The following is a 288,358-nucleotide window of genomic DNA, read 5'->3' on the forward strand; positions in this document are numbered from 1 at the left end:
TGCTTATGGTGGTAACCCTGGTGAAAATAGAACCCTGGTGATTTTTCTGAACAAAAATCATTCCATTAGCAAATTGTTTGCAAAGACTATGAATCAGATATTAAAAAGTTGAAAGAAACTTAGAAAGGGTGGTATCTACTAAGCTGTAGTCATCAAGACAGTCAACAAAAATAGACACATAGACCAATGGAACAGAATAGAAATCCCAGAAATAGACCTACAACTCTATGGTCAACTAATCTTTGACAAAGCAAGAAAGAATGTCCAATGGAAAAAAGAAAGTCTCTTCAACAAATGGTGTTGGGAAAAAAACTGGACAGCCACATGCAGAAGAATGAAACTGGACCACCTTCTTACCCCATACACAAAAACAGACTCAAAATAGATGAAAGACATAAATTTGAGACAGGGAACCATCAAAATTTTGGCAGAAAACATAGGCAGCAACCTCCCTGACTTTGGCTGCAGGAACTTCTTATTAGACACATCTTTGGAGGCAAGGGAAACAAAAGTAAAAATGAACTATTGGGATTTCATCAAGATAAAAATCTTCTGTATAGCAACTGAAATAATCAACAAAACTAAAATGTAGTCTATGGAATAGGAGAAGATATTTACAAATGACATATCTGATAAAGGGCTAGTCTCCAAAATCTATAAAGATCTTATCAAACTTAACACTCCCAAACCAAATAATCCAGTTAAGAAGTGGGCAAAAGACATGAATAGACACCTTTTCAGAAAACACATCCAGGTGGCCAATAGACACATAAAAAAAATGCTCAACATCACTTGGCATCAGGGAAATGCAAATCAAAACCACAATTAGATATCACCTCACACCTGTCTAAATGGCTAACGTTAACAACGTAAGAAACAATAGATGTTGGTGAGGATGAGGAGAAAAGGAAACCCTCTTACACTGTTGGTGGGAATGCAAACTGGTGTAGCCACTGGAAAATAGTATGGAGGTTCCTCAAAAAGTTAAAGATGGAGCTACCCTATCATCCAGCAATTGCGCTACTAGGTGTTTAACCAAAGAATACGAAAATACAGATTTTAAAGGGTACATGCATCTTGATGTTTACAGTAGCATTATCAACAATAGCCAAACTATGGAAAAAGTCCAGATGTCCATTCACTGATGAATGTATAAAGAAGTTGTGGCAGAGCACCTGGGTGGCTCAGTTGGTTAAGCATTGACTTTTGATTTGGGCTCAGGTCATGATCTCACAGTGGTGGGATTGAGCCCCTCATTGGGCTCCCACTCAGCATGGAGCCTGCTGAAGATTCTCTCCTCCTTCTGTCCCTTCCCCCACTTGCACATGCTCTCTTTCCCTCTATCACTCTCACAAATAAATAAATCAATAAATAAAATCTTTTTTAAAAGATATAGTACACACACACACACACACACACACACACAATGGAATATTACTCAGGCACCACGAAGAATGAAATTTTGCCATTTGCAACAACATGAATGGAGCTAGAGTGTATTATGCTGAATGAAATAAGTCAGAGAAAGACAAATACCATACGATTTCACTCATATGTGGAATTTAAGGAAGAAAACAGATGAACATATGGGAAGGGAAAAACAAAAGAAAGAGGGAAGCAAACCATAAGCAACTCTTAATGAAAGAGAACAAACAGGGTTGCTGGAGGGGAGGTGGCGGGTGATGGCTAGATGGGTGATGGGCATTAAGAAGGGCACTTTTTGGAATGAGCACTGGGTGTTATATGTAAGTGATGAATGACTAAATTCTACTCCTGAAACTAATACTACACTATATATTAACTGACCAGAATTTAAATAAAAATATGAAAAAAAGGAAGTAAAATGTCAAGATACTTTAAAATGACCAAAAAATGGATGACGACTTAAATACATACAGTGGCAAAAATATACACTTGCTCTTCAGAGCATCAAAGAGGTGTCAGTTTATGGAAGAAGGAAATGATGGGTCTCTAAACACCTCTTTTGATGATGATGATAGTGACTGTGTCCTGTGTGTGGCATTTCGGAGTGTTTCTGTGTACATGTGGTGAAGTACCAGGAGTTGTATGTAACTAAATCCTAGGGCTTGGAATTGACTTTATCTCCCAGTGGCTGCTTTTCCCCATGCTGGATTTCTGCACACAACTGTTTTTCCCATTCCCTGATGCTTTGGTTTGCATTTTTATCATTTTTCCTTAAATCTTCTACAACTTATCACCTACCCTCCAGAAATGCTATATCCTCCTTCTTCAATAAGAAAATGGAAGCTCTTTGGTCTATACCTCTTCAGCTTCTGGCCCCTCTGTTGTCGAAATTGATGATGTCTTTACCCAACCTTCCCTCCTTCCTGTCTCAGAGGAAGCACCCTCCTTAATTCTTTCCAGGACTGTTCCATCTCCCTGTAGTCTAGAGTCTTGATTTATCAGTCATCTCCAATTCCTCCCCCTCTCTCTCTTCACTGGCATGTTCACTTTCCACCATCCCTGAATTAAACACACCACACTTCAATGGCCATTCGAAGTTGCTCCCCACCTGTCACTGCTGTTGACCAGACCTGGGGCCCCATGTCCCTGGGAAACAGTTGCTGCCCTAGCTCCTTGGTTCTTCAGGTCCTCCTTCCTTAAGCCACAATCTCCCTCAGAACATCAACTCTTCCCGTCCTGGGGCTGGGTTGGGGTGGGGGGGGGCCCATGGTCTCACTTGTTTCAGGCCTGACTTTCTCCCCTAGACCTGGAGGCTAGTCCTCATTTTTTGAACTTGTACTTTGCAAAGCTGTTCTGAAGATCCAATGAGATTACAGATATGAAAGCACATTAACAACAACAACAACTTAAGAAATGGTAGCTTTTATCAGGGCTAACTTTCCGCTGACTGTAGAAAACTGCTCTAATACCTTCCCTCCGGGTGACCCCAGCCTGTCCTCCATCCCTGCTGTCCACCAGGTGACTCCCCGAGCTGAGGCAGTGCATGGAACTCTCTCCCCACAGACGACGTGCTGGTCTGTGCAACTGTGCTTACGGGGACAGCTGCCCTCCACCCAGCACCTTCCATTCCCACGAAACTTGGATTCCTCGACAGGGTCTATCTCCATAGTTTCTGCTTTGTCGGAGTGAGTGCAGCACCCCACCCTCTGCTTCATGACATAACGTCTCAAACCTTGGTTATACAGGTTGTGATTTATCAGCTCATTCCTTAGGACCGAAACTCTTCAAAGGTCGAAGTCCATTCTCCTAGGTGTTGAGCTGGTTTCCTGTTCTCTCTGAAGCATGTCCTTCTGCAGACTGTCTCTTGTAACTGATTTCCCTTCAACCCCCATTTCTCTCTGCCTCTTCCTACACCCCTGCTCTGAGGGCCCCCTTTGATGTTGTGAACCTGTCTTGCCTGAGCAGGCTCATTACCCATTCGCTAGTAATACCCATATCACCAGGACAGAGTCTGGCCTTCCCTAACTCCAGACCCACTGAGCCTTCAAACTACACACGTCCAGCATTTTCCAGTCCCCTTCCTTCTTCCTGTGTTCCTTAACTCTGTGAACGGGAAACCCACCCACCTCCGCTCAAGGCAGAAAATTCAATTACTACCAACCCACCGTCACCAACTCCTCCAACTACAAATTTCATCCATCTCCACGCTTTATCCATTTCACTTCTTCCCCATCTTTTCACTGTGTTTAGTTCAAACTCTCATGATGTTTTTTCTGATTTCAGTAACCTCCAGACTAGCCTCCCTCCTCACCACCTGCACTCTGGGGCCAGCTATCTTTAGAGAATTCACACTGCCACCCTGCTTAACCGCCTTTGCCAAAATCCTTAGGAAAGCATTCCATATCCTTCGCCGTCAGGCTCCGGTTTGTTCTCTTACGCCGGCCCCTTGCCAAAAGCCCCCTGGACCCAGGCTGAGTGGGACATGGCCTCTGTTTTGTTTGTTATTTCATTTTGTCAACTGATCCACTAATTTTCACTCACAGGTTTTCTCCTCTGCCAAACAGCTCAGCTCTGCCTGAATTGTTTAGCATTTGTAGAAGATTCAATCCCAGAAGTCATCTTTGCGTGGATATTTTTAGTCATCAAATGACATAAACACTCTACACATTAATCATAGAGTTTATAAAATTTCAGAGGAAACTTATAACTATATGATGGCGTCTCAGAAGTGGTTGAAAGAATCATGGCCTCATGATATTAGCAGAATGATTCTCCCAACTTTGTCCTGTTAATATTGAATGCTGAGTTACCCAAGCAATGGGAAGGAAATAGCACAAATAAATCACAGCATTAAGTATAGAAATAGATGTATTCTCTTGTCTAATATGTTATTTTTTTCCATCTTGCTGAGTGATTTTTCTAAGGAGGCTTTTGTTGGATTGAGAAAAATTAATTTCTAATCCCAGACAGCAAGCAACAAATGGTAAACAGGGGAGTGACCCAAAAGCATGGGAATTTCAGCCATCAGGCTGACTGGGAGACTATATCTGTTTACAATATGATTTTAATATGAATTTACAACCCTAATTTGGACTTAAAATGTGTTTTTCTGGCCTTGCTTGGCTATTGATTGGCTTTCATTTTATGCAGGCATGTCCTCTAGCTGAAGATCGTCATTAACACTACACCAGGAACCTGCTTCCTGCTATATGCTCCAGACGGTGAGGGATGTAGAAAGTTGTGATTTGGGGTTTCTTTGTCATTGTGTATGGGTCAGACGTAAAGCACATTTATAGAGCAGAGTCTACAAAATATAGTCATTGTTGAAATGAGAGGTCATTCTATTTTTACTCACTTTCACTTTAATTGCAAATTGTTAGTGCAGGAATTTCCACAAAAGGGTTATGCAAGCATGCCTAAATTGCTTGAAATATTTTCCACTTCTCTGACTTCCCATGGGAAAAGCCACTAGGTTGCATTTGTGGCATCTCAGTTGGTTCAAGCTGCCTAATTGGGATTTAGAAGCTTTAAACTGTGCGGGTTTACAGAGGGACATCCAGGATTGGAACTCCTGTCTCCGTTTCCTGCCTCGAATCTGGAAAAGTGTAAATTACCCATGAAACATACAAACCTGAATGATGGCAGCTGACATCCAGCTTCTGTGTGTTCACTGCCCCACTTTTACATTTATTCTTTAAGATGATTTAAAAAAAAAAAATTTGAACTCTTTGCCAGGAATTTCATCAGGAAGCAAAATACACTATTGTGTTCTTTAAAAAGGGGTGGGGGGGTTCACATCTCATAGGAGAGAAATATACCCTTGGGCACGGGTAACTTTCCTGTCTCTTGGGCAGGAGCACCTAATCACTGCCCCATCTGTCAGAGCCACCTAATTGCAAACACGGGCCCTTTTGCAATGTAGTGTACTAATGCAAAACAATTAATTAAAGCTCAGAGGGAAAGAGTTGCTTAAAGGTACATACCCCCTTTAGGAAGTGTACCTTGTACTGGGATCTTGCATTGATTCTCTCTTGTACTTTCTTACATACCCTCACCCATGTACCCATGCAGATTTCATTTGTCCTACTTTTCAATTTCTGCTGTCCAACATTCAATGTAATTGAAACGAGTCAGGGAAAAAGCCAAAGTCAGCAGTGCTTTGTTTGCCTCTTGAGCTTTACTGTGCATGTAAATCCCTGGGGTCTTGTTAGAGTGCCGATTCTGATCCAGTGGGTCTGGTGGGGGGAGGCCCAGAAGCAGCATTTCAAGTGGGTTCCCAGATGTTCTGCTGTGGCTGCTCCCAGACCAAAATTTCGGTAGGAATGGCCTAGATTATTAGATTCTCTTGCCAGTGGGAATTGAGACTTCATCTTTTCAGGATTCCTGTGCAAGCCCGTCTCCGTCTTACTTATTCAATAGAATGGGCACATCCCAGGCTATCTCACCTGCTTCACATCTTCTCAAACCCACTTTCATTTTCCTCCTTGGCCTCATTGTTATTTCCTCTGGAATCCATAAGGAAGCATATCAGTGTCTAGGACTTTTATAGATCACACAGGGAATATGTTCAAGACATGTTCCCTCCTGACGGTTTTAGAAACAAAATGACACACATCTTCTTCTTTCTATTATAACTGAAACATGGCGAGGCAGTGCACTGTTTGGAAAAATGCACTGGGTGTGAGAAATGCTTCGCATCTCCCTAGGGGTCTTAAACTCATGTGCCTCAGTTTCCTTCTTAGTAAAAAACGACAACACTGAATGATCTCTAAAGCCCCCTCCTGCTCTAATACTTGATGATTCTGACAGTTGGTTGCTTACTCATTTGGAGGAATTCTAACTGGCTTAACCCAGTGTATGGTCTTCTAAGAAGGACATCCTGTTAATACTGAACTCTGTTGAACTCATGAGAGTCTGCTCCCATCTCCGTGCTCCCAGGAGGGTATTACTTGACCCACAAGGATAGCATGACAACACTGCATCCTTTTCTGTTTATTTTTTTTTAATTCTAAAAAATTTTTTTTAAAAGATTTATTTTAGAGAGATAGAGGGTGCGGAAAGGTAGAGGGAGAGGGAGAGAGAAACCCAAGCAGACTCTGCACTGAGCACAGATCCCCACAAGGCGCTCGATCTCATGACCCTGAGATCAGGGCCTAAGCTGAAACAAAGAGTCTGATACTTAACTGACTGTGCCACCCAGGTGCCCCCCCCTTTTTTTAAAGTAGGCTCTACACCTAGTGTGGAGCTCCAGGTGGGGCTTGTACTCACAACCCTGAGATTTAGACCTGAGCTGAAATCTAGAGGCAGACAGGTAACTGACTGAGCCACCCAGGAGCCCACATCCTTGTTAGCTTATACCCACCCGTCTTTATGGCTCTGAGTGTCTGGCCTAAGCTCCTTGCAGGGAAGGGAAGCAGTCAGGAGGACTGTGCCTGGTTGCCAAGACCACAGGAATTGGTGAGACCAGGTAAGTATTTACCCCAAGCACATGAAATCAACCTAACCCAAACCAGGAAGTAGGAAATGAATCTAAGAAGTGAACACAGAGACAAGACCTGGAGTGAGGTGGAATCGTAGTCAAGAAAACAAGATGTGATCAGAAACTGGGAGGCTTGGGAACAGTCCAGGAAGCAGAATTTGACAGGCTGCAGAGTGAGTGGTTTTGGGGAGAGACTGTGAGAATGTTTGCAAGGGGTACAACTAACGTTTGAGTTATTCAATTAAAGGAGCTACTCAGGGATGATTGGAAAACTTTGTGAGGGCAGAAAGTCTCCTCATCTTTTGCCAAGGATGTCTAACATTCACCTGATGCAGTAAAAGAGATGAGCCAAAGTGAGAAGAAGCAAATGAATGAATGAATGAATGAATGAATGAAACAAGTCAATTTCCAGGTGACATAATTTATCCACGATCCTCATATCCATTTTCTCCTTCTTCTTGGTGGCCATACAAGTTCATATCTTCATTATTTCTCAAGGAAACCAAAGGGACTCCTCAGTTCTCCAATCCCTCCCAACTTCATTTCATACTACATACGGCAACAGGATTAGTTCTTGTTTGTGCCTTAGTTATTTGCATATTCTATTCCATTAGTGAAAGTAAGTCACAAATGCCTCTAGGCACATATACACTGTATTACATAGGATTTCAAGGGGTTCAGGAATCCCCTAAAGCCCTTGCACGCCCCTGAAGTTGATGGAAGTCAAGCCTAGAACTTCTGCTGGAGAAGAATAAGGGTTTTCTGTGGCCAAAAGACTCTCCCTTGTTCCCTCCTTCACTCTCTCCCAGAGCCTTGCCACCTGGCATTCAGGAATGCAGGGAGTCAGTCCATCAATACCCATTTTGAAACTGAAAACAGGCAGGAGGCAAGGCATCGTATATTCTGTACTCTTGTCAACAATGGTCTTTATCACAGGGTTATAGAAATCAAGGAAGGATTGGGGGATGTGACCACTCTTGAAGCCTGGAGATGTAGGCAGGTACTTTTGAAATTGCCAGCTGATGAAAGAGATCATACCTCTCCGCCCAGTCCCGGCGCTCTTGGGAGCTGCTAACTGTCCTTGAGGAAATGTTGAGAGCAACTGGCAGACTCTGAGCCTGAGGAGCACCTCCCCCTTCTTTTCTTTGAAGATTCCTTGCCTCATCCCTTCAGTTTCAAAACAGTGTGTGGATCTGCCATATAGGAAAGGTTGCTAGGAGAAGGGGGATTAGGGCCTCAGAAATAAAAAATGAAGCTAACCTGTCAAATGTTGATTCTAGTTTTATTTCTTTGATGGCTTTATCCCGGAAATAAGGGCTTCCAAGAAGATATTTCCATATCCTTTGCAATTTTGAAATAGGAAATTTCTCTGATGCGAGTTGTCATAGCACTATGGAAGAGAACAGAAAAATCTGTTGTGATCCCGGGCTTTGCTCACCTCCCATATTCCTTTTCTTTTCCTTCTTTTTTTTTTTTTCTTTTCCTTCTTTTTTTGCTGGCCTTCGATTTCATGGTAGTCGTCTTACCAGGATCCAATCAGCCTTCGAAATGGGATCCTCAACCCCTTGAGAAGCCCTTGAACTCCCCCACCAGTTCATCTCAGGATGGGTGTCCCAACATGTGGAGAGACAGATAGTGTGATGAGCAGCATATTGTTATATAAAAAATACAGTCATTGATTATCAATTATGTGAGAAAATTGTGGTTTAATAGACATCCTCAATTTTGACTTCTGTCACCAGAAGAATTAAAATGATGGGGCAGGGATGGTTAGTGCTTCTTCTAATTAACCTGGGAAGAAACCAGTCATTCTGTGGCAGGCTTCATGTTCAGTCATCTCAAAATAAAAGGGAACCACGTTGCAACCAGAATGAAGGTATTTTTTTTTAAGATTTTATTTATTTATTTGACAGACAGAGATCACAAGTAGGCAGAGAGGCAGGCAGAGAGAGAGGAAGGGAAGCAGGCTCCCCACTGAGCAGAGAGCCCGATGCGGGGCTCGATCCCAGGACCCTGGGATCATGACCCGAGCCAAAGGCAGAGGCCCAACCCACTGAGTCACCCAGGTGCCCCCAGAATGAAGGTATTAAGCGAGGTCCGTAGGATGATGATCCTGCATTTGTAGGAATATGGGTTTAAAATTAATCCAAGCATCACTTGATAACAGTGTACAGAGTATCTTGGATAGAAAAACCATGAAGGTTTCCACTCCTCAAATTCAAGGCCCCCACTGCATGCAGCATAGCAAAAATCAGACACAACTGCCATCAAATGAATGTCACCAAACTAACTGTTCTCATCAATGAAAGGTAGGACATAGTGTACACAGGAGATGAAGCAAATGTATTTGGAGTTTTCTAACATGCTTCTTGCCACTCACCTATGTGGGTTTAGACAGCGCTGTGGATGTCTAGATCCCAGCTCCCCATTTGTAAGATTCGAGGTTTAGCATTGTAGGACCTAACACGTGTTAACACTTTCACTGTGTCAGGCACTGAGCTTGGTGTGTTAATGTATTAACTTTAACCTCTCAAGCAACTTTCCAAAGTAGATATTATTATTTCCACATTACAGAGGAGAAAGTTGAGGCACAGAAAAAAAGAATTAATTACCAGAAATGACATAAGAAATAAGTGATTGGGGGGGGGCGCCTGGGTGACTCAGTCCGTCAGCATGTGCCTTCGACTCAGGTCATGATCCCAGGGTCTTGGGATTGAGCCCCACAGTGGGCTCCCCACTCAATGGAGAGTCTGTTTCTCCCTCTCCTCCCCACTCATGCTCTCTGTCGCAATTTCTGTCTCTCTGTCAAATAAATATATAAAATCTTAAAAAAAGAACAAAACAAAAACAAGTGATGGATCCGTGATTCGAACCCTCCTCTGTGGGGCTCCCAGATAGTCCCTAAGGTGCTTGGGTTTGTGTGCTCGGGGTGCTGTTGCTAAGTGTCACAGACAGTGAGCTGCTTGAGCGATAGCCGTTGATTGTCTCACAGTTCTGGAAGCCAGAAGTTCAAGATCAGGCTGTCAGCAGGGTTGGCCCCTTCTGAATATGTGGAGAAGAATGTTCCATGCCTCTCTCCTAGCTTCTGGCAGGTTGCCGCCAATCTTTGGCAGTCCTTGACTTGTGGCAAAATAACTCCAATCTCCATGCAGTGTTCATATCTGTCTAGATCCCCTCCTTTGTACAAAGATACTAGTTATATTGGATTATAAACCCATCCTACTCCAGGATGACCCCATTTTAACAAATTTCATCTGCAACCAATCTAGTTCCAAATGAAGTCACGCTCAGAGGTACTGGGATTAGGACTTCAACATATGAATGGGGGGGGATGGACACAACTGAACTCATAACAGTGCTTATAATCTTGTTACAGTTCAAAGATAGAAGTACACAAAGAGTTGATTACTAATAGGACAGAAGCCATAGTTCCAGATGACACTTTATGTCAGAGCACATTAGTGTTTTCTATGGTGGATAATGAGTGCTAATCCTTCAGAAACTGAAGAAAATCACACTTGGCTGGGTGAGCAGGGAATGCCTTCCACTGTGACAGGATTCAGAATGAGTGGAAATAAATGGCATATTCCGTGCGGTCAGTAGGGAGAAGACAGAGGCGTGTCGCTGTGTGTAAGACAGGATGAATTTGTTAGAAATTGTGAGATAGGTAAAGAAGAGATACTGTTCCTGTCATCAAGGAGCTCACAACTGAGATTCAGAGGCATGGACCAAATCTGAAAAAATTAGATATCAAGGCAAAAGCAGGCTCCATACCCAATGCGGGGCTTGAACTCATGACCCTGGGATCAGGAGTCCTAGGCTCTACTGACTAAGCCAGCCAGGCACCCCTATCAAGGCAAAAGTTTAAAATATGATCTTCACCATATGGGGGTTGCTGTGCCGGCAGGGAAATGTGGTGCCCACGTGAGCGACAGAACTCACAGCAAGGCCAGCCCTCTGAGTGTCTATGGGTCAGTGGTGACGTGAGCTGGAGTTTTTTGTTTTTGTTTTTGTTTTTCAATGGGTAGGTTTTGTGTAGGAGAACAGCAGGGAGAGGTGTTCCCACAGAGAGGAGGTACTGTACACAAGGGAGTCAAGTCTGAGGCCTAAAGGAAAGCCATCAGACTTGCCAGTCGGGCTGAAACACCAGGTTCGTGTAAGGTAACATTCTCAGGCTGCCTTCAACTTTCCAGAATCCTGCATCAAAGTTACCATCTAAGAAGGCATTTACCAAACTATGTGGCCCAAACTTGTGTTCTATGGGAGCCGGGGTGGCTCAGTCAGTTAAGTGTCTGCCTTTACCTAAGGTCATGATTTCACGGTCCTTGCTCAGCGGGGAATATGCTTCTCCCCCTGACTGCTACTCCCCCTGCTTGTGCTCTCTCTCTCTTTCTGTCAAATAAATAAATAAAATCTTATTAAAAACTGTACATAATGTGCTACCTTTTGTCTATAAAAGAAAGAAAAATATAAAATATTCTATTTGCTGATTTTTGCATGATGACACACAGAAAGGATGTGAACCAGAAATCAGTGAAAATGGCAACTTATAGGATGCACCTGAGCCTGAGGCCGAGAAGACCTCCTTTGTAATAGACCTTGACATATGAATGGGTTAAAGATCTCAGTCATCTTGCTACTTACGGAATCTGTGCTTGGGGTAGGGGAACACTGAGGACATTCTGGTTCCAATACTAGCTATGATTCAGTTGGAATATTTTGTTACTGGTGAGATTGTTCTTTTAAAGAGTATGTAGTTGTTTTCAAATGGACTCTTTCATAGTTCCATTTTTCTCACTAAGCACTGAGAAATAGCAGTTTCTGTTCTATCCATGTACAAGCCATTACTTCTAATTTCGATGTTTTATCGCATTGAATATTTACCGAGTTCCGTGGTCAGTCATGAAGCATGTAAATACGGGAGAACTCTTTCATAAACTGCCATGATCACAGAAAGCCCATCTCCTCAGTCGCTTGGGAATATTACGTATAAGATTTACAGTCATTGCAGGTGGCGCTTTAGAGGTTTTCTTATGTGACTGAAGGGTCCTTCCGTTACTGCTGCCGCCCAGTAAGAGCACAGGCGGTTCTGTGTGCTGAGTAGAAAGGTGGGTGGGGCCAAAAGCAGCTTCCTGGTGTCTGTAGGGGCCAGCATGTGGGCTTGCCATGAAGTAAAAGAAGTGGCCACAGGGCACCTGCGTGTCTCAGTCAGTGAAGCATCTGATTCTTGGTCTGAGTTCAGGTCATGATGTCAGGGTCATGAGATCGAGCCACGCGCAGGGCTCCAAGCTCAGTGAGGAGCCTGCTTGAGATTCTCTCTCTCCCTCTGCTCCTGCTCTATGTCTCCCTCTCTCTCAAATCAGTAAATAAATCTTTTTTTAAAAAAGAGAGAGAGAAGCAGCAGCTAAATTCAAGAGCGGCCTCCCTTAGTCAGCATGCACCCCCACGCTAGAGAGGGGTTTCGTGAGGCAGCGTTTCGGGGCGTTGGATTGGCCAGCGCCCCTAGGGGAACACCACGTGCCATGTGACTGCGGCCACCGCAACCGCTCACACCCTTTGGGTGAAGAGCTTCCAAGCTCCGTTGCAGCAGAGATGAGTCATCCACCAGGGCACTTCTAGATCTTTCCTACAGGGACGTGGGCTTTCAGCTCTGCGCATCTGTTTCTTACCAGGGAAACACAGGTTTGGACAGCAGGAGAGCGCCTAGAGCCTCGTGGATAAAGTTGCAGCCTCTGCTTCAGCTCTTTCAGAGCCCATGACCCTCTGCGACAAGGTGCACGTTCATTTCTTTCAGACCGCTACTGGGTATAGGACGTGAACCTAACCTTCAAAGTTCACTGGAAGTCTTTCGGGAGTACTTACTGTTTAAAGAAAGCAAGTAGAAAATCCTGGAAAAATGTGAATAATTACAACAAAATTGACATATCGTGTAAACTTGGATCTTATATCACTTTAAAGATGGGCGTCTGGGGTGCACAGCTGTCTTTTTCCTTTATTTTCCAAAAGCAGAGGCTAGTTTATTCCTTTTTCAAGGTGGCGAGTTGTTGATCAGGTCACTGTCGCTGCGGTGAGCAGCTCTTCCTCCTTGCTGCCCTCCATGGCCAGGGCATCTTCTCTTTTGAGTTTGGGGCAACCATCCCTGCTTCCTTACCTTTCTCCCCTTACCACATGACACAGTGACTGAGCAACCTCCCAGGGCTAGTTTGGGAGGAGTTGAGAGAGTTCGAATGGGGCTTTGTATTTATGACTCATTTCCACTAGCCTTACAGAGATGATGGACGGCACCGAAAAACACATCCAATTTCTGAGGCTAGATATTGGCTAACTATGTAGCCAGGCCCCTTTGGCTCTCATTGAAGGGGAAACTTAAGCTATTAGCTGAGATTAAGTGACTCATTTTGAGGTCAAACCATAAATCAGGGATAGAATGAGAATTAGAATCATAGCTCCAAAGAACCGCAAAAAAAAAAAAAGACTTAAAGAGGAAAAAAAAGGGATACCATTGCAGAAGATTACTCTTTCTCCTTTGGCTACAGTGACAGACAACCTTGGCTGTGGATTATTCTCAGGGATTAATAATTCATTTCGAACCCCAGTAATGAATGAGAGTGTTCATGGACACAGGACCTTTGTGTGACAGTTCTGTGCTCTGCTCTAGAAGACAGAGGAAACAGATTTAAATGGTTCATCCATCTCTACCTGCTCCGTTGTCTGCAGGGTTGATGTACTTCAATGTAACCCAGTAAGAATTTATTTAGCACATGTTGTGTGCCAAGCGTTGTGTTAATCCTCTACTAATCTATCAGCAAATTAAGTAAGACCCCATCTCTGTCCATAAGGAACTTAGAATTTAGTGATCTATTCCTTACCTCCAAAGATTGTTTGAACTATCCTCTTGTTGACTTATATAGTTATAAGAACACAAATTAGACTTTGACTCTGAAGTATCAAGGATACACAGGGTTCTTGAAGACACAGTTGCTTGGTTTCTGTTCATCCAGATGAACTGGGGGATGCCAATGGGCACATATTGACATTGGTGGCTGCCCTTCAGCTGTAGACTTGGAAAGCATATTCCAAGTCTCTGGGGAAATGTGTTGGCAGGCATTTCCATCCAGATATTATTAACAAAACTAAAACAATCCACACATCGATTCTGACTCTCTGGGAGGTCCTTGATGGAAATGTTAGCCACTGGAGTTTCAAGTGCTTTTGTCCAAGCAAATCTCATTTCCCAATCGGTCATAATCTTTTAAGTAGATTTTCTGTATGGGGGTAAATAAAGTAGCATAGGCATTTCCTTGTCCAGCCACTTTTTACATTTTTCATTACTGTGACATTTTTGAAGGTTATGACTGATCCATGACTTGACGATGTAAATACCCTCAATAGCAAAAAGACCGTTGGCAAAAATATCACACAAGTCCTCCACCAGCTAGAAATCTGAAAGAACATGTTCTGTGCAGTCCATTAAGTCAACATGCACGTACTAAGCACTCTGCTAGATCTTGTGTGTCTTAGACCCCTGTCTCGATCTCTTTGGGCCTCAGCTTTCCTCATCGGTGAAATGGGAATAATGATGCCTGCCTCACAGGACGATGGTGGAGATTAAGGACAGCAGCTATGTGAAAATTCCCAGCCCGCACAGGGACGTATTTGGTAAATGAAGTTTCCTGTTACTGCTAGGGGAGAGGGGACAAAAAACAACAACAAAATATATATATATTTTTTTGAAGATTTATTTATTTATTTATTTGACACAGAGAGAGAGAGAGTGAGAGAGAGAGCACGTGTGCATGCAAGAGCATGAATGGGAGGGACAAAGAGAGAGGGAGAGAGAATCTCAAGCAGACTCCAAGCTGAGAGTGGAACCCGATGAAAGGCTTGATCCCAGGATGCTGAGTCATGACCTGAGCTGAAACTAAGAGCCGGATGCTTACCTCACTGTGCCACCCAGGCACACCAGGACAAACATGTTAATGAAATTTTCCCACCTTCTTCAAGTTGCCTCCCCTACTACTCCACTCCTACCTTCTTCACCTTCTAACAGATGTAACTTGGGGGACTTCTTCCAAAGGAAACAGAGGTCATTGCTTGGGAACACCTTCACATTCCTGTCTTCTGACCTCTCAGTCTGTTCTCATCTTTGCTTAGATGGTCTCAGAGCATCACCATCTTTCCTGCTGATTAGATTAACTCATCATTCTGTGTTCTGGAGTCCATTCCTTCCCAGTGAAGGATTTCTTGCCTCCCAAAACTTCTTTCTCCTCCTGTCCTCAGGTACTTTACTTTCGGTGTATAAAGAAGCCTGACCGTCCTCCGCCTGGGCTCATGAGCCCCACTCTGAACACGGCCCCCTCTTCTTTTCTTCAAAGTTTCTGGAAGGACTAAAGATTGCTCACTCTCTCACCCACCATTCAGTTCTCAAGCCACTATCCTCTGGCTTGTTGATGACAAGCCACTGAGATACCTCTTCCCAAAGTTATCATTCACTTCCAAGCTGATTGAATTTTATTTCACTTTATTCTTCATAGGTCTTCATGACTTTTGAAACTGCTTTCCTTCTAGAAACTGCTACTCCTGTGAATTTACTATGCTGGTCCTCTTCTTTCTGCCCTGGTCACTCCCAGTGACTCCAGGGGCTCCTTCCTTGTTCATTATGCCTGATGATGGACACCTCAGTGTGGGTAGTTTTCAGTGCATTTCACATAAATTATTGCATTTTGGTCTTCACAACAAACTTTAATGAGTGTTAGTATCTCCCCCTTTTATTCACAAAAAATGTGAGGCTTAGAAGCGCTAAGCCAGGGGCACCTGGGTGATTCAGTCATTAAGCATCGGCCTTTGGCTCTGGTCATGATCATATGGTCCTGGGATCAAGCCCCGCCTGGGGATCCCTGCTCAGGGGTTGGTGGGGGCGGAGATTGCTTTCCCTCTCCCACTCTCCCTGCTTGTGTTTCTGCTCTCGCTGTCTCTCTCTGCCAAATAAATAAATAAAATCTTGGAAAGAAAGAAGGAAGAGAGAAGAAAGAAAGAAAGAAGAGAAGCACGAAACCATCTGCCCAGAATGATATGCTAGTAACGGCCGGAGCCTGAGTCCTTCCCAGAGAACCAAGTCCCAGAAGCCCCTCCTTTCAGCACCTAAATGTTAGCTTTCCCCTCAACCCTTTTGGTTAATTTTAACACTTCATTTATCTTGATCTCACCTGTATGTTTTCCCAGATAAATCTAATTTACTTCCAGGTTTTAATGAAAGCCTACCTATATGTGGATGACACCTGGGTCGGTTCAGACCAAGAAGCAGATACCAAACCGGAACAGGATGTGGAGAGACTTACTTGGGAGAAATGCGTGGAGCAGACACAGGAGAGAGGGAGCACCTTGGGACCCTCAGGCCAATCACGCATTTGTGGAAGGAGAGTGAGGACAGAGGAGGATCAGGTAGGGAGAGCCTCGGATTGCAGCTTGCAGTGCAATGCTGAGAAAAGTCTGTGCGGGTGGAGTCCCCCAGGGTGTCCTGTGCTGTCACCAGGGGCAGGAGCGGCCCGGGGAAGTGGGGCTTAGGGAGGGCTGCAGTGGGCAGCGGTGAAGGAGCAGAAGGCTCTCTGCCAACTATGCCCATCCCAGCAGGTTCTCTGGAGACCTGAACAGTATATACGGTAGTGGTACACCTCCGTCGTTAGCACAAAGCTCCGGTCTACATTTTCAATCTTAACTTGTCTTTGAATTTCAGTCCCATACTCAACTACTGCTTCCCATGTCTACCCCAGTCTCATAAAACATTGAGCTCAGCATGTCTGACACTTAATCCTGCATGCTTAGAGGTGAACCCCAAGTGCTAGGGAATTCGTTCCCTGAGGGAAGTGCAAGGAAGGTTTCCTTGAGGAAAGCACCTGGAAAATCACAGAATAGATGACCAGCCCCTGTTTCAATAGAGGATTATCCTCTCAGCCATGGTTGTTCCTGGCCAAGAAAGGTTTAGTCACAGGAGAGTTTCATGCTACTATTAAAATAGCCAGTTGCTAAAGGCAAATGAGGCAAGTGCTTCAGTTTCCCTGAAATTTGAGGACCTGTAGGCTTGGGATGTCAGCCTTTTAAGTGCAGTCAACAATGACACATATCTGTTGGATGGGTTTCAAGTTCAGTCACCGACTTTGCCATAGTGCTCCCTGACCTCACCTCACACTTCCCATCTCCTTTGAACTTGAGAGGCAAACTCATTCTTAACCTCTCTTCAGGGAGGGATTGTTTATTGTTTCTTCGAAGAGAAACTTGAGAAGGCCAACAGTGTGGGCCTCTTTGCAGGTATAATGAATTCTTGATGGCTCTGAGAAACAACTACCCAACAGAGTCTATTTCGGTTTTCAAGGATATCAAAGAAGTTTAGAAAGTCACCCAAGTTTGAGTATTTTGAGTTTAATTTCAGGGTAGGTCAATAGAGATATTACCCTAATGTGCTCTGGAGGATACTAGATATTTTGCTCAGTGAACTGACTTGTGAAAATTTAATCAGCTAACTTACCTTTCCTGTCTCAGCGCATCCAGGATACAGAAATGAACACTTCACTTCTTCCAGAAGAAATTTATTCAGCATTCTCTATGAGACAATGTAATAGAAACTATAATAGATCAGATCGACAGACACATGTGAAGATGCTGTAAACCATAAATAATGCCAAATATCAGCCTTATAATTTTGATATCTAAACATAATTTCCCTAGGGGATTCCATTTTAATAACAAATCATTTATGAACTGGATTCATATTCATGGTTATTTTCTAAAGGAAATGATCTCATTATCTTCCTTTTGACTATAGGAGGAGCAGAGAAACAGCAGGAGAAAGACAGCTGAAGGAAAGGTCATGGCTATTGATTTGATTGTTCAGGCAGATGATTAACTGCCTGTGCAGAGGCAGCCCCAAGGGCCACAGAAGCTGTCGTTCAATTTAAGACTTTGCCAAGTTTCCCTCCTAATTACTGAAATCTGATCATTGTTTCACAGGTATACATTGGTAGTTTGATAACTTCATTTTGGGTCTGTAACTTTTCCTCCATATTCAAAACTAGCAAAGCAGGTAAGGGCTCGATGCACAGTAGTGTTTCTCCATGCTGGTGTTCATCTTTGTGTGCCAAGGTGGGAAGGAGCAAGAGCTAGAAGCCGGGAGAGATCAGACCCGAGAAACACAGAGAAGGTGAGGCAAGGAGGCATGGTGGCCACACTACATGGCCCCTCGTTCTTTTTTTGGAGTACTGACCAGTCCCAGCACAAACAGGCACTTTCCTGGTGGAGCAAACTATTGGTTCTCTATAATCCTGTTAGCTGAGACAACCTGGGGTAAGGGGATCAGTTGCAGGTTCTGTGTCACAACACAACACTACCAATAAACTTCAAGTTGTATTAGCAGCAACCATTATTATTAGGAAATACATGGGAGCCCGTGAAGGGTTATTCTTGAAATCACACCTTTCTCACTCCTGTCCATTCCAATGAGTTTCTCTGGGGGAGAGACTGAGGACGGAGAGGGTTACTAATGGGCCAGGAAGAATAGGAAATCACTTCACAGCTCCTCTTCTCGGGGTTTGGTGCCCAAGCACCTCACCTGTGTTGGGAGTCATGGTGAGAATAAGGTTGCCAACCGTGGGTTCAAGAACAATTTCTCAGGAGGATCTCTGGGCCTCAAAGCTGGGGCATGACCATACTTAATGTGTGGCCTCTTTCTTCTCCCTTCCTCTCACTTTGCAGTCTGACCCACAGGTGCTTATACATCAGATGAGCTCTTTCCAAAAGCTCTCACTGAGTTGTCTTGGACCCAACTGCCTCCAACTGGGTTCTGCAGCTGCACCCTCATGGCTGCAAACAGGGAAGGAAAGAGGGAACTCAAACCACTTACCTGGCTATTCCAAGACGCCATCACTGGGTACTTAGCAGACTGGAAAAATGGGCAGCATTTTCCCTTTTTCAAATCAAGCATTTAAACCCCATCTCTGCCATTTAACTGCTGTGTGACCCTAGGAAAAATTTCTGAACCTTTCTGAGGCTCAGTTTTCTCACCCAGCAAATGGAGATACAATAGAGTTTTTTAAGGGTTAAGTGAGGTCATGTTGCCCGGAGGAAAAACTTTTCTTCTTTTAACCTGAGCACAGATTATCAAGAGAAAAGAGAAGTTTATTTACATTCACAGGAGCCAGTGGATCAAATGGCTTCCAGAACAGCAAGAGATAGGGGATTATATACCAAATGGGAAGAAGGGAACGGGGAGAAGGGGCTTCTTGGGAAAACAGATGGAAAGTATGACAGTTTCAGATAAAGTTTGTTAAGCAATTACTCATCTAGGCGATAATGTTAGACTGCTTTCTGGCTGTGAATCTCCTGGAGAGGGGATTTACAGGCTGTGGTTTTTGGGAGGTCCTGCTTTAGTTAAGGATTCTCTCTCTCTTTTCTTTTTTTCTTTTTTCTTTTTTTTTTAAGAGAGAGAGCTCAAGAGAGCATGAACAGGAAAAGAGGAGGGGGAGGGAGAGAGAGAGAATCTCCAGGAGACTCCGAGCTAAGCGAGGAGCCCAGTGCAGGGCTGGATCTCACAATGTTGAGATCATGACCCGAGCTGAAATCAAGAGTTGGGCGCTTAACCAACTGAGCCACCTAGGTGCCCCAGTAAGGTTTTTGTTTTTTTTTTTCCTGTGGCAGCTGTTTGCTCAGATGTTTTTTTTGTTTTGTTTTGTTTTTTTAATTTTTTTTAAAAGATTTTATTTATTTATTTGAGAGAGAGACAGTGAGAGAGCATGAGCAAGGAGAAGGTCAGAGGGAGAAGCAGACTCCCCATGGAGCTGGGAGTCCGATGTGGGACTCAATCCCGGGACTCCAGGATCATGACCTGAGCCGAAAGCAGTCGTCCAACCAACTGAGCCACCCAGGCGCCCTGCTCAGATGTTTTTAGCTTGAAATAATCTCTATGCCACTGTGGTACATGTTGGGTCCCTTCAGTGTCACACACACTGTGTTACCCACGTGTTGGGGTGTTACAGGAGAGGTAAAGCTATCAGAGTTCAGAGACGTTACCAAACAAACGGCACCACCACCCTTAAGGCCGATGGCTCCCTCTGGGCACTGAGGAGTGGGATGAACCACAGAATGACAGCGGTGACGGTAGCCATGAAGGGCGTGCTCTTCCTGTCTCAAGAGGGACTCTCCATTTTCCACTCGCCACTCTTCTACCATGAATATAAATGAAGGCTTTCAGTTTCTACCTGCTAACAGCCTCTTGTTTGACCCACAGCATAAGAAAAAGAAAATCAAGCTGAAGAAAAATAATTTTATTTATGAGGTGTTTCCTCCATATTGCACAGACTTTCTGTTTTCATTCCAATTTTTTTTAAAAGATTTTATTTATTTATTTGTCAGAGAGAGTGAGCACAGGCAGACAGAGTGGCAGGCAGAGGCAGAGGGAGAAACAGGCTCCCCGCTGAGTAGGGAGCCCGATACAAGACTCGATCCCAGGACGCTGAGATCATGACCTGAGCCGAAGGCAGCTGCTTAACCAACTGAGCCACCCAGGCGTCCCTTCATTCCAGTTTTTAAGGAAGTCCTATTCCACATTTTGTTTGTGGTACAGTGTGTATAGCTGGGAGTGAAGACACATTGGAAAAAAAAATCCTGTAATACATTGTTATATCAAATACAGTTATTGTAACAATACCAATTAACTCCCAAGGAGAAACTTGTTTTAATTTTATTATTTACAATTTTTAAGGATTTATTAATTGCATACAGTGCAAAGAGCATTGCATCAAACCCATGAATGTTATTCTATACTTATTTAGAATACTTTACTTTATACTCTATACTTTATTTAGAATGTTATTCTATACTTATTACTATTCTATACTAATTTTTAAATGGATAAATATGACATTTTAATAGGGCCAACACGACAAATCTTTTCTTCAGTAAGAAGAATCTTTTCTTTTCGGTAAGAAAAATCTTTTCTTCCCTCTCCCCCAGCTAACTTATACTTAAATAAGAAATAAGAAGAGTAAGGTACAGTGGTGGTAGGGAAATGAATTTTGTTGATTTTAATATAAACACACACCCAGCAATTTGTGGAGTGACTTCATCCCTGATGCCAAAGATTATCAATCGGTCTAAGAGCATGCAGTACATATTCACAAATAAACATTTCTGGAATTATTTGAGAAGTGACATTTTTAGATTCCAAAAGGTACTGTACATTTGTCCATTCTTTCTCCATCACAGACATCTGTCTATGACCAACTCATAATGCAACTGCTCAATGGTTCTATTCACTTAAAAAAAAAAAATCTTACTCTCTGCATGTTGCCAGAATTTTTATCTGTATTATTCTTTCGGGTTGTAAATCCCAAAGCAGTAGCTTTCAGCTCTGGTATCATGAGCCATTTATGTGTCCTCCTCTGTGTGAGAGAAAGGAAAGGATCACAACTCATGGAGTTGTGGGTGGGATATGGGAGGGACTCAGCAGAACTCATAGCTTGCCCTATAGGTATGCCTAGACCCCTAAAGCCTCTTGGGAGTGGGTCCTTCATGCAGAAGTCCTCTGTTAAATGCGCACCTTTAGAACAAAGGTTTAGGCCATGTTGATCCAGGTGATTCTACCCAATAGGGCGTAGTGTCATCACAAGTGGAATCTCACAAGGCCCCCTGATGATGCTAGCAACAATGATGATAATGACAACGGTGACCGTGATGATAATAAGGTGTCTTCGTTCTCAAGTAATCCCCAACTTCCCCTCTTCCATCTTTTATTTGCCAAGACTCAGAAAAGCTGGAAAGTGGACTTAAAGCTAAAAACTCCTTCCTCCTGGGAAGAACAATGGAAGCTAAGAAGTAAGATGTACAAACTCTTCTCCTCTGCCCTTTACACCCATAGGCCTGGATAAAGGTAAGAGCTGCTTTCCCATGTCTGATGGAGCCCCATCAGTATAAGGTCAAGGTTCAGCATGGCTAGCAAAGAATAATGGGTGTCACTCTGTGGTAGACGTTGTGCATTGTCTACCCAAGAGCCAGTCTCACCCCATACCCCTTTTGGTGTTTGCTCTGCAGCTCTAGGGCCTGAAACATCAATCAGAGACGATCACAATAGTCTTCTCTCTGCCAGTAACAGGCTTAGGCATTGGTGCCTTGATTTAGTCCTTACCTGAGGGTAAGTCTGCTGCAGACACTCTGGAAAAGCTTTTCCTCTTTAGTTAAAAATAAAAAAGTTGCACAAGAGGACATAATTCTTTCCTTTGCTGGACATCTTGATACCTGCACATGAGGCCTAGAGCTGCTGTGATCCCTGGGGGTCAGGGGAGGAGACACTGGCCATCCCAGTACCACTGTGGTAAGCTAAGCTGGGCCTGCCCCCTCTATAGAGTCCTAGTGATGGACGTCGTAAGCATGTTCCTGCTTAAACCTTAAGGAAGGCAGGTCTTCTGCTGCTTGTGGGTAATCTACCAGACACACCCTTTAGAAGCTCATCCAGGCTTGTCATCATCTTGTCAGGGATAGACGCCATGAAATTGGTAAAGAAACCACAGGACCTGTGCATATGAGTGGCCCTGGCCACCTCAGATACTTGCTTTGTTAAAAAATCATTGAAAACTATAATTTATCTGTCTTCTTTATCCATTCATCACTCAGTCAATGAATATTCAGTTAGCTTTTCCTGTGGTTTGGCTGTAAAAGACACAAAGAAATAGAGTATGGAGGGGTGGCATGGTGCTTTGGCATTCACCAGGAACTTCACATGAACTATTTCATGCCCACAAAAACTCCATGAAATCAGTATTTATTATTCCTATTTCACAGATGAAAAAAATCTGAGGCTCAAAAAAGATTATCCAAATTTCTATGACCTGACTCTAAGTCCATGTTTTTTTTTTTTCCATCAAAATCTGAAATGTACCTTGCCTGCAGGAAGCGTATGGTTGAAAATTGGGGAGATGAAGTATCCCTACATTTAGAAGGAAAAAAACAATATTTAGATGGCTGGTCAATAAATTTTACCAAGTAAAGTACTTAGTACCAAATGTAGATGGTGAGAGCAAGCATAATTCAGGAGGAACTTAGCAATGTTGATGGAGAATCGGTGTGTATGTTTAGTGCAAATGGAAGATAATCTTTCCCACACAGGGACTAACAGCTGTATTGGAATCCAGATATAATCATATAAAAACAATTACAATTTCATATAAGTGAAAAATGCATAAGCCAGATTCATGTTTCTTATCAGATCTTAGTTACCTACTTTTGTGATCTGTAAGTAATTAATTCTCAGCTTGAAAGGTTGGATAAAATAATTTCATTTGAAAAGCAATCATGCATGTATGTTGAGAATATTAGAGGAAAGAATTAAGGTGATCTCAGTTTGTCCCACTAACAATGCAAGTGAAGGAAATGGATTCACATCAGATTCTTTTTACTAATATTACTTATTTTACTTACAGAACTAATAACACTCAAGCCCTTTAAATTGCACTGTCTGATTCAGTAGAAAGTAGCCACTGGGCACATGTGGCTACTTAAATTTAAATTTTATTTTTTTTTTAATTTTGTTATAAGTTTTATTTAAAAAAAATTTTTTAAAGATTTATTTATTTATTTATTTGACAGACAGAGATCACAAGTAGGCGGAGAGGCAGGCAAAGAGAGGAAGGGGAAGCAGGCCCCCCACTAAGCAAAGAGCCCAATGTGGGGCTCGATCCCAGGACCCTGGGATCATGACCCGAGCTGAAGGCAGAGGCTTTAACCTACTGAGCCACCCAGGCATCCCTAAATTTAAATTTTATTAATTAAAAATTAAATAAGAGTTTAAAATACAGTTTCTCCATTGCACTTGTCCCATTTCATGTGCTCAAAAGCTGCATGTAGTTAGTGGCTACCATATTGGACAGCACAAAATATAGGACACATTTTTGTCTTTGCAGAAAGTTCTGCTGGATGTGGCTGCTCTAGATTCTGGCACGTGATAGAGAATGCAGAGTTATTTCTTAAACGTAAAAGGGGAAAATACTCTGTTCATACTATAATGGTTTTTCATTGCTTTATATAATTTTAACAGAGTTGCTTTGATCACACATTACGAAACAAATATTTGCACTTTGCTAGGCACTGTATACAGGCACTATTTCAGTTCAGATGTTTCTCCCAGAATCTAGTGTCTAGCACCATGCAGGAAAATGGTCTGACTCAATAATTATTTATTAGTGGGATGACTCTGAGGAGCAATGCAGCAGACCTTAGAACTTCTTCCTCTGCGACTGGACAGGTTAGGTATGTGACTGATGCCTCCACTGCAGAGGATAAAGCAAATTCTTACTTGCTTACCCACCCTCTTCTTTGCTGATAGAATTCCAGTTTTATTCAGGACAGTAATGTCCCCAGGCAGAGCAATGGATCAAGATTTTCCACACACACACATAACAATGTTATTTCAGCTTTCCTATCCTTTCTTTTAGCAAGTTTGGCCATGTACTCCAGATTTGGCCAATGAGATCTAAGTAGAACTCTGAGGTAGGTAGAAATTCTGTAAAGTCTTTTTCCTTCCTATAAAAGGAAATTGACTTGACTATACCACTTGTCCCTTTCTCTTCCTACTTGTTTTGAATGTGGATGTGATATCTGGAGGTGCCACAGGCATCCTGCAACTGTGATGAGATAAGTGAAGAACCAAGAAAACCACAGACAGAGGCTTTGTTGTTGCTGGGGTGCTGAGCTAAGCCCTGAACCACCACCAGACTTCCTACATAGAAAACAAGAAACACCTGTTCTTTTGAGCCACTTCTAACTAGGTGTTCTCTTACTTGCAGCTAAAAGCAATCCTAATTTTCACAGAGCATCACGGTCCAACTTTGGGTTCCTGGACTCAATTCCAGCACGGGAGTGGAGGTAGGGGAAAGGGTCTTTCCAACACAGGCCCAGGCAATTTTCAGACACCAGCAGGGTGTTTGAGAATTCAACTCAGTTCTTAATACCATCTACTTGGAGACAGCAGCAGAGTCCACAGGTTAAGGGCTCAGTCCTACAACACTGCCTCCATCCACTGCAGATGCTAGTCAAAGCCCAGATTGTCACCAGTGATTCTGACTGACTGGCCATAGATCAGAGGCTCCCATGGCCCTTTCCTCAGGTCTGATTAATTTGCTAGCGCAGTTCACAAAACACAAAGAAACATTTTACATTTGCTGGGGTGCTGAGCTAAGATGACCAGTTTATTATAAAAGGATAGAACTCAGAAACAGCCAGATGGAAGAGATGCAGAGGGCAAGGTATGTGGGAAGGGATGTGGAGCTTCCATGCCCTCTCCATTCTCTCCAAATCTCCATGTGTTTACCAACCTGGAAGCTCTCTGAATTTCATCCTTTAGGTTTTGTTTTTTGTTTTTTTTTTAAAGATTTTATTTATTTATTTGACAGAGAGAAATCACAAGTAGATGGAGAGGCAGGCTTAGAGAGAGAGGGAAGCAGGCTCCCTGCTGAGCAGAGAGCCCGATGTGGGACTTGATCCCAGGACCCTGAGATCATGACCTGAGTGAAGGCAGCGGCTTAACCCACTGAGCCACCCAGGCACCCTCATCCTTCAGGTTTTAATGGAGGCCTCATTACATAGGTATGATTGGTTAAATAGTTGGCCATTGATGGATTCAATCTCCAGCAACTCTAAACACCCACCCCAGACGTAGGACTGTGGGTGAGATCAACCCACTAATCACTGATTGGTGAGATCACTGATTGGTGAGATCAACCCACTAATCACTGGTTGGTTCTACGGGCAACCCACCCTGTCCTTAGCTTATCTAAAGGCTTTACAACTGTCACTTTATTAACATAACAAAAGACACTTGGCTCCCTCTTATCACAGGAAATTCGAAGGGCTTTTGGAGCTGTGACTCAGGAACCATAAACAAAGACCAAAGATATATGAGAAATTTTTTTGGTCATCTGAATGGCCACGTATATTTCTTACAAAATACAGTATCTGGGGCACCTGGGTGGCTCGGTGGGTTAAGCCTCTGCCTTCAGTTCAGGTCATGATCCCAGGGTCCTGGGATAGAGTCCTGCATTGGGCTCCCTGCTCAGTGGGGAGTCTGCTTCTCCCTCTCCCTCTGCCTCTACTCCTGCTCCTGTGCTCTCTCTCCCTCTCTCTCTCCAAAATTAATAAATCAAATTTTAAAAAACATAATAATAATAACTACAAAAAAAAGTGGCACCATGTGACATTCAAGACTTTCATAAGAAGTCTTAGAGTTTCTGTTTATACTGGTGGGCATGCTCCCTCTTGGGACACCCTCTCTGGACGAAACCAGCAGTCATGTAAGAAATGCAACTACAGGGGCGGCTGGGTGGCTCAGTGGGTTAAGCTGCTGCCTTCGGCTCAGGTCATGATCTCAGAGTCCTGGGATCGAGTCCCGCATCGGGCTCTCTGCTCAGCAGGGAGCCTGCTTCCCTCTCTCTCTCTCTGCCTGCCTCTCTGCCTACTTGTGATTTCTCTCTGTCAAATAAATAAACAAAATCTTTAAAAAAAAAAAAAGAAAAAAAGAAATGCAACTACATGAACCACTTGTGTAGAGAGTATGATACTGGCCGCTGCCAACTCTTCCAGCCCTCTCATCTGAGGCATAGGACCTGGGTGAATGAGCCATAATGATGGAAACAGCCAGGTGCCCCAAGACTAAGCCATTTTATTTTAAAATTTTGTTTATTTTTTTAAAGATTTTACTTATTTATTTGACAGAGAGCGCAGGCAGGGAGAGGGAGAAGCCTGAGCTCAAGGCACTTAACTGAGCCACCGAGGAGTCCCTAGAATAAGCCATTCTATTTATTTATTTTTTTTTTAAAAGATTTTATTTATTTATTTGACAGAGAGAAATCACAAGTAGATGGAGAGGCAGGCTTAGAGAGAGAGGGAAGCAGGCTCCCTGCTGAGCAGAGAGCCCGATGCGGGACTCGATCCCAGGACCCTGAGATCATGACCTGAGCCGAAGGCAGCGGCTCAACCCACTGAGCCACCCAGGCGCCCAGAATAAGCCATTTTAAACACTGTCTTCTCAGAACTTCATTTTAATTCTTTGAACATCCTCATCATATTGAGCTAATTCTCAATATCTCTATCGTCATTTTGCCAGATTTCCTGTTTTCCTCACTGGAATCAGGACCATCTGGTACAGTTGTGGAGGTCATGCACTGCACAAACGTGTCAGACCAAGGGGTTGAGTAGTGGTTGAAGTAATTCTTTTTTTTTTTTTTAGTTAACATAACATGCAATGTAGCCTACTGGCTGCCCTGACTGGGACAGACAGTCTGCCAAAGTTTTCAGTCCACCAATTCTCTTTGCTGATATTTGATGGTCTATACAGTGTAATCCAATCTTACCTTTATCCCCATTTTCCTTTTTTTTTTTTTTTTTTGCATCACTGATGCCTTGAAGTACTACTCATTGTGCCTCCTATAAGTCCTATATTCCTTTTTTGCCTCTTTCCCTATTAAGAAACTCTTTTTTTTGGTCTCTCAATTGAAGCAGCTTGTTTTCTTAATTACACACAGTATTTGCCTATTTTTTTAAAAAAGATTTTATTTATTTATTTGCCAGAGAGAGAGAGAGCACGCACACAAGCAGGGGGAGCTGCAGGCAGAGGGAGAAACAGGCTCCTCACTGAGCAGGGACTCAATCCCAGGACTCTGGGGTCATGACCTGAGTTAAAGGCAGGTACTTAACTGACTGAGCCACCCAGGTGTCCCTAATATTTGCCTATTTAAAATATTTTAAAAATACATAAAAGTATAAAGAAGAAAGTGAAAAACAACAAGAACAAAATCACCTGAAATCCCATCCTTGAGATAACCATCATTAACATTTAGGTGATTTTTTTCATGTAACTTTTTTTCATATATATGGGATTTTGTGGATCATCCTGCCTGCTTTCTCCAATCCTATCCCCAGATGATAAATGCAGAACCGATTAATTAGAGCCCGCTATAAATTTAGTTGTCAGACTGCCTGAATGCTTACACTGCTTAGTAATATTTAAAATCTGTCTCACTTCCTGCCTGCCTCTTTTGGTTAATTGACAGCTTTTCAATGCTCCTCAAACACTACTCACTTGGCTGAAAACAGGGAGTCCCTCCTTGACTCCCCTCACCTAAGTGGACTTCTAGTGTGGCCCATTGTTAAGAAGGTAGAAGAAGGATGGTAAAGTATCTTTCAGACCAAGAAGATGGAGACAGAAAAAGAAACAAGCTACTCCATAGCATTTATAGCGTCTTATTCAGGTTAACTTACAGCAAGGATCAGGTGGACAACAATCCAAGTGTTATACAGCTATCTTCTTCAAAGTCTGGGCCTTAATCCACAGATTTTATAGACTGAGGGAGAGGTCAGAGGTCAGTGTGGTGAGGTCAAAGGTAGATGTCTAAAGTGGGACCATCTGTGCACCAGAGGGAAGATGAGAGAAAACCTTCCTTTAGGTCAGGGCATACATTAATCTCCAAGGGGCCTAGAATGCATAGCCCCCAAGGGTGGTCATTTGGTGGACATGAACAAGATGGAAGGCCAAAGATGGAGTTAGTATTGTCAACACTCCCATACCCACGTGTCCAAAAATGGTGAAGAGGTGCAAAGAGGAGGGAGGCAAGTTGGAGCTACCTCAGAACGGGCAGTTGGCAAGCTTTTGTTTTGTTTTGTTTTACTTTTTTTTACTTTTCAGTTGGCAAGCTTTAAAGACAGAAGCTGGGAAGGTGAAGTGTGTCAGACCAGGATGGCCTATTTACTGGAACAAGGCCAGATAGAGATGCAAGAGCCAAAAAAGTAAGATTACAATGGAAGCCAAGGAGGCATCTTGCAGAAATCCTGCTAGACACCCTAGAGTAGCTCCATAGGGCTTTAATATAACCAATTCCAGGTGCTAAAGTCCTTACAGGTATAAGAGGAACCCTCGACAGGCTGGAGTCCCAGCTCTTGAGAACCAACTCAGTGTTGTTCCTCAGTAGGTTATTCCCCTCCCCCCACATGCCTGACTGTGAGCCTTCGAATCAGCTCTTGCCAACAGGAAGACTAAGGGACTACCTTTCTTTGTTCTGTGGCTATAGAACTTTCTCTTCTTCTTCTTCTTCTTCTTTGCCTCAGGGACTGGTTTTCTCAAAGCAGAATATCTTCCTGATATCCCAAAAACCCTTACCAAACTCTGACAAGAGTAACGCTTATTACCGTCACCAGCCATGTTTTAAAGTGGGAAGCATTGTACCTTTTGCTGCTGCCATGTAGAGAAGAGAGGGAAAAATCACCAATAGAGGAGGTGATCCGAGGCCCTTGGGGCTTCTTATGTAGGCTTTCAAGCAACCCACTCATTTTCAGCTGCATGTTTACCATCAATGTCCAGAGTTCCTACAATTCCAATCCCTAAGCATTTCCAAGATGCCCTGGTATAAATCAGGTCACTTCCAGACTTCTCTCCCAGCTGGTTTGGGATTCGCTTTTCACATATCTACAGTTATCACTCATCCATCTGCTTTACAGTTTTCAAAATGTTGACGATGTTTGTCCTCACGGATGTGTGCCTCTTTTACATTTATTTATTTTTAAACTTTTTTGTTGTTTGGTTTTTTGGCTATCGTTTTCAAGGGGCTTAGGAAAGAAATTGAAGTAAATGTGTGCTCTGCTCATTATTTTAAAATAGAAATTAATACAGAAGTATTTGCAAAGGAGAGCAGCAATGTAAAAACATTATTTTGAGAAGCTAAGATCATCTTTAAAGTGCAGGAAGAACCAGAGGGTCAGAAATGTAAGTCATGGAGTCAGGAGAGCACAGGAGACTCCAAGAGGGAGAAAAATCAAAGATCTAAAATATGATTGTGGCAAAGAGAATGAAAAGAAAGAGCCAAACCTTTAAAAAAGGGAAAGGAAGGAATTTGTTGACCAACTGATAAAAGGGAAGAAAGAAGAATCCATGCATTGTTGACCTTGGGACAGAATGACTGAGAGACCTCTACGAATTTAGGAGAAGTAATGAAGAGTTTGGGGGGACAACTGATGGGTTCTATTTTTGTGACAGTGAGGGTTGAGAATGAGGGAAATGGGTGCTATTTTCTTACAGCAGCCAAAATAGAACAGAAATTCTGCCAAAACTCATCAAACCTTTTTATTAATTGATAGGGTAATAACTTCTAAAATATAGAATCTATGTTCAAGAACTTCTAAGTTAACATGGGAAATGGACGGACTCAGAGATTCAGGTGATAATGTCTTCTCTTCCTCCATATGAATGTCATAATTTTTCAGGAAATGGGTTTTTATTCTTGGGAGAAGACAAAACAGAGTTTTGTTATGGTTTAAGTTTGGGGTACTACAATGAAATCAGAGGACTGAGAAAAATCCTATAGCTACTCATCCTACTGGTAGTCAGGCTGCCATTTTAGTCAAGAGACCATAACGGTCTTTTTAAAGAAATCTGATTAGCCCAAAAGGCAAAGCCTAAATATACAGACAACAGAGGCTCCCTGTGCCAGTCAGGGATCTCCATAGAAACAGAATCAATAGGATATATGTATATTTATATTAAGAGATTTTTTTTAAGGAATTGGCTCATGCAATTGTAGGGGGCCAGGAAATGCTAAATCCACAGGACAGTCCAGTAGGCTGGCCACTCAGGGAAGAGTCGATGTCATGATCTTGATTCTAAAATCTGTAGGACAAGCCAATAGGTTGGAAACTGAGGCAGGATTTCTTTGTTAGAGTTTGGAGGCAGAATTATTTTTCTCTGGGAAGCTTTTTGCTCTTTAGGCCTCTTAACCTATTGGATAAGGTCCACCCACATTATTCAGGATAATGTCCTATAAAGTCAGCTGATGGTAGATGACAATCGCAGCTATGAAATGACTTCACAGCAATGTCTAGAGTAGTATTTGACCAAACAACTGGGCCGAGCTAAGCCTAGCCAAGGTGACACATAAAATTTAGCTCTTGCACTCCCCAGTGAAACTGCTCAACCGTATTGCCCGAATACCACCCATGTTGGCTGGGAGATTACTTAAGAAAAATAGTAATAAAATAAAAATAAAAAGATTGTCTAAACACTCCATGCTAAAGAAAGAACAGTTAATCAAGAATCAGTAGACATCTGAGCAAAGCCCTTTAGAAGAAACAGAAACAGTTTAGGGAGAAGGAAACAACAAAAAAACTATCATTAAGATTCTCGGGGAGATAAAAGACAGTAATGTGACCATGTAACAAGAAAAACTATTGGGAGGGGGAAAGGTTTCAGAGGACAAAAAGGAGCTCCTTGAAATTATCAAAATTATAACATAAATTGAAAACTCAATAAGAAGTTTACAAGATAAAGTTGAAGCAATCTCTAAGAAAGTAAAACTAAATGGCAAGAGATGGAAAATTGACAAGGGGGAAAAAGAGGTCATTTTAGGAGGATCAAGTCTAAATAAGATTTCCAGAAGGAAAACAGAAAATGGAGGAGGGGAAGTTACCAAAGAAATAATTCAAAACATTTCTGAGCATTAAAGGTTATGAGTTTTCAGATTGAAAACCTTTACCAAGTTCCCAGCCCAGCAGATGAATATCCATACCAAGTAATTTCATCATGAAATTTAAGGACTCAAAGATAAGACAGTAAAACCGTGGGTGAGTGGGATGGATAGATTTATATACAAATGATCAAGAATCAGACTGACTTCAGGCTTCTCGAGGGCAATAAAATGATGCCTTCAAAACTCTGAGGACACATGGTATTTTTTACCCAGAATTCTATTTCCAACCAAAGCTAGCAAATGTAATGGTAGAAAATGAAGTTTTTGTAAATAAAAGTTTTCTAAAGCTCACTTTCTAACCACTTTTTCTCAGCAAGTTGTAAAGGATCTACTTCTCCAGGAAAAGGAGTAAACAAAAAAGAGGAGAAGAGATTTGGGAATCCGGGACTTTAACTAAAGAGATAGGCAGGGACACCTGGGTGGCTCAGTCAGTTAAGTATCTGCCTTCGGCTCAGGTCATGATCCCAGGGTTCTGGGACCGAGTGGGGCTCCCTGCTCAGCGGGAAGTCGGCTTCTCCCTCTGCCTGCCATTCCCCCTGCTCATGTGAGCTCTCTCTGACAAATAAATAAGTAAAATCTTTTAAAAAGAAAAAAAAAAAAAAAAAGAAAAAAACCACAAAGTTCCCTAAGATTTGGGATCAAAAAAAAAAAAAATTCAATCAATCGTAGGTCAGGCTTCCTACCTAGATGACCTTGGTCAGGTGCCTTACCTCTCTATGCCTCAGTTTCTATCTCTGTAAAAAGGAATTAATAATCACACTTAAAGTTCACAATGCTGTTTGTTGGGGGTTAAAATATTTTATTCTACTTAACTGTAATTCAATTTAACTTGTGATTAATTTAAATTTAACTATGTTATCTTAGAGTAAGTATTTAACAAATGTCCACTATATTTGTTGAATAAATGAAGGAACATGTCAGAATAAAAATCTGGAAAAGCTTAAAAAAAAAAATCTTTAAAAAAGAGAGAGAAAGAGACAGGCGAAGAGAATACTTGGCAGGATGGAGGGAGATCCCAGGACACATTAGGGAGGGAGAGAGGAGTCAGTCCAAATGAAATAAGATCAGAGGATCCTGAGACAAGTTGTCTCCAAGAGTATGAAATCAATGATCACACCTAGCGTATTTGGAGGTATTAAGAGAGTTACACCTCTTGGGGACTGTTTGGGGGCACAAAACTAAACAATTAAAAATAAATATATTAGATCCAGGAAAAGCAAAAGGTCATTGAAGACAGGAAAAGTAATAATATTAATTAGTACCACTTGGTTTGATTATAAATAGTATTTACCTAGTGAAAACAAGATAAATCTGCAGCTTAATGAAATCACATGTTCGCATGGAGGATGTATGTGTGTGATGTAGGCAGGGAAGTGGAGGAAGACAGCTAAGTCCTTACCTTGCATAATACAAATAGATAATAACTGATACTAAAAACAATCAAGAAAAAGTAGATACTTCAGTTGCAGTCCAGTAATGTTATTTAAAGATTTAGAGGTGAATTTGTTTTTTTTGAAAATTTTATTTATTTTCTTTCTTTCTTTCTTTCTTCCTTTTTTTTTTTTTTTTTCTTACATTTATTTGACAGAGCAATAACACAAGCTGGGGGAGCTGCAGAGAAGCAGACTTCCTGCTGAGCAGGGAGCCCCAGATGGGGCTTGATCCCAGGACTCAGAGATCATGGCCTGACCAGAAGGCAGCCACTTAACAGACTGGGCCACCTAGATGCCCCAGAGGTGAATTTAAAAAGAGAAAGAATTAGAATAAAATTGTCTCTGGGAGGAAAAAAAAATAATGCTGGGGACAAGGAGAGAAGATAGTTGTTTTTCGTAATAAGTTTTGCTGAATTGTTTGATCCTTCTGGCATACATAATTTTGACATTTTTTTAGACTCCCAAAGCTGTCGGATAAAACCCAAACTCTTGGCGGTCCAAGAGCTCACCTTAGGGAGTTAGAGTGACCTGGATTCTAAAACCAGCTTGGCCACATCCCAGCTGTGTAACCTTGGGCACATTATCTAAGTTCTCCAAACTCTGTGGAAGGGGATAATAGTTCTCATGGTAACGGTGCAAAGCGACTGATCCACAGCCCTCATTGTAAAGAATGAAGAAAAGAACCCATGTCAAGTCTCAGCATTATGACTGATGCCCCCCCCAACCAGTATTGTAGAAACTCTCACTAATGTTTTTTGTCTTGATCAGGCTGACATTCAAGGCTCTCCGTTATCTCTCCCATCTGCTTTTCCGACCTCCTGTCATATTCCTCTTCTAGACAAACTGGAAGCTTGGGCCAGGCCATCTCGTCCTTCCTGAAATGATCAGCGCTCTTGCCTGCCTCCCTGCAACTGTTTGTTTTCCTTGTCACCGACCTATTTTGGTTGAGATAACAATGGAAATGCAATGTGTTACACCCTGTAAATAACTAGACAATATTTGCATTCATAGGATCGAAATCCAAGATGTAAATATTTCCTCTAGGGGCTAAAAGCCGAAAGGAGGAGTTCCATTTTTGCTCAAGATGTGTTAATCTTGTCATCACTCGAGGTTGCCATGGTTCCTGTTTGGCACTTCCAGGCCTTAAGCTTATGCCACTATATCTGAACAAGTGGAAAGAACCGCATTTGATTGAGCCAGGGAGACCGGCAGGGTATCTTGTGAGATAAGTCAGTGTTGCAAGTGGAAAAACAAGCCAGAATTTTTGTGTCTCACTTACACACAGATTCTCGCTGTTCCTGACACTGCGTGTTTCCAGCTTCGTTTTTTCCTGGGGAACGGGAACAATGTATTTTGTAAACCAGGGGGATACTCTTTTCTCTTTCATATGGCACAGTTTAAGTGGGGAAAACCCAGGAGCCATGTGCTTGTTGTTTTTTAGAATAAAGTCTTTGATTTTGTAAGTAATTTGTTAGAGGCAGTGATTTCATTAGAGAGACTTCATTAGGATATAAAGATAAACATATTCTAGCCTAAAAAATAAGGGTTAAACCAGAGAAAATTCAGCTAATTAACTTGGACAATTAATACTGTCGACTCTACAATTATTTTCGAATTCACAGTCATAGTTAGAAGGGTTCCTTGGACAGAAATCAAAGTTGCGTTTTTATGAGACTTACTAACATATCTCTGGTGACATCTGTGCCTATGGTACTTTCTTGGTTCTTATCTAGCCTTTTAGAGACTTTTGGTCTCTGGTGTTTATGGGAAGTAAATAGTAATATGGGAATAATATTAATGGCTCTTGCTTCCCTAAAATGCTCACAAGATTTCAAAACTTTATAAATCACCTTATAAGATTTCTTCTGCAGATTTAAAGAGGAAGGATAATATCATCTTTCTTCTAACCATCATTCTAAGGTGAGATCAGATAGACCCTCCAGAATCTTATACAAGTTTAACAGCATTTTGTCATTTATTATCCTTACCATGGATGTTTTGTTGACATTTGCCGACACTTTATGAATGTCCCTAAGGCATATGGTACTAAATCAGTTGCTATAAGGTGTACATCTGTGTAGACTAGGAATATTCTGTTTCCTCACAGGGTAAATAATTCACAAAGGGCTGTTTCATGTGAGCTATATCTGCTTTTTAGGTATCAATAGTAAAGGAAGAGATGAGAGCATTTTAATGTAAAACAGAATAGTAAAAACCCTCAGGTTGAGTTTTGAAATCCCCAATTCCCTTGGCTTTAAAATAAGATAAAGTAGAAGATATTTAGTAGAGCGAAGGACTTCTAAACTTTCACTTTAGTTTCAATTTCAACTTCAGGACATTTCAGGAACAATTAGAACACAGGGCAATCTCTGTTTTGGATAATTTCTTCTAAACTGTGGATTAGCCCATGATTGCCCTTTACTTCTAATTACTTTCTTGCTTATTAATATCTTTGTCAATTTAAACTGAGTCCTGGATAGCAGACAAGGATATATTGCCAATGAGAAATTGCCAGTCACAGGTTGTGACTGTTCTTAAGGTCAAATCCAGGGGTGCCTGGGTGGCTCAGTCAGTTGAACATTTGACTCTTGACTTTGGCTCAGGTCATGATCTCAGGGGTTATGGGATCAAGCCCTGTGTCGGGCTCATGCTCAGTGAGGGGTCTCTTTGTCCCACTCCCTCTGTTCCTCCCCCTCCGCCTGTTCCTCCCCCTCCCTGCTCTCTCTCTCTCGCTCTCTCTCTCTGTGTCTCTAAAATAAATAATTTTTTTAAAAGGTCAAATCCTAAATAGGACCCATAAACCAAATTTCCAGGACCCTCAGTATGCACTGGCAACCAACAACCAACATGAAAGTAATACTGAATATCAGCCTCTGTGGTTGGAAAATTTCATCTGATAATGGCATCTTCCTTGGGTTCAGTACTACAGTGACTTCAAATACAATGGTTGCCAACTCTTCAATTAACAGATTGATGAATACACTGAGAAATTGGGCAGTTCTCAAGTGGTAATCCCACTAATGGATATCATGCTTGATAAATTAATTCTGAGGCTTAACTTCTGTGCAGAATTAGAAAATCAAAGAAAAAACAAAAATAGACAATGGCACAAGAAACAAATTTCCAAGAAATGGCATGTAGCATCTCAGATAGAGGAGAACAAGAAGACATAGACCTTTCTAGAGACATGGCCCACGATGGGAGATGAGTACCTCCTTAGCCTTCCTCAAGTGGCTGAGTGGCGTGGAATGCTGCCTTGTACATTCACGTGACATGAGTGCAAATCTTTTTGTTCAGGATGATTTTATTGCTGGTCTATGCAGGACTCACTCAATTACATGTGATGACCCTGTACATCTATAATGATGTTTAATTTGAGTTTTCCAGAACAACAGCTAATGAATGGCCAACAGAGCCTCACATCCCTTCCCACCAAGTGGTGCCCAGGGAACCCCACCCCTGATGGCACTTGGTAACTGATCATTAGGTTTAATATTTCCCTGATTTCTTTCTTTTTCTTATTCTACTTTTATCTTCTCTCTTTCAACTACTGGTAATACGCAGATTGGGGTCAAACACTTCATAAATTATTTCTGGTTTAATAGTCCTCGTTTTCAAATGTATTTTTCAGACTTTAATTAAACCTAGTCTCCCTGAGGGCCTATGGGGAAGCAGTGTTTTTTCTGCTTTCCAGAAGGGGATAATGGAACAGGAATAATGACTACAGGCAGTAGAAGTGGAAAGGGACAATAAAAAGGAAACTCTCCTGACCTATTCTGAATCTAGAAGCTTTTCTGCCTGTCTTCAGACCTCAGTTTACACTATGAAGCATTTTGGGGGAAATCTGTTTCCTTGAGGAGGTTGAGAGGCATTATATTCTACATTAATAACATGAGAAAAATTCTCATTAATTTCTTATAGGTGCAGCATCATATATAAAGTAAAATACAAAATACGAGAACACTGTCAAGTTTCAGCTTATTTGCTGAGATAAAAATTATTTTTATTATTTATTAAAGTAAAAAAATGATTATTTTATAAAGTATTTTATTTATTTGTTGGAGAGAAAGAGAGCATGCAAGCAGAAGGAGCGGCAGGCAGAGGGAGAAGCAGACTCCCAGCTGAGCAGAAGGCAGACACTTAACCAACTGAGCCACCCAGGCATCCCCAAAATGATTATGTTTCTATTTCTAAGAAAACTTTATTCATAATTAAATGAAAAATAAGTATAATTTGGCCTACCTGCCTTCAAGTCATATAGTTTGATAATCTTATATGATTATAATGTATTAAGACAATAAATTATAATTATATAAGATTATATAAGAATATATAAGAAATATAACTACTTTGTCTTTAAAATCCACACATAAGTGGACATAAAGCAGTTAAACAACACAACCTCTATGAGGCAGCCACTGGTTAGTTGTAGCTGTATTTACTGAGGCCAAAGAGTACCTTTGCAAGTGGTTTACCAAAATAATAATAATAATAATAATAATAATAATAAACACAGGGAACATATTTTCAGGGATAATGCAATATCCTTGAGAAGGCACCTATCCTTTCTTCCACAGTAAAGCAAAGAAAATTTTATTTTTTAAGGTAAATGGCATAGGCCTGTTTTTAAGGAGAAGGTGAAAGAGTTCCCCTTCCTTGAGGTATAATTCTGCGCAAATCTTAACAGATTATAGGAACAGAAGCAACAAGGTACAGACATGAGACTGATGAATATCCTTTCATATAAAACCTGTATTTTTTAATTGAAGTAATAACATACAGTGTTATATTAATTTCAAATGTACAATGTAATGATTTAACAATTCTATACATTGCCCAGTGCTCATCACAATAAATGTACTCTTAATCCTCTTGCTCTGTTCACCTACCTCCCCTTTGGCAACCACCAGTTAGTCGTAAAATCTGTACTTTTAATAACTGCAGACGAGGAAATTAAATGAACAAGAATGTTCTATAGGCATCACATTGGAACAAAACGCTTCAGCCTGGCCCAGTTTGGAGTGGACAGAGGAGCAGGAGTGACAGAGTTGAGGGGCAGAAGAAGCATAGGACATGGACAAGATGAGGTGAGAAATAGCCTCCTCCGTCAATAGGGCCCTGGCCCAGTGCATTACAGTGGACTTCTCACTATCTTTCCCGCACACCAGATGATCAATCCAGGCTAACGGCAGTGATTCCATTCACCTTGCCAATAATTGGCTTAGGAAAGGGGCTTGTGACCCAATAAGAAAACGTCTGCTGAAAATGACAGAGTGGGTGAATGGAAAGAACTTCAGAATTTGATGACATTGTTGAATTATTGATAAACCCATCTTGACTCCTTCCCTACTTTGGACTTCCATTTATGTGAAATAATGTTTATGTTTAAGCCAGTTTATTTACTTATTTATTGAAAATCTGATTGGCTTTATTAATTGGCTCAGGAAATCGGGCAGCACTCCATCAAGTAGAGGGAAGCTCCCAAGCCAGTTAAATCAGGGTTTTCTCTTATTTATTAACCAAGAATTCTCTAATTGAAATAATTAATGAGATATATTGGGTATTTCACCAAAACTCTTGCAGGGTATATTTTTATTATGGTTTCCTTAATGTATATTTATACTTAAGTTAGTCGAGCCTTGTTCATTCTATAATTTGGGTTCTCTTCTCAACTCATAGCTCTTTCTCAAGCCCTAACTCAAGAATTCCTTTATATGTTGTTTAGTTGAGAGGCATCTGAATTAACCTACCCTAAATAACTTTGTAACCAAGATACTGGTGTTCATAATGGAAGGATAAGCAAGCAACATCACTACAGAATAATGCATAAAACATCTATGCACATGTCACATATGATTCCCTCTAGGTTATGTAAAAAATGAGCTAATAAAGATGTCATCAACTAGTCAATTTGACATTCCTAATAATGTGCCCAGAAAATGAACAGAATATATAAAGAACTTCTTTATTCCTCTTGCTCTTCTGCTAACTGATGACTATCTTATTAATGACTATATACTCTCCATTCTGTGCTGGCAATTGGGAGCTAAACATTCACCATGGATATTAATATTCATGTTTCTGGAATTAGGAACAATGGGTATTAAAGAATAATCCAGTTATTTCAAGGATCTTGATCTTGATCTTCAGCCACTATTGCTGAAGCTGAAAAATACAGGTCTTTCAGAAAGAATATCCTTGGGTTAAAATTTGACTTTTTAGAGTAGCATGGCAAGAACAGCACTACAATGAATGCGGTCCATGGCAAATTCGAATAGTAAAGTGAAGTGGGGTGGCCTCTCACCTAGGGTTTCTTACATCCTCTGGGGCTCCTTGTATGTCTTGGGAGAGCTCTGTCTTTTTGTCAGGACTCTTTTGTCCTTAGTGTGACCTTAATAATAACATATAGGTAACAAAGGGAGAAATATAGTAGAGGAGATTTTAATTCTTGGACCCAGCATTTTTAGGAATACATTCTTTTCTTCTACATTTGTTGTCTTTCTGTAGTTCTTAGTACCCCTAAGTGTACCTCATCGCACATCTGAGCTATTACAATACCTTGACCTCTGTTACTTCCCACTTGAAATAAATCTCATGCTCTTGTCAAGTTGCCTTTCATGTCCACAGTTCTTATTTATTACCCTCATGACAGCTAGAATTATTCCTTGAAAATATTTGCATAGCATACTGTGTTTCCTCCTCTTACTCTCAACTCTTCCATATCCTTATATCTTGATGTGCTTCTTGTAAGTAGCATGCAATTGAATTCTGTTTTCTTACCCAGTTTGACAATTTTTGTATTTTAATTAGAACATTTACTTTACTTACATTTAATATAATTATTGATATGTTTTGGTTAATATCTACCATCATAATGTTTGCTTTCTATTTGTTTCTCCTGCTCTATGTTCTCTTTTCTCTCATTTCCTGTCATCTTTTGGGTTGATTTTATTATCATCAATATTCCAATTTCCTCCTTCTATTAGTTATATGTTCTTTTATTATTCTTTTGCTGCAGAGATAGTATTAACTTGCCAAAGTCTAATATACTATTAGTTGATATTGTACCCTCTTACCAGATATGTAAGAGCTGTAGAATCTTGAAACTCTACTTGCTCTCTCCTTACTTATAGGGCATTTTTGTATTTTAATTTCATATTTATTGAAAAGTCCACAATAAATTATTGCTATTTTATAGTCAATATTTATTTATGCTTACTCACATATTTACTCTTCTCATTCCTCTTCATTCTGTCTTGCATTTCTGGGCTTCTATCTGTGATCATTTTCTTTCTGCCTAAAAAAATATCCTTTGTATTTTCTTTACTGTGAATCTGTTAATATGAATTTTATTGATATTTGCTTGTCTGGATATTTATTTCAGTTTCATTTTTGAAGGATATTTTCACTGGATGTATAATCCTAGGTTGACAGTTATTTTCTTTCAGCATTTTAGATTAATTATCCATTTTCTTCTGGCTTCCATAAGTCTATGAAGAAGTTAGCTATCAGTTTGTTGTTGCTTTGAAATTTGTTGCTCCTTTTTTCCCAGATGATTTTAAGATTTTTTTCTCCTTGTCTTTGGCTTTACTATGATGAATCTAGGAATGGAATTCTTTTATTTATCCTGCCTGTGTTCATAGAAATCCTTGAATATGGGGCTTAATGTCTTTCATAAATTTTGAAAAATTCTTAGCCATTATCTCTTCAAATATGGCTTCTACCCCATTCTCTTTCTTGTTTTCCTGTAGGGGCTCCAATTGTATGTATTTTGGACCTTCTCACTGTAAGCTCTATGTCTCTTATCCTCTGTTCTGTATTTTCCACATGTTTCTCTCTCTACATTCTGGATATCTTCTTCTGCTCCATCTTCCAGTTCACTAAATCTCCTTTTAGCTTTGTCTAATCTGTTATTAATCTTTTCCATTGAATTCTTAATTTTAGTTAGTTATTGTATTTTTCAGATATAAATTTGGGGGGCTCGTTTTTAGGTTTTCGGTTCTCTTCTAAAATCTTGGTCTTTTTATTATTCTGACATAGTAAATACAGCTATTTTTAGGCCTGTGCTGGATGGAGCCTCAGAGGGTTTGTTTCTATTTTCTCTTGTTTTCTAGGATTCCCTCATGTCTCCCTTTGTGTACTTGGCTATTTTGGGTGTGGTATATTTTTACAGAAATTTGTTTCTATAGGCATCAAGGGGCTCTAGCAATCCACTCTCATGACTAAGCTGATTTGAAGCAGGTATTCAGTCCCTGTGGAAGTCAGTTGACTCCTAGGTCACCCTTACTTCTATAATTTAGCCTACCGAACTATCCACCTAAAGCCTACCGAACTATCCACCTAAAAGCCTAAATTGTTTACTAGGTTTATTCCCCACCCTTTTGTGATTTAAATTTTTTTGCCTTGTTTTTACAACCCTGTCAAAAACACTCATTTCTCAATTTCTCAGCCACTTTTTCCAGAATTGGTAAAGGCTCTATAAGAAAATTGGTAAAGGCTCTATAAGAAAAGTTTCGTAACTGCCAAGCTTATGTCTGTGATTTGTTTTCTCCTGGACCTTGGCCCTGTAATTCTTAATTAACTTGTTGATTCTCTAATGCCTTCAAGGTTGTTTCCCATCCCCCCCAAACATTTTGTCCAAGGTTTGTTTTTATTATTGTTCTCAGTGGAGAGTTTGGTCAAATTACCTAGTCTACCAGGCCAGAAGTGAAAAATCTGATCCTTTAAAAACATAAGTCAAATGATGACACTGAAACTCTCCATAAATAAAATAAAAGTCCAGTGAATTTACAGTGGTCCAGAAAGTCCTATGCCATCTGGATCCAGGCTACCTCTCCATGTTTATTGCCTCCAACTCTCAAATAACTCTCCAAAAATATAATGATCAACTCAATGTACATTTCTAAAGTAGAAAGGCCATGTGATATGTCTGTTTTATAATCCCCATAGCATGTAGCATATTATCCAACCAATATATCAGTTATGATTAAATTTGAATATATGCAAAAAATAAAGCCCCAAATAGTGGCTTGAACTAGACAGTTTATTTTCCACTTCCATGGAAGAAGTCTGGAGATAGGCAGTGCAAAGGTATTATGAAGGCAGCAAGTATCAGGAACCTAGGCTTTTTTTAATCTTGTTGCATTACTCCACATGGTTTCCATTCCCAAGTTTCATCTATGGCCTAAGATGGTGCTAAAGTTCCTGATAGTAGCTGTAAAAAGGAAGAGGGAAGTAAAAGAGTACCCCTCCATTTTAGCGGACTTTTCAGAAGACATAATATCTCTTCTTTCTTCTGATCACCTAGTCAGTCATGTGGCTTTACCTACCTACAAGGGCAACTCAGAAATCTAGATTTTTAGCTGTAAAGCAGTGGGCTAAGCTAAAAATTTGAGATACTTTTAGAAATGAAGGGGAAATAAGATACTGGTATGCAATTAGCAATTTCTGCTACAAACTTTAAGTACATTTTCCCCTAAAGTTTCTTCAATTGTCTCTTTTTCTTGATCTTGATCACCTCAACTACTGCTCAGATACTAATTCATTCAATGCTTACATCATTAAAACACACGATTTCAATCTTCCAAAGATTTTCCCTGCAAAATCCAACAACTGACACTTCTCCACCAAGTAAAACAACTTATCCTTTTCTTATGCAAACCTAGAAATACTACTTCTTTAATAAAATCATTTTTTGGCAAAATGAGAGATGGGAAAACTTCCCCTGAACACCCACAGTTGTCAATCATATATTTTCAGTGAGTTTACTCCAGTCTACTGAATGTGAATGGTTCTCTTCATTAGTTCATATCTGTGGTTAATTTATGTGGTGTGAGTGTCACTGTCTTAGTCCACATGACCTCTATAACAAAATAACAGACTTGGTGGCTTATAAACAACAAAGTTATAGCTAGTTTGGAGGCTAGGAAGGCCAAGATCCAGATACAGAAGATTCAGTGTCTGATGAGGATCTGTTTTCTGCTTCATAGATGGCCATCTCTTTGCTATGTCCTTCTGTAGGAGAAAGGGCAACAGATATCTCTGGGGGTTCTTTTATAAGGGCACTAATTTCATTCATGAAGGGTACACCTTCATGACCTAATCACCTCCTAAATGTCCCACCTCCACATACCATCCAAATACCATTGGGGATTAGATTTCAATATATAAATTTGGTGAGGACACAAACATTGAGTATAGCAGCCATTATCTGTGAACCTCTAATGTGTTTCTTGGTACCAATACTTTCTATATTGGATTTTGCTTAATGTGCTTCCTTACCACTAGAAAGTAACCTCCACATGGTAGAAAGCATGTCTATTTTGCTCCTGTGCCTAGCATCTAGCATGGTGTGTGGGGCAGAGTAGGTGTTCATTACATATTTCTTGGAAGAAGGCGAAATTTAACCATTACCACACACCTATTATCTGCCAGGTTGTACAATAAGTATTTTGCAAATATAATTTTATGGATTCTTCAGAATAGCCAAATGTGGTAAGAATTATATCTCCTTTCACAAATGAGGTAAATGAAGCTTGAAGAAGATAAATAATTAAGTTATAAAGCCAGAAAGAGGTGGATCTAAGGTCTGACCTATAACGTTTGTCTCCTTTGTAAAGTCTCATTTTACCCTGGCATGTTTCTGTCAGCCAGGTGGGCTGTTCCCCGGCTTCCTCTGATAACAGGTTGACTGATTTCATGATAAGATGAAAACAGTAAATAGTAGATTATTATCCTTTTAGTGACAAATTCCTGAAAGTCTCCTTGCTTTAACTAAAGGAATTCAGTTATAACAATTAGATTATAGGCATAATGGTTGGCAGTTGGGGGAATTGCTGGCTTAAAAAGGATAGATTCAGGAACATGTCTTCAAAAATCAAACAATGTGGATATTTCCCTATCCTGCTAACACCAATCGCCCACAAGGATCCATTGTCTAGGTGATATGATTTTGATATTAGGAGCTCTAGGAAAAGCAGAAACAATGACAAAAATTTCAGCCACGGTATCAGATAAACTTTAAAGCGTAAGGAAAAGGCAAGAAAGGCAGAAAAGACAGAGGAAAAAAGAAGAGAGGGAAACATACACAAAAGAACAGAAAACATACAAAACAGTGAAGTGGAGAAGGGAAAAGAATGGCATCCATTTGTTTTCTTGTTGTTTTGGGTTTACTTCCTTTAGCTGCTCAGCTTTCAGTCCTCATTCTTTCAGTAATAGCATCCCCATTTACCTATTGGTAATTCCATCCTCACTTTTGGATACCATCTGGTGGGACTGTTGTTCTTTTGGAGACCCTGCCTTCCCCCAGGCCCTGAGTGAGGAAGAGTTAAACCTGGCTAAACCAGTTAAATGCTCTCTTCCTGGAATCAAAATCCTTTGTTTTAGATGCAGCTGTTGATAAATTCATGCTGTGGAGACTCCTGAGCTGTTTGGGTCTATCCTTTCCACCACTGGGTCTTCAGCTCCTCTTCTCAATTCTCGGAGCTTTCCCAATTTACCCAATAAATTCCTTTCTTGCTTAGGTTTACCAGAGGCAGCTACTGATGTTTGCAATCAAAGAAGAGGAGCTGATACAGTCAAGGAAGAAGGGAGGTGGAAATAAATGCTGAAATTAAGATCTGGGATGAGATCCATTGAGAATCTATTTTCAGTTCCCCAAACACTAGGTACTGGGTACAAACCTAGTTCAAATCTGAAACAAAGTATAAATTAGTGTTCCACCATCTTAGATCTCTAGGAGCAAATATACTCACTCTATAAAGTAGCAGAGGGTTTCCAAAAAGTGAGTAATGTTCTTTTCCAAGGATTGCCTATCGAAGGATTGACATTTCAATCTGGGTTACTAAAAAAGGATGTGTTTCCTGAAAGACAGAGATTTACCTTAGTTTTTACTTTACAAGATCTTTGTGTCTTTGATAATTTCACATCTTTGGCATGACTAAAGGATTTTTCCATTCAAATCAACCTCCTTCAACTTGGCTAGTCCCTCCTCCCTCCCCTCTGACTTGCCCCGTGGGATTCTTTCTTTTCACTGCCAGGGATTAAATTCTCTGTGAAAGCCTTGAAGGCAATAGACATCTGTACTGGAAAGGAGATACAAAACTGTCCAAAAAGAGAGAAGCACTCCCAAAGCTTAAGTGAGAAAATAATTGAACTCTTATTCATACTGGAAAAAAGTCTGGTTTCAAACTGAGTTTCTTATTGACTTTTTTTGTCATAAAGGATCATCGTTTGTGTTGAATAAGAAACGGTTATTGTTCTATTTTTACCAAAGATGCTAAGTTTGCATGTTTCAAACATCAAACAAACATCTCCATAGAGAATGGCTTGCTGCCAATTTCTGGTGAGCAGGCCAGACTTTCAGAGAGGCCCACTTACACCATTTCTGTGTTGGTAGCACAGAACAATTCAAGATAGAAGGCTGAATTAGAATTCAGTCCTAATCCTAGGGATGATGGTTTTATTAGGTCTTAGCCTGATGGTCAGAGCACAGTCCCACATCGCTTTAGTAGCTCAGATCCATTGCTCTCTCCTCAGGCCATGCACGTGACAGGCATGGTGTTGTTAGCCATGTGCAAAGAGCAGATGCCATGAGTAGAGATGAGAAGGACCCAGAGTATATAGTGTAGACCTTAACTATCAGTACTAATCTCTCCACCTTGTAAGTATCTTACATTAATATTATATTCTGGCAACTGTTGTGTGGAGTCCTATGTTGTACCAAACAAAACGTTCAGTTTAGACATGATAAAGGGGATCATGTAAAAATGATATATTATCAGAACTCTATCATCTCAATATAAGGCGTTGTTCAGTCTATTTATCTAACAACTCTGGGGAAGCCTGAGGCGGGAAATGAAGGAATATGGTCCATAGAGGAGAACTGAGCTCTGGATATTAACTCTTAGAAAATAAACCCCTGAAAATGTCTTCTCTTTATGTTTATTTGCCATGGGAAATGGTGTATTTTTTTGCTCTGTGTGAAAATTCAGCTTGGGGAAGGAAAAAATCACATAGGTTATTATGTCGGGTCTCCCAAATGGTTATAGGACTGACCCCTTCAGTAAAACACCTCAGGGTTCTTTGCTTTTCTTATAATTGCTCGGGCTTCAGTTCTATTGAAAAGTGACTGGAAAAGCCCTTCTATGAAATGACTCTTTAATATTTGATAAATGAGGCCGTCTTGTGGGCCTAGATCATTGCAGCTGTCATGCTTCTCCGCTGAGACTGTGTATGCTCACATGGGATGGTCATTAAGCAAACCTTTTAAGATGACAGGACTTCAGTTCTTCTGTCTCATTTCCCAGAAAGAAGAATAATGGAATGAAGTCTGGAGAGTTAAAAGGGAAAGAAAAGGATGGGCACCCTTCCCCCACCACAGCTTGCTAACCTAGAAAGGCAACATAATTTGTGGTAAAGAGCTGCATTCTAAGTGGCAAAGTAAATAGGAGGTATTTATTTCTGCATCTTCATGACAGTTTAATGAGATAGGAGGAGAATATTATTATTAGGCCCTTTCTGATTTGAGAAAATGGAGACAAAGGGATGCTGGAAAATATATTAAATATTACACTATTAATCTGAATTAAAAGACCAGAACTTGCTCAAATATCTTAGTTCAGGGAAATGAACCTCCAGCTGGAGAGTGAATTGGACAATATAGATACTAGATACTCACTTTTGTCTGGATCCAGATGTTATTTTCATTCTAGTCCAAGTGAGGTTTGCTTTTAACCACAGACTAAGAGAGCTCTGGTCTCTCCCCAGAGAAATCAGACTGTCAGACCTCTCCCCTGGATTTCTCCTTCCTGCCACACACTCCCACACCCCATGCATACTACACATACCTACCAGCTGCCCACCAGAACCAGCTGCCTCAGGACAGGGCTGTCACAGGAAGTCTTCCTATGGATGCACAGCCCTTGGCAACAGCGTGGATTGTCGGCAAGAGCGTCCCTTTGGCTTCGGTTCTGGCTTTGGGCTCTGACCCAGGTCTGGCAAAAAAATACATACCGATTGTAGAAAACGTGAAAAGTACACAGGATTTTAAAAAATTGCTTATAATCTCACCCCCCAGAGTGACTACTGTCCATATATTGGTATAATTTAAAAATTTTAAAATTTAGATAAAATTTAAAAATTTTATCTAAATAAAACATAGAAGTGTTCATTTAGTTGGGGGTCACACTATATATGCCATTTAGAATCCTACTTTACTTTTTTTTTAACTGTGTATGTGAGCACTTCTCCATGTTATAAAAAAACATTTTTTGTAATTACCACACACCATCTATGATATAAAAATTAAAGATTATAGAGATCAAGGAGAAACCACAACATTGAAGGAGGAAAAAGGAAACAACCTAAAAGATGAAGATGGAGGAATGATTGTTCTAATTAGCAATTTGCAGATCCTAAACATTATGGAGGAGGGTGTTCAAGGAAGAGATTAGGAACTGGTACATAAGGAATGAAGCTGCTTTGATAAATGTATAAAATAGTGAAAAGATAGTTGTTAGTAAAGGTGTAATATATAATATTTAAATACCAAGAAAACAATTGCTATTGTGCAGCATCGAAATATATTGATAACATTAATTAATTAAAAATTTATTAAATAATAAAAGGGAAATGCCTGCATTTTAAAGATTTTTAAAAAAATTATTTGTCAGAGAGAGCACAAGCAGGCAGAGCACAGGCAGAGGCAGAGGGAGAAGCAGGCTCCCTGCTGAGCAAGGAGCCTGATGCACGACTCAATTCCACAACCCTGGGATCATAACCCCATATGAAGGCAGCTGCTTAACCAACTGAGCCACCCAGATGTCCTGGAAACACCTACATTTTAAAAAGAAGCCTAGAGGAACATGCGAAAAGGAGCTCCTTAATTGTAAGAATAATATTCTTAATGTGGCATTGCAGGTTCTGACATTAGATTCCCTTTGTGAGCTTTAGTGAGGAGTTAGAAAAAGAGGTAGACAAGATGTTAAAGGCAGAACTGTCAGATTCCTCCCCACCCATGCCAAAGATTATTCTTAAGGACAAGAAAAAAATGTGGCAGTATTCGACCTCTAGCAAAGTAGTTTGTGTTCACTGGAGATTGTTCCTGATACCACCAGCCCCTCCCTCCTTTGTTTCTGAGCCATCTCCCTCTTCCCAGTTATAGCCCCGGGGCGGGGGGTGGGGGTGGGGGTGGGAAGAGCTGGGAGGACAGGGCCCTGGAGAAGATTATGGCTTATTGCAAAGATAATGGGCTGGGGCTCAGACAGAAGCTGCCTTCCAATCCAGGCATTGTTACTTCTAGCTGTGTCACCGGGGCAAGTGATTCAGACTGTCTGGGATTCCCTTTCCCCCTTTATACAGTGGAGATAATAAAATCTTACTTCTTATAGGATATTAAATGAAAGTTGGTTGTTGTTCTTTATACTTTGTTTTTATTTGTCCATATATTTCAGTCCCTCCCACCCCCACTTTTTTTGACCATGGAGTTGTAGCTCATTTCAACAGTGATTCTGGTTTCTTGTTCATTTCATCTTTATCATTAATTACCTGAATTTGCGCTACGATAAGCTTGAGAGTTTCCTTCATCTTAGTGCTTGTCATTTGATGTTTAATAAGGCTCATAGGTGACACTAATAATATTCTTTAAACATTCATTAAACAAAAATCCCCTCAATAGATTTTTTTATTGAGAGCCTAATATGTGCTAAGCACTCTGCCAAATGATATGGCTAGAAATTAATAAATCCTAGCTAGATAAGAAAATCAAAGAGATGATGTCCAATATATTCAGAGAAAGGTGTAGACAACTACTTTTAAAATGTATAAGGCCGGTAAAAATTGGATTCTCAGTATAATATAAGTTAATGACAATATTAGTTTAATTTTAGGAAACTTTCTGATAGGGTAAGAATATGAATTTAGAAATTAGAAAGGTAAAATGGAGTGGTAATAAGGAGACTTAATTTCAGCCCATGCATTAGCTATACAATTTTGAGCAAGACATTTAATTTTTCTTGACTTTAGTTTCTTTATCTGTACAATGGAATTTGGGGTCACAAACTAAAATAAATCAAATATTCTCCTCAATAACTCATGAGTTCAAGAGGAATTCACAGTGGAAATTATAATTAGAATTGTAATTAGGAAGGTAATGGTAATTAGTATTAGTTAGAATGAAATACATGTATTTAAATGAATTTAAAATATAAGATTGAAAATAATTGAGTTACATGTGCATCTCAAAAAGCTAGGAAAAAACAAAGTTGGAAAAGAAAATAATGAAATTGACAATGAAAAGTAAGAAAATAAAAAAATAATAAAAATATAGATTATTAACAAAACCAAAACCTCATTTTTGGAAATAACACAGACAAGGCAATTTGTAGAAATTGGCAATTTATGGCAATTGATGGGCTAAGCTCACTTATAAATTTAGGTGCAAAATTTCTAAATTAAGTACTAACAAATCATATTCAATACTGTATTACAAATAAGTATGATTAATGGTACAGACATTATGGAAAACATTTCTTAAAAAGAAAAAAAAAGAGGCAACCCACGGAATGGGAGAAGATATTTGCAAATGACAGTACAGACAAAAGGTTGATATCCAGGATCTATAATGAACTCCTCAAACTCAACCCACACGAAACAGACAAACACATCAAAAAATGGGCAGAAGATATGAACAGACACTTCTCCAATCAAGACATACAAATGGCTATCAGACACATGAAAAAATGCTCATCATCATTAGCCCTCAGGGAGATTCAAATTAAAACCACATTGAGATATCACCTTACACCAGTTAGAATGGCCAAAATTAACAAAACAGGAAACAACATGTGTTGGAGAGGATGTGGAGAAAGGGGAACCCTCTTACACTGTTGGTGGGAATGCAAGTTGGTGCAGCCTCTTTGGAGAACAGTGTGGAGATTCCTCAAGAAATTAAAAATAGAGCTTCCCTATGACCCTGCAATTGCACTCCTGGGTATTTACCCCAAAGATACAGATGTCGTGAAAAGAAGGGCCATCTGTACCCCAATGTTTATAGCAGCAATGGCCACAGTCGCCAAACTATGGAAAGAACCAAGATGCCCTTCAACGGATGAATGGATAAGGAAGATGTGGTCCATATACACTATGGAGTATTATGCCTCCATCAGAAAGGATGAATACCCAACTTTTGTAGCAACATGGACGGGACTGGAAGAGATTATGCTGAGTGAAATAAGTCAAGCAGAGAGAGTCAATTATCATATGGTTTCACTTATTTGTGGAGCATAACAAATAGCATGGAGGACAAGGGGCGTTAGAGAGGAGTAGGGAATTTGGGTAAACTAGAGGGGGAGGTGAACCATGAGAGACTATGGACTCTGAAAAACAATCTGAGGGGTTTGAAGTGGCGGGGGGGGTGGGAGGTTGGGGTACCAGGTAATGGGTATTATAGAGGGCACGGCTTGCATGGAGCACTGGGTGTGGTGAAAAAATAATGAATAATGTTTTTCTGAAAATAAATAAATTGAAAAAAAAATTTAAAAATACGATTACTGTATGATTGAGTTGTCTCACTTCTAGGTATATGTCCAAAAGAATTCAAAGAAGATCTTATTAAAGAGACATTTGCACACCCATGTTCACTGTAGCACTATTCACAATAGTCAAGAGGAGGAATCAACTCCAATACCGATCAACAGATGAGTGAATAAAGAAAATGTAGAATAGACTGGTAAGGGAATATTATACAGCCTTAAAAAGAAAAAAGGAGGGAAATCTTGTCACGCACACTACAACATTGATGAATCTTGAGGATGTTATGCTAAGCGAAATAAGCCAGTCACAAAAGAATACTGTATGATTCAACATATTTGAAATGTCTAAAGTAGTCAAAATCAAACAGAGAATAGAAAGGTGGTTGCTAAGAGCTGGGAAGAAGAGAATTAGGGTTTACTGGGTACAGAGTTTCAGTTTAGCAAGATGAACATGTTCTAAAGATCTGCTGCACAACAATGTGAATATGCTTAACACTACTGAACCATAAAATGAACCCTTAAATATGAACCCTTAAAAATGGCCAAGAAGGCAAATTTAATGTTATGTGTTTTTACCATCTCACTGGCATGAGATTATGTGATTATGGCATAGTGGATTAAGAAAAAAAGTGATTATGGCACAGCAGATAACACATAGACACTGGAGTGAAATGGCCTGGGTTCCAATCCTACTTCTACCACTTATCTAAGTAACTTTGGTAAATTTCTGTTCTTTAGTTTCTTTTTCCTTTTCTTTCTTTCTTTTTTTTTTTTTAATATTTTGTTTATTTATTTGACAGACAGAGATCACAAGTAGGCAGAGAGGAGGAAGCAGGCTTCCCGCTGAGCAGAGAGCCAAATGGGGGGCTAGATCCCAGGACCCTGGGATCATGACCTGAGCCGAAGGCAGAGGCTTTAACCCACTGAGCCACCCAGGCGCCCTGCTCTTTAGTTTCTCATTAAAGTAAACATAAAAATAGATCTTAACCCCCCAACCCAAATAACAACAACAAAAACACATCATGAGCAAGTAGGTTTATCCCAATATCTATCATTCTATCCACTGTATTAAGCAGTAAAAGGATCAATAGATGGAGAAAAATGTTGTTAAAATTCAACACTTGAAATGTGTTTCTCTGTAACTTATGTGGCTTTTCTTTCTCTTCCTTTAGGCCTCTGCTGAAATGTCATCTTATCAGTGAGGCCTTTTCAGACCACCCAGTTTGCACTGACACCCTGCTGTGCCATGTCCCCCCCTAACCCTGCTTCAGTTTTCTTCGCAGAAGCACTTCCTAGGCATAAAGATAATAGAAGAAATGATAAAGATAAAAACAGACAAATTTGACTACTTAGTAAGGTAACACTTCTGTATGCCAAAAAACCCCCGCAAAAACAATAAATAAAACTAAAAAGCAAATTTCTTTTTTTTTTTAAGGTTTTATTTATTTATTTGTTAGAGAGATTGAGAGAGAGAGAGAGCATGCACAAGCAGGCAGAGCAGCAGGCAGAGGCGGAGAGAGAAGCAGGCTCCCCGCCAAGCAAGGATCCCGATTCAGGACTCGATCCCAGGACCCTGGGATCATGGCCCGAGCCAAAGGCAGTGGCTTAACTGACTGAGCCACCAAGCACCCCTAAAAGGTAAATTTCAAAACGGGGGACAGTATTTACCAGCAATATAACTGGAAAAGGGAAACGAGTTCATCATCATCTTCATCATAATTTATAGAAAGAGTGGGCAAAACCTGTATAGAAAGAGTAAACAGATTAGTTCATTCACAGAACATGAATTAGTGACTTAAATATTTAAGAAAAAACCTTCAACCTCACAGAGAGGTTAAGAAATTTAAATAAAGGGTTGTCTTTACATCCTAATACATAGTTTTCTATTTGCAGTATTTTAATATGCTGAGCTTATTATTTTTATAAGTGACAAATAAGAAAAGTTGTATAAAAAAGATTTTTATTAGGAATGTCCATTTAGGCTTAATGTATGTGATTCTTTAATTCTTTAAATGGCTTTATTTAATATTGTACGTCACATAAATTTTACCCTGACACCGAAATAAGATGATTGGTAGACAACATACAAAACAACCATATATTGTTGGTTGTAAAAGATACAGGTTAACAGCATGGATGACCCTTAAAGGCATTATGCTTAAGATACAAAATGTCCAAAAGAGGGCAAATATATAGAGACAGAAAGTAGATTAGTGGTGCCTAGGGTTGGGAGTGGAAATAATGAATGGGTGTAAATGGGAATGAAATTTCTTCTTTGGGTGATGGAAATGTACTAGCAGTAATTAATGGTTGTACAGCCTTGTAAATATACCAAAATTCATTGAATTCTACACTTAAAACAGGTGAATTTTATGGTATATGAATATTTCAGATGTTTAGAAAGCTTAGTTTAAAAGACTTTAGCTGGATAGAACGCACAATCTCAACTTGAAGTGACATCAAAGGTATGGGAAGCTCACTAGAATTACTTGTGACTAGCCAGTAGAATCTTGTGTTTCTATCCTTTGATTTTCCTTATTTTTATCAGGAGACACGTCATTAACTCAAACTTCCTAGAGGCATTTAGATGTAGAGAAACATCTGATTTATCAACTAATTCTTTAAAACATACTTTTATAAATTTAAAATACACATAATTACTAGAATCAGACTAGGAGTGGCTCAGAGAAGACCCATTGCTTAAGTAATGGATTAAACTGCTTTGCAACTATAATTTATTTTTTTTATTTTTATTTTTTTTCCCAATTTATTTATTTTCAGAAAAACAGTATTCATTATTTTTTCACCACACCCAGTGCTCCATGCAAGCTGTGCCCTCTATAATTACAATTTAAATTTTTCGTTCTTTCGGCAATTGAAAACTGGGTGTTTACTGACTAGTTTTAGAGCTAACTGCCAATAGATAATTATATGTATAGAAGTGATGGTGAAGATAAATATTTTTAAATATTTAAATAATTTAAATAAAGCCTGCTCTTTGGAGTCAGGCTTATGTGCTTAATTTCCAAGCATATCCTTAGAAAAAAAATAGGTAATACCAATGTAAATTTACTCTCAGTCCAGGAATCATGATGGTTAATGCATCAAATTAGTGAGATTCCATTGTGTTTGTAGAAGTGTTAGTGAGGTTATTTTGGTAAGTCTAAATGATTCTACAATATATTCATTAAAAGATATTTGCACAATGAAATATCACCTGCCACTAGTCAGGATGGCTAGTATAAAAAAGACGAGAAATAACAAGTGTTGGTGAGGATATGGACAAAAGGGAACCCTCGTGCATTGTCGGTGGAATTGTGAATTGGTGCAGTCATTATGGAGAGCAGTACGAAGGTTCCTCCACAAAATAAAAATAAAAATACTATATGATCCAGTAATTTCACTTTTGAGTATTTATCTGAAGAAAACAAAAACACTAATTCAAAAGTGTATATGCACTCCTATGTTTATTGGAGTACTATTTACAATAACCAAGGTATGGAGGTAACCTAAGTGTCCATCCACAGGTGAACCGATAAAAAGATATGGTATATAGTCATGCAACGGAACATTACTCAGCCATAAAAAGAATGCAATCTTGCCATTCACTACAACACAGATGGACCATGGCTATTCTGCTAAGTGAAATAAGTCAGAGAAAGACAAATGCCATATGATTCCACTTATACATGGAATCTAAAGAACAAAACAAACAAAAAGAAACAGACTCTGCATTTTTTAGTTATATGCCCTATTAACAGGTACAAAATTCCAGTTATAAAATAAATAACTGCATAGGGATGTAATAACTTTATATGATGACAGAGGTTAACTACACTTATCATGAGGAGCATTTTATAATGTATATAATTTTTCAATCACTATATGGCACACCAGAGCTAATATAATATTATATTATATGTCAACTATATGTCAATTAAAAAAAGATATTTGATCAGAATTAGAAAATTGTATGCTAATTCCAATCACGGCAATCAGTTCTGAAACACTGTAATAATTGGAGGCCTCTGCTAAGTCCTCTGGGACCCACCTCTTACTCAACAACTTAATTCCATATCTTCCTTGAATGGCTTTGCTTGAGTGTGATAGGATAGTGCCCTCCCTGACCCACTGGGATGGAGTACCATTAGAACTGGCTCTGTACTCATGAGCATGTATAAACATTGGGTGATGGCAGTGGATTTGATGTTCATAGAACATAGAACCACCCTTGACCAATGGAGAATGGAAATCGGTAGATCAATGTTAACCCTTTTTGTCTCCTTGAAAGCATGCTTAAGGCTCCTTGGTGATAGCCAACTCAGTAACACATCCTTGTATTGGCTTTTCCTTGTTCCCAGTTTGACCCCCTCTCTTCTCAGTTGATATTCCTGCATCCTGGCCCTATTTTTTTCAAATAAACTAACTGCATGCAAGTCTTGTCTCTCATTTTGGAGGACCTCAGTCTAAGACATATGGGATATTTGATATATGCAATCTATAATATTTCTTAGTAAATTCTTGCTGAGTAATTGACAATGTAGCAATAGGTTTCTATTTTTCACTTGAATTACATCGTTTGAGTAGTAGAAACCCCTAATGTTACAGGAAATAAGGCCCTAATGTACATTTGATGGCAGATTCTTTGTAGTATGATTCTGACTATATATGTCACTTGAGCTGTATGTCAGGGTCATTATCATTAGGAAACTAGCTTAGGCCTCAGGAGAAGACAGTAATGATACAAAATGATGTTCAGGAGTCCAGGTTCTGTATGTTCCTTTTTGCCTGAAGGTGTGCCTGCCTCCCTCACCCTCCCCTCAAAATAAATAAAAATAAAGGAGCCAAGTCAGAGATAGAGATGGATCCTTTATTCTACTTATTTAAGTAATCTCTCTGCCTAACGTGGGACCCGATCTCATGGCCCTAAGATTAAGAGTCTCATGTTCTACTGAGTGAGTCAGTCAGATGCCCCAAGAAATGGATCTTTTAAATGCGAAGGGATTTGGTAAGAGAGTGGACCTGCTTAATCTTCCAGAAACTTCTCCTAGCTGCTCTCCAGCCTACCACAGGCACTTGAGAGTTCTGTAATAATTCAAAGTTTTAAGGGCACTTGACTGGCTTAGTTGGTTGAACACAGGACTCTTCATCTCAGGGTCATGAGTTCGTGCCCCATGCTGGGCATGGAGCCTACCTAAAAAAATAAATAAAAATAAAATAAAATAAAATAAATTCTATCCCTATGCAGCTTTTCTGGATATTACCACAGTAGCCCTAACTAAGTACTTGCTCTATTAGTGAATCTATTATTCTTTCATGACCTAATTATTGCACATTTCTGCTGGTGGTATAAGTGTAATATGACCTACTGAAATATGATTATAATCATTCCAGAATGTTCTGTTACAAGGTCTGTAGGCACAAGCAGACTTTTCAGTTCCACATTAAAAATGAGCTACAATTTAGACAAGTCTGCCACGTTTGTGGGCAGAGAGACCTCATTGAAACAAAAGCAACCAATTCTTTTTATCTTTGCTATTAGAAGAAAGCAATGGTGGAATTCTTCCAAAATAGTGGATAAAGGATAATACTTTAATTGATTTTTTCTCCCTTGGATTTGCTGCCTAAACTATTTTTTTTTCTTTTGGTCTAGACCAAATTTCTAATGATTTCACATCCTTTTGCACACAATATAGCTTGGGGATGGGGGGCCCCACTGGTGTTGATTGAGAGGTTCAAGATGGCCTAGGAATGCAAAGTGCCCTTGGGAAATTCACATGCAAATAATGAGGTGGAGGTTGTACCTAAAATACTGATCAAAATGCAATTCAATCTGTGCAAGAGACTTCAGGCCCTTCTGGCCCAATACAACCACGGCCAAGTCAATGGAATGAGGGCCTTTCCTGAACATAACAAGCAAGTTTAAACTTTTAAAATGTTCCCTAGTTTCCCTGTTGAAAATAGAGTTCAAGCTTAGGTTTAAAAAAAAAAAACAAAACACCTTTGATTTAATCCTTTAAAGGTAGAGCTGATGACTTATTACTGTTATTTATTTTAAACATAAAACCTACTTTTTAGTCTTTCTCCTTAGGAATATTCCATCTGTCTCTGAAGGGATAATAGGCTGCCATGGAATAGAATTGGTAAATGTTAAATACATAGGGGCTCAATTTTATTCTATGCAGGGCTGTTTGCTATCATGGTGTTTATCAGGCAACAAGCAGTCTCAAAGAATTTTTTAGTGTGTTGTTACTAGCCCTGCTTTCTGTTACATTTGGTGTATTTTCCTGGTCATCTTAATAATATTATTAGAACATAAAGGCTTCTCTAACCCCAATTGTCTACCATTAAAAAAAAACCAAAAGCAAAAACACAGCAACAAAAAATTAAGACAACTAACAATACTTACATACTTACTCAGAATGAATTATCAAAATAAGGAGCTATAATTGAAGTTTTTTCCATCTGTACTGGACACTACCAGATGCTCATTTCCTGGCAGATGTATGTATCAAAGAGACATCATAGTTTCTAAACTACAATGCTGCTATTATTTTACTTTGGAATTATTCTTTAAAAAAAAAAAAAAAGATTTATTTGTGGAAGTAGTCTCTACACCCAACATGGGGCTCAAATTCACAACCCTGAGATCAAGAGTCCCTTGCTCTACCAACTGAGCCAGTCAGGGGCCCCACAATGAAATTATTCTTATCTAATTTCCAAAGATCCATATTGTGCCTATGTAGTTGGGGGATGAGGAAGTATTTGCAATGATTTGGAAGTCTCTGGTTACTTTTAACCTGGAGGAAGAATGTCTTTGGTGAAACATGAACCAAATTGTTCTCCTGCTCCTTTCCATTTGCTCTTTGTTTACGATAAGGTTATGCAAATATACCTTTAAGCTGGGGGTAAGGGTAAGGGGTGGTGTCTCCTTTTGTGCTTTCATGGATATATAAAAGACCACTGCATAGGCAATTTCATCTGCTAAAGAGCACACAGTAGATATTCAATTAATTACACTGAAGTTGAATCAGTCTTCTCTTTCCTGTCCTTAGTTCTTCTAAGGAGAACAAAACCCCATTTCCTATCTTCTAGTTCTTACCAATATTGCAGCCACAAATTATATGCTTTTAGTTGATTCTACTTTAAGTACAGAGGAGAAAAACCATATTGTAACCTAATGAAGTGAAAAAAAATCTGCAATCAGATGAGATCAGCCTGATTGTTAATATGCATTTGTGAGATGTTGAATGTTCTTTTAATTAGTCAATATGCTTTTATTTGTTTTTATTGTTCATTTTTGCAGGAGTATTATTCACGAAATACAACTCATCATGTCCTTAGGATGGACAGAAAAGCAAGTGGTGTTATATTAGGTGGCTAGGTGCTGCACAATTATCACAAAGAAGAAAACGAAGTATTATACTATTTTGGGGTGCCATTAGTGTGAAGCTCAATTTCTGAGGTTTGGTGAGGGGAATGAGACTGCGGCAGGAGGAAGGTGGAGAGGTGAATGGGAAGGCAAGAGGGAGGAATGGCAAATGAGTTCACTGTAAAATCTATTCAACATTCAAAAAAAATGTTGACTTATAGATCAAAGGCATTAGAAAATATGTGAAGGCCCGAGTCTTAAATGAGTGACTCATCTGGTACAACTAGTAATAAGATGAATGCTAAGTTAACGTCTTATTAGAACAGAGTCATTGGAAACAGTGCCAAAGACGATTTTCTTTGGACATTTTAATGATGCAGAGCTGGGTGGAAATGGCGATTTGCCTCCTCTGAGGATCCTACAGACCTGAAACGCTCTGGGGTCAGAATCTTCCTGTTCTTCTACAAAAAGGTACAGCAAAAAGAAGTCCTATTTTCAGGTAGCTACCGTGTATTTGCTAGGAATGTGTTTCAGGTACAGAATCATTACCATTAAAAAAGAATTTACTAACCACTTGTATAGTTTGCTAAGTAAATATTATGTACTTAAAAATATATCCATAATGATCAGTAAAGTGGCTTCTTCATGCTAACCTTAATTTTATAATAGAAGGCAGGTGTTTATTATTCTGACAATTGTAGGGGAAGAAAAATTCTCTCCCTACCCTCAGAATTCTTTGTTGAGATCATTGTAATAAAAGGCAGATTAACAAGAGGAAAACAAACAGAAGTTTTTTACCATGTATACTTCATGTATACACAGGATACACTCAGGAAAAATGAGTATCTCTCCAAGGTGTCTTTAGAATTCAGGATTACATGCTATCTTAATAGGAAAAGGGTAGGGGAGGTATAGACCTTTTAGGTAGCATGGGTGAGTTTTAGAAAAGATGAATGGGCCAATAGAAGAATAGATGGGAGGTATGATAGTCTGTGACAAAGTCTGTCTGAGCATGGTGTCAACCTGAAGTTTCTTCTTCATGACAAGAGTTAGCGTTCTTTGGTTGAGGAAACTCTAGGGGAGGGCATGTATGACATCTGGGTTCCCTTTAGAGAATATGTCTTCAGGCAGATAAAGGAAGTTCAGAGAAAGTCCTGCATTTGCTTTTTAAGTGCCTACAGCTCAGCTCAAAATATCAATATATCAAAGCAGCATGTGGTGGCATGTTCTATTACCCTCCACAATCATAAATAAAAGAAAGATATTTCATGAAAGAAGAAATGAAAAAATAATAGCAAACCCTCATTTGATATTAACACTTCAAAACAGAAGTTTTGACTAATAGTAAATTTTTTAGACTTATTAACTAAGTCAAGCTTTAAACAATGGATCATTTTATCTGAAATCACTCTATTCATTGTAGGAGGTCTGTGATAGCCGCACCAAGTAACTTCTTAGAAAATAGCTCTGGAGCTCATCTGCCTGGAAGAAGCCCATGAATCCTTCATATCCTTAAACTAGGATGGAAAGAGTACATTACCAGAATCCACAAAGGCTGAAGTTTCCAGGTCTCATTGGTATTTAACATGATGCCCTGTCCTTAAACAAATGCGAAGCTATCAGAAAAGGAGATAGAGATTCAACTCATATCTTCTTACTGTTTTCACTGAACTTTGCTGTTTACCAGAAAAAAAAAAAAAAAAAAGCAGCTTTGGGCATGATGTTCCATGAAAAAGAGTAGTCAGCAATTTGTTACCGGCTTAGGTTGGACAAGGAGAATTTTATAGAGATCAAATAAAGAACAGAGAAGGAAATTTAATACCATTGAATGCCCTTGACCAAAATTTTGATAATGAGCTTGTTTCCTAATGTCATAATTTCTGAACTTAATGTTCTTCAGCAATATCTTGTGAACAATCTAGTAATAAAGTTTATGTGATAAATTATGTTGACAACATTATTACATAATGCAGGATTTAAGAAATTCTTTATGAGTCTTTGTTGAGTGCCTATCATATGCCTGGTAGAATAAAGAAAATTTAGCTCCTTTCTCAAGATGCTTTTTACTGGAATTACTCCTTTCAAAACTCTTGTTTTTATCACATAATTTTGGATCAATGTTGGATTAATATAGACTATTACCCCATTTTATTCAAATATGTATTGATATGGGTGTAATTTAACAAACATTTTTGTGCTCCTGGTTATGACTTGAATGAAGAGTATGTTCAGGAACTCTTTTAAGCATCAAAGGTACAACACTGAGTTGGCATTATCATGTGATCCCATTCCTATCTATAAATAACTAGAGCAAAATAGCACCTGGACCTTCTCTTCCATTTTTTTTTTTTAAAGATTTTATTTATTTATTTTGACAGACAGAGATCACAAGTAGGCAGAGAGGCAGGCAGAGAGAGAGGAAGGGAAGCAGGCTCCCTGCTGAGCAGAGAGCCAGATGCAGACCTGGATCCCAGGACCCTGGGATCATGACCTGAGCTGAAGGCAGAGGCTTTAACCCACTGAGCCACCCAGGCGCCCCACTCTTCCATTTTTTTGATGGAAAGTTTGGTTGTTATCTTTGCAATGAATTTTATATTGCCCTCAGTTAGGCTGTGTCACGTATATACTTAATTTTCTTGAGTTTGACAAGTGTGTAGAACATGTGATAAAACAAACCAACCATGTTGGACTTTTTCCTCCTAAGTTTCATCTCACACTTTTCTTTGAAATTCTAACCTCTCCTCTTTAAATCATTCTAATTTTATCATTCCTATAGAAAGAGTTTGTAAATACCTTCTATGCAGAAGTAGTACTATTGCCTGTAACATTATGTGGTCATAACATTAACGGATTTTATCTTATGCTTCTGATTCCAATTATCTTGTGTGCCTTTAAGACTTTTCTTCGTTTCTTAAAGGTATTAAAACATGAAATGACTTTGGCCTTTAAGACTAATGATTTCCTGTTTTTCTATAATAAAATTACCTGGAGATGTCAATTTAAGTTTGTTAATAAAAACTACTTTCTCAATTTTCTTCTAAAAGATAAAGTCAGAGCAGAGGGAGAAAATGAATGACCAAAGGGAAATTTCATACTTTGGAATGACTTCAACAGCCATTCCTTTTCCCCTGAGCTTGAGACTTGAGATACACCTAACTGTTCATGAACCTAATCTTTAAATACAAAGAAACACTGGCTGCTATGATTTGTTGTACTTCTTCACCTGGTTTTGGTTCATGCATAGTAGAAGGACAGAGGTCTTATTAGATATTTAATATAAACAAAAATCATAAATTTATTTCTATAATTTTAAGTATTCAATAAGATGTGCAAATACAAATTGTTCCTTAAAACATATTGCAAAGGCTAGGTTACTATTATTTCTATTCTGTAGGGGCTCATGTTCAATAAACACTAATTGCTAAAATGGGAAAACATTTATCTTGTCCTATATAGACAGCATTCTTCAATTATGGGTAATTAATGCCTTTTTTCAAGCATTTGACATCTACTTTTGATCATCCAACTTATCAAATCATTGTTCTGTTCATTTAATTTCTACATGGCCACAGTAGAGTCTGTAAAATGTATGCTCTTTCTTTAAATGTCTCTACATCGGGAGAAAATGGTGCTCCCAGATATCTTTGGAGATATCTCATAAGAAAAATCAAAACATAAGAATTCTGTAGAAATTTAACTTGGGAGCTAGAATTAGCAGGAGCCTGATTTAACAATATGTCTGGAGGCAGCTGTGAGGGGTGGTTACAGTACAGCTTGATTTGCATCTCAGCCCTCCACTTGCCAAGTTGTGAGAACGCAACCTCTGGGCACCTCACTTTACTCATTTGTAAAATGGGGTAATTATAGCCCCTACTTTATACAGTTGTGAGAATTGAGATAAAACACTTAAAGCATGTAGAATGTGTGGTACAGAGGAGGCATTAAATATTAGCTCTCATCTGGGGAAATCTGGAGTACTATTTGAGTTTAGACTAAAAAAACCCCTAAATTAACAAATTATTTCTTTTTGCAATGTCACTTCCTGGTTCTGTAGCGAAGTTAGAAATGATTTTTTTAAGTTGTGAGAAAATTCTCCAAATTAAACACTCATAAGTCAGAAAAGACTGGCTATAGACGTATCTGTAACATTTATATATGGTCAAACAGGGAAAGTCTTTTATCCTCTTCATGTAGAAGAAAAGCTGTATGTAATTAGTGTGTGTGCAGCATATCTTTCTTGGCATTCAAAAGCATTAAGAGAACACTCATTAATTTCCAAGAGAGTTTTGAAAAATGCTAGTTCCTAGAATTCAGGCTGCATTTTTAGGAAAAAAATGTCTCGACGCAGAGGCAAAGAATCAGAAATTAAGAGGACCTGAATACCCAGATTTAGGTATAAATTTTGGACAACATATTTAATCTCTCTGTGATCACTTTTAAAATGAGAATGATAAGGTTTTCTCCTTCAAATGAGCTATTGTGTGTCAGTGTGTTCTCTGAACCATAAATTAAAATTTCTGGATCCAAACTTTTATTTTATAAGCATATCTCCCTTGAGGATATAAAATTGTTTCACTGACCAGAAACATACTTGTATTGAAAACTTAACAAATGCTGCAAAAATGAATTATAAGCTAAACTGTACACATTGAATTTTGAATGAGAAATTTCAAAATAAGCATTTTGTGCTATTTACAGAAGTCAAATAGCACGTACTACTTTTGGTCTCATTTAAAACATTTTCTAGAGAGTGAATTGATTTATAAACATGCTGTAATATCCCTATGCATAAGTTTCTGTATATGTAAAAATGTGTGATTTCATGTTTATAACTCATTTATTTTATTTTATTTTTTTTTAAAGATTTTATTTATTTATTTGAGAGAGACAGTGAGAGAGAGAATGAGCGAGGAGAAGGTCAGAGAGCGAAGCAGACTCCCCATGGAGCTGGGAGCCTGATGCGGGACTCGATCCCGGGACTCCAGGATCACGCCCTGAGCCGAAGGCAGTCGTCCAACCAACTGAGCCACCCAGGCGTCCCTTTATAACTCATTTAAAATGTTGATTTTTTTTTCCCCCCCAGATGACATTTAAGAGTTACAGATAAGTAATACTGCATGACTGAAGCAGTGGTTAGCTAGAATTAATAGTGGAACAGTGGCATCTTTTCTGCACACATTTCTCTTTTAATATCTGTCTTTGCCACTCACAGCCATTCGGAGTTAAGCATTCCCTTCTTGCATTACTTTTGGAGAATCACTTGGTTTTAAATACTGACCTATTTCACAGTTCTAATAGGTAAGTTGTGTTACAATGTTCAGCAAATTTTGTATTTTATGGTAGGAACAGAAACACTAAACATAGCCAAATATACACGTTGGTTTGCAATGTTGCAGTGACTAGATTTAAGTGAACACTGCAATACAGACTAATCTTTCAATCAATAGAGAGTAATTCAGAGCTGCACCTTCAGAATGTAAACAGGAGAAATTCAGTCTTTGAAAAGGCAAAGGATAACTCTAAGTACTGAGTTCAAAGCATTTAATGACTTCATTATGCATCTCAGTAGGCATTTAGTATTAATGTAAAAAAAAATCCAGACTTTTTTTTTTAATTAAAAGATGGTAACATAACATTTGGCTGTTCAAGCACTTCTTGTTTTAATGTGCTTGTATTCAGGTATTCCTGGTCCCAGAAATGCTGGCAACTGAGAGATATAGAGGGGTTTTTAAAACTCAGGTTTCCTTAATTGCAGAGTTTGTTCCTTATAGCTTAGTGGGGCTTGATTCAGCCTAAACGGGAATTTGAAAGTGATTTAGCAGACAAAAATGAAACACATTTGAAAAGGCCATGGCCTGCGTCTCCCCTCCCCCAAATCAAAACAGCCCCAAACAATATCCTTTACTACTGGTCAGAACAAGTATCTGCTTTTGGGGCGCCTGGGTGGCTCAGTGGGTTAAATCTCTCTGCCTTTGGCTTAAGTCCTGATCTTAGAATCCTGATCTCAGGGTCCTCGAATGGAGCCCCGCATTGGGCTCTCTCCCTACCTGGGAGCCTGCTTCCCCCCACTCTCTCTGCCTACTGGTGATCTCTGTCTGTCAAATAAATAAAATCTGGAAAAAAAAAAAGTAACGAGTATCTGCTTTTATAGGGCTATCTCAACTCATTCTGTCGAATTCAGGTAAGACTTTATTACGTTTCTTCTGCTTCTAACCATATCAGCACAATCACAGAGGGTATTTAGGGTCCAAGGGGGTGTTGAGCTGTTGTTGTTTGGGGTAATTTTAAACTTGGACCTAATGCAACATTGAGAGATTTTCTTTCACACTAGTCCAAAGAAACACATTTTGTCTATCTACATTCCATTGCACATTCAATTGGCTAGGATAGTTTTTAATTTCCATTCACAAACTATTGAAATAGCAGGTCGGATTTGCATTTCAACATCGATGGCCACCATTAATTCCCCTTCTCACCTGCAACAAGAACTGTTGGGTATTAAAAAAAATTATTGTAAAATATACCAATGGCCATGGGTATGTAAAAATACAGTCATTTACACGTTCATGAATATCATAACACAAGTAGGATCTTTTCAAATGCAGTTCATTTTTATTATCACACCATTTTCAATATTGTGTGCACCTACTTTGTACCTAGCACACAGCTCCCCATTAGCAATTTAAAGTAAAAAAGGTAGTCCCTCGTTTCAGTGGGGGAGACCACAGAAAAAGCAACAATGTATTATAATTTTGAGAGAGGATACACATGGGATAGGAAGGGTACATTCCTATTCAGCAATAGAACTGTGACACGCTGAGGGAGGGAATGAAGACAATCGTTTAAAGAAACTTATAGGTAATGCACCGAATTGACAACTAGATGTCTATCAAACTGTGCGAGACTACAGCTCTTTATGCTTAAACAAGCTCCTGAAATAGGATTACAGATTGTAAATTTGTGAGATTTCCTAAATTAGATGTCTAACCATAAAAGTTTAGTTCCCCAACAATCTAAGTTAAAAAAATAAAAAATTCTCTCTAGGATTCTCCATTATCAGTTTGTTGTTGTTTAATTCCTGGGCGAGAAGCACATTCTCGCTTCGTAGTACATTCTAGCTTAGAGCTAGAATGCTTTGCCGGGTAATGCTAGGGAAGCAACTTCCAGTAAATTGCCTCCAATCAAACCTAACACGGCTTCTATAGAACTATGCTCAGACCATGCAGGTCTTTTTCCTTTTTTTAAACTGGAATTGCAGATGGCTCTTTTTCTTTTCTAACCCCAAGACGTGGTCTTCATTTGTCACTGCACTCATTTTGCCACCAAGATGTGTCTTTTCAGTCACATCTGTGGAGTCTATAGCCTGGACAATTAAACGAAAAGACATCTCCGCCGGCGATAAGCTCCACCTGTTGAGGTCAATTAAGTTTACAGGGCTAGGCTCCTTCTTCCGTCCAGGTAGGGATGGGCTGCAAGCACGCCCTCTCTAAAGAGCCTACCCCGGAGGAACTTAAGCAATTAATAGCAAACAGCTGCCAACAGCTGCCTGGCTAGCTTACCCCTGCCCGTCGAAGGGCGAGGGGACCGCATGGCAGCCACAACTGAAAGGCACAAAAGGCAGCACCTATCTTGAAGACACTCTGGCCTCGCGAAGACCGCGCAGCTTCCGGCGCAGGACCCTCCGCCTAGGGGGCGCGGGCGACGCGGGCCGGGGGCGAGCCCAGGTGCGGCGAGGGGGAGGAGAGCTCCGCCACGCGCCAAGGAAGAAAGCCTGACTCATGTCGTGTCCTGGCGGTGGCGGCAGCTGCGGCGGGCTCCTGGGAACTGAAACTCGTGATGCTGTTGCTGCGGAGAAAAGCCTCATTACCCATTCCGCAGGCGGGGGGGACACCATCCAGGGCGGGGACACCACCCAGGGCGCGTACACCCGAGACCCGGGGCTCCGGCAGCCTCTGCGGGCCCCTCCCCGAAGCTCCCCCTCCCCTGCCGCGTGCCCGCGCGCGCGCGCCGGCCGCGTGTGAGAACAGAGCGGACACACCTAACCTGCGCGCGCCCCGCACCCTGCCCCACCCCCACTCGGGCCAAAAACTCAGACCCGGATTCGCTCCCCCGGCCGAAATTCCCCACCCCCACCATCCCCCGGCGTCGGCGCCTCCGCGAGCCTTCGGCCATTTCCGTCGGGACACCCAGCGCTCGGCAAGGCCCGAAGCCCGGCCGCCTCCTTCTCCGCCGGACCCGGCTTTATGTCTGCGGCGCCGGGGCGCATGCGCAGACGCCATCTTCCCTCCTTCTCCTTTGCTTGCCCCCTCCCCCCCCCGCCACCGCCACCGCCTCCTCTCGCCGGCAGTCGCCCCTCCTCCTCCTGCGCTCGGGCGCTGGTCCCTCCTCTCCCGATGCCGCGAGAGACCGGGGGATACGGTGGAGCTGGAGAAGAGCACTAGTAACAACCATCACAGCCCCCTCCCCGCCCGCCGCCCTCCCTCGGCACCCACCCACTCACCCGCCCCGTTTGCCGACACCGACCAACCCCACCTCTCGTTCCTTTGAACGGCGTCGGCTGCAGTCGCTTGCACCAGCCCGTCTGGCCACCAACGCCGCCGAGAAGGAGCTGCCGCTGCCTGCGGCCCCCGCCCGCCCCGGCCGCGGGAGCACAGGGTGAGGACGAGCCGGCTGCGGAGGAAGAGGACAGGAGCGGCTCGCACCCCTCTGCGCTAGCGCACATCCCGCCGCCCTCCGGGGAGGCTCGGGCGCCGGCCCCTTCCTCCCCGAGGACGTGTGCCGAGCCGAGGCGCCTGCCCTGAGGGAGGAAAATGCTCGGGCTCCATGGCTGCCAGTGATGGAGCGGTCCCTGGGCTCCCGCTGCCACTGCCGCCGCCGCGCCCCGGCTGTGCTCCGCGAGGACCCGGCGTCTCTGCGCGCCCGCCCGCGCCTCGTTGCTGGGCTCACCGTACCGGGCGCCCCGCCGCCGCCGCCCCGCTCCGAGCCTCGCCGCCCCGGCCCCAGCCGCGGCCAGCGTTTGCTCACGGAACAGCCGCCGCGAGCCCAGGGGGTTTGAAAGGGTCCGAGGGGCGTGGGGGGAGGGCTAAGCGGGGACAGCGGGGCCGGGAGGGGAGGTTTGAGCGACACTGAGCTCGGGGCTTGCCGGCGGCGGCGGCGCTGGGGGTGGCGAGGGGAAGGCGACACTCGCTCCGCGCTGCCTTCGTGCAGAGCGACCGGGAGGGCTTTGCAGCGGCCGCCGCCGCCGCGGCGGGAGGAGGGGTTGAGGTGGCTTCTGAGTTGTCCGGAGAAGGTGGGCATTTCTCGGTTTTCCCACCCCCTCCCCTTGTCTCTCCCTAGCCTTGTCTCCCCCTCCCTCCTGCCCCGCACCCCACGTGAAGCGGAATATAAAGGGGGGTGTGAGACTAGAGGGGAAAGTGAATGGCGAAGGACTGAAGGGGTCCCCCCTTCGGGTCCCTGGCTGCCCTGTTCACCCTCGTTCATCCTCCCTTCCCGAAGCTCGCCCTCGAAGGCAGGAGCGGCCGGCGCCTTCGGCTGAGGAGGAGGAGAAGGAGGAACCGCGCCGGGCGGAGCGTCAGGTCCCGTTTTCCTCCCCGGCGTCTTGAATACAAAGATTACGGTGCAGAAGGAAATTGCGCTCGCCTCCTCCGCCCCCCGGTACCCGACACAATGCACCAGCCGCCTGAGTCCACCGCCGCCGCGGCCGCTGCAGACATTAGTGCTAGGAAGATGGCGCACCCGGCAATGTTCCCTAGAAGGGGCAGCGGTAGTGGCAGCGCCTCTGCTCTCAATGCAGCAGGTACCGGCGTTGGTAGTAGTGCCACATCTTCCGAGGATTTTCCGCCTCCGTCGCTGCTCCAGCCGCCACCTCCTGCAGCATCTTCTACGTCGGGACCACAGCCTCCGCCTCCACAAAGCCTGAACCTCCTTTCGCAGGCTCAGCTGCAGGCACAGCCTCTTGCTCCAGGCGGAACTCAGATGAAAAAGAAAAGTGGCTTCCAGATAACGAGCGTTACCCCGGCTCAGATCTCCGCCAGCATCAGCTCTAACAACAGTATAGCAGAGGACACTGAGAGCTATGATGATCTGGACGAATCTCACACGGAAGATCTGTCTTCTTCCGAGATCCTTGATGTGTCACTTTCCAGGGCTACTGACTTGGGGGAGCCTGAACGCAGCTCCTCAGAAGAGACTCTGAATAACTTCCAGGAAGCTGAGACACCTGGGGCAGTTTCTCCCAACCAGCCCCACCTTCCGCAGCCTCATTTGCCTCACCTTCCCCAACAGAATGTTGTGATCAATGGGAATGCTCATCCACACCACCTCCATCACCACCATCACATTCATCACGGGCACCACCTACACCATGGGCACCACCATCCATCCCATGCTGGTGTGGCCAGTACATCCATTCCCGGAGGGCCACCCTCGAGTCCAGTATCCAGAAAACTCTCGGCCACGGGAAGCTCTGACAGTGTTATGCCAGCTGTACCAACTTCTGCTGTCTCATCGGGTGGCTCACCTGCATCTGTAATGACTAATATCCGTGCTCCAAGTATTACCGGCAGTATAGGTACAAGTTCTGTTTCTGGCACGAATACAATGAATACTGTTAACATTACTGCTGTGGGTAGTTTTAATCCTAGTGTGACGAGCAGCATGCTTAGTAATGCTAGTGTAAATGCAAGCAATATTCCTAGTGCTGCTAGTGTGAGCGTGGGGCCTGGAGTTAGCAGCGGTGTTAATGTGAATATCTTGAGTGGCATGGGCAATGGTACTATTTCTTCCTCCGCTGTTGTCAGCAGTGCCCCTAACGCAGCTGCAGGGATGACTGTGGGATCTGTTTCAAGTCAGCAGCAACAGCCAACAGTTAACACGTCCAGGTTTAGAGTTGTGAAGTTAGATTCTAGTTCCGAACCCTTTAAAAAAGGTAGATGGACTTGCACCGAGTTCTATGAGAAAGACAATGCTGCACCTGCTGCAGAAGGTGTGGCGATGAATAAAGTGGTGGAAACAGTAAAGCAAAACCCAGCAGAAGTGACTTCTGAGAGGGAGAGCACTAGTGGGAGCTCAGTGAGCAGTAGTGTCAGCACACTGAGTCACTACACAGAGAGTGTGGGAAGTGGAGAGATGGGAGCCCCGACTGTGGTGGTGCAGCCGCAGCCGCAGCCGCCAACTCTTCAAGGTATGGCTCTTCAGCAGGTGGATTTCAGCAGCTCTGGTCCTCCGAGTATCTCTCAGTCGCAGATCACTCAAGTACAATTACAGCCTCAAGAACTGAGCTATCCTCAAAAGCAAGGTCTTCAGCCAGTACCTCTGCAAGCCACGCTCAGTGCTGCCACTGGTATCCAGCCACCACCTGTTAGCGTGGTTGGTGTAACTTCAGCTTTAGGTCAGCAGCCTTCCATTTCCAGTTTGGCTCAACCCCAACTGCCATATCCTCAGACGGCTCCTCCAGTGCAGGCTCCCCTTCCAGGGGCCCCACCCCAACAGTTACAGTATGGACAGCAGCAACCGGCTGTTTCTACGCAGATGGTCCCAAGCCATGGCAAAGCAGTGACTCAGAATCCTGCTTCAGAATATGTACAGCAGCCACCGATTCTCCAAACAGCGGTGTCCTCGGGACAGCCCAGCGCTGCAGGAGTGGGAGCAGGAACAGCAGCCATGCCTACGGCCCAGCCACAGAGTATCCAGCTGCCAGTGCAGCCCGCAGCAATCCAAGCACAACCTGCAGGGGCATCTGTCCAGCCTGTTGGCCAGGCTCAGGCGGCTGTATCTGTTGTACCTCCTGGCAGTCAGATTGCAAATATTGGTCAACAAGCGAGCATACCTACTGCAGTGCAGGGACCCTCTACCCAAGTCACACCTTCAGTTATTCCGCAAGGTGCTCCTCCATCTTCACAGATAGTCCCACCTGCTCCAACTGCGATTATTCATCAGGGAGTTCAAACTAGTGCTTCAAGCCTTCCTCAACAGTTGGTCCTTGCACCCCAAAGTACCTTGTTAACTGTGCCTCCCCAGCCTCAAGGAGTAGAATCAGTAGCTCAAGTTTCGCAGCCGTTGCCTGCAGTTAGCCCTTTGCCCTCTGCTAGTAGTATTTCTGTTACAAATCAGGTTAGTTCAACCGGTCCTTCTGGAATGCCTTCTGCCCCAACAAACTTGGTTCCACCACAGAATATAGCACAAACCCCTGCCACTCAAAATGGCAATTTGGTTCAAAGTGTTAGCCAACCTCCCTTGATAGCAACTAGTATAAATCTGCCTTTGGCACAACAGATCCCACTAAGTTCTACTCAGTTCTCCGCACAATCATTAGCTCAGGCAATTGGAAGCCAAATTGAAGATGCCAGGCGCCCAGCGGAACCCTCCTTAGTTGGCTTACCTCAGACTATCAGTGGTGACAGTGGGGGAATGTCAGCAGTCTCAGATGGGAGTAGCAGCAGCCTAGCAGCCTCTGCTTCTCTTTTCCCGTTGAAGGTGCTACCGCTGACGACACCCCTGGTGGATGGCGAGGATGAGAGGTAAGATCATGCCGTGTTTCTGCAGACATTCAACAGATTCCAAGTTAATCTGTTTAGTAGCTATGTATCTGCACAACATTTGTCAAAAGCATTACCTATTTTTTCATTTTTGTATGTGAAAATGCGTTTTCGTGGTAAGTTTTCTAGAGTAAGAGTGGTGGATTGGTTTCAGAGTGGATAGTAAGCGGTGGGTGCAAGTAATATGTAACAGACTAGTTACTGAGCAGAAAGTATAGGTCTGGGGGCACCAAGTGTTTTTGTGACTTATGAAATGCTTTTTAAAGGGATTTATTATGAACGGAAAATTTTTGCTAACCCATATAATAGTAAATCTAGTCATTTGAATTTCTAAAATCCTTATGATGATCTCTTGAAGCGGGGGTTGTGGTTCCCACGGTGGTCTCTCCTTTACTAGATTGGACAATCCTTTTCACTTCTACTGTGTTTGATCTTAGTCTGTGAAAGATAATGTTACCTGTTTTTCCTAGTCAGACATTATAGGAAAAAGATGACCTAGTCTGGGTTATATAGGTTGCCCTTATACTGTAATTGGCCAACTTTTGTGCACTTATTTAATGGTCATTTTAACTGACCAGAACAGGAATGGGAATCTTAAAAAGTATTTTGTGGGGGAGGAGGGTATACACTGTCAAAATTACCAGGTTTATCTTTGAAAGAAGTATCCTGTACGTTTTTCCTTTTGTTTGGTAGATCAAGGTGGTAGCCATTTTAAAAAGTAAGGAAAGTCTTAGAGGGTTGAATTTACAGAGGCTTGAAAATAAGACTTTGTTCTCCAGATAATGTATTCCACCTGTTCCCCTCTTTTGCCAAAAAAATGCCTAAAGCCAAAAATACAGTATTAATCCAGTGTTTTTGTAATTGAACTGGAAATAATGCTCCAAACATGCCATTGAATCAAATTGTGTCTTTTAAGCTGACTGCCTAGAAAAGTTGTGAAATCTCTAATGAGTCTACATTGCTTTAAAGTTGATTTTTAAAGGAATGTTCTTTTCACAGATTTGCTGGTCTGTGACTAACCTTGATCAAAAGAGTATCATAGGAGTTAATGACAAAGGCTGTTCATTTTAACCATCGAACTTTGAATAAACTCTAAAGACACTTAATTATTTCAGTGTTAGTTGTAGATTTTTGTGATTGAACTTTCATCAGACCCAATTGGAAATTTTTTCACTTAGGAGAAACCGAGGGTATTTCAAAAGAATTGCAGTCTTAGAAAGATATTGCAGTGAGGTTTTCATGAGATATATATATATATATATATTTTAGTTCCTTAAAAGATGTAAGGTAAAGGCATCGTTAATTGAAATAATTTAAAATCTTGTCTCTCAAGGTTTTTGTTTTTTTAAAATTTTTCCAGGAGTCATGTAATTAAAACCTTGTTATCTAACCAAATGTGTTCTGTATCATGTATACGAAACTGAACTTAAGAGTTAGACCTCTTCTAAGAGGTAGTTTCCTTAGTAGTCCTACTATAATTAATGATAAACTTTGTTTCATATGCTAATTGCTAATAGTCACTATAATTTTAAAGAATTATTTGTCCCAAATATTAATGTTTTCTAAATCTAAGGGGCATGATTGAGTGAAACTCCTGAAAATCAGGTCTATTATGTAGGTGCTAAATTCAGAGAAATAAAAGATAGATGAAATACACAAATGAAAACCACACATTTTGAATTGAAACCTGCCATGATTTTTGTTAATTACCATTTGTGCTCTCCTGGCATGACTTTCTCCTTTTTTATTCCCCTGGTGGTAGGGCGTGATAGAGCTTTCCACAACTTGCTCTTCCAGACAATTAAAGTCAGATGTTGCTACTTAGAACTAGGTTTTTAATTGTAGGGATAGAGGCCAGTTTAAGACATTTAGTACAAAATTAATTTTTCCATATAATAAGTGAGATGAAGATTAATTAGGGGCAAACTGTGTAGAAAGGTTTGGAAATAAAGGGACAAAAAGCGATACTGAAGTATGATTAAGTATTGGTGTAAAGTAACCTGAGTTGACTCTGCCTGTTTTGAATTTACTACATATTTGAAACTTTTTGTTAGTTAACATCAAAGTTAAGTCATCAAAGCCAGAAAATTTTTGTTTTGTAGGTGTTCTTTAAATGTTGAAAAATCAAAATTTGTCACCCCTAAAGTACCTATAAAGGCCAATAAGGATAAACATGTATATATTATTTTCTTTATGGTGTTTTACTGCAAATTATCCTTTTATCCCTAAAGAAAAAAAAATGTTTTTAAATTTGCCTTTGGAAGGGAATTTGAGACTATCTACTAGAGAAAAAAGTGATAATGATTAAAAAAAATTCTTCTTACCTTTTCTTCCTATGACAGCTTCCATGTCACATGCATCTTCTGGGGTTTGGTCACCAATTTCTCTCTCATGGGAGGAAGGGGGTTACATTATAATTTCAATATTATGACTTAGAAACCATGTTAACAATGAAGCATTTTGGTGGTAAGGTAAATGAAAGATTATTCTGTAGTCTGTTTCTAAAATAATACTCTTAACACTTTAAAATTTAAAATGTTCATTAGGCATGTGAAAAATGCTTTTAGTTGATCATTGGGCAAGACTATAAAAATTAGAAACATGGGTCAGGCGTTAAGGTTATCTTGTTTTTTAAAATTCATTCTCATTAAAAAGGTCTTACTATCTCATTTTCGCTTTTAACATGAACTTACTTTATAACACAGGGAAGATACCGGTATTTCACACTGATCTATAATGTTTTGTGCTTTCCAGTTCTTAGTACAGCCTCCCTTGTAAAATTGGTCATACTTCTATTCATTCTTCAAGACTTATCTCAGATGTTCCTTCTGGAACATTTTTTGGTGTTCCTCTATTTAATGCGCTGCACACATTCAGTTATTATGTTTACCTGTCTTCCTCATAAGACTCTGAGCTCCTCAAGGGCAAGAACTAAATATTTTTTTTTTTTTTAAGATTTTATTTATTTAGTTGACAGAGACACAGTGAGAGAGGGAGCACGAGCAAGGAGAGTGGGAGAGGGAGATGCAGGCTTCCCCGTTGAGCCAGGAGCCCCTTGTGGGGCTTGATCCCAGGATTCAGGGATCGTGACCTGAGCAGAAGGCAGACGCTTAAAGACTGAGCCACCCAGGCACCGCAAGAACTAAATAATATTTGAGTGAATTAATGAGCAGACCTTTCTCTGCTTTTTCCGTCACTATTTAAAATTTATATATTTTTATATATGTATATATATATATATATATTATCTCATCATAAGCACAACTGTTAGAGATGCAGGATCATATAATTTGTGTAATAAACTGAAAAGAAAAGAAGAAAAAGACTTGCTTTTTTGCACCTCTTTAACCTCATCGTTGAGGTGAATTGATAGCTTTTTTCTAAATACAATACCTGTTACGTAGTAGGCTCTCAAATTTTTATTAAAGAGGAATGAAAGTCTTATCTATAAAATAGGAGTAATACTCATTTTGCCTTCTTCTGAGGATAGTACCATTAGATAAAATATTTTAACTATAAAATTCTAAATTATAGGCTTTAATTTTTACTTAGGTTATACCTGCAGAGTTTAAAGGGTAAAGTAATTTACATGGTTATTGAAGCAAACAAAAGCTTCCTACCTCCCCCTTTCCATTTTTCCTTACCCAAAAGCAGTCACTTTAACCTCTTTTAGATGATTGTCCTCTTTACCTCCTAGTTTGTAAACAACATGCTTATATTGCTGCTGGATATGCAACATGGCTAGATGGTTAGGAGCATGGGCTCTGGGTTTATACTGTTTAGGTTTGAATCTTCCTCTGTCAGCTGTTAGTTTTATGTAATATTGGGCTACTTAACCTCTCTATGCCTCCTCATTTGGCTCATTTAAGAATGGGGATAGTAGTACCTACCTCATGGGGATGTTATAGAATATGAATTTGGAAAGCCTCTAGAACTGTGTCTAACTCACATGCTCTGTATAGTCTGTGTTAAATAAAATACTCTGTGTTTGTTTCGGTTTTATTAACTTCCTGGATGGAAAATGAAGATTTTTCGTTATCACCTACGCAGCTGATCCCTTTACTTCCTAGTACCCTTCTTAATAGCTATGATTCCATCACTTTTGATAATTCAATATTCTTGTAAAATACCACTTTTCCTGTCCTGTACAGTGTGCTGTACTTGCCTGCCTCCCTCTACTCCACCCCAGCTATCTAATGCATATAGTGTACTAGAATATATAGAATATATATTTCTATATACTACTTAGCCTATAGAAATGTTAGCCGCCCCCCCCCCCCAAAGTTTTCATCTGTTTCCTCCAAATTGCCTCTCTGCCAAATTTGTATGCCTTTCTTCCTATTTTTGCTTTGCCTTTTGTGATAGAGACTTTCCTCAGATGTCTGGTAATTCTTGGACATCTGCACATCTGCACGTTAGGAGAGGAAAGAGCTTATCTAGTCTCAGTGTGACTTGTTGATTGTTAGCTTTACCATAGGGTGATCTGGCTGGAGTTCAATGTCTCTGCTCCACCCCTGGGTTGGTTTTGCTGTAATTATCACTAATTCAGCTTTTCGTCAAATGTCTCTTGAAATGTTCAGGTATTATCACCAATTTTATCTTCCTGAGGCAGTCTCTCCTGTCCCTCTGGCCTCCATTCTGGACTGTCTTCTAGACTTAGTACACAACCAGTATTGTGGGATTCCTTTCACTTTCTCCCGTGGTTGGATTTCCATTTTGCAGTGATCCATGTCATGTTCATTCTTGGCTTACTTGATGTTTTAAAATTGTTTTAGGGGGCACCTGCCTGGCTCAGTCTGTAGAGCATACGACTCTTGATCCTCAGGGTTGTGAGTTTGAGCTGCATGTTGGGTGTAGAGATTACTTAAAAATAAAATCTTAAAAAAATGGTTTCCGTTTACCCTGAAATTCATTTGATTATTTGGTTAGGTTAAGAATACTACCTGTAAAATTGTATTATTTTGTAATTTTGCTCCATTGCTTTCTAGCTTCCATATTGCTTTTGAGAAGTCTGAAGTCACTCTAATTTCCAAATATTGTATGTGACCTGTGTGTTTGTTTCCTTTTTTCCTGCCTTATTTACCCTTTTCTCTGTTCCTCTCTCTCTCTTTAATTCTCTGAAAGCTTTTGAGATTGTATCTGTTTCCAGTGTTTGGAAATTTTATAGTCATGGATCCTTGTATAGGTGTCTTTTCATCCATTTGCTGAGTACTAGGTGTGCTCTTTTAGTCTGGAAACATCTTTTAATTCTGGAACTTTTTCTTGAACGAGGTCTTGATTATTTCTTTCTATTTTCTGTTTCGTTCTCAAACTCTTCTTATTGGGATAATGGACCTTCTTGATTTCTTTTCTAATTTTCTTGTATTTTCCATCTCATTTTCTTTTTGCTCTACTTCTATTAAGTTTTCATATGTTATATATTTAATTTTCCACAGCTTTTGTTTTTTGACTTTGCTCCTTTGAAATAGTATCTTGCTCTAATAACAATATTTTCTTTTAGCTGTCTGAATATATAAAGGTTATTATTATTATTATTTTTTAAAGATTTCTTCTCCTTGTGTGATCAGTGTCTCCCAGGTTTGTTTTCTTAGTTTGTATTTGCTTTGTTCTTTATCTTTCATGTTCTGTAGCCTTACCTTAGATGGTTGGTGGTTGTGTTGTGAATAGGGAAGTAAAATCATAATTAGAAATCCTCAGTGATACTTGTTAGCCTTTACTGTATAGTAATCAGGCTCAGATGTTTGGTTGGAGGACTTTTTTGATGTCAGTGTCTTCATGTATTTCCTTTGAGCATTTAGATTCCCTGTAGAAGGCTCTTTCTTGCTTGGAGGTGAAGGTTGTGGGGGATAGGAGGGAAGTTGGGTAAAAGGTCTTGGGAGAGTCTTAGCATCCCCATATATATTTCTTCGCTCAATCACCCTGTTTTAGTATGTTTTACTGCCTGCGGCTGTACCTGATTTTCTCAATCTTGAGATACGGTGTTTTGTATTCTCCAGACAATATATTTTCAGGTTTCTGTTGGGATTGGGGAAGGACAGTAAGGATCAGTGGAGCTGGTTACTTCTTAAAAAGACTTAAACAATTTTCCTTATTTTAGCTCCCTCTCTCCCCCATATCCCACTTCAGATGTATGTGGTACTGCCAATTGCTGAGTCTTTTGGGGATTTTACAGTTTAAATTGGGTTTGTTCTTGGCTTTCTCCACTGTTTGCTAAAGATTTGATTTTCTAGTGTTTGCTAAGTCATTTGTCACTCAACCATCTGCTTTCCAGCTTCCAAACTTTTGTTGCTATTGTCTTTTTACCCATTCTCTCAATTTTTGTGGGTTTATGTCTTTATAGCTTAAAAAATTCATTTTTGGGGTTATTTTAGTGGGTTTTTAGAAAAGGGGTATAAATTATGTGTTTACTATTATTATATACCCATCTTAACTGTACAACACTGCACTATTAAATGTAAAGAATGATGCTAATTTTAATAAAGTCATTGCTGCAAGGTTTGATCTGTAATAAGTACATAAAATTTAAGAGTGGAATTGCTTGGCTTATATTCAGTAGAAATAATAATAGTATATAACTCGGTATTTCAGTTCATAGAAGTGATTAGAAATGTTAGGATTAGATTCAGTTAATATTTATTATCACATTGAGCCAACTCAACAACCCTGTGAGTTAAGTTCATTCTGTCTTACTGGTGAATAAGCTGAAGCGTAGTTTGTAGAGAGGTGGAGTTGTCTCTGGTTACACACATAGCAGCACAACAGCTAATACTAAAAATTATTTTTCCAACTAAAAGTCTTTTGGTATTTCTACTAATGAAGCCAACAAGAAGGAAGCGTAATGCCCATAAACAAGAGTAGCTGAAAACCTGAAAAAAGGCAGGCTTCTTTGATTTGTGTATTTGTGCAAAAGTAGAATTACCATAGAACATACTGCTGTTTGCCTGTAAGCCCTCGGTGAGGAAAAAAGTGGTTAAAGGCATCACAACTGATGGACCTGGAGTGCAGTAGACATGCAAATGATAAGTGAATTTTTTTTTTTTTAAAGATTTTATTTATTTATTTGACAGAGAGAAATCACAAGTAGGCAGAGAGGCAGGCAGAGAGAGGAGGAAGCAGGCTCCCTGCTGAGCAGAGAGCCCGATGCGGGGCTTGATCCCAGGACCCTGGGATCATGACCTGAGCGGAAGGCAGAGGCTTTAACCCACTGAGCCACACAGGTGCCCCTGATAAGTGAATTAAGTTTAATATTGTTTTTTCTTTTCGAAGTTGTATGAAAATTATTTTTTCAGGAAAACTTTTAATTTTCTAATTTAAATACAGTCTTCGTAGCATTGGCTTCAGAATTGTGAGGCAACAGTTAGATTTTGGTTCTTGTTTAGGAAGTTGAATTTAAAATTATGAACTATGCAAAGCATGACCTCTTCTGCTGCAATATTAGAAGCATGCTGCAATGTTGGAACTCTGGTGGTTGGTTTTTGCTGTGTCACCGTGTTGAGCATGTCATGGTAGGAATATGCTTTAATGGCTCATTAAAAGAAATTACATGAATTGCATGTTTACATTATTTTAAAGAACTGTTTAATTTTAGATTCTAGGTTGACTTTGTTTTCTAGCTTCATGTATATTCTCATGTCCTTCCCCCCATTATTTCTTCCTCACCAGTTTGATGTGGAAATCTTACGTTTCAGCATTATTGAGCCTAGTTGACTTTTATTTTTCCTTCTTCTTGAAACACTTTTGCTCACAGAGCTCTCCTTTTTAGTTTCTTCCCACCTTTCTGGCTCCTTTTTTCAGTGTCTCTCAGATTCATCTATTCTGTCCGACTCCATGTTGGAGTTTCTCTGGATTTCTGAGGCCTTTTCCCACTTAACTGCCTTTTCCCCAAGTGATCATCTGCTCTGTAGCTTTAAATACAGTCTGTATGCTATCAGTTTTCTGAATGCGCATCACTAGCCCACACTTCTTTTAGCTTTAGGTGATACTGTTCTCTGCCTTCATAAAGCATCTCCACTTGCATTCTCATAGTTTCAACAGAGCACAAAGTTTCTCTTCATTACCTGACCTCTCAAATTTCTTTCTATTTTGTTATCTTCTTTTTAATAATTATTATTTCTTACTAGTTCTTCACTTCAGAAACTTAAGGGTAATTCCTGATAACCTCCCTTTTTTCTCACCGTGTACTTCCTGACCTTATCCTACAAAATATATTCTGAATTCATCGGCTGCCCCCACCATTGCCCCAAGTCTAGTCTAATGTATTTAACTCTTATTAAAGTACTACAGTAGCTTCCTCACTAGCCTCTTGCATACATTCTCTTGTTTCTCCAATATTATATCTTGCAGTCAGAATGATATTCTTAAAATAAAAATCTGTTCAGAACTCTTACTTGCCCAGCACTCTTTAAAGCCTTCCTATCTCTTTGAAAGTAATTACTTTTTGCCTTTGTTTACCTCTGGCGTCATGTAGTGCCACTTTCCCCTCTGCTTTCTGTGTTCCAACTGCCTTCTTTCAGTTCCTCAAGTTACCGTTCATTCTTAGTTCTTCCTCTAGGGTCAAGCACACGTTCTTCAGCCTAAGCATCCCCTGTGTCACCTGTCCTCTATTTCTCCTCAAAGTTTAACTGACACGTTTTTATAATTTTTTTTTTTTATTTCAATGTATTAGTTTCAGGTGTACAATATAGTGATTCAGCAATTCTATACACTACTTGGGGCTCATCACATGAGTACTAACGGTCACTTTTTGATAGGCCTTCTGTGACATAGCAGTCTAAACTCTGGTTCTTTGTTAATAATGTTCTTTTATAATGTTTATTACAGATTGTAGAGTGTGTGTGTGAGAGAGAGAGAGAGAGAGAGAGAGAGATTATCTGATGATTTTAAGCTTTATAGACAGGGATGCTTGATTTGCTACTACATATCCAAAGTGTATTTCAGTGCTTAACAAACAGATACGTAGTAAAAATCTGCTTAGTGAATAAATGAAGCCAAGTGGCTCAAGATAAGGACAACTTATCTTTTTAAAATCATTGTTATGGTATATTTGGAAGGTAAATAAGTTCTGTATAGATGACCATGTGATATCACTGTTTCCTCCTTTAATAGAGGTGAATCAGAATTAATTGATTATTTTTTGCTGTATTTCTGAGCCAAAAGAGCAATCTTAGTTGTTGCTTATAACAAGCATTTTGTTTTGTGTTTTTTCTGCTTGTTTTGTATTTACTTTTGTTTATGCCAATAAAAGTTCTCCAACTTGGTTAAGACCAAAAAACCCCCTATTTATTTGAAAATTAGAATATCAGTATTCTTTATCATCTTTTGACTTGTTCATCTCAATATATAATGAAGCTTAAATAGTATCCAACTATTGTCTTGGAAGTCCTTTGGTACAGTTTCAGCTGTTGAAAATATAAACATGTAACTTGTAAAAATGTTGTTTGTATTGAGAGTTTTCCTTATTAAACAGTTTAGTAAATAGTGAGTTTATTACTTGTTTAAAATTCCTAACTGATCTATTTTACTTATGGTTACTTGTTATTGAACAGGTAAGTTATGGATTAATTAAAGGCAGGTGAAAAGGTTTGGCAGTGATCAAAATTAGCTAAACTAATTGATTACCTGTGAGTTGGTGTTAAATGGGCATAAAAAAGTGTTAAGAGATGAGGTCTTTACTCTTAAGGTTAGGTAATTAGAAACAGAAGGGAAAATGTACAATCTGATGTTGTAGTGCAATGGTCATCCATTAGGAGAGGGACCTCTCCATATTAAAACCTGGTTGCTTGGCTGAAAACCATATTTGTGTTGATTGGGGAGAAGATTTACTGTGATTGATTTTTATTGAGGATTAACTTGAAATCCTGGTGTATATGGATCTACCATGGTGTGAATGGTATTGCCCTTCCCCATCCAGGACGCCGTAGAGTAAAGGGTTACTCTGAGCTGCATGAGGTTAAGACAGATGTGATAGCAGCTTATTTTCCCAGGACTCTAGATTATTTTTATTCTGTCAGCTCACCACCCAGGTTAGGGAACTTTTGATACCTTGGGTACATGCCTGAGTATTCCTTTTTTGAGTAAGTTTTGATTGGATTGATTATAAAATTGCTCACTGTGATGAGACTTCATTCTCCCCAGCTTGGCTAGTTATCTGATTTCTTCAGTATTAGACTTTCTTAGTATACATTCATTCACATGGTAATAAACAGCATATTGACTAGTTAGGAATGCTTTGAAGGTATAAACATGCAATTTAATATCTAGCAGATTTTTGCTGTGGTATGGCTATGATATATTTCTACTGGTAATAGTAATGAAGTCTTACTCTTGTGTGACTTTGGGGGGTTTGTTTTTAACAAATTACTTTGAAATAGATTATATCCCCTTGAGTCCTAGCAGTCTTAAAGTTGATAGGATACTTTTGTTCCATATTCACAGAGGAAGAAAACAGTCTGGTTCATTTATTTAGTCATTGATTAAATATTGAGTTACTGCTGGGTGTTATGTACTGTCTTATATTGTTCATAGACTTTATAACAATTTAACAGTAAGAGTAGTAGTTGTAAGAGAGTTCAAAATTATAGTACTTAGCTGTAGGATCGTTCTAAGCACTTTATGTCTATCAATTCATTTAATTCTCAGAAAATCTTATATGAGATTTAAGTACCATCATTACTCCCATTTTGCAGAAGATGAAACTGAGGCATAGAATGATTAACTTGGGAAAAAAAAACAAGTAACTTATTCAAAGTCACTTATCTAGTAAGTTGGAGCTAGGATTTAGATCTAGGCAGTTTGGGTTCCAGAGTTTGTACTCTTAAGGACCCTTGAGCTCTGTTGGCCTCTGTTAGCATATGGTCTGAACCGAGTTTTCTGACAGTGGTATTGAGAGTTGTTTTCTCAGTCAGCTTTCCTGTATTGGAAGGCATGGGGAACTGCAGATATCTCTTATCTTGTTCTGTCCTCAGATAATCTTATCTTGATCTTGGAAGTTTGAGTGGGAATGGTACTCTTATTCTTATACTCAAGAACATAAGCTCCATGAGAACAAGGACCTTATCCATCTAGTTTACCTCTGTATTCTCACTGCATGCAATAGTGCCTAGCTCATAGTATGTTTTGAAATATTATCGAGTGAGTGCATTCAGACATCTGGCAGAAGAAAAACCCCATAAATATCCGGGATAGGGATATCATTACAGCCAGAAGCTCTGCATTCTGTTAACATTATATGCATAGCTGTTCTGATATACAGGAGTAAGTTTCAGTTCTTCCCAGATATACTACTGTACCTGTTATCTTGAATTCTTTCTGTCTTCCTTTCAGCAGCCTATCAAATGGGTATATTTATTGAGTACCTACTAGGTGTAAATTATTACATAGTAATGGTATAGGCAAAGGTATAATCAAACTTGATTTTTGTCCTTAAGGAGTATATACAACATACATATGGTGAAATTACATGACAATAATTAGAGCTAAATAACAGTTTTAAATGACATGAAATACAAAATGAACAAATCAGAAATTTAGAGCTGGAAATCTTGAGATCTCACTCAACTCTTGTTTTATAGATGAAGCAACAAGTTCAGAAAGGCTAAGTGAATTCTCAAATAGTGCTACAAAATGTTTCTCAGACTAATGGAACTCTGGACTTGAAAATGATAGAGGAAATTACATTCAAAGTTCACAGATGGGATGGAATTGACCTTTGGTAGGTCAGGGATGCAGTGTTTTGAATGGACTTTTTGAAAGTTTTGGGTTGAAGAATGTTTCAGGTAAGAGAGTACTAATAAAAGGGAAAAAATAAGAAATGCATTCAGCGTATCAGTAGGGGAACAGTCAGACTAAATAGAGTTAAGTTTGTCTTAGGTTGTGATAGGAAGTGACTGTAGGTTGAATTCAGGAGTGATCTGGTGCTCAACACTTTTTGATTAAGTCACATTCAAGGAAGATTAGTATCAAATGAATCCATAGTTTGGATTGGAATGGGGGTACACCTGGAAGCAGAAAGAACCAGTCAGGAAATTATGTTTTCTCTGTTACTTTTTAATGAATGAAGGAGATAAATTAGAGGGATAGTGATTTTTTTTTTTTTTTTGTAAAGTGATTCAGTATAGAAGTCCTTTGGTTAGGAAATTTCTCAGTTTAGAAAACTACTGTATTCACTTTCCCAGCCTGTCTTCCCTTAAAGCAATATATTTCTCTTCTCATTTTGAACAATCAACAGACAAAAATAGCCTAAGTTTTTGGAAAGGCTATTATCTATAGCTGTAGTTTTAAAAGTGTGAGGGGGAAGTGGTAATAACCTTCAGGTAGGATTTTTGCAGTTTGTTTTCATAGGATTCATCTGTGTCTAATCCAAAGCAGATGTGTCCCAAATAATATTTAGTAGTGAAAAGAAATCCAAGTGTGAACTAATATTTTAGGATTGGTTCTTTATACTAGTGATCATAGAGACTTTTCCCTCCTTTCTTTTCATTCATTCACTTGCCAGTCTTTTCCAGGCAGTGGAAAGAGGAAGAATAATTTCTTCCTAACCGCCCCACCCCCAGCACTCTGAGGCTTTTACCACAAGGGAAACGATATATATAGTTATTTAAAATGTTAAAAGCATTAGTGCTGTCATCGACACTAAATGTGAGTAATTTGATTATTTTATTGACATTTAAAGTGCCACAAAAGTAAATTATATGTTGGGGCCTTTTTTTCACTTCACTTGCCGTTTTAAATTTTGAGAATATATTCGTATATGTGTGGATATACATATAAAGAAATATAAGTTTTAAAAGGATATTTTGAAATTTTTAGATTTCCTATGTATTTTAAAGGATATAATTTAGTAAGAATTTATACAGCACGATCTCTGTCCTTAAGGAGAGCCTACTTAAAATCAAGAATAAGTGTGTATCTATACATACAGATATACATATATGTGTGTGTGTGTGTGCGCATACACACACACACACACACACATACACACAAAGATAATAGGTATAACAGATTCCAAATACTACTCTCCTGTTTTTGGTCCTTTGTTTCAGTTTTTTTCACCTATTTATAATTTATTTTGTAGTATTTATACCTACCTTTGTTGACTGCTTGAAACATTTTAGGGAATGACTTGGGATGGAAGTGCAATAAATGGGAAAAGGATGACAAAGATAGGCTATGTGTCATGAGAGATATTAATAAAGCAGTATTGAGAGTCAGAAGGTAAAGATCAGATCACATGTCTTTGAAGAGGTGGCATTTGAGAGAAGTTATTTTAGTAGAGAAAACTTTCACCAAGAAGGTTCAAGGTACAGGGAGTATTTATGGAAAAGAGCATAGGACATAGTCTAAGTTGGTAGGTGATGGTGTCTGTATACAGGAATATGGAAGATAAGGCTAACTTTGAAAAGCATCGGAGACAGGGTTGTCTTGACTTAATTGGACATGGAATGGAGGGCCCTTTTTAGTTTTTGTGCTTTGTAATGGCCTGGTATCAGTGTTGGGTTTTAGGGAACTCCTGACTTTATTTCGGATGGGTTTTAGGGAACTCCTGACTTTATTTCGGATGTCTAGTTGCTTCCTTCCCTAATAGGGTATGAGGAACTCAGTAATTCCTTTTGCTGTCAGTGGTGAAAATGGAGGCATATTGTCTTTGTGGTTATAGTCTGAGATAATGGTTTGAATCAGTGACCTTGGCCTCATTAGGAAAGCTAAGGAGGCAAGGACCCAGTCCACATATGGTAACACTCTACTAATCCAGAGGTTGAACACTGGTAACTTAATCCTTTGGAATACAACCTCTGGAATGTAAAGGCCTCCAAACTGCTGGAAATTGCTATCACAAAATAAAGCCATGTAGCCACCACCCTCTTCCTTCAGGGCTATTTTCGTATAGTATTTTTGGTTATTTTTTTAGACTTTTTAAGTATTATGTTTGCTATCTTTATCACCTTAAAGCAGATGAGGGAGGGGAAAGAAAAGAAATGGGATTCTAAGGCAGGGGTGAATTAGGCAAGTAGTAGCATATAGCCTGACAGCAAAGTAGGAATTAGAAATTTTAAGATTACCCCAAAGAGACATGATACAGTGAATGATTCACTAGTTGAAAATGAGATTATGAAATAGGTAAACCTGGGGCGCCTGGGTGGCCCAGTGGGTTAGGCCTCTGCCTTCTGCTCAGGTCATGATCTCAGGGTCCTGGGATTGAGCCCCATATTGGGCTCTCTTCTCTGAGGGGAGCCTGCTTCTTCCTCTCTCTGCCTGCCGTCTGCCTACTTGTGATATTTCTCTCTCTGTGTCAAATAGATAAATAAAATCTTTAAAAAAAATGAAATAAATAAACCTAACCCACTTACATGCTAAGGAAGTTTTTGTTTATACTTAATATTAAATTAATTTTATTTTCTTGGTTGTGTTTTATTGTATTTTCAACAATGATGAGGATTCTCTTTCTGCTTGGGGGAAAAAACTCATGTTTTAGAAACTACTTTTTAAAGATGATAGTAAATAAAACTTATAGTAGCAAATTCATTTTAGAAAAATGCTGCTTGTAAGTTATTTTTTGCTTGATTTTTGTTTCTCCAAGTGTATTGCTTTGGGTGCAAAGTGGTGTGAGGTGCATTGAAAAAATACGGGTTTTGGCTGTAGTGCTGTCCATGAGTCAGGTGCTGATAACCCATCAAATATCTAACTTTCTCCTTTTCTTCCTCTTTTTAGGCTTTATTACTGTAGTTTACTTCCCTTTCAGACTTAGGCTTGGAGCCATGTCTTTTCTTCAGTTCATGCTCCCTGTGTTACTGTAGAATCTTGGAATAAAGTTTCGTCTGACAGTGAAGCTTCAGTTTCATTGTGTTATTTTCTTCTTTGGGGATCTACCAAACATTATTTACTAGTTGTTCTCTGAAATGACAGCAGGATTTATGTGTTTGTACAACTTTTATATTTTGTTATTAGGAATTTTAGTTGTTTTCAGGTTCCAGGGAGGAGGGATGGATCCAAAATGGGGAGATAGGTTAAGACCAAATTAGATATCTTAAAATGTTTCCTGCTTTCATTCTTGAATCCCATAATAATTAACCATAATTCTGAACCCCAATCCTTTTAGGAATAAGTATATTTAATGCTTATTGAAGGAACATAATGTTTGAATTATCGACCTCTTTAGCTTTTTTTTTTTTTTTTTGGTAAATTTATATAAGATGAATGATGAATTTATAGGGGACCCGAGGATTATATGATGACAGAGAGATGATTCTAAAATTTCTTTTTCTTTTACTGTATTATTGGCAGATATATTATTTAGGTAAAATATTATCAAGTTAAGTAACTTGGTCATATAATACTCAGTGATGGAGTGAGTATTCCGCTAGGTGATTTGACCCAAAGCTTGTACTCTTAACCATTCTGGAGATTGTCTTGGCCCACTGATGAGCCATACGAGGTGGCAGCTGACCGCTGTCAAAAGCAGTCGTTAGCCTATGAGGATGGTCCTGTAGATTTCACTGGATTCTCATTATAGAGTTGTACAGTGAGTGATGTTCTTAAGGGTGATCCTTTTGATTGTTTTCTCCTAATTAACTTTTTTTTTTAAGACTTTATTTATTTATTTTACACACAGAGAGAGAAATCACAAGTAGGCAGAGAGGCAGGCAGAGAGAGAGGGGGGGAAGCAGGCTCCCTGCTGAGCAGAGAGCCTGATATGGAACTCTATCCCAGGACCCTGAGATCATGACCTGAGCCATAGGGAGAGGCTTAACCTGAGCCACCCAGGTGCCCCTCCTAATTAACTCTTTTAATTTTAAAAACATTTCTATCCCAAATGATTAAATTTTCCAAATTTTTGCTAAAGAATAAACTTTAAATTTGGAGAATTTGCTTAAGTGGAATCCAATTTTTAAGACTAAATGAATGTAGAAATAATTTTATGACATGAACCTTTCAGTAAGTCAAGTTAGTAGCCTTCTGCTGGTCTCATTTTGTGAGCTTTTACGATAAGCTATTGATACTTAGGATATATATTTTTTAATGCTTAACATGATCAAGTTACATTAAGATACTTATTAAAGTAGAAAACTCACTTTAATCGGTTGAATCATAATAGCACATTTTATGACCCAGTCTTTTAATTTTGAATGGTTATAGCATTTGGTTTGCATTTCATGCTTATTATTGGAAGAAGAAAATGCTAATTTATGTGAATACTTTTATAGTAAGTTGAAGAACAGGATTTACCTTATCTTTTTGCTTGTTAGAAGGAGGAGTTTATTTTTTGAAACAATTGCCTTAGGTCTTCTATTCTAGTCTATTTTATCTCTCTCTCTCTCTCTCTCTCTCTATCTATCTGAGAGAGAGAGCGAGAGAGCACAATCAGGGGGAACAGTAGAGGGAGAGGGAGAAGCAGGCTCCCTACTGAGCAGAGAGCCCAATGTAGGGCTCCATCCTAGGACTCTAGGGTCATGACCTGAGCTGAAGGCAGATGCTTAACCATCTGAGCCACCCAGGTGCCCTTGGCCTTAGGTATTCTATTAATTCAAAGTTTTTACAGTAGAGCTGCTTTGTTTAATTTTTCATTGTGTGTTTCCTGATTTATAAACATTGAATTATATAAAGAAACAATCGGAACTTCTTAAAATCTTGTAGTTAATAGTAAATATCTTAATGGATATAGTAACTTAATTCATCACTGAATAGTAATATAGTATGAACCTTACTCAGTTTTTCCATAATTTCACTTTCCACTACTATGAAATAGCCAAAAGCTACTGAAAGCCAGTAATTTTCACATCTTGTACAATTTGATTGCATTTCTAGACATTTTACTTATTCGTATGCTTTTAACAGCCTAAATTTGCCATTCTCCCCATCCATGTAGGCAATCACAATGGAGAATTTTTTTTTTTTTTTTTTAAAGATTTTACTTATTTATTTGAGAGAGAGAGTGCGAGCAAGAGAGCGCTAGTGGGGGAGCAGCAGTTGGAGAGGGAGAAGCAGGCTTCCCACTGAGCAGGGATCCTGACTGGGGTGGTCGGGGGAGAGTTTGGTCCCAGGATCCTGAGATCAAGGATTCCAAAATCTGGACCTGAGCTGAAGGCAGATGCTTAACTGACTGAGCCACCCAGGTGCCCCTAAAGGGAGATTGTTTAAAAGTGAGGTTGTCTTTTGTGAAATAGAAAGCAGAAAGGGACCCACTTTGGGTTTTTTCCTTTTATTTAAAGGTTTAGTTTCTAGTTGTACTTGTATTTTTAGCTCATGAGGATCTACCAGTATCTTACTAAATTTTCTTATTAAGAAATGGATCCAATATGCAAAAACAAAAACTTTTAACAAGTAGACACTCTGGCCTAACAAAACTCAAGTTGTGCTGTATTTGAGCTTATAAATACGTGACCTAAATGCCATGTAGTGGTCTGAGTCAGAGACTCAACAAATGAGTAAGGTAGCAGAAAGGTCTAGAAGATGATTACTGTGAATAGAAGGGAAAGAGGAGGAATTGGTGATAATTGATAACTTATTAAGCAGTTTTGTCGCCTACGTCTCTAAATCTAGCAGTATAAAATATTTTAGAAAAACTACCTAAGCTAGTTTAAGCAGTTGTCTATTAGCCTTTGAAGCTTTTTATAGTATTTCTAATCTTTCCTGGTATTGTGATGATTTATTTACTTAAGAAATATTTGAATGCTTGTTGTGTATGCTAGCACTGAACAAAGGTACTAAGGATACAAAGAAGAGTTGTGCTTTTGGTCTTCCAAGAGTTTTGTCTACTACACTGAAAAAGCATCATAAGATCTTAATATATTTTCTAAATTATCCAAATTAACTAATATCATGCTTAGTTGCTCTGTATATGATGTGCATGACAGTCTTTTGATTCAAATAAGTTGATTAATCTAGCTATGGATTAAGGAGCATAGTGGACAGTGAGGTAGAGTTTAATGAGCATTAGCTTTGGCATCAGATCTGGTAGCTAATCTTCTTTATGCTGTCTTGTATTGTGTGACCTTTGTAAATGTAAGCCCAGTTTTCTTACCTGTGAAGTGGGAGTAAGCTACCCTTGCACTGTTGTTGGGAGGGTTTAAGGGGATAAAGGATGTCATGCACCTAGCTCAGTTCTTAGTAGTTGTTGTACATAGTATCTGCTTTTATTATTGTGTAAGTAAGAATGATTCCTTTCAGAAGCACTGTAAATTAAAATTAAAAGCTTGCCTACATAGTCGGAGACTTTCTCCATACGATAGCCTTCTAAACCAGTGATTCTGCACCCTTGTGACATTTTTGGTATAGCCTTTCTTGCCTGGGGAGCCATAAGAGAATTAATCCCTGTAGGAAAAGAGTGACTCTCTCTCAATCCTCCTAAGAATGTCATGTATCTGGTATCACCATTCTAGATGCATATGAGCAAAGGGAATTTATTACTTATAATGGAAGCATCAGGGATTAATTCTTCTGAGTCCTAGGCTGCTGGGACAGTGTTACAACTATTCGAGAACTGCTTCAAAATTCTTAAATTTACAGAAACAAAAGTTGTTAAGAAAGCACACCTTCCTCTCTTTCTTAATGGGGATAGGGGCTACTTACAAGGAATATAGTATCTTCTGGGTGTTTGTTAATATTCCAAAATAGAACGATTACCCTAATCAAGTGATTCTTTTTCATTATAAAGATTGTTTTAGATGGACATAGTGCCCTGAAGACCATCTGTTCCATACTCCCTCCTATATGGGACTGAGTGAACACTATCTCTTTAGAATGAATGGAATTAATCAGCTTGTTTTTAGTAAGATAATGAGTCAGTACCTGATTTTTAAGTATCAAGATCATTGAACTGGATTTTGAAATCTAGTATAAAAGTTTCAAAACTAGTGTTTTTGATATACCACTTCTTCAAGCCAAAAAAGAAAAAAAATTTCTAGAGCCCAGGAGTCTTGGGGAATTTTTTTTTTTTTTTAAGGATTTTATTTATTTATTTATTTGACGCAGAGAGAGAGACAGACAGACCGTGAGAGAGGGAACTCAAGCAGGAGGAGTGGGAGAGGGAGAAGCAGGCTTCCGGCTGAGCAGGGAGCCTGGTGCGGGGCTTGATCCCAGAGTCCTGGGATCATGACCTCAGCCGAAGGCAGTGCTTGAACTACTGAGCCACCCAGGCGCCCTGTGAATGCTTTTTGTTATAGACATCCTGGAGGTTAACTTTGCATTTTAATGTATTAAAGACTGAGAAATTCTGTAGAAGGAGAGACAATTTTATTTAGTCACCACTAACCTTCCCATCTTTTTTGATCATCTAACGTTTATTAATGTCCTGTAGAATGAGTGTTCTTCATAATACGCTTTGGAAAATGTTAATCTCCTTCATTTTATACATGAGCAGTGCCTTGGGTCCTGTAGTTAAGCGATGGTGGCAGACTTCAACTGGATCCCATCTCTACAATTATTATTCTACCCCTAATAATTCCTTTTCTGCTATACCACCCTGGTTTTTATAAGTATTCGATTTATATTAGAAATAAAAGTAAAATTGTTGTCATATGAATATATATACCAAGTGAGCCATCTGGCAGAAGATTAAGAACATATTTTGAGAACTACAGCCCTGACATATTTGCAGCCTCATTTAATTGGCTTTGTCATTGTAAATGGTTTACGGACCTTAGGGATAGACTTCATATGAGTTAGTGTATTCCTGGGGGAACTCTGTAAATAGGATAGAAAGAACTAGTTAACACTGTAAACATTCAGAGATAGGGAAGCTGATCAGTTTGTTCTTTGCTTTGATTACCCTTAACGTAGAACTTTTTACTAACTTTGTGTTTCTTATGTTTTAGAGTTAAAGCTTGATATTGCTAACAAAGTAAAGGAGCCAACTGAAGGTTATCCTCTCCCATTTATCCATTCCCTTTGTTACACGGATTTGAGAAATGGATTAAGAAAGTACAAATGGGGATGTCAACTTCTGAGGTGAAAATTGAAGTCTTTTGGGGACTGAAAGATTTATCAAAGGGGTGAAAAGAATGGTTATTGGAGCTGTTTCTGAAGGTAAATTGGTAGATTAGGGAAGGAATTTTTGGCTCTTTTGGGAATGTCTTTGTAAAACTGCAAAGTCAGAATTTTAAAAACTAGCTGCATTTGATGGTTTCAGAAATTTGACTCCAGTTTTGAAGGAAGAATGGAAAGAAAAGTACTGTACTCTGGTATTACACCTGAATAAAATTTAAACGAGTGACTTATTAAAACGTGTGAAGGAATATATAGGAATATCTTTTCCTAATGGGGATACATCCATATGTGAAGTTGTCTTACTTGATGAATTGAGAATTTAGTAGTATTGGCACTTTCAAGGGCTTAATCCAAGGTCTGTTGTGGCTTTTACAAAATTGTGCTGCTAGCCTATACAGTGATTAATAAACTTCATGTATCTCTCATATCAAATCATATTTCTTAGATTACAACAAACATATTCTTAAATTATTAACTTAACAGGTGGTGATATTCTTTTCCCTTCATCCCTTTTTACTATTTTTGGCAATATTTTCCTTTTCAAGACATGGATTGTGACTATAAAATCTTATTCCAAAAATGTCTGGGGAAGTAGAATAAAGTCTAATTTGTTATTGCTAGACTATTATTTTAATCATGCTCATAACAGAAATGATGACTTCTGTTGTAGATTTGATGTTAAATTACATTAAGATAATTAAACTCATTAAACTCTTTGTGAAATTTTTATGCATTTAAAAGACTATCCTATAGATTTGTTAGGCAAGTCAGTGGATAGGTAAACTAGAAATTCAAATTTTAAAAAAAGCTTTATGCATCTTGCCTTTTTGTAGGCACTTTTAAAAGGTAAGAGAGATTTCTGATTACCATTTCAATTTACTTTTAGATGCAGTCTTCTCAGGTTCAATAGAAACATCTGTTTCTAAATTATTTTGCTGATACAGTTTTGCTATACTTTATTTCGAAGTTTTATTGCCTTGTCAAACTTCCGTTAGTTGATAGAAATGACAAAGCAAGTAACTTTCAACAGATCCATGTTTAAATGAAATTGAAGAGAAGAATTTCAGAATTCTACTTAAAACATTGTTTATTTTAGCAGTTGGTCATATACTAATATTTGAAAGAAAAGTTAATGAAAATAATATGACTTAAAAAGTATAAAATTCGTTAAAACTCTGGGTCCTAGAGACTGGTTTTGAATTTTCTATTCTGCAGCTGCTAGGTGTATGATCTTAGGGGAGTTATTCCATTACTTTTTCCCTTAGTTTCTTTATCAGTAAAACTTTATTTTAATATTGTATATGTCAGAGTTATTGTGAGGATTGAATGAGGTAGTATATATAAAATGCAGAATAATATATTACTTGCTATATACTAAGTTCAATAAATGGTAAAAAAAAAAAAAAAAGGTCCTAAATATTTTTAACTGATTTTACAAGTGAAAGTAAATTATTTGGCTGGCCCAGGGGAAGAGCTTGTGATTCCTGATTTTGAGGTTATGAGTTTGAGCCCCACATTGGGTATAGAGATTACTTAATTAAATTAAAAAAATATTAGGGAGCTTCATCGTTTGTTTTTTAGTGGGAAAAAAATGCTAGTGGAACATTTATGGCACTAAACTTTGTTTCCTATAGACATTTTTAAAGAAAAAAATGAGCATAATATTTTATTCCTTCCATTTTTATAATATGGCAATAAAAGCTTATATATGATAATTTAAATTTTCAATTTAAATTGGAAGACCGTTTGGTTTTTTAATCCACCTGTTCTATCATATGTTTGCTGTAGTGCAAAGTTAATTTCTACAACTAGTTATTTAACATAAACATAACTTAGTTTTTCTGTTTGTGGATGAAAGATTTTGATCTCTCACATACTTTCTTCAGAAGAATTCTATTCTAAAATAGAATCCTATTCTAATTTAGGATTAGAATAATTTACCAAAGAAATGAAAAAACTTAAGACTGTCACCATCTGATTAATTTTTTTTTAAAGATTATTTATTTTTTTATTTGACAGACAGAGATCACAAGTAGGCAGAGAGGCAGGCAGAGAGAGGAGGAAGCAGGCTCCCTGCCGTGCAGAGAGCCTGATGCAGGGCTCTCTATCCCAGGACCCTGGGATCATGAACCTGAGTCGAAGGCAGAGGCTTTAACTCACTGAGCCACCCAGGCACCCCTGATTAATTTTCTGATACTAATACAGAACATGACATAATGCTGGCATTTCCAGTAGGATTAGATTGGTATAAACTTTTCATAATAAAAAATGTAGATTTATATTTCTTAGTGGACATTCCATTCGTGTGTCAAATATGGTACCTTATTCAGAACCTGTTTAGTTTTTAATTTATTTTAAAATAATTTTAGACTTCACCAAAGTTGCAAATTAGTTCATAGAATTCTCATATAATTCACCCAGTTTTCCTTAATGGTCATATTTTACATAACTATAGAACAAATGTAGAAATCAGGAGTTAATACTAACCAATCTGTAAACTTTATTTGATTTTGACCATTTTTTATTCGCTAAATGACCTTTTTTCCAGTCCAGGATCTAATCTAGAATCTCATACTCTTGTCCTTAATTGTCTTGTCTCCTTAGTCTCCTTCAATCTGGGATGCTTCTCTCTTTGCCTTTCACGACTTTGACACTTTTGAAGGGTACTAGCTAGTTAGAATGTCCCTTAATTTTGTGTCTGATGTTTCTCATGATCAGATTGGGATAATGCATTTTTGGCAAGGATTCCACAGAAATAATGTTATGTCCTTATCAGTGCATTATATCAGGAGGTAGGTGTATTGATTTGTTCCATTACTGGTGACATTATCTTGATCATTTGGTTAAGGAAGTGTCTGCCAAGTTTTTATACTCTTAAAATTATTCTTTTTCTCCTTAGAAATAGCAAATGTTTTGTGGGGAGATATTTTGAGACACTGTAAATATCTTGTTTCTCATATTTTCAATTTCTCATATTCTCATCATAGTTTCCATTAATGTTAGCATCCATTAATGAATCTTGCTTGATCAGAAACTTTTGAATTTAATTCTGTAACATCTTTTTGATGTTGATGTACTTCTTGTTATAGATGGAGAAGTGTCTCGAAGAAATTGATATAAAGGCAGCATAATTCATAAAACGTCACTGTTCTTCTTTCTATAGTCTTTTCATCTGTTTCTAAATGCACTCATTAGGGATGTAGCACAACCCAAGATCCTGGAATAAAAAATGAGATAGAAAGATGATCCTTTCTTTTTTTTTCCCCTGTACCTTGTATATACTTTAGTATATGCTGGCCATTATAAGAACAAAGCCAAATATTTCACAGTAGCAAAATAAAGAGGTGAAAAAGAGGTGAAAGTTATGGGCTGGGTTAATTATGAAAGGAATTTATGAGAGCAACTTAGAGAGTTTTCTTAAAATAGACTTCTACTAAGGTTTTCTTTTCTTGTCAAATCGAAGAGCCTTTTTCATTCAGAGGAGGCGATGGCAAATTTAAATATTTTTGTGTTTAATCTTCTTGAGCTTGAAGTTGCCTTTTTTATATGACATATATTTCTATGATTGCCTTTTATCTTTTATTCTGTAGTGGACTGACTACTTTAAAAAAATGTGTTGTGCTTTGTTTCAAAAAGTGTGTTGTGCATTGTTTCTTTATCTGTTGTACTTTATCGTATACCTTAATCAGTGAATCATGAAGACACATTGTCTGTCTCTTGTGTATCTGTTAACAAATACTTGATTTTTAAACCTAGTGGAGTAACTTGAATCCCAATAACATTTTTGGATAGTATCTTTTCCAAAAGGGTGAAGAGAAAATACAGTGGTAAATCTTGAAATTTGGTAGTTCTTGAAGCATTCTAATAATTAGGATTTTCATTCTCATCACAATTTTTTTCCTCTTTTAGGAAATTGCTTTCCATGAAAAGTGTCTACTCTCATAATGCTATGCATTCCTTAAAGTTTCAGTCTGCCTTATTTTCATGTTTTTGAAGTGTATCCTACTGGACAGTATGTACAGAATTGTGGATTAGAAGTAATCTTTTCCTTCAGAGTCAATATAGTACCATGGCTAATTAATTCTAAGGTAGCTGGTTTTGTTTGTTCATTCCTTTGCTTTTGGCAAGATCTCACTTTTTCAAACTTAGTATTTAAAGTTGGATATTCTAGCGATATCTGGTTTGTTTTCTTACTAATTTTGAATCTGGAAAAGAACATTAGAGAATCTATAATAGGTGTTATAATTTAGCTAAAATTTGTATCATCCTAGGATACCTTTGAGGTTCTGCCAACCATATTGGAAAATTAATTCTGAAAATTGATGACCCCCAAGAGACACATGAAAGTAATAACTTTAGATATTTTTATTTTCTTTAAGATTAGAAAGTTGAACTTGTTAGTGTCTTCTTTAGATATTAGCCACTTCACAAAAGTTATTCTTTTCTTACTTTTTGTTTCTTGATCAGTAGACCTTATTCACTTGTAAAACATTTACTATCTTAACTCATTGCACTAAATATCTCTATCTGGAAGTAGAGACTCAAGGTTTCTGTTACGGTTGTTCTTCTTACTGCCATGCAGCTGGACTGTTCTGGGCACCTGGAGGGGTTTGTGAGAAATTCTTTTTCTTTATAGACTTGCCTTAGAACCAGTAAGAATGAGTGATAAAAGATGAGTAAGAAGAATATGTTCTATCATGTGTCCAGTTTAGCCTGGAATGCTTTGTTTTATAGGTAATTTATAAATCTGTAAGTTAGCAAGTTCAATAAGTTAGCAAGTTCAATTTTAGTCAGTTATAATACAAGGGAATAGAATTAGTCTTTATAGAAACATACTGCCTTATTTCATTGCTTAAAAATGATTGGGCTTAGCTTTTTCTCTTTCTTCAGTATTAGAAATGCTTAAAACTAATAAGCAGTATATGCCCATTTAATATAAATTTAGTGTTGAGAACAAATATTGCAAATAGTCTAGTTTTCACATTTTGGGAGAATTTCTTGGAGTGATATTTAAATATAAAATACTTAGATTTATTTCTGATTTGAATATAACTGGATTTTCAGTAAGAATATTTAAAAATTTAAATATTATTGGTAATATTCAAATGATCGTATTGAGGTGTGGTAGATTAATAGACCTCCTAACATCCATTTGAGTTCCTTTGTGGCATTTTAACACTGGTGATTTTGTTAGCTTTGTTTTGGAATTTATTCTCTAGTGGTTGAAATACAAGTTCTCTAGTGGTGTGCTAATTCTTTTCATCTCTTTAAACATCACATAGGAGAATGCTGCCTATTAAAATAGAATTAAGTGAGGTCCTACTGTGTCATTCTTAAGAGCCTTTATCAATAGTAATCTCACAAAGGCTGCTCATTCTTGTTTGAATAATGATCTCATTTTGAAAGTGCCTTTACATTTTTCTTTATAAATGATATATTATCAAATCCACAGTTCTTCATAAATAATTAACTCCTGAAGCAAGAGAGATACTGGCTCTCCTCAATGATTCAAAATAATTTCTATTTAAGGAAATCTGTCTATTCAGTTTTTGAGTATGAATATGTTGAATCAACAAGTTTTGGTATATCCGGCAAAATAAAGATGTTATTTCCTGAAAGTCTTCTCACTTGGGAAAAGTTAATGAGTGGATATACTTCTCCAGCCCTATAACCTATCCTAAGAACATTTGTTTTTCTTTTTAATGTGTTTGTATTTTTAAGTTATGAATCCCGTGGGGTATGGTAAATAAATCAAGGGTTTAGAGCTTCTACTGTAGAAGAAATTGTAAACTTAGCCTACTGTTAATCAGAGCAAGCTATGATTTCTTAGTTGTTTTTCATTTTCAAAGCGAAGTGAGCCTGTAACTTAAAAAACAATTTACTAGTTGTATTTCTTATTTCCAAATGGAATGCTCCCTTTTTTTCATCAGATGTACTGTTACTACTGATTAGTATTCAAGAAATGAAGGAAAGCTGGGAAATTTGGAAAATCATAGCTTTATGGTTTCTGAATTTATTTTTTAAAACTGTATCTTAAAGTAGTTAAGGTTTACTTAGATCTCATCAATTTGGATGATCTTTAATCTTATGCTTTATATTAAGATATTAAACCTGAAAAAGAATGTTTTCCTGAGGAAGTTGATTAGAAAAGACTAGAGGGTGATTTTTTAATAATTAAAAAATATTTGAATAGCACCTTGTTAGCACAATATACAGAGTCCCTCCTCATCTATATGGGTTACATTCCAAGACTTCCAGTGGCTATCTGAAACCTCAGGTTGTACCAAGCCCTGTTTGTACTGTCTTTTCCTGTATATAACATACCTCTGGTAAAGTTTAATTTATAAATTAGATACAGCAAGAGATAACAATAATAAAATAGAACAATGATAATATATGGTAGTATAAGTTATGAAAATGTGGTCTCTCTTTCAGAATCTTATTATATGTACTTACCCCTCCATTTGTAATGATGTGAGATGATGAGGTGCTTAGCGATGAGATGAAGTGAGTTGAATGGCCTATGCATTGTGATGTAGTGTTAGGCTGCTGTTGACCTGATGATGTGTCAGAGGATCAGCTGCTTCCTGATCATGGTTGAACAGGGTAACTGGAACCACGAGAGCAAAGTCATGGGGGGTTTTGTAGGTATGCCTAAGATACTGTAGGTGCAGTGAATAACATAAATAAGCTAGCCTTAATGTACTAATTCTAAGCCTTTCTCATCTGTTAAAAAGCCACCCCTTAAGAACTCCAGTTGTGGAATTCTTTGTTAATCTATTTGGGATTAAAAAAAAATTTTTTTTTGACTCTTGAAAATACATAGAGTACAGTTCTTGTGATATTTAGTATTCAGATCTTTTTCTAATTTGTACTCCTTTCCTTTCATCATCCCTCATATACCTCCTCAGTGTGATTGCACTGTAAAATACTGTTGTAAGCTATTGTTCAAAAAGTGTAGTCTTCAAAACTAACAGACTTTAGGACTTAAAATCTATTGGAAACTTAAAGTAAAAAAAATTAGCTGCCACGCAGTCTCATAGAGTACTTCCGTAGTTATTTATTTGATACCTCTTGCTAGGTGGCAGTTTCACCCCCTTGACGTCTTTTAGATTTCTTTTCCCCCTTCTTTACATTTTGGAAATCACAGATTTGGTGGTTAATTTCATAGGTGTTCTTTTCTTAGTCCAAACTGTTTTTATTTCTCACTTGTACAGAATTGAGTATATTCCTAAAGCAGAAGGGTTAGATTGTCTTTCTTCTTCAGGCTTTAAAAAAATTTGAGTCTAAATGTTGTTAGGTAATGGCATAACAATTCCTTTTCAGCTGTTGGTATATTTCCAAACTGGCTGGCAGAGCCAGGAGGAAGTGAAGGCCTTAAAACACTAACTTTGGTTGGTTGCTACCTTCTTAGTGCTGAGACTATAACCTTTGTTGGTTGATTGATAGAGAACAAGAGAGCACAATCCTCGTTCCACTAACAGGTAAGGAACCCTTCTGATAATGAGTTGGCGTGAGAGAAATTATTTGATAGCTTTTTTTTCTTAATTTATTGCCATATATAACATGTCCATGAAGTAGTATAGTGTGACTATGTTCTATACAACAGAAATGTGCAGCACCTTTCTATTTAGGATAAGATCTGAAATTTAATAGGGATGTATCAGTCTGTACCACAAAGTATAATTGATCTGTTTTCCACTATTAAAATTTATTCTGCAGTCCCTATAACTTTAAATACATATCTGCCTATCTTATTCTCCTTTCAGCTTTTCCTTGATCAGATGCTATGTGCTTTGAACTTCCTTCTCTTATTTACTTTATTCCTATAATAAAACGAACTATTTTCCAGTATCTTTATCATCATCTATTATTTGGGTATGTCTTACTGCTTTAATTTCTGCATTGTAGCCCTTAATGATTTATTTCCTGGTCCTTCTTAACCCAAAACCAAATGATCATACATTTAAAAAAGATTTTTACATTGTATTACCGATGTCCACTATTCTACCCTCCAACTTTTAAATATGAGTGCTTGAAGAATAAATCTTTTTCAGTGACAGTAGTTGTAACTTGATAAAATTTAGGCTTAGCTTTGTATTGCTGTAATATGGGACTGTAGTCTGATTAATTCTTTAAATTACTGAAGACTTAAAAATGAGAACAAATTCAGCTTCTTAGACAATTCCCAAAGTTTAGTAGTATTTCTGTTAATATGCTTGATTATTCTGTTTCTCGTTTTCAATCCATCTTCTTCTCTTTGACAGAAGAACTAACTGGGACTCCTCCTTTGATATATCTGAGGTCGAGTGCCTTTCCCCTGTCCCTTTAAGACAACTGTACTCTTATTTCTAGTCATAATTTAATCATTTTTGATTCGGTCTTCCACTCGAAGTTGGGTGGTTTGTCACAGAGTATGTTATGTCTTACATCAAGAGAGGTCCCTTCTTAATAGTCACTGAAGAATTAATCATTTGTGGTGACAGATTTCTAAAATTCAAATTAAAAAGGCACTAAAGTATGCCCAAAGGTAGCTCCTTTTTGTCCCGAGGATAAGTCATTACAAACTCAAATGACCAGAGAATGTAATTTCTTAATAAGAATTTTTTCTTAAATCTATATTCAGCTCTCTATTTCAGTGCTTCTCTCCTACCAGAGGTGCAAGGAGTGATCCTAGAACCACAGATACAGCCAAGACCACGGAGAGCTTTTGACGTCAGGGGTCCACTTTCTCCACTGAACCCTTGGAGGCAGAATATCCAGCTTCTGGAGAGAGTGGGAAAGGATAATAAACAAGTGGGTGCTTTCCATTATTTACTTGGGTTTATTTATAGATTGGAGTGTCCTTCCATTGCCCATTTAATTCTATTGGTATACTCCTTGGGTTCATATAAGAACCAAGTGGGGCTGCAATCTGTTTGTTTTTTCTAAGAATGCTAACTAGTGCCCATTCAAAAAAAGAGACCTACAATTTATTTAATTTTCTCTCCAGATAATTAAAGCAAAGTGGATGATTTGGGGGCACTAGATTTTGTGACTGCCTGTGTAGTCCACAGGAATTTTAAGAAGGAATATTTGCCCATTTTAACCTTGAATGGTATTAGTGGACTTCTAAATGCTCTTTTATATTGCAGTAATTAAGAAGTTTTTGTATTTCATCTTTGGGCAAGCTGGACATCTGAACTCTCCTAATTTACACAGTCTGATGTCCAGGTGATATCCTACCTGTTAGAACTTTTTGGTCTTTTTCCTACCTCAAACTTTAGGACTTCATATTAATTAGATCTTTTAGAAGATATGATGATAGTACCATTATGGTTTTACTGTCAAATTGAGGCTTCATTCTTTAATAAGATAAATGTGAATGATTATAAGTTTCAGGATGTATTATCCCTGAAAGCTATGTTAAATATATACTCATAAGTAGTTTTCCAGTCCCTAAGAATAATGTTATTTGTGGCAAAAGAGCCTTGTCCTAGATGTTTCCCATGGCATTAAGATGGTTTTCTCTTAGTTTCTTTGATGCCAAGGGTAGGATCTGATTCCAGGAAGTTCTTATCATCTACAATGGGTAGAACATGAACTTTGGTATCTTTGGCAAGTTTTCATTTTTCCTTGGTGGATTCCTTCTGTGACTCCAGGTATCTTGATAATGGGAGACCGGTTTATTTGTTCTCTTAATTGCCCAGATTTCTTTCAACTGGTAAACATCATACTTCTTCAGCAAAAGGAACTCTTCTAGCAGAGCCTTCATGGATGATATCTGTCACACATGCAGCACCTGCAGTTTGGAAGGCAGTGGTGAACGGAGCCATGCAATATATCTAGAAGACACAAGGATGAGAGAGCCACCTGATCTTGTCATTTATAAACTTTAAGATTTACTCTGGTGTACTCTTGGTCTGGAAATGGAAAGGCTCAATAATGAAATAATTTTTTGAGATTGGAGTTTTACATGGCCATGCAAATATTCCTTTCTATTCAGAAGACTGAAATAGAGGAAGTATGAGAGACTCCTTTCTTTTAAAAGCAGCTCTCTGTTTCACTTAGAAGATTTGTGGGATTGAAAATCACCCTAATGATGCAGGCAACCCCCACCTCCCCCTTTTTAAAAAATATTATAGGAGATCCCAAAAACTTCTGAAACTGTTTTTTGTTGCCTGACACTGAAAAGAACTAATAAATAAAAGGTGAACTTCTTAATGATTCCCAAATTACTTTTAGTATTAGGATACAGTCTTTTAGCTTATCTTTTCTCTGGTCTTGAGCCTTAATTCTTATTTGTCTAATCAACAAAGATTCTAGCATGAAGTAAAATAGACATCTTTTGAGATCAAAGTAGCTTGGTCAGTCTTCTAAAATAGTAAATACCTATTAAATTTGAGGTATTGTTCTGCATTGAAGGCATACTAAAGTTTGAGTGATACTGAAATGAAGAAATATTTTATTGAGCAAAGGCAATTAGTAGTATTAGAATAAGCCTCTACATGTGAGTAAGTGTTGCAAAATCGTTTCCCAAATGGAAGGAGTTCTCAAAATATTTCTATTTTTCTCTTTGGTACCTATTAACTGGTCAGTCAAAAGCTATTAAAGAAGTTTCTAAAAGTTATCTGATGCTGCCAGTTTGTTTTATTTGGTATACTTTTTAGGAATAGAAATTGTAGAGTTAGGAAGCATCTAAAATGTTTTAGGGATCTTGAAGGTCTTAGGAACCACATTTACTAAGTTATAACCTGGCCTTTAGTCTTCTTTCCATGAGACCTGTTTTTTTTCCTCGTTAATTATAAATTTTTGTATAGTACTTAAAAGTTTAAAAGAACAATTTGAACTAAAATATCCATAGGGAGCTTTGAATTCCCGTGAATGATTATAGCTTTTTATGCTTGATATGTTATTGTTAAATATGAATAAGACAGTCTTTACAAACACGTAAATTAAAACATACCAGCCATTTTAGAAAGACTCAGGGGAAATGAAAGTGAAATTTGTTTGGAAATTAAGTTGAACTCTGAACCACAGTACCAACCAGTTTATGGCCTGTGCGATTATTAGCCTTTTGTTTCAGCTTTAAAGATGAAAAGTGATTTAATCTCTTAACCTCATGCTTTGATTAAATTTTAGCTCTGTTCCTTAAAGTGTGCAAAAGAAATGTAAGTGCATTTCCATTCACCTCATGCTACTAAAAGCTATTTAAAAGTGAAAATTTTTGTATATTAATGTGAACTGATTTGTTTATTTAAACTTTTATTTTGATACATTTTCCTTTCAGATTTTTTTATATTTCGTGTCACTATGCAACCTATATTTTTCAGTGTTTATTTTATGATTATTAGTATAAGCTAATTTTTTTTCTAGAATGACTAATTGTGTAATATTTGTATGATGTGATCATTTGAAAACTAATAAATATTTTCTCCATGAAAAAAATGCACTTACTGATAAATGGCTTATTTTTGTTTCAGGAGTAGACAATGAAAACAACTATTTTTAAGTGTATTTTAATTTTATGTGTCTTCCTCTAAGTATTTCTGAATATATATCCTATTCTTGTGTATGTTGATCTTTTTTGAAAAAAATTTCTCAACAAACTGTTAAATTAAAATGATTCTTTATTGGGTCACCCAGTGCCAAATGTATTGAAATAGGTGATCTATTTAGTCTTTTTTTCCATTTTCCTGATTAGCTTCATCTTTGTTTCCAGAAGTGGGTTTCTTTCTTTCTTTCTTTTTTTCCCTTTAGATGCCGTTTTGGTGTGTCCATTTTGCAAACCATTAAAACTCTCAAGGAAATATTGTAAATATCAGGAATAACATGGTCAAATCTTTTAAAGTGAGACTGATCAAAATATAACTCCTTATAAAATAGCATATAAAAGAAAAATCCTCGACCCAGAAAAAGAATATTTGGAAATATTGGCTGATTGGAGAACTATACAGTTCACAAGAGCTGTTAACAAGAGAAGAAAAATGTTTTATATTTTACTGTTCTATTTGAACAGATAATAATAGAAGGAGAAATCTTGACTTGAGAGACTCTTGCTTTTAACCTTATCAGGACAACATGGAAAAGGTTGAAACTTGTTTTTTATGATTCTTTATAGCTACATAAACTTTAATTGAAGCCACTGGAACAATTTACCTTTTCTATGCATAGTCTGCTAGAAGCAAGAGGGGTTTCTCTTTCGATTAGAAGAAAACATATGTAAGAAGTGGACTCCAAAAATTAAAAACATTGTGATGGGGTCCTAGGCAAGAAATAAAAGTTGAATTAATGACAACTTGTGGATTAAAATGAAACCATTTGGCCCCCAAAGAAACACTCTGAAAAAATAAAAAGGAAATTATGATTTAGAATAGTACTGTGTTTGGGGGGTAAAAGGAAGCTAAAATTCTTGGCTTTATTACTCTGGTAAGTTTGGAAAAGGAGTTGAGATTCTGTGGATAAAATTTTGTTTTTAGAATTAAAGCCATTAAAAGATTTCACAGATGTATTCCAACGGAAGGCTTTATTTTTTTACTTGAATACAAAAAATTATAAGCCTTAGCTATATATGCATAAAAGATTGGGGTGTGGGGGGTTTAAATAAAAATTCTGTACCAGAAACTTCAAACATACTGTAAAGATAATGGTGAAATGAGAGTTTTAAACACTTTAATTTTTATTATGTGGACTCTTCCTACACTGTCTTCAAAATAAAAACATTACAGAATGTTAAAATGGCTTACCTTTATATCTTTGAGGTATGAGAACATAGGCTTATTGTTCACCATCATTCATTGGATTAACAGTAGTATAATATTTTGATTTTGTTCTTTAGTGAGGAGACAAAATAGCTTTTGTTCAAAAAAAGTGAATGTCACATAAGCCATGTGGCTGACAAAAGTACTGACCTTAAAATTTATTGTAAATATGAGCTCAGATCTTATTTTACTTTGCTATATTGAAACAATTGAGCAAAATGTCAGTGCTTAGATGTCCTAAGCAATTGCTTGCTTTCTATTCAGTTATTTTTATTTCCCATTAAAAAGATTGCATATTAATATAGTCCTAAAATGTGAAAGATTTTTGTTTTCAAACATAAGCATAGAGGTGCTCTAGAATTCTTTTCCACTAGTATCCTCTAAGGTAATTAGATTACTGCAGTAAATGTTAGGGAACTTCAAAGTATGCTTCGGAGTTTTCAGGAATTATGATCAAAGGGATCTCTACATAAGAGGTAAGGTCTGGCATAGGTAGAAAAATGTGAAATGTGTTCAATGAAGTGTCTGATGGTAAAGTCCAACTATAACAGATATCCTTAGATTTTCAGACAGGTGTGGAATTAGGAAAGTAATTTTTCCTAAAAATCTCTCCCAGAAAAAAGGATGAACCACAAATATGTTTTTGTAGGACTTTGGAGTGCATTTAGGTACATATATCCACAGACATTGTTCCTTTGGTGTACTTAAGCCTCCTGTATTTCAGGGCATCTTTTACCTGTGCTCTCTTAGTGTTTATCATCCATTTTCAATTTAGGGTTTCTTAAGCTCTGAGCATTATTAAAATATTATAATTTGTATGGAAAGTTGAGTACATACTCCATGAGATTATTGCTTGGCTTCATTTTGCCTGTTTTGGTTACATGATATCTAGAACCTAGAAAAACAGTTGTACTGAATAATGTTTATCTTGGCTTGAGAAACTAATTTGAGTTTTAAAAGCATTCATTTATGCTGTAACTTGGGGGAATTTGTTATATAAGCTTAGAAAATTATGTTGGGTAGTATATAAAATCATTTAGAGAAAAATGTTATGCTGTTATTCTCTGAGGAATATTAAGTAGGTTCACAGTGAAGTGTTAGCATATACTATTTAGTATATCAGAATCAAAGGAAAATGCAATATTCAATACAAATGAACTAGAAAAATGATTTATGTTTTTTTTTTCCCCCTAGAAATACTAGTATAGACTATTCAATAGATGGTAACATAGAAACCACAATAATCTTCCATCCTGTCTTAATTCTTATAAGAACACTAGCTTGTGGACATTGGGTGTTTAGTTAAAATAGTTGGCTATATCTGCTCCACTTTCACCTTTATGGTAGAGCAAATGATAATGTTGATACGTGAACCCGAGCGAGAACTCACTACTTCATGTGGCAGATGATTTCATGTTCAGGATGCCCTAATGGTGAGAAGTTGATCCAGGGTTTGCTTCCATGTCATATTTTATTTGAAAATTACCAGAGACATCTAGTTTAGCACCTTCGTTTTATATACAAAGGAATGAATATCCAGGAATATCTCCTGTATTTCTGATACCACACAATGGATACACAGTTGTAGGACCCGAGTATCTTGACCGCGAGCTCAGGGATCTGTACTCTGCTGCTTCCTCGTGTTGTTCCTAGTTCTGGACAACATGAAGCAAGTCTGATTTGGCTTAACTATGCCAGCCTCCAGATGTTTTAAGATGACTATAATACTGTATAAATTTCAGGCCCGTTTTGTAGTTGTTTTTATTTCTAAATAGATGAAGCACCTCCATCTTACTGCCTTTATTCATGTAACATAGTTTTGAAATCCTTAAAGGTTTTTTTTAGATCTTCTCTGAACATGCTTCTGTTTATCGTTGTTCTTAAGGTGTGACAACACAGTACAGGTTTGTTGAGCCTGTTCGGCCCTAGAGCACTCCTGTCCCTTTGTTTATCCTTAGATATCCAGTAAGGTGCGTAATTTTATGCGCAAAAAAGTTCCATAGTGATATGCAAAATATTTCATATCTAAAGATTAGTCTAGTAGTCTTTATGTACAGGCAAATATGTACAGTTCAGTGGGAAAGAAAAAAAATCTTAATACCCAGACCTTGAGAAGTCACAGTTTAGAAAATATGGTCTTCCAGTTTTTGCTTGCTTAGTTCTGACTCAGATTAACTATCAGTTCCATTTTAAATGACTTGTATAATGTGAAACGTTATTTTTCAGGTTCTCCTTGCTAACTTAAGGGTAACCAGCCCCGTTGGAGCTAAACTGTTGACATGTGACTGACAATGAGAAGAAAATCAACTTTGGTTTAATAACATAATTAAAATTAGAAACAAAAAGCTGCTTCAGTGGAGAGGTTTGGGATATATCCCAAGCAGCAGAAGATGGTGAAGTAGCCACCCTGGAAATCTAAAAGTGTGGCCTGAGTTCTGATGAAGGCATAGTCTTATGATGCCTCTTGAAATGTAGTGGGATACTCTGCTAGAGCAATGTTTTAGCATAACAGCATTTTAAATGATGAGTTATTTAGCTTTTTTTCACCCAGATTCTTTAATTGAGCTCCTGTAAGGTACAAGGTGTTTGTTTAATGGTTGCATGTACCTCACAGGGTACACGTTGATCTTTGTTTGAGAAATACTGGTTTGAAATTGGGTATGTTACCCTACCTGAGTTAGAATTCTAGGGCTCAGGAGGGAGAAAAGAACACACACATGCCTGCTCTATGCAGCTTTGGCCAGCTGCTTTATATATATTTACCCAATTTAATCCAACTGATCCGTGAGAAAGGTAATTTTTTAAATTCAGTTCATGCACAAAGATGCAGAAGCCCAGAGGGTTCAGAATCTGCCTGAGGGTACATAATCATTAAGCAACAAAGATGGCATTTGAAAGATGTGTCAAAGTGGAAAGAATTCTATTGCACCATTGATTGCCAATCATCTTTACCAGAAAGAACGCATGTTTTCAGGAACATTTTTTTTTATAGAACAAAGGTGTTTAAAGTAGATAAGAGGGGTATTTTACTTAGTATGCATTTTTAAGTTGACTCTTTTAAAAAAACTTATTTTTAGTTTTATCGGGAAATTGACCAGAAAGTACAGAGACCCTGTTTTCCTCTCATAGTTTACCTTATTAACCTCTTGCTTTTGTGTGGCACATTTGTTGTACTTAATGAACTAATATTGATAGACATCATTAAGGTTTATTCTTGAGTCATACAGTTCTTTGGGTCTTGCTGAATATTTTTGTATCAATGTTAATGAGAGATACTGATCTTTAATTTTCCTTTCTTGTAATGTCTTGGTCTGATTTTGATACTAGATTTGCCTCAGAATGAATGAGGAATTGTTCAGTTTGTTGGTATCATCTCATTAAATATTTGGTAGAATTCACCAGTGAAGCCACCTGTGCTTGGTGCTTTCTGTTTGTGAAGGTTATTAATTATTGATTCAGTTTCTTAATACAGATAACCTTATTCAGTTTGTTTCTTCTTGTGTAAGTTTTGGCAGATTGTATCTGCCAAATATTGGCAGATTGGTTTGGTTCATTTCATCTAAGTTTTCAAATTTGTGTTGATAGAGTTGTTCACAATACTCCTTATTAGCCTTTTAATGTCCAAGGGACTGGCTATAATGACCCCTCTTTCATTTGTAATATTAGTTGTTCCTTGTTTCTGTTTAATTGTTAGCTTGGCCAGAGATTTATCAATTTCATTGACAAAACAGTCAGATTTTGGTTTAGTTTTTTCCCCCTCTTTTACTGTTTTCAGTTTCATTGATTTCTGCTCTAATTTTTATTTCTTCTACTTGCCTTATGTTTGTATTGTTCTTCTTTCTAAGCATTGTTTTTTGTACTATCCCAGTATTTTGGTAAGTTGTATTTTCATCTTATAGTTTGAAATATTTTAATATATCTCTTGAGAATTTTTTTTTTTTTTTACACTAGTCTGTTATCTTGAAATACGTTCTCCAGGTATTTTGAGATTTCCATCTACCTGTAAATACTTGTTATTTGTTATTGACTTTGTTTAATTCCACCATGGTTTGACTTTTTACTTAGTGTTATTTCTATTCTTTTAAAATTTTTTTATGATGTGTTTTATGGCCCTTGATCATGGTGAGTGTTCTATGTGAGCTTGAGAAGGCATAGTTTGTTGTTGGATGAAGTTTTCTTTGGGTGTCAACTTAAGTCTGGTTGATTGGTGCCGTTCAGTTCAGTTTTTTCTGCCTGCTGGATCTGTTGGTTCCGTAGATAGGCATAGAACAGTGTTGAAGTCTTTACGTATAATAGATTGGTTAATCAGTTTCTTGTTTTAGTTCTATCAGTTTTTGCCTCATATATTTTGATGTGCTATTGTTAGGCCAGCGTATATTAAGACTTGTTATGTCTTCATGGAAAATTGATCCTTTCATTAGGTAATGACTCTCTCTGTCCCTGGTAACTTGTACTTGTTATGAAGTTTGCATTTTCTGAAATTAATGAAGCTATTCTAGCTCTATTTTGATTACTGTTATTGTTGTATAATTTCTTTATCCTTTTACTTTAGTCTACCTATATCTTTATAATTAAAGTGGGTTTCTTATAGACCCCTTTTATCTACATATTTCTATTTAAAGTAGGTCTTGTTTTTTTTTATCCTCTTGGTAGGCTTTGTCTTTTAATTGGTCTTTTTCAGCCATTTACATTTAAAGCAATTATTGATATAGTTGGATTAATTGTTTGTAACTTTTCATTGTCTTTATTTTTTTAAAATATATTTTGCCTTCTCCTTTATTTTTTCTGATCTTGAGTATTGCGTATAATTCTGTTTGCTCTCTTAGCATACTTCTAAAACTTTTTTTTTTTTTTTAGTTGTTGCCTTAGAGTTTGCTGTATACATTTATAACTAATCTACCTTTAGATAATACATACCACTTCATGGATAGTGCAGGTATCTTGATAATAGAGTATTTCTGCTTTTTCTCTCCTATCCCTAATAACATTGCTGTCCTTTATTTCACTTTTCTTTAAGCTCTAATCAACCAAAATATTGTAGCTTTCATTTTGAACAAACTGTGTTAACATCAATTTAGAGTTTTAAAAAGATTTTGTTTTGCCTTTTGAAATTACTTCTCTGATGCTCTTCCAAAAGGAAATTGTATAGACCCATGATCTATATAAACTTTCTTTTCTCTGGAGAACTTATTTTAGCATTTGTTTCAAGGCAGGTCCACTGACAAATTCCTTCCATTTTTGTGTGAGAAAATTTCTTTTTCTGCTTTAATTTGCAAGGATACCTTTGCTGTACACAAAATTCTAGATTGGTAGGTTTTTTTTTTCTTTCAACACTTTATTCATTCTGTCTTCTTGCTTGTATGATTTTTGAAGAAATATCTGATGTAATTGTTATCCTTATTCCTCTGTAGGTCACGTTTCTTCTTCTCCCCACTCCTACCTCTGGTTTCTTTCAAGATTTTTCCTTTGTCTTTGATTTTCTACAGTTTGAATGTGATATGCCTAAGTGTAGATATTTTGGATTTATCCTGAGTCATATTCTCTGAGCTTTCTGGATCTGTGCTCTAGGGTCTCATAAATTTTGGAAAATTCTCGGGCATTATTTTTTCAAGTATTTCTTTAGTTCCTTTCTCTCTTCTCCTCCTGGTATTCCCATTGTGCATATGTTCCCTCTTTTAAAATTGTCCCATATTTTTGGATATTCCTTTTTCCCCTTCTTTTTTTCAGTTTAGGAAGTTTCTATTGACATGTCATTTTAGCTCACTGATTCTTAGGCTATGTGCAGTCTACTGATTAGCCCATTAAGTACAGTCTTCATTTCTGACTTTGATTTTGAGTCCCAACATTTCTTTTTGATTCTTTCCCATCCTTTGTTTTAATGTTACCCCTTTTTCCACTAGAGCTTTTAGTGTATTAGTAGTTATCTGAAATTGTTGGTCTAGTAGTTCAGATATATCTGCCATATCTGAATCTGGTTCTGATACTTGCTTTGATATTCAGATTTTGTGTGTGCATGTGTTTTGGTTTTTGTTTTTTAATTTTTTAGGATGCTTTACTATTTTTTGTTAAATGCTAGACATGCTATATTGGAAAAGGAACTTAAACAAATAGGTCTATAGTGAGGTTTTTTGTTGATCTGGCTAGGTGTTGGTCTGTTTACTGTTTGTTCTATCTGTATGTGTCAGAGGCTGAAATTACCTCTATGTGCTTTTTTGGGGGGCCAGTCTGCTTTCTTTGGGATTCTTTAGAAACTTCTTTATAAACAGAATCTGAGCCTTGCCATTCTTTCACTAATTCCTTGTTGATATAGTGGGTAAGGTGTGGGGATAGGGGAAGTGCTTTGTGGTCATATCATAAGGTGTCAGTCTTTCAGCAGACTCTGCTGTTGGCTTTCACCTTCTCAAGTGCCCTGCTTTCCCTGTATGAGACATGAAGGCTAGAAAGGGCTTGATTTGGATACTTTCCTTTCTCCATTTTGTTAGAATTGGTACAATAATATTCCTTGTGGGAAGCCCTTTGTTAAAGAGAACCATATGCTTTGGGTATATTTCCTTCTCCTGCCTCCAGGAGTAGAGGAGGTTTTTCTCTGTTCAGTACCCTACAAATTTGGTGGGGCTTCTGGGGATAAAATTTATGGAAATGTAAGAGGCCCCATAAGGTTGATTTCCCAGGAATTTTTAATCTCTCAAGCTTATGTGCTCTCTGTCTCTGACTCTCTGACTAACTGCAGTTAGTCAGTTCCTTTTACGTTTTTCTACCCAGCGGGCTCCAGTGGTGATTTCTCCTGGTAAGCTGCTGATATTTGTATTTGCCTGGTACCTCTCTTTTGGAGCTGGAGGTTGGTCCTGTAACCTTGGTTCTCTGATGGATTGAAGAGGAGGTGTTGATTTTCAGTTTAGCTCTTTTTGTTGTGTGCTCTGAAATGACAGCTTTTACTTGTTGGACTGGAAACGAAGTCACTGAGCATTTTTAAATATTCGAATTTGACTTCAAATTGGTTCGTGTCTTTTCACAGATAATGGAGACTTCTAAGCTATATTACAGTTTGTTTAATTTGGTTCATTTAATCCTATTGATCATCTACGTACTAAATTTCATGCATCTCCCAAGCTTTGGTGATAATGAAGATGCTTCTACCCTTGTACACCTCTTTGCAAAGTCTTTTGCTGTTATCGTTGACCTCCAGATCCTGGATGTATCTTTTGTATCTTGTCTTTAGTACTTTATCTTTTTATGAGCAAATCTCCCTCTCTATTGGATCCTTAGTGTATCTGGTTATTTAGTCCTGTATCATCTTAAGTAAAGGAACTTTGATTCTTTCCCCACCCTCTAACTTCTGTGGTCTCTGTTCACTCTTACTGTCAACTCAGTAAGTAAGTAAGTTATAGTTTCTCAAGTTCTGTTTATTTTTCAGTCTATTCCTATCTGGCTTTTGCATGTAATACTACTAGGATTGCTCTTGTCAAAGTCACTCAGGTCCTCGCTGTTGCCAAATCCATTAGACACTTACCTGTGCCTTTTTATTTGATCTTTTAACAGAACTCAGTGTAGTTGAACACTTCTAACTTTCGAAATGCCCTTTTCTTAACTTCCATAACAGCATATGCTTTTGGTTTTCCTCCCTGCCTTTACTTTTTTAGTTGCTGTCACTCCTCATTCTTTCATCCTACTTCGGAAAGTAGTTCAGTGCTTAGTCCTTGAGCTTTTCTTTTAACCTCTTCTCCCTTTACACTTTATTTATTTATTTATTTATTTGGTCTCTATACCCTACATGGGACTTGAACTCAACCCCAAGATCAAGAGTTGCACACTTTTCTGACTGAGCCAAACAGGTGTCCCCTTAGATTTTTCTTATCCATTACCATGGCTTAATACTTCTGTTAACTCTGCCCAAATCTTTATCTCCCCCTGTCTGCAGCCCTTCCTCAAAGCTCCAGTCTTGATATTCACTTGGATAATTAAAAAAAGTAAAATGTTCGATCCTGGATTATTTTTCTCTTAGTCTCCCGTATCTCAGTGGAGCACCACTGTTTATCTCATTATGTGAAAGACCATGGAGCGATCTCTTCCTCATCTCCCATATACAGTATCTTCATTATTCATTAATTCAGTTGTTTGCTTTTGGACTTTTTAAAATGTACTTTATTTTAGAGTGGGTTTTTAATTTTTTTTTTTTTTTAATTTTAAGTAAAAGCTATGCCACACGTGGGGCTCAGACTCACAATCCTGCAGTCAAGAGTCACATGCTCTACTGGCCAAGCTAGCCAGGCACCCCATTATTTATAGTGGTTTTAAGTTTACAGAAAAATTGACCAAATGGTACAGAGTTTCTATATTGATTCCTCCTCCCTCTTTTCCTACTAACATCTTGGCATTTATTTTGTACATTTGTTGAAGCTGAACCAGTTTTGATACATTAAAGTCCACAGTTTACATTAGGATTCTCTCATGGTGTCAAGCAGTTCTTTGGGTTTTGCTAAATGCATAATGTCCCATACCCACCATTAGGGTATTTTATAGGAGGGTTTCACCGTCCTTAAAAATCCTTCTTGTTCCACCTTTTCATCCTTCATTATCCCTGGCAACTACTGATCTTTTTCTGTGCTGGTATTTTTGCCTTCTCCAATATGTCATATAGTTGGAATTGTGCCATATGTAGTCTTTTCCAGTGGCTTCTTTAATTTTGCAATATGCGGTTAATGTTCCTTCTCATCTCTTTGTGACACCATAACATATTTCTTTTTATCACTGTCTAGATCTGCCCTGGTTTTATTGATCTATTGAAGTACATTTTGGTGACTTCTTGTTTTGGGCACTTAAGGATAAAGTGCTGTGAGCATTCATGTGCAAAGTTTTCTGTGGACAGTTTCAGCTCATTTCAAAAAATACCTAGTTAGTGTGATTGTTGGGTCTTGTGGTAAGCCTGTGCTTAGCTTTGTGAGAAACCGCCAAACTGCCTTCCACAGTGGCTGAACCATCTTGCGTTCTCACCAGCGGTGAATGAGAGTTCCCGTTGCTCCACATCCTCGTCAGTGTTTTGTGTTGGTGTTTTGGATTGTAGCTCCTCTCATAGGTGTGTGGTGGTTTGTTTGTTTTAACTTGTAGCTCCCTGGTGATATGCTATCAAGGATCCTTTCATAAGCTTCTTGTCCATTTCTATGTCATCTTTAGCCAGATGCCTGCTTAGATCTTTTGCCCATTTAAAAAATTAGTTTTTCGGGGCACCTGGGTGGCTCAGTGGGTTAAGCTGCTGCCTTCGGCTCAGGTCATGATCCCAGGGTCCTGGGATCGAGTCCCGTATCGGGCTCTCTGCTCAGCAAGGAGCCTGCTTCCCTTTCTCTCTCTCTGCCTGCCTCTCTGTCTACTTGTAATCTCTGTCTGTCAAATAAACAAAATCTTTAAAAAAAAAAATTAGTTTTTCTTATTAGGGTGTACTTATGTATTTTAGATACCAGTCCTTTACCAGATAAGTGTTTTCCAAGTATCTTCTCTTGTCTGTGGCTTGTTTCCATTCTCTTAGCAGTGGGCGCCTGGGTGGCTCAGTGGGTTGAGCTGCTGCCTTCGGCTCGGGTCATGATCTCAGGGTCCTGGGATCGAGTCCCGCATCGGGCTCTCTGCTCAGCAGGGAGCCTGCTTCCTCCTCTCTCTCTCTGCCTGCCTCTCTGCCTACTTGTGATCTGTCTCTGTCAAATGGATAAATAAAATCTTAAAAAAAAAAAAAAACAGTGTCTCTTGAAAAGCAGCAGTTTTACATTTTAATGGAATCTACTTCATCAGTTTTTCCTATGGCAGATCATGCTTTTGGTGCTCTATCTAAAAACTTCTTGCCAGATCCATGGTTGCCTAGGTCTTCTGTGTTGTCTTGTGGAGGTTTTACAGTTTTGAGTTTTATATTTAGATCTATAATCAGTTTTGAGTTAATGGTTTTTGGAATAACATTTTCTTTGCATGTGGATGTCCAGTTGTTTTAATACCATTTTTAAAAGGACTGTCCTTTCTCCTTTGAATTGCTTTTGCTTCTTTTTTAAAGCTCGGACTTACCTCCTAAGTCTCTCTCAAACTTGTACATCTTACTATTTCCATCTTTCAGTCTCTCCAAGTTGCCATCCCCTCTTACCTAAACAGTAGCCTTTACTGGTCTTCTTGCTGTATCTCTTGAACTCTACGTTCTTCACAGCCTATGACTTATTACAATTTTTTTTTTTTGTAAGATTTATTTATTTGACAGACAGCACAAGCAGGGGGAGAGGCAGGCAGAGCGAGAGGCAGAAACAGGCTCTCCCCTGAGCAGGGAGCCCAATGCTGGACTTGATCCCAGGACCCTGTGATCATGACCTGAGCTTAAAGCAGATGGTTAACTGACTGAGCCACCCAGGTGCCCCTGACTTTTTACACTTTTAAAGCATAAATAAGATCATGTCTGTTTTCTGCTTAATAGTAATTGCTCCCTTTGGTAAAAACAGTAAAATCCAAATTCTTTTTCATTGCCTGTTAGGCCCTAAATGATTTTGCCCTGACCTTTCCTCAGTTTTACCCTTGCTTCTATGACAACTTTGGGCTTATTTAGTCTCTGAATTATTTGAATTATTTATTCTCTATCTTAGGGGATTAGCTGCCCCATAGTAGGCACTGAACATGTATTTTAATGGAGAAGAAAGACATGGGCAACCTTTGAAATGCCCAGATCTAGTGAGGGAGATCCACATATACGTAGATGAATTGCAATGCTACATTAGTGCTATTGGACAGTTGTAGTCCCAGAAAATAAGAGCTGAAAGATTAAAAAAGAAATCTTTGGGATTCTTTCTTACTAGTGCGAACCAGTGATTACAAAAGTAAGTTTATGAAGTCTTATTCCTGAGGCTTCTTAGCAATTAATTTATATTAATTTATATTGGCTACCATGGGGGTCAACGTAACTCTCATCCTAGCAGTCCCAGACTTAGGATCTTCAGTGTCGGGAGAACCCATCATTCTGTGGGGACAGTGGAGGTACACTGGGGTAGGGGCAGTCTCAAGCTGCCAAGAAGCCTTATGGCATACTAATTGGGCATTGGCTCTACAGACAGGGTTTGATTTTGAATACCCCGTGCTGCCATTTATCTTGGGCAGATCATATCACTTTCCTGTGCCTTAGTTTCCCCATCTGTGGAGCTAATAAGCTTATAGCATTGTTTTGAGGATAAAATGGGCAAATATATATATAGCACATTTACTATGTGCCCAGTGCTACAGTAAAGGAAAATATTTCTGTTATCCTATAAAGGCCTCATTTAAGTAAAATTTTATTGCTTTAGGATATACTTAACATTGAGTAACATGCAGGTCTCTCCACAGGTTCCTCACTCCCTACTTTACAGAGAAAAGACTTTATTCTCCCCATGGCAGACCTAAATCATACCTTTGTACCGCTCCTTTCTTCTCCCCTCTGTGCTCCATTGTACCACCTCTGCTTTCTTAGATGTCCTCACATCTTATTATCCCTTCTTTCTTTTCATATATACCTTCCTCCTGTCACCTAGTTCCCTCTAATATGCCTGTAAACACACTAAAGTCTCTCCAGCTTAAAAAAAAAAAAAAAAAAAAAGTAACTGTCTCTGCTGCCCCCCCTCCTCATCTCCATACCGAAACTGAAACACAAACTTAACAACACTCTCTCCATTTACTTCTTCCAGCACTGCTCCCTTCTCAGCCTGCTCCAGTCTTGTTTCTACCTCTTAATAACATCATCGAAATTATACTATTGAGGTTACCAGTGACCTCGTCACCAAATCAAATGGACAGTGCTCTTAACCTTGTCAGCTGCATTCAACATGTTTGACGTCGTTCTCTTCAGATTTTTGGTTCCGTGGGTCTTTACATCTGTTTTCCTTATAGCTTTTTGGTGGTTCTTAGTCTCATTTGTGGACTATTCTTACTCTAACAAGGTTTTATTTTATAGGTTGGGATTTCTAAGGTTGCATCCTTGGTCATGATGTCATTTCATTGTGTGTCTGGGTGCATAGTGCAGTCAGTGCCCTGATAATGAGGACTCAAGTTTAATAACACAGGTCTGACTTTGTAGATCAAATACCTACTTGGCATCTCTTTGTGTGCTCTAAGAGCACTTCAAACATATTTTATGAATTTATGAACTCCCCCCTGCTCTTAAATCTGGGCTTCCTTTACCATTCCTCATTCTGGTATTATCCCAGTCTTATCTTCTTAACTTACCCCAGTATTATCATCCAGTCTTGCTTATTTTGTGTCTAAAATCTCTCAATAACCTGTTTCTCTGTTTTCACCACCTTGGCTCAGTTAATTATTTCCTAATGTGAGCTACGACAGTTCTAGTTGGTACCCTTCCGTAGACCCTCGCACTAATCGAATTCAGTCTCCACAGTGCAGCCAGAGTCACGTTTCTCAAGACCCGAATGTAATGTTATTATTCCTTTAATTAAAATACTCAGTTGGCTTTCTACTGCTCTTAAGATCCATGGGAAGGATAGAGATAGAAGTCCTTAAATACCACAATTTTTGAAACCCCGAAAGATCCAAGTCCCTGTTTTTTTCTCCAGTTGCACCTTTAGCCATGTGGTTTACTCCCTCCCATCCGCCCGCCCCTAGCCCCCACATCCTTCATGGTCTCAGCTCAGTGGTCATTTCCTTGCCTCAGAATACCTCCTCTGATGTTCTTCGTTAGGTTAGGTGAGCATCTTTCTGGTCTCACAGTGCCATGAACATGCTATATTGTTGCCTGTCATCGTGGTTTTCCATTTTCCCTCTAGCTAAAAAGCCCCAAGAGGCCAGGGATCTTGTTTGCTTTTATCATTTGCCAGTACTTAGCATAGTAACTGGCTTATATCCATCATTTCCGTGATTCTTATGATGCCAGTTTTATTTTTCTTTTGCTAAGGAATAAAGTAATTCAGTGAAAAACAAGATCACAATATTGAAAGAGTTTTCTATAAAAGCTGAATTAACTTGAACTGGGTAACATTTTTTTCTCAGCACCCCCCCCCCCCCCCCCCCCGTTTCTAGGATGGTGAAAGAAATGTTATTTAAGAAAAAAATTCTGGAGTCTATTTCTAGATTCTGATAACGTTGTGAAAATAATTGGCACTTAATAATGGTTCCAGGACTCAGGCCTTCCAAAACAGAAACACTAGATTTGTTTTTAACTTTGCAGATAAATCTTCAAGTTAGTTTTGATTTGGCTTTAAGTGTAGGTTTGATGACTTTCTGAACTCTCAAGAGATTCTGATTTGTAATGGTATCTGGGAAGGGATACTTAGTGATAATTTTAGTTTAAGAACATCACAAGAATTTTTAAATTTAGGGTAAGGTGTAGTGAATCATTGTTTGTCTAGCTCTTCATTAATTTATCTTTTCTTTTTTCTCTCTTGCTTTTGTTTTTTTATAGGAAGATTACCCATGATCAGCATTTCCGTTTTCATTCCTCACTTTAGGACATTCTCTGCACCATTCCCATAGGGGGTTGAAAAGGTCATTTCTATAACAGATTAAAATTTTGCCTTGACCCAATTTATTTTTCATATTAAAGAAGTTTAGCATGAAAAGACTCAGTTTGCCATTTAACATTGGATGTTTCTCAAAGGAAAGTTTCAAAAATGTATCAGAATGTTTGTAATTTTAGGTCCTGTTTTCCTATGTTCTGAATAATAAACCCTCCTGGTAGTTGGAATAAACTAATCACTTCAGCCTTTTGCAATCACTTAAAATACTCATTAACTGTGAGTCATTGTTTTGAAATAACGTACATTATAGCTCTTTTTGTTTTTCTTGTCTGAAGAGCTTAACATTCTTTAGAACAGCTTTGTGGCAGCTTTGAGCTTAGTGTACATTTTTATTTTCAAAATTGGATGCTGCCAAAGTATATTGCTGGACAGCAAAGTTTACCATCCAGTCAGACTGGCAGGACATGTCCTTTTGTAGCGCTCTGGGGTACACTGAAGTATAGAACTTGATCTTCTTGCGGAGGTACTGATGATAAGTTTATTATGATAACTTTATTTGGAGAAAATGTAGATGTTTGAATTAATGGGGAGCTAATTATCTCTGGCATCTTAACATATGAACATGTTCCTTTGCTAAAGATAGAACTGCATTTCCTCATTTTCCTCATTAAATTTGCAGTAGTCCTTTGAAAGCAGGTAAGAACCTTCATATTTATTGAACAGTTAAAAGTCAGTCACTATTATCACATGTACTAAAATATGTGTATAAGAGCTTACCAATTACTTCCTAAAATTTGTAAAGTTTTAATTTTAAGGACTCAGTAACTTTTTTCTAGGTTAATTTTTATTCAAACATTTTAAGTATGTAGTCTTTTTTTCCCCAAGTTGGTGGAATTCATTATGTTTTCTAACAAGACTTTTCTTCACAGAAAATGTGACTTAATAATCATGAATTCTAACCCCTCAGACTGTTTTTCAGAGTCCATAGTCTCTCATGGTTCACCTCCCCTTCCAATTTACCCAAATTCCCTACTCCTTTCTAACGCCCCTTGTCCTCCATGCTATTTGTTATGCTCCACAAATAAGTGAAACCATATGATAATTGACTCTCTCTGCTTGACTTATTTCACTCAGAATAATCTCTTCCAGTCCCGTCCATGTTGCTACAAAAGTTGGGTATTCATCCTTTGTGATGGAAGCATAATACTCCATAGTGTATATGGACCACATCTTCCTTATCCATTCATCCGTTGAAGGGCATCTTGGTTCTTTCCATAGTTTGGCGACTGTGGCCATTGCTGCTATAAACATTGGGGTACAGATGGCCCTTCTTTTCACGACATCTGTATCTTTGGGGTAAATACCCAGGAGTGCAATTGCAGGGTCGTAGGGAAGCTCTATTTTTAATTTCTTGAGGAATCTCCACACTGTTCTCCAAAGAGGCTGCACCAACTTGCATTCCCACCAACAGTGGAAGAGGGTTCCCCTTTCTCCACATCCTCTCCAACACATGTTGTTTCCTGTTTTGTTAATTTTGGCCATTCTAACTGGTGTAAGGTGATCTCTCAATGTGGTTTTAATTTGAATCTCCCTGAGGGCTAATGATGATGAGCATTTTTTCATGTGTCTGATAGCCATTTGTATGTCTTGATTGGAGAAGTGTCTGTTCATATCTTCTGCCCATTTTTTGATGTGTTTGTCTGTTTCGTGTGGGTTGAGTTTGAGGAGTTCATTATAGATCCTGGATATCAACCTTTTGTCTGTACTGTCATTTGCAAATATCTTCTCCCATTCCGTGGGTTGCCTCTTTGTTTTTTTGACTGTTTCCTTTGCTGTGCAGAAGCTTTTGATTTTGATGAAGTCCCAGAAGTTTATTTTCGCTTTTGTTTCCTTTGCCTTTGGAGACGTATCTTGAAAGAAGTTGCTGTGGCTGATATCAAAGAGATTACTGCCTATGTTCTCCTCTAAGATTCTGATGGATTCCTGTCTCACGTTGAGGTCTTTTATCCATTTTGAGTTGATCTTTGTGTACGGTGTAAGAGAATGGTCGAGTTTCATTCTTCTACATATAGCTGTCCAGTTTTCCCAGCACCATTTATTGAAGAGACTGTCTTTTTTCCACTGTATATTTTTTCCTGTTTTGTCAAAGATTAATTGACCATAGAGTTGAGGGTCCATATCGGGGCTCTCTACTCTGTTCCACTGGTCTATGTGTCTGTTTTTATGCCAGTACCATGCTGTCTTGGTGATCACAGCTTTGTAATAAAGCTTGAAATCAGGTAAGGTGATGCCGCCAGCTTTATTTTTGTTTTTCAACATTTCCTTAGCGATTCGGGGTCTCTTCTGATTCCATACAAATTTTAGGATTATTTGCTCCAGCTCTTTGAAGAATGCCGGTGGAATTTTGATCGGAATGGCATTAAAAGTATAGATTGCTCTAGGCAGTATAGACATTTTAACAATGTTTATTCTTCCGATCCAAGAGCATGGAATGGTCTTCCATCTTTTTGTGTCTTCTTCAATTTCTTTCATGAGTGTTCTATAGTTCCTCAAGTATAGATCCTTTACCTCTTTAGTTAGGTTTATTCCAAGGTATCTTATGGTTCTTGGTGCTATAGTAAATGGAATCGATTCTCTAATTTCCCTTTCTGTATTTTCATTGTTAGTGTATAAGAAAGCTACTGATTTCTGCACATTGACTTTGTATCCTGCCACGCTGCTGAATTGCTGTATGAGTTCTAGTAGTTTGGGGGTGGAGTCTTTTGGGTTTTCCATATAAAGAATCATGTCATCTGCGAAGAGAGAGAGTTTGACTTCTTCATTACCAATTTGGATACCTTTTATTTCTCTCTGTTGTCTGATTGCTGTTGCTAGGACTTCTAATACTATGTTGAACAAGAGTGGTGAAAGTGGGCATCCTTGTCTTGTTCCTGATCTCAACGGGAAGGCTGCAAGCTTTTTCCCATTGAGGATGATATTTGCTGTGGGTCTTTCATAGATAGATTTGATGAGGCTCAGGAATGTTCCCTCTATCCCTATACTTTGAAGCGTTTTAATCAGGAACGGATGTTGGATTTTGTCAAATGCTTTTTCTGCATCAATTGAGAGGACCATGTGGTTCTTCTCTCTTCTCATATTAATTTGTTGTATCACATTGATTGATTTGCGAATGTTGAACCATCCTTGTAGCCCAGGGATGAATCCCACCTGATCATGGTGGATAATCTTTTTAAGTGGCGGGGGGGGGTGGAGGGGGTGGGAGGTTGGGGTACCAGGTGGTGGGTATTATAGAGGGCACGGCTTGCATGGAGCACTGGGTGTGGTGAAAAAATAATGAATACTGTTTTTCTGAAAATAAATAAATTGGAAAAAAAATAATCATGAATTCTTACTTCTTCACTGTTGTCTTTGGAAAGTCATTAAAAATAATTTTGTAATGGCTACCAGATTTTTAAAAATTTTAATTAGCCGCTCCACTTAACTTTTCATATAAACCAGAGCCTTGGCATTTTAGCTGCAAAATTCAGTACATTAAGAACGAAAACCAATAATCACCTTTTAGAAGTCACATTTATCTGCTGGACTATCTGTGCTGGTGGTGGTTATAGGACAATCTGAATGAGGACCCATTTTATGCACATTTTCTGGTTAAGTCTAAATTCCAAACCTTTGTTTAAATGTATTAGTTCCCCTTACTGTAGTGTAGTTTCTTAATAAATCAATATTGCCAATATCAATATTGGCAAATTAGGTTGCCTTTTTCACTGAGTCCACCAAAAATGTCAGATTACCTGTAATGGAGAATAGGTTATCTAAAAGATTCATCACCTCTTCTACTTTCATGGAAATGTAATTTTGACATGAAGATTCTACAAGGAATTTATATACTTACATATAAATTCTAACCTTATAATTTTTCAGTGAAAAATTGAGTGCTATTTATTGGCTATACTTTGGGTCATTATCTTATTTTCTATTTAATTTTGGCTTCTTGATAGGAGAAGGACTAAATTTGTTAGATAAATTGGTTTTACTTATTGCTCACCTTAATAAATCTTTAGTTTTTTTAAAGCTTACCCCTAATATAAGTACATGTTTTGAGTGTGCAGATATGAGAGGGGTTTTTTTTTTTAGATTGCTCTCAACATTTCAGTACATATTATGTTATAAAATATCCATCTTTAAAACTCCTTTGTCATAGGAAGTACCCCAGAAAAGCAGTCACTCTCTCATGAACTGTTAATAACCTTCCTTTTACATTGAATGTACAAGTTCATTGTGTTTATTGTGTTGAGATTCTGCTTTGTCATTACAGAAAAGGTCAGCGAATTTTGAATGTCTTTCTGTAAAAGAAAAGTGCATGGTCCTTCTTTCAAGTTTAACAACTCCCTAAGTTCTTTACAATAGATAACTAGAGAACTGTAGAGGGGAAAATAATTTTTAACTGTTCTCTATCTCATTAAGTATCCCAATGATCTTTCTATTTTTAAAGGCTTAAAAAAATAAAAGAAATTAACCACATTGATGATAGCCTGGAACATTTACTGCACATTTCTTATTTCAACTTCTTTGCTGCAGTTGCTTGCTGGTGACTGAATGACTGGCTGAGTGATTTTCCTGAGTTGTTGTTTCTGTCAATTTATCTGAGACTCCCTTCCCTAGGTAGGGTAGCTCTTCCAATAGAAGTTACACACATGATTTATTAAGGAAGAAATTTGCTGTGGAGATTTCATGTTCTCCAGTAAAACTTCTCTTGAATTCTTCAGATATACACACAAAATGTTTATTTTGGAAGTTGACTCTAGCAAGGACCACAGGCAGAGAATGTAAGATACGTGTCTTCTTTTATCTTCTACCCAACCTTTCCTACTATGTAATTTGCTCTAATAATTCTTTCTTCATATATTAAGCTATTTTTCCTATAATTCTTTTGACAGTACTTACTGATTAAGCTTTGCATTTTAATTTGTCACCATGCTGGGTTTTTTAAAAAATCATTTATCCGTTTTTTACTGTAGGAGGAACAGCAAGTCTTCCCCATGTAATAGAACTTGATTAGTACTATTTAGTGGGTGTTGTAAGATGTTGGAAGGATTGCATTGAGTATTACATAGCTTTAAAGAGGTCTTTAAGAAATACAGATGTTTGTCTTTATGTTCTGGACGTTTAAGTTATAGTGATGGCTTCATATTCTCATAAATTATCAGCACAATATATATTTGGGACTGTGATTGTTGGTCTTGATAGTGGACACAAATCTATATTTCGTAATGAATTCTCGGTAGTTTTGCAGGTTGTTTCATACATCTGATTAGCATGACCAACTGATGTGGCTAATAGGGTGCTCATGCTAGGAACAATGTTCAACTCTACCATTTTCCTTTTATGTGCTTGTGTTTACATTATTAATATCCTAATTCTGTGTTCCTTTGCAGGAATATTTTGAAGCTGTTTCTCCATTTGGTGTGGGTTATTTTGGTTAAAACAATATAAAATAACTCATTTAACCAGATGCCCATAAACTGTATTAGGATTTAAGACATGGAAAATAACAAGAAAGAGTGGCTACCGAACTTCCTAAAACCTTTGTGGCACTGTCTCTGAGGAAGCCTTAACTGGAACACATCTTGAACACTATAGCAGATGGAGACCATCTGACCCAGGGAGAGACTATGGAGTATCAGTTTGAATGTTAAATATCAGCAGAGTGCAGTGTCTTTCTTCTCAAGATTAAAAACAAACAAACAAACAAAAAAACTTTTATAAGCTATTTTTTTTTCTGCACCAAATAGATTGTCTTTTTATACCCTATTTTGAAATTTACTGGTTTAGAGTATGGTTAAATTTTTTTTCTTTCATAGTCCTTGAAAATTAAAGTAATTTGGATGTTATTTAAAATTCCAACCTTACATAACAGCTCACAATTTTTCCATCACCTTAATTCCCTCAAAAAAAATTTTTTTTATTTCCAAGGGTATATTGAGCTTTCTGAATTAAACCACCGTACAGTCTTTGATATTATAAATATTAAAGCAAAGTTTGACTATAGTAATAACCTACATCCATGATACTTTGATAGCTAAGTACTATAATTAGGACTGTATAAATAAATAATCTGTTTTTAACTTAGCCCTTTTTTGGGGGATGATACAATTTGTTTATTAGAAATACTCTTTGTGAATTAACATCTATAATTTGTTTACCTCTACTTTGAAGCAACATATTAGTTTTTTTCTGGGGACCTTTAACTTTTTCATTGAAACCTTTGAACATGCAGACATATTCTTGACATTTAATTTGTAGACATTTAAGGAAAATAATAGCAGTAAGCTGGAAGATACTTTAAAATGCTCAGGTTTTGATAGGTAAAGGAATAATGTTCCCATACAGTTTACGTTTGAAAATTTAATGATTTTTCTTTCTGTTACTTGGTATGTCTTAGAAATTGTAGGGGCTAATAATTTCTTCTGGGAAATTTTCTAATTTATGTTCACTTATCTTTTCTCCAACTTTTACTAATATTTTAGGAGGAAATAATTTCTTAAAATTCTTGTTTTTAACAGTGATGTTACATTGGTGTCCTATATTTTAGATGTAATGGTTATAGATAAGTGTACACTCTGTAAGAAAATAAACATTAGTTCCTGAAATGGGCTGTAGCACAGGATGAATAAAGAAGTTTGAAGATTAGCTTCCATTTCCGTTGTTAACCTCTGATGATCAAAAAGGATGTATGTGTGTGTATATTTTATATGTATACTTATACATAGTCTGGATCAAATTATATTTACATATTGTATGTATACATGTATTTGTGTACACTCACAAAATATGCACATACACATTTGTATATATGTGTGTAAAAACATTTTCTTGATCCCTCACCAGAAGGTACATGGTAGATCAGGCAACTGTAATTCTAGAATGCTTTTTTTAGAATTGGTGGTGTGTTCTAGAACTAAGGGATCAGGAGGTGGTAGGAAGAGCGGGTGACTAATGACTGGATAGGACTGGGGAGACGACTGCTACCCCTTTCTTCAGTTTAGTAGTAACAACCTGCTTTTGCTGAAATGTCTTATGTTTGCCTTTGAGAAGCTCCTGTTGTTAACTGTGTTGTTGTTTCCAGAAATAGGAGGGAGAGAGAAGGGGAATTATAGAGACAAAACTTGACTTTTAAAATCCTGTCTTTGAGAGGAGAATTTCAAGTGCCTGGATTTCACCTTTTCTACTTAGTGGATTTTTGATGGGGTATTTTTAGTGTCCCTTTCTACATTTACCAAACATAAGTCAAATAGTATTTCATTTGTAAAATTAATTTTTCTCAATGTAACTAAGGAAGAATGTTACTAGCATAGTGCAGTTACTGGGTGTGTTTTGAAGATGGCCTAGGTGTGTTTGATGTGTTGGGATGTCCTGGGTTTTTCTGTCGACTGGCTATTACATAGCTAGTTTTCGTTAGCTGAGATTAGGTACCATTTGGAGCCCAGATCCAAGTCTTCAGAAACTTTTATTAAGAGACTAAGACTAGGGGTGCCTGGGTGGCTCGGTTGGTTAAGCAACTACCTTTGACTCAGGTCATGATCCTGGAGTCTCAGGATCTAGTCCCGTGTCTGGCTCCCTGCTCAGCATGGAGTCTCTCCCCCTTCTCGTGCTTTCTCTCTCTCTCAAACAAATAAATAAAATCTTCTAAAAAAAGTTTTAAAAAAGTGACTAAGACTAGTAAGAGAGTTGGGTTTTTTGTTTGTTTTTAAGTACAGTTGTCAGAATTAAGAGAGAGGTCATCCATAGTACAGAGGAAGTGGGAAGAGGGGGTGCCCCTCTTCATTCAGCATCAATTTCTAGTGCCCCTCAGAGTCCCAAGTACATGTTGGGATGTTCAACAAGAAAACTCTTTTTTTAGTAGGTGTGGATGCTGCTGTTCTGCCGGCAAAGTAATGCATTACTCTAGGGATAACACAGCTAGTCAAATCATTTAGAAACTACTTTCTGGAAATGGGATTATGTTTATATTAAGATCAACTTCACTTTCGGTTTCAGCCATTACTTCCAAAGCACTATGGAGGGCTGCATGAAAAGTGTTTATCCCCTCAATACCCATTACCTGTATGGAGGAGGGCATGTGCTGTGTTGCCCACTGGATATTACACTTAACTAATGAATCGTTGAACACTGCATCAATGACTAATTATGTACTATACAGTGGCCAACTGAACACGCAGGAAAAGTATCTACTCTCAGAAATAGTATAAGTTGAAGTGTATGGTTTTATTCATATTGATATCCTTATTTTTCTCCTCTGTGAAATTAGTGCTTATTTAAAGTGAAGAGGTTTTGTTTACTTAAAATTTTTTTTTTTTTTTAAATCAACTATTCTATTGAGGAGCTTTCAGAGAAAGGTCAAAGAGGAGGAGGAGGAGGAAATATGATGTCCTTGGCCTGGCTGAAATCTTTCTAGCGTTGTAGTTGCCAAAAGCTATTTTTAAAATTTTTAATAGATTTATGTCTAGTATATATTGCAAAGTATTGCTGATAACCTCTGTTCCAAATTCATCCAGTAGTATCTACCTTCCTAACCCAGCTCTGGGCAGCCATGATTAAATTCTTAATTGTTCTTTCAGACATTTTATATATTCAAGCAATTCAGAATATATATTTTTATTTTTTCACTTTTTTATGCAAAAGATAGCATACCACACACACTGTTTTGTCCCTCCCTTTTTTCACGTAGTAAATAGACTATTTCCTCATTCTTTTTTTAACAATTGCATAATTCTGCATTATATTTATATACCATCTTTTACTTAACCAGTCTCAAATTAACGTATATTTAGGTTGTTGTCTTTTGCTAATACTGTGATGAGTCACCTTGTACATATGTCAGTTCCTATCTTTGTAAGTTTATTCATAATTTAAATTCCCAAGAGTAGACTTCCAGTGTCAAAGGATATTTGTAATTTTGAGGAATATTGTCACATTGCCATACATGAGATTTGTACCAGTTTATGGTCCCATTAACAATGGTTGAGAGTACGGTTTCCTTACTGGCTTGTCATTAAAGTATGCTAATGAATTTCTGGATTTTTGTCCATCTGTTAGGTGAAAATTATATCTCAGAGTAGTTTTTATTTGCATATTTCTTATGAGTAACTTTAAGCTTTTTATTTTTATTTCCATGTATTACCAGTTTATACTTTTTGCCCATTTCTATTGAGTTTTGTTGTTAGGCTTTGTGATAAGAGGGAGTAGCCAGTATTTTTCCCAGTTTGACATTTGTTTTTTGATTTTGTATGTGTCTGTGTGTATTACTGCCATGCAGAGGTTTTTTTTTATTTATATGGAATCAAATTCATCCAAGTTTCCTTTTATGAAAAAATGTTTTGAGTCAGAAAGACCTCTCTACTCCTCCCAAGGTGTAAGGAAGTTATATTTTCTTTAGCTGTCGGTTTCATTTTTTTCTATATATGAATTTTCCACCTCTTTTTGGAGTTTATTTTGGTTCACTGAGTAGATCCGATTTTACCTTTCTGCAGGTAGCTCCTGTTGTTCTGATAACATTTAATGATTGTATTTTCTCCAGATGATCAGAGCATACTCAGAATGTGTTTAATTAGAATATCCTTTAATGTTTTGAATCTGATGTGATAAACGAAGAAATGAGTAATAGAAAAGGTAACATTATCTATTTTTAGTTCCCTTCTTAGTTGAGTTACCAAACTTCTAATTATCTCTAGGTCCCCACAAGTTGAAAGGAACTCTTCCAAAACTTTTCTACTGCATTTGCTAGAGTTTAGTGTAGGTTATCATCTGGGTTTATCTATCAACATTATTTTTAATTGATGTCTGAGGTTGTTCATGCATACTTCTATAACTAGTCTTCTGAATTCTCTTCTCCCAAGGACCTTAAGTAGTTAACTCGAGGGCAAACTTAGGTGGAAGAGATAGGATATTCTATTCTGGTTCAGTATAGCACTGACTGGTATTGCTGATAGTGATTTATCGTTGGATATGTCTCCTTTGTTAGCTGTTAGGATTTCCAATGGTTTCTGCAAATTCTGAATAATAATAAAAAGAACCACGAGGTTTTATAAGCTGATCTCTATTCTAGTCCACATTATTTCAGGAGTGCTTTCTGTTGTTAAATATTTCACTCTATCTTGTTAGGCTACTTTCTTCCTAATCTATTTATCTTCATATTTCCAAGTACGCAAACCTTTTCCTAATGCCAAAAAAATTCACAGATATTTGTGATTTTCGTATATGGTAATTAAGAAAAGACCTAACAAAAACATATCATTTCTTGCAGTGAGACTGAAGTTGATACAGTATCAATCACAAAAAGCATCCACGTACATTTCAAAAAAAAATGTATAGGTTCATGTTTGAATGTACAGGTTCATGTTTGAAGATACAGGGCCCAGGCAATCGTTACTTAACAGTCACTTCCTAGATCCTGCACACTAAATCATTTTAATTAAGCAGAATGGTGTAAGAGAGACAGTCTCTTCTCGTGCCAGAGCTGACTTGATAAGGAAGACAGCCATTATAGAACATTTTAGACCTGTTAGGAGAGGAGAGGTAGGGGATCATGGTGTGATGGGTCACAGCTCAATCTAACCTGGTGTGAAGGAGCAGGCAAGACCAGCCCGACAGGTGACTTTTAAGCTGATCTCTGAAGTGGATCCATGAGACAGGACTGGAGGCAAGATAATCAAGTAGGAGGCAATTTCAGGACGTAGGCAAGAGCTAATGTGGATCTGAACTAGGGCAGAGGCTTTAGAGATAGGAATGAAGAGACTGATTTAAGATAGACTTAGGAATTCCTGTCTTGTTAATTGATGGATGTGGGTGTAGGCAAGGGATAAATTAAGAATAACTTGTTTTTCTAGGTGGAGAGTGATTCTGTTTCACAGAAATGGGAAATACAGGAGGAACAGGTTCTCAAATGGAAGACTAAATCACTTTTAAGCATATTGAGTTTGACACAAATCTCCAAATGGAGGTGGCCAGTGAGCATTCACGTTTGAGCCTCAAGACTGGGATACAGTTCTGAAATTGAGGATACCGACTGGGAAGCTGTTATCCTCATGCTGATAAACAAGGATATGAGAAGAGAGGTGATGATTTAGGAAGTGTGTGCAAAGGAAGAGCAGAGAGCTGAAGGAAGAGGTTTTGGGAACTTTAGCATTTAGGGGATGCAGAGACTCTCATTATGGCCGTTGGTTGGGCCATTTCTTCCTTGAACTGCTATCCCTTGAACTCCCTTGAACTGCTATCACCCAGCCAAATCTGATCAGTCCTTCAGCAGTCGAATTAAAACCTGTCTTCATCCTGAAACCATTTCTACCACTTTCTCTAGAATTTAGAAAAGGGGCACCTGGGTGGCTCAGTGGGTGAAAGCCTCTGCCTTCCACTCAGGTCATGATCTCAGGGTTCTGGAATTGAGCCCCACATCTGGCTCTCTGCCCAGCAGGGAGCCTGCTTCCCTTCCCCTCTCTCTGCTTGCCTCTCTGCCTACTTGTGATCTCTGTCTGTCAAATGAATAAATTAAAAAAAAAACAAAACTTTAGAATTTAGAAAAAAAAAGCACTTATTGTTGGTAGCATTTATTTTTAGTCAATCAAATACTACATATAATCCCAGATTTTTGGCTTGATTGACTGGTTCCTGATTGTTGAAAAATACTAATTGTGTGTGTGTGTGTACATTTTTGTATTCTGTCATTTAAATGGGTAGGTGTTCTTAGATAGTCAAACTGAGCAACTACTATATGTCGATTAGTTATGTGTTAGATGTTAGAGATCAAGAAGTCTGACATAGCTCCTGATCCTAGGGTACCAGGAACTTAATGTGGAAAATAAGATAGCTGGGTAGATGTTTTAAGAATTCACAATTTCCTTTATTCTCTCCTCCCAGGTATAAATTTGAACTAATCTGTTGCCAAGTTAACCTTATTTGTCCCCCAACCATTAGAGTGACATAAATTCACCCATAGAAAAGCAGCAAAAAATCCTAAACAGATTTTTGTTCATATTTGAAAATATTTGAAGTTATACCTGTTATATACAACTTCCCATAATTTTTTAATGTCACATTTCCCTATATTATCACAGGTTCTTCAGGAATATTTTTACCTGCTATATAAAAATGTGGGTGAGTCAGAATTTACTTATTTTCATTGCCAGACATTTCGTTTTTTTTATTCTTATAAATAGTGCTTAAATGAACATATTTGTACATTGATGTTTTTATGCATTTAGGATTATTTCCTTAGGGTTATTTCACAGATACGAAATTACTGGGCAAAAGAGTACAAACATTTCTGAGACTCATAATAAATACCGGCAATTGCTTTTCAGAAGAAGCAAAAGTTCTTGACTGTATTTGCACTAATATATGCGAGTACTTGCATCATTATCTTTTACTAATTTTGCTAATTTTCTGATTTCATGGGTGGAAAGTGTGTCTGGTTTTAATGTGAACCTTTGAGTATTAATGAAGATAAACATGTTAAAACTAATTGTATTTCTTCTTTTGATGGTCTGTCTTCTTTCTTCCCCCTTTAGTTCTAATAACTAATTTAGTGAACAGTTGCACGTTCTTACTGTATCTTACATGATTTAATAGGCTTAGATCATGTCCTTAGCTTGTATGCTTTTCACGACAAGGAGGTCTAGGTTTTTTAGTCTTGAAACTGTATTTAAATTTTCCCTGCTCCTCGCCGCCCCCCCTTTTGCAACTGCGGTAAACTACCCATCACATAACATTTGCCGTCTTAACCAGTTTTAAGGGTACAGTTCAGTGGCACTGAATGCATTCGCTTCGTTAGGTGACCGTCACTACCACCACTGACCCTCTTGATCATTTTGATTAGTCCTGTGGCACAACACCATTGGCATCGAAATTTATCGGTGTTGTTTGGAGCGTTCTTACCTTATTCTTACACTTACATTATTATTCTTATTTTGGTCACTATTTCTGTGGTAATTTTTGTGGAGATTCGTTGATTTGTCTAGGTGTAGAAGCACACTGAATGCAATAGTTGAGATTCCAGTGTTTGTTGGCTTTTGGGTTGTTACTAATAATTAAGGTCCCTCATGGAAAGGTATGGCTTATTAGCATACATGTCCGTTTTCCCTAAGCTTAGTACAGTGTTCTATGGAGACAGTCGCGCATTCGCTACTTCGCACATATCACGCAGGGCCTCATGCAATATCTATATGGTTGGTGGTTCTTTCTCTTGACTGGATATGTCACTCAGAAATTTTTACCCACGAGGGTGGGGGCTGTGTGTCTATCCGTACATGCTGGCAGAGGGCACAGGGAGTATGAAGGCAATGTAGTGGGAGGAGCGTGACTTGTTCAAGGAACAGAAGGGAGGCCAGGGTGGCTGGGCACGAGCAGGCAGGTGGACAGAGATACGAGACGAGAGCTCAGAGGTGAGCTGGGGTCAGATACGGTAGGGTTCTGTGGTAGTTCAGTTCCTATGACCCTGTGACGAGAACTCTAGTATAGGATCGTAATTGGACATGGGGTGAAGGGGGCAATACATTCTAATAGATGTTTATAAATAGCTCATAGGGGCAGCTGGGAGAGAACTGGATTATAGAGGAAAAAGAGTAGAAGTGGGGTGACGTGTTGGAAAGCTGTTTCCGTTACCCGGATGGCACTGTTATGTGGATATTCTCTCTCTCTCTTTGTGACTAAATGTGACCATCTGCAGCACAACTGAAGACAACTGGCCAGGTTTCCTCCACAGAAAAGTGAAACTTGCCAGAGCATAGGAGCTTCGGAGTGATGGGGTCATTAATATCATACTGTAACTAAGCTAACTAACCCCAGGCTAAATATAGTTAACATGTGAGTCTCCAGAACCCACTGTCAACTATCTTTGAACAGCTCTGTGAGGTTAAATGTGCTTTAATTATAAAGGACTTAGTGAATTCAAAAAGATGCTCATATGCCTCTTATATATGAAGAACAGGAAGTACAGTCAATAGTACCGAAATAAAAAGCAAAACATCTGTCAGCTCCTTTTAAATGCAAGCACTGTTTTGTCACCATCATGCTTTTAGTTTAATTCCTTCCCAAATCTATTATAACTTGGGGGTGTAAATTAAATTTGAGAGCTTTATGCACATTTTTGGCATTTAATATATTTGTGTCCCAAGTTAAAGGTTGTGTCACTGCTCTGAGAAGCTGCCTCTGATTCCCTAAGCCTGGGAAAAGTCTCCTCTTCTGTGCTTTGTACCACCTACCTTCCTCTCTGCTCAGCATTTACTGTGTTGAATCCTAAGGCTCTGAGGACAGAGATCTTGGGGACAGGGAAGGCAAAGGCAGGGGGAAACTGGGGAGTCAAAGTAGGAGAGATTTGAGGCAAGTGTGAAACTTCTGTGAAGTCCTGTGAATCTTCTATTTCATGCCACAGTACAGTTTTAATATGAAATAGTATTATAAATTGCCTAGCATTGAGAACAATTGTCATTGCAGGGAGCCCTCCTCGTTGTTTATGCTGTGGCTTCCTCTACTGGGGGCATCCTATTACCTTCTCCAGGGTGAGAAGTTCCAGTTCTATAGTATTTTGTAGACTTTAGATTCATTTTCTTTGTTGACTTTAGGGGATAACATCAGTATATACATGATTAGGCTTTGTAAGGTTTTAGAAATAATACATTTATTTGGAATGTAAAATGTTGAAAGGAATTCAGGTCCTTAGTTCTTTGGGACAATGTGTACGCTGACTCTTTTCCTTCTTAGACCTGGCTGAGCTTGCTCTTGGGCTCCTTGCTGACTGTGACAGTGCACTGCTCCAGTGGTCTATTTCTGCTGTTTTTGTTTCCTTTCTTGCTATTTACCTTCCTTCCCTCAAGCTAGGTGTGGGTATATAGGTCATCTCCTTTGTTCTGCTTCTTTCTGTCAACTTCTTGCTGAAGCATTTGCCAGTTCTTGAACTCTACAGTCTGCAGAGGACCCGAGTTCTTATCTTCAACCTTGCGTCTCTTTCCCATTGCCAATGGAGCTGACTAATGGCCTCAGATTTTGTTTGAATTCCTCCTAAGTGCATAGCTTCTATGCATGAGTGCCCTGGTGTTCCTGTCATCGAGGCTCCAGAGCTTAGTCACCTTGGCATCCACTTTCGTATGCCTCCCACATGCTTGTCCCCAAGTCCCCCTGCCTGGACCACAGCAGACACTGGCTTTATCTCTGATTCTCTTATCTCTTATTCTCTGATTCTGGTCTTGCTCCCCCCCCCCCTTTTGCCTCCCATCCTTATTATCACCACCACAGCCCAGGTGACTACTGCTTCTTTGGACTATTGTGGGAGTCACCATGTGGATGGACCACCCAGCATCCAAGCCTACTTTCCTCCTTCCCAGTCATGCAGTTAGTCTCATTCAGATATTCCCTCTCAGTTCAGAAATCTTTAGTGGCTTCCTCTTGTTCTAGCCAACTACTGACTCACTCATACTTTTAATAATAATATTTCAACATAGCCCCTTGCTCTTTCTTCCATAGCCTCTTTACCTAGAATTCCCACTTCATTTTCCCCCCTGAAACTTACCTGTCCTTGGGCCACATTTTAAGTTCTGCCTGAGTAGACGTGATCTGCTTTTGGAAACTCAAAAGACTTTTTTTTTTGGTAACAGTTTTTTGCTCCCACCCATGCCCTACGTTAAACATTTCTTCGGGTCAGCAGGGCCAGAGTGGTTATAAGGAAGGGCTCTGGAGTTGCACTGCTTCAATTCACATCCCAGTTCCATCTGTTACGACTCCTGCACTTTGAGCTGATTACCTGACCTCTTTGAGCCTCATTTTTCCCATTTATGAATTGTGAGCAGTAATAGTAACCAGCTCCCCGGGGCTGCTGTAAGGAATAAGTAAGTTAATACATGTTTAACACAGTGCCCAGTACTGTATAGATATTTGCTGTTATCATTACATGTTAGGAAAATGTTTATCCTATGCCATAAGCTTCTTAAAGGTGGAAAATTCTTGATTTCTCACTTGGAATGCCCTACAGAATCTCTCATGGTACCTTATGTTTTGTAGATGTTCAGGAATCATTTATTGAGTGAAATTGAAATTTATTGAGAAATCCAGTTGTCCAATAACAGCTACTTTTGGTTTTGAAATAAGGCTGTTCGAACTTGTACAGAGTAGTTTCAGCAGCCATAAAGTGAGGTCACAGAGTTTTTCAAGGATAATTTAATAGCAGAGTATACGGTTTCCTTGTTTAATTATATGGTTTGGAAAAAAAAAACTATGTAGTTTTAAAATATATATTTTAAACAAAATTATATGAAGATGATGAAATAGCAAACCTTTGAACACTTAAATACTTAAAACATAAGCTCTGGTGTTTTAAATTAAAAAAAAAAACCTTACAAAATTAAAAAAAAAAAAACAACCCACAAAACTGAAGAATTATATTGGGCAACAGTTTGCATGCAATAGAGACAACCTTCCAAGTGAAAGCCTCCCAGAGTAGAATCAGTTATGTGTAGTTTTCTTTCAAGAGTACTGGTTTTGGTCTCCATTCTGGGATTTTTAACTTATATTTATATTTGGCTTTTATAACATAATATTGAATAGGGTTTTGGAGTAACTTCTTGGATTGAATAAGAGATGTCTAGGACTAATGTTTGCTGTTGGTCTTGTATGTTAAATTTTAATACATTGGAATTGTGGTAATGATGTTTTAAGCTTAAATATTTAACATTCCATCAGGTAGTTTAATTTATATGGTTTTAAAGAAATGGTAAACATTATCTTTTGAGTAGACGTTTAATTTAGTTTTATCAAACTGCTTGAGACTTTTAATAGGCACTTAAACATAGCTCTAAAATTAGACCACAGGTGAAATGTAGAATGATGTTTGCTTTTGATGGGAAAAAGGCAAGAAATATCCATTAAATATGGGCTTAACTTTTCTGGCTTCACAAGGAGAAAAGTGAAATCTTTACCAATAAACAGAAGTCTGGCTAATTTCCCTAAGAAAGTAAAAGTATTGTTCAGACTTTAATATTTTATTCTATTTGGTGATATCAAGTGAAGTAGTATTTTCTTCTGTAGGCTTACAGGGACTTTGAAGCATTGGACAAAGAACTACTAGAAGTTCAAGTTCCCACTGAGTAATTATTGCTTGTAGTAAAGTCTTAGGAAGATTACCTTGCATACTTAACAAAGAGTTAAGAATGAAATTTCCATCTTTTTATGTAAATATACTCTGTTTAATTAATGTGTCCTGATTTTGTTGTGAATTTATTTAAAGTATTAAGGTATTCTAAGTATTGCTAGTCAAAATAAAATATGTTCAAGGATCTATAAAATTAGGTTTTGTAATGGATCAGTGTTTAAGTAAAAGGAGGAAAGGTATCAAGTAATTGTAATGAAATATTCACCAGCTGTAGAATGTCCTGCTCATCCACTCGCCAAGTCTTACCTTTGTTTCTGTTTCATTTGTCTTTATAACCTTTGGGTAGAAACACTGGGAGATGGTGCCGTAAACATCTCTGTTCTCTCTGCTTTAGAGTTGAAAATACTGGAAGGTTTTTATATTCTGGGTCACACACCTCTCCTCTCCCCAGCCCCCAAATTGAAGAAAATTCTTGGGCAAGTAGAGGATTTACAAATTTATTAGCAATGGTAATATGATAATTCAAGTTTTCCTATGTATGGCATCCTTCAGTTGTGGTGGAGATAATTTATTTTCCTTTCTCCTGTCATGTTAAACTTTAATTTAGGTTTGTACATTCCAAAAGAGAGCCCCAGCAGATTACTAGAGATTTTATGTTTAACTAGATCACCTTTCTGCTCTCTGCTGTTCTCTGTGTACTTGAGAGTATCTGCCTGGGAATATTAGAAACTATCAAGAGGAATAGAATTGCTGAAACAGCAACCTTCATAATTATATAAAGAGTTGAAAATTGTTGATTGTAGCTATGTCTATGCTATGTCAATCTTGTCCATATATTAATGTTCAAACTTCATTATGTTCCATATGCACATATTAGTTTGTCTGTAATGATTGATGACTATAGGTTTTGGCTCCATCCAGGCTTATATCAAGTAACTTGGTCTCACCCAAATTCACTCTTTGTTTCTTAATTTCTTATGGCTGTTATCAATTGCAGTGATCAACTGAAGATTCTGTGTGTGTATGTGTGTTTGTGTGTGTTTATGTGCTTAATGCTATGCCAATACAAGGAAAGTTTGTTGCGGTCCTTATTTTTTAAAATTTTATTTTATTTATTTATTTGACAGAGAGATCATAAGTAGGCAGAGAGGCAGTCAGAGAGAGAAGGGGAAGCAGGCTCCCTGCTGAGCAGAGAGCCTGATGCGGGGGCTTGATTCCAGGATCCTGAGATCATGACCTGAGCTGAAGGCAGAGGCTTATTCCACTGAGCCACCCAGGTGCCCCATGCTGCGGTCCTTATTTAAAATAGCTTTCGGTTTTGTTTTGAAGAAAATATATGCATGCAAAATAGTTACAAAAAAGTGAATCCTTAAGGATAAGTTCACAGGCATGGTCTACACATAGAGGATGAGCTAAATGGATTCAGAGCAACAGGGTTGGACTTAGTGAATTAGTAAGGACTCCAGAGCTAGACACCCTGGATTTGAATCCTGGTTCTCCCACTAACTAGCTCTGTGAACTTGATCAAGTAACTCCATTTCTGCCTGTTTCTTCAAATGTCAAATGCAGACGCTATTATAACTTACCTACTGGGGTTGTTGACTTGTGGCCTTTCTTAACTGGGGTTTCTTGAGAAAACTCAGCCCTAATGACGTAAGGCATCTATTTTAAGTAATGACTTCTCTTTTGTGCATCTGAAATGGCACTAGTTAAGAACCATCCTTGGGAGATTTGTGAAAACAGCCACTAAGATAATTTTCTGTCTGCAGTGGTTCCAGTTAAGAACCCTGACTGAGGACTGAATGAGTTAACATATAATAAATCATGTGGGGCAGGGCTTGCAAAGTGTTAGCTGTTTATTGTTGGCTTCTGAACAAGAGTGATAAACAGTTTTTCAGGCTGGGAGAAGTTAAACTTTATTTGAGAGGGTTTTCCATCTCAAACAGGTATATAGTTACTTTATATCTCTGGGACCAAGATGGGACCCGGAAAATCTGCAACTTAGTCATGAATCAGAAAAGCATGGAACATTTGAAAGTAATGGTTCCACATAACAACAACAACAACAACAAAACAAAAAACCCAGAAAACAAAAGAACCTTCTTATATCTGTATCAAAGTCATACAAATTTACAACTATATTGAGACAATGAGAGAAACATAACAATTCTTAGTGAGCAAGAGATGGCGAATGGACATTAACCATGTACCAAAAAGGTAAATTGACACATCTTTCTTTTTATGGTTACAGTTTTGTGTAGCTGTTGCCTCTAAAGGCAAGCTGGAGAGAGACATTTACTTCGTTTGGTCTATAGTGCCATACAGTTTTAGGTAGGTGAAATACTAAAACTTGGCTGCTGAGTATAAAGATCATTGATAATATTGGGAGAGAGCCATTTCAGTGGAGTGTCACACCCCAATGCATGTGTTAGTACTCGTTCTCTCTCACAGTTTCAGGATGTATTTGTAAATGTATATGCCTTTGATACAGTTTATACGCTTATCAAGGAGTTGTTTGTTATTGTTTTTACTACAGTAGACTCCTGAATCGTCCTCCTGCATTTAGAGTTTCTATTATCTAGCATGTCATGTGGGTGATTATTTTCTGTCATCTGTTCCACTTGACTCCCGCTAGTACACTCACCCCTTCCCCAGCTCAGCCTCTGGGACCAAGTCAGACTATAGGGAGGATTTATAGGGTTCCATTTCAATATTGCGGGATTCAGCAGGAGAGACAGTGCAAATCTGACGATTGTTCAGTATTTATAATTGGTATACTGCTTTGTTCCAATCATTGGTTCCCCACCTCACACTCTGATTCAGGAGCCTGGAACATTCTATTTCTCTTTGAGGAGTGCTTGCTTTGATAAGTCTAAGCCTTGTTAAGGCCCTGGGACTCAGAGACTGAGTCTTTCTGATGTGTGCCATTGACAGTGCCCTGTTGGGGCAGCTGCTAATGTTATGGTGACATTTCCTGATATCAACCACTTGCCCAGTTGTTCCCTGTTGCCTCTCAGGGTTTTATCCATTTTTCTTTACCCACTAAATTTTCCATACCACCTACTGTTGGTTCACCACCTTCCAGTTTCTAATTCCAAATTCCTCTCTGTTCTAGTTGCATCTCAGAAACCTCTGGCAGTGCTCAAAAAATGACAGTGGCTGAGAGTAAAATGTTCTTTATAAAATGTCCACAGTGAAGGAAGGAGCCAGCCGAGTGGATACCATTAACTATATGAGATACAGCAAATCCATGGGAAAAAATTTGACAAAGTTTTAGCATTAAGAACCCAGATGGAAGACTTTTTTCTTTCTTTTGATTGAGATTATAATTTAGAAATTTTTAAGATGGGCCATGGGGAAGAGTGAAGGAATTTAATTGATTGGCTCTATCATCTCTGAAATTTAGATAGAGATGTGACTTGTTGATAGATAAATTATAGCGGCTCTAAGAGAATGAAAAAAAAATATATAGTGGTTTATGTGTGGAATGGATATGTCGTCAACCAAGAATGAACATAAGGATTGTTGAATAGCTATGGAATAAGTCTGATTATGTCTGGCTTCTGTAACATTTGGGAGCCCAGAAGCAGACTGGCTAATAATTAGTTAAGTGCATATATGGGATTTTTTAAGGATATATTCCAGAAGAGGTTAAATATAGCTTACAAAAATATATCCATTGAGATTAAATAAAATTAAATATATATTGTGGCAAAGGAAAGAGGTTGAGAAGGGTAAGATGGAGCCCAGAATGAGAATAATACCCAGACTCTACTAAGGAAGTCTAGAAGTGGGCCATAAATTCACTGAGAGCTTTCTAGCAGCCAGTGTAGAGATGGAAATAGTAATTGCAGATTCCAGCCCTGTAAGACCTAAAACAAATGAGTTAATTAGGCAAAGTGCAAGGATTGTTGGCACTGTGAAAATATTTGCCTGAGGTCTTTTCTGTGAATTTATAAACTTAATGAAAATGGAGAACATGCTTTGGGTCAGCAGAAATAGCCCTAGGAAAAATCAGTCTTGACTATAAGAAAAATAAGTAAGTTAATAATGGTGCTTCATTTTTTTAGGTGTTGGGAATCTATAGATGTTATTATGTGGGCAGAATTAGACTGGATTAAAACAGAGTAAAAATTACCCTGTGAACAATGAAAACACATGACTATAATTTGTCATTCAGGTACTATTTTATAGGAAATATTTATAAATTTTAGATATTTTAGAATCATCAAGGCAGTCTAGAGATATATTCCCACTTACCCGGGTTTATCTGGGTCTATTCAAATTTAGATCATCAAAGCATTCTCTGATATCAGGTGTTTTCAGCAGGAACAATTGAACAATTCTTTCAAATTTCAATTTTCTCTGAAAAAATTCTGAAAGAATCTGGTTTCTAGCACATTATCTAATATCAACCAAACCAAATGCTTTCGTGAGCCTAAGAACTCAAGGCAGTGTGACTAAGGGAATTGATAGGAAGTGGTATAGGAGTGAGCAGAAGGAGGCCAAGATTGTCTGAAGGCCAAGATTGATTGTGTATTTCCAGTGAGGGAGAGAACAGTTAGCTAAATTTTTATATATAGCTTTTCATCTCAAAACTAATTAAGGGATTTTTACCTTGTCTATAGTCTTTACTTAATAAAAAAAGAAAATTTATTTTTCTTTAAATTGACTTAGAGTAAGTTTTTAATAAGAAGGATTAGAAAATATTCTTTCATGCATTAAATGCAATAATCAAGAAGCTCTTGTTTAATTAGTTTGAGGATGGATTACTTAACAGAAAGAAATATTGCATAAACAAATTGCTAATTATTCTCTCAGATATTGGCCAACCATGAAGACTAATAATGATCAAGTATCAAAAGGTTGAGCAGATCTATGAATTGTTTTATGTTTGATTTGAGCAAATGGCTGAATTGAACATTTGCTGAGAGAGATACTTGAGGTATAAATATGGTGAAATTATGGCCCCTGCTGTCAGGATCTACTAGGGGATTATCTAGTCTATAGGGAAGTAAGCCAATTACACTACAGTGTGGTAAGTTCTTTGATAAGTGCTTATTTTATGTGAAAGTAGTCAATTGGGAGCTGGGGAGTAACCCTTATAGAGGATGAGACATTTAGTTGAATATTTGAGGGAAGTTACTCACTTGGAAAAGTATTTCCCAGTTAGAGGTACAGAGCTCTTAAACAATATAGATCTTTGAAGTAGAAGAGTATGCAATATGTAATTGGAGGAGAGACAGGGAATGAATGACAGGTGATGAGACCAGAGGTAGGAGGGACTAAACAGGACGTTTTTTGTGCTAGGATAAGGTACTTCACTTTATCTTAAAAGCCATATGGAGACATGGAAGGATTTTGAGCAGAAAAATTGATTAGATGTGCATTTTGGAAGGATGGATCTGGCAGCAATTCAGTGAACAGGTTAATGGGGAACAATATTGTTGGCAACTAGATTACCTGGGACACTGTTGTAATTAGCAGGTAAGAAGCGACAGACCTGAATTAAGGCAGGAACAGTGGCAAGGAAAAGGAGGAGGAGAGTCATACTCTGAAATGGAGGCAGAACCTGCTTTGACTCATTGCCATATGGGATGTGAGAAGCGATGGAAAAAAATGGGATTGAGTGTAGTTTTGGCTCTCTAATTCAGGTCACAGGTTTTGTTTTGTTTTGATTTTAAATTGAGGTGGAATTCATTTTAACATAAACAGACATAAATTACCCATTTTAACGGGTCCAATTCAGTGGTATTTAGTACATTCACAGTGTTGTGTAACCACCACTTTTATCACATTCCAAAACATTTTCATCACTCCAAAAGAAAACTCCATACCCATTATGCAGTAACTGCTCATTTGGCCTTGCCCCAGCCCCTGGCAACCACCAATCTGCTCTGTTTCTCTGGATTTACCTATTCTGAGTATTTCCTGCACGTGGCAGCATACTACATGTAACCTCTTTTGCCTGACTTCTTTTACTTAGCATAACGATTCCCAGCTTGCTTCATGTTTACTGCTGAATAATGTTCCATGCGTGTGTATTTGAGTACATTTTGCTAATTCATCTGTTAAGGGACATTTGAGTTGTTTCCACCTTTCCTGACGAGTGCTGCTATGAATTATTTGGGTACAAACATTTGTTTGAGTTACCAGTTTCTGTGCTTTTGGACACATACTTAAGACTGGAATTGCTGGATCATATGGCAATTCCATGTTTAATGTTTCTGAGAAACCACCAAACTATGCTCCCCAGAGGCTGTACCATTTTACATTCCCACCAGCAATGTAGGGAGTTCTGATTTCTCCACACCCTTACCAATACTTGTTTTCTGTGTTTTTAATTATAGCCATCCTACTGGGTATGAGGTGATATCTTATTGTGGTTTTGATTTGTATTTCCCTAATGCTTAATGATTAATGATGTTAAGCATCTCTGATGTGCTTTGTTAGCTATTTGTGAATTTTTTTTTTTAAGATTTTGTTTGTTTATTTGAGAGCAAGGAGAGAGCACAAGCAGTGGTGGGGGACAGAGGGAAAAGGAGAAGCAGACTCCCCACTGAGCAGGGGCTGAGATCATGACCTGAGCTGAAGGCGGACTCCAAACCGACTGAACCACTCAGGTGCCCCTATTTGTGTATCATCATCTTCTTCTTCTTCTTCTTCTTCTTTTTTTTAAGATTTTATTTATTTGACAGAGAGAGATCACAAGTAGGCAAAGAGGCAAGCAGAGAGAGAGAGAGAGAGAGAGAGAGAGGAGGAAGCAGGCTCCCTGCCGAGCAGAGAGAGAGAGAGAGGAGGAAGCAGGCTCCCTGCTGAGCAGAAAGCCTGATGCGGGACTTGATCCCAGAACCCTGAGATCATGACCTGAGCCGAAGGCAGAGGCTTAACCCACTGAGCCACCCAGGCGCCCCTTGTGTATCTTCTTAATTCCGCTTTTAGGTATATACCCCAAAGGCCCATAAGCTATATCCTAGACCATTATCAGATATATGTTTTGCAAATATTTTCTTCAGTCTGTAGGTTCCCTTTTCATTTTCTTGATAATGCCCTTTGATTCATAAAATTTTTAATTTTGATGAAGTCCAGTTTATGTCTTCTTCTGTTGCTTATGCTTTTGGGGTTGTGTCTGTGAAACCCCAAGGTCATGAAAATTTACTTTGTGTTTTGCTCTAAGGATTTTGTAGTTTTGGCTCTTATGTCTTAATCGTTGGTCTCTTGTGAGTTTGTATATGGTGTGAGAAGGAGTCCACATCCTTCTTTTGCTTGTGAATATCCAGTGGTTCCAACACCGTTTGTTGAAGGGACTACTCTTTTTCTGTTGAATGGTCTTGGCACCCCTTTCTGAAATCAACTGGCCATAGTTGTATGGGCTTATTTTGGGATCTTTGCCCTTGGTGATCTCTGAAGCATCTGTTTCTTTAGCTTGTGGTCAGCTAGTGTTTTGGCAGAGGTTTCCTTGAATACCTGGAGCTCCCTACCCCACCTTCCCCCTGCCCCAGACAACCCCAGTTTGCTCAGTCTTTGCATATTGACTCAGTTGGGACACTCCTTCATGCTTAGCAAGGCTATTTACAGTTCTCCCTTAACTTTCTCTTCCTGCTTGTACTGAGTCTCAAGTCAGTCAGGGGTGAAAATTTAGGGTCTTCTTACATCCTGCACTGGGCATACACTTTGGCATTCTGAATTCCCCGGTTTATATGATAGCTTTTTAATGTATTAATTTGCCAAAGAATCTCTCTGTCCAGTTTTCTGCATATCTCTACCTTCAGATGACAGTGGGGGATTCATTTGCCTTTCGGTGTTCTCGAGGCATGACCCGTGCTTAGACACTTCTCCCACCCTGAGAGAGTCTGAGTCAGGTGAAGGAAAGGCAAGCACCTTATCAGTCCTTCAGGTTGTAAGAAAGTTGGTAAGTCACTTGATGAATTACCACAAAATAATGGATATGTAACCTTCAACCAGATTTTTAAAAAAACAACATTCCTAGCATTCTAGAATCCCCTCTCAAACTACCTCCTAATTACTACTCTCATTCCTTTCCCTAAAGGTACCTTATTCTACAGACTTATAACAATATCACTTTTGTTCATTCTGAACTTTGTATAAATGAAAAAATATATTTTATGTTCTTTTTTTTCTTTTGCTCAGTATTTTTGAGATTTATTCATGTTGAGTTTAATAGGAGTTTGTTCGGTTTCATAGCTATATAGTATTTCACTGTACAACATTATATTTTTCTACTGATAGACATTTGGGTTGTTTCCACTTTGGAGACTCTTATGAATAATCAGCTGTGACTATTCTTGTGTAAGTCTTTTGATGCACATATGTTTGCATTTCTGTTGAGTATATTCCTAGAAATAAGACTGCTTTAAAAAAAAAAAAAAGATTGCTGGTTGGTTTGTGTCTGTTCATCTTTAGTAGATATTCCCACAGCCCACCCAACACTGAGATCTATTTATTTATTTATTTATTTATTTATTTATTTATTTATTTTTGTAAGAGAGGGAAAAGGAGGAGATGAGCAGAGGGAGAGGGAGAGAGAGAACTTAAGCACGTTCCACATCCAGTCCTGGATCATGACCTGAGTGGAAATCAAGAGCTGGACGTTTAACTGACTGAGTCACCCAGACACCCCACCCATCAATCACTTAGATATTTAAACCCACTTGTCAGTCTTTCTAATTTTAGCCATCTTGGTAGATGTGTAGTATACCTCATTGTGGTTTTATATTGAATTTCCCTTATTACTATGGAGATTGAACATAGATAGGTTATTTGGATGTATTATTTTGTAAAATGCTTGTTCATGTTTCTTACCCACTTTCCTATTGGGTTGATCTTTTCTTATTGGTTTTAGGAGTTCTTTAAATGTTCCTGAAATGAGCTCTTTGATATGTTACAAATATCCCCTCTCACAGTGTGATTACCTTTCCATTCTTTTATTCATCTCTTTTAATGAACATAAATTCCAATTTTGATGTAGTTTAGCTTGTTAATCTTTTCTTTTATAGTTAATGCTTTTGTGTCTTGTTTAGGAAATTTTTGCCCATTCCCAAGATACTCTTGTTATTTTTTAGAAATTGTTTTACCTTTCACATTTAGAGCTACAGTCCATCTGATTTGATTTTTTTTCTATGGTGTAAAATAGGGATCACGAGTAATTTTTTTCCCTGAAGGGGCAGCTAATGGCTTAGCATAATATTTGAGAAGACCATCCTGTCTCTTCTTTGTAGTGCTTAACAATTTTTTTTGTTGTTAGGATCTCATTGACCTATAATGTTATTTTAATTTTAGGTGTATAACATAATAATTTGACATGTGTATATAGTACAAAATAATCACTATAATAAGTCTAGTTAACACCCCTCACCACATATAATTGCAGTGTTTTTTCCTATGATGAGAACTTCTACAATTTACTCTCTTAGAAAATTTTCAAATATACATTATTAACTACAGTTATTATGCTGTACATTATATCCTCAGGACTTATTTATTTTATAACTAGAAGTTTATACTTTTTGACCTCCTTCATCCATCTAATGCTTCCTCCTCTCCCTGCCAGCCTCTGGTTACCACTAATCTTTTTTTTTTTTTTTTAATCTATCAGTTTAGTTGTTTTTATTTCATTTTTTTGTTAGATTACACATTAAGTGAGAGCATGTGGTATCTGTTTTTATCTCTGGCTTATTTCACTTAGCATAATGACTGCAAGTTTCATTCATGTTATTGCAGTTAGCAGAATTTCCTTTCTTTTTTTAAATGGCTGAATGTGTGTGTGTGTGTGTGTGTGTGTGTTTGTGCGTGTGTATGTATGAAAACAAATCACATTTTCTTTACCTGTTTATCCACCAACAGATGCATAGATAGGTTCCTTCCATATTTTGGCTGTCATGAATAATGCTGTAATGAACATGGAAGTGCAGATATCTTTTCAAGTTGGTATTTCCATTTTCTTCAGATAAATAGCCAGCAATGAAATTGATGGATCATAAGGTAGTTCTAGTTTTAATTTTTTGAGGAACCTCCATACTGCTTTCCATATTGGCTGTATTGGTTTACATTTCTACCAACAGTACACAAGGATTCCCTTTCTCTACCTCCTGAACAACACTTGCTACTTCTTGTCTTTTTGATAATAGCCATTCTAACATGTGTGAGGTGATATCTCATTGTGCTTTTGATTGAATTTTCATGGTCATTAGTAATGTTGAGCATCTTTTCATGTACTTGTGGGCCATCTGTATGTCTTTAAAAAATGTTTAGAGCCTCTGCCCATTTTTTGATTGGATCATTTGTTTTTTTGCTCTTGAGTTGTATGAGTTCTTTATATATTTAGGATGTTAACCCCCTATCACATACATGATTTGCAAATATTTTTTCCCATTCTGTATGTTGCCTTTTCATTTTCTTGATCAAGATTTCCCTTGTGGTTTGCTGTAGTCCCACTTGTGATTATTGTTTTTGATGCTTTTGCTTCTGGTGTCAAATCCAGATCATCACCAAGACCAGCATTAAGGAGTTTACTGCCTGTGTTTTTTCTTCCCGGAGTTTCATAGTTTCAGGTTTTACATTCAAGTCTAATCCATTTTGAGTTACTTTTTGTGTCTGGTTTAAAAACTAGTAGCCCAGTTTCATTCTTTTGCATGTGCCTGTCCAGTTTTCCGAATCCAGAGACTGTCCTTTTCCCATTGTATATTCTTGGCTCCTTTGTTGTAAATTAATTGACCATACATGCATGGTTCATTTCTGGGAGTCTCTGTTTTTTTATTTGTCATTTTTGTTATCTTTATTTAAATTAAAAAAAAATCCGAGTGTAGTTTACACACAATATTATAGTAGTTTCAGGTGTATAACAGAGTGATTTCACAAGTTTATACATTATGCTATGTATAAGTGTAGCCACAAGTGTAGCCACCATCTGTCACCATACAATGCTATTACATTATCATTGACTGTATTCCTTACACTGTGCCTTTCATTCCCATGATTCATTCTATAATGGAAACCTATGTCTCCCATTCCCTTTCACCCATTTCGGCTCTTTGTTCTGTTCCACTGATCTGTACGTCTCGTTTTATGCCAATATCATATATTGCAATTTACTCACTATAATTGTTTTGATCACTATAGCTTTCTAATATAGTTTGAAATCAGGAAGCATATTATTTTTTCCACCTTTTTTGTTCTCAAGATTGCTTTACCTATTCTGGGTCTTTTGTGGTTCCATAAAAATTTTAGGACTTTTGTTCTATTTCTGTGAGAAAAATGTCATTGTAATTTTGATAGATATTGCATTGAATCTATAGATTGCTTTGGGTAGTATGGCATTTTAACAATAATTTTTCTAACCCCTGGGCCTGATTATCTGCCCATTTATTTGTGTTGTCTTCAATTTCTTTCATCAATGTCTTATAGTTTTAAGTGTACAGGTCTTTGACCTCCTGGTTAAATTTATTCCTAGGTATTTTATTCTTTTTGATGTATATGTATTTTTCTCTTTTTGATAGTTTGTTATTTTGTATAGAAATTTAACAGATTTTCATAGATTGATTTTATATTCTCCAACTTCACTGAATTTGTTGATTAATTCTAACAGTTTTTTGATGTCCTCTTTAGGATTTTCTGTATAAAATATAATGTCATCTAAAATGGTGATAATTTTACTTCTTCCTTTTTTTTTAAAAAAAAGATTTTATTTATTTATTTGACAGAGAGAGAGATCGCAAGTAGGGAGAGAGGCAGGCAGAGAGAGAGGGGGAAGCGGTCTACCTGCCAAACAGAGAGCCCAATGCAGGGCTTGACCCCAGGACCCTGACATCGTGACCTGAGCTGAAGGCAGAGGCTTAACCCACTGAGCCACCCAGGCGCCCCTACTTCTTCCTTTCTTTCTTTTTTTTTTTTTTTTTTAAAGATTTTATTTATTTATTTGACAGAGAGAGATCACAAGTAGGCAGAGAGGCAGGCAGAGAGAGAGGAAGGGAAGCAGGCCCCCTGCTGAGCAGAGAGCCTGATGCGGGACTCGATCCCAGGACCCTGAGATCATGACCTGACCTGAAGGCAGCAGCTTAACCCACTGAGCCACCCAGGCGCCCTACTTCTTCCTTTCTTATTTGGATTTCTTTTTCTTGACTTACTGTTCTGGCTAGGACTGCTAATATTATGTAGAATAAAAGTGGCTAGAGTGGGCATCCTTGTCTTCTTCCTGATCTTGGAGGAAAAGCTCTCAGTTTTTCTTTGTTGAGTATGATGTTAGCTGTGGGCCTTTAATATGCTGAGGTATGTTCTTTTGATACCCACTTTGTTGAGAGTTTTTAATCATAAATGGGTGTTGAGTCTTGTCAATGCTTTTTCTGCATCTATGGATATAACATAGTTTTTATGCTTTATTTTATTAAATGTGGTGTGTCACTTTAATTGATTTGTGAATATCAACCATCCAGGCATCCCTGGAATAAATCCCACTTGATCATAGTGTATAATCCTTTTAATGTATTTTTGGGGTGCCTGAGTGGCTCAGTCAAAGTCTCTTCCTTTGGCTCAGGTTATGCATGATCCCAGGGTCCTGGGATTGAGCCCCATGTTGGGCTCCTTGCTCAGTGGGGAGTCTGATTCTCCCTTTCCCTCTACTGCCCACTCATGCTCTCTGTCTTTTATTTTTTAAAAAATAAATAAATAAATAAATGATTTATTTATTTTTTAAAAAATGTTTTATTTATTTATTTGACAGAGAGCACAAGCAGGGAGAGTGACAGGCAGAAGGAGAGGTATCTCTGCTCAGCATAGAGCCTGATATGGGACTCTAACCCAGGACCCTGGAATCATGACCTGAACCACTCAGGCACCCTAAATAAAATTAAAAAAAGAAAAAGAAAATTATGTTTTCTACATGTTGATATGTTTAGAATTATTAGCCACCTTGCTAAAACTTGTTACTGAGTCTAAAATTCTCTGTATATTGTGGATCATTTGGTTAAGCGTCCTGCTCTTGGTTTCAGCTCAGGTCATGATCTCAGGGTCCTCAGATAGAGCCCTGTGGCGGCTCTGTGCTAAGATTGGGAGTTTGCTTTCTCCATCTCCTTCCCTCCCTCCACTTGTGTGCACTTTCTCTAAATAAATAAAATCTTCAAAATTTTCTGTATATTGGGGCACCTGGGTGGCTCAGTGGGTTGGGCCGCTGCCTTCGGCTCTGGTCATGATCTCAGGATCCTGGGATCGAGTCCCGCTTTGGGCTCTCTGCTCAGCCGGGAGCCTGCTTCCTCCTCTCTGCCTCTCTGCCTACTTGTGATCTCTCTCTGTCAAATAAATAAAAAATCTTAAAAAAAATTTTTTTTCTGTATATTATTTTTCTGTGTAGACAGTCATATTATCTGAGATTAATAATAGCTTTCTTTCTTCCTTTCTAGTCAATATTTATTTTGTCTATGTGTTTGTTTAGTAGAAACATGAGCAACATGTAATTTTAAATTTTTTAGAGTCATATTAAATATAAAGATACAAGTGAAGCTGATTTTAATAATATACTTTATTTTATTTAACCCAAATTTGTTAATTTCAGCATGTTTATCAGTATAAAAATTATTAATGAGATATTTTACCTTTTTTTTACTTTTTTTGGTACTAAATATTCACAAGCCTATGCATTTCTCATTTGTAGTACATGTCAATTTGTACTAGTCATATTTCAAGTGCTCATGGCCACCTGTGGCTAGTGGCCACCGTATTAGACAATGCAGGACTAGAATTTCCAGGAGGATGCTAATACTGGGTGTATTTATCTTGTTCCTAATTTGAAACATGCTTCTAACATTTCACCTCTAAGAAGGCTGTGTTCTGTAGATTTTGGCAGATGTCTTTCATGGGAGAAGAGAAATTTTATATTTTTAGTTTACTAAGTTTCATTATTAGTAATTTATATTGAATTTTGTTAAACATTTTTTTAATATTTCTTGAGGAGATTTTTTTTCCCTTTAATCTGTTAAGACGATAAGTAAAATTTAAAGATTTTCTGATGGTAAACCACTCTTATATTTCTAGGATAACTTAAGGTGGTTGTGATGCTTTTTTATTTATAACTAGATTTATTTTATTTTTGTCGGTTTGCTTTTATGGATTCTTGCACTGTTCATAAAAGACCATGAGAGAATTTGTCTTTCAGACTGTATTTATACGTATATCTCTATGTCCCTATCTATCTATATAAGATCTCTATAAGCATTTTTATGAGAGTGTTATCTTCTGTTTCTTGGCTGTTAGGTACAACTTAACATGTAAAACCTAGATCTGGTGTTTCTAAGTGTTGCCTTAAGGTTAATAGTATTCTGTTATATTTTAATTTTTTCTGTATTTATGATCTCCCTTTCTGGATATTGTTTATATTGCATCCCATTGTCTTCATTAATCTTTTCAGAGTTCTACCTATTTTATTTGTCTTTTCAAAGAGTCAAATTTAGCTTTGAGATTTTTTTTCTCATTTTGAATTTCATTAACTTTTGCTTTTACATTTATTATCTCCTTCTCTTTGCATTTGTAGGTTCATTCTAGTTCCAATCCTGTCATATTAAGTTGAAATTTTAGCTCACCGATTTTCAAATTTTCTTCTCTAATATTGTAAACATTTAAGGCTCTAAAATTCCTTCCACGTTATTACTTTGGCAGCATGTCTTACAAGTCTGCATTTTCTTTTTATTTTATGTGTTTTAAGTTTCCATTTTTTTTAAAGATTTTATTTATTTATTTGACAGAGAGAAATCACAATTAAGTTCCAATTTGATTTTGTTTTTGACCCACAAATTATTTGAATGTGTGTTTTGAAGTCATCAAATATAGGTGTTTTTACATTTTATCATTTTTGAGTGAATTCTATATTAATGAATTGCATAGTGATCTGCTAACTTGGTTATGATACTGATTCTTGGAAATTGATTTACTCTTCTTTTATGGTTTGGCACATGGAATCATTAGTTGTTTCATGTATGATTGTAGAGCGTGTCTGTTCTTTAACTTTAAAGTTGAGTATTCTCTTCATGTCCATTAAGGTTTTAAATTTGTTTAGATCAATAGTATCTAACTAATTTTATTGGCTTGACCTAACCATATTAGAGAAAGGTGATTAACACTTTCTCCCTTATTTATATATATTAAGTGCATACAAATTTAGAATTGCTGGTGTATTGAAGCTGTTAGGTCGTGACTCTCTTTGACCCTAGCAATGACTTTTACCTAGTTCTCTTTTGTCTTATTTTAACAAGGTTATTCTACCTATCTTCAGTTGGTATTGCTAATGATATCTTTTTCCCCATTTTCTGTCTTTTAGCATTTTCATGTCCTTTTCTTTTAGGATGTCTCTTGTAAATAATGTATAGCAGGATTTGGGTCAGAGGAGGGACATTCCTGTTTTCTTTTCTTTTCTTATTTGGGACCTATATATTCTTCTTGTGTTCTTTTAATCAGCTTAACAAAATTTAAGGTTAATCAATATCTTAAAATCATCATTTCTAGAAAAGGTACAAAATCCTTACCATATTTTATTTTTAAAAATGATACTCATTCATTCATGAGAGGCAGAGGAAGAATCAGGCTCCCTGCAGAGCCTGAGGGACTTGAACCCAGGACCCCGGGATCATGACCCAAGCCAAAGGCAGGCACTCAGTCAACTGAGCTACCCAGGCACCCTCCTTACCACATTTTAACACTAACTGCCACCTTCCCCACTCCCCATGATTTACATATTGTTGTCCATAATTTTAACTTCATTTTAAAATAATTCACAAATTTGACATTATTTTCTATAGACAATGTTTAGCTTTAATTACATATTTATCTGCTTCTTTATTTACTCTTCTTTCTTGTAACTCAGACCATCTGAATGGAATATTTTTCTTTTTCCTAAAGGATGCTTTTTGGAAGTTCCATTGATGAATGTTAAATGGTTGTTAACTTATTTTCTGCTTTTTTGAACTTGCCTATATTTTACTCTAGTTCTTGAAAAGTCTGGATACCTAATTATAGGTTGAAAGTTATCCTGGTCATCGTTTTTTTCCTGCAAAAGCAGAATATTTTTGAAATGTCTTTCCAGTGAAAAACATAATCAGGATTCTAATATTTATTATGTGCAGGCTTAATGAAAATAATCTTACTAAGAAGTCTCTTAACTTTGTACAAAATTTGTATTAGGTTACTGGTAGAATTGCTGTACATTTAAAACTGGAAATATGATTAGATGAACTTACCATACATATGTGTGGTAATTGCCCTTGGGTTTGTGGATAGAGTCACTATCCTGTTACTGCCTGTTACTGTTTATGGCCTGGAATTTTGTTTGCTTATACTAAGCACTGGTTTTTCAAAAACTCATACTTTATTACTTTTGGTGGTAAGAGGGTAATCTGTTTGTATTTGTCTTTTAAAATCTTTTTTTTTTAATTGTTGTGTTGATTTACATTAGCTTAAGTGGATTTATACTGTTATTTCTGCCTGGTTCTTATTACTTTTATAATATGGCAAAAGGAGGGAATGGAGTCATTGAATCTTTAACTATCATTCATACTATATACCCTAAATATCTTTCTTCTTTTAGTTCTTAACTATAATTATACCTTTTATTATATAAAGGAAAAAAATTGGATTTAATAGTTAAATGACTTTCTCAGGGTGTTATAGCATCTTTAAGTGTTAGAGCTAGGCGTCAAAACACAAATGCTCATCTATATTCTACAATTCTAGTGTCATTTAAGTTAAGATGTCCTGTAGTAATCAGTCCTCTTTATACAGATCAGCAAGTGGGCTGAATAACCACCTGTGTAGCTTAATGTTAGATGTGCGAAAGAGCCCCCCTCCCAACTAACAATATTGTTGCACTATTTATTCTGTGTAGCTTTAAAGACCTATAATTAGATTTACTTGTAGGATTCGAGATGGTTGTCTTATACTGCAATTATTAAATATGTTTATCATGGGTATCACTTCTACTTTTAATAAACCTTATCACTACCAGCCTTCCTGTACCCAGCTCCTGTCCTAGACTAACATGACAAGTCATAATAACTTCGTATTTTTCCTCTTCCAGACTAATAAAAAAAAAATACATACTTTAAAGCCCCACATTCAGAGATATTATTTACATCTGGGTTGGGAATCACTATTATTTATAATGTATAAAATGGGACTACTTTGGGAAGGGGAAGGACTGTATTCCCTGGCTTGTCCATAAAAAATAAATATATTCTGCATACTCGTAAAGGATTGTATAGAAAGAAATGGAAATTCCATTATTGTACATACTAGAAACTTTAGAGGGATGTTTGAACATTACTATATTTGGCTGTAGAAAAAATTTCAAGCTCACAAGCTACTCAAACCTCAAAACATTCAGGTAGTAATTCTCTTCAGTTTCTTTTACCTATTCATATTATTTTTTCAATATTTCAGATGTCCTGACAGAATGTCTTGCATTTGTTAACAAATTTTGTGACTTTTTATTTTGTGTTTAAGTAATATATTTTTTCAGAAAAACGGTCCAGATTTGTGTAGAAGATGCCTATGTGTTTAGGTTTTTAAAAATTAGTTTAGAGGTCAAATTATTCATATTATTAAATAAATAAACTTTTACTTTATTTAAGATATCTAGGGTTGTGTAGGTAAAAATGTTCTAGGAGAGTATGGACGGCTGTTTTTAAATAGGATATGATGCATTAGCGCCATCTACTGTTGATTAAGAATAATTACTTCTTGGTGTGTATTTGGCTTTTTCCTAGTGCCTGTGTATTTATTTCTAAGTCCTGCATATTTCTCCGGATGGTCTCACTTAGACCAAAGTTGATCACTTTGTAGAATCTGCATGTTTTGGTATGCTCAGATAATATCCTGTGTATGTTCAGGTTTGGCCAATTTTTTGAGATTTTTGCCTGATAATTCTTGTCAAAGCAAGAGTGGCAAATTTCCTACAATATTGACAGTTCGAGATTTTAAAAATAAAGCTAGTTAATTATGCTAGCTTTCCAAGTGGCACTTTTGTTTTAAAATTTGATGATTGATTTACTATTGTTACAAAAAGCCTGGTGGATTAAAATAGGGATTTAAACTGAATGTTCCATTTATAGTTGAAAGACTATGGAAAATTATTTCTCTCAACATGTTGCTTGTTACTGAATTAATTGAAGGTCCAAATCTGCATGGTGCAGTATTAAGTGTGTTGGTAATTTAGAGGAAAATCTTCGTCTAAATAATATGATCACTTTCTTGGGAGTTCAATTTGTTAATGGAAAGGATATTGCAAAAATAGGCTTATATAATGTACTACTTAAGCCTCAAATTAGACTCCCTGCATTTAAATGTTGGCTTTATCACTTGTTCCATTTGTGATCTTGAGACCATAAACCATAAACCCTAATATCTCTGAGCCTATTTTCTCATCTGTAGGCGGGAACCATAATAGTAATACCTACCTTTTAGGATTATGTGAAGCATAAACAGAATAGCACTAAAGCACTTAGCATAGCTTCTGGCACATAATAAACACTTAATAAATGTTAGCTGCTAATTATTGTCAGTATTACCACTTTTATTATTGCTTATATAATCAAAGTGAATATAATGTTTCAATAAATATATTTTAATCTTAGTAACTAATCCCTTTTTTGAAACCTAGAATTTAGGAATAAAATATGTAGTTTAAGAATATAAACGTTGAGGGGCGCCTGGGTGTCTCAGTGGGTTAAGCCTCTGCCTTTGGCTCAGGTCATGGTCTCAGGGTTCTGGGATCGAGCCCCACATCATTCACCCTCTCTCTCTGCCTGCCTCTCTGCCTAATTGTGATCTGTCTCCCTCTCTCTCTGTCAAATAAATAAATAAAATCTTTAAAAAAAAAAGAATATAAACATTCAAAATATTTACTGTTTCTGCCCATCATTTAGAGTAGAGGCAAAGTGAAAAGAACAGGCCTTTTAATAAACTTTAACCTTGGGTCCTGGATCCGTCAGTTACTAGCAGTGTAATGTGCAGCAACTTTTTTAACCCAAAGGTCCGTTTCTTCATCTCAAAAATGGGTTGTTTTGAGGATTAAATGATAGAATATATTTATAAAGCCATCGTTCTTAACATTTTAGTAGACTCACAGAACATAACTGGTAATTCTCTTTCAGTAACAACTTACTATAAGTTTACAGACATGTATATACTTCTGTAGTTTTGTTACCCATACTAAAGTAAAATATTAAGCACCTTTTGTATTTGAAAGACTGGTTGGAGTTTGAGAAGGGTACAAAGAAATTGTGACTACCTCAAGTATAATTGAGATGAGATATAAATATTTGAAAGGTTTTAAAAATTAATTTGAATAATGCAATAATATTTGCAGGCAAATTTAAAAGTAAATTCTATAGAAAATGTTTTTAGGAGCTCAGAGGAGGGATACTTTCTATACTGGGTCTAGCTTACCAGTCCCTTACCAACTCTATTATTGTTGCTGTTGTTGTCATTATTATTACTATGGTGGTTGTAGGACATTCAAGTCATTCTAGGAGGACATGCAGAAGATAAAATCCACTTATGGCTTATTAGAAATATTTATCTATTACACATTATCTACCAGCTTAATGGAATGAGGCTGTGAGTGTATTCAGCCTGCAAAGTGAGAATGAGAGGGAAATAATGCTGAATGTTATTCATGATCATGGGAGATGCTGGCAAATTGGTGAGTGAACCCAGGAAAGTCTACATCAGTTATGCTAACTAAAACTAGTGTTCTGTTCACCTACTAATATGAATTTCTGCGCATAATTATAAATACCAAATTCTCTCCTGTGTCCTCTGGGACTTTGCTTCCTCAGGATTATGTCCTCTCGTGTTATGTTTAGGTTTTGACTCCTGCAGAAGCCGCCAACCCCACCCAGGTCCTCTGCCTTCCTCACTCCTCGTTCACCTGTGCTGCTGGGGTGTGGCCTCACCATGCTGCCACTCATGCTTCTGAAATTGTTCTTTTGCAAATATTACCAATGACTTGCTAACTGTCTCAAGTCTTAAATGCTTTTCAGAGCTGATCTCCTTTGACATCTCTCTTGGGCATTGTACCTGTTACTTCCTGCATTCTCTTCTCTTGGCTTCAGTGAAAGGTGCACCATTTGCTTCCCGTTCTCCTCTCCCTGGACCCTCTCCTTTTTGGTCTCTGTTACAGTTTGTTGGTTTCTTCCCAGTTCTCTTAAATGTTGGTGTTTCTCTAGAGTCTATCATTTGCCCTTTCTTCCTTTTACTCTGTAGGTTTTCTTCACCTTCCAGGGACCTCCCCCATATGCTCATGGTTGGGTGCTTCTAGTTGACTTTTCTTGATGGCTTCAGAGTCCCGTGTTCAGCCACTGGTAGTGCAAGAGAATGAGGACATGGGCTTTAACCCCTCATCCTCTCCATCACTGGTTAACACACTAAAACTTCCTTAAGTAGACATATACTCTATGTAAAACAAAGAACAACAGCAAATACAAAAACTCTTGTAAAAGTAGTATGTTTGATATGGAAACTGAACCTCAAGAAGTATCTTCTGATCCATTCTACCCTAGACTACTCCTTTATAGAAATTCTGGAGCTGCCATTGATTGTCCCCAATTTCCCTGTGAACATATTTACTTGGACATACCATCCAAACTGGGCTCCTCATGGATCACTGCTTTCAAAGGGTATTCTGCCACAATTAACAGTGCCAAGATGTACTCTGTATCATACACTCAAACCCCTAAATCATTCTAAACTCTGCTTCTCCCTTTACTTAAATAGCCAACCAGTCCCAGGATCACTATTGCCTTAATGTCTTTCATCTATGATGGACTTTGCTTCATTATATTTTAATTATTTGATTAATGAGTTTCTTTCACTAGCATTTTTATGTTCTCACTATCTACCATGATTTTTATATGGTAGTAAATGCTCAACAAATACTTTCATACATAGAAATAAATTTATCAGCAATCCCTAGTTGCCCAGGAATTAATACTATCACCTTTTACTGTCTTTAAAATGTCAAAGCACTCTAAAATAATAGATCTTCTCATCTGGATTAAAAAAGGTTATATAAATTAATGTTAATGTTATATCAGAGGGATATATGTTAAATTCTTTTTATAAACCTCTTAATTTAAAAGAAAGTTTTTTATGTACCATTAATACATTTTGGAACTTGTACACTTCTAAGCCCCTCATTTTTTAAAATGAAGTCCAAGGGCACTGGGTGGCTTAGCCGGTTAAGCATCTGGCTTTTGATCTCAGTTCAGGTCTTGATCTCAAGGTCATGAATTCAAGCCCTGCATTAGGCTCCTCGGCATGGAGCCTGCTTGAAAATAAAATAAAAATTTTATTTCTGTAAATTTCCTCTCTCTTGGTCCTATTACTAATCCAATTTTTCTTATTTAATATTTCTTAGTATTACTTTATTCATTGTATATTCTCAAATGGTGGTTTGCTGCTTCCATTTTTGTTAAATGTATAACTGTGCCTTCCATTTATTGTCATTTTTAAAATAGATTGTTCCCATTACACAGCAGTCCTTTCAGGACCGGCTGAGAGGTGTGGCCTTTTCCCATCTCACTCCTAAATAAGTAGCAAAAGAGAGGATAGTGTGTTCCAAATTCTAGCTGGTAACAACTTAATTACATAGGTTTTCCAGTGATTTTAGTATCTGACCTAAGAGAAATGCTCAGATAATCAAAACCTAAATTTTCAGGCACCTGATCTTACTGTAACCCTCTAACCTTATTTTAACCTTCTGATGATTGTGGTTTGATGATGACTCAGGTTCAGCATCGGGTGATGAGTTGTCTCAGATGCTGACTACTGCTTCATTTTTCTGTCTTTAGTAGGCTGAAAACTATCTCTTCTTGAGCCTGGGTTTGTCTGGTAACACGTGGCTCTTCTCCCTTGATTGCTTTTAGTCTCTCAAGTCCCCAGAAGCCAGGTGATCATGTTTCAAGAATTGTATGATAGGGGTACTGGGGTTGCTTAGTCAGTTTAGCATCAGCTCAGGTCCCGTGTCAGGCTCTCTGCTCAGCAGGGTGTTTGCTTCTCTCTCTGCACTCCCTCACCCCTGCTCATGCTCTCTCTCTCCTACTCTCTCTTGCAAATGAGTAAATAAAATGAAATAAAAAAAGAATTTATGATAAACTAGAGTCAGTAATTATCAAGCAAGCTCTAAGGGACAGAGTGTATTTCTTTGGTATAAAGGCTTTATGAGAATTTTTTTTTTTTCCAGCTTTTCAGTTAGTATTTGAGTTTCTGGACTATGTCCTAAAGGTTAGGGTTGCTGATTCTAGATAACTGGATGTATTTCCCATTCACTTATGTTCATCTACTGCTATATCCTTTTCATCACTTACAGAGCCATGTGGGGCAGAGCAAGAGGGATTAAATTTTTTAAGCTTTTACTTTAATACATTAGTAAACAGTGCTGTATTAGTTTCAAATGTACAATACAGTAATTTAGTTCTTCCATACATCACCCTCTGCTCATCACAACAAATATACTCCTTAATCCCCATCATCTGTTTTACCCATCTGCCCACCCACCTTCCCTCTGGTAACCATCAGTTTGTTCTCTATAGTTAAGAGTATGTTTCTTGGTTTATCTCTCTCTCTTTCTTGTTCTGTCCCTTTGCTTGTTTCTTTTGTTTCTTAAATTCACATATGAGTGAAACCATATGGTATTTGTCTCTCTCTGACTTATTTTGCATAGCATAATAATCTCTAGCTCCACCCATGTCATTGCAAATGGCATGATTTCATTCTTTTTCATGGCTGAGTAATATTCCACTGTGTGTGTGTGTGTGTGTGTGTGTGTGTGTGTGTGTGTATTACATCTTCCTTATCCATTCATCAGTTGATGGACACTTGAACTGTTCCATACTTTGGTTATTATAAATAATGCTGCTATAAACATAGGGATGCATGTATCCCTTTGAATTAGTATTTTTGTATTCTTTGAGCAAATATCTAGTAGTGCAGTTGCTGCATTGTAGGGTAGTTTTATTTTTAACTTTTTGAGGAACTTCCATACTGTTTTCCAGAGTGGCTGTACCAGTTTGCACTCCCATCAACGGTGTCAGAGGGTTCCCCTTTCTCCACATCCTCACCAATACCTGTTGTTTCTTGTGTTTTTGATTTTAGTGATTCTGACAAGTGTGAGGTGATACCTCATGGTAGTTTTGATTTGTGTTTCCCTGATGATCAGTGATGTTGAGCATCTTTTCATGTGGCTGTTGGTCATCAGTATGTCTTCTTTGGAAAAATTTCTATTTGTGTATTCTGCCCATTTTTTAATTGGATTATTCATTTTTCAGGTGTTGAGTTTTTTAAGCTCTTTATATATTTTGGATACTAACCCTTTATTGGATGTCAGTTGCAAATATCTTCTCCCATTCTGTAGGCTGTCTGTTATTTTTATTGATTGTTTCCTTCACTGTACAGAAGCTTTTAAGTTTGACGTAGTCCAGTAGTTTTTTTTTTGCTTTTGTTTCCCTTGCCTCAGGAGACATCTAGAAAGAAGCTGCTACTGCTGATGTGAAAGAGGTAATTGCCTGTGTTCTCTAGGATTTCTATGATTTCAGGTCTCACATTTAGGTGTTTAATCCCTTTTGAATTTATTTTTCCGTATGGTGTTAAGAAAGTGGTCCAGTTTCATTCTTCCGCATGTTGCTGTCCAGTTTTCCCAGTGCCCATTGTTGGAGAGACTTTTTTCAGTGGATGTTCTTTCCTGCTTTGTTGAAGATTAATTGACCATATAGTTGTGGGTTTATTTCTGTGCTTTCTATTCTGTTCCATTCATCTATGTGTCTGTTTTGGTGCCAGTACCATACTGTCTTGATCGCTATAGCTTTGGAGCTTTAATCTTTGGTGATGGAGGTCCTGCCCCCCAATTTTTTTATACCCATAGCACATATTCATGAATCTTATTGCTGTTAGTTCACTGCTAGAGCCCCTGTCTGTTTATCAGGATTATTAGTGTCTGTGCATGCATACTGGGCTCTCTTGCTGGAAAGTGTGCACAGCAGGAAGGACTAGGTACTGTGGTGGAGTGTGGGAAACAAACTAAACATGAGTTTTCTATAAGGGGTTTGGTGCTACTTATATTTTAGAATGTGTTATACGATTTCTATCAGTACCTCATATTAATTATATAAAGAATTGCTATCACTAAAAATGTGAAATTACCTGGGGCACCCGGGTGGCTCAGTAGGTTAAGCCTCTGCCTTCCGCTCAGGTCATGATCTCAGGGTCCTAGGATTGAGTCCCACAGGGAGCCTGCTTCTCCCTCTGCCTGACTCTCTGTCTACTTGTGATCTCTGTCTGTCAAATAAATAAATAAAATCTTAAAAAAATTTTTTAAAAATGTGAAAGAATTCTTATAGCCCATTATTTTACTTTTTCAGAATTTGAGCTGTCATATTTGTTTCTTGTAGAGCCAATAGAGCCTCAGGCAGCCAGATTCCAACCCTGACTCAGAAAGTCACTCACTTAGGCCTAGAACATGGGCATGTTACTTAGTGTCTCTGTGTCTGGGTCTTCCTGGTGATAGTTGATAAAATAAAATTATTGTGGGGATTACATGAGATACTATATATGTAAAGTACTTAGAATAATGTGTGGAGTTCAATAGTGGTAATATTCTGTATATATTTTTTTCCTGCAGAAAATACTTGAAAGTAAATATTCATATATCTTCAAACTTAGGCCTTCTGGAATCTTCTGGCACCTCCAAAAGAATGTTGTGTTTTAACTATTTAAGCCTTAAGCAGTTCAAAGTAGTTCAAATTTTAAGTTTTGTCCCAGCTTTCGCAAGGAATCTGATAAAATTATTTTACCTTTTACATAGGAATTTATTTTGAAGTAAGAATAAAATACTTGCTGTATTCTCCATGGTTTACTCTTCTTTCTCTTCTAAACACATCTGACTTCCAGGCAGTTGTTAGGCCCTAGAGATACAACAGTGAAAAAGGCACACATGTTCCCCCAGTGTAAAAAGGGAGACAGGCTGTCCTACCTTTAATCACATGGGTAATTAAATTCTACTAAGCCAGGATCTTTATATCTATGAGAGCATTTGATAGGGAGGACTCACTGGGTCTAAGTTTTGATATGTATTATTGTATTGTTATTGTTCATTTTTAATATCAGAAAAGATGTCTGTTTCTGTGATGTTTACTCTTGTATTATATTTTTCTATCACACATCTTTTTTAATTTCTAAAGTTTAATCTCATTTTAAAAGGTCCAACTTGTACATTTACTTACATACATTTTCTGTTTCATAATTTATATCATTTTGCTTTTACTGATGTCAGTTCCTTTTACTTTGGTTGTTTTATCAGCCTTTTCCTACCTTCTGCAGTAGCACTGTAGACTGTTTGGTAGGAGGAAAACAAACGGAGAACTGTGTATTTCTCATCTCTGCTCCAGTAAAATGGCGTTTTTGTAGGATCGGAGTAGAATATCCTTGACACAAATTGCAGGAAGTACTATGAGTCTGAGGCCTCTTGGGAATCGGAGATCTGTCCCGCCGCTGGTTTCTCCATTTCTTTCAGAGACCTGGCTCTCTGCTTGCTTCCATTTTGCTTTGCTTTTCTGCTTGATGTTTTCCAGCCTCCCTCACTTAACAATCCTCTCTGTCTCCTTTCCTGTCTTCAGCCCTTCCTTTATCCTTTCCCTTCCTCAAGTCTTTTTCCTTCCATTCCCGAATCCCCATTTTTTTTTTTTTTTCGTTTTTCTCCCACAATCAAACATGTTTCAAAAGTTGAAAAATCCCCTGCTAGATGCTTCTGACTTTTGGATCAAGGTGAAATGATCAACAGAGGCCATATGCCATTGATTTGTTACATGCTGAGAAAACCTGAAGGAAAAAAAAACTCCTACGGCCTTATAAATCCTAGTCACCTAAGTTTTATCACGCTCTTGATAGTATTTTTGTTCTCTCAGAAGCAGTGAATCGACCATCAATAAATTGGGTCACTGCCCCTTTAAGTGGAAACTGCCTTGAGGGGGCCCGGGAGCTGGGGACTCCTTCCTGCCGCGCTGGGTCCGCAGGAGTGTCAGTTGGCCCGAGAGGGAAGAAAGGCGCCCGGAGAGCGACGGTAGCGTGCACGGCGGCGGCCGTGGCCGTGGCGTGGGCATCTAGAAACCTTTTCTGTAGCCTAGTGACGGACCTGCCGTGAGGACTTCCCTGTAGTTCCTGGCCCCGCCGGCGTCCTAGACCGTGTTCATTCCCTCGAAAGGCAGTTGGCTCCTCAGTCCTCGTCCTGGAGGCTGAAATCAGGTTCAGTTCCGTCATTTTTGTTTTTCCTTCGTAGTCGGGGATATTAGAAAAGCTGTTTTTGAAACCACTTGGAAGATCACTTGAAGTTTGTGAAAGGAGGAATTTTTCCCCCTTTGGGTGTTGACTGAGAGGAGTTGTATGGAGTCCTGTTTCAGGGAATGATTTTTAAGAATTCAGTTGTGTAGCAACTCCGTAATTCGGTTCATCCGTTGTGAGTTGACTTAACATTGCAGATCTTCCGGAATTTAACATGGAGCTTTTCGGCCCCAAGATATTACCTTGGTTTATTCATGCTTGAGAATGATGTTAGCTGTACTTAGAAGCCTTTAAATTTATTTGTGAAGCAGCAGTTGCGTGGTTCTTATGAAATGTTCAAAATTTTTGTGAATGCTTTTTAGAGCAAATTCTAGGTTGTTTAGTATATATATGTATATGTGTTTGCGATGTGCTTATCTACTGTTTCTATAACTTACACTGATTTGAATTTGGAAAAATTACCCATCCACTCCTATATTTCTACATCAATGTAAAATACTTAAGAGAAGTTGGTGCTAATTTTTCAAATTAAAAATTAACTTAGAATTGCATTTTTAAAACCATTTAAATTTCAAGATGAACTGTTAACTGGCTTAAAATTCGAGAAAATAGGTGTAGGAATTTTGCAGTTAGCTTACTATGAAAAGATGTAGATTAAAGTTTGTTTTAAAGGGAGGTGACTCAAAAGGATAAAATGGACAAATACACTTTTAAGTCTTATAATTAAATCGGTAGGTTCACAAATTTTAACAGTTTGAAGAAAAGATATTCATTAGAGTTGAAATGGCAAATGGGAAATCTTCTGCTTATCATAAATGAAAATTCTTGAATCTTAAAGGAGAAATAAGCTTTTTTGCCTAAATTATCCCTTGTATAGGATGGCAAATTTTTCTAATTGTATTTATGGAAAACTAATTCATTTATTAATTCTAATTTATTTTGATTAATGGGTTCTGGAAATGTTTGCAAACTTTCTAATAAGGTCGTCACATGATTTCAGAACACTAAGTGGACTAAGAAATCATTTACTATCTGATTACTAATGGTCAAATAATATTTATTTTTATAACAATATAAATGCAGTTGGAAAGATTGTTTTTTAAGAAAATGTTGAAATAATTTAGATTTTAGTTGTTGACAAATAGATAATGAGGAATTATTATTTAAAATGTAATTTTTTTAGAGCTGGCTTATGATGATTTAAAAAAAGACACACTTTAGTTAAACCAAACAGAACTTATGATTCACAAATAATATCCCACTGAAATGAATGGTTAATTGAAATTATTTTGGATATGTAGGATACATTTCACCTCAGTTATAGCATTAAGCAATCTTATTTGCCTACCTATTTTGGGATATGACTTGCCTCCCTGATGATTGGCTTTCAAAGTAACTAAATACTCTATAAGTTCCTTTACATGTATTGTCTCATTTGGATCCTTGGAATAACTTGTGAGGGAAGGTAAGGCAAATATTTTACAAGTGAAGAAATTGAGCTCAAGAGATAGCTACTTAAGGAAGCATATAGCTAGTGAGAATAGGTCCCAGTCTTTTAGCTCCTGTGTTTTTAAGTATATGTTTAGCACATTTAAAGTATGCTCAGTAAATATTTGTCAAATGAGTTAGCAGAAGTAATTTTCATCATAAAACAATATATATTCATTGAAGATTTAGCTAGAAATCTCTTTAATAAAACTAATATATTTTATTGGCAATTTTTATTTATTTATTTATTTATTTAACATATAATGTGTTATTTCAGGGGTACAGGTTTGTGATTCAACAGTCTTACACAATTTACAGCACTCACCATAGCACTTACCCTCCCCAATGTCTATCACCCAGCCACCTCATCCCTCCACTCCCCTCCCCTCCAGCAACCCTCAGTTTGTTTCCTGAGACCAAGAGTCTCTTATGGTTTGTCTCTCTCTCTGGTTTCGTCTTGTCTCATTTTTCCCTCCCTACTCCTATGATCCTCTGTCTTGTTTCTCAAATTTCTCATATCAGTGAATATGATAATTATCTTTCTCTGACTGACTTATTTTGCTTACCATAATAGCCTCTAGTTCCATCCATGTCATTGCAGATAGCAAGATTTTTTGATGGCTGCATAATATTCCATTGTGTGTGTGTGTGTGTGTGTGTATAGATATAAACACACCATATCTTCTTTATCCATTCTGCTGTTGATGGACATCTAGGCTCTTTCCATAGTTTGGCTATTATGGATTTTGCTGCTGTAAACATTGGGGTTCACGTGTCCCTTCAGATCACTACATTTGTATCTTTAGGATAAATACCCAGTAGTGCAATTGCTGGGTCATAGGGTAGCTCTATTTTCAACTTTTTGAGGAACCCCCTTACTTTTTTCCAGAGTGGCTGTACCAACTTGCATTCCTCCCAGCAGTGGAGGAGGATTCCCCTTTCTCTGCATCCTCGCCAACACCTATTGTTTCCTGACTGGCTAATTTTAACCATTCTGACTGGTATGAGGTAGTATCTCACTGTGGTTTTGATTTGTATTTCCCTGAATGCCGAGTGAGGTGGAGCACGTTTTCATGTGTCTGTTGGCCATTTGGATGTCTTCTTTGCAGAAAAGTCTGTTTATGTCTTCTGCCCATTTCTTGATTGGATTATTTGTTCTTTGGGTATTGGGTTTGAGAAGTTCTTTATAGATTTTGGATGCTAGTCCTTTATGTGATATGTTGTTTGCAGATATCTTCTCCCATTCTGTCAGTTGTCTTTGGTTTTGTTGACTGTTTGTTTTCTTTGCTGTGCAAAAGCTTTTGATCTTGATGAAGTCCCAATACTTCATTTTTGCCTTTGTTGCTTCTGTTACCTTTGGTGCTGTTTCTAAGAGGTTGCTGTAACTGAGGTTGAAGAGGTTGCTGCCTGTGTTCTTCTTAAGGATTTTGATGGATTCCTGTCTCATATTGAAGTCTTTCTTCCATTTTGAGTCTATTTTTGTGTACAGTGTAAGGAAATGGTCTGGTTTCATTCTTCCTCATGTGGCTGTCCAATTTTCCCAACACCATTTGTTGAAGAGACTGTCTTTTTTCCATTGGACATTCTTTCCTGCTTTGTTGAAGATTAGTTGGCCATAGAGTTGAGGGTCCATTTCTAGGCTCTCTATTCTGTTCCATTGATCTATGTGTCTGTTTTTGTGCCAGTACCATTTTGATGATTTGATTTGTTTTGATGATTGCAACTTTGTAATAGAGCTTGAAGTCTGGAATTGTGATGCTGCCCGCTTTGGTTTTCTTTTTCAACATTCCTCTGGCTATTTGGAATCCTTTCTGGTTGCATATAAATTTTAGGATTATTTGTTCCATTTCTTTGAAAGAAGTTGATGGTATTTTGATAGAGACTGATACATAGATTGCTCTAGGATTTCCATGAGCATGGAACATTTTTCCATTTCTTTGTGTCTTCCTCAATTTCTTTCATGAGTATTCTTTAGTTTTCTTTGGTTAGATTTATTCCTAGGCATCTTGTGGCTTTGGGTGCATTAGTGAATGGGTGCAACTCCTTAATTTCTCTTTCTTCTGTCTTGTTGTTGGTATATAGAAATGCAACTGATTTTTTGTGCATTGATTTTATATCCTGACACTTTACTGAATTCCTGTATGTGTTCTAGCAGTTTTGGAGTGGTCTTTTGGGTTTTCCACATAAAGTATCAGATCATTTGTGAAGAGTGAGAATTTGACTTTTTTGCTGATTTGGATACCTTTTATTTCTTTCTGTTGCCTGATTGCTGAGGCCAGGACTTCTAGTAGTGTGTTGAATAGCAGTGGTGATAATGAACATCCCTGCTGTGTTCGTGACCTTAGAGGAAAAGCTCTCAGTTTTTACCTATTGAGAAAGATATTTGCTGTTGGTTTTTCACGGATGGCTTTTATGATATTGAGATATGTACCCTCTATCCCTACACTGTGAAGAGTTTTGACAAGAAAGGATGCTGTACTTTGTCAAATTCTTTTTCTGCATCTATTGAGAGTATCATATGGTTCTTGTTCTTTTTTTAATTAATGTATTATATCACGATTGATTTGTGGATATGGAACCAACTGTGCAGCACAGGAATAAATGCCATTTGGTTGTGATGAATAATCCTTTTAATATACTGTTTGATCCTATTGGCTACTATTTGGAGAGAATTTTTGCATTCATCAGGGATACTGGTCTGTAATTCTCCTTTTTGATGGGGTCTTTGTCTGGTTTTGGGATCAAGGTAATGCTGGCCTAATGAAATGAGTCTGGAAGTTTTCCTTCCATTTCTATTTTTTGGAACAGTTTCAGGAGAATAGGTATTAATTCTTCTTTAAATGTTTGGTAGAATTCCCATGGGAAGCCATTTGGCCCTGGGCTCTTGTTTGTTGGGAGATTTTAGATGACTGCTTCAATTTCCTTACTGGTTATGGGTCTTTTCAGGTTTTCTATTTTTTCCTTGTTCAGTTTTATAGTTTATACTTTTCTAGGAATGCATCCATTTCTTCCAGATTGTCTAATTTGCTGACATATGGTTGCTCATAATATGTTCTTATAATTGTTTGTGTTTCTTTCATATTGGTTATGATCTCTCCTCTTTCATTCATGATTTTATTAATTTGCATCCTTTCTCTTTTCTTTTTGATAAGTCTGGACAGGGGTTTACAGTCTTATTAATTCATTCAAAGAACCAGCTCCTAGTTTCGTTGATCTCTTCTTCTGTTCTTTTGGCTTCTATTTCATTGATTTCTACTTCGATCTTTATTATTTCTCTTTTCCTGCTGGGTTAGGTTTTATTTGCTGTTTGTTCTCCGTCCTTTACATGTGCGGTTAGGTTGTGTATTTGGGTCCTTTCTTGTTTCTTGAGAAAGGCTTGTATTGCTATGTACTTTCCTCTTAGGACCACCTTTGCTGCATCCCAAAGATTTTGAACAGTTGTGTTTTCATTTTCATTTATTTCCATGAATTTTTTCAATTCTTCTTTAATTTACTGGTTGATCCATTCATTCTCTAGTAGGATACTCTTTAGCCTCCATGTTTTTTAGTTCTTTCCAACTTTCCTCTTGTGGTTGAGTTTTAGTTTCAAAGCATTGTGGTCTGAAAATATGCAGGGGATGACCCCCAGTCTTTTGATACCGGTTGAGGCCTGCTTTGTGACCCAGGATATAATCTATTCTGGAGAATGTTCCTTGTGCACTAGAGAAGAATGTGTATTCTGTTCCTATGGGGTGGAATGTTCTGAATATATCTGTGATGTCCATCTGGTCCAGTGTGTCATTTAAAGCCTTTATTTCCTTATTGATCTTTTGCTTAGATGATCTGTCCTTTTCAATGAGGGTGGTGTTAAAGTTGCCTACTATTATTGTATTATTGTCAATATGTTTCTTTGATTTTGTTATTAATTGGTTTATATAATAGGCTGCTCCCATGTACGGGGCATAGATATTTAAAATTGTTAGATCTTCTTGTTGGACAGACCCTTTGAGTATGGTATAGTGTCTTTCCTCATCACTTATTATAGTCTTTGGTTTAAAATCTAATTTGTCTGATAATAAGAATTGCCACCCCAGCTTTCTTTTGATGTCCATTAGCATGGTAAATGGTTTTCCACCCCTTCATTTTAAATCTGGAGGTGTCTTCAGGTCTAATATGAGTGTCTTGTAGAAAGCATATCGATGGATCCTGTTAATGGGTCTTTTTTTTTTTTATCCATTCTGATACCCTGTGTCTTTTGATTGGGGCATTTAGCCCATTTACATTCAGGGTAACTATTGAAAGATATGAATTTAGTGCCACTGTATTGCCTGTTAGGTGATTGCTACTGTATATTGTCTCTGTTCCTTTCTGGTCTGTGTTACATTTAGGCTCTCTCTTTGCTTAGAGGACCCCTTTCAATATTTCCTTTAGGGCTGGTTTGATGTTTGCAAATTCGTTTAGTTTTTGTTTGTCCTGGAAGCTTTTTATTTTTCCTTCTATTTTCAATGACAGCCTAGCTGGATATAATATTCTTGGCAAATTTTTCTCATTTAGTGCTCTGAATATATGATACCAGGCCTTTCCAACTTGTCAGATCTCTGTGGATAGGTCTGCTGCCAGTTTAATATTTTTACTGTTATAGGTAGCTCTTGTGCTGAGCTGCTTTCAGGATTTTCTCTTTATTTTTGAGATGAACCTAATAGTAATAGTAAACCCAAGTTTTACTATTAGAAAACAGGGTGTTGGCCTATCTTCATTGATTTTTGAGGGGGTTTCTCTGAGCCTTCTGGAGTTACCTGTTTCCCTCCCCAAATTAGGGAAGTTCTCTGCTATAATTTGCTCCAATATACCTTCTGTCCCCTCTCTCCTCCTCCTTCTGGGATCCCAATTATTCTAATAGTTTCGGCTTTTGATATCACTTATCTCTTGAATTCTCCCCTCATGATCCATTAGTTGTTTAGCTTTCTTTTTCTCAGCTTCTTTTTTCTCCATCATTTGGTCTTCTATATCACTAATTTATTTGGTCTTCTATATCACTAATTCTCTCTTTTGCCTTATTTATCTTGGCAGTAAGAGCCTCCATTTTTGAGTGCACTTCATTAATAGCTTTTTTGATTTCAGCTTGGTTAGATTTTAGTTCTTTTATTTTTCCAGATAGGGATTCTCTAGTATCTTCTGTGTTTTTTTTTAAGCCCAGCTAGTATCTTTATAATCGTCATTCTAAACTCTAGTTCTGACATCTTACTAATGTCCATATTATTAGGTCCTTAGCATTAGTACCACCTCCTGTTCTTTTTTAGAGGTAAGTGTTTCATTTTGTCATTTTGTCCAGAGAAGAATAGATGAATGAGAGAACAAAATGCTAAAAGGGTAACAACAGCCCCAGAAAAATATACGCTAAACAAATCAGAAGAGACCCAAAACTGGGGGGAAAAGAAGCAAAAAATTTTAAAAAGGTATGATCAGGCTAGTGAATAGAACAGAGCTACACACTTAATTTTGGTTGTATTTTGGTCTGTTAGAAGAAACTGCCTCCTAAAATATTAAAGAAAGAAAAACAAATATATAGATATATATATACACACACATACATACATACATATATATACATATATATGTACACACACACACATACATACAACAGTAAGGGTAAATATCATGAAGGATGGAATATGACTGTAAAGATGAAAACTAAAAAAGATTCTTAAAAAGGAATTGGTAAGAAGTTGGTTGAAAAAGAAAGGAAAACATTTATTTATTTATTTTTTTCTTTAGAAAGAAAAAAATTTAAAAAAGGAAAGAATGTGATCAGGTGGGAGACTAGAACAAAGCCATACACTAGATTTAGGGTATATTTTAATCTGTTAGAAAAAAACTGTATCTCAAAATTTTGAAGAAAGAAAAACTTAAATATATACAAAAAATAAGGTAAAATAAAATGAAGGGATAGAATATGACTGGAAAAATGAAAATTAAAAAATATTTTTGAAAAGGTATTGACAAGATAAGATGTTGGCTAAAATAGGATAAGATGTTAGTTAAAAGAAAGAAAATTTAAAAAATTAACTTTGAAAGACTAAGGAATCATGGGAAAAAGCCATGAAATCTATGTGCAGTATTTCCCTAGTGCTGGAGTTTTGCAGTTCTCATTGATTGGTAAACTTGGTCTTGGCTGGATGTTCTTGCAGAACTTCTAGGGGAGAGGGTTATTGCAGTGATTCTCAAATGTCTTTGCCCTGGGTGGAGTTGTACCACCCTTGCCAGGGGCCAAGCTAAGTAATCCGCTTGGGTTTGCTCTCAGGAGCTTTTGTTCCATGAAAGCTTTCTCTACAGCTTTGGAGGATGAGAATGAAAATGGAAGCCTCTCAATCTCTGGCCCTGGAGGAACCGAGAGCTCAGGGGTTCCCCCCTTCAGTGAGCCCTCAGAGAGTATCAGTTAATCACTCCTGTCTTCCTGGTCTCCAGTCTCACTCCTCATTAACCCAGCATGTGACCAAGTGTTTCTATCTCTGGCCCCATTTGGAGTCTCCAAACCCAGTAGATTCCCGCAGTGCGTTCCTGCCCACTCCTCCCAGTGGAGAAGGGGGGTTTCCTCCTGGATCTGCCACTTCTGGGGTCCCTGCTCAAAGAGCAATGGTCTGACTGTGTTGCATATCACGGTTTATGGCAACCCTGAGCTGAGAGCCCACTCCTCAGTTCACTCTTTGCAGCTGGCTTTCCCACTCTAATATCTGGGAGCTCTGCCGCACTCAGGTACCCCTGGTCTGTGACCCCACGGGTCCTGAGACCACACTGTCCCAGTGAGGATTCAACCCCCTGCTTAGCCACTGGAGTAACTTTCTTCCATGAGGTAAACTTCTAAAAGTTCTGATTTTGGGCTCTGCTGCTCTGTCATTTGCTGGTAGCCAGCTCATGGAGGCTTCATCCCCCTTTCCCCACCCACCCCACAGGCTATCTCCCTGTGTATTGCCTTGGATTCACTTCTCTGTATGTTCTACCTTCCAGAAAGTGGTTGATTTTCTCTTCATAGAATTGCTGCTATTCTTTTCTTCTATCTCTTGTTGAGTTTATAGGTGTTCAGAATGGTTTGATAACTATCTAGCTGAATTCCTGGGACCAGGCAAAATTTAAGTCTCCTACTCCTCCACCATCTTGCTAAACACTTTTATATTGGCAATTTAAAATCTGATCATAGACCTGGTCTGAGTGAAGAAGGTTATCTATAGAAGTTTATGTCCAATTTTAGGGACATACATGGAGAAAAATCAAGAAGAGCTATTCATTTTATCAAGAAAGCTAAAAGGGGAAATGGAGTAAAGGAAGGGCTTTGAGAGAGCATTAAAAGGTGGTGATTTGTTACAAAAATGGAATTTAAAGCAGATGAACTTACAAATCTTTGCTTCTTGAGTTTTCTTGAATCTTCTCTTTTTCTGAGTTTACTTATGGAACTTATAGGTAATACTGATATCCTTGTTTCTCCTGTAGTCACTTAGTAGATTATTTTCTGTGGAGAGAAAAGATTAAAGATGGTGGAAAAATTTATTTGTTTAATAATTGATAGTGTTACCATCCTTGATAAAAATTTTTTTGTTTTGTACCTTTGTTAATGCCAGTCTCAACTCTGTGTAGTACAAGACTTTATACTACAAACACATCTAGCATTTGTAGTGGAGCTTCTCTGGGGAATGATTTTAAAGATGGAAGGAATGGGCAAAAATAGGTACCTTGAAACAAAGTTTAGCTGCCTTTCTTCCCAAATTCTTTTACACTCTTTACATACTTCTTCTGAAATACATGGCAATAGATCATCTCTTTGTGTCTGTCCTACTAAAATATAAAATTTTGAGGGTAAAGATGATGAGTTTTCATGTTTTGGTCAAATAACAGAAAGAGGTAACTTTTAAATGGATGAATGGATGAGAATTGAGAGAAAGATATGTTAATGGTTATGAATATCTGAGGGATTCATACCAGCATGCATGGTAGAAAATGCTGCTTTATAGGAAAAAAGAGAAGGTTGTGAGATAAAAGAGATAACCAGCATTTGTCAAAGAAATAAATTCAAATGATATGTTAGATCACAAAAATGGCAGTTGTTGCCCTGTGCTCTTTCCTGGAAGTTTTAACAGTGTAAATGCTGCTTAAAGTCATCCTTAACAGAAAAGCAATTTAACCAAAAGATCTGATTATCTTTTCAGAAACATTTTAGGAACTATTCTATTTTTATCTATATAAACTCTATTCTGTTAGATATGGTAGTTATACAGGTTATCTGTCCTCTGAGGCTCAGTGTCTTTATGGATAAGCTGGGGATAATAAGAGTACCTCCTTCACAAGGTTAACAGGAGGATTATTAAATACAATAGATCAGGTAAAGTACAAAGCACAGAGTTATAGGTACTCTCAAGATTCAGGTTTTTGACCTACATAAATAGAATTTCATATGATTCTGTGTCATATTATTGTCATTATTTTTTTTATAATTGGTGTTCAGATTGTCACAGAATAAATTTTCAGTCCTTTATATGTCAAAAGAGACTTGGTTTTCTAAAAGGAATTAATTGTTATAGATGGTGCTCTGAAAATGACAGTGGTCCTATATTTTTATATACAATTTTAAAACTAACCTTATTCATGTCAACATGTTAAGAAACAATTCTTTATTTACATTTGTTGAGTCTGAACAGTTTAAGAATTATGAAATATACATAAGTAAAAGTATAAGGGACTATTACATGTAATCTTCATAGTTTAAAGTTGATCAAGCAGAGCTACATTGTGGGCAGTAAAAATTTTGCAGTTCTGTTTATATAACATGACAGTTATTGAACTACAGAAAGAAAAGCGTGAACCATAATTGCTACAAAAAATTTACTGAGTGTTCCAAGTGCTCACAGTTACATTTCTACACATTAAGGGAGAATTTAGCTTTCACCTTAGAAACAATTTCTTTAAGTCAAACATAGACAATTTGATAAATTCCTATAAATTTCAGGGAACATTAACATCAATAAATGTTATATTACTTTGATATTTTTTGAAATGAGCACTTTTTTAAAAAAATCAAATTTTGTTTTAAAATACAAAGTAGTGAAGTACTTTTGAATAGGTACCACAAGGTGGCAGAATTGTATTTTTGCAGATCCTTTTTGCTTTGATGTACAGCAAAGGCTTGGTTGTCTAATGTCAGAAGTTTTCCATGTGATTAACTGTTAAGCATTTTATATACCAGAACTTTTCAATTTTAACTTTTCTGGTAGAAAACTTACTAAACTACATTCCATGCTTTCCTGAATTTGTAAGCAGAAGATGAAGCTAAGTTGCCGTTGATCAGGGAGCCATTTGAATACCAGTTATTGGTTGTGTTAAGATGCAGTGATAGGTGAAGGTAGTGTGGAGGGAATGAGGACTGGCTCCAGCAGAGACTGGATTTTTGTGATCTTAAAAGCTGTGCCTGACGTCAGTTCGCCTTCGGCTTATCAATATTTTTTCCTATTAAAGTGAAGTGAATATCAAGTGCCAGGCTCTGGCATGATAGTTTTCTGCAAGATTGAATAGCAAATGAAGGCAGACATTGCCTTCTCCCAGGGCATTTTGTGACGGGTTGTTGGAGGGAAGGAAAATAAACTATGGGGCCTTGAAACTTTGTCATCAGTGGGTTCTCTAGACAGTGAGGAATAGCATTCTGTAGTGCAGTTATGTAGAACATTAGAAACTGATGTAACTACTTGTGTAGCAACTTCAAGAAATCTTATTATAATATTTTAGACCCTGAATTGTGCATAATTTGTATGAGTGAGATAATATTGATTACAAAAGATATGTGTAGGTGTGAGTACATTTCCCTGGTGACTCTGTTTTTCTGATCTAGTCATTGAAGAGCTTTCCAAGGCAATCTGTGTCTTTATTGGTGATACAATAAGCATTGGGTAAAATCTTCAGTCTCTTGGACTTCTCAGTTTATTTCTGGATGCTGCTTTTGGCCACCACTTCTCTCTCCCCTTTCCTATACTTCCAGGTCTAGAGTTGTTCTGTATATCTGTTGCAAAAAACTGGACTATAGAGAAGTTTTCTTCTGGATTTCTTTCCTTCGTTAATTATTTGCATATTTAAAAAATCTTTTAAGATACTATATAGAATTCATTAGACCGAATATCAGAATGAATCAATTCAACCTCACATAAGCAGTAAGAAAACAGTAGGTGAGCTCTACTGATGAAGGGGAAAGGAAGAGGACTTGGTCTCCAGCAGCAGCTCCGAGTTTCTCTGGCTTTGGCAAATGTTCATCTACCTGCCTGCCATTTTTCTGCTCTCCATAGATCATCAGCTCACGGAGGGTTGTGTTTTTGCCTTCATCTTTTCACTCGGCCCTTCTGGGGTAACTGGAGACCTCTCAGTGCTCTGGAGAAGCCACAGAACGGACTGATAAAGTAGCTCCATCTGAAATGGATATAAGAGCGTAGACACTTGATCCTTTCTTCTCAGTTCTCCTTGGTAGTAACAACTTTTTTTTTTTTTTTTTTTTTTACTTCTAGTAGATGAAGTGGTATAAGTTTCATGACTTAAATAGATGGATAAATTTTCCTAACTTGTAATTTTAGAATGTATAAGTTTTCTTCCTGGCAAGATACTATATGTTTTTTAGTAAAAATAATCCTATTCAAGATTTGCAAACTGTTTTTGTGGATTATATAAAAGATTTGTACTTTAAGAACAGGCTAAACCCACCTTGTTGCATTAGGATAGTTTTTGTGTAATTGTACACTCTGAAACTAAAGTAACTTTGAGATTACCTGAAAGGTCAGGTGCAAGACCTCCACTGTATTAACATCCTCTTTTCTTCCATGCTCTGTGAAATGTGTAAGTATTAACAAGTAGCTCACCTGAGATGGTAGCAAGTTTGAACATTTAACTCTAAGATAGCTAGAATCTCCTTGAAAGAATTTAAAGAATTCACCCACAGTTTAAGTGTTTTCTCATTCTAAATGTAGTTTTAAGATATATTTAGTTCTTGTTTTGGTGAAAGAATTTTGGGTTAAAAAATGCATTGTAGTTGAATTTTAAAGAAAGAAGTTAGAGTTGGTGAAGGGGCAGTTAGTTTCAGACTTGGAACGCCAAGCTGAAGAGTGGGATTTTATCCTATAGGTACTGTCTAATCATTAAAGGACTCAACAGAACAGGCAACTGGCAAGAAAATTGGGAAAATTCTATTAATCTGGAAGCAGTGTGCAGGATGAATTTGTTTGGATCTGGCTGGATAGAGATTGGGACCAGATTGACCAAGTGATATGGTGATAATCTGGAATAGCAGTGGGAATAGAGAAAAGGCAGAGATATTATCAGGGAAGAACTGATAGGACATAGAAAATTGCTAAGTGTTTAAGAAAAAAGTGTTATATAAAATTTCTATTTTTGTCAGAGACAGAAGTCTTAGACATAAGCTTGTCCTTCTACAGGAAAACTATTTCTGTACATTTAGCATATTTCAAACTCTTCATTATAAAGGAGATAATGCTACTTGATGTAAAGCTCAACAGTGGAAGATACTATTGATTTTGATACTTATTTCGAAGAATGATATGGCTAAAAATGACTTTGAAAGATCATGGTGTAGTGGTTCTCAAATACTATTAATCTCAGAATCACTTGGTTTATTGGGGATGGGGGAGGGTATTCTAAAGGCTGCAGAATGTCATGGTTAAGAGCACAGACTGTATGTAGGTCTGCAGGTTTGAAACCTAGATCTACTCTTTATCATGAGCAAGCTACTTAATCTGTGTCCCAGTTAACTCTTAGGGTCCTTCCAGGAACTAAATCAGGTAAAATATAAAAAGTGCATAGACGATTTTCTGGCACGTCGGAAATGCTGAATAAATGGTAGCAGCTGTTGTTCCTATTCATTGATCATTTCCTACCTCTGGAGATTGCAGTCCATACCTTTGACATTGGGCTCAGGAATCTGTATTTTTAAAATATTCCTTTCCGTGACTCTGATCACTAAGTGTAAAAACTCATTGCAACCTGCTTTTTTCTACCTCCCTATAATAGGACTGTTTAAACTACTCTAACCATTTTTATCCTTTATTTTGATGTTCCAAAGATGGCCATGTTTTTAAATAGTATGTGCTAGTATTTCAGCATGCTCCATCAGGAACTCCTTTTGAATAGTGTACCTAAATCCCTCTGGAAATTCCTCCAAATCTCCCCCAACCCCTTTCTCCCCACTTTTTCCCTCTAGTGGAACTGAGTGAGGCTCCTAGCTCCTAGGTTCCAGCCCCACATGCTGACTGTCCCAGAAGCTGAGATCAGTGCTCTTTTGGTCTTAGACCTCACACTCCAGCTCTGATTGTTTCCAGCCCTACCTGTGCCCTCAGAAATATCTCTGTAAATTTTAATGGGGATAATGAACATATAGTCTTATTTTTTAATAAGACTGCAAAGTTTTTAAATGCATAAATAATTTCAGATTTTTGTTTTCTGTTTTTGTTTTGTTTTTAATTCCTTTTAAGACCTGTTCTCCTATCCTTTGATTATTGCTGGTGCCTTCCTTTAGTTTCGTGGTTCTTCGCCCTGGTTTCATATTGAAATCACCTGGGGAACTTTTTTTTCTTTTTGAGATTGTATTTATTTATTTCTCTGACAGAGATCACAAGTAGGTAGAGAGAGAGGGGAAGCAGCCTCCCTGCTGAGCTGAGAGCCCAACGTGGGGCTCGATCCCAGGACCCTGGGACCACGACCCGAGCCGAAAGCAGAGGCTTCAACCCACCGAGCCACCCAGGCGCCCCCAACCTGGGGAACTTTTAAACTGTACCAATGCTCAGGTCTCAGATCAATTAAGTCAAGATGGGACCTCATATCTGTGTTTGTGAAGAGCTTCTGTCTTGACTCTAAGGTTCAGTAGGGCTGAGAAATGGTGAGTTAGGCCCAGTGTCATCTCCTGCTTCACCACAGGTCAGACAAAGGAGTGTTTCAGGCATCAGAGGTGAATAATAGAGCTTCCCTGGTCTGGCAAAGTATTTGAGGCTATTGCAGGCCTCTCTGTGTACCCCTATCTTTGTGCTTTAGACCTTTCCATATGCCATTCTCATATTAGGTCAAGGTCCTATGTTATATGCTCTCCTAGAACTGTAAAGTGTTCCTTAATAATGCAGGCATTTCTTCTATACCTTGATACATATGTTCCTCAAAACCTCGTTTTACAAAATTGCATGCAAAAAATAAGACAGTGTGCGGAGAAAACAGAGCTAGGGCTAACCGTTCCATACTTAGGCAGCTTTGTAACCAGAGCAGTGAGAGAACAAAAAAATTGGTACCAGCTCAATATAGCTGGAAGTTCTCATGGTAAATATTAAAAATACACGCACAAAAAGTATAGTGAAATGCCAGCAATATTTTAATTAGAGCAGAGGCGGCAGGTGCTAAGATAAGGCAGAGGGAAATGGAGCTCCAAGCCAGTTGGGGCTGTGGTGGGGCTGGTACAGGAGGCAGCTAAGCTGGCATGAGCTGAAAGCTGCGCAGAGCTGGTGGGGGGGGACTGCGGGTAGAAGCACTTGCTTTTAAGTCTTGTTAAATACAAATGAAAGGCCTCTTGCTGCTGCTATAGCAACAGAATTGAGAGCTTTTTCCTTTCTTGTTAAAGGTTGCAATTCCGCTGTTCTGGCTCCTCTTGGTTGGAAAAAGTTTTGAATCAACAAAACTTCTGTGTTATCCTGACATCATTTTTCCATTTGCTGATCACTCATGAATTAATTTGCCTTCCAGAAACACATGCATGTTATAGCAAAGTGGACTATATATCACAATTTGTAATCCTAGACTAATTTGTGACATGACTTAGGCCTTCTTTCCCTCTAGAATATAAGCTCCCTGAGGTGGGACTGAGATTGTTCTGAACACTGGTCCTATCAGGCATTTGCTGAATGAATGAATGACTCAGATAGAACTTTTCTAACAAAAGTGGTGGGAGCAACTAGAGATAGGAGCATTGAGTATGCTTTTTAAAAAATGGAACAATGAAAGGGACCTAACCTTACAGAAAGTTTAGGAAGTAAAGGAGGAAATAACCCCCGATCCTTTCCTTAGTCATATTCTAATACTATTATTATTATTATTATCATCATCATTACTACATGGCCTTTTGAAGTATATGTCTTAGTTCTTTATTGTAACAAATTATCCTAAAATTGAGTGGCTTAAAACAACAAGAAACATCATCTTACTCCATTTCTAAGGGTCAGGAATTTGAGAGAAGCTTAGTGACCCTGGCTCTTAGCGACCCTTAGAGACCCTGGCTCAGGGTGTGTCATGAGCTTACAGTCAGGATGCCAGTTGGGGCTACATCCGAAGGCCTGACGCTGGGCTAGAGGATCCACTTCTAAGATGGCTCACTCATATGGTTGGCAAGTGATGTTGGCTCTTGACAGAATGCCCATGAGTCCCTTGCTGTGTGGAACTCTCCCTAGAGCTGCATGAGGGTCTTCATGACATGGCAGCTGGCTTCTCCCAGAGAGAATGATCAAAGAGAGAGTAAGGCAGAATCCTTGTGACTTAGTGTTCGAAATCATACACCATCATTTGTGCAGTAGTATTCTCAGGTCAGCACTATTCGGTATGGGGAAGAACTTGACAAGGGTATGAAAACCAAGACAGGTGGATCACTGGGTGCCATCTTGAAGGCTGGCCACCACACATAGACATTCATGTTTATAGGTATAATCATAGGTTATGCATAGTCTATATCTTTTTGTTCATTTAACATTATGTAAGCATTTTCTATGTTGCTTAGTTTCTATTATTTTTCATTGACTCTAACTCCATAGTTTCTTTTGTATCTAAACATGATTGTAAAATAGTTATACTTAATTTTTTCTAAAATGCAGTTTAGCAGGCATTGAATACTCTCTGAGTACATAGCTAAGCATTTTAAATTTGCCAATGTGTTCTTGAATAAATGAAAATGTAACCTATGTACATACATATAGAGTAGCTCAATTATGAGTATAATAAGCAGCACAGAAAATGATTGATTTTTATTTTTTTCTCTCTCATGATTTAATCTACTGTATATGGCATTGTTCTCTGACAATTACTATGGATTGCAGGTAATAATTCTTTTAAACTTTAGTACATGTTAAGAGCAAATGAATATACACTTGCAAATACGATTTTTTTCATGAAATCCTCTAATCAAATTCCACACATTTAAGGATTTAGACATATCTTTTGAAGGCCATTTTGGAAGAGAGAACAGTTTTCTTTCTATAAACTTCCTGGTGAAGTTCAGTAGTTAATCTGAATTTATTCCCGTTGACCCATGTCTGACTTTAAGTGTATGGTGTTCTAATTCAAGGGCTGTTAAGTCATCTTAACTTTTAACTAGAGTCAGAAGTGCAACCAGTTTCTGAGCTGCAGTTTAACTACAACTATTGTTTTTATAATTCTGGATCGACTGAAGATTAATGTAGGTATGTCAGAAGTTTGTGAATATGTCAGATGAGTTGAGTTTGAAAAATAGATGTTAGATCATTACCACTTTTCAAAGAAATTTTTATGGACTTTAGAACTGAAATTATGTAATTTTAGGAGATCCCATAGTGTTTTGTTTTTTTTTTAAGATTTTATTTATTTATTTCACAGACAGATCACAAGTAGGCAGAGAGGAAGGCAGAGAGAGAGGGGGAAGCAGGCTCCCTGCTGAGCAGAGAGTCTGATGCGGGGCTCAATCCCAGGGTCCTGGGATCATGACCTGAGCCGAAGGCAGAGGCTTTAACCCACTGAGCCACCCAGGCGCCCCAGATCCCATAGTTTTTATATCCACTTATACTTCTTCCCTGAGGCTTATACACAGATTGTGAAGTCAGTTTTGTCAAGTAAACTTGATCCCTTTGGTCAAACACGTGTGAAATTTATGTGCAATGTTTTCTTATATGATCACCTTCAGTTTTAGGATCGGTCAAGGGAAGGTCTGAAATTATTATTATTTTTTCTTGTTTGTTTATTTAGTTTTTTAAAAATTTTTTATTTTTTTATTAACATATAATGTATTATTAGCCCCAGGGGTACAGGTCTGTGAATCACCTGCTTTACACACTTCATAGCACTCACCATAGTACATACTTTCCCCAATGTCCATAACCCAACCACCCTCTCCCTATCTGCCTCCCTCCGGCAACCCTTAGTATGTTTTGTGAGATTAAGAGTCTCTTATGGGGCGCCTGGGTGGCTCAGTGGGTTAAGCTGCTGCCTTTGGCTCAGGTCATGATCTCAGGGTCCTGGGATCGAGTCCCACATCGGGCTCTCTGCTCAGCAGGGAGCCTGCTTCCTCCTCTCTCTCTCTGCCTGCTTGTGATCTCTCTCTGTCAAATAAATAAATAAAATCTTTAAAAAAAAAAAAAGAGTCTCTTATGGTTTGTCTCCTCCCGATCCCATCTTGTTTCATTTATTCTTTTCCTACCCCCCAAACCCCTCGTGTTGCCTCTCAATTTCCTCATATCAGGGAGATCACATGATAATTGTCTCTCTCTGGTTGACTTATTTCACTCAGCATAATACCCTCTAGTTCCATCCATGTTGTCACAAATGGCAAGGTTTCATTTCTTATGATGGCTGCATAGTATTCCTGTGTGTGTGTGTGTGTGTGTGCGTGTGAGTGAGTGTGACATCTTCTTTATCCATTCATCTGTTGATGGACATCTAGCTTCTTTCCATAGTTTGGCTATTGTAGACATTGCTGCTATAAACATTTGGGTGCACGTGCCCCTTCGGATTACTATGTTTGTATCTTTAGGGGTAGATACCCAGTAGTGTGATTGCTGGGTCATAGGATAGCTGTAATTTCAACTTTTTGAGGAACCTCCGTGCTGTTTTCCAGAGTGATTGTACCAGCTTGCATTCCCACCAACAGTGTAGGAGGATTTCCCCTTTCTCCGCATCCTTGCCAGCATCTGTCATTTCCTGACTTGTTAATTTTAGCCATTCTGACTGGCATGAGGTGGTATCTCACTGTGGTTTTGATTTGTATTTCCCTGATGCTGAGTGTTGTGGAGCACTTTTTCATGTGTCTATTGGCCATCTGGATGTCTTCTTTGCAGAAATGTCTGTTCATGTCCTCTGCCCATTTCTTGATTGGATTATTTATTCTTTGGGTATTGAGTTTGATAAGTTCTTTCTAGATTTTGGATACTAGCCCTTTATCTGATATGTCGTTTGCAAATATCTTCTCCCATTCTGTCAATTGTCTTTTGGTTTTGTTAAGTGTTTCCTTTGCTGTGCAAAAGCTTTTGATCTTGATGAAGTCCCAATAGTTCATTTTTGCCCTTGCTTCCCTTGCCTTTGCTGCAGCTGAGGTCAAAGAGGTTGCTGCCTGTGTTCTCAAGGATTTTGATGGATTCCTTTCTCACATTGAGGTCCTTCATCCATTTTGAGTCTGTTTTCGTTTGTGGTGTAAGAAAATGGTCCAGTTTTATTTTTCTGCATGTGGCTGTCCAGTTTCCCCAACACCATTTGTTGAAGAGACTGTCTTTATCCCATTGGACATTCTTTCCTGCTTTGTCGAAGATTTGACCATAGAGTTGAGGGCTCTCTATTCTGTTCCATTGATCTATACGTCTGTTTTTGTGCCAGTACCATACTGTTTTGATGATTGCAGCTTTGTAAAAGAGCTTGGAGTCTGGAATTGTGATGCCACCAACTTTGGCTTTCTTTTTCAACATTCCTCTGACTATTCGAGGTCTTTTCTGGTTGCATATAAATTTTAGGATTATTTATTCCATTTCTTTGAAAAAATGGATATATTTTGATAGGGATTGCATTAAACATGTAGATGACTTTAGGTAGCATAGACATTTTCACAGTATTCTTCTAATTCATGAGCATGGAACATTTTTCCATTTCTTTGTGTCTTCCTCAATTTCTTTCATGAGTACTTTATATAGTTTCCTGAGTACAGATTCTTAGCCTCTTTGGTTAGGTTTATTCCTAGGTATCTTATGGTTTTGGGTGCAATTGTAAATGGGATTGACTCCTTAATTTTCTTCTGTCTTGAGTTTGTGTATAGACATGCAACTGATTTCTGTGCATTGATTTTATATCCTGACACTTTAAGAATTCCTGTACAAGTTCTAGCAGATTTGGAGTGGTTTTGGGTTTTCCACCTAAAGTATCATATCATCTGCAAAGAGTGAGAGTTTGACTTACTCTTTGCCGATTTGGATGCCTTTAATTTCTTTTTGTTGTCTGATTGCTGAGGCTAGGACTTCTAGTACTATGTTGAATAGTAGTGGTGTTAGTGGACATCCCTGCTGTATTCCTGACCTTAGCAGAAAATCTCTCAGTTTTTCTCCATTGAGAATGATATTCGCTGTGGGTTTTTCATAGATGGCTTTGATGATATTGAGGTATGTACCCTCTATCCCTACACTTTGAAGAGTTTTGAACAAGAAAGAATTCTGTACTTTGTCAAGTGCTTTTTCAGCATCTATTGAGAGTATCATATGGTTCTTGTGCTTTCTTTTATTAATGTATTGTATCACATTGATTGATTTGCAGATGTTGAACCAACCTTGCAGTCCGGGAATAAATCCCACTTGGTCGTGGTGAATAATCCTTTTAATGTGTTGTTGGATCCTTATTGGCTAGTATTTTGGTGAGAATTTTCGCATCTGTGTTCATCAAGGATATTGGTCCGTAATTCTCTTTTTTGATGGGATCTTTGTCTGGTTTTGGGATCGATGTAACTCTGGCCTCATAAAATGAGTTTGGAAGTTTTCCTTCCATTTCTACTTTTTGGAAGTTTCAGGAGTATAGGCATTAATTCTTCTTTCAATGCTTGGTAGAATTCCCCTGGGAAGCCATTCGGCCCTGGACTCTTGTTTCTTGGGAGATTTTTGATGACTGCTTCAATCTCCTTACTGGTTATGAGTCTTTTCAGGTTTTCTATGTCTTCCTGGTTCAGTTGTGGGAGTTTATATGTCTCTAGGAATGCATCCATTTCCTCCACATTGTCAAACTTGTTGGTGTAGAGTTGCTCATAGTATGTTCTTAGAGTTGTTTGTATTTCTTTGGTGTTTCTTGTGATCTCTCCTCTTTCATTCATGATTTTATGTATTTGGGTCCTTTCTCTGTTCTTTTTGGTAAGTATGGCTAGGGGTTTATCAATCTTATTAATTCTTTAAAAGAACCAGCTCCTAGTTTCATTGATTTGTTCTACTGGGTTTTGTTTGTTTGTTTGTTTGTTTGTTTTGGTTTGGTTTGGTTTTATTTTCATTGATTTCTACTCTGATCTTTATTATTTCTCTTCTCCTGCTGAGTTTAGGCTTTCTTTGTTGTTATTTCTCCAGCTCCTTTAGGTGTAGGGTTAGGTTGTGTATTTGAGACCTTTCTTATTTCTTGAGAAAGGCTTGTATTGCTATATATTATCCTCTCAGGACTGCCTTTGCTGTGTCCCACAGATTTTGAACCGTTTTTTCATTATCATTTGTTTCCATGAATTTTTTTTCAATTCTTCTTTAATTTCCTGGTTGACCCATTCATTCTTTAGAAGAATGCTCTTTATCCTCCCTGTATTTGGGTTCTTTCCAAATTTCCTCTTGTGATTGAGTTCTAGCTTAAGAGCATTGTGGTCTGAAAAAATGCAGGGGATGATCCCAGTCTTTTGGTACCGGTTGAGACCTGATTTGTGACCCAGGATGTGAGAAGGTCTGAAATTATTAATTGGATCTCTTTTATTGAAAAGAATGACATGATTGCAATTATTTTTTAACTTCTTAAGCTTTTAATAAATACAACATACATCTAAAATCTTGTTTATAATTTTACATTAACTTTTTATGCATTACATATATTATACATAAGCTTTGCTTTTCACAGATAACAGAGCCTCTGAATATTTCCTGACACATTTACCATGTTAATGGACATTATATTGCATTGCATTATATTGCATTGATTTCTTACTCTCTTCCACTCTAGTTTTAGAACTTTTTAAGTTATTTATTTATTTATTTATTTAGGTTATTTTATTTTTGGGGGCTCTCTCTAACTTCTTTACATCCTTTTTTTTTTTTTAAAAAAAATGTGGAAATAGAGTACATATCAAGTTCTTTAAGCACCCAGATAAATACCAAAAGTAGGATAGCTTCTAGTATATCTTATAATAGACTTTTAAATTCCATTTATGTATCTTTATATTGTGTAAGATTTATTTTTATTTGGATTTTTTAGTATATGTGCTGCCGAAGCGAGCACTTTATTTGGATTTTTATGTCATACTTGTACTCATTGCATTTGCAGGCTTGTAAATGGTTTGTTGGAGGAGATGACCCATCTAACTAAAAGTAGTATGGGCCAGAGTTTATCTTGAACATTTGCTATAAGATGATCACAGAGAAGGACTCTGAAGGCTTTCTAGAAGCACATCATTACTACTTTCTTTTGTTGCCCAAAGTTTGCCCTTGTTTTCTATAAAAGAGATTAAAGGAGGCCATTGTTATATTGAGTTTACAGAGCCATATTTTCTATTATGCAGTGCCTTTCTAAAACTGTTTGTATGTGAAATAGATGTTTGACATTTTATGACTTGAACAAAACAAGGTGCTTAAGTTAAGTGATAGCAATTGTTATGAAATAACAGTCATGAATATGTAGGTTAGCAATCTAGGAGTCACCAGACTGGATTATTTTTGTTGTATAATGGTTTCTATGTAATATATATACTTACTTTTTATAGTGATAGAATGATTTGAAGTAATGATTATATTTTGATAACTTGGCTTCCTTTAAAATCACTCCCCAACTGCCTTAACAGGTTAACAGTTTACCAGAATTTCTTCCTAGTCTCTGCTTTTTTCCTTCTTCCTTTCAGCCTTCCTGCTGTATCTTCATTCTTTCTGAAACCCAGAACACTCCTCTGTAGCAATGCCTTCACTGTTTGCTCTCATTTCCTAGAGGCAGGGTTGATATTTGGCTGGTTTGCACCAAAAGGGTAGAATTGGCTGTTTACAAGCAGCATCTATTTTTTAAAAATTAACATCTAATGTATATAACCAGCATTTATTCTGATTGCCTGGCGCTCATGTGTTGTAGGTGAAATTTCAGAGTCTTTAGGAGTGTTTTCAAGATTTTGGGTACTTGGAAGATCTCTGAATACTACTGCGTCCATTTTCCACCATTCTGTAATTTTTTCAGATTTACTTTTTGGGGATCTTCCACAAGGATGTTTTGCCTTTCTGCCTGTTTTGGACATCCCCTTCATTTTCCTTGAACTAATCTCTCTCTCTCTCTCTCTCTCTTTTTTTTTTTTTTGTCTAATGATTTTAAGATTATTCATGAAGGGGCGCCTGGGTGGCTCAATGGTTTAAGGGTCTGCCTTCAGCTCAGGTCATGATCCCAGGGTCCTGGGATCCGAGTCCCGCATCGGGCTCTCTGCTCAGCAGGGAGCCTGCTTCTCCCTCTCTTTCTGCCTGCCTCTCTGCCTACTTGTGATCTCTCTGTCAAATAAATAAATAAAAGCTTTTAAAAAAAAAAGATTATTCATAAAGATTTAATTTAGGAGAAAACTCCTTTTTGAAACCTTTCCTGACTACCCAACACTTAAAATACTACCCCCACCCCACCCGACCTACTTGTTTACCTCCACCTGTGGTCTCTTTGGTACTTGGGACACCTAAGATATCCCACTTATTACTTTGCACTTTAATTATTGCTTGCGAATCTACCCCCCTTCCTGGATTATGGAGCTATCACAGTGCTTAGCACAGGTGGTCACTAGAGAAATAATTTAAGTGCAGTGGAAAGAAATTGGTTTTTTGAACGAGACAGACTTGAGTTCAGATTCCAGGTCTGTCATTTAACAGCAGTGGTCACATTAACTTGGCTTTTCTCCATTTCCTCATCTACATACGTAGAGGTGAGCTGACTATTAAACGAGAGAATATGTAGAGGGCTTAGTGCATTGCCTGGTGCACAGTTGTTCAGTTTTCTTAGTTACATTCCGTTTAAAAGTTTTGTCTTGCCTTTTATTTTTCTCTTTGAAGTCTAATCTATAGCAAGAATGCAGTTTTTATCTAAAAACATTTCTCCCTTCTAGTGCTCTGTGGTAAAACTGGATGATGAGTTATACTACTCCTGCTGCTAAGGAAAAACATCGTTGACAAATTCCTGCCAGCTTTTTAGAAGAGGGGTGTTTTTCTCTCCAAAGGGAGCCCAGTGACTAGCCCAGTGCCAGGCACAAAATACTTGTGAAATAATATGCAGTAGGTGTTTGTGGCAGGGAGCTATCGTGAGAAAGGACTGTCTTCCCCTTCTTGTTCTGGGTATGAAGTCACTTGATTTCTTGATGGAGGAACAGGCATACCACAGTCATGGGAAAAGAAGACAGAAGCTGGAGGGGAGTTCCCCTCCTTAGCTTTTCCTTAAAAGAGACTGTAAGTTGGTAAAAGCAGCTTTTTTGAAGGAGGCTGCCAGGACCATCACATAGTTTGGGACATTAAATAAATAGGTGAGGGAAAAAGAGAGGAGATTCTTTTTAAACATAGAAAACAAAAATATTAAGAATCTCTCTGTGAACTACTAATTCATCATATCACAGAGATTAAAGGAAAACTTGAGTTGCCTTTTTACCAAAAAAATGAAATCTTCATTGGTTTTTGTGATGACTATTATGATTTGTTCTTAGGATTATTATTATTATATGGTTAGGGGAAAATAAATCAAGTCATATGAGGTGATTCTCAAAGCTGAAACATTTTCTTTTGGATATAATCTGTAACAATACTGTTTATATTAGGCTATTTTCAAGAAATGGTCTCCTATAAAAAGTAAGTGGAGGAGTACCTAGATGGCTCCATCGTTAAGCAACTGCCTTCGACTCAGGTCATGATCCCCAGGTCCTGGGATCAAGCCCCTCATGAGGCTCGCTGCTCAGCAGAGAGCCTGCTTCTCCCACTCCTTCTACTTGCCGCTCTGCCCACCTGTGCTCACTCTCTCTGTCAAATAAAGAAATAAAATCTTAAAAATAAAAAAAGAAAGAAAGAAAGAAAGGAAACATACTTAAAAAGAAAAAAAAGTAAATGAAGAAATGTGTTGACTTCTTTTGATTAAACCCAGTTATGACCGAAGCTGAAAACAGTTTAGAGCACAAGGTCATACATAGCCTTAAGTGCTCATCTTATTGTTGTGGGAAATGCCGGGTTCTTTGCTTGTATTATCTCATTTTACATAGGAAGAAATAACTATGAGAAATTTGAATTAAAGGCTAACTCCAAAGCTCAAAATCTGATTGTTACTCATTAAAATTGCATTTAAAGGGGTGCTAGGTGGCTCAGTCTGTTACCTGGCTCTTGATTTTGGCTCAGGTCAGGATCTCAAGGTCCTGAGATCAAGAGTTTCTAATCCCCTGCATCCTGCCCCCCCACCCAACCTCTCCCACCTCAAAAAAAAATTTCATTTAAAAAGTCAGTTCTAAGCAGGGAGTAGTAGCCTTTGAGCTTCACAGTTACATATCTAGATTAAATGACCAAAATAATATCATAGTTGTTTTAAGGGTTGTTTGGAAGCTACATTTTAATTGGAACTAGAAAGAGTAAGCCTGGGTACCTGGGTGGCTCAGTTGGTTAAGCGTTCGCCTTCAGATCAAGTCATGATCTCAGGGTCCTGGGATCAAGCCCTGCATTGGTCTCCCTGCTCAGTGGAGAGCCTGCTTCTCCATCTCCTCCCGTCTTGTTCTCTCTCTCTCTCGCTATCTCTGGTTCTCTCAAATAAATAAATAAATACAATCTTTAAAAAAAAAAAGAGAGAGAGAGAGAGAGAGAGAAAGCCAGAGTCATTTTGGCTTTACCTCTCTTAGGCCATATAGAATCTTGCTATTAAGAGAATGTGGAGAATTTTTGCTGATACCAGAATCTTAGTGAGATACATTAGGAGAGTAAAAGTGATAGAAATAGTGACTTGGAAATAATAAAAACCTTCACTAATCTATTTAAAAAGTGAAAGTAGATCCCAGAGCTTTTTCTATTTTGAAATAAGGAGACCTTGAAACCCACAGAGCAGAAATGTAATTTTCCAAGTCCACCAATAACACAAGACAGCCTGGGGAGATCTAGATCAAATGTATATACATTTAAAAAGATAGATAACCTGTGTCATCAAAATTGAAAATTTGATCCAATATAGAACCTCTTTCTTCAGTTCACTTCCATACCATTACTGGAAATTCTGCAGTTCTCTTGTCTGCACTCTAAGCCTCTCCCTACAGCTGAAGTCTTTATAAATTATAAAGTTGTTTGAAACTACTAAGCCAGCCACTACTGGCACTAAAAGAAGCAGCTTCTGCAAAATTTGGAGATTTCCAGTTAAAGTCTTGGTATATAGATAGTGCTTTCCCTTTGATTGGGAGGAAGGTTGTTGCTGTTTGTTTCTGTTTCCTCTTCAGTCTCTTTACTCAACAGTCTTCCCGTTTCCTCTGTTTCTTTAGAGCTTGTTCTTAGTGACTTCACAGCCCTTGAGGTTGCTCTAGCTATAGTTTCCTTTATTGTTGTGGGTTATCTTTGGTGGTTCGCAGCATGGATTCTTATATGCCTCTTGTTTTAGAGAAATTACATGTTCTTTCCTTTGAAAACACCCTCGTTCTACCTTCTCCTCAGTACTTAAAAGCTTTTCTTTTGCATGCACTGCTGGGGTTTCTGAAGCCCAGTGATATTCAACATGTTTCGGATGTTGAAAGAGTGCCTTTTTATATAGAAAAATTAACATTTGCAAAATAATAGCAAAACATAATCCTTGTAGCACAGCAAATGTGGTAGACCGACTTACATGATACACATCTGAAATATACACGTTTGAGTGTGTGTGTTTTGTGTTTTTCCAGGCAACTTGGTTCAGCTGGTGCAGCTTCCTGCTCCCACCTCATTTTTCTTAAAGACATAAGCATAAGCAAGAATTGAAGTGTGCATTATTCAAGTATTTCTTTAATATATATAAATTGTTTTGGAGCAAATTCGTGTTTTCCCAACAAGCTTTAAAACAGAACAAATTGTACTTGATAGCCTCTTCTAATTAAAAAAAGAAAAGCATGATCTGTAGTTTCAGGAAATTTTCTTGAATTGTTTTATGACACTTCCCTCCCTTCCATATTCTCTGTTCTGTTTCTGAAATTCCTGTCATTCAGGTGTAAGCCCTTCTAAACTGCTATTCTTTTCCTTTTTCTTTCTTTGGTATTTTGTTTTAGTTCCGAGATATTTCTTCAACTTTGCTTTCTGTTTATTCTAGTGAATTTTCACTGTGCTCTCACTGATACCCCTTTTTCAACTTCCAAGAGCTCTTTTTGGTATCCTGTTTTCCTGCTATCATTAGATCCATGCCTTTTAGGATCTTTAAAGTTTTCTCATTTCCCTGCACTCCCAACACCCCCGCCCACCCCATTTTCTCCAGGTCCCTTTTTTCTGAGTGTTGGTTATGTTAGAGGATGGTTACCTTTGCTCAGTTGTTCAGCTGTGTAAGACTGGGGTGGGATAAGGTCTGTGTTTCATAGATTCTCATCTCACTTGCATGGTGTACTTTGAGAAGCATGTGGTTTAGAGTATTGAGTTCTTTAATTCATATCAGCTATCTTCTAGACTTCTTTTAATGCTTGCTTAATTTCCAGCTGAATGAATTAAACGATCTTTTTTTTTTCCAGTTGCCCAGACTGTTGAAATTGACATCTGTCCTATTTTTTTCTATCCTTGTGTGTTTAAACTGGATTCTCTATCTCCTTAGTGGTATGTTGGTGGAAACAGATAAAATGTGCACCACATTTACTCAGAAGTAGTTTTAAACAGTTTTGTTGTGGAAGAAAGTAAATTCTCTGTAAGATACTCATAGTTTCATGAAACTATCCAAACCAAGACTCAGAAAAGAGCTATCATTGCCTATCTAGTGCTTGAATTGTGTAGGCCGATGATTCTACAGAGGGCATCATTCAGTTATACTTATACACAGAAAAGGTTGAATTTTTATTGAGAGTTAAAAAATGTCCCAAACTAATCTTTGAAGAAACTAGGGGAATACAAAGTAGAATATAAGACCTGTTACTGTATTGCTATTAAGCTCACAGCAGGACTTCTTAAATGCAGTGTATATGGAGATTCTTTTTTTATTTTTTATTTTTTTAAAAGATTTATTTATTTATTTGACAGAGATCACAAGTAGGCAGAGAGGCAGTCAGAGAGAGGAAGGGAAGCAGGCTTCCCACTGAGCAGAGAGCCCGATGCGGGGCTCTATCCCAGGACCCTGAGATCATGACCTGAGCCTAAGGCACAGGCTTTAATCCACTGAGCCACCCAGGCACCCCAAGATTCCGATTTTAGTAAACATTCTCCACCCAGAGGAAAGAAGACAAGAAAGCAAACTAGGGAATGACGAGGAAATGAAGAGTCCTCTAAGTATGATTAAGTATTTGCTATTATTATCATCATTGTGATTATTATTACCGTTCATTTTATTCAGTAACACCATATTGAGCACTCATTATATACTAGGTTCTGATCTAGGTACTTGGGACATGCTGGTCAATAAAACAGTTAAGTCCCTCCCCTCACCAACCTTCCAGTGCAAGGAGGCAGATGGTAAACCTAGGAACTAAATGCGAGTGACACTTTGAACACTTTCAGGTCCGGGAAGTGTTGCGCTCTGAGTAGGGCTAGGGCAGTAGGAACACACAGGGGTTTCAGTGGCTTTGGTCACGACCTTAGTTTGGTGGTGGGTTTGTGGGTGTTTATTCTACTGGTATGCTTCATAAGTGTTACATGTATTTCTTATGCTTTAAATACTTCTTTAAAAAAATCTTTTCTATTCCGAGTATACTGAAGTGTTCAAACAGGTCAATTATTTGTTTAGCCTAGTTATCTTAATTAGATATTTGGTTTTTAAAAATCCATTAATATTAACCTAATTGGTACCCCCTCCATTTATTAAAGGCAAAGTTGTTTTTAAGTAACTCTGTTTTTACTGTTTCTCTTGGAAACAATTAGTTTTATGTAATTTTTGCAGAATTATCAAGACTTGAATGGGAATTATGGGAATTATGAGAATCATGGGAATTATGCTTTGTCACTGACACCATTTTAATGACTTTTGCAAAACGTCTTGTTTTATTCAAAATTACATCACTGAATTTTGAAAATATATGTAGTATTTAAATTTTCTAATAGAATCAAGAATTTTTAAATTTTCCACATTAGACTAAATTAGAGGAGTCATTCTGTGTTTTTACTTTGCCTTCAAACCAATTACAAAACTGTTAAAGCCTATTAAGACTATTTCTTTTTATTAGAAACACATGTCTAACAGTCTGACAAATCAGTATATTTAAGATATAAATTATCCTAAACTGTCTAACCATAATGACTACGAGTAACCTTTAATTCTTTAAGGACAGGTGTAAGTTTTTTACTAAATTAGCTATGCATTTCTGAGGTGTCTAGGAACTGACCACCTTTTGGTTCTGTGTGGTGTAGAGGACTCATGCTGTATACCAGCCTCCACTGACTGGAATTTGTTTAAGAATGATATTATCTTGGGCCAGTTGTTTGACCACTCTAAGCCTCAGTGTTTTTTTCTTTAAATGAAGAAAATAAGGGTACCTATTACTTCAGTTATTGTAAGGATTAAATAAGAAAATACACATACAACTAGCTGATTGAGAAGTCTCAATTTTCCAGGGTATGAATATGTAGTGCTTTTATCTTTCTACTAATTGTACCGTCTTTGCCCTTTGCAAGCTCCTCCTCTTTGCTGTTTAATGGGGCTGCTTCACAGTAGCTTACTTTAGTTCTACAACTGAAGTTACTTTTCTGACTTACTGTTAAGGAACTCTGGATTCTTAAGACATAGTTTTATTATTTAATGACTTTATATCATATTTGCTTCAAAGCAGTCCACTTCTGTCAGGCCAGGCTAAGCTTGTGTCTCTAGCAGTTTGAATTGGAGAATGGGGTTCCTGGTCTATTCCCATATCTATCTTCTCCCTTCCCTGAGCAAGCTCCCTTGGTGTGGGGCTGGGGAGAGGGAGAAGATGGATGTCCTTACCTCAGACATTGCAGCGCTCTCCTTGGTCAGCTTTCATGGCTATTGTGTTTGTGATCTGTGGGCATGATATGGACCTGTGGTGACTCCAACAGGCCTCACAGGTAAGGGTTCTTTCGGCATAGCTCACTTAGAGTTCTTGCCAGTCCCTTCAGAGACAGGACCTCATCTTCCAGTTGCCCCTTCACTCATAGCTTTATGCTGTATTCTTCTGAATCTCCCTCCATAACTTTTTACTGAGATGTCCAGTTACTGGGGAGAACAAAGATGTAGTTTGGCTTTATTTCTTCAAATGACTGCTACTAATTGTGTCTGTTGAACTCTCTTTCACACTGGTAGCAGGCTTCCATATCAGCATCTCAATGTATTTCCATGACTTCTCAGTAAGTGTTAGTTATTTAAGCAGTCAGTTTTTAAAAAATTACTTTTTTAGAGAGAGAGAGGGACGTGCAGAGGGAGATGGGGAGGGTGAATTCCAAACAGGTTCCACACCCAGTGTGGAGCCGGACATGGGCCTTAATCTCACGATCCCGAGATCCTGACCTGAGCTGAAATCAAGAGTCAGACACTTGACCGACCGAGCCACCCAGGTTCCCCAACAGTCACAGTTTAAAACTCAGTTCTTCACCTTTGGAAACTTGACTCTCATGTCAGAATCAGAGTTCTCTTCTCTGTCTACTCTCACCCTCAAAAGGAAAAAAAAAAAAATTTGCCTGGGTCATGGCATCTTTGGGGGGCGGGCAGGTGTTTGGTTTTCACATGCTTCCCTTCTCTCCACAGTAAGTAGTGCCCCAGCTTTGGGGGATAGCGAGCTCAGAGAGGCAGAATCCTCTGTACTGGCTGTTGCCAGGTCCTCCTTCTCTGTGGTGGCTGCAGCTGCTTTTCTGTCTACCTCTGACAAACTGTTGATTCTTCCTGTGAGGCAGCCATTCACATGCAAGCTCCCTCATGAGACATGTTCGGTGGTTCTTTGGAGAACTGCCCTGATATCTTCACTTCCAGCCCTTCCACCGTCAAACCACCTTCATCCTCTTGCTTCCTGGTCTCCCAGACAAAGGTCTTGCCACATGGCTGAAGCTCGTTATCTTCTGTAGTATCCATCCACTAGGCCCACAGAAAACCCAGGTGTCTTTATATAAATTATATAATTATATATATCTATAATGTCTTTATATGAATTTATATATATAAATTTGGCTGTCAATCAAGTCAAATGGCTGTCCCAGTGGTGTGCAGCCTTTCAGCACCACCATCTTTCCCATATCCATTCCTGAGGTAATCTCATCCACTCCCATGGCTCCTTATTGTTCCCTGCCCGCACAGCTTCCAAATGTTTTTCTCAAGCCTGGTCTTACTGAAATTCCAAAGCCATATTGTCTACTGCCAGGAGTGTCCCATCAGTATCATTTTCCAGGACCAGTGTCCAGCCGTAGTAGTCACCCTGGTGAATGTCATCACCTTTCACCCATTCACATAATCCAAAAGCCTGGGACTCCTCCAGCCTCCCTTACTTCCCACATGCCTGTCCTGTCCATTCCATCTCCCAGATACTTTTTGCTTTAATCCCCGCTTCTCTCTGTCTGCCCTAGTGGGTCTGGCCCTCACGATTTCCATTCTTTCACAGCAAGTCTCATCTTTCACCTTGTATGCTTTGGTCTGGGGGGGCCTTGCCATCACATCACTTGCCCACTGAAACCCTTTTGTGTGGACCCCCATGCCCTCGGACTGAAGGCCAGTCTCCGACTTGTGGCCTGTAAGTCCCCTGTCTGTCTTTAGCTTGTTAACTTTCTACTTCTCTCTGCACCTCCCACCACTAACCCCCAGCTTCCTACTCCCTCACCACACTCAGCTGATAGGTGCCACACTCAGCCTGCTGCTTTATGACCCCAGTTTTACCTGGCCATGCCCTTTTCATGGAGTGTTCTCATTTTCTTTGTACCTTGTGGTCTGACTGTACGACTCCAACTTGTGTTTCAAGGCCCAGAGGCAGTCTTCTGCTCTCTGAAACGTCTCTGGGTTCCTTCTGCTAACCATCATTCTTTTTATAGACCTAAATGATAACAGCTATCACATGCCTTCTCCCTGCCACCAGCTATCCCCCTGGTCACTGAAAGCCTGGACTATGACTTACTCATCTTATAATTTTAGTGCCAAACATGAAGTTTCTGGCCTCTCATGGGTGCTTAGTGCTGAGTAAATGTGAAAAAATGAAGGCATACCTGAAGAGCTAATGTATAGAAAATTATTTTATTCTAGTTTGTATCTTAGCTAAGATATATCATAGTGGCCACTTATTTCACTGTACAAGTTGAAATACTTGTACATTTGTAAATCACAAATTTTTATTGTTTTTTTATATAACTATCTGTTGCAAAAAATTATAAATCATTACAAATTATGCATTTCCCACTTCACTTACCATTGTAGTCCACTCAGTACTTGTTATTTTTATTATATTGTCTTACTTAATTCTGAACAGGAAAATATGCTAATGTCAGAATCTTGTTCTGGGTGAGAAATGGGAAGGAGATCCCAGGTGAGGCCACTAAGAGTAAAGATCTGTTTTCAGAATGACGCGCTGTGAAGGCCACTTTCTCCTCTTGTCGCTGGCCACAGGCCTGGGGAATGCAGCCTGCTTCATTCCCTCAAGTCCGGCTGGGCTCCCCTTGGCCCTTGCTGCTCTTGAGGATTCTCCACGGAACTACCAGGGCTTTAGGAAAGCACAGCTCAAAAATCACTCTTAGGTGTGCTCACGAAGTAATGTGCCTGTTAGTAGGCTGTCAGTCAGTATGTCTGATGACCCCCGACTCATGGCCAGGACCTTTTCCAGGGACTGGGGAGCATCTTTGCAGACTGTGGTGCTCCCTGGCTTCTCCAGTATCATAATATAATACAAACAGAGCTTCGGAGGGCCGGCTCTCATGAAGAGCCCAATATCTTTACTCAGGGGAAGGCCTGGAAACCCAGTAGTCGGGGTTTGCCATCTCTATACAATTCCAGCTCTCATATTCCTTTGTGTGTGTGTGTGTGTGTGTGTGTGTGTGTGTGTGTATGAACATATATATGTACTATGAACATATACATGAACTATGTAATGTATAGTATGTGTATATATATGAATAAATATATAGTATCAATCAATCAATATATATATATAAATACGAAAGTATGTATCAATTCAGAATTCCAGGCCTATATATCTAGAAGACAATATATTGAATCAAAAGTTGGTTTATGCCTCCTCTTACAATTAAATAGATAAACTCTGGATAAAACTGACCACGTCTTTGAGCTTTCATTTCTAAACCTACAGAAAATGAAAATTGGAACTATACCATCTCTAAGGTCCATTTCAACTTTAGAATACCAAATAGATCAATTGAAGAAACCCTCGGGTCCTTTGAAGTCACAGAGTTGGAGTTCAGAGAGACCATACTATGGAAATGTGTCCTTTGATTAGAGCAGAACATACTTATTAAACACACGATGTGTCTCCAGTGTACAGAGTCACCTTTCCAATTTGTTAATGCTTACTGAAGTCTGTAATGTATTAGAAATTCAGTAGCTGTGTACTAACCTTGAGTTTCTGTGTAAATAGAACTGTTCAGTTGAATTTTGTCTGATTGTTTTAGCATCACCAAAGGACTGACTCTAAGGGCCCAAAGTGTTTCTGTATGCAGAGAATAATGGTTAATCCAGTTCCTACTGGCCCTTCTTTCTATACTGCTGATTGTTGATATCTTCTGGAATTTAACATGAAAATGTGGCTTAAAGTAGCTAGTTATTTTTAAAAAATAAAAGAAGAGCTTGAAGTATCTGTTTTCCATAGCTGTGCAAAAGTAAAATAGAAATGGTATTCATTTTTGATAGGAGACGTGCATGAGGTTCTTGAAATAGAAAATTGTAATCAGGACAACTTTTTACTTCTTCAGATATTTTATATAGCATATCATTTGGCTTCTAAATCTGAGATGCCCTTTTTCCTTGTATCTCCTGATTTTCATAATCTACCACTATTAGGAAAATTGATAATTTATTAAGAAATTTGGCTTTGAGGACCTCATTGTCCCAGAGATAAAAAAGGAAAAAGAATGCTGCCCATTTAAATCCTCTTGCTTAAAGACATTGAGTCTTTTTAGGATATGAGCATTCTTTTGGAATTTGTAGTTATGTTAAATAAGGCAAGGAAATAGAGGTATGTGCATGGAAGACTGGGAATTATTTCTAGAATTGTAACAATAATTTGAAAGTTATCATAAATATTTAGAGAGAGAATATACAGAAAAATACAGAAAATATATTTGCAGAGGGCCTTATACAGAGTATATATGTATATAACTAAGTAAGAGATTATTTTAATCAAAGACATTGATTTTTAAAAATTTTTTGTTTTATTTAAAAAAGTTATTTAATATTTTAAGTTATTTAATATATAATATTATATAATTATATATAATATAATATAAAAATATATAATGCATATAATTTTTTTGGTTATTTAATTTTTTAAAAAGATCTTATTTTTTTTGACAGAGAGAGAGAAAGAGAGCACAAGCAGGGGGAGGAGGAGAGGGAGAAAAAGGCTCCCTGCTGAGTAAGGAGCCCGATAAGGGATTCCATCTCAGTACCCTGGAATTATGACCTGAGCCAGAGGCAGACGCTTAACCGACTCAGTCACCCAGGCATCCCAAAGATTTATTTATTTGAGAGAGTGAGAGAGAGAGCATGCTTGTTGAGGGGTGAGTGGGGGGGGGCAGATGCAGAGAGAGAATCTCAAACAGACTCTGCTGAGCACAGAGCTTGACAAGCCTGAGATCATGACCTAAGCTGAAATCAAGAGTTGGTCACTCAACCTCTGAGAAACTCTGGTGCCCCATGATTTTTTAATTTTTCTTTAAAATATATTTTTTTAAAGTAATTTCTACACCCAACATTAGGGCTCAAGCTCACAACCTTAAGATCAAGAGTTGCATATTCCAATGTATATATTGGTCCCCCAATATATAAAAATATATTTAAAAGATTATATTTAAATTTTATTAGCCTTTTTAAAGGGTTTTTGATGTTTTCACACTGAAAAGTAAGTATTTATTTTTTATTTTTAAGATTTATTTGAGAGAGAGTGCAAGAGAGAACCCAAGTGGGAAGGGCAGAGGAAGCAGGGGGGTGGGGGGAAGGGGAGAGAGAATCTCAAGCAGACTCCACATCACTGAGTATGGAGCCTGAGGAAGGGCTCAGTGCCAGGACCCTGAGATCACGACCTGAGCTGAAACCAAGAGTTGGATGCTTAACGGACTGTGCCACCCAGGTCTCCCAGTATTTATTTTCGAAAAGCCTTTTAACACTATGGGATTGTAGAACTGTATAGCATATGTAACTCTGTGGGATTTAGGAATAGTATCAGAGTATCTAAATTAGAACTCATAGATTAATCACCAACAAAATTATAGCTTTAAGAGCAAGGTAAAATTATAGTTTAAAATTTAAACCCAATAATATATTTCATATGATTATAGAGAAATTAGTTATAAAATAGGCATTTTGTGTCTCTTCAGTGAAAGTGTTCAAGTCCTTGGATTATATCTTTTTATGTTTTGCTTTTATTTTGGAATATTTTAATAAAAAATAGATATAGACACACATATATATGTATGTATACATACATATATATATGATTCTAAAGTAGTCAAATTCATAGAACCAGAAAGTGGAATGGTGGTTACTGGGGTGGAGGGAGAGGATAAAGTAGAGTTGTTTAATGATATAGTTGTAGATGTGCAAGATGAAAACTACTGCTTCACGACAATGTGAATATATTTAACACTACTGAACTGCACAGTTAGAAGTGGTTAAGTTGGTAAATTTTATGTTTTTTACTACAATAAAAAATACATATATGTGTATAAAGATCAAATAGAACTAATACAAAAAGTTTAAGCAGTTTCTCCCCCCCCACCACCATTCTTCCCAATGTGCTACCTAGGTGGCAGCCACTTTTTTTCTTTCATTTTTGAGGATCATTTACGTAAAGTTTCCCTTTGTGTAGCATATAGTTCTAGAAGTTTGGACAAACACAGTGGGTGTACTGCCATCGCTATCCAGAAACAATTCTTTTACCCACAAAAACCTCCCCTCTTTTACCCCCTAGCTTTCTCAATCTGTGATCTGTTTTCTGTCCCTATAGTTTTGCCTTTTCTAGAATGTTATATAAATAGAATCATATATTTAGCAGCCTTTTGAATCCGGCTTCTTTCACTTACTATAACATATTTGAGATTTTTTTGTGAGGTATTTTCATTCCACTGTGAGTAGTTAATTTCATTTCGTTGCTGAGTAGTGCTCTGTTGTATGGATGCACCAGGCTTTGTATAACCCCTTGAGCGACATTTGGGTTGCTTCTAGTTTTGAGTGATTATAATAAAACCACTCAAAACATTCATTTGCAGATTTTTGTGAGAACAGAAATTTTTCTTTCCCTTAAAAACTTGGGTGGGATTATTGGGTTTTATGGAAAGTATGTTTAACTTTATAAGTAACTGCTAACCTGTTTTGCATAGTTGTAAGATTTTGCATTCCCACCCTCAGTATATGAGCATTTCAATCACTGCATTCTTGTCAACAGTTGGCATTTCTAGGTTTAATTTTTTTTTTTAATGTGGCCATTCTAATAGGCATGGAGTGGTATCTCTTGGTTTTGATTTGTGTTTCTGTAATGGTTAATGATGTATAGCATTTTTTCCATGTGCCTGTTTACCATTCATACATCTTCTTTGATGAAGTATCTCTTGTCTATTTTTTAAAGTGGGTTGTTTGTTTTCTTGCTATTGAGTTTTGAGAGTTCTTTATATATTCTGGATATAGGTTCCTTTATATCAGATATGTGACTTGGCAATATTTAATTTCAGTCTGTAGTTTATCTTTACATTTTTACAGCAATGCCTTTCAAAAAACAATTCCTTTTGATAAAGTCCAGTTTATTGTGTTTTTTGTTTTTTTCTTTTTTTATCATGGGAGTGTACTTCTGGTGTTATATCTAAGAAATCTTTACCTGATTCGGTGTCCCAAAGATAACTCCTATGTTTTTTTACAGAAGTTTTATGCTTTGGGATTTTACATATCAGTCTATGGCCCTTTTTTTTCTTTCTTTTTTTAAAGATTATTTATTTGAGAGAGAGAGCAGAGCAAGCAAGAGAGAACATGAGTGGAGCAGGGAGCAGAGGGAAAGGGAGAAGCACACTCCTCGCTGACCAGGAGCCCAACTCGGGGCTTGATCCTGGGACCCTGAAACTATGCCCTGAGCCAAAGGCAGTCACTGAACTGACTGAGCCACTCAGGCACTCCTAGGTCTATGGTCCATTTTAAGTTAATGTTTCATACGGTGGGAGGAATGGATCAGGTTGGGCTTTTTTGTTTAATTTTACTTTTATGTGGCTATCTAGATGTTTTAACGCTATTGGAAAAGATTGTCTTTCTGTATTGAATCAACTTCACATCTCGGTAGAGAATCACTTTGCTACGTATGAATGGGGTCTACTTCTGACCCCTATCTTCTGTTCTATTGCTCTGTACATCTGTTGTTTCACCAATACTGAACTATCTTGATTAGAGTAGCTTTACAAAAAGTTTTGAGGTAAGGTAGTACAAGTCCTTCAGCTTTGGTCTTTTAAAATTGTTTTGGTTATTCCAGTTCCTTTGTCTTTACATGTAATTTTTAAAAAGGATTTTGTTTATTTATTTATCAGAAAGAACAAGCACAAGCAGGGGGAGCAACAGAGGGAGAAGCAGGCTCCCTGCTGAGCAAGGAGCCCGATGAGGGACTCATTCCCATAACTGATTGCATAACTGCATAATGCATAATGCATAAATGCATTACTGACTGAGCCATCCAGGTGTCCCTACATGTAAATTTTAGAATCAGTTTGTCATTTTCTACAAAAGGTCTACCTGGAATTTTGATTGGGACCACACTGCTTCTATACTTTATTTAAGGGGAAGAGGAATTGACAGAATGATATTGAATCTTTCAGTTGACAAACATGATGTGTCTTGCCACTTTATTTGGTTCTCTTTGTTCCTTTTATAATGTTTTATAGTTTTCAGCATAAAGATCTTGTATATATTTTGTTAGATTTATACCTATTTCATGTGTTTTTTATGTTATTATAAATGGAACTTCGAAAAGTTTCAATTTCTTTTTTGTGCCAACATGGAGAAATACAATTGATTTTTCTATATTGAACTTCTATTCTGTGACCCTTATAAACATGCTTCTTGTTAGTTCTAGTAATTTATTTGTGGGTTCTTTGGGATTTTGTACATAGACAGTGATCTGTGAATACAGATAATTTTTTTCTTTCCAGTCTGGATGCTACTTATGTACTTATGTATTTATTTATTTTTGCCTTATTTGCCTGGCTATTAGTTCAATATCAGATTAAATAGAAGTAATAGATGTAAGCTGAATGTGTTTTATAGATGCCCTGTATCAGGTTGAGGAAGATCCTGTTAGTTCCTGTTTTGCTGAAAGTTTTTTCATGAATGGATGTTAAATTTTGTTAGTTTCTATTTCTATTGAGATGATCCTATAACTTTTCTTTAGTCTATTGATAGGGTGATTCACATTGATTTTCATATGTTTACCTTGCATTCTCAGGATAAATGCCATTTGATCAGGATGTAATTTATTATCGTTTGTATGTCTAGTTGGATTCAGTTTGCTTAAATTTTGTTAAGAATTTTTATATCTATGTTTACTGGCTTGTAGTTTTTCTTTTATGATGTCTTTGATTTTAGTATGAGGGAAATTCTTATCTCATAGAGTAAGCTGGGAAGTGTTTTCTCCTCTTCAGTTTTCTGAAAGGGTTTATATAGAATTGGCATTATTTCTTCCTTAAATGTTTAGTAGGATTCACCAGTGAATCTATCTGTGCCTGGGGTTGTGTGTTTGTGTGTGTGTGTGTGTGTGTGTGTGTGTCGGAAGATTTTAAGCTACAAATTAATTTTTAAAATAGACATAGTGCTATTTATGTTACCTCTTTTTCCTCAAGTGTGTTTCCATAGTTAGTGTCTTTCTAGGAATTGGTCCATTTCATCTAAGTTGTTAAATTTATTGAAATAAATTTGATATGCCATGTTTTTATTTTCATTCAGTTCAAAATATTTCCTTATTTTCCTTTTGATTATTCCTTTGACCCACGAGTTATGTAGATATGTGTTACTTTATTTCCAAATATTTGGAGATTTTCCAGATGATTTTCTGTAGTTGATTTCTATTTAATTCTATTGTGCTCAGAGAATTTACTTTATATGATGTGAATGCTTTTAAACTAATTAAAACTTGATTTATGGCTCAGAATATGCTCTATCTTGGAAAAAATTCCACATGTGCTTGAAAAGAATGTATATTCGCTTGTTATTGGGTGGAATGTTCTGCAAAAATAAATTAGGTCACATGGTTGGCAGTGTTCAAGTGTTCTGTTATCTTTACTTATTTTCTGTTTATTTTTTCTTTCAGTTATTGAGAGAAGATTATTGAGGGGCGCCTGGGTGGCTCAGTGGGTTGGAGCCTCTGCCTTCGGCTCAGGTCATGATCCTGGGGTCCTGGGATAGAGCCCCGCATCAGGCTCTCTGCTCATCAGGGAGCCTGCTTCCTCCCCTCTCTCTGCCTGTTTTTGCCTGCTTGTGTGGTCTCTGTCTGTCAAATAAATAAATAAAAATCTTAAAAAAAAAAAAAAGGTTATTGAAAACTCCTTACAGTTCTATCAATTTTTGCTGCACGTGTTTTAAAGCTCTGTTGACACTATATAAACATTTAGAATTTTTATGACCTCTTGATGAATTGACCCTTTATTCATTATGAAATGATCTTTGCTCTTCAGTGTGCTCTGAATAATATGGGCACTTCAGCATTCTTTTGATTATTGTTAACATACAGTTATCTTCTTTCATCCTCTTATTTTACCTATTTGTGCCTTTATACTTAAAGTATGTATGTTTCTTATAGGCAACATATAATTTTGTCTTTTTTTAAAAAAAATTCAGTCTGACTACCTCTACCTTTTAATAAAGGTATTTAAGTGGAACCATTTACATTTGATGTGATTATTGCTATAGTTGGTTTAAGTTTACTATCATGGTATTTGTTTTTTATTCTGTTCTTCATCCCCTTTCTCTTACTTTAGATTGTATATTTTCTTATGATTTCACTTTATCTTCTTTATTACCTGATTAGCTATGTGTCTTTATAGTTATTTCAGTTGTTGCTTTAGAGTTTGCAGTACACATAATAGTCTTTTCAAGTAATGTAAGAATCTTAGAGCAGTATGCTCATTCTCTCCTCCTGGCCTGTGTTTTTTTTTTTTTAAAGATTTATGTATTTGACCGAGAGAGAGAGCACACACAAGCACGGGAAGCAGCAAAGGGAGAGGGAGAAGCAGATTCCCCGCTGAGCAGGGAGCCCGATGCAGGGCTTGATCCCTGGACTCTTGAGATCATGACCTGAGCTGAAGGCAGACCCAAGCGCCCCCTGTGTTCTCTTCTTGTCCTACATTTTACTTCTACATGTGTTGTTGCCTCTCCCCATACATGGTTATTATTTCTGCCTTAAACAGTTAATCATCTTTTTCTAATTTTAGTTTTAATTAAAGGACAGTTGACATACAAAATTCTGTTTGTTTCAGGTGAGGAGCATAATAATTTGATACTTTTATACATTATGAAATGGTCTCAGTGATAAGTCTACTAACCATCTGTCACCAACAAAGTTACTACAATAATAGTGACTATATTCCCTATGCTGCACCTTATATCCCCATGACTTATTTATTTTATAACTGGTAGTTTGTACCTCTTAATCCCATTCATCTATTTTGACCCATCCCCTCAACCCCTTCCCTCTCTGGTAACCAACTTTGTTTCTCATATCTCTGAGTCAATAATAAACAGTCACTTATTTGTCTCTTAAAAAAGATAGGGGACAGTTTTTTGTATGTAACCACATAGTTACCATTTCTGATATTCTTCATTCTTTTGTATAGATTTAGATTTCCATATGGTATCATTTTCCTTCTGTCCAAAGAGCGAACTTTAAAATTTCTTCTAGTGCAAGTCTGCCTTTGATAAATCCTCCCAGCTTTTGTGTCTGTAAAAGAACAAATTTCACCTTTATTTTTGACAGGTATTTTCACTGGGCCTAGAATTGTAGGTTGACAGGTTTTTGAAATTTTTCTTTTAGCACTTTAAAAATATTGCCACACTGTTTTCTATCTAGCTGTTTCCAACCCACAGGTCAGCTACATCCTTTATCTTTGTTTTGCTTTGTGTATAATCTAGTTCTTTTCGGGACGCCTGGGTGGCGCAGTTGGTTGGACGACTGCCTTCGGCTCAGGGCGTGATCCTGGAGTCCCGGGATCGAGTCCCACATCAGGCTCCCAGCTCCATGGGGAGTCTGCTTCGCTCTCTGACCTTTTCCTCGCTCATGCTCTCTCTCACTGTCTCTCTCTCTCAAATAAATAAATAAAATCTTTTAAAAAAAAAATCTAGTTTTTTTCTTGGGCTGCTCTTAAATTTTCTCATTATCACTGGTTTTAAGCTATCTAATTATGACACACACCCTTATTGAAGTTTTTTTTTACAATTCTCTTGCTTGAGGCTTAGTTTCTTAGATCTGTGGATTTATTATTTTAATAAAACTTGGGGCAAATTGCCATTATTTCTTCAAATATTTTCCTTTCTCCATCCCTCTTCTCTTCTTTAGGGACTTCACTAAAGATACATTTGGTTGTTTGAAGTTGCCCACAGTTCAATGATGCTCTTTTCTTGTTTTGTTCTTTTTTTTCCCCTCCCTGTGTTTTATTTTGGCTACTTTTTATCCCTAACATATTACTAATATTTCTTCTGCCCTAATTTACTGTTAATCCATGCAGGGTATTTTTCTTCTCAAATGTTATATTTTTCATCTTCAGAAATCTAATTTCTTTATACCTTCCATACATCAACTTAATATGCTAATTTTCCCTCTACCTTCTTGAACATATAAAATATGGTTATAATAATTGTTTTAATGTCATTGTCTACAAATTATATCATTTTGGCCATATCTGGGTCATTCTGATTGATATTCTTCCTTGTTATGAGTTATTTTTCTTGTGTTTGTATGCCTGGTACTTTTCATTGGATGCCAGACACTGAATTATTGGATGCTAACTCTATTTTATTTAATATCCTGGAGCTTTGTTTTAGGACAAAATTAAGTTACTTGGAAACAGTTTGATCTTCAAGGCTTCCTTTAAAACTGCATTGCGCAAGACCAAAACACCCTTTAGTCTAGAACTAATTTTTCCCCATGACTTTGGCAGTATCCTTCTGAATATCTGGTGCCCCATGTTTACAAGTTGTTTTTTGTTTTGTTTTGTTTTTACTCTGGCTGGTAGTACCACCAACTATTCCTGACCCTGTGTGATTTCCAAAAATTGCCCCTGCCTGATTCTCTGGGGTGCTTCCTTCCCATCGTTGGTAGTTTGCTCACATGCTCATGCTGATAAGTACTCAGCGGCAGCCTGGGAGCAGAGGAATCTTCTGCACGTCCCATTCTCTTTCTTTTACTTTAAGAAAATGCTTCTACATTCCTAAAGATCACACAGAGTGAATAGAAAAAAAAATACATGTATGTATCTATAGGAGTATATATAAATATAAATTCCTTTTTTTTTCAGCCCCCTGTCTGTTCCTCAGAGGCAGCCAAAAATTTTTGTTTTCTCATAGTTAACCTACCTACGTCTATATATTTATACTGTTATTTTCTTGCTTGTGTAATTTAGGTATTTTATAATCAAACTGTCATAGATTCAGATTTAGCATAAACCATTCTTATGGCTGAGGTCTTTTTCCCCTCCACCTTCCCAGTGCAATTAACTTTTTAAAGTTAAACCAATAACAATTTTTCCAAAATTATAGTTATGTAAATTTTATTGATAAGCATACTAGTTTTTTCCTTGCTTTGTTTTCTGTAAAAGCCTTTGAACTTCTCTGGTTGCTCCATTAGATCTGTCAGACACCTGTCTGTGGCTCCCCTCCCCCTCTGCAAATGCTCAGCCTGATTGGATCAGTTCTATGCTCAGCCCCACCCACCAAAGCCCTCCCTCCCCATGGCTCCCATCTTTCTGCCCCTTACAGATCAGCTGCTGCTTAGGCTTGCTTAGCAGCTGTCATCTTGAGATGTCCTTCCTCGTTGTTCTGTTGATTCCCTCCCTTCTCTCTAGCATTTGAGTGCCTGGTTCATGTTTCCTGTACCTTTTCTCTCTCATTCTTTCCTTCTCAAATATACAGCATTCTTTATTTCATCCTTTTGCTTGATTTGTTCCTCCATTTTGGTGTCTGAAAATGGTTTTGTTCTACCTTTACACTTAAAATGATTTTTTGGCCAATCAATGATGATTTGGCCAAATAAGAATGAAAAATGAGAATGTTTTCTCTCAGAATTTTCTGCATTGCTCTCTGGCAGCCAGCAAAAACCATTCTGATTATTTATTCCCGTGTTTATAGCGTGCTTTTTCTGTTTGGAAGCTTTTAAGATTTTCTCTGTTCCAAGTAATCTTTACTTTCATGCTGATGTGCTTTGGTGTAGGGCTTTTTTCTTTTCCTTTTTTTTTTTTTATGATTTCATTTATTTATTTGTCAGAGAGAGAGAGAGAGAGAACATAAGCAGGAGCAGCAGCAGGCAGAGGGAGAAGCAGGCTGGCTGGCTCTCCACTGAGCAGGGAGCTCGATGTGGGACTTGATCCCAGGACGCTGGGATCATGACCTGAGCCAAAGGCAGACACTTAACCAACTGAGCCACCCAGGCATCCCAGGGCTTTTTTCATTTATTGTGGTGGCCATTTGGTCATCTCGGTTAGGCTGGAGACTTGTGTCCCTCAGTTCAGGAGAAATTCTTAAATTATTTCTTTGTTCTCTGGTTTTGGAATCATCTGATTCTGATATTGGACCTCCCAGATTTATCCTTTTAGTTTCTTTTATTTCTCAATCATCTCTTTTTCTTTTATTCTACTTTTTGGAAGATTTTTCTCATTTTTTTTAAAAGATTTTATTTATTTGACAGACAGATCACAAGTAGGCAGAGAGGCAGGCGGAGAGAGAGGAGGAAGCAAGCTCCCTGCAGAGCAGAGAGCCTGATGTGGGGCTCAATCCCAGGACCCTGAGATCATGACCTGAGCTGAAGGCAGAGGCTTTAACCCACTGAGCCAACCAGGCGCCCCGTTTTTTCTCATCTTTATCTTCCAACTTTTCTATGGTAATCAAGGATGTTTCAAATATGGCTGACTTTTGTTTTGATTTCTTTGGAATTATTTCTTTTTCTGACAGTATATGGGACCCAACACAAAACATTTATTGTTTATCTGCAATTCACTTTAAATTGGAAGTCCTGTAGTTTTATTTACTATACCTAGTAACCCCACTTCTAGGACCTGGGGAGGATAAATTAGGAAGGGGCAAGTGAGCTGACAGTTCCTGGACACAAGATTTGGTCAGACATGGGATGATATGTTTTAGTGTCCTCCCTGGCAGTCACTTTAGATTTGCAAGGAGTTTGGACAGAGGGAGAAACAGGTTATCCTATTTGAGTGGTGGATCCCCAACTGTACCTATATTGGCCAAGACAGATGAAGTTTGGAAGAAACGCACTCATTGTTGAATTAAGGAACACAGGACCTTCCCCTGCTCCTTTTCTAATATCCTAGCATGCATGCTGCCAGCATGCAGAGGGCATGGAATTGGAGTCCAAGTAAAAGGCCCTAAGGCAAAACAAAACAGGAAAAAAAACAAAAACCAAAACAAAACCACACCACACCAACCTCTAATGCTCAGACTGTTTCCTATGCTCCAGATTCTCCACTGGAGTGAGACCTGATCTCTGCCCAGTGCCTCATGATGGCTGTTGTCATCCATGCCTTTAAGGCGGCACAGTTTTCCCTGTCCTGTCAGCTAGACTTTGTTAAGCCCTGAGTAGACCCCAGACTCACAGATGCTTCATCTTAAAAGAGAAGTATCTTTGAGAGTAATTCTAGTGACTTTGTGCCTCAAATATTTCTGACCCTTGGTTGTCCCCTCCCTGGACTTTCTTCCAGTTAATTTACCTTCTTTTTCAAATTGTCTTCCAGTCTGCATACAAAAATCTAGTTTTTTGAAAGGAATCTAGCACATTTATGTATATAAAAACAATAGATTTCACATAATTTGGTGGAGGGATTTATATCCTCTGGCTCTGCAAATTCTCCAGAAATCTATACACAATGGTCAAGGATGTACATACAAGACATTTCTTGTAATTTTATTAAAATAGCCACGTCCTGGAGGTGACCAGCATGTCCCTCTGCAGAGATATGGGTTAAACTGACTGTGATGGCTTACATTGGCTTCTGTAGCTTAACCCAATTGTGATCTGTTAAAACAAGTGAAATGGAAGCACAACCAGCTTGTTTCTGTCTGTGTTCAAGAACATCATGAATAAATAAAATTCAGTTAATTTGGTAATCCTAAACTTCAGCTGGGAATTTTTAATTCATTCCTTCATATGACCTTAAGAGTTTTATTTATTTTTTAAAGATTTTATTTATTTATTTGACACAGGGAGAGAGAGATTACAAGTAGGCAGAGAGGCAGGCAGAGAGCTAGGGGGAAGCAGGCTCCCTGCTGGGCAGAAAGCCGGGTGTGGGGCTCTATCCCAGGACTTTGAGATCATGACCTGAGCTGAAGGCAGAGGCTTAACCCACTGAGCCACCCAGGTACCCCAAGAGTTTTATTTTTTAAGCTCCTTTTTTTTCTAACTGTTTAAGATATTTAATAATTTGTCACGTACAGTTCAGGTAAAATATGTAAATGGATTTAACTACCACAGTTTGTGGTAACTTTAACTTTCAAAACATAGAAACTATTGTGTATTAAATACTAACTCTGTCTAGCACTCACAGACAGAGGGATCATGTCCTTGGTTGCCAAATTACTGATTTAAGCTTCCACTTGCTCTGTTTCTTTTTACTGAAAATTGGTGCCTTCCTCAACTACATTTCCTTCATCTGAGATAGTATATACATCAAGTTTTGTAAATCACAAATATGCTAACAAACATATTTATTCAAAAGCAAAGTCTTAAAATTTGGAAAATATGACTTACAATTAAAAAAGAATGTTACTGCTTTATTTTTAGTGACACTTGGGTTTTCAGCCCAAAAGAGAATTTTTTGTCCTTGTCATCATTTATCATATTTGCCAGATTTGGTCCCTAATTCCTTTAAACCGTTTCTAGAACCATATGCTCCCTGGCAGCACTGGGTCAACTTAAAAGGATGTCTGAAAGGCTCTGATGGTAATTAAAATGTCCTAAATTAAAGGATGCTGAGGATTGAAGGATGTGAAATTGAGAATGCCTGTTTGAGAAAAGACTCTGTGTGTGTGTGTGTGTGTGTAAATAGAGTATTTACATATATTCTGTGGTCAAATTTTATATTGAAATTATTTGTGCCTATAAATTAGAGAAGTCTATACTATGTGTAGTTTTTTGTTTGTGGTTTTATAGGCTTGTGCCATTAGAGGGCAGTATTGTAGTGGTTAAGTTTGCTTTCTTAACTATTGACTTGCAAACCATAGAATTTATAATAAGCAAATTTAAAGCCTTAGATTTTTAGTATATTAAGTTGTAGTTTCAATTGATGTGTCCTTGCAAATATTTTAAATTAACAGAGTAAATAAGCAATGGGTTAGTCTCTTAGATCTCTTGATTTTCGTTTGGGGAAGGGAATTTTACTTGGTCAGTATGGCCATCAGCATGAAATACATACTTTATAATACTTCTGTCCTTTCGATGTAAGAAGACTCACAGGATTGAGACTTACAGGAATTGCGACTTTCAAAAACATGCTTTAGGGACTTACTGAAAATAGATTGATGTAGGACTTAACCTGTGGATTGGGTTTTTTAGGTATAAACGGAAGGAGGGAGATGTGATTTTAAGGCTTAGGGCTCTAGGGACGTTTTGGGAATATCTACTTGATTTCTTCGTCTGATGGGTACCTTTTTGCTTCAATAGATGTATGCCTAGCAAAGAATATGTAATTTATTTTGTTTTGTTTCTACAAGTAATAGATCCATGAAAATGTAGTATTTCTCAGAAAGCAAATGTGATTTTTCCCTCCAAAATTCACTACCGCTTTAAAAAGTGTTTATTACAGTATGGTTATTATCCTTATAAATAAACCTGCCCATAAAATCCTCCCATTACTTTGCCTGTAAGAACTAGATAATTGAAATCGAGACACTCGAGCTCCTCCAAGTCTTAGCGGTGGGACTGGGCATGCCCAGTAGCTCAGACGGTTCTGGTTGCAAATAGGAAGCTTTCTCCGTTCAGAAGCCGCGGGGACAGGCAGCTCCTGGGACGGGGTCTGACTCCCTTAAACGTAAGCACGTGCGGGGCCCCAATTGTATTTTCAGGGACCCTTGACATTTTCTGCCGAAGCAGTGGTCCGGCTGCCCAAGGCTTGGAGGCCTTGGTGGCTCCGCAGCTTCACGGGTCCATTGCGGCCTGGGTCAGCCCACCCGAAGAGCGGGATCCGATCGGGAGGCTGGGGTGGGGGGTGGGGGGTGGCGGGGGGGCTGGGAGTGGGGAGAGCGGGGAGCTTGAGGAGGGCGGGGAAGGGAGAAGGGGAGGTTCCAATAGGGTGCTGGCCAATCGGCGCGGCTCTCGCCTCCATATATTCTGCGGCGAGCCGGAGTCCTGGTCCATAGCCTTAGTGGATCTTGGCTGTCGTCCTGGGAGGCTTCTCCGCACAACGGTGGGATCAGCATCTTCCCGGGATCGCCAAGCCCCAGAAGCCGGGTTTCTTTAAATTAGGGCTGCTGTTTTCCACTTCTCCCTGGGCTGCAGAAAGCTAGAAGGTTTTTTAAAAATCTAGCTCAAACAAGGCTGCTGGTATTCCTTTTTTTTCCGCGAGGGTGTTTTTGGCTGCAATTGCATGAAATCCCAATGGTGTAGACCAGTGGCGATGGATCTAGGAGTTTACCAACTGAGACATTTTTCAATTTCTTTCTTGTCATCCTTGCTGGGGACTGAAAACGCCTCTGTGAGACTTGACAATAGGTAAATGTCGACTGGGATAGTTTCTTTAAATTTACTCGTGAGATACTTCTAATAATGCAGGTGAAAAATAGCCAGGCGAATTCCTTTGTCCATTGCCGGGAGACTACCGTGACATGGATGTTGCTTTTTCAAATGTTTAAAATAGCCTCCTTTTCCCAGGTCTGGCCGGAGAGCAGGCTTTTACTACATTATGTAATTTAGCCGTTTGTGGCTTACTAAAATAGGGAAATGTCTGGATATTCGTTAGTAAGAGAGTGGCTGGTGTTTTCTGGAGGGTGATCTATTACATGGTGTTGTCGAATGTTCAAAAAATGCTGCCAGTAACATCACAGAATTGGGGAGTCCTTTTTGTCTTGGATGTTATAAAAATTCCACTTATCGATTTTTTCCCCCCTCTCTTCCAGCTCCTCTGGTGCAAGTGTGGTAGCTATTGACAACAAAATCGAGCAAGCTATGGTAGGTACTGATTAAAAATCATTTGTACTACATGTGGGCACAGTACAAAAAGCGAGATCGGGATGGAACCAGTGCATCCATAGTTAGGATGACTGCTCTTCGTACATTGAGAAATGCCGGCACTGTCTCTTCTCGGCCGGCATGTAGCCACATCCCAAGGCTGCTGCGGGAGAGCCCGGAGCCCTGAGGGTATTAAATGTTCTCAATTCCCGAGGGGTTTCACACGACGTGGGGATTTTTGCAGAGGTGTCCCCTTTTTGCTCGGGAATTGCGAGGGAAGCTCTGCCCTGCGCGTCCTTCGGTCGCGGGCACATCTCTAGCGATATGGCTTTACTAGCAATCTCGAGGTTTACTAAGGAAGGAGGGGGGTACAGAGTGGGGATCTCAGGGGCTCTCTAGACCTTGTACAGACAGATCCCCAGTACTGTAGGCTACTGAATGATGAAGAAGAATCGGAGAAAAGTTTTGTCTTTCTCAGCCTCTGCCTGGATTTCTCCGATTTTTTATTTCCGCCTTGGCTTTCTTTGTTATTGGAGCAGCGCCTGTGGCTCTTCTCACGGGATTCTCTGCCCACTGTTGCTAGGCAAACTCCGAACCTTTAATTCGGAGCTATAAATAACTCGAGATCCCATTGGCTGCAACGTCTGCCCAGGTTTCTGTGATGTCAGCTTAATCACGGAAGGGGGGAGGGGGGTGGAGGGAGGAAAATGCGGCAACATGCTCTGTAGGAACTGGCTGCAGCCGGTGCTGAGGGAGGCGGTCCGGGGAGGGGGGGGGCGGAGGGAGGGACTTGGGGGCGGGGAAGCGGCTACCGTTGCTGCGGGCCTGGACATCCCAGCGGCCAGGCTCCTGCCCCGCCTTCCAGAAGCCCAGTGCATTTTGCCGTCTAGAGTAGGAAACGGGATTGTATGCATCCGTGGCTGAGGGCCGCGGAAAAATGCACAGGCTTTGAAAAAGCCTGATCCCTTTATACATTAAAGTATTTCGTACAGTTGTGCTTGTATTCAGTAGGTGGCTCCTAGGGCTGGTTAAATAAGATAAAGGCAGGTTATGTTAATAGTCCTGGAGCATCATGCAAAATGATGCTTTAAAAATTCAGAGTCTGGGAAATACTTAAGTTAAACCTTTTTTTCCCTCTGCCTTTCAGGATCTGGTGAAAAGCCATTTGATGTATGCGGTTAGAGAGGAAGTGGAGGTCCTCAAAGAGCAAATCAAAGAACTCATAGAGAAAAATTCCCAGCTGGAGCAGGAAAACAATCTGCTGAAGACACTGGCCAGTCCTGAGCAGCTTGCCCAATTTCAGGCCCAGCTGCAGACTGGCTCCCCCCCTGCCACCACACAGCCACAGGGGACCACACAGCCCCCCGCCCAGCCAGCGTCCCAGGGCTCAGGACCCACCGCGTAGCCTCCTATGCCCCCGCAGAACTGGCTGCTGCCGTCTGAACTGAACAGACCAGAGAAGATGTACTAGGGGGAATCCGCCTCCACAGTCACCCATTTCATTGCTCGCTGCGAAAGAGAAGTGAGACTGACGTATATGCCATTGTCTCTTTTTTCCAGTATTAAACACTCATATGCTTTTGGCTTGAAGAAATTTCTTAGTTGGGCGAATTAAAGGTTAATCAGAGAATTAGCATGGATATACTGGGACCTCATGCAGCTTGGCAGATACGTGAGAAGTGGTTTCATTCATGCCGAGGAGCTGTGTGCCTTTCCACCCCTTCCCTGCTCCCCATCCCCACTCCCGAGCGTTCTCTCCTGCTTGCACGTAGTGTACTCCATGGGGTCTGAAGCAGTGGGGCTCCACTGGACTTTCCTCTCTCCTCTTCTCCCCCAGGAGGACCTTAAAAGGGAGGTCAGAGTAAAGACTGACGCATAGTCTCACCTAAGATGGGGGGAAACGTAGTTCATCGAACCAATTGACGACTGTCACCAAAAATCCACAAAAACAATAGTACTGTGCCTCTTTCTGAAACAGTGGATGACATAAAAGTCTTAGTGACTAAAACGGTGACAGGTAGCTGGGACCTAGGCTCTCTTACATGAAGGTTGTTTTGCTTATTGTATATTTGTGTATGTAGTGTAACTATTTTGTACAATAGAGGACTGTAACTACTATTTAGGTTGTACAGATTGAAATTTAGATGTTTCATTGGCTGTCTGAAGAAGTGTGGATTGTCTTTTATATAGAGATCTACATTAAAAAAATGCTACAAGAAGAAAACCACACCTAAAGAAATTTTAAGAATTTGGCACCGTCGGTCACTTTGTGTAATCTAAAATCTAGTTGCTCAATATCTTGAAGTAAATTCCTGTTCACTGAAGTCTTTTGATTGAGCTGGTTGAATACTTTGGAAAATGATCCGTTCTAGCTAATGAAATGAATTTCGCAGTAGGGGTTTCTGCATATTACCTGTATAGTAGTTCTATGCATACGTTTCTGTGCATGTTCTCTACGCAGTTGTAAGGTGTCACTGTATTTAACTGTTGCACTTGTCAACTTTCAATAAAGCATATAAAATGTTGATAAATAAGTGTTTTCATGTTAGAGTGTGTTAACATTACTGCAGTCACTTTGCAATTATTTCCAGGTAAAGTTCAAACAGTTTGGCGAAATCTTGAAGGGGAGTGTGAAGGTTGGATAAAGTAGGGGTGCTAGTGTTTAGGATTACAGATAGACGGTGCATTATTTCAAGCCAGTAAGGGGAAGAGGGACATAGTGAAGGAGACAAGAGCTTATATCTTTAGCCCAGTATCATCTGGAGAAGTGGCTTCACCTCTCAGGGCCTATGTGGACACTGAAAGAGGAAAAAGTTCTGTGACTTTGAAGTTCTAGAAGTCTATGGAAGCCTTGGTTTTCAAATGTTTTATTAGCTGGGAGGGTCATGAGCCTTAATTCTGTGTATAATCCCAATTAGCAGTTCTGGAATCAAAAGATGGAAATCAAAAAACTGATTTCCACTTTAGAAACTGTCACCCTGGATTGGGATGTCGGTCCTAACGCGGGTTGAGTTTCTAGCTCCTGGAAATGTCCAAGCAAAAGAAGATGATTCCAGGTGTTTCCTCTATTGGATTTGAGGTGGGACCAGACGAGCAAGGGGTTCAGTTGATTCCTTATGACTAAAATAGGTCAAAATTTAAAGCATGTTGGAATCCTAAGGCAAATTGGCGTCTGAGATGTGAGCCTGACACATTCTGGGGACCATATCAGCAAGCAGTGTGAACAGGGTGGGTTTATCAGCTCTAATATGCCCAAAGGCCCCAGCAACGCCCCCTCCACCCAATGGGAGTTGGGGCATTTGTGAGCTCCAAGGCTTACTTAAACCCTAGCAGGACGAGGCCTTAACTTCTGCTGTAGAGCTGGTAGGAGATTGATAGGTGAATGGAACATCAGGGCTTCCTGAGAAGTGGACAGTGAGCGTGTGTTACAGAGCTCACCATGATGGGTTTGGGGACACAGAGCTCTTGTTGAAGCAGTAAACTATCGACTGCCACGGGCTGGTGGCAACTGCCATGACGATGGTTTGGGGGATTTGTAGAGGACTTAAAAAAGCCTTCGTTAATCATTTTACTTTGAAGGTTATATGACTTTGGCTTAAATAAAGGGATGCTGACTTAGTAGTTATATTTCCTTTAAAAAGAAAATCATAATGAATTGAAATCTATAGCCATTTCATCATTTGCTTTTTATTGAAGATCCTCAACACCAAAGGTGGTAATTGTCGAAAATTTTGGAAATTTCATGTTAATGTATTGTTAAGATAATGGAGAACTTCCTTCTCCATTACTTAATGAAATTTTGGACTTCCAATTAAAAATGTGAGACTCCCATGACAATTTGAGAGCTGAATATTGTATGTGAAATCACGGATTATTAAAAGATGTTTTTCCATTCATGTTTATTTTGGTAATTACTAGACATGTTTTTAAGTGATTGACATTTTGGGATGTTTAAGGTAATTTAAAAAGGCATTTTCCTACTTGCTTACAGGCTTTTGTTGGCCTGTGGGTTATTATTTAATTGATTATATTACAGTCATGTTCAGTGGAGCAAGCAAGATTTTTAAGAGGAATGGAGTGTTGCACAGCCCTGGGTGTTGATGACATCATTTTCAGCAGGAGAGACTGTTGTTCAGTGGAGGAGACATAGAAGGAATTTTACATGATTTTTAATGACTGTCTGCTTTCTGTTTCAAATTAACAATGTTTATCACTCAGTCGTTCTGTGCCTTTTTTTTTTTTAACATACTTTAAAAACAAATTTATTTGTCACCATGTGATGAATATGCCATGGCAGAATCAATTTCAAATTTACACATGAAACACATAAAAGTTCATTATAATGGAAATCAAAAATGAACATGAATTTCAAGAGACATTGACTCTGACCTTGCTGTATGTACAGGAAGTAGTGGCAGCTGCTCGGAAGGAGTCTGACAACACGACTGCTTGTAGCCGACACCCGCAAATCCATGCCAGCAGCAGTAATGGCGCAAGGGTTAGAAATGGAGGCAGATACACTCTAGTTCCATCCATGATCTCCCTGATATGAGGAAGTGGTGATGCAACATGGGGGCTTAAGTGGGTAGGAGAAGAATCCATGAAACAACAAGGGAGACAAACCATAAGTGACTCTTAATCTCACGAAACAGACTGTGGGTTGCTGGGGGGAGGGGGGTTGGAGAAGGGGGGTAGGGTTATGGACATTGGAGAGGGTATGTGCTTTTGGGTAAATTGGAAGGGGAGGTGAACCATGAGAGACTATGGACTCTGAAAAACAATCTGAGGGGTTTGAAGTGGCGGGGGGGTGGGAGGTTGGGGTACCAGGTGGTGGGTATTATAGAGGGCACAGCTTGCATGGAGCACTGGGTGTGGTGAAAAAATAATGAATACTGTTTTTCTGAAAATAAATAAATTGGAAAAAAAAAAGAAAAAAAAAAAAGAAATGGAGGCAGAGAAGACATTAACTCCCATTAGCTGACGTGGCCTCAGCTGGAGACGTGTGCACAGTGTTGGCACTTGGAAGCAGGTTGTGCAGTACACTTCCTGTGCGAGCGTGGGGAGAAGGACCCTGGGCTGAGTGTGGACACTCGCCTCGCCGTCACCAGCCTGTAGACACGAGATGGAACCTCTCAGACCCGCTTTCTTATCCATAAAATGAGTTGGATCAGGTTGCAAAGATTCAGGTCTGCCCCAAGATGCTACAACCCTCTGTTTTTCTGCTCAGTGGGGAGTCTGCTTCTCTGCACTTCCCTTGGCTCACTCTCTCTCAAATAACATCTTTTAAAAAAATGAAATAATCTTCCTGTTGTCTCAAGTACATTGAGTGCATGCCCTCATCTGTAGTCTGTAGTCACTGCAGATGAGGACGGCACACAAACAGGAGACCTAGTTTCTCTCCATAAAGAGAGAGAAGATGTGAGGGAGGTCTTGGGGTGATCAGCTGGACCGGTTTCCCCGGGCCTTTAGGGGTTCCCGAGAAGTGGGACTTCCAGTACTCTGGCCAGGAAAGTTCCAGGCAAACGGGGACAAGTTGGTTGGCCCAGATCCCATTTCCTCTTCTACTTGGACATGCTGCTCAATTACATCCCCCATCCTCTTGAAGTTACTGAGGTGTGACCAGGGGACCCAGCTTCAATCAATGGACAGAAAGCTGAAGGGACCCAACACTTTCAGACTTGGCCTTAAGAAAGTCATTCTTAGCAATCTGCTGTGCTCCTTCCCCTTCTGCTGACCCCTAAGGAGAAGACCTGGGGTCCCAGATATTGACAACATTAAATACGCTTCTAGAGCCCATTGAAAGACTCTTCAGTTAAACAACCTGCTTCACCCCTTCAGACGGTCTACACTCCCCATATATGCCTTTGGTCTCACATGAGCTGTCAACTGATAGAGGTGGGCCAGACTCTAGAGCACTATTATGTAACGCAATCTTGTCCAGAACAAATATTCTAGGTCTTGCTGAAGTACAAATAGGGCAGAAGCCTACCAAGGTTTTGAGGGACTTTTATTGCCAAGGGAGACATAAGCTAGTCCAAGCTAAACCAACGACAACTACAACAAAACACCCTCGAAACCTTCAAATAATCTTCAGGCCCTGGGACCCACGGGAGCTGTGACACGAATGTCTAAAGCTGTAAAATGCTCAAGGAGAGCCTTCTCCCCAGTGCCCACTTCGCAGGTGGCCATGGAGGATACTGGACAAGGAAACCTCCCAGAGGAAGGAGACTGGAACTTTGGAGAAGGATGGGCCCGAGACTTCTTTTCCCAGAGGATAGAAATAACGTCTAATTAGGGAACCTCTTCCACTGCCAGGGCAAAGGGCATCTTCTCAATCCTTGAACAGTAAGACTTCGTAACTGATAAGGACTGGGTATGTTTCCAATGGGGGTTTTATGGCCGATCTTATGCCCTGGCTCTCCCATTATGCAATGTCTGTAGAGACATTTTTTAGGCCTTTAGGAGCCACATCCAAACCTGTGTCTTACCCAGAGATCTTGGAGTTTGAGCTGGATGGGATTTAGAGCTGCTGCCCCTTGGGAGGGTGAACGTGTTGTGTGAGGACAAGAAGATGATATGCATATTTAGATCCAAAGGGAGGGGTTATGGCAGAGATTGGTAGGTGTTTACCAAAAACAAAAACAAAATCAAAACTCTTCCTCTTCCTGGACTCACAGATAGCATTTCCCAGATTCCCTTGCAGCTGGGTGAGCCCATTTGATGGAATCCTAGCCAATATTGAGAACATGAACAGAAATGCTGGTTTGTCATTTCCAGGCCTGATTCATAAAAATTTCCCCTTGGGCAATCCTCCATGCTTTTTCCCCTTCAGCCAACTGGTTGGAGATGGGACAGCTTTAATAGCCTGGGACCCTGACTGACTGAGTGGAGCCAAGCCCCTTTCCTGCCTCCCCGCTCTCTAACCTGGAGCTACTCAAAACTGTTACAAGAGGGCAATAAATACATTTCTATTATGTTTCAGATACGTTTTCTAGTTCATTACCTTTGCCAGTTCCCAAACACATGGACTACCTGGTGCAGTATTACAAAGCAGTGGGCAATAGAACTAGAACAAATAATCCTAAAATTTGTATGGAAGCACAAAAGACCTTGGATCTCCAGAGAAATCTTGAAAAAGAGTAAAGCTGGAGGTATCACAGTCCTAGATTTCAGGATCTTCCTCAAAGCTGGAGGATTCAAAACAGTATGGTACTTGCACAAAAAGGGACATGGATCAATGGAACAGAATAGAGAGCCCAGAAGAAAAATACACATACACACACACACAAACACACACAAAACCCAATTATATGGTCAACTAATTGTCAACAAAGGAGGCAAATATACAATGAGAGAAAATCTCTTCAATGAATGGTTGGGAAATTGGATAGTTACATGCTAAAGAATGAAACTGGACCACTTCCTTACACCACACGCACAAATAAACTCAAAATGGATTAAACAGCTAAATGGGAGACCTGGAGCCATAAAAATCCTACAAGAGAAAATAGGCAATACCTTTCTATGGACATCGTCCATAGCAACATCTTTCTAGATATGTCTCTTGAGGCAAAGAAAATATGAAAGCAAAAATAAACTTTTGGGACTACACCAAAATAAAAAGCTTCTGCACAGCGAAGGAAACAACTAACAGAATTTAGAGACAACCTACTGAATGGGAGAAGATATTTGTAAATAGTATATCTGATAAAGAGTTAGTATCCAAAATATATAAAGAACTTACACAACTCAAGAGCTAAAAGCCAAATAATCCAATTAAAAATAGGCAGAAGATAGGGGACCTGGGTAGCTTAGTCAGTTAACCATCTGCCTTTGACTTAGGTCATGATCCCAGGCTCCTTGCTCAGTGGGAAGTCTGCCTCTCCATCTTTCTCTCACTCTTTCTCTCTCTCACTCATTGTTCTCTCTCTCAGGTAAATAAATAAAATCTTAAAAAAAAAAAAAAAAGGGCAGAAGACACGAACAGACATTTCTCCAAAGAAGACATGCAGATGGCCAATAGACACATGAAAAGATGCTCAATATCACTCATCAGGGAAATGCAAATCAAAACCACAATGAGATATCACCTCACACCTGTCAGAATAGCTAAAATTAAACAACAACAACAACAAAACAACACAAGAAACAACAAGTGTTAGCAAGGATGTGGAGAAAAAGGAACCCTTATGCAGTGTTGGTAGGAATGCAACCTTGTTCAGCCACTGTGGAAAATAAGGTGGAGTTCCCTCAAAATATGAAGAGTGGAATTATCATATGATCCAGTGATTTCATTACTGGATATTTACCCAAAGAGTACAAAAACACTAATTTAAAAAGATATATGCATCCCTATGTTCCTAGCAGCATTGTTTATACTAGCCAAGATACGGAAGTAGCCCAAGTGTCCATCAATTGATGAATGGATAAATAAAATATGGTGTGTGTATGTAATAGACTATTACTCAACCATAAAAAAGAATGAGATCTTATAATTTGCAACTACTGGATAGATCTAAAGAGTATAATCTTAAGGGAAATAAGTCAGTCAGAAAAAGACAAACACTATACAACTTCACTCATATGTTGAACTTAAGAAACAAAGCAAACAAAGAAAAAAGAGACAAATAGAAAACCAGACTCTTAAACAGAGAATGGATGGTTACTAAAGGGAGACAGATGAAGCAGGTAGAGGGGATTAAGAGCACACATACCATCATGAGCACGGAGTAATGTATAGAATTGCTGAATCACTATATTGTACACCTGAAACTAACATAACACCGTATATTAATCATACTAGAACTAAAATTTTAAAAAACACTAGTGCAACAAAATAAAAACTAAGAACAAACAAACAAAGGAAGAAAAAAACAATGGGCATACAAGGACCAAGAAGCAGTAAACAGATGAGAATATATCACAGAGGGGTTCCAAGAAGAGGTAAATCTTGAGGTTGACTTTGAAGGACCTGCAAAGCAGCATGTGAGTAAAAATAATTTTTGATCTAGTTATGAGAGCAGTTGCCTTCCCATGTGATATGTGTACATTATCTTCCTAAGAGTTTTGAGAAATGCTTCTATGCAGTGAGAACCGGCCTGGTGAGCTTGTAAGGTGGAACTTATTTTGAGAAGCGACACAGGCAAGGAGTTCGCTTGATAGAGGTCCCAATGTGGTGACACTGGACTGGCCCAAGCAAGTCTAGGGACCAGAGCTGGATCTCTGATATGCCTACACAATATTTGAAAGACAAAACAAAGTGCATCAGCGACATCCCTTCCGAAATGGGGATATCATTCCAAGTTCTGGCCACCTTGAGTCGTCTACTTCCTGCGTGACAATAATCCGTCTACTTCCTGCGTCCGTCTACTTCCTATGGGGGTAGCCCAGCTGGACTCCCGGCCTGACACACTTGTGAGAGCCCCATGCCATGGGTTGCCAGCGCGCCTCCCTGTCCCATTACTTACCCAGCTCAGGCAGGCATTGGAGGTTGTGTCCCAAAGCCGGACCATGACACCCAAGTCATAATATTTTGGGCTTAAATTCCATTCAGCCCTGTTTGTAAAATGCTCATGATTAGTTCCTCAAAGAAGAAAACAATAAGAACATGTGTTTTTTGTTTTTTTTTTTTAAGAACATGTTTTATTATCTGCTGGGTTTTATTTTGATAGCATGCTGTTGAAAATGAGCAGTAAGGCTCTTTCGTTCACAGGAGTGAAGGGGTTGAGCTGGGCCACAGCCTCAAGACCTGACGTCTCCTTCTGGGGAAAGGAAAATGGAACATATTCGTGGATTTTATTAGTTACTTATTGTTTGGGCGCTGACTGTGTGCTAAGCGCTCATGATACAGCATCTCATTTATTCTTCACACCCTGTGAAGAAGTTCTCCTGCATTACAGAGAGAATAAATAACTTGCCAAGTCAAGTGGAAAGGCCTGATGGGCAGAATGCAAATCAGGTGCATCTGACATCAAGGTCTGTGATCTTGGCCACCGTTCTGGCCACTCCCAAAGCCAAGTAGCCCTATCTACTGGAGCATGTCTGGCATTCTGTCCATCCCTCAGTGTGTGTCTTAAAGAGGGTGGGGGGCATGTGGCAGTATGGGTCTGGATGTGTGAATCCCATCCCCTTCAGAAAACAGCAAAACAGCCTTTCCCCCGAACTCTTCCCTGTCCATCAATCCACTTGGCTAGAAGGGCCCATTGGAATTCTAGGTCCTTTAAGAAACCCCAAAGGTAAGAGTAGGTATGGATTGAGTCAGACAATCCATAGGTGGTTGTACAGCCTAAAGGCAAGTAGCTCCCCTTCTCCTGTCCAGCATGGTGGCCAATGGATCCATGGCATAGAGGAGACAGCTACCCTTCGCGCTGCAATATCACAGCCCATGACCCAGCCGAGCCAGCGCTGGAGGATGAAATGTTCCTGAAGAGGATGCTACTAGTCATTCATTGATGAAAGCCACCTTGTTTACTGAGCACCCACAACATGCCAAGCTTAGGGAGTCCGCCTGGGTTCTGTGGGTACAACAATGGAAAACAATTTGCTTCTGCTCTCAAGGGGCTCAATCCAGTGGCAAAGACAGATACACTAAGAATTATTATAATGCCAAAGACTATCTCCTTCAAAAACATTATACACTGAAGTGTCATGAAACATAGGGAGGAAAGAATTAATACTGTCTGGGAAGTAGGTCACTGAGGGATGGAGGAGACACCGCTTCAGAAGGGACATTTTGGGTCTCTTTCTGTGCTTGCTTGGGAAGAAGTGTTGTGATGCCGTTTGCTGTTAGCTGCTCAGCATTCACTTGCCTTCCTGCCCTTGGGAAGCCCTGATGTGGGTCCAGAAATGGCCCCGTTTGCCTTCTGCCCCTCCGATGGCCCCAGCTACCCAATCTGGTCCCGTCAGCATGAGCGTTAGCCTGCAAAGGGCTCCGAAACTCATCGCAGCCTCTCTTGCTCTCCCTGCTGGGATCAGCAGCTTAAAGTGAAACTCTTAAAAGGGCACAGCCGCGAGAAGAGAGCTTGGGGCTCCCGCAGGATCATTATGTGGCTCCATTAAAGAAAGCTGGGCTGGGCTGTGGAGCTCCATGACCGAAGGCAGATCTGCCCCCAGACATTGTCCTTTTCTCTGGAGCTGGTATAAGTTGGGTTTTCTGTCCCTCATTTACACATGTCCTTTCTCTGTTTCCTTGTCAACAGATTGGGATTCTGTTTATTTTTCCCCTCTTCACAGAAGTTACTGTGGCCTACTTTCAATTTCAGAAGGCCTTGAAGGCCTTTCTTGAAGGCCTTTGAATTCCTGAAGTTCTACGGGACTACTAAAGAAATAACCAGCACCAACCTCCTATAGTTTCAAATTGAGTCTGTTAGTGTGTGAAAACATTACTAACACCATAAATGAAGGACACATTCCATGGCATATTCAGCGGGCTATCATGGCTGAGACCAGTGGGTAAAATGACCAGCCATAATCTCCATGGTGGTAGGGGTCTGGAATCCATGATGGACCTGTTGAAATAGATCAGGTGTGAGAGAGGAGTCTAAGAAACATTGAAAAAGAAGACTTGAGGGGGTGGGGTGGGGAATCGTGGGATCCTTCTGGCTCAGGTGACTGGTTGTGTGGGAGGGGCAGCCCCAGAAGGGACTAGAAAGGTAGAACCCGTTGGGGAGCTCCCACAAGTTCCATTTTGAATATGTGGGGTGAGGAACCAGTCAGATACCCACGTGGGGACCTCTCTTAACCAGGGGCTGGACGCCTGCAGCTCCAGGGCCCAGGGGAGGGAGCTGGCCTGTGCCTTCCCCTTCCTCCAGAGCATGGCCGCACCAGCTTCCTGACCTCCCTGGCCCCTGGGCTGTGAGCAGAGCTGATAGGTGTGCATGCTACAGGCTTGGCCCCAGGGCCTTGTGCTCTGTGGACATCCCCCAACCTCTGCTGAGCTGAGTGGAAGGGCTCGGAGGGACGGGGAGGGGACAGAGGGCAGGGCTGAACACTGAGGGGCCAGGGTCTTAGAGTGACTGTGTGAAGCCGGGCACTTCCTCCCCATACTCCCTCCCAACTCGAAGGAACTATGAAGGAGGTGGAAAGTGAGCTTGACCTACAGCTAAGCCCCAGACATGCGGGGAGAGTTTGTTAGAGCAGTTGGCCAGCTTTGACTAACACAGGTGAAGGAAGTGAGTTGAGTCATTCCCATGAGGGGCTGGTGAAAACTCCTCAGGAAAAGGTGAGTGCAGGAGGAGAGGCTGAGCCTGGGGAGGGAGCTGGGAACCCCCAGCTGCAGGGGGAGAGGGGCTGAGGAAGAAGCACCAAAGACAAGTGCACAGAACATGTGTGAGGGGGAAGTATCGACATCGGTTAAATCTCACAGCAAATCAGGACCTCATGTTACCCTGGTGGTCTCCGCCAAATCCCCTACTCCCAGATCCGGTGGCCCGGGTGGACTTGTTTGGGGAGTGCATCCCTGGGGCAGTAACCAGAACCGCACCTTGGGAGAATCACATCAGCACTGGTTTAGGGGAAAGGGGAGGGGAAAGGAGGGGGTGTGGGATTTAAAGACAAAAAGCTATAGGATCCAGAGGACTACGTGACCAGCTAGATACAAGGGTTGGGACACCAGTCTGGAGCGGGGATCAGGGATGGAGGGCACAGCCTCAGGAGGTCCTTCCATCCTGGCAGTACTGACTCCTACAAGGTGAGCAATAGAGTCGCATTACTGAGGACCTGGGAGGACCTGGGAGGTGGGCCGTTCTCTAAACAGGTTCTGCTCCTTCCTCCTCGTACAGAGGGGCCATGAACTCACTTCTCTGTGGTCACAGACTTAGCGGCCACGACGCCCTGGAACTAAAAGTGACCAGCAGGGAAAGGGAAGTGGTGGGGGGACGTGGGGAGACGAGAGGAGGGGCACTCATTCACTCATTCATTCATACCTCCACCCACTTCTTCATTCTTCGTTCAGTGAGGATGCATTGCCTCTGAGAGGCGGGGGCCGCAGAGATGACCATGACCTGTCCCTGCCTTGAAGGAGCTTCTAGCCAGGGAGGGGACAGAGATAGCTGTTGGAATGAAGTAAGCTGGAATCAGAGGGGCATCAAGGGGGCGAAGGGTCATTTCTGCCTGGGGTGCTGGAGCTGGTGGATGAAGAATGTCAGGAAAAGCTTCCAAGAGGAAGAAACTTGACCAAGTCTTAAAAGGTGAGGCAGACGGGGTGGAAAAGGACTTTTGGGATGAGGGGCAGACGCCAGACCAGAGAGCACGCTGTGCAGAAGCAGCCCTCAGGTTGAAGAGTGAGTGCTCCTCCTTGGAAATCACGTTTTTTTTTTGGAAGATTTATTAATTTATTTGTCAGAGAGAGCGCACAAGCAAGGGGAGCAGCAGCCAGAGGGAGAAGCAGGCTCCTGATGGGGGACTCGACCCCAGGACCCTGAGATCATGACCCAAGCTGAAGGTGAAGGGTCAGGTTGGGATGGATGCTTAACCCACTGAGCCACCGTCCATCTGGGAAATCACTTTTTGATAGGTGGGGAATGGAGGAGGAAAAGAGGTCTGGGTGTGTGTATGTTACAGTCTTGCCTGGTCAGTGCAAATCCCTAAGCTAAGAACTGGAGGAGGCAGAGCTCAAAACCAGGCCTCTGGGCTCCCCGAGGAGCTCCACCGCACCCCAAGCGGCCAGGCACCACCCCAAGGGCTAGAGGGCTGGGATCCCAGAGGCGGGTCAGGCTCATAAATAATGCAAATAAAAAGTGACAGGGCTAAAATCCAGGAGAGAGTGTTGAGGGAGGGAGGATTAACTCCAGCTTGGAAGGGGGAGCAGAGTTATGATCTCGAGGAATGGGTAGGATTTTGACAGGTGCGTGGGGAGTCATACGCTGATAAGAGCTATCCTGGGGGAGTCAGGAGTTATTCGGATGGAATTTCCACCTTTCCACGGATTTCCCAGCAATGAGCAGTTGGAATCTGCATTTTCTCTGAGCCTTGGCTCCTCTGGGTCTGCCAGGCCCCTCACCTGCCCGCCATCCCCTCCCCTGCCGATCTCAGCAGTTTTCTTCCCAGGGCTGTCTTGGTGGTGTATTTCCAGTATACTGTGCTTCATAGGTGCCAAATAAATGTCTGTTGAGTGAATGGGTGAGCGGAAGGGTCTCTATCCTTCACCCCAATGTTTTGTAATTCCAGAATTACAGAACAGAGGGTTTAGTTTCCTGTGGGTAACAGGACCCAGACCTTAGCTTCCTCCTCCTGGATTCATAATCCCTTTTTCTGCCTTGGACCTCTTAGGGGTATGGTGAACACTTCTCAGAACATAGTTTTTGTTTTTGTTCTGTTTTGTTTTTTACAATCTTTGTCAGGGAATAGATTGATTCTTTACATTTTTTAAAACAAGGTTTACATGCTAAAATTAAATATACAGGGTCATAAAAACTTTTATATTAAAATATAATTCTCAGGATATTTAGAAAATAAATTAATGTTATAGTACTACATAACACTTATTCATTATACATTCATACATATACATACACAATAACATTCATAATGTTATTCATTAACATTACATAATTAAAACCTAGTAGCAGGTCTTATTACTTCTTGTGATTTCTAAGTAGTGACGACCTTAATGGCATTTTGAACCATCTGCGACATCCGTAAGAGGTTTGAAAATTTCTATGATTTCCACTCGTAATAAACACTATGGGTGGTGGTTTGTTCCCTGCATTTATTCCTGGAGAAACTGCTAAATGATCACCAGAGGCCAGCGAAATGAAGAGGCACGTCTCCTGCATGCAAGTTTATGCAGCCACTGACCTCTCTCCCTGGTCCCGAGCTGTGGTTCATCACGCCTCAGCTACAGTGCACCTGCTGTGACAGCCAAGGTCACAGTTGCTGGGGATGGGCATGCCTGAGCCAGGACGCCTGGTGCCCGAACCCCACTGTACCGAGGTCAGTCAGCGCAGCCACAGGGCTGGTGCTTGGGAATAATTTTGGCCCTCTGGATGCAGGTGGAAATGGCTTGTCTCCAGAACAGTCGGTGGGCTCAATGCTTTCACATGTGAGGCGGCTTCTGGACCGAAGCATGCGGGATCCTGCGGGGCACGGAGGAGAAAGCACCAGACTCGAGAGTGTTCAAGCAGGCTTCCGCTCACCTCAGAAGGTGAGAAGGCCTCCTTCTCATGTCAGGACGAGAACTCAGGGAGACCCTGGGGGCTGCATTAAGGCCTCTGAGTTACAGGAGTCAGATGAAGGGTTTCATTTGTTTGTTTTCGGGCTGTGTTTCAAATTAGAAAGGGCACACGTGTTGAGGAAGGGGTGTGGAAAGACTCATTCTGTGTGTGTTTTGACATTTCTTCAGGGCACTTTGGAGCTCTGGACCCCAAACCTGAAATGTGTACATCGGCTTTGGGTCGGCAATCCTGAGGCTACAAGTTTTTCTTGGTAATTATGAGCTTTTTGTAAAGGGTGTGGACAAAATTTTGGTCGATGTTTTGAACTGTAGCAAAATTTAAAAAAAAAAAAGCAAAAAACTAAACAGACCAGAGGGACTCATTCATGATATATTGCAAAGAGAGCAAAACCAAAAGCAGCCAGGTCTCAAAGAATGTCCCAGTTGGGCAGTGACTGGGAAAGCCACCAGGTAGACCCCAACCACAGCTAGAAGCACTCACACTAAGTGTGAACGGCGGTCCCGTGAGCACGGTGGGATCACCTACGCACACTGTTTTCTCCCCCTGCTCCTCCGGCGCTCTAAAATTCCTGCAGAGAGCCTGGAGGATGTAGCTGAGCTAGACATGTTCACTTTGGAGGAAATGTTTGGTAAGTTTGTGTCCGGCAGAAGGACCACCAACTTGTTTCAAAAAAATCATTTCTCCACAAAATTAAAGTTCACTTCAAATCTCTCTCTTGAGAGTATGATTTCAAGGAGGGCAATTAAAAAAAAGGAAAAAAAAAAAGAAGGAAAAAAGGAAAAGGAAAGTGTCTCAAGGGAAAGGTTTGAAGTGTTTGCTGGTCTCCTCATCTGAAGCCAAAGCCAGAATCTCTGGGGGGAGCCAGACGTGGCCTTCGGGGCTCCAACCAGGACCCCCATCTCCCCACCCCCCCCACCCCCCGCCCAGCAGCAGCCGGCCTGGTGGCCTGGTGGTTCAACAGGGTCCACACCAGGCTCTGCCACTTACAACCGAGGCTGCCACTGGGGCTGGGATGCAGGGATTGGGGTGGTGAGGGGCTCATGGGACTCAGCAGCTCCTTCCCCCCAACCATCTAGAAGAGGCAGGGGCCCAGGCAACTCCGGGCAAGGAACACATCTCTCTAAAACAGGCTTCTGAAATTGAACTTCAAATGTCTGCAAAGCCTGATACCGTGCTTTGGCTTTGCATGCTTTTTCTTTCAGAGATGGATTGCATGTCCACTGTAGCAAATATTTATAGCACACGCCTTTGGTCCCCAAATATTTGCCGAGCGCTCGCGTCAGAGAGAGCAGACATCGGGTGGCTCCCTCCAGGATGGCAGAGGGCGGGGGTGGGGAGTGCTCTGGACGCGGTCCATTGGCGGATTCCAGCTCTTCTTCCCAGTTTGGTTAAAGGAGGCGCTTGGGGCGAGGATGTGGTGGCTGAGGGGCAGGACTCACGTCCTGGGCTGGTGGTGGAGGGGGGCTCAGTGGGGGTGCTGCTCGGAGGCTGGGGGGATTGGGGAGAGGAGGCGGTGGGTGTGAACAGGGTAGAGTTGGTCTGAGGTATCAGGGGCCCACGGGGACCCAGGCAGGGCTGAGGGTTTATATGTGGCACCGATGAGCAGAGTTTTATGCCCCTCATTCCTTCCTCACTCCCCCCAGCCACCTACATCTAAAGAGATCTTCTGGACATAACTCCCTTCTATGCTACAGAGCTATGGTGACCCACCATAGCTCCTGCTGTCTGGAGGAGAGATGGGAAAGTAAGTCATTATAACCCAGAACAAGGGCTGGGTGGGTGAGCCTATGTTTAAGGGGCAGGCTTGGAGCAAAGGAGGAAATGACCATTCCTGGTCAATGATGGACGAGGAGGAGAGCATTCCAAGGAAGGAAGAGTGGCTGTGAGAGCAGAGATGGGGGACACCAGATGGTCTGGCCTGGGATCTGGGTCTTGCAGTCAAGCCCAGGCTGCCTGCCCCAGTGGAGGCCAAGCAGTGTGGCTACAGAGAGTGTCGTGGTCACGCTTGGGCCACTGAGAGCTGAGGTTGGAGGGAAGAAACTCAGATATGCCCCTAGAAGTCCTGTGCTGGCCCTCCATGAGGAGGGCCAGCTGGGGGTGGGGGGTTGGCAGGGGTCCCTGGCTGGCACTGGGCACATAGGCCCCTTGGGAAACTGCCACCATGAGAAGGGACTGGGATCCTGGGAGGAGGGAGCAGGCCTGAACCTATCTAGGCATAAAATGAACAGGTGGCAGGTGGTGGCTAAGGAAACCAAGGGAGGGAGAGCCAGCCATGACTAGTGCCACGCCGGACAACCTGCCTGTTTGGAGGTGAGGAGCTGGTTCAGTTTGGAGTTGGCCCAGAGCAGTGAGGGGTGGGTGCGGGGAGGACCCAGTAGGGTCCTGGGGACCTATATGCTGGGATGTGGAGCTCAGGAGAGGGGACCTTGGGCCGGAGCTGAGCTTTACAGATAGTCCTGTCCTGCTAAAGGGGACCCGAGGCAGTCAGGCAGCTGGGGGCCCCAGGAGAGCCTCCACCTGTGACCTTGGGCAAGGCACTTATCCTCTGAGGGCCTCAGTTCGCTCCTCTGCCCTAAGGGGTTGTGGCGGAGAGGATGATGAAAGGGGATAGCCTGGGCACTGTGCTCAGAATGTGTCTGGGGCACAGACGGGCCCCACGTGTGTTAGCACTGTCTCACGACTACCTGGGACACCCTCTCCCCATTTTAATTGGGGGGGTGGTGGTGAAGCCGTATGAACAGATGAGATGGCCCAGGGAGGCAGTTGTGAAGGAAGCAGGCAGCAGGTGGGGAGCCGAAGCAGGAGGGGAGGGGATAGTGTGAGTGGATGGCGCCCAGGTCCAGGGATCCTGCAGCCTCAGCGGGGAGGGTCGGAGGGTTGGGCCATGGCAGGGGACCCGGCTAGGGCCTCCCCTCTCATGAGCCACTGGGCCCCTGAGGTGGGCACCCACTCCACTCCCACAGCAGATGCGGTCTCTGTTTCCTCGTATTTGCCATCTGTCGGGGACTCGAGATACTGAACAAGTTCCCAGAAGGAGCCAAATGAGGCTAACACCAAGGGCAAGTTGCTGAATTTCTCCCAAGCTTAGTTTCACTCCGCAGGAAATGGGCATGCAACTGTTTAACTCAGGTGACCTTGTGGACGGAACTGCACTCACCGGGTTGGTTCCTTTCCCTGGGGTGCGGGCTTGCAGAGATGCAGGGAATGCAAGGGAAGTTTGTGAGCACAGTGGGACTAAGGAATAATAAATGAAGGAGGCGTAAATTCATCTCTGGATTGCACTGGATGGCCCTCTGCTTGCTAGCAGTGGGCTAAATATTCAGTTCTGAGAGTCTAGGCTACCAAAGAAAGAAGGAAATAAGACAAGTCTGAGCATATCGCTTCTGGTTAAAATGTTCCAGCGGTTTCCTCTGGCCCTTGGATAAAAGCCAAGCACCTTCATCTAACAGCCTCTCGTATCCCCTCCAGCCCCACACACTCTGTGGCACGGGGAATCCACACCCCTCCCTTTCTTGGGCCAGCCATTTGCCCTGCTCTCTCCTTTCCCTGGGACTCAGCGGGTCTGCCATGGTTCATCCCCCAACTCCATTCCTGGGGCTCATTCTAGGGCAAAGTTCCCGGAGAGGAAGTGTCAGTGACTCATCTGAATGATCTGTAATGTAGTTAGATAAGAGGTGATCAGAAGTTGACATGGTGAAAACAGACGTGTTGGCCTGGGAAGATGCTATGGTCAACCTCATGGTAAATATATCCAGAACCTCCAAAATCATAGTCCACACTCCATACCAACATTTCACAACTAGAGATTGATCCAAAGATCTTGAGTCATATGTCAATACCTCATTATCTGTCATCAGATTGTAAGCTTCTTGAAAACAGTAAGAACATGTCCTTTTCATGCCTTTCCCTTAGTACCCATTCCAGAATCGTCACCTTATACTTCCTTGTTGAATTCATTTTAGTGAAAAGAATTGGAGAGGTATAGTTTTCAGATGTAGGGAAGACGGGCTAAACTTAATGGTATAAACTGGCATTTCAGATGGGTTAAGAGAATTACTCATTTTTCAAAATATTCACCACCCCATTACAGAAATGATGTGGCACCAATGTGAAATGTGATGTAGCGGTTTCAGATAATAATGTGTTTTAATTTCATCATCGCTGTGAAATGATGCCAAAGGAGATTGCCAGATGGATGGGCTGTTTTCATAAGAGTATCATGATCTTTTCCTCCATTGGCCAAACCACATCTGAAGTAAGACATTGTATTCTGGACCCCATATCTCACGTATGCGATGGATAAACCCAGAATGCATTCAGGAGACAGTAACCGGGAAGGAGAAGGCCCTCAAAGCTGTGAGATGTGGAAAGTAAGTTCCCATTTATGCTATCATCCACCTTCTCACCCAAATTGGAACCTTGGTACTAATTCTAGACTCTTTCATTTCCCTCAATCCCTCCTGGATCCCAGCACCGCTCTCCTTCCCCCATGTCCCCAGCTGAGTTCTGATGCCCACCGGGTCACCCCACGCAGCTCCCTTCCTCCAGGCCTGCTCAGCTCTGCCTGTCCTCTACACAGCTCCTAGGGTGAGGCTTCTAACGCGCACATCTGTTTGTGTCACTCCCTGCTTCACCCCCTTCATGAGTGTTCATCCAACCAGCGTCTGATGCAAGCCTCCTATTGGGGTCCTCCCCAATCCCTTCTGCCAGCACCAGACCACAAGACAGAAGCTCAACTCCAACTAACTTAAAAGAAAAATGATCACGCACGCAGGATATGCCTGAGTAGAAGGTAGCACTGAGCAGAAACTATTTCCCAGTAAAAAGATTCTCTCTCTCTGCCCTGCCTCCATTTCACCCCCTAAGTTGAATGTTTACCCTTAATGGGGAAAGGCGAGAGACACCAGCCACCAGTTGCCACTTCGCAGCCTCCTAGCATCCTGAATTCAGAGGCAAGAGACAGTTTTTGTCCCTAGCGGGAAGATCTTCACCGAGGATTCTGGGGGCTAATGTCCGTGGCTTCCCTGAGCCAATCCCCTGTAGCTGTGGGATGAAAGCTCACTCTAGCGGGCCCCTGCAGCATGTCTGGGACGAATCAGGACCCTCCCTGCAGGGAGGGAGACAGAGAAGGTGGTTCCCAAAGAAAGGGTGCTGGGCAGACAACTGTCACGTCATCTCCCTTGTGAGCCTTCCCTGACCCCCCTGAAGACGCAAGTGCTTCTTCCCAGGTGCTTCCAGAGGTCCTCGCGAACGCCTGTCGGCCAGCATGGGGTAGCTGTGGGTTTTTTGGATGATATACTAGAACATCCATGGGATAGAAGCTCCTGGAGGGCAGGGATTTTGTTTGTAGGGGTCATCTTCTGTCTGAACTCCATGTTCATCCTCCTGCCCCTTTACCTCGCTCTCCCTCATGGACTGCTTGGTGGCGCCCTGGGCCTGGTAGGCCAGGGTTGGGAGGTGGGTGGGGCGGGGTTGTATATGCTCATTTGCAGGAGATGAGGGACAGAGCGGAGAGTGGGGCTGAGATGTTGATCCCTCTGGCTCCGTCCCTGCCAGGTTACTGGGTTACCGTGAACTGGCTGGCAACATATCCTGGGAGAAAATCCTCTCCACGTGGCTCTGGGTTCTGGGAACACCTCCCTTCCCTTGCCCCTTCCAGACTCACCCTGCAGTTCACAGCCCTGGGCGCTGTGCTATCTGTTCATGTTTCCCTCTACCCTGCCCACCAGATAAATAGCTACGTTATTAAAGTCTCCTCGTATTACCCAATTAGAGCATACCACCTGGTCCCTGCCAGGACCCTGCCTAACACAGCGTTCTCTATTCATCTTTGTTTCCCCAGGACCAGAACAGTGCCTTCCATACCACTGGCACTTAATAAATTTGGGAATTAAGGAATGATTAAACATTGGCTAGATACAGGAGTGTTGAGCCCTGGACAGAAAATGGACTCGGGTGGGTAGCTTTCAATTTTTTTTCTTTCTTTCTCTCTTTCTTTTTCTTTCTTTCTTTCTTTCTTTCTCTCTCTCTTTCTTTCTTTCTTTCTCCTTCCTTCCTTCCTTCCTTCCTTCCTTTCTTTCTTTTATTTTTTGTTTTCCGTCCCAGGACTCATATTAAGAAACGTGGCTTGTATTGCAGTGCAGTAGACACACGCATGTTTATATATAACCGAGCGAGAAGTTTCAGGAAGCTGTGCGTACCTTTACTGTGAGGAGAATAGCAACACACTCTGATAGTCTCTATTTAACTCTGTTCTGTTTCAAGTTCAAATTCTCCTGATGATCTGCTAAATTGATTTCATGACCTGAAAAATCATCGCAACCCACAGCCAAAGAAGCACTGTCCCGGTGACCCTCAGCCTTCCCTCCATTCTGGAGGGTCTGTCAGTCCAGCAGTAGGATTTAAGGCACCATCATTGAGAACAGTGACTATGCAGCCGATGGGAGCTGGCTTCATGGCCTCGAAAAGTCGAACAAAATCGCCATTCTATCTTCAGTTTTTCATACAATTCTTACTCAAAGTGGGCCGTTTTTTAGGTTTGGCCTGATCTGGGGTGGGGTGGGGGAGGGCAAATTGAAGCTCTTAAAGCACACTGATGTCTATGAGTCATTTTGAGCATCTGATTCATCAAGGTCAGTGTGAAGGACCACTAGGCCTGTGGTGACCACCAGGCCTGAGCGAGCCTGGAGACGATAGCTCGTCTTGCGGGCCTGCCCAGGGATCCAGGGGCCTCTCCTCCATGTCCTTGTTCCCACAAGCCGATTTTTCTCTTCCTCAGCGAAAGCATTTCCTAGTGCCCTGGTTATAGGATGGACTTTGACCCAGAGGGCAGCCTGGGCCTGTCTATGGGGGGAGGTGAGGAGGGTGAGGGGGGCTGTGGGGTGGGGGATGGGGGTGGGGTGTGGGGGAGTGAGGGAGTGGTGTGTGTGGTGGTGAGGGGTGGGGTGTGAGGGGGTGGTTGTGAGGGGAGGGTGGGGTCTGTGAGGGTGGGGGTTGGGGGTGGGAGCTGGGGTGTCTGGGGGGTGAGAGGGTGGGGTGTGAGGGGGTGAGGGTGTGAGGGTGAAGGGTGTGAGGGAGTGGGGTGTGAGGGGGGTGAGGGGTGGGATGTGAGGGGGTGAGGGGTTGGGGGGGTTGGTATTCACCAGGCCCACACAGCCCATTTACGATTGGATATTGTCTCCCTGCTTCAAGCCCAGCCCAAGCCTGCGGCCCTCTCCACCTCAAAAGCTGTAGGATTCTATTTTAAACCCTGAGTTCTATGTTCTCTAAAATTGACTCTCCCTTCCCAGCTCACCATCTGTCATTCGCCTGGTATCTGAACTGCAAAGCCAAGTTAGAAGAGTAGAAGACAGTAATAGATATTCTTTAGCTATGATTCGGAATCAAATCCTCAACCCCCGTCCTCTACCAGACATCACCTCCCTGCCAGGTTCTCGAGAGAGATAAATACAAAAGAGAAAATTCCAGACAGGCGGGCATGTGACCAGATGCTCCAACGCAGAGGCTTGCTGAGCCGTACAGGCGAGCTGTCATTCACTTGTTTACTCGTTGTCGTCATTCTTTCAAAACATTCCTATCGGCTCCTACAATGTGCCCGGCACAGGACAGGGAGACAAGAGCAACCAAAAACCAGGGTCTCTGTCCTGATGAAGCTTACGTTCTGGCAAGGGATCAGAAAAGAAACAAAATATCTGAAAACCAGCATAGGGGATGGTCGTACGTCCTGTGAAAGCAGTAATTCCTGCTCAGGTGGGGGCTAGGTAGCATGTGGGTGTGTGCGGCATGTGTACATGTGTGTGCATGTGGGAACATTATTTTAGTTAGTGATGTGACTGAGGGCTCTTTGAGGTGGTGACCTCTGAGGAGAGAGCCTGGTCATTTGAGCCAAGGAGACACCCAGGGGAAAAGCAACTGGTGAGAGGAAGAGCACAGGCCAAGGCCTCGAGACCACAAAGAGGACTCCTTAAGCCCCAGTGGAGGGGCCGGGTGACGGCCTGGCACCATAGCAGGCTGTGTGGCCTTCTCTGCCCTTTGCCACCCCAGCCTATGTCAAACCTTGGCCAATCTTGGCCACAAAGACTGAACAGTTTTTTAAAATTATTTTTAATTGTGGTAAAATACACAGCCATGTTTGACACCCCCACCCTCCAATACCCGGGGAAGGCCCACAGTCCACTCTGTGGACGGTTGATGAAAGGAACAAATCTGACCAGGGCTGTGGCCGAGAGGAAGGTGCTGAAACCTCCTAGCCTCTGCTTGTGTGTGTTTTTATAGATGGGGCTTCTCTGATTTTGTTTGAAAGGGCTGCCCCTAAGATAAAAAACGAAGATAATCCAATTCCCTGGAGGAGAATCGGAAACCCACAGAGGGCTGGCGATCTGCCAGGCATCCCGGTGCAGCTAGCGGTCTGGCCGGGATCCGAATCCGGGCTCCCTAGTCTTTATTTGGTGCTGCTACCACCTGGCCTTTGCCAGGAAAGGAGATTGTCTTCTGTCAGCTTCCCCCTTGCTCTCAGCCTGTCTCCTCCCTCAGAAGAGAGGGCAGACCCCCACCCCCACCAGCAGATGCAGCCTTGGCCCTGGGCACCCACCCTGCCACTCCCCCCACCCCCGCCAAGGCTGGGCAACCCAGTGTGGAGTCAGCAGGGCTCCCCTAAAGCAGGGAAGTGTGCTTTCCTTACTCAAAAGCTTGAATCAAGTTAGGGAGTCTGAGCGCCGCTGACACACCCCCAGGCAACCCCTGCAAGGGCTTCACTGGTCTCCCGATGCCCAAGCAAGAGCAAAGCTGCTGTAGGTCTTCATTCTCTGAAGCTGCTCCTTCCCGAGGAGAGGAGGACTGGAGCCTAGGCTGCAAGTGAGGGACAGAGAGAGGCCTGAGCTGTGGGGTGTGTGTGTGTGAATGCGTGTGTGAGAGAAGCCCCGGGTACTGTGTGTGTGTGTGTGTGTGTGTGTGTGTGTGTGTGTGTAGTAGAGACAGAGGCAATAAGAGAGAAGGAGACTATGATGTAAAGGAACAGAACCTTCCTCAGAGAGTTTTGGGAGCTGAATGTCCTGAAAAGCCCTTGGTACCGTACCTGGCACCAGGCGAGGGCCCTGCGGACGCTGTTTATTATTATAGCGGCAGAGAGGCCCGGAGAGTGGTGGTGGATCCGGAGAGAGAGAGGAAGGGAAGGGGGGAGGCGGGATGAGAGAGTCCTTGAAACCCCGACAATGTAACAAAAGCTGGAATCCGGGCAGACCTCCCTCGTCCTGGCTGTTCTCCCACAGAGCTGACTATGCTCACCTTCTTCCCCTATTGTATTTTCCCCCATATTATATTTTTAAATTTACACAACACAGCCTCCATTGTGTAAGGAAAAATGACTTTCTGGATTCCCTGAAGTACTTTGGCACACTGTGCATTGGAGACTGCTGGTCCCACGGACAGAGACAGTGGGGTCTGGTGGCCAGGTATCATCCCCACCCCTAAGAGGAAAAGTCTCCGCTGTGAGCCTGAGCCCTCTCTGCCTGCCCTCATACCCCCATGCACCCTCTGGGTCTCCTCACATCTCTGGCAGGAGGGAACCGCTTCCTCGGCTTGTCGGTTTGAGGGTGAATCCCACACAGCCCCTGGATCCCGGGATGAAGATGGGTCCCAGGTCCCTCCAGGCCCTGACAACGGAGACCAGCAGAAGCCCCGCCCCGGCCAGTATCTTGAATCCTATGCCACTTGGGGATGGCTCTGAAAGGACAAGGTGCATGGGGCTCCCACGGTGTCCCTGATTTTCAATCCGGTCCCTCACAGGGAGTCTTTTTGGGTTAATATTTTAAAAATGCGGTCTTGTCTCTCTGTTGAGACCGAGAAGAGGCCCAAAGGAGGGCTCTTTTCCCAGCAGGGCTGGCTGGGAAACGCCGCTGTCCCCCGAGCTATCCTGGGCCTCAAGCTTGTGATGGCTGCATGGACTGCACCTGTCTATCTCAGTCCCAAGCAAAAGGCAAATGACCAGACCAAGTCATTGCTGGCCTCTGTCCCATACCCTCTCCGCTGCAGGAGGGGACCACCAAGAAGCTTCCAGACAAGGGGGTCAGGCCTCTCTGGTGAGAGGTTGCAAGAGCTTGGCCTGGGGAAGGGGGACAGCGTGCAGCCGGCCCGGCACAGCGTCGGGGGACACAGGAAACCAGCCAGCAGGGCTTGGCTCGTGAAGCTCGCAGAGGCCACGCTCTTGAACCCCCAAGTCCGGGGCAGGGAGTAAGCAATCTTGTTAGACAGAGACTAGCAGGAACTGCTCCTTGGTGAGAGCCTGAGACAGAAAGACGGAGGCACCAAGAGACACCTGGACACCCTCTGGGGATGTGTCGTCAAGGTGGCTTACTAGGGAAGAGTGTGAGCCCTCACTTTGAAGACTGTTCTAACGGCTCCCCTGCCCAGTCTCCCTGTGGCATTGCTGTGCAGGGAGGCTGTGTGCCGGCTTCTTCCTGTCCCCGGAGGCAAATGGCGGCAAGTCCCAAGCTGGGTTATTACATCAGCGACTTTCCCCTTCCTTGCTCCCCTGGGAGCCCGGGCCAGGGTGGAAAGCAGCAGGACTCTTTTCCAACACAAACACACCATGATTTCAGGTAGCAGCCCCGGGTGTAGAAAATGGGGAGAGACATCTTATGGGTTTCAATCAGGTTGAAAGGGTTTGGAGCTAAGCCCAGTCTCTTCGGGGCTGCAGGCCAGCCTGGGAGACTGAGCGCTGGAGAGATGTCCCTTGAAATACAGGTTTGGTGACTTCTGACAGTAAATGACCTTAATTCACAGAACTGAATGCTACTGCTCCTTTCCCATCCTTTGCCTGTTTGCAGCAAAGAAACACCCAGCTGGGATCTCCCCCGTATTAGGCAGGGAACAAATGGAGTGTTTTCCTACTGTGGAAAAAGCCCGAGTTTTCCCAGCTACAGAGTGTGGAACAATGCCACCAACCTCTAGTCCTTTATTTTCCCAAAACACCTTACGGAAGAGACAGCAAACACCCGTTTAAGGGATATCTGCTTGATAGACAGATAGATGCCTTTTGTGCCACCGTCATACTGAAGGTTGTCTTGTGGCCTGGCAGCCACTTTGCCTTCCTCAGAAGGACAGTTCGAGTGCACCCCCAGGAGCAGTATGCCGGGGTGGGGGCGAGGATGCCAGATGCCATGGGCCCCACAATGTGACTTCATGCTCGTGGAGACTTTAAGAAGCCCAAGAGCCCAGGAAGCAGTGATCAGTCTCCCCCAGCCCCCTGCTCTCTGTGTGTCCTGTGCTCTGAAGACATACCCAGTCCACAGAAACCAGGGCCCTTTCCCTGTATCTTACTCCCTAACAACCCCAGTCCCTCCTTCCCCCCAGATTGTATCTCTGTTCTGTTCTCACTGTCCCCTGCCAGCACCAGCCTCTATCCAGCCTCAAGATGCTTATCAAAACAAGACGTCAGATGAGAAACAGAGGAGAAATGAGCCCTTTCCTCACACAGAACATAGGTCTGGGAAATGGGCTGCTTTCTAGCATCCCTCCTGAGAATACATCCCTCTGGGTTGTGGCTCTGGAGTGAGGCATGAGGGAGGTGTAGCCCATGGGACCTGGGGCCTGGCCCAAGGAAAGCGTGTCCAGGGAATCTGAGTGGGTGACGTGGCAAATCACTGAAGCGTCAGGGAGTCCCCTCCCCCCCTCTGTGTGGTTCTTCCTCCTCTCCCCCCACTCCCGCTTTCCTTTCTTTCCTCTCCTTCTTCCTTTTCTCCCCCAACCTGCCTTCCCCGGTGGTTTTGAATCTCCAGCACTGCATGACTTGTCCTGCACGTCCTGGGTCCATTCCCTTCAGGACCGACCTGTGAGGGCATTTGAAGATAACATATAATCAGAGTGAAACTCGCAGTCGGTCAGCCTCTTAACAGACGCCGATGGTCCTCCAGAGCCCGGATCATCTCAGTCCCACCAAAACTCTGCCTTCAGCAATGACTATAAAACACAGTTTAAAAAAAAAAAAAAAAAAAGCTCCCCACAGCACCGAAGTACTATATGAACTTTGAATTCTCTCCATTAACCTGGATTGTCTGTGTCGACCCATCCACACTTTCCTGTCTGGGCATTCTTGCTGCTGAGAGCGTGTTGTTCGAAGACGGCATCCCGGTTGGGGTAGGATTTTGAATGTGAATTGTTTTTTCTTTTCCTTCCTTCCTTTCTTTCTTCCTTTCTTTCTTTCTTTCCCTATGGAGTCCCCACCTGTCCTGGGTAGCAATTATTATTATATTATTATATGGTTGCCAGCAATGATTACATACATAATTGTATGCATAGATGTAATTACCTACATATATAATTTGTATACATTTTACAGTTTTTTCAAAGCGATGTCACATACATCATATCATTTGCTTCCCACAACAGCCCTGTGATGTGGGAGGGCAGGATATCTTCAAATGTATGGCTGAGGACATCAAGGTCGGGAGCCAAAGTGAAGGGCAGAAGCCGGGGCAAGAAGCCAGGGGCCTGACTTCCGGGCCTGGGCCATTTCTACAATTTAGTCCTATCTCCCGCCGCTCCAGTCTTGCCAAGAGTATGTGTATTCATCAAGAGACTACTATTTGCTGACTCCTGTGATCATTCATTTCATGAACAATCATTGAGCTCCAGGCACTGGTCTGTGTCTGGAATGTATAGCCGAGAAATTACCACGAAACAAACAAAACCAGTTCTCTCTGTTCATTAGGATCAGGCCCCTGGGAAGGGCAGCGCCATGATAAAGAGCTCAGATATTGGTGCTGAGCCCGTCTGGGTCTGAATCCCAGTTCCCTCCTTCACCAGCAGTGTCCTCTTGGGCACATTTTTCCAACCTTCTGAGTGTCAGTTTCTTCCTGGGTGAGTCAGGGATAATGATGGCACCTACCTGAGGGGCATTTTGTGAGGAGTCCACGCACGGAAAAACAAATCCCTGAGCGGTATCTGTACACGGCAAGCCCTCCGTCGGTGCTCGCTGGGAGTCTACTGACTGGTTGGGGAGACTCAAAAAACCAGAAATGTGTTGAGATTGTAAAATGCTTAAGAATGCTTTGCGGTAAAATTTGGGCCATTTCTCTGCTTTCTTTCTGGTATAATTATTTCTTTCTGGTATAACTATCAAGAGCAACTCCTTCCATGCTTACAAACATCCCGGGGATGAATGCCAAGGTCACCTGCCCAGGCACAGAGCGAACCTACTTGGAGCTCCCGTCTGTGAGCCAGGCACAGACAGGCCCTCAAGGCCTAAGGAGTGCAGTGAGATCTAGAAATTTAGAAAAAGGAAAAGTGATGGCTAGAAAACTGCCCTCAACAGAATACGGAGTCTCACAGTCTCACCACATGCTCAAGAAAAGGATGTGCTATGGCTGAAACGGTTCTGCAAATACCCGTGTACGCTGCTGTCTCCCCATCTTCCCTGCAGACAGGCTGGGCCATGGGACTCGCAGGGGCCAATGTCATGGTGAGCTAGAAGTGAAGGGTCCCCTCTGGGCCAGGGCAGCGAAGACTGCTATCCCTACTACACCTCACTTTCAGTGGCACAGTGACCTTGGGTAGTGACGGCAGCGTAACCTGGACTACAGGGACACTCCGTGAAGGGAAGCTTGGCCAGCCTGCTCCAGCCAGACTCGTGTGAGAGAGAAGTCAACGTCCATTGGCTGAGGGACTGAGCTTTCCAGTTGTTACCCTGGCATGGCAGCATCCAGATCTTAAGCAAGAATATTCCTGCGTTTGCAGAGGATCAGAACTGCCTTTCAGCAAAGCACGGCTTCCTTCTCTTCTGGACCAGCGAGCTCTTTCATCAGTGCGCTGGCCTTCCCAGAGACAGTGTTTGATCCTGAAGTATGCTCTGGGAGGTCGAGTCCTGGAAGAAGCTCTTAGCCTTCCCACCATGCAGGCTTCCCTCCTACAGAGCTCCCGGAGTCAAGTATGAAGCCACTGTGTACCCCTCTCTGTGATCTACTTGAGACGACAAAGGACACGCAAGACCTGGGGCCAGATAAGACATCGAGTCTCATTGTCGCTGAGCTCTGCAGAGAAGCCCAAATGCTTCATCGGAGGCAGGAGAAACTCTTGTGCAGGGTTGCTGCACGGTTAGGTTTGGGGGAACTGCTGCTGAGTCCCCGCTTTGGCTTAAATGAAATCAAAGCTTAAACCAGTGACTGTTTCCCAAATGCTAATGGGTGGGTGGGCAGCTTCAGAATCATGTGGACACTAAAAACCAATACATATGCATCTGCCCTTCTTCCCAGGAGACTGAGTCTCAGCCAAACCTGCAGTGGATTCCAGCTTTAAAAAACAGCCATCCATTGAACACTACATCAAAAATTTATAATGTACTATATGCTGGCTAACTGCACATAAAAACAAAACAAAAAACAGACATCCCCACCCCAAGTGATGGTGAGGAATGGCAAGTGATTGTTGACAAAGGGAATGTGGTGTTTATTTCCCATTATTTCAATGAATTCAAGAGGTTTAGTGTTCTTTTGTGGGATCTGCCGAAGGACCCTAAAGACCCAGACAGAATGCTTATGGGCCATAGAAGGTATTGTTGGGCTGTGACTGGTGTGACTCAAGTTCTTACCAGAATATAAAGTGAGATGCAAACTTTCTTACCTTGTGAGACCTGCTCATCTGTCTCCCGCAAAGGGCTTAATTTTCTGCTCCAGGAGCGGGGTTTTCAAACTGTGGGTTGGAACCTACTCTTGGATTATAAGACTCGTTGAGCAGGGTGCATTAGAGAAATTAAATGGTCCAAGGTGCGGGGGCTGGGAAGAGCGCATGACATATGTTAAGGGTAAGTGTGGTTCTAGAAAACCTGTTTTGGTGGGTTTGTTGTACTTTGGGCTGCCATGTATTTCAGGCACAAAATGTGTCACGGCACAAAATGTCCCTAAGTCTCGGCTGGACAGCATAAATCAACCATGACCCTGATTTACTTGGGGCAGCCCCTGTCTCCTGTTTCAGAAGGGTGACAGAAGAAGTCACCAGGGAGGGCAGACAGTCACATACAAGTACTTCTGGGCGGCTACCTGGAAAGTAATAGAAAACCAATTTGTGCATGATCGCATAGCTTGGGGAGATCAATTGATCTCAGGCAGTTTTACCCATAGCTGCTGACTCAGCCCACCACACCTGTCACCCGGGGACCACTGGGTTTATCTGGAGCCCTATCTGGCTAAATCTCAGTTTCCCTTTCCTTGAAAGAGAGATGTTCGCTCCCATGGACTACTACTACTATGGAAAAGACCAAACTAGTATTGGTAGAAGACTCCGTCCAATAAAGGAGGCGCCCCAAAGACAGGGCCCAGTCACGGCCTTTGCCAGTGGTTTGCTGGGTATGCTGCTCTTGGGGCAGAAGAGCAAGGCCATACTCAGATCAGGTCTGGGCACTGTGGGAGTTAGAGATGGCGCGGATGAGAGCACAGACCAAGTCAACCTGACATCAAGTGGCCTTTCATCTTCCAGCCTCTTGGCAGGAGCCCTAAGGTCTGATCTTTCACAGTACACTGGTCTTACGCCATGACCTAGAAGGGAGCGGGCAGCGGAGCCAACAGGACGAGGGGAACCAGCTCACAGAGCATCTAGTGTGCACCCTTGTGGTGGCAAGTGTCTTCTGCTGGCTTGGGAGGGGGTTGGGGGGGAAGCGGTGAGAGGAGCACAAGGGTGGGGGGCTTTCCTGGGGTTGCTAATTTTGGAGCAAGCCTGCTCCAAAGCCTTCCCCCTTCTCAGTGGGAATGAGAAGATGAAAAGGAGGATGGGAGGGAAAGCAGGCCTTAAAGAAACTCCCCGAAGGGTCTGGGGTGAAAGACTCCAGTGGACCCAACCCACTCCCCCACCCCCCACCGCTCCAAGATGTCCTGGCCACTTCCGTGTTTAAAGCTCTCACAATATTCAGGAATGAAAAAAAACTGCCAAGAATGCAGAGATGGAATTTTAAAATGCACCCCAGGCCTATTTCAAGTTGCAGGGTGAGCATCTCCAATCCCGTTGCTGATCTCTGTGGCTGCCCCTAGGACTTCCTTAGGCCTCACCGGAAGTGGAACAAAAGGGCACGCCTACTAGCCCCTCCCTCCCTCCCCTCTGCCCCACCAGGATCGGTCTGCTTAAGAGCAAGCTTGGGGTGCCTTTGCTTCTTGGAGGGCGACAAAACTCACTCTTTAGCTGGGCTTTCTCAGGATCGTGATCCTCAAAATTCTGAGTGCATAAGCCTCACCTAGGGAGCTTGACAAAACACTAGTCTTAGTTCCGCCTGTAGCACTTTAAATTTGGCAGACTTGAGGTGGAACCCCAGAGTGTGCATTTTGAGATGCCCTCCACTCCCCCTCCACCCCGCTCATGCTGGGATGTCGGTTAGAGGCAGACCACACTTTGAGACGCCGTGGGGAGGCTGGCCAGGGAGGGGAGGTTTGTACCCACCAGCCCTGGGTCTCACCCTCCCAGCCGTGGGGCTGACCACCCAGAGTGAGGTGGGACTCACTCCGGGACTCCTGGCCGCCTGTGCTCCTCACTAGGGCAGGGCTGGGACCCAAGGTTGATTGATTTTCATAAAGAGGCCTCAGACATCTGTTCCCCAGCAAGTCCTCAGGCAGACAAAGAGGTGATAACAGCTAATCGAACCTTAACACACTTTGTAGGTGCCTTTTTTGTGTTGAAACGAAAAAAGAACAAAGAAACCCCACAAAAACCCCCTCAAAAGATCAAAAAATTTAAAAAAGTGGAATGGGTGGAAAATCCAAGGTTATTAGAGCCGCCTGGGACTTCATTCTGGGCAAAAGCCCTGAAGGTAAATCTAGCTCTGGTTCCCCAGACACAGATTCCTGACCCTGTCCCAATCCTCTAGCCCAGATCCCCCCTCCCCCACATTCTCCCAACCCCACCTGGAACTATGCTGGCATTTTCTTCACTTCGGTATTCTCATGGTAGCCCACACATGGTGTAAGGTTGAACAAAGACATTTATTTGCAAAACCAATTCCCAATGGAGGAGGGGTTGTATCCACAGAAAGTAAACTGGTGATCATTCAGAGACCACATGCATACATCAGTGAAACCAAGGGCCAAACCAGAAAACAGTGTGCTGCTGTGGACACCTGGGAGCTACCAATCTCGCCAACAGAAAAGCAAAATGTCCTTTCCGCTCCAGAACACGGATGTACCAAGATGTCCTGTGAGAAGGCAATTTGGTCTGACATCCACGATGAAGTGATCAGGGAACAACTGAGGGAGACTTTTTTTCTATTCTGTGTGTCTTGTTTGCTTCCCACAGATACCCGGCTAAAAGCTTAAGTGGTCCTCCGCCCTCCAGAGAGAGGGGCAGTGTCAAAGCCCCGGGCCTCCTCACATGCCCATCCTTATGCTCTGAATGATCTGAAAGATAGCTGAAAGAGGAAAACAAGACAGACAGCTCAGGTACCAGGCAGCACGCAGCCGGAAACCCCAGCCCATGGTGAGCCCCGCTCCTGCCGACCCCTGGGCCCTGGACGTGGGAGCATACAGCTGATTAGATATTTCCTAACAAGGAGTTAAGTTAACAAGAGGTCAGTGAACTTCTTTAAAAAGGCAGCCTGGCTGGGTCTGCTGATGGATGCCTTGGGGATTTAGGGATAACTCCTGCTAATTCCATCAGGAGCGAAGGCCAGAATTCCCTCAGGCATGTAGGGCTATGGCCCCCCTTCCCCAGAAGGGTTTGGTGGCCGCTGGGGAGACGGGGACAGGGCTCTTTCCATACGGGCACTGCACTCATTTCACCATTTTACAGGTCAGTGAGGCTGCCTTTTCAAAACAGCGGCGACCTGGAAAACAAGCAGCCCCTGAGCTGGAAACGCGGGCCAGGTGCTGGGAGCAGATGTGCCAAGCGTTGGGGGGAGGCGGGGGCCTGGCTGCCTGGAGCCCTCAGTGCAAGGTCTCTGGGCTGCCTGCACATGTTCTGCAGGACAGCGAGCTCCCATCCTAGGCCACACTGGTTTTATCCTGCGGGGGGTGGGAGCCTGAAAGCCTGTAGAGGATTCCAGGCGCCCTCGCAGGTTTTGCTAAGAGCTGCTTCCTCAGCTCCCCCAGCCTGGTGCTAGCTCTCGCCGTCACATGCGTCCCAGGAAAGTCAGGCCCAGCTTCTGTTCTACACCCTCTCCAGCCAGCAATGTTGGTCAGTCTTGAGGAGGCCAACAGGAATGAAGGACTGACTCGGCAGCTACCCTGTGTGGCAGGATTTTTTTCTTCCTGACACGAAGCTGGGTATCCTTTCTCTGAGTCCTGTCTAAACACAGAATACACAGGAATGCAGCTGAGAGGCCGCAGGAAAACAGGCTCTCTGGAGCCCTCAGGAAACGAGCCGTTGGCATTTCATCATCTAACGTTAGTGAGCAGCACTGTGGGCCGAGTACTGTGCTTCGGGTGTGCAAAGACTGAGCACACAGGGCCTTGGGCAATCTTTCTTGGACAGCTAGACTTGAAGGAGAGATAAAGCATGAATGCATTTTTTTTTTTTCTGAAAAACAAAAAACAAAAAACAAAAACCCCAAATCCTGCACTCATCATCACTATTCTCCTAAATTGGATTGTCCCCAAACATGACACAATGGTAATTTTTCATAAATGCTTGGTGTGACCCTAATGAAAAAGAGTCATTGATCCGACTTCACTGGAACAGTGCCGTGGTGTCTGTGCGTGGCGTTCCCGGGCTGTACGCGGGGCTCTCATTTCTGCTTCTGTCTTCTTTGTTTCACTATGACCATCTCTGCTCCCCTTTTCTGGTGTCACAATACCAACCTGCTGTGGGCCCTCTTCCATTATGATGTTGCTACAGACCCAGCGGAACACGGAGGTTGTTAGAATTACGTGGAAAATTAAAGTGAGCCCACTCAGGGCAAAGGTCGGAAGGGCTCTTCTCCAGATACAGCGAAGGAGGGATTTCGATATTTAGTTCTGGTTGTGCTCAGAGGTCTGCTTGGCTGCTTCTGGGTTTGGGGACGCGTCTTGATGGGAGAAGTTGCTACCTGGGTGGGAAAGTACCTTACGGACATGGCGGGCAGGTCTGTCCTCCCCTCCCAAGGCTGACAGGGAATAAAAATTAAATAAATTTAATTTAAAAAAATTAAGTAAATTCTTCCATCTTCCAGCTCAACAGAGTGCTGGGAGGCGGCTGTAATATTCAACAATGTTAGGGAAAAACTGTTTACGTCTACTACGCCTCATGTTTTGTTCCTGGGATCAGGGAAACATACCGAATATTGACAGACAAGGGTGCAGTGAAATGTTAGGCTCAGATGGCACCAGGTCTTCACTGGAGAGCCGTGTGACTGTCTGGACGAATAATTTAACCGTTTGGCGTTTGTTTCCTCTTGTGTAAAGCGAGGACCGTGATGCTTGCTGTGCTGTTCTAGGGATTAGAGGACACGGCACAGACGAAGGCTCTGCGTGCATCGAGGACTCGGTGCACAGGGGTCATTGCTAATATTCCCATTCCTACAGGAATGACTGCTTCTTCTCCACGGGTGAGCAGGAAGCTGGGAGCTCAAGTGCCCAGGACTGCCTATTGCTCTCTAGAGGTGCGTGCTTTGCGAAATTCCCCAATAGTTCTGAGCCCTGATTCCTCTATTTGTACACCTGTAGGTAATACGGATCTCAAAGCATTACAAGGAATAAATATCATGACCTAAGCAAAAGAATCTGCCCATCCTAAAATGCTCGAAAATGTTATTTCTCCCTGAATTTTATCCTTAGACAAGAAATGGAGGTCGACAAATAGGAAACAGCCTGTGCTTTAAGTCCGTCATGCCCCATTCAGTTAATTCCTGACTTCAAAAGCGCTGGGTAATGATAAAACCACCCAGTTCTGTTTAAGGACCGGCTGCAAATGTTTCTAAAGACTCTCAGACAAAAATCTTCTAGTTTCAGAGTCTCCACACTTGTATTAAAACTTACCAGTGACTGAATCTGCTTTAAGAACTTATTAAAGATCACTCCTGACCCTACTGAATCCATCCATTAACATGTGAGAATCTGACGGTCCTTCATAGGGTTACAGGTGACTCTGAAATTGAACACGCTTGGAGAAATGACGTTGAATAAAGTTTATCTTAAGCTCGCCATTTGCCTCCACCTCTAAGATAATGGAGAGATGGCTGTGTTTATTATTCCTTTTTCAGTTGTAATAATGTCTTTAAGAAGCCTTCAGCATTCTATACCAATTACGGTAATTGTAGTTGTCTGTGGCTGCCAGTAATGACCCGCAGAGCAGCCCCGGGCTTCCAAGTGCTGACTTTGCGAGGCAGCGAACAGGAAGGGAGCCAACAGTGGGTTCAAAGTGGGAAAGGAAGTGGGGAGTCTGGACCCTGACAAGTTAATAACTTAACAGTGGGTGAACAAAGCTGAGAAAACAGCTGAGCAGGCTGTAGCAAAGGGGCTGTGGGTAAGCCAGACAGCAGGGAGGAGAGATGCCAAGAAAAGGAGGGACGGCAGGCATTCCAGGTCAGGGCATCTGGCCTTGGGCAGGTCGCTGAGGTTCAGAAAAATCCAGGCTGGAGCAGGAGCTGCAGAATCCCGGAGCCTCTGCCCTCTGCATCCTGTTTAGGTTCCTGATCGTCAGTTAACTCAGATAGTCCCATCTCTTATTTTATTTAACCAGCCCCCTCGCAATGAAATACTTAGGCTTTCGAATGCAAGCATCATTGATGCCCAATGATCACACAAACCAGAACAATCCTCCTGACTCCACATCTGCCAACAACAGGTGCCCTCTTTTCCACTCTACCACCTTTTCGAGAAAGCTGTTTACACTCACTCCCTTTCCTGACGTTCAATCCCCACCTCAATGCACGTCAGTGTAGCTTCTGCTCTCTTCAGTCCACTGAAATATTTCTTACTAAAGCCACAAATCTCCCTCCACCTCACTTAATCCAAAGGGCATTTTCCACCTGCTTCTTGTCTTACTTCCCTAGTCGCCATTGTTGACCACTCCCTCCTTCACCCCTCTCTTCCCTTGGCCTCCGTGACCCTATATTCTCCTGGGTTCTAGTTTTCTTCCTTCTCTTTGGCTCTTCACATGCCATGGGTTTCGTAAGGGTCATTCTAACTCCACCTGACCAGTAAACGAGAATAATGATGTTCTTCAATGAGCATTCTGGCTTTCTTCTGTTCGTTACATTCTTTCTCCCTGGGCGACCTCACCCTAGCCCACAATTTTAGTTGGCACTTAGCTTTGGATGACTCATCTGTGTACTGTACTGCCAGCTCTGACTTCTCAGAGCTCCAGACCCACACCTCCCACTATCTAATTGAGATCTACACATAGGTGGCTCAAAGACATTCAAATGCAACAGAACCTTCTCATGCTCACCTCCCACCAACAGACTTGACATCGCTATCTTCCATCTTGTATGTAAACCCAAAATTCCAGACTCCTCCTTAACACCCCAGCTGATCACCAAAGATCCATGGACTTGACCTAAGTATCTTGCAATTATGCACCTCTCTCTCCTTACCTCTGGAAACTACCCTCGTGCAAGTTACTGCCATCTTCCCCCAGACCCCTGCAATGCTCTCTAACTAGCCTACTCTTGCTCCTCTTCAATCCTTGCTCCATACTGTAGCTAGTATTATCCTTTAAATGAAAACAAATATGATTGTGTCATCCCTGTGTTTAAAGTACATCAAAGCTTCCTATTGTCCAATCCTTGATGAGGCTTCCATGACCTGCGTATCCCGGCCCTATCAACCTGCTTGGGCACAACTTGTATTACTCTTCTTTCTCAGGGTAATCCCTCGTGTTTTCAAAAGCCCTCTGCTCTCACCACAAGGCCTTTGCAAATGTCATTTTTTTCTGTCTGAAAGATTTCTCCCGCCCTGCCCTATGGCCTGGTTTTCCCTTCTAATCCAAAAGTTATTTCTGCAGGGAAGCCTTCTTTGACCAACAGAAGTGAGAATTCTCAAACCCACGTGTGTACAATAGTCTCCTGAGGACGCATGAAAACAGAAGCTGGACCACCCCCCCCCCCCCCCGCCGAGTTTCTAATCCAGTGGGTCCAGAGTGGGAAATGAGAATGTGTATTTCTAGCCAGGTCAGTCACTGGTGATGCTGAGGCTATTGGTCCAGGGACCACGCCTGGAGAACCATTTGCTCAGAGGATGCCTCTTGCGTTAGATGCTTTCCCAGTCTTACATGCCTCTCCTTCAAACACTGTTATGGCTGAAATTTCATATATTTCAGCATGACTACTTGATGAACTCATCTTGCTTTCCCACTAGGCTGTAAGCTCCAGGAAAGCAGGGACCTTGATTTTTTTTTTTAAAGGTGTAGTTATTTATTTAAGAGAAAGAGAATGTGAGTGAGGGAGGTAGGTGCAGAGGGAAGAGAATATCTAAGCAGACTCCTGCTGAGTGTGGAGCCCTACATGGGGCTCAATACCACGATCTTGAGATCACGACCTGAGCCAAAACCAAGAGCTGGATGCTTAACCAACTCAGTCAACCAAGCACCCCAGGACCTTGGATGATTTTGCTCCTGACTATACCTCTGGGCCTAGCTCAGCTCCGGGCACATAGTAGTTCCTTAGTAAATACTTATTGGAGGAACAAAAGGTGAATAATTGCAAAGAGCATGGAGGAAAACATGTATTAAAAATCCCTGGGGTGCCTGGGTGGCTCAGTCGTTAAGCGTCTGCCTACGGCTCAGGTCATGATCCCAGAGTCCTGGGATCAAGGCCCACATCATGCTCCTTGCTTCATGGTAAGCCTGTTCTCCCTCTCCCACTCTCCCTGCTTGTGTTTCCTCTCTTGTTGTGTCTCTCTGTCAAATAAAATATTAAAAAAAAAATCCTCAAACAATTATTTTGTGGACCAAGAGTCAACAGCAAATGACCACTTTTAAATTCCAATGTTGCAAGAGCTTAGTCTTTGGAAGGGAAGGAAAGTCATGAAAGACAATAAACTCCTTAAGTCCTGGGACTATGTCATCCCAACCCTCTCTTACCCTGGGGACTGACCTATCCCAATAATTGGTAGTGCCAGAAGGACATGGGGATGACAGGAAGGGATCCCCCAGGAAACCATCAGAACTAGACAAGAGGAGACTGCCAGAAAGCTGCCTGCCCGACAAGTGGAAACTTCAGAAGGCCACTTTTATTGAAAATATGGTTGAGGAGAAGCGAGATAAAAAGAGTTACTGAGGAGAGAGATTGAGATGGCCCAGAGGAATATCATTTAGGAGGGTAAGACAACTCTAGAAATGACTTAATTCTGATTATTTTTCATTTAAAAATAATAATAAAAAAGAGCTGGTAAGAAAAAGGACAGGTTCTGTGAGAGACAAGAAGGAAGGTCAAGAAATAAGATATTGCAAAGGTGGGTCATTAAGCTCTCAGGAAGGTTCAGTACAAAGAGTCAAAGGTAGGATACTATTCCCGATCCCTTTCCCAGTAGCTTCTCCAGAGATGGAGAAGAGGGAAGAGAGAGAAGTGCCTGGGATACATGAGGGCAGAAAGGCACTATGGGAAGAAGGGATATTATTAGCAAAGAATGGGATGCCCTCTATCCCCAATAAAATGGCAGACAGCAGAAATGCTCTTCTGAGCGGCAGACCATACACAGACCCAAATGCTCTATGGGACATAGGGCAGACGGTGGCATAGAATGAGGGAGTTCGCAGCTCACCTCGTGGTGAGAAGCAGATGAGACATCTTTTCCAGAGTGTCCATCTCAGGTCCCGAGGCAGGAGTTCCTGAGCAGAGGAATGTCCTCAGTCCTTCTCCAGTGGTGAAACAGAAGGGCTCCTCCAGGCCTGCTCAGTCCCTCAAGCCTTCTGCTGGCCAGTCAGCCTCAGAGGGTGTGACAACCATTTTGGGTGTCATAGCTTTGAGATCGTTCTGGAGGTCTCCAGGAAAGGCCGGTGTTTACTGGTCGACCTGAAGACATGGTGAATTCAAGTCTGTCCTGGAGCAAGGTCCAGAAAAGAGTAAGGTGATCGGGTGACGGTGGCCTAGTCAGCAAGCAGCCCGTGGCTGGGTCAAGGTTTTATCCATTTGGGAGCAGACCTAGGATGGCCGTGCACCTGGAACCTCTGGCAGGGAGAGTAGGACATGTTTTAACAGGAGTTGTTTTCAATATGCAGTTTAGACTAGAGGTCTAAGGTTGGTGGAAAACTTCCACTTGGTAGTACTTGGGGAGAAGTAGTGAGAGAGAAGGCAGGCAGGGTTAATAGGAAGTGGATGGGTTTAGAGTTCAGGTGTGGGTAACAGCTCCCTCATGCTTTAGCTGTGGGATGTGGGCTGATTTCCTCCATAAGCCTCAGTTTCATGATCTGGAAAAATGAGCACCATAGCCTTTTTGTAAGGATTATGAGACGAGAAGAAAAAGGTACATGTAAGGCCGTGTGTTGTAATAAGTACTCAGGAAATGGTAGCCAAAACAGCTGTACGAAGAGGTCCTTCTCACTCCTATCCGCTAGTTTATAAAGAATTCTTTCTAGAAATAGAGAAGAGGCTCCAGCTATCCCAGCAGAGGTGACACCACTGACCTCTGACTGACAAACCTGTCCCCCACCTGTCCAGGGGGAGCTGGGTCTGCCACAGCTTCCTCAGAGCTATCTATCCTCATACGAGTTTTCTTAACATAACCCAAGAAAGTCACTAGAAAGATAAATGCTTTCTCTGTAAGCATTCAGAATCTTGGTCAGAACCTTGCTTGGGAGGCCAAGAGGTGGGGAGACAGTGTGACAAGGGTCATTGACATAATGACAATAGCAACAAGCTCCTAAGGTCCTAGGAGTGAGAGACCATCCCCACATCTTTTAAGAATGGGAGAAACAAGGGTTAGCATGGGCGGAAGTTGGACAAGGCCACACGGCTAGTAGGTGGCAGAGCCAGGTTTCAAATCTGGGGAGCCTGGCCCCGGAGCCCGCACACACAGCATGGCCCTTTCCCTCCTCCACACCGTTCTTAACAAAAGCCGCCCGTTCTAGGGAGGGTGGGGGTGCTGGGTCTTCCAGAAACAGAGGGGCCTTATGTCAAGGGAGACAGTTGGACCACCTGGAACATGAAGCTTGGGGAACGGGAGGGGTTCAGGCCCGGCCGCGAACATCTCAGGGAAGTACTTCTTCACATCTGTTCTGAGGGGGCTGTCCTGAAAAACGGTCCTGTCTGTGACACGCTCTCACCTCCTCCTCCCCTGAGCCCCCAGCACGCAGAGTCCCTGGAGGATTCAGGAGAGTGTAGTCTGTTAAGTGACAGACAAAGGGAATGTCGCTGCCCACACACAGTGCGGCGACTCACAGTTCACGTGCCTGATCAACCTAGCAGGCCCTCTCCTGAGAGGCATTAGCTCTGTCGTGAGAGACCAGCTCTGGGCCAGAGCAGTTTCCTAGCTGATATGCAAAGAGGGTCCAGATATCTATTCCCTTCGTGGCATGGAAAAATCAGAATATCCAGCAACACAAGAGGTACCCCCCCCGACACACAGGTCCCACTTCGACCAGAACAGCTACTTTTTCATTTATTTCCCTCTAACATACGAACAGAATTCAGCTGCTCTTTTTTTTTTTTGAAGGCTAAAAACCACTAGTCTACATGTTTTCCTCTTCAAATACGCTTAATTTTTTCTGATTATAAAAGTAATACATGCTCATTGACAAAACTGGAAAATAGAGAAAAGTCCGAAGGAAATAGCAGTCATTGGTTAGTCTTATTCCCCGAGAGGTTTCCCTTTGATGGGGGATATAAGCTCATCACTTTCGAGAATACCCATGCTTCTGTAGCCATTAAAATTCTCATAATCTCTAATTAGGAAATGAATATCAGGCTTGGCCAGAGCGAGAGGAATAAAATTGAAATTAGGAATACGTGAGGGAGAAATAGTCTGAGGGAGGAACCGGCACATGGCTGGTACGTAAGAGTTTCCCCCTGGGAGGCAAGGGATCATGGGAATGAGATGACGCCTCCAAGAATCCACCGGAAACCTCAGTGAGGGGAAAGGATGCGGAAGGGTACGGCCATGTTGCAACGAGTGCTGCCTCAGACTGCTGTGTCAATGTCCAGTTTCACACCAGGGCTCGGAAGAGGTAAATAATGCCTCAGGATCACAAGATACGTGTATATGCTGACTCACCAACCAAATTGTCTGAACAGCCAACAAGTTAAGGAAAAGACCTAATTTCATCGAATCCAGGAGGCATCTAGTCAAAGAGGAGAGCTGAAAATGCCGAAGACGGTTGGGTTATCCTGCCAACACCGTGGCCCGAACGTTAGCAAAAGCCTTGGGCAGGGATGGCAAAGATGAACACGGGACCCTGCTGTCACCTCCTGGTTTAGGGCGAACGTGATTGGTCACCTGCAGCATACTTTTCCCGAGAGCTTGTCTATGGCCTCCCAAGCCTTCCCCCTCAGGCTCTTGAAGTTGCTAAGGACAAAGGGGAGAGGAAAACCCCAGAGGCCTGGGTTGGGGGCCACAGGCAGAGGTAACTAGCTTCACTAGTGCTCTGGGACAGTACGTCAGGACCGCAAGTGTCTCCCAGAGATAGCTGTTGGCCTATCTGGGTGACAACATCTCTGCCGCCTCAGACAGACATTCTGGGTCACGCTTGTCTCTGAGTCTCCAGATAACAAGCACTCCTCAGAAGCTATCACACAGTTCTCAAGGAGGCAGGTTTGCCACTGGGGACCAGGACAGTCAGGATGAGCTGTTTATCTGGAAAGAGCCCCACTGCCTGTAGAAATGGAAGATATTGTTTTTATAAACCAGGGAGAGAAAAACACAGCTAAGTCTCCAAGCGAGGGAGGGGCCTGAATCCTCTGGGCTTCAGTGTGCATCTGGGGTCCTTGGAAACTAAGGAAAGACAAATGCCACCAGTTAAAAAGGCCCAAGCCAAACCAAGTCCCAGGCCAAGACTTAAACGAGAAAAATTTCTGGCTTATTTGGAATCACCCTCAGAGGAGACTCAAAACAGGTATTCAGCTGAGAAACAGGTTTTAGATTTCTGACAGAATGTATATAATACGAATAACAATAGTTACCAAATTAAACAAAACAAAGGACAGCATGGCCTGAGATGTCCAACATGGAGAATACTGTATCTCAAAAGAACACACTGTTCCCAAAGCTTTTGTGTCTCACAAAGAAAACTCCTAGAGCAAAACAGTGGTGCATTCAGGTTGGGTTAAGGAAATGCAACTTACATTTTATTTCTGATATGCAACTTAAAGTACAAACCCCTATTCATTGATTTCTGCATGTGGGGAGCTTCCCCCTTTTCCTTCCCTTTTCCTGTGTGGGCAGGTCTGAAAGATTCTGATGCTTTATTATCAGAAGAGAGTCTCATGAACCCGGGGGTGTTATCACTTAAATTGCTGACACTCATCCTTGGAGTGGAGAGGGAGGGCCTGTTGCTTTGTGAAAGATCAAGACCAATGCGAGGGGCTGAGCCTGGAAGGAGCAAAGGTAAATGGAAGCCAAATACCACCCCCTCCAAACCCCTGGTGTCATAACCATTCTCCATGATGGCGTCCGTGAGGGCACTGATGGAAGCTGTAGGATTCAAGCTTGCTATGGGCGGAGGGCTACTAGTTTCCCTCTCTGATCACAAAGGAAATCGATAGGGACAGTAAATCATGTGTCCAAGGTTGTCCAGCTGATAGCGAATCTCGGCTTTGAACCTACATCTGGCACATTCCAGAACTATCCCCCCTCTCCAAGGCCTCTTAACCTCTTAGCCTCTTACTGCCAATTGGTCAGGTTTCAAAGAAGTGTCTTGCCCAAGAGTCCTTTTGCAATCATGGAAAGTGGAAATCTACCTACTCTGAAGGGGGTGTATTTAGAGAGCTTCCTCCAATTCAGGTCCATGGGACAATGTATTAGGGTTTCCCTGAGCTCAGGGCAGCCCCAGGAGGTCTGGCGCTCTTATCTGGTTTCCCAGTGAGGGGGTGGGCGTTCGCAGGGTGCGTGTTCATGCCAGGGGTCTCTGGGCGTCTGCACTCTGTACCCTCCCCACTTTACTGATTCTTCTCCCCCACTTCCTTTTCCTTATCTTGCTCTTATCAGCACGGCAGGCACGAAAGGCATGTGTGGAGAATGAGGAAGGCCACAGCAAAGAAGCAAGGGGTCAGGACTCCCCATAGTTAAGGGACCCAGTAACCCCCTGGAGGTTTGGGAACTTGTTTTTCCACATAAAATGGAGTAAGGGTGGCCAATAAGAGACCATATACTTCAATGCCAATATTTTCCCAGTCTGGATCCTTTCCCACAATCTAGCTAAGAAAGCAGAGAAGATGTACGTTCCTGATGATTCGCCTGACCTGAATATTTACCCATCCTAGGTACGCCGACACTATTTCTAAAAAGAGCACTTTGCCCAACCAATCATTAATAGAAAAACGGGTTAACAGAGCGAGCGAGTCTTTCAAGAGAATCAGATCCACGATCCACACCTTCATTAATCTTCGAAGATTCCGTAAGTTTCCTGCGTAAAAACAGACACACCAGCAACGTGGACCAGCCACAGAACCACCAGCCACGCGGATTCAGAGACAACAGTGACCAGGAGCTCCAGTGACCCCATCCCTGGGCGGCTCAGGACATGAAGCAGAGGAGCTTCCTGGCTGGACTTGGGGCAGAAACTGCCCCCCTTCCCACACTGCAGAGAACACGTCGGCCCTGGAACCCTCGGAGGGAGAAACTCAAGAGGGGTGGGAGGTTCTGCGAGATGAACGGAATCGTGACTCGTCCCCGAAAGGTGGCCACAGGGATAGATCTGGAGGAGTTACTGTGCTTTTCATGACCTGCTTGGCTAGCGAAGGACACGTGCCAAGATAGAAGGAAGTGCACGGTACCAAGGACAAGTTGAGAGGGGTGACACATTTCTGTGAGAACAAGTGTCCCGCTTGGGCAAAGGCTTGCCAAAAAAAAAAAAAAAAAAAAGTGGCGGTAGTGGATGATTCTTAGTTACAATTTGAAAAGAGATGAGGCCCCTGATTTAGGGATCATGGTAGCATGTTAACGGAGCGCAGAGAAAGTAAGGTGACCCAACTCCTGACTAGGAGAGCAGGGGTCTGAAAGGGGGCGTGGGGCAGGGGGCTGTGTCCTCTCAGTAGCTTGAAATCCGCATCTCCGGGCCCTGCAGGCTCCCATCCCAGGCCCCTGCACAAACTCACAGAAAGGATCACAGAGCCGATGTATTTAATCCTTGGAAAAACGAATGAAGGCTGGGAGAACTCCAAAAGATTGTTGTCAGCAGATGTCCCAATTTACCCAGGGGGAAAAAGACACCGTTCCCACTATACAGACCGAGAGCCTGGCAAGACTGTAATTAAAATGTAATTTAGAGAAGGTTTTTAAGCCCTTCGAAAAGGATGAGTATTGAGAACCAACAGGGCTTTGAGAAAAACGGACCAAATCACTTTATTGACTGAATCGCCTCCCCCCGCCCCCCACAGGCTAGCTAACGGCTGAAGCAGTTAATGTGTATCTTGACATCAAAAAAGACAACAGTATTGGCTCTGGATCTGTTTAGTCCCTGAGAACCCCGGCTGTGGGATGACTAGGCTCATGGATCCCTACGACTGGGCTTTGTTTGGCTCTTCTTGAGCCTGGCAGTACCGTCTCAAGCTATTTTGTCCTTTAGTGCTCAACACAAACAGCCCTTCCTCTGGGAAACTTTGCCCTCTGCCTGGGGTGACTTAGAAGTCCCCACTGCAGTCTGGCTGTGTGCGTTCTCCTGCACTCACAGGTTGGAATCCTAGTGTCTAACGGGACGGCTGCAGAAGCTAGGGGAATTAGCGGGTGACTGGGTCATGAGGGGGGCGGCCTCGTGAATGGGATCAGTGCTGTCATGAAAGAAACCCCACAGAGCTCCCTCACCCTCTTGCCATGCGAGGATCCCACAGGAAGATACAAGGAGAAATGACCCTCACTCGGCCACGCGGGCATCCCGGTCTGACTTCCTACCCCCAGGACTGTGAGCATGACGTTCCGCTCTTTACCAGCCACCTAGCCCGTGGTGTTTTGTCACAGCAGTCCACACAGACGGAGACAGTCCCTTATCCGTGCCCGCCAAGCACACTGGGCACTCCGCTATCACAGCACGCAGCCCCCAGGTACAACAAATGGCTTCCTTATCTACACCCCACCCCGCTCAGTGCCTGCAGCCTCCCGGAGGCGTCTGTGTTCCCAGAGCCCGGCACCGTGCCAGGCCCACAGGGACCCCCACCACATGGTGACGGTTTGCACGAGTTTTGCTGAGAGGCTCAAGGTCAGCCTGAAGGGAGTTTTCTCTAACTGCGTTCCGTGGGCTTCGCCATGTCTACGCTTTTATCAGTGACTTGGAGGAATAGCATGTTTTCAGAGACCGTAAAGCTGGCCAGGAAAGAGGATTAGATAAAAGGCTCAAGGTTCAAGATTGAGCAACGTACAGGCTGGCCATAAAGCCTGAAAATGGAGATTGCCTTTTTATATAGATTTGCTTCTCTTGATATTTGTGCGGCACGTTTTGTTTGTTCCGTTTTGGTGTGAAAATCAGAGACGGATCATCGGAGGTGATGTGTGACAGAGGAATAGGCAGGCAGCTGACGGAAACATGGCATCAATGCACCGAATTCCTTGCAGTTTTCTACACTGCTCTGAACTACATTTCCTCTTAAGGAGAACGTGATACACTGACCATATCATGTAATGTCACTGACCAAATCATACATGGTAAGATCGGCAAGCCGTTTATGGTGTCTGTTCTTCTATATTTCTAGACTTAGTGGCCACTCTGTAGAAAGACAACTGACAACCGACAATAAAATTTTAATAGAAATACTCATGAAGCTTTGTATGAGGTCTCGGAGAAGTCAGCTGGGTATCTACAGTGCGGGGTGTATCTGGCTTCATTCACTGTCCTCATGTCCGTAAGTCCATCCAACCACACTGAGCACACACTGTGTGCTAGATTCTTACAAGAACGTACAGATATCCTGGACAAAAAAAAAACACTGCCTTCCCTGAGCTTATGTCCCAGTGGCAGAAAATGGATAATAAGTAAGCAAATGAAATAATTTCATATGTTGATGAGGGCCACGAGTGCAATAAAGCAATGTATGATGGGGATAAAAGACAACTTGGTTTGGGGGGTGGTGTGTGGAGATGCGTTTCTGAGCGTGCAGGACGTTTATGTAAAGAGCCTGGTGGCGCTGGGTGGGTCATTAGCTCGATGTGAGTCTAGGATGTGCTGTGACCGCTGAAAATGAACCAAAGCTCGGGTCACATTGAGAGCAGCGGAGTGATGGGATCAAGGGCAGTAACAGCCCTCCTGCCTCTGTAGCAGTCACACCATTTCTAGACCTACTTCTGCAGCTGCAAATGCTCTGTATGAGCTCTGTAAGAGTGTCATGGAGTGTATCCAGAAGAGGGGTCCAGAAACCACATCTTATGAGGCGAGGCTGGGAGAAGTAGGGGAGTTCAGTTTGCAGACTTTAAAGATTTTCTTTATTTATTTGTCAGAGAGAGAGGGAGAGAGAGCGAGCACAGGCAGGCAGAGACAGAGGGAGAAGCAGGCTCCCTGCCGAGCAAGGAGCCCGATGCGGGACTCGATCCCAGGACGCTGGGATCATGACCTGAGCCGAAGGCAGCTGCTTAACCAACTGAGCCACCCAGGCGTCCCCAGTTTGCAGACTTTAAACTCATCTTTAAAATAATCTGAAGATTCAAGATGTTCAGAAGACAATGAGGCCATGCCTTGTGGTTTTAGGAGTTCACACCTGAACTACTGAGAAGACGGCACAGTGTAGCTCAAAAGAGGGGAGATACCTCTAACAGAATTAGAGCTATCCAGAAATGGGATAGGCTTTTTGAAGAGGTGAGCCCGCTACCCTCAGAAGTATTCTAGCAGAGGTTGGGTAACCTCCGTTAAAGATGAGGGATCCCCATGTTGGGTAAAGGATTTCCTTCGAATCACATTGCTGGGAATGGAGTACAGTTTTGTTTCTTTAAGATCTTGGGAACCTCCAAAGGCCTGCTTTGTTAGAAGTGACCTCACTTCTCCTCACTTAGCACTATTTTCGAGACCCAACCCATGGAGACCAGGAATTACAAGACTCCCAATAACAGAATTCAGCTAGAAACAATGCATAATCCTTTGTTCAAACCTCTCCTGTGTGTGTGCGTGTGTGTTTGCACATGAGTGTAAGCAAAATTCTCTGAACTTACCACCTTCCAGTACGAGGGGACTGTATGTTGAGGCACAGGTCAAAGGCTCAGCTCTATTTAGGAGCTCTGTGGCATTTCCTCTTAAGGAGAAAGCCTCTCCCTTTCTCTGGAATCTGGATCTATCTCGGGCAGATAGGTGCTCCTGTTCTAACTGCCCTTTTTAGGCTATGCTTCCACACAAAGGTTTAACTGAACTCTACAGTGTTTATAGCCAACTTAATGGCTCAGTGTAATCATTTTATGATTATGATTTGATAGTGTATCAATTCTGTCTCTACTCATATTTGCTCTGCTGGACTAGAGACCAAATCAAACCCTGCTGACAGGAAGGCTTCAGTCAGTGATTAACTTGAATCCCAGGCCAATATACTTCTTTGTCTATTTACTTGTGAAGTGTGTTTCTGAAGGACAGAGCAGAACATGGGCTGTGAGGTCAGTGAAAAACCCATACCTGAGCCACAGACAACAAAAACAAACAGTGCCAACAGCCATGGTCCCACGGGGTATTTCTCTTCTTGTGGCCTCTGAAAAGGAATGGAAAGGAAGGTTAGGTTCGTTGATTCGGGAAACATTTGTGGGGTATTACCAGACACCACTAAAGGCTGAGACGACTCACACTGAGTGAGACAGATCCAATCTCAATGCCCAGTGGGCAGACACAGATGAAGAAATTCAACTGTAAAGGGTCCAGATAGGTATGAAAAGATTCATCATGACCTTATTTATGCTCTTGTAACTCAGTGAACATGGTGGGCTTAGCTATTCTGGGGACAGATGGGGTAAAAATACACAAAACAATTGAGTGATTCAGGAGCCCCAAATGATGCTACGACAAATCGCTTCCATGTGTGGAAGGCACACTCTACGCCAGGCTCTCTCCCAGGCAATCTACGACCCCTGTTTCCACCACCCACAACGCGGTACAAGGCAAATTATCATCTCCAATTTGTAGCTGGGAAATGGACCCCCGAAGTTTGGGAACTTGAGCAAGGGTTGGAATTTAGGTCTGCCCCATTAGAGAACCTGGGTGTTTTCCATTAATGGAGTCATCTTTAACTCCCCGCATCTGTGGATTCTAAGTAAGGTCACAGAACAGCCATTTTCTCAGAACCTTCTACGTGCCAAAAAAAGTTGGCAAGTCGGTGCCGTGGAAATCCTTGGAAAGGCAGAAGCATCCCAGCAACCATGAGTGGATATGCGAAGGAAGCAGCATTTTGTAATAAAGCTCCCGAACCTCAGCGAAGCTTTCTCGTTGGTGCAATCTCCGCATTCCCTGGGGAGCAGAAGGGCACCACGGTGCCCACACGAACCCAGAGCCCTGCATAGCTTCTGCTCCCCTCCAACCAACAGCACAGATGTATTAAGAACCACCATCCACAACCCCTCCCAGTCTATTGGCAGGTAGGGCTTGGTCCTTAAAATCAAATCAGTCAACGGAAAAGCTGTTTTTGGGGAGAAGCATCCAAAAAAAGGTGGTGAATTTCTCAAAAAGGGAGAAGTTGGAGTGAAAAAAATGGAATAATTCACTAATGCTTCCTCACATGGGTGAGCCAGAAATAATCTATCACCAGTAAAAGTTAGAGAATTCATTTTATTACAGATAAGGCGACGGTCCTTTGGTTCCCAGCTTACCCATTCCATTCTGAGAGCCTCCTGTCCTCTACCTCGAGTGGGCTCACTGACCACTTACATATTGCCATGCACTTTTTCTTGTCAGTGTCTAGTGTGTATCCATTTATCCTCGTGATCATGTGTGTACTATCTGCCTCTCTGCCAGACTGGGGGCTCACGAGGGCAGCCACCATATCTCTTCCCTGCTGCAACACACAGCAATGCCTGGCTCAGGACTTAAACACAGTAGGGGCTCCAGGAGTGTTCATTGAAGAATGAATAAGCATACGAACTTCATTAAATATGATTTCATAGGTCAAGTAGAGTAGAGACAGGGTCTAGGAAGGCTCTTGCTGTTTTTTATAACTACTTCCTAACTGGTGATCGGGTTGTCCCTGCAGCTCTCTTCCTAGAGAAGTGGAGGTTAAAGTGCTAATGGTCGGTGAGCTCTAAAAGATGAAAACCCCTCAGTGTGTGTCCTTGACAAGCTTGTATCGAGCAACGCTCTTGCAGGAAAGAAACCTGCTGCAAGGGAATGGCAGCTGCTCTTGACCACACAAGGACAAAAATCAGTCTTATCCAGCTGCATAACTTTACCCAGAGCTGTTACTGAATCATATTTTGGCCTTTAACATCAGATCAAGGGCGTATCAAGTAAATAATCAAGATATTAACTGAAGTTACCCGAACGGACTGTGGCACTTACCCCTCCCCACCATCTTCACTAATGCCCTAACAATCTGTCACAGCTGACCAGAAACCACAGCTCTGTTGCTATCATCCCACCGATGCCGTATAAAAAGTTCATTTCGCTCTAACTCCAGCAAAGCCAACAAGTGAATTCGGGAGCCTGTCAATGAATGACTGGTCTAGCGTGGATACCAAATAGAGTCCATTGTTATTCCTTTGCAGAAAAACACAAATTATCAACATGCAGAGCCTGGAATACACAACACAAAAATCTGTTGGATGACATTTTCCAGTGAATCAATATTATTTGGGGGACTTGCAGAGCTCAAGAACGGCAATATATCCTTTTTCTGAGAGCTTTAAGTTCCTCTTTTTTGGAAGCAGTACCCAGCACAATCCCATTGGGGCAATGCATCTATGGCTCAATCTGTCGCTGGGAAAGTTAAAAAGAGCAGTAGAATCCTGCAAATGGGGGCGCCTGGGTGGCTCAGTGGGTTAATGCCTCTGCCTTCTGCTCAGGTCATGATCTTGGGGTCCCGGATCGAGCCCCACATCGGGCTCTCTGCTCAGCAGGGAGCCTGCTTCCCCTCCCCCTCTGCCTGCCTCTCTGCTTCCTTGTGATTTGTCTGTCAAATAAATAAAATCTTTAAAAAAAAAAAAAAAGAATCCTGCAAATGACATGGTTCATTTCAAACAGGAGTTTGCAACTTCCTGAGGCTTTGGAATGTCAGAGGCTGGCTTTCCCTGTGCTTATACACCAACAGGGTAACTCTGAATTCTGAAGTTTACATCCCCCTTCGTTCATGAAGAAATTGCTACCGTGTAATTACAAAATGATTATTCTATTTCTTTGTTTCTTGGATTTATCTGCTATCTGGGAGAATAATATTCATGCCATAGCTATTAGCTAAGGAAAAACTGAAACATCTGCATACAACTGAAGGGATTTATTTCTGAATGATGATTCTGAATTTTCAGTTAGAATTTGTTCACATGTTCCCCAATCGCATCCTGAATAGGTTATCCCTTGCAAGTCTTTCAAAGTATAATTGTGTTTGACCTGCAATTAGGAAAATGAGACTTAGGATTTAGAGTATTTCCTTTTGAAAGAAAATTTCAATTTTCTATTTGGATGCTGTTCTGTTTACAATAAAGGCAGCTGAAGAGCCTTTCTAACCACCTGAAGATAAACAGAGATTGTGGCTTGGTTTGGAAAACTTTCATTACACATGTAATAGGGCCATTTGGACACCCCCACCCCAGATGCCAGGCACATTAGAAGGGCCCACTCTATGGTCTATCAGAACCTATTAAAATTCATTCACATCATAGATTAAAGAAATCTGAATGTAGCTCTGAAAGTTTACTTCAGTGGAAATGGGGGTAAGAACATTTTCTAGATATTTAAACATTGTCCCCCAATTTTAAATCTTCTTATTTTGAAGAAAGTAACTTTCGCTTTCCCCCAGTTCTCACTTTCCAATGGTCTTAAAAAGCTCCACGTGGCAGTCATTGAGTTTACCAAGCCTAATGGATACACTGGCTTTGCAAACCAGTTCTAGAATTGCTACTTTTGCTGGCCATACTTGTCAACCTTCAGTTAATAACTTCCTTAATTCTTTGTTTCTTAGTTTATTAAAAAGAACCATGGAACCAGAGATTTTTCAGCACATCAGCTAATCTGTATGGTATCTAGGACAAAGTGATCTCCTAGGGATATAAAACCCTAAGTGGTTTAACATCAATTAAAATTTGTTTTCAAGGTCAATTGGGATAGCAAGATTTTTTTCTTTTTTCTTTTTTCTTTTCTTTTTTTTTTTTTTTTTGAGTAAAAACAAATAGGAAAAAGAGACCTAGGTGAGAAGTGTTTTTGATTCAATGGTGTAATTGCATTTTACTGCTCAGTCACACCTAAACAATCTAACACCCAAAGAGAGAATTTCAAGCATAACTTTAAGTCTAGAGCTGTGTATACAGCTCTAGGCAGAGCTGAGTTTGATTCTAAGGTTTCTCTGCCATGGTACTGCTTGGTTTTGTAGGAATTCTGCTGTGATGACAGCAGCTCCAGCTTTTTGCTCAGTTACAAACTAGCATCATTTCTTTGGCTAAAAGGAATTGCCTCATCAGGTCTGCAAGCTTTTTCAGCTAAACCCCAAGCTTCAGCTGGACCTTGCTTATGTGTCTAGGATAATAGATTCCAGGCGCCTTGGCTCATAGACTTGGAGACCAACACTGCCCAACAACTCATCCCAGGCATGCCTCTGAGAATCCAAAATCACGGGCCTGGCATTTTCTCTTGAAGATCTCCAGCTTTGCTAAAAGAAAACCCTGTGTGTAAGGCCCAGATTTTACTTTAGACTCCAGTGATAAAACCTTTAGTCTATTCTCCAGAGTTCTGGATCATACCATCAGGACCCGCCAGAGCTCACAGGGTGAGATAGAGTAATGTTGAATTTAAACTTCATTTTGGTGGTTAGAGGCCTCACTAGGGAAGAGGCGAAGGAGAGAAAGGAGGATGGAGGGAAACATGGGTCTGAACCTTATTTCCCACTTTGAGCCCTTCCAACTTATACAGCCCCATTACAAAGGGGCTGGAGAGAAAACCTTATCGTGGTGGGAGTCTGTTGCGGGTGGAGGGCAGGGGTCAAAGCCTGGAAGGAGGTGATGATCAGTGGCCTCCATTTACTCATTCATTCACCAAACGTTCTGGCCCCTACTTCCGGGCCCCATGTCACGCAGTTGGTTTAACTATTCCTTAAGGATGTGACTTTCCGTTTTTCCCCAGAGACAAAGGCCCCATTTTCTCCTGGGGAGGCTCTTGCGAGCCTCCGTGGTAACCCCAGCAGCCACTCCCCAAGGGTCCTCCACCCCGGTCCTCGCCGCCCGCAAGAGCACCGCGAGGTCCTCGCCTCCCAGAGCCGGGCTCTCAGCGCCCACGCTGCGGGACCCTGCGGGAGGGGCGGGCTAGGGCCGGGGAGCGAGGAGCAGGGAGGCCGGCCCGGTGCCCGCCACCCGCCCGGCCGGCCCCGCCCCGCCCCTGCCCGCTCTGCCCGGCTCGGCCGCGCTCTGCCCGGTCGGCGCCGCCCCCGCCTTACCAGGGTTTTGGCTACGTTCCCCCTCTGGGTGATGTTTTTGCTGTGCTTCTCGTTGGCCATCCGGATCCGCTGTTTGGCCACCATGGCTTGGGCGCTAGGAAATGCTCTCGACTCCTACCTGCAAGAATCCCCCCGCGTTAGCCCCCCGACAGGGCCGCGCGCGTCCCGCCCGCTGCGGGCGCTGCAGGTGGCAAGGCGCTGCCCCCGAGCCCCGCGCACCCCGCTCCCCTGCCCCCAACGAGCCGGCTCCAGAGAGAGGCCAGAGCCCGGACGGAAGTAATCTTTCATCTCAGGAAACCCTTTCCTACTTCCTCGCCATCCTTCCGGTCCCCCCTGCTACCTAACCAGCGCGGCCCCGAGGCTGGCGCTGCCGCGCGTCCTCCCCGCACTGGGCGGCCGGAGCGCAGCACGCGGAGCCGCTCGGCCCGGGCCCCTGCTGCCGGGTCGGGAGCCAGCGGCAGAACGCTGCGGGTCCCAGCGTTCTGGCGCTCCCGGGCCTTGTGCGCTCATAGGGGCGGGGGCGCTACTGCTCCGGGGTTCCGGGACCGGGGACCCGCCGAGGCCCGGGGCCCAGACTGGGGTGGCCGCGCTCTAAGCCAGGTCTAGCGGGCTCCCCTGCACCGCTGACCCCTGGCCGAGAGCTGCCCTGGAGGCAGGGGCTGGCGGGCGTGGCGGGCTGTGGCGTGGGGGTCCTCAAGAGACAAGCAGAACCAGGGCAAGGCTGGGCCCATGCTCTTGGGGGATGGGCCAAAGAAACTCTCCTTCAGGTGCCTGGGGGAGGGCCCTGCTCCAGGGAAGCCCAGTGCCCGAACTTTCTTAAGTATTGCAGAAAGGACGGAAACTCCGGGAGGATGGGGAGGAATGCATGTGAAGCTGGAGTTGGGGTAGGTCATCTTGGCCCTGGTAGCTGAGCGGGTTATGTGCAGGACTCCCAGCCAGACATCTGAGTGAAAGGTGGAGGAAGGTCGCAGCCTGCAGCCCAGCCGGATGTGGCGGTCACTACCTTAAGTTGGGCGGCCTTGACCTGCTTTGGCTCCGCACCTACCTGGGGGTTTGAACCTCCTCCAGCCACCCTTGTCCCGAGGGATGGGATGTGAACTGGCCTTTCCTTGCACTAGAGGGATAAAGACTGGAGTGTATGCATCTCACCGGCTGGTGTCAGGACCCTACAGATCACTTCTTTTAGGGCAGGAAGGAAAGGGGTTCAGTCCCTCACTTTTCATTGTGCTGCATGACTTGAAGTGAGTTCTTAGGAACTCAGAAGGGCTGAGAAGACAAAGGGAAACATCAGCCTGGGAGATCTGGGGCAGCAGGAATCAGTGGGGAAGACCTGGGGTATTAGACTTCCTCTGGCTCCCACACCCCAGTCCTTCCCTTGCCCACATCTATAGGGTTCTGTGTGGATAGAACTTCCTGATGTCAGTAGGAATTTAGAGAGGCTCCTTCTTTCTTTTTAAGGGTTCTTTATCAAACTGATTCTCACCCTCCTCCGGTATGCTGTAATTCGAGCTCTAATATAGACAGTGTGGGGGCTGCTTTTGGTAACCCAGAAGAAGACAGAGCCTACCCACCACCATCTAGTAAAGTCTGGGTCATTACTTGTTTTACTCTAAAGGTCAGTTAAGTTTCCAAACTAGTTTTCACCAACATCACCACCGTTATTATAGGACAACAAACGAAGCAGGCCCATGATTAAAGAGATTTGTGTTTTTAGTAACGATGGACTCTTTCAGTGGGGAGAAGAGAGAAGGCCCTCCCTTCCTTGTGGACATGTACTGAGCCTTGCCTTGGTGTGAGGCCCAGAAAGTGCGCCTCCCTGAGTCACCTGTCTCTGGTCTTGCCCAGACGCCTGGGGAGGAGATAGAAGGTAGGTTCCTGCCCGATTTGAGTAGAGGTCCGGCTCTGAGGAACAGCAAGAAAAAGATCCAGACTTGATTGTCCCTTTAGGCCTGTCAGCAGAAATGTGTTCTTAGCAGAGAGAAACCTGCCTTCCCACAGGCTCAGGGGAGCACCCTGTTTGGGGGGAAAAAAAGTCTTTCTTGACCCCTGATTCCAGCTTGATCGTGACTGATTTTTACTCCTTTCTTTTGTTAAGCTTTGCTTTTTTACATCATTTTAAATTTGTTCATTTCAATTATACATAGCCTGTGTACTCACAGTTGACATGCAAACAGAAAGAGGACATACAGTGAAACCGAAAGGTTTTTCTCTGCTTTTCTCACTGATTCCCATGGGGCCTAGGTTACCCTTCCAGTATTTTTTATTCATGCACATACCCACCGGTATAGTTCCTTTTGAAAAGCAAACAGAATCATACATCACAAACTTTGCTGCGCCTTACTCTGCTCTGTTACTTTATTGACAATGTCATCACATCTACTTATAATGTATTTCTTCTTTTCCAAAACACAGATCTTGGTCCTGTTTATTGTCTTGAGCATCAGCTTTATTTGCTAAGAGAGGTTTTCCCTTCCACCTTGGATTCTGTCCCTTTGTCTACTCAGTCTTCCGCCTGTTGAGCAGACTTATCCCAGAGGCCCTTCTGCAGGGAAGCTGGGGCCAAGGTCAGAAGCCATGTCCCTAGGGAGTTCCAGAGTAACCACAGGGCTAAGAAGGAGCGGGGCCTGGGGCCATCTTGCTTTGTGGAGGTGGGAGGAGCTAGGAGAGGAATGGAAACTCCATCCAGAGTCGTAAGTTCCCTTGGGTTTATTTGTGTAGGGAGTAGGAGTTTTGTAACATACTGGTAGCACACTCAACCACAACCTCTAAAATTGCCCTGGGTAAAGTAGCAGGAAGCTGCTAAATGATTAAAATTTAATCTTGGCTGGTCATTTTTTCAACCTTTAGAGCAAGAATCCTAACAAGCCCTACCTCCATTCGTCATGAGTCTGCCCCACTGAGGGTACTGGGTGTGTGACTGCAGATTCTGGGTTTTACTCATCTTTACAAATGACGGATTATCAAAATGTACGGATGCTACACAATTGAGTTGTGACATACTAGACCCCTCTCAATTTTCTGTGGCTGACCAGCGTGCAGCATGCATTTTCTATTTGGGGGACTCCCCCACTGTTTGAGTTAGGACCTTCCTCTCCACGGTGGGAGCCCAGTGGGACAGATATGGCATACCTTGTTTTATTGTGTGTTGCAGATACTATGTTTCTTACAAATTGAAGGTTTGTGGGCACCCTGCATCGAGTGAGTCTGTGGGTGCCTTTTTTCTAACGGTGTTTGCTTATTTCATGTCTCTGGGTTGCAACTTGGCAATTTTTGTAATACTCAGACTTTTCCATTATTTTATCTGTTACAGTTTTCTGTAATCATTGCATAAAGCTCACTGAAAACTCACATGATGGTTAACATTTTTTCCCCATAAAGTATTTTTAAAGTAAGTTCTGTACATTTTTTTTTTTTTAAGATGGAATGCTGTGGCATACTTCATGGACTACAATATCGTGTAACTTTCATATGCACTGGGGAAAAAAAAAGTTTATTTGACTTGCTTTGTTGTGATATTCTATTGTGTGGTCTGGAACTGAATGTGTGGGATCTCTGAGGTATGCCTGGACTTGGCTTGGGCGTGTGGCCCAGCTTGGTCAATCATCTTCTCCCTTTGGAACTTTGAATTTTGAACAAGTAGTACAAAAACAAAAGGACAAAGTGATGTTCCCGCTTGTGCTGGGTTACTCCAGAGGCAAGCAGTATTCAGCGGTGGGTGCAGGGGAGTGGTAGGGATGGTGATGGAGAGGTGGCAGAGCCCACTTACTTTGTGGTGCCTGAAATTCTTAAACTCCTTTTCTGCTTCCAGTGACCAGAGTTTGTGGTGTTGACGTCCAAGAACCCCGACTCATGTACACGAAAACAGACCAAAAACCAGGTCTTGCTTGATCATTTCCCCTTCCAAATCTAGACTGAGTGTCATGTCATCTGAAGCCTTCGGACGTTGTGGTCTTTTCTCACCAAGGGGGACTGAGTCTAGAGGCCTTGGTGATGAGTGTTGTGGAGTGTCTCAGTTATGGATGGGGGTCATTGGCAGACACACCAATAAATAAAGCCAGCAGATCACCAACCCTCCAAATCAATACTTCCAATTTCTTCTTCATCCAAATCATTTCCAGGACTGCCAGAGAAGAGAAAAATTTGGCAGATCTCAACATCATCTCCTTTTATAGGTGTTATATTCTGGTGCAAATGTTCACGAAGGTGTCTCAACAGTAGGCAGAGGAAAAATAAGAGAGCTGACAGCCAACGTTATCTGCTGCACGCGTTGGAATCTGTTCAATGCACTAGATTATGGTTTCACGGAATCATGCCACATCATCACTGGAAGGAAACCCAGAGAGTCATTTGTTCAGTGTTTATTGAGTGTCTACTGTATGCCAGGCACTATTTTCGACGCTGAGAATTCAGTGATTGATACAAGAGCTTCTGCCTTCAGGGAGCTCACAGTTGTGTGGAGGAGACCAAGACGTAAACATTGGGAGACTGCCCTCATTTCACAAATGAGCTAAAGCCTAGGAATCACAAAGTAAATAGTAGCAGAACTGAAGGCAGTATCGAGGCCTCTTGGCTTCCCGTTTTCCCAAGAGAAACATCTACCAGGTAAACTCAAGAGGGAGCTGGGGTGACAGGGCCGAGCTGTGAAGCAGCTTATATGTGCACAAAAAATAAGTCACACATAAGGATACACACACGTTCATGCACACACATGCATGATAAACTCCACTTTGGACCTCCAAGGCTTGAACTTTGGTCCCTAAGTGGTGGCACAAACAGACTTTAACCATTATGATAACTGTGTAATTCCTTGACCCCAGAGGTGATCAGATTAAGCCTTCAAAATGCAAGACGTGATTGCCCATCTCCACTCTGTAATTGGTTGGCCACATCTGTTATTAATAGCAGTCAAACCCTCATATCCCAAGGGGATATGACCCGCATCCAGTACTTTCCCTAATGGCTTCCCATGGCAGTCCACTCCCAGCTGAAGAGATGTGAGCTGCTTCCACATGTTCGAGCCCCAGTGCTGGCTGTGCCTGGCTTGTGACTGTGCCCTTGCTAAGATGGCTGGCCACAGCGCTTTCAGCACAAAGCAACCTTGTTTCAGTCCAATTGGGTGCATGTTTTTAATGGCTGGAAAAGTTTCCTGGCAGGGAAGAAACAACGTTAGTGATAATATCTAACATTTCCTATGCACTTCCTGAAGAGCCAGACCTTGCCAAGTATTTTCCCTACACGTTCTCACTTCTTAACAACCCTATAAGTACATGGACTCTGGGAACGGACAAACCCCAGGCCCTCCACTTAACTACTTTAGTGATTTGTCTCTCTTCTAATCTACCAAATGGGAATAGCAATAATGTTTATCAGACACGACTGTTTTGAGATGAGATGATACGACCCATGTTAAAAGCACGGGACCCATGGTCATCACGTGATAAATGCTGGCTACCAATGTATCTCCATACACCATCAAGGCAACAGATTTACAAAAGTTAACTTGCCCAGGGAATGTCAAGATGATGAGCAAATAGTCCCTGCCTTCAGATAGTTTGGAGTTTTCTCCAGGTACTTAAATACTGCTGAACGTGCTAAGTCTGGATGAACACAAGAAGCCATTGAATTGAGAGGACTTGTGGATGATCTTTCCAGGTCATTTTTTTTTCTTTTTAATTATTTTAAAATCTGAAAAAAAATTCAAGTATTACCATAGCAAAGGCATATAGAGAAGCGTTGGTTTTTTAATTCCTGACCTAAGTTCAAAGCAACCACTTTGTGTCTTTCTATGTAAATTCAATCATGTATGCATATGCATTTTATACATATACATACATGTATGCTTGTTTATTATGTATTTAAGCTCTTCATAAATTCCTTTTAATCCCCCTTTAAACACCTCAAATAGTACCATGTTATTCAATATGATCTGTACCTTGTTTTTGTTTTTTTCACTTGAAAGAGTGTCATGGAAACTGAGCTACATAATTATATCTGGATCTATTATATTCATTTAAAACGGTTGCATGGCATTCCACTGTATGGAGACATAATTGATCTGACCAACCTTTTATTAATGGATACTTAGATTATGTCTAGTTTTGTTTTGTTTTTGAACAACCTTGTATATGTGTTTTTGCAAATATGCTTCCATATATTTGTTGGAGAACTTCCTAGAAGTGTAATTATGGGACTCAAAGTTGTGCCTAAATGTGTAATGGAAAATGCTTAATTACTCTCCAGAGAAGCTGGATGAATGTATACTCCTTCCATAATGCATATGACTGTGTTCAGCCCATTATTTCTTAGTTGTATGGTGTTGGGCAAATGATCCCAGTAAGTAGCATTGCTTCTTTATATTTACTAGTTAGATTGCATGCCATGCTAATGTGGCCAAGGTCATGAATTTGCCCACTAAGTAGTTAATGAGCTTTGCTGGCTCTTTAATCAAAATTCTTTCCATGGTCTGTGAGTCCCAATAGGGACTAAAGGAGAAAATGGACAGATAGGCAATATTCTTGACCATTTCTGGATTTGAAGAGTGTACCTTTCTCATGGTAAATTATCAGAAGACTTAAATTTAAAAAAAATGATTATATCATTCTGTTTTTTAAGCTTAGTTATCTGTAGAGAGACATTTATATTTAGTGTAATGCTCTAAACAATTTAGAGAATGAGGACTTACATTTGTGAACAATCATTACTGCACAGAGATTGCTTTTAATAAACTGTTAGCTCCTTTGTGATATAACCCATGGATGTTCTTTATGGTATTTCCAGGGGCTGTCATGATGGCAAACATTGGGTATTCAGTGGATATAGAATGGAAGGAAGTGGAAACCCGGGAGGATTTGGGAGGTTTGGATATTAATTACAATAAATATCTATTTAGTGTTTTATCTAGTTTGCATTTCATTCATTCAGAGTGCAAGTCAACTTGCATAAAATAGATTAGGCACAAAATAGGTTCATAGTACAAGTTGTGACCCTGGTGTCCTAGAGAAATAACAATGAATGCCCTCATTTAATTGCCTTTGCTGCTTTTCTTTGATCTAAATTAAAAGTTAAATTACCATTTTGTTTTTTATTTGTATGCATTTATTTTTAAAGATTTTTATATATTTATTTGACAGAGAGGGGAAGAAAGAGAGACAGCACAGCTAAGGGGAACGGCAGGCAGAGGGAGAAGCAGGCTTCCTGCTGAGCAGGGAGCCTGACATAGGCTTGATCCCCGGAAACTAGGATCATGACCTAAGCCAAAGGCAGACGTTTAACCAACTGAACCATCCAGGCACCCTAAATTACCATTTTAAATAACATTCATGTTTTCCTCATCCAATTCACTTATTCCATTTTATAATTGTTGTTGTTATTATTATTTTATCTGATTTAAAGAAAAGTCCAGCCTTCTCAATAACTGCATCCCAAAGTCACTTGAAAGGAGCTTTGTGAATGATCAGGAATGCTGTTGGCTCTTCTGAATGTCAGCACATTAAACCCAGAATCCCAGCTTCTGGAAACCTGTCACATCTGATATACTTTAAAGGGATTTTGCAAAGAGCTCATTGGCAATGAAATGTAAGGTTTAGTAAACCATCTGCGGAAGGCCCAGATGTTTGCACGGAGCTGTTTTCACAGAAACCATAGCAGCTTTTAATCCCAGCACAGCCCTGCCTGATTTTGTCTGTGGAGGGCCCTGGGCCACGCTGGTGTCCTCAGCTTCATCTGGGTGGATGTGCAAGCCAGGCAGAGGCAGCCCTCAAGCTGTTGAATATCAAAGTGAAATCTGAACCAGGATTAGGAAAGAGGGATAAGGAGGAGGAAGCTTTTCAAGGAATCCCTGTTGGGGTCCCCATTGAAGCATTAGAACCACCAAGTCACCTGGAAGTGCAAGCCTAGGGCCACAGGCACGGCCTTCTCCCACACCTCCATGCACACCCATTTCATCCAGGAGCAGAAATCAAGAAAAAGCCAGTCTGGGGGAGGAAAGGAAGTGATTCAGAGCATTTGGCAATCATCAGTGCTAAGCGGGTTCGCAGGAATTCCTCTGAGCAAGATACTGGGTGTGTGGTTTGAGCTGCCCTTTGAGTCCAGAGCCCTTTGTCCAAGTGTGACAAAACACCAGCAGAGAGTGACAAGAGCTTCGGCATCACCCTCGGGTCAGGCCCAGGGGATGGTGTGAATTCCTCCAGACGCATAGACCAAGAGTTCTATTGTCCAGTTTGCAAGGCGTTTTATGGGGCTTATTAGTCAATCCCCACACCACTATGGGGCGATAGGTCAATGTTATTATTCCAGGTTCACAGCTGAGAAACCAGCACACAGATGGTGGCCGCTACAGAATCTCTCTCCGGGAGGGCCTTAGGGGCAACAGTTTGATCAGAAGGGGGATGGTGGATGGTGGTAGGAATGTGTCCTGAAGTCCTGTTTGCAAAACATTTTATAGACAATTGAGAAAACCCCAGACATGCCCGAACTGCGCCGCTGGCACTCCCACTGACCACAGGGATGGCCGTGACTTTGTGAGTGGGGTTCTCCCAGGCACACCAGTGGTGGCATTGGGTCTGGGTTTGGGTGGCCTGGCCTCTCCACTCTTTGTCAGAGCTCCCCATTTCATAACCCACGATCCCACCTGCTGCATAGACCCAGGGGATGCTGAGGTTGAAAAGGGCTTTGGAGATTATCCAGTCCAACTTCCCACTTAAAGGAGATGCAAAGCAGACGTCAAAAAAGGAAAATTCATCATGATGGGTGCCCTGCAAGTGAGGTCATTTTCATATCCAAAAACTGTACCCAAAGAATTAGAGCATGTGTGTGTGTTGGCGTGGGGCTGGTGGTTGGGCTGATTTCTGTTCATTAGATAATACGTAAGGCACGTAGCAGAAATAAACTACTTCATTTAAATACAGTCAGTCATCATTCCTTAGTATAAGCCATAAACAGAGTTTGGCTACAAAAGGATCAAAGTCCAGAAGGAAGAAAATGTGACGGATCTGCAGAGGGCTTTGTTGTTCCTTTGTTCTGAAGGAACAAATATATGCTTGTTTCAGATCAACTGCGGTTAACCTTGGCGTCTCTGCTTAAATAATATAAGTTCACAATTTTAGCAGCAAGCCTGGTTCTCCTGGAAAAGTCCCACGATTGTTTTCCACCTAAATGTCATCCCTGGTCACTGAGTACCTAGGTGTCCCTTTCGTGGATTATCTTTTGTCATAACTGATATTCTGCGAGTGTATCCACATGGTCCGATTTTGCATGATCTGTGTTCTCTTTCTCTGGTCACCTTTCCTGCACCGCTGTTCACAGCATTCTGCACAGTCGACGTTTCAAAGGCACTGACCAGCAGGCAGCGGACTTCAGATCAGCAAAGTTGGCCTATGTTAAAAATAGTATTGCCTGAAGGTGCTGCCCACATTTGGGTCCACACAATAGAACTGTATGTTTATATTGCTACCTGCCTAAAGGGCAAGTTAGATTTAAAGAACAATTTGTCTAGTTCCTTATGCAGCTCTGTTAATCTGAGAAGCAGGACCCTACTCAACTCTATCTACAGTAAACCACAACTGATTACCCCCGCCACACACACCCCCCCCCCCCCGCCCCCAGGGCTCTAGTTGCCTTTGTGCTCATGGCTCCGTGAAGAGCTCGTGGAAGGTCAAGGTCAGTCCTGGTGTATCTCCCAATGGCTAAGAATGCCTGTTCACCTGCCTGGGGATCTCTCTGCTCCCCTTCCTGAGATGCTCATGGGAACCTCTCTGTGTGTGGCCGTGTGGCTTTGTGGCCTGTGCATGGTGTATGGTCCACATCCTCCTCCTCTGCCCCAGTGAGAGTCAGGGCGAGAAGGTGTCATATCACGACTGCTATTTTATCCTTTTTCCTCCCCTGCCCAAACCCACAGCTTCTAATCCGTACCCAACAAGCTTTATTACAGACTTGGCTTTCTTCATGACAACTTAATGAAAAGGGACCTTAACTCCCCTTCTTGTTTCTCTCCGTCCATTCCTTTGACTTGGACTCCACCCCATAGGAACTCACTCCGACAAATGGTATGGTTGGCTCTCTCTGTCCCTGGCCTGTAGGGATCTGGAAATAATTGACTCGTCTGACACTTCTTTCCAGAGCTGAACTTGTCTAAGTCAAATTGTGGTTTCTTCTGCTTCATTGGCTGTTTGTTTTCCTGGCTCTGAAATGTGCTTCCGCCTCACCACCCCCTACGTCCTGTGTATCTTGTTTATCCAACGTGGGCGGTTGCCAATTTAAAAGAAAGAAAATGACTGGGTAGGGCTCTGAATAGTCTGGGAGGGGGAGGAAGGGGACAGGAGGACAGAGAAAGACGGACTGGGCTGCTTGGAAAACTTTTGGCTGAACAGGGCCTTGCTGTATAAATATATGTATGACGAGGGCCTTGGTAGGTGTCTGCAGAGTAGACGGGCTAAGTGCTGTCTCATGCTCAGAGGAGTCCTCTTGTGAAACGCAGATTTCTTTCCTCCTATTGTCTACCAACTACCAATTCTTTATTAGTCTTTTTCCTTAGGACGCACTCTCTCTTTCTTGGAAAGGATTTTCATTTCACTGTTATTTCGAGGGGCTAGGATGGTTTACCTTTTTAAAAAAAAAATTGTGGGAAAATGTACGTACCATTCGATAGAACCATTTTAGAATGCACGATTCAGCGGCATTGAGTACATTCACCATGTTACATAACCATCACCACTATTTCTAGAATTTTCTCATTATCCTAAATAGAAACTCTATACCTACTAAACAAGAACTTCCCATCCCCCCTCTCTCCAGGCTTTGAAAATTTCTATTCTATTTCTGTCTCTATGAATTTGCCTATTCCAGGTACTGAAATGCAGCTTTGAAGTCTTAGCTTCCTTAAAGGGGTAAAAATTGGCTTCAAGCCTCAGTGCTCTTCTATGAGATTGCTGAATGACCATCTGGCCCGCTGAGTGGTTCCTCGAGTGGTCCAGGAACCGATAGTGCACTTGAACTACTCCTATGACGGCTCCTAGAGAAAGTTTGACTTTTCTTCATAGTATGCTCTTTGGAAGCCTTACTGTCTGTCTCCCCTTCATTTATGATATTTTAAAAATAGTTTACTAAAAACTAGTCTGTCATAAAAAGGTTGCAGTTGCCCCAGTCACTGTTATTAGGAGAAGAGTCTAGATTCTAGGTTTTGAAACAAATTTCCCTTACTCCTTTTTAAAAAGTGGGCGCCAGGGTGGCTCAGTAGGTTAAACAGCTGCCTTCAGCTCAGGTCACGATTCCAGGGTCCTGGGATTGAGTCCTGCATTGGGCTCCCTGCTCAGTGGGGAGTCTGCTTCTCCCTCTCCCTCTGCTGCTCCCCCTGCTTATGCTCTCTCTCTTTTTCTCTCAAATAAATAAATAAAATCTTTAGAAAAGATGAAATAAAACTGTGATACAATACACATAACATAAAATTTACTATTTTCACCATTTTTAAGCCTGAAGTTCTGTGGCATTAAGTACATTCCCACAGTTGTACTCCAACTCACTATTCATTTCCAGAACATCTGCATCTTCCCAAGCTGAAACTCGGTCCCCAAAACAACTCCACATCTGCCCCTTCCCCAGCCCCTGGTAACCACCATTCTGCTTCCTGTCTGAATGAACTTGCCCTGTTCTAGGTGCTGCATATAATTCCCCTTAATTGACTCAATGTCTATAAATCCTGTTCAACAGCAGCCATGGGATTTCACATCCAGGAGAAAGGGAGTCGTTAAACTTCTGGTCTTTCATTCAGGCACCTGTTTTCACACAGGTGGACCTGGAGAGATTTACAACCAGGCTCCCGGTTATAGATTGGCTTTTTGAGATTCCTTTACAGTGATAAGGAAACCACTTTAGAAAATGTTGTCCATATTGCCATTGTTTCTTCTTAGGAGATAGAAATCACATGTTTCTCGGAATACAGGTGGGGCTTGTAGATTTCTATAAGGGAGATTACTTCCTTGAGGGACTGTTGACTTAGTTACCGGTGGTTGGGAAGGTAGCCCCTGGGCACATTCAGAGCACTTTCAAATTCCTTTGGGTTAAGAGTGTAAATAAAACTGATTCTTGTGGCATGGGGAAGAGAGCTTCTAGAACTGGAACAGGCTACTCAGGTAACCACCTCAATGTTGTATTTAGAGAAGTTGTCTCTACTTTTCATTTTCTGGCATGCACGCAAGCACGAGAGAGAGAGAGAGAGAGAGAGAGAATAGAGGAAGGGATGAGTTTTTCTGTCTTCTTGGTCCAGAAAGGATCAAGACAAATGTGCAGACATAAGTGACTATAAACGGACCAAGAGCACAGGAGGATCTCTCTGTGTAGAATGCTCAGGACCCTGTGCCCTCCCCACCCCCACCCTGGGGAAGCATTTTCTGTCCCTTTTCTGTAACAATTCAGCCTGGGACTTTTCCTTCTCTGGAATCCTGCTCTTTTCCAAGTCACTCCAACTGTAGTACAATTGCCTTAAAAAATTCTTTACCCGTGTTTATTAAAGCCTGATGTACTTCCCAGCGGGACAGGGAGCAAGCTCATTGAGGACAAGAACAGCGTCGCCTGGAAGGTGTTTGCCATCGCATCTGATCTGAGACAAGCTTTTATTAACCACAGAACACAGTCCTATGCCCATAGGCAGCCACCAGTCACAATTTGGTAATATTGTTACTAGAAGGGAACATATCTTTATGTGCCTTTCAAGGCTTTGCTTCTGTTTTTCCGACTCTTCGTTCTTTGCCAATGCCTTCCCTCTTTTCTCCTCTGCACCTGTGAGAATTCCCTCTTTACCTTCTGTGCTGCCTAAGGCAGGAGCCCATGAGCAAACAGCTGTGGAAAAAATCCTGCATTTGGAACTAGTAAATACCGGTTTAGGTTGTGAAACCCAATGTCCTCAGCAGGCTTTTGTGTTCTCATCTGTAAGGCTAAGCATAGCAATACTTCTGTAGGAAGAAGAGCTTGCAGTGGGGAAGCAGAGGAGAGGCACACAAGTGTGTTGTAACCTGCCACGCCGTGTAGGGAGGCTGGAGGTTGAGGGTGTGGGTTTGGGGGCAGTTGTCTGTGTTTGGGTCTTGGCCATGTCACTTGAACTCCCTGTGTTTCAGATTCCCGATCTGTAGAACAGAAATGATAAACCTGCCTCTCAGGTTTACTCTAAGATTTCAGCAGCCTTAATATGCATGTAGACATGGCATAAGCACCGTGTGAAACGATTCTGATGCAGATAAATTCTAGTCCAATAAATTCTAGACTGAGACTAGACAAATCAGATAAATTCTAGTCCGAGAGTTTTATCATTTGTTCTTATCTCCCACCCCAGTCTGCAAGGGGTTTTCCCGTGGATATTTTAGTGTTGCTCGAATGTCTTAGCCTCCAATGGATATATATATCATTGTGATGCAAGGGTCCCCTAAACCTTCACGCTGTTCAACTCCACCACTGCTGGTGAAGGACTGTGCTCTGTTCCCAGCTGCCCACATTTATGTTTTCATAGTCCTCCTTGCTCTACTCTTCCCACTCTCCTCCATGTCCAAGTCATCAGCAAGATGTGCTATTTCAAACATAACTCAGGTTCAGCTGAAGGAGCTGGAGACAATGTCTCTTGCGTTAAGAGGACACAATGGAATCAAGTCAGTGGAGGACAAAGGAGATTCAGTCTGAAAGCATTGACCGCTGGACTCCGCTGGAAATCCTAATTGCTGCCATTCCTGTTGTTTCCCCAGCTTTAGGAGCAACAACCAACCAAGTGTTGTGCTTCGTCGGTTGTGAATCTCAGCGCTTCCTGCTCGGAAACCTGTCATCACCTGTGGGCCTCGGTCAGGTTCCCCTGAACATGTACCATACACCTTTATCAGATTAAATGTGGTGTAGTATGTTGAAGTGTAGGTTGGCATTTACCTGTGTGATTATTTGATTAGTAGTTGGTGTCCCCTCTGCGATGTAAACCCCATGAAGACGGATACCATATCTGTTATTACCATTTTATTATTTTTTTAAAAAAATATTTTATTTATTTATTTGACACAGACAGAGAGATCACAAGTAGGCAGAAAGGCAAGCAGAGAGAGAGGGGAAAGCAGGTTCCCTGCTGAGCAGAGAGCCCGATGCGGGACTCAATCCCAGGACCCTGAGATCATGACCTGAGCCAAAGACAGAGGCTCAACCCACTGAGCCACCCAGGTGCCCCTGCTCTTACCATTTTATCCCCATGACCAAGAAGAAGAAAGGAAATGGTATCAGTTGACTGAGTATATGAAAGCCAAATATGTTAATATGCTAATAGTAATAGGATTATTTCAAGAGCCACTCAACATCCCATGGAAATTCCAGAGTCTAAATCTTCAAATCCCTTTTAAAGACAAAACTTCAGGTCAAATTAAACTCATCTCAGAGTGTTTTAGGGGATAGGCTTAGAGTTCAAACCTTGACTTTCTACTTACAAGCGGGGACACCTGGGGCAAGCTACTTCCCTTCTCTAAACCTCAACTTCATCAGTTGTAAAACCAGTTTAGTTAAGACCTAATCTCCTCAAGTACAACACCACTTGGCACATAGTAGGTATTCAGCGAAAAGTAGTAATTATTATTAACCAACGGTTTTGACTGCCGTTTCCACAACATACAAATTCATCTTTTTGTGTCATTCCTGCACACGCAAATGATGACTTATTGACTAGCGACGGACCATAACAACAAGCTTACCGAAGATCAAAATCACTACATTGAAAAGCTTTGGGATCTCTCTTTTCTAGTTCAAAAATAAAACACAGATGTACTCTTGATTAGGTATACCCTAATCCTGTCTGAGCTGTATTTAAAGAAATCTACTATGTGAAAAACTTGACATATGTTTATAACCTCATTTTTGAAGCATACTTTCTATTTGGATGTATTGTTTCACAGATTGTATTGCTGGCAGTTAGGCAGGATGGAGAAGAAGATACCAAGCTGACATCTTGGATAGGTAAAACGTCAGACTGATGGGGTAGGGGAGCTCGCTCAGGGCTCTCAGGAAGTACACGATGAGGGGAGTAGTCATGGTCCCACTGCGTGCCAGAGACACGGGCAGATTGCCAGGCAGGGAGTTGACAACAGTGACCATGCTGGCTTTTGGGCTCTCATGATACAAAGTCAAATGATTTTAAAGAAATGATCGTGTGCATTTGTAAGTTGGAAAGAAAGAAAAAGAAAAAGAATTCAGCTGCTGCTGCTTATGAAATAGTTTGAAAGGAGGATCAGAAGAGCAAGAAATCTAATAAAATATTTGGCACATGAGCCCACTGTCACAGATCACAAAATAAAATCTTGGTAAGTAGTTTCTTCTGGGCTGCTCTTAGAGTTGACCGAACAGAAGTTAGACGGAGACCTGAAACATCTAGGTTCTACTCCTAGCTAGACGAGCTGTATGATCTTAAAAACCGCTTATTTCTAGGCCTCCTTTGTTTGATTTGTAAGATGAGAATAATACAATGTTTATTCTCTTAATTCATGAAATTGTTGTGACAATCACAAATGGATAGAAGATCTTTGAAAAATATAAAGCATAATATGGATTTACATAATTAAGGATTTACTCCTTATTCCCATTTATTCTTTTTTTATGTTTCAAAAATTGTCCAAATTTCCCCTCATCTCTCAGAAATGCTCAGCAAATACATCTGTTGCTTATTGAAAAGAAGAGCTTGGGGCTCGTTTACAATGGTTACTGTGCACATAACACTTTCTTCTGAAACGCCTGTCTGTCCTGCCAGCGGTTCTGCAGGAGATCCAGAAAGTGGGCTGAACCACACTGACTGATTTTAGAGATACAATCTGTCTACGACTGGGAGGGAACTTGATTATATATCTAAGGAGGCTGGAGGACTGCTTAAAATCTAAGTTCTTCTTAGCACTTTTCTTAGGGTTGGCAAAATAGGTTAGCTAATATTTTAATAATGTACTGATTTATCCTGGTTTACAAGTAATTACTACTTGAAACACAAAGGTCAGGAACTACTGCACTGAGCCCATGATCCCATTGCTATAACATATCCTTATATTGTGGGTTTAAGAAATACCAAGAAAAGGGTTGCCTGGGTGGAGCAGTCAGTTGAACGCCAGACTTGGTTTTGGCTGGGGTCATGCTATCAGGGTGGTGATCTCAGGGTTGCAAGACTGAGCCCCGTGTTGGCCCCACAATCAGGACAGAGTTTGCTTAGGACTCTCCTCCCTCTTCTCTCCCTCCCGCTAATGCTCGCGCTCTCTCTCGCTCTCAAAAAAAAAAAAAAAAAAAAAAAGTAAGAAAGAAAAGAAGTACAAAAAAAAATTATCACCAATTATAATTTTAAGATACTGGTGTTTGTTAGCAGGCCCTGATTTCAGAGATTTTAAAGAGGGGGAAACGATGTGACTTAGGGTTAATTATGATATGGTAAGGACATGATTTCTTCATTAATCTAATCCCCAAAACAGACCCATGAGGAAGATGTTTTTTCTCCTCATTATACAGTTAAGGAGCCTGAGACACAGATAAGTTACTCCATCAAATGATTCTATTTTAGTAATTTTTAAAATTTTATTTATTTATTTTTTAAGATTTTACCCATTTGACAGACAGAGATCACAAGTAGGCAGAGAGGCAGGCAGAGAGAGAGGAGGGAGCAGACTCTCCGCTGAGCAGAGAGCCCGATGTGGGGCTCGATCCCAGAACCCTGGGATCATGACCCGAGCCAAAGGCAGAGGCTTTAACCACTGAGCCACCCTGGCGCCCCTATTTTAGTAATTTTTAAAAGATTTTTATTCCTTTATTTGAGAGAGAGAGTGTGCACAGTGGGAGGGGGGCAGAGGGAGAGGGAGAAGCAGACTCCTTGCTGTTTTCAGGGAACTCAGAGCTCAGTCCTAGGACCCTGGAATCATGACCTGAGCAGAAGGCAGACTGAGTCACCCAGGTGTCCCTCCACCAAATGATTCAAAACTGGTAAATAATAATCCTGGAATTTAGATCCAGGTCTGTCTGATTCCAAACCCAGCAATGCCATGTTGGGTTTTATTATATGTGTACCTGACAAGGAGTTTGACTCTCCCTCTGACTGAATTGTAAGACTGGAAGATGTTTGGCTGCCACCTCATGTGTCCTAGCTGGATGTTCCTCCTTTGAAAATCATAACTCACATTCGACTTTCACAGGATGACTGACCCCAGGATGAAACTAGACCCAAGTGACCATCTTGCTTGCGTCAGAGAGGGGGTCGCCAAGGACACAAGGAGGATGGTGGTATGGCAGGTGGATCAGAGTCCTGCCGTACCAGCACGAGGCTTTTTCAGGATACCATTTCCCTTTTCAGTTTGAATGAGAAGTTTGTTAAGTTCAGAAACAACAGCAAATATAGCCAACACCCTGTGCCCACCAGCCAGAAGGAACAGATACACTGGTTTTATCATACTTGCTTCAGAAATGTCCGAATTCCTTCTGTTCCGTCTCCAGTCCCATGCTGTTCCCCCTTTCCCAGACACCACCACCACCACCACCGTCCTGAATTTAGTGTGCGCCTTCATGTCTTTTTGCTTTCCCTGCATAACATATCCTAATAGTGTACTTTCAAAGTATTTGCAGATATGTGATGACTTGTTCTATTTCTCATGCTGTGACTTTTCTTTGCTCATTTCATGTTTGATTCCTAAGATGGAACCATGTTGGTTTATACAAACCTAGTTGATTAATTTCAACTTCTGCATTGTGTTTCACCATGTGGATATAGCACAAAATCTATTACTTCCCCAATTTTTGTCTATCACCTGGAATGTTATAGTAAACCTTCTTATGGGTGGCTCCTTGGGCACATAAGGGGCATTTCTTCCAGGGTTACACATTTGGGATGCCACAGCTGGGTCATAGGTCATGTGCATCTGTGGTATCCTGAAATGTTCTCCGATGTTTGCATTGATTTACACTCCTACCAGCCATGTATCAGTATTGCCATTTTCCTGCATACCTTTGATAACATTTGGTATTGTCAACTTTTCAAATCTTGCAAATCTAATGAGTGGGATGGTGTGAAGTCTCTCCCGAGGATCGCCTCTCCTGAAGATCTCCAGAGGCTTCGCACCATCCCACCTCTATCCTCACTTGAGTGTCCGCAGCTGACAGGGATGGGGTGGGAGGCCAGGGTGTGGCCCATGGTGTGTGAGGAAGATACGTCATGCTCTGAGTCTGATGACTGCTTCTGTACCCACATCCTGTTAGTTGACAGGACTCTATGGCCATGACAAATATTGACCCTAATTTTCTTAAGTGTAGGCTTCTTTCTGTTTACTGGTTGGTTACATGCAGGAGCCACTCTTTCCTGGTGAGCTTGTGAAACTGAAAATAACTCTAGTCAAAGGCCGTTGGTGGAAAACATTCTGCTTCCCAAGTCTCTGGAGTATCTATGTCACACAGTGACGCAGTAGACAGGGCAGCCATGACATCTTGGCTACGATTCTCCCTGAGCCTCTCCTCCTTAACTCTTCAAGTTCACTTAAGCATTAGATCTTGGTAGTGTTGAGGAAACTGGGATTTGAGGCACACATTTGCTTAGATGATCCTGGGAAAGTTCTCTCTTGCTGAGTTGCATTTTTTCATCTGTGAAATGATGATAATACCCGCCCTACTAGATGAGGTAATGAAGGCACTCAGTAAGAGCTCATTACATGTTGGCTATTCGTGGTGATAACTATTAGATTCATATCTGGGATTACAAGTCACAGTAAATGACACGAGTGCCACAGGATTTGCACTGGTCTCCAAGATCCCTATATAACGTACTGGGCCATTTGCTTTTTTAACCTCTAATAGGAATTGCGAAGGGGGAGGATCAAGGGAATGTATTTTATTTGACCTGCAAGATACCACTGTTTATTTTAATGTGACTCAGCTTTTAAGAACTGGGAACTTTCAAATACATATCTTGGGTTCTTGCTTCTCTTAAAAAATTGAAGCTCTGGGGGCGCCTGGCTGGTTCTGTTGGGATGGAGCCCAGCGTTGAGCTCCCTGCTCAGTGTCGAGTCTGCTTGTCCCTCTCCCACACCCCCATACTCTCTCTCAAATAAACAAAATCTTTTTTAAAAAAATCGAAGCTCTGGTAACACAGGGTCAGATGCCTATGAATTTAAGATAATCCCAAGAGGCCCTTTTCCATGGGACACACTTTCTCCTGTTTGTCACAGCCCCCGTGCTGCCTCACTGAATGTATTTATTTACACCTTCTGCCTTTTGTGCTCCCCAGTCTTCAAGTTCCTTCCAGATGATTAAGCCATCGTGAGCTTCCAGGGATGGGGGTGGGAATGAGGGAAGAGAAGTAGGGTTTGGTGATGGGCCAGCTCTGTGCTAGACATTTGTGCCCTGTACTTTCCACACCCCGTATTATTTAATCTTCACAATAGCTGTGAGGTAAATACTATTATCCTCAACTACAAATTACAAAATACATATTACAAACGGTGAGGCAAGCTCAGTAAGTTGAATAACTTGCTCTGGGTCAGGCCGCTACAAAGACGCAGAGCTGGTATCTGAGGCCGGCCCTTTGGAACCCCTCAGCCTACTCTGTTTGTTGTGCTGCGCTGAAGGAGAGGAAATGAGCTCATCAGAGGTTTTGGTGTTCATCATGCTAAGGCTTCATCAATTTCCTAGTATTGTCACCGCTTTGTTGGTCTGCTCATGGGGAGACCTGGGGTGGGATGACAGGACCAGGTGCACCTGTGTGGGCCCCAGGGCAATATTTACTAGTCCCTGATTGGAACCATATCCTCCTTCAGTGACTGGCTCCCTGAGGGGTCAAGGACTTTGCCTGTTGTGCTTCCAACTTCTTTTTTTAAAAAATATTTTTTATTTATTTGACAGAGAGAGATCGCAAGTAGGCAGAGAGGCAGGCAGAGAGAGAGGGGGAAGCAGGCTCCCTGCTGAGCAGAGAGCCCAATGTGGGGCTCGATCCCAGGACCCTGAGATCATGACCTGAGCCAAAGGCAGAGGCTTAACCCACTGAGCCACCCAGGCACCCCAAGTGTGCTTCTAACTCTTCATGGATGGTTTTAAGTTTGTGCCCCAACATGCTAGGAGGCAGTAGTTTCAAGCTTCAAGAGTCAGGCCACTTCTGTACCTGTCTCAGACTTCCCAGCCCCGTTCTGGAAGGGCGGAGAAAATGTTAGTCTGGGAGTTTGAGCAGGTGGAAACAGGATGTGTTCCCTACTGGGGCTAATTGCATGGCTGGCTGACAGTGTAGTAAATGGTAATGAGGTAGGTGAGGTCACACGACAGAGATGTCTCTGATTGGCTGAGGCATGTTTCTCTTACCTGAATAAATATTTTGCAGCAGTTACCTGGGTGAAAACCAGCTTCCTGTAAAGGGTTGATTTAAAAGCAACAACAACAAAGACTTGTGGGCTGAGTGCTCTGTGCTATGTAATTATTTCTCAACTGCTGATACCAACTCAACTTTAAGCAGAGGGAAGGTTCAAACACGATTCTCATTGGCTGAGGAATATTCCAAAGTGCCTAACTATTGCTCCATAGCTTCAAGGATGAAAACCACGTGTTCCCTTGTTCTTCAAGCAGAATTCACAGCTACAGAAACCTCCTTAAAAAAAAAAAAAAAAATCGCCATTGAATTTAGCATCCACAGTTTAGTAGAAAGTTCTGTGTATGGCCCTAGAAATCAGAAGACTTCATACCAACATCCTTGGTGAGAGAAATTAACTTTTTGAAGCCTTTGTTTTCACCCATGTAAATGAGAAATATGTCAGTTTCAACCTGGTGCTATGAAGTTCAAGTGAGATTACGTTCAGTTCATGCAGCAAATATTTACTGAGTGTTGACTATGTGCCAGGCACGAGGCTTGATGCTGGGAACCAAAGATGGAAGCCTCAGATGCTCCCAGTTTACCAGGGACAGACCCTGCTCCGTCCACTAGAGAATGGCCAGGACACCGGAGGCCATCCTGTGTGACGAGAGCCTGCGGAAAGCCACGGCCCCAGTGTGGGATGGCAGTGGGTGAGGGTGACACTGTTCTGGGTCTGGAAGGGGTAAGGGGCTCCACCAGGAACCGAAAGGGGGTGACAAGGTGGGGAAGAGCCTGCGGATGTGGGACAGCATGGGGGGGTTGTTCCTCAGCGTGAAGTGGGGCACCAGGAAGTGGGGGCAGGTAGATGAAGCTGGGAGGTGGGAGAGCAGGGCCGGCTGGGGCCAGTGCGGTGTCCTGGCGGGAGTGAAGGGCCCCTGCGGGAGGAAGGGTTATTGGCCACTGTTGGCAGCAGGAGCAGACCGTTTTGCTGTCAGTGGGTCATGCGGGCCAGTCAATGGCTTCTAGTCAATTATGTAAAGTGAATTTCTGGACCTTGACCCCTGCCGAGTCTGCTCTTCTGCAGAGCCGTGTGTCTCTCTGAAGTCATTTCTCAGAGCCTTCCATCTGTCCTTCTGATCACACGCTCCCACCAGCCTTGGGCTCATCCTCAGCCTGGATTTCTGCACCTGCAAGACCTCAGCATCCTCATTTATGGGCTGCCATGCATATTCCGCTCTATCTTATGCCCTGGAGAAGTTCCAGGCCCTGGCCAAGGACTGCCTTTCACACCATCCCCAGACTCAGCTGGACTTAGCAATTCTGTGGTCCACCAACCCCCATTCCTTGGCCTTGACTTTGCCCCTGCAGCGCAATCTTGGGAGGTCTTTGGTCTCAGAGGGGAACGAGAACCAGATTTTCTGACATCAAACCGCAGAGAGAGCTCACTGGTCCTTCTCTCTTCCCTCCCCTTCGGGGAGACTAAAGCCTCGGGCCCACTACCCTTGCTTGCCAACCTTGATTGTCTGAACTGCTTCGTCAGGCCCGACTCCACCAGCTGCTGGCCCAGGGCGAGAGTTGGTGGTGGAGAGCCACAGCCCGAGCTTCTGGGTCCAGAAAGCTCAGCAATGGCACTAGCAAACTGGTAACTAACATACATTATGTCTGCCTACCATGCAGAATAGCAACAAAGCTTAAATATATGTGTAAGGTGGGGCACCCAGGTAGCTCGGTTGGTTAAGTGTCTGCCTTCGGCTCAGGTCATGATCCCAGGGTCCTGGGATTGAGTGGGGCTCCCTGTTCACACGAACCCTGCTCACAGGAACCCTGCTTCTCCCTCTCCTTCCTGCTCATGCTGTCTCGTGCGCACTTTTTCTCTCAAATAAATAAATAAAATTTTTTAAAAAAGTGTAAGGCTATAGTTTTTACTTGACTGATAGTTGGCAAAATATTAAAGATGATTGAATTTAATTATTATCGTACATGCTTGGGTGATCTTTTGATGAGCTGGCAGTGTTTGGATAAATAATAAGTAGGCGTCTAAATCATAGTAAATTATATCATACATTTTATTTTTCTTGCCTTATTTCCGCTCAACTACCAACATTATAGTCAAGGTTTTTATATCATTTATGCTGACTTGATAACAGGGATATACAAGATTAAAATGCGTTGTAATTATTTGAAGGTGATGAAGTGAGTATTTTTATTCAAAAAATGAATTACATTAAATGTGAAAATTTATAATGATTTTACATACACTTTTTTTTAAAAGATTATTTATTTATTTATTTATTTGACAGAGAGAGATCACAAGCAGGCAGAGAGGCAGGCAGAGAGAGAGAGAGAGGAGGAAGCAGGCTCCCTGCTGAGCAGAGAGCCCGATGCGGGACTCGATCCCAGGACCCTGAGATCATGACCCGAGCCGAAGGCAGCAGCTTAACCCACTGAGCCACCAGGCGCCCCAAACATACACTTTTAATAGTTACTTTTCTCCTAAAATAGTCACTGTTACTTTTACAGTTAAGAGGTAAATTAAAATTCAGAGGTATTTCAAATCATAATGATTTAAATGGAGTTGAGTTTTTAGTTTAATGTTTCAAATATTCAAGTCTTGTTAAATATTTTATAAAAAACAAATCTGTATTTAGTTGCCGACATAAAGAATTGTTATCATGGTTTATGTATGTCCTGTGCATATTAATAAACACACAAATTTAAGCATGATATGAGCTGTTTAATATTGCAAAACGTTTTTCTGTCAGCATGTTGTGAATGGCCTGCTAATTTGCACGTATTTCCAGAGCACACGCGAGCCGTCTGGCACTACTGTGAAGCAATATTTAATTTATGTCATCTGTGCTCTCGGAAAGGAAGGTCTTGGCAAGTTAATTTGTCTTTTACCTTAATGCTTCTCTTGCTCAAAAATGCCGGGCACTTTGAAGCCCTGCTCGCCTCTAACCTTGGCAGTGGCTCAACCCACAAACCTTCACAGTATTTGGATGCAGTTGCCTTTTGTTTCAAGGACAAAAGGGCAAGAGGTGTGGATGAGAGATTCCCTGGGGCCTGAGCTGTGTTCTTGCTGAGAATGGTTTGATTACAGAGAGAATGTTTAGTGACGGGTTGTGCTGGGTCACTAACAAATGCCAGGTCTGCATAACAGATGACAGAGGGCCCGTGTGCTTCTTTACTACATTTTTTTGTTTGTGTTAAATGTGTTTATATCATGTAAAGCTTTCTAAAGTGTGGGACAAATACAACACAGGACATGCAGTTCAGTTTGAATTTCAGATAAACAGTGACCAATGTTTTAGGACAAGTATATCCTCAAAATCGCATGGGATGTACTTATACTAAAAATTGTTCCTTGTTTATCTGAAATTCAAAGTCAACTGAGCATCCTGTATTTATATTTGCTAACCCTGGCCACCCTAGAGGCCAAGAGCATGCTTTCTCTTGCCCAGGAATCAAGACAATACTGAGCCACAAAGGTATTATTGGGAACATAGGAAAGAGAAAAGCAGATGCCTGAAGTTGGAACATCTCTCAGCCAGGACCCTTGAGGGAGGAGTGCTGAATATCCTTTCTACTGTTGCCAAAGTTAAGTAGAATCAGGTTTGTTTCCTACCAGGAATTTTGGCGGGAAACAAGGAAATGAGTTCTTTCTTTCTCCCAAATATTTCTTTAATCATGAAGCCATAGTGTATCTGGTTTGGGTTCATTTTGTCATAAAGCTTGAATAATCACCAGCTCTCCCTTTATTTACTAAATTATCTGTACCATATTTGTCCAACCTTTCTATGTACCTGGCATATTACTGATGTCAGAATAGCTCTAGGAGATAGGTATTGTAATCTTTATTTTACAGATATAGAAGTTAAGCTCAGGGGAGGTAAGTGGACTGCCTAAGATTGTCCATGTGGTCAGTTACAGAGGCAGAATCTAAACCTGTGTTGTTCTGACTCCCACCTTTGGTGGAAAGGCAAGCAAGGGTGTGGAAGAGAAAAAGGGGAAGTGCTCATCTCTCTTTCGTGCCCGTTTGACTGTAGGCATAATCTTAAACATTTTACACTACTGACAATCTCTCTTGTTCAAGCCAGATTGAATTCTGATCTCTCAGAAAAAAAAAAAAAAGACATGGAAGAAATGCAGAATTGTTTCCATAAGGTAAAAACTGTAGTGCTCAAAAAAAAAAAAAAAATTTTTTTTTTTTGTTTGATCGTCGTAAAACTTATCTGGAAAAGCAAAAGACCTAAAATGACCAAAATGATTTTGAAACAGGAGAAAAAAGTTGGAGGACCTAAACTATCTGATTTCAAAACTTATTGTCAAGGTACAGTAATCAGATACATGTGGGATTTGCATACGGATAGCACATAGGTCGATGGTAGACGCTAGAGTTTAGAAATAAACCCACACATTTGTGGTCGACTGATTTTTGAAAAGAGTGCAAAAGGGCAAGGACAGTCTTTTCAAAATGGTACTGGAAAAATCGGATATCCATATGCAAAATAAACGACAGCAACAAATATAAAATTTATAGATCCTTACCTCATTCTATACACTAGATTTAACTAGTGTATAGATAGATCATAGATTGAAATGTTAAAACTCAAACTATAAAACCTTTAGGAAAAAAACCATTGGAGAAAAATCTGCAACCTTGGGTTAGGCAAAAATTTCCTAAATATGACATGAAATGTATAATCCATAAAAGAAAAAAAAAAGCAGAGGTAGACTTTATCAGAATTAAGAACTTTGACAATTTGAATAACATTTCTGGGAGAGTGAAAAGCAAACCATAGACGGAGAAAAAAGATTTGCAGATCATGTCTCTCTCATGAGCTACTTAACCTCCAGGACATAAAGAGAACTCCTACAAGTCAACAATAAGACAAACTATCCAGTAAATATATAGGCAAGATATTTAATAGACATTTTATCAAAGAATACGTGAATGGCCAAAAAAAAAAAAAGGAGCATATGAAAAGATGTTTACCATCATCAGTTATTAGGGAAATATAAATAACACTACAATTAGATACTAATACATACCTACTAGAAGACTGGTAATCAAAAAGACAGAGAGAATCAAGTTTTGGAGAGAATGTGGAGAAACTGAAACCCTACTGCACTGCTGGTAATAATGTAAAATGGTACAGTTACTTTGGGAAACAGTTTGGCTGTTTGGTTTTTTAAAGACTTTTATTTATTTATTTGAGAGAGAGTGAGAGCGAGAGAGAGTATAGAGGGAGAGGGAGAAGCAGACTTACTGCTGAGCAGGGAACCTGATAAGGGGCTTGATCCCAGGACCCTGGGATCATGACCTGACCTGAAGGTAGACGCTTTCCCGACTGAGCCACTCAGGCACCCCCAGTTCAGCTGTTTTTTGAAACTTAAACTTAGGGGTGCCTACTTCCCTTTAGTTGGTAGAGCGTGTGACCCTTGATCTCAAGGTCATGAGTTTGAGCCCCATACTGGGCCTGGGGCCCATTTAAAAAACAACAACAACAACACACAAAATAAAAAAAACCTTAACATAAATTTACCTCATAATCCAGTGATTGTCCTTCTGGGTATCTACTCAAGAGACATGTACATGAATCCTCCAAACATCTCTCCAAAGACTTGTACATGAATGCTCAGAGCAGCATTATACATAATATATTAATACACAACCATAATATAATATATTAATATTAAACAGTCCAAAGTCCAAATGTCCATCACCTGAAGAACAGGCAAACAAAATGTGATATATTCATACCATGGAATACTACTTGGCAGAAAAAGACATGAACTACTAAAACATGTAACAACATGGAAGAAACTTAAAATGAAAGGAAGCAGACACAAAAGACTCCATGTTGCATGATTCGGTTGATACGAAATTTCTAGACAAGGTGAAACTGTAGGCTGAGAGTGGGAATGAGAGCGGGGATTAGCAGTAAACAGGTGTGAGGAAGATTTCAGGGGATGGGAGTGAACCATATGTGGGTTGAGGTGATGGTTATACAGCTGTGTGGGTTTCCTCATAATCAAACTATAATAGGTCAATTTTGTAATATCTAAATTATATTTCAATAAATCCTTAAAAAAATATGTGTTGTATTTAACCCGTCATCTTACTTTGTTGGATATGCCTTTGTGCCCAGGACATGACATGCCAGGGGCTTCCAACACTTTGGCCTAGTAGTCCAGTGGAGATTTCTTTGCACACGGATTGGCCTGCTTGTTGTGTGTCTTCCAATTGTCCTTAGGGATGTTCTGAACTCCTGAAGGAAAGAGATGTACATAGTGTTCCAGACTTTTCCAGATGATGATTTCTTAAGATACCATATTTGGATAAGTGGACGAGTCATTCTCTCAAGGAAGCCACTAAACTCTTACATCCTCTTACCTTTATAACTGAAAAGAATGCCATTAAGGTTCAAATTTGCCGTGGATGGAGTCCATGCCCTTTGTATTTATAAGAGTCTTTGGACACAAGAAGAGAAGACTGTTCTTTGCACCTCTGATTCAGGATGTCAAGACCTATTTCCCGCCAAATGTTACAGAAAAAGCTCCCCCAAGAACGCAGAGTGTCCATGATGCAGGCAGATTACGAAGAACTATTAAGTGCTTGAACCACAGGAACAAAACAGAAAAGGCAGCGTGAGTCAGTGGGGGGCTGGCTTCTCCACTAGAGTTCTGGTTCCCATCTCTTCGGCTCCCAAGGGTGGAGGAGCTTTGCTCAAACACTTTCCTTTGTGATGCCCCCTCTGCAGTCACGAGAGGGGACCAGCAAACACTCTGCATGCCTCACAGGTCCCAGACAGCAGAGTTCTGGTCCCGGCGGTTTGTGGTGGGTCTGGGGAGCCTCTCCTCAGGGGCTGACCTCATCCGTTGGCTCTGTGGGGCACTGAATTTCAGCTCACACTTTCCCCAGTCACTGCCATCAAATGCTTCTGCCTGTATCATTTACTCCAGCATTTACTGACCAAACCAACCCGCCCCTGCCTGGAGGGGGGACTAGAAACGTTAGCAGACGGCATCCACACCCGGCCCCGCACTGTGCCTGGCACTCAGGAGGTGCCGAACACACACATTGCTGTTTTTGTTTTGCTTTGTTTTTTTTTTTCCTCACAAATAAATGTTTATCGAGAGAAGCTCGAAGTCCTGGCTCAGAGAAATTGTGTGTTCTGTATTTTTGTCTTTGACTTTCTTTCTAGTAAGAAACAGCCCAAATCCTGAAGTTTCCATTTGCTATCCTGTAAGTC

General features: G+C 40.5%; 3 protein-coding genes across 12 annotated transcripts; 2 read left to right on the plus strand and 1 right to left on the minus strand.

The window, feature by feature from the left end:
* Positions 1–66,204: 66,204 nt before the first annotated feature.
* LOC122907109 (translation initiation factor IF-2-like) lies at positions 66,205–67,347 on the plus strand. Its single transcript, XM_044249776.1, has 2 exons — positions 66,205–66,847; positions 67,284–67,347. Exons 1-2 carry the CDS (start codon positions 66,612–66,614, stop codon positions 67,321–67,323), a joined length of 276 nt encoding a protein of 91 aa, XP_044105711.1. The 5' UTR covers positions 66,205–66,611; the 3' UTR covers positions 67,324–67,347.
* On the plus strand, positions 66,888–210,606 carry TSC22D1 (TSC22 domain family member 1). 9 transcript variants are annotated; one of them, XR_006384683.1, is made up of 3 exons: positions 66,889–70,306; positions 97,631–97,788; positions 98,944–99,000. XR_006384683.1 is itself a non-coding variant. In XM_044249771.1 (3 exons), exons 1-3 carry the CDS (start codon positions 67,455–67,457, stop codon positions 100,009–100,011), a joined length of 3,027 nt encoding a protein of 1,008 aa, XP_044105706.1. In that variant the 5' UTR covers positions 66,889–67,454; the 3' UTR covers positions 100,012–101,517. The 9 variants fall into 9 exon arrangements, 7 of the variants coding, with proteins under 7 accessions (XP_044105705.1, XP_044105706.1, XP_044105707.1 ...); XR_006384682.1 differs by having other exon boundaries at positions 98,931–98,989; XM_044249771.1 differs by lacking the exon at positions 97,631–97,788 and adding an exon at positions 99,994–101,517 and having other exon boundaries at positions 98,944–99,100.
* A 29,578-nt stretch (positions 210,607–240,184) lies between these two features.
* SERP2 (stress associated endoplasmic reticulum protein family member 2) lies at positions 240,185–261,209 on the minus strand. 2 transcript variants are annotated; one of them, XR_006384684.1, is made up of 4 exons: positions 260,810–261,001; positions 255,865–255,937; positions 246,894–247,299; positions 240,185–240,625 (listed from the first exon to the last, which is right to left on the minus strand). XR_006384684.1 is itself a non-coding variant. In XM_044249777.1 (4 exons), the coding sequence occupies exons 2-4, from the start codon at positions 260,891–260,893 to the stop codon at positions 240,585–240,587; spliced, it is 198 nt and encodes a 65-aa protein (XP_044105712.1). In that variant the 5' UTR covers positions 260,894–260,927; positions 261,150–261,209; the 3' UTR covers positions 240,185–240,584. The 2 variants fall into 2 exon arrangements, 1 of the variants encoding a protein (XP_044105712.1); XM_044249777.1 differs by lacking the exon at positions 246,894–247,299 and adding an exon at positions 261,150–261,209 and having other exon boundaries at positions 260,810–260,927.
* Between the last annotated feature and the right edge of the window lie 27,149 nt (positions 261,210–288,358).

This window comes from Neovison vison, chromosome 5 (assembly GCF_020171115.1).
Source record: "Neovison vison isolate M4711 chromosome 5, ASM_NN_V1, whole genome shotgun sequence".
NCBI classification, from domain to species: Eukaryota; Metazoa; Chordata; class Mammalia; order Carnivora; family Mustelidae; genus Neogale; species Neogale vison.

What these genes read in the sequence shown, in the direction of transcription:
- LOC122907109 (XM_044249776.1), top strand. Translation starts at nt 66,612, where the DNA reads ATGGCTGCCAGTGATGGAGCGGTCCCTGGGCTCCCGCTGCCACTGCCG. An exon ending in AGCCCAGGGGGTTTGAAAGG is followed by an intron (nt 66,848 to 67,283) that starts GTCCGAGGGGCG and finishes CCCTTCCCGAAG; the next exon opens with CTCGCCCTCGAAGGCAGGAG.
- TSC22D1 (XM_044249768.1), top strand. Translation starts at nt 67,455, where the DNA reads ATGCACCAGCCGCCTGAGTCCACCGCCGCCGCGGCCGCTGCAGACATT. An exon ending in GTGGATGGCGAGGATGAGAG is followed by an intron (nt 70,307 to 208,023) that starts GTAAGATCATGC and finishes CCTCTCTTCCAG; the next exon opens with CTCCTCTGGTGCAAGTGTGG. An exon ending in ACAAAATCGAGCAAGCTATG is followed by an intron (nt 208,076 to 209,222) that starts GTAGGTACTGAT and finishes TCTGCCTTTCAG; the next exon opens with GATCTGGTGAAAAGCCATTT.
- SERP2 (XM_044249777.1), bottom strand. Translation starts at nt 260,893, where the DNA reads ATGGTGGCCAAACAGCGGATCCGGATGGCCAACGAGAAGCACAGCAAA. An exon ending in GGAACGTAGCCAAAACCCTG is followed by an intron (nt 255,938 to 260,809) that starts GTAAGGCGGGGG and finishes ATTCCTTTTCAG; the next exon opens with AGGCCACAAGAAGAGAAATA. An exon ending in TTTTGTTGTCTGTGGCTCAG is followed by an intron (nt 240,626 to 255,864) that starts GTATGGGTTTTT and finishes TTCCTCTTTCAG; the next exon opens with CTATCTTTCAGATCATTCAG.